The following is a 211818-nucleotide window of genomic DNA, read 5'->3' as shown; positions in this document are numbered from 1 at the left end:
AATAGGCTGAGCCTCTCCTCACAGTTGGTAATTGCCAACAGTAACTCTGTAAATTTCTCAGTAATGTGATTAGAGAAGGTAGGGAGTAAAACAAAAGAGACTTTGGAGCCTAAGAATGATTGTGTGTGGTTCCTGAGTCTTGGCTGTTTACCTGGCCCCGGGAGGAGTCCGGCCAAGCTGGAGTACCCGTGTAGAGGTGCAGGAGCAAGTGTTCCAGGGATTGAATGCCATGTTCAGGAAAACGGATGGTTTGGGAATATGGTAAAAGACAGGCAACCTGAGCCCTTTAGGCCAGCTTCCATTTAAGATGTAATTAGATTGTCCATGGCTGCTCACATCAGGCTCGCTCATTCATAATGTACCCTCCATGTTCAGATCCAAAGTGTCTGGGTCAAGTGGAAATCAAACTAGTCTCTGAAAATTGAGATAGGACCTGTGTAATAGGCCAATCAATACAATAAATTCTGCTCAAATCCAGACATCTTGGGTTTCAGAAGAACTCCTTCAAAGCTTGAGATTTCCCATTTGTCCTGTCTTTACTCATCTTATCTAAAGCAAACCAAACCAAACAAAACGAAGATACAGTCTAGTGCATAGAAGTGTTGGCATTGCCATTCTACCCTAAGCAACAAGCTTAGAGATGTGGAGTCACAGGCAAACCAGCACCCCAAGTTAGAGAGAGTGAGGAGAATGCCCAAGCTCTTATCTCTGCCGGAACCAGGACAGGGAAACCTGAGCTATAACTGGTAAACTGCCAGGAGTTCTATGTGAACAAATCAGAGAGTGAAAACTTAGGTCAGCACCTCACAGGCCAGAGAAAAAGCCCCTCTGCTTCTGCAGGGCAAGGGAAAGAATATTCAAAAATAATCCCAAGTGCCGCACTCTTCTTAGCAAGGCCTGCCTTGGGAGGAATGTCTGGTGAGAGCTCGGCCAGCTGGGGTTTTCTACAGCCTGATTAGACTGGAAAAGGGAAACGCGAGCCATCTTGTTCTGCCCAAGGGTGAGGAGAGCTCAGAAGTAAACTCTGTGATGTGTTCACTGTGAAGTCCTCTGTCACAAGACTGGGTCACATCACAGAACTGTAGAACCCTTCCCATCTGCACACCACACTACCTCATGACCAGTGACTGACAGTAGTTGCTTTTACCCATACAGTGATTAAAAAAACTTCCAAGAGCCGGGCGGTGGTGGCACATGCCTTTAATCCCAGCACTTGGGAGGCAGAGGCAGGTGGATCTCTGTGAGTTCGAGACCAGCCTGGTCCACAAGAGCTAGTTCCAGGACAGGCTCCAAAACCACAGAGAAACCCTGTCTCGAAAAACCAAAAAAAAAAAAAAAAGAAAAAAAAAAAAAAGAAAACAACTCTGTTCAAGAGGACAAAACAACAGCCTACAGAATGGGAAAAGATCTTTACCAACCCCGTATCAGACAGAGGTCTGATCTCCAAAATATATAAAGAACTCCAGAAATTAGACATCAAAATTCTAAATAACCCAATTAAAAAATGGGTTACGAAACTAAATGGAGAATTCTCAACAGAAGAATCTAAAATGGCTGAAAGACACTTAAGGAAATGATCAACATCCTCAGTCATCAGAGAAATGTAAATCAAAACAACTCTGAGATTCCATCTTACACCTGTAAGAATGGCCAAGGTCAAAAACACTGAAGACAACTTATGCTGGAGAGGTTGTGGGGAAAAGGGAATACTTCTGCATTGCTGGAGGGAATGCAAGCTGGTACAACCCCTTTGGATATCTGTATGGTGATTTCTCAGAAAATTAGGAAACAACCTTCTCCAAGACCCAGCAATAAGACTTTGGAGTATATATATCCAAAGGATGCTCAACCATGCCACAAGGACATGTGCTCAACTATGTTCATAGCAGCATTGTTTGTCATAGCCAGAACCTGAAAACAGCCTAAATGCCCCTCGACTGAAGAATGGATAAGGAAAATGTGGTACATTTACACAATGGAGTACTACACAGCAGAAAAAATAAAGACATCTTGAAATTTGCAGGCGAATGGATGGAGCTAGAAAACATTATATTGAGTCATGTAACCCAGACCCAGAAAGACAATTATCATATGTACTTACTCATAAGTGGTTTTTAAACATAAAGCAAAGAAAATCAGCCCACAAATCACAATCCCAGAGAACCTAGACAACAATGAGGACACTAAGAGAGACATACATAGATCTAATCTACATGGAAAGTAGAAAAAGACAAGATTGCCTGAGAAAATTGGGAGGATGGGGACCTTGGGAGAGGGTTGAAGGGGAGGGGAGAGGATGGAAGGGAAGCAGAGAAAAATGTAGAGCTCTATAAAATCAATTAAAAAATTCTAAGAAATATGAAACGGCAAAAGCACATTACGACCAAGCAAAGCAAGCATGAGTGAGAATCAGCTTCAAATAAGCATGAACAATAAAGTTATCAGACTGAGAATTTAGAACAAACACAAATAAACTGCCTGTGATGGCCCCTAGCTTTAAGGCCAGAACTTGGCCGGCTGAGGCAGGGAAAGCACAGTGAGCTGGGCTAGCTTGGGCTACATAGTGCCTTCAAGGCCAGCCTGGACTACAGAGTAAGACTCAGTCTCAAGAGAAAAGACAATAGTTACATAAATAAGCCATTTAACAATAGGCTAAGGAACATAATAGACAAAGTAGACTCTGTGGAAATCAATGGGCAATTTAGGCAGAGGTGAGACTCCTAAGAACCAAATAAGTACTAGAAATCAAAAACATTGTAACATGCTAAGAATGCCTTTGATGGGTTCATTAGTAGACTGAACATAGAAGGGAGAATCTCCATGCTGGAGGGCATCTCAGTTGAAAGATCCCAAGCTGAAGAGCGAATGAGGGAAGGGGAGTACGCCAGAGAAACCCAGAGCAGAACATCCAAGCGCAGATGGGACACTTCAAAGGCTGGGGTGCACATGCGCCAAGAACACAGGGAGACTCATGAAAGGATTGGAGGGTGTAGCTGAGCAGTTATGACCGAGGAATTCCCCCAAATTAGCATCACACACAAAACTACAGGTCTGGAAAGCTTAGAAAACAGGAAGTGGCTAAACCAGGATAAGCAGAAAAACGACACCTGGGCATAGCGTTTAGAGTTTAGAATCAATGAAATTATTACTCTTTAATTCTTCAAAATGCGGCAGAGGGAAAGCAACGTTCTATTTACAGAGGAGAAAAGACTAGAATTATACCTATGTCTCCTCAGAAATCATGAAATCAAGAAAAGAGTTGGGCAATAAAATGTTGAAGGTGTTGGTTGAAACAGTCTGGGGTACAATTCTCTATGTGGTGAGCCACTCCAAAAGTAAAAGCGAAAGCTAGGCATGGTGGTGCTCACTTTTAATCCCACGAGCTCAGGAGGTAGAGGTATGTAACATGAGGGCTTGCTTGTTGGGGTTTCCACAGCCAGTAAGCCCCCAAAGAAAATCACTCAGAGAGTCTACATTAGGTTATAAACTGATCAGCCCCTTAGCCCAGGCTTCTTATCTTATTAGCTCTTGTAGCTTATATTAACCCATTATTCTTATCTATGTTAGCCACATGGCTCAGTAGCTTTTTTAGCAGGGTATGTCACATTCTGCTTCTTCGGGGGTCTGGGCAGGACTGGTAGGAATGGGCTTCCTTCTTCCTAGAATTCTCCTGTTCTCAGTAGAGGTAGGCAGAACTCTGTGAGTTTAAGGCAAGCCTGGTCTACATGGTGAGTTCCAGGACAGCTAGAACCACACAGTAAGATTTTGTCTCAGAAATTCAAAAATAAAATAAATAAATTAAATTAAAAAATAAAATACATGAAATAAAAATAAAAAATTAGAGAGATAGCTGGTGTGGAGATGCATGCCTGTGATCACAGGGCTTAGAGGATAAGCTCATTCTTGACTACACAGTGAGCTGAAGGCCAACCTGGGCTACATAATGAATGTCAGGACAGTCAAGCTATAAAGGGAGACTCTCTAAAAAACTCAAAAATAAATAAAATTAGAAAAATCAAAGAGAAAGTTGGTGTTGTGATGTGTGCCTGTGACCATAGCGCTTGAACAATAAGGTGAGGTTAAGGCCAGCATGGGCTATGTGAGATCTAGCTTCAAATCTTTTGAAGAAATTCATTCATGGGCAGCACTGTTACTTTATAAGACGTGTCAAAGAAGTTCTACACACACACACACACACACACACACACACCTATACAGTGAAAGAAAGGGGTTAGAGAGAAGGCCCAGTGATTAAAAACACTTGCTGCTCTTTCAGAGATGCAGAGGACCTGGGTTCGATTCCTAGCACCCACAAACATGGCTCACAACCATCTGTAACTCCAGTTCTAGGGGTTCCCGAACCCTCTTCTGGCCTCTGTGGGAACCAGACCTACACATGGCGCATGCACATTCATGCAGGTCAAATTCTCTCTCTCTCTCTCTCTCTCTCTCTCTCTCTCTCTCTCATATGCATGCATTCACACACATACACACATGCACACACACACATGCACGACAGAATAGAAGAGTGCGAAAATGGAAGAATAAATAAAGATCAAATCAAAATTCTTTACTGTTCTACTTACTTGATATCACAGACAGCTGTGGAAATTTTAATGGTGACGTTTTATTTCATTTATAGATGTCTAGTTGTACTTAGAGGGAAGTGAAATGAAGAACCAGGAGGAGGGTTTATGACCACCTTGCACTCCTCATGAGTTAGAATTATTTAAGAATGGGCGTGGATTCATTTTAAGTGCATATTGCAAACTCAAGGGTAGCCAAATGTAAAACAAAACCACATTTTTTTTTAAAAAAAAGCATAATATATGTTAAGGAAAAGGATAAAATGAAATGATACTAAATGATCAATTAGGACCACAAAAGGCAGAAGAGGAAGACAAAATGGGGATAATGAGCAAGGACACCAATGAAAACCCAGTAAATGTGGGGAGGCACACTAAGTCCAACACATCAACTAAACAATTAACACTAATGACCTAATTATGACAGTTCAACACAGAGATCAACAAAGAATCAAAAAAGATGCAAATACGTGTTTTCTATAAGAAAGCAATTAAAATATAAAACACATGTAGAGGTAACGTGGGCATAATGGCACATACCTGTAATTCGGGATTCATGAAGATGAGGTGGGAAGATCTTAATGTCTACATATTGAGACCCTCTTTCAAAAGGAGGAGGTTGGGAAGAAGGAAAGAAGAGAGGACATGAGGGAAAAGGGTAGAAAAGGGCATGGCTTGAACACTAGCCGAATGAAAACAGGAAGAACTATATTAATTCAGATAACGCAGACTTCAAAACCAGGAAGGTTAGCGTGGCATTTTTCTCTCTTGGTAACAAGCTTCCTAACACAGGGTGGGAGTTATTCCAGCTCAGGATTTCAGTGCATTTCTTTTAGGTCTGTGACATGGCAAAGACAACACAGTAGAAGAGGAGGCCAGGAGACGGCATCAGATCCCCTGGTGCTGGAGTTAACAGGCAGCTCTGAGTGCCTGGTGTGGGAGCTGGGAACCAAACGCAGGTGCTCTGAAAGAGCAGTATGTAGTTGATGCTAGGATTAGACCCTTCTTTATTAGAAATAAAAGGGGAAATGTTGTGGGAGCTCGATCCACTTAGCTGAAGACATTTGGGGTGAGTTTGTTTTTCCATTGTACCCCTTAATAAGTGATTAAATAGACTTTTGTGGGCTTTCACTTTAATGCACACTAGGTGCTGGCTAGTTTCATGTCAAGTTGACACAAGCTAGAGCCACCTGAGAGGAGGGAGCCTTAACTGAGAAAATGCCGCTATAACGTTGAACTGTAGATTCGCACACAGGGATTCTCATCCACTGCTGGAGGAAATACAACATGGTACAGCCAAGATAGTCGGGCAATCTCTTACAAAGCTAAAGATGTTCTTACTATACAACCCAGCAGCTGAGCTCCTGGAAATTTACCTAAAGGAGAAAAGAGTCTATTTCCACACAAAACCTTGCACCTAATAGCCAGCCTTATTCCTGATTGCTATAGCTTATAAGAAATCAAGATGTCTTTCAGCAGCTGAATAGATAAATGAACTCATGCCCATTGTCTGGAAACACCATTTAGCTACTAAAAGAAATGAGCTACCAAATACCCAGAGAATACACATAGGACTCCCCAGAGACTGACTGGAGAGACGGCTCCAAGCCTGAGAGCCTTGACTGCTCTATGGAAGGACCAGAATTGGAATTGCCAGCACCAGCATCAAGTGACTCCAAACCTGTGACACCCACTTCAGGTGCTCCATGGCCACCTTCTCATGTCTGTGGACACCCACAAACACACATGTGTGCCTAAAAACACATACATGAGTATAAGATAACCAAATCTTTAAAATAGATATGCAGAGAAGCCTTAAAAATGCATACCACTAACTGAAGGAGTCAGTCTGAAAAACCCACACCCTGTGTCACTTGAAGTGTGTGACAGTCTGAAAACTGCAAAACTACCAACATTAAGACAGTAAGAAAATTGGCAGTGACCGAGGGCTAGGAGGGTAGAGGGAGAAAGGTGGAGAACGGAGGATAGTTGAAGCAACAAAGCCTCTCGGAGCAATACTATTGCCATGGATAAATGTCATTACAAAATTTCCACAGCCGTTAAACATACCAGCTCTAAGAGAAGTCTGCTGTGAGCTGTGAGTCCTGTGTGGCAATATGTCAATGCAGGCTCTGATTTCCAACAAATATCCCAGTGTGGGGAGAGATGCTAGGAATGGGGAGGAATGCATGAACGAGGGCAGGGACACATGGGAAATCTCTGCGCTTTTCATTCAGTTTTTGTGCGAACCGAAACGTGGCCTAAAAATAAGTCTACTAAAAACAATTTTGGCTAATGAGGGAAACCCCAATTTGAACATATCCACATCTCTCGGCATAAATGCAAATTAGCATTTGAAACTGTTACTTGCCTCGTTTCTTTCATCTGCTAAATGAAGCTAAGGGCTCGTGGGGAGCGTTAAATGAGAAGAGGGTGGAGGATAGTCTCTTCGACGTGCTCAACGCCATTCCAGTGCCAGCCACGCGAGTTCGTGGAGGCTAACAGTGCTCTGCACATTGGGAAAGTGATGTGAAGCACCACACTGGAAAAAGGAAGCAATGTGAAGTCAGCATAATCACAGAAAATGATACCACTACACAACCAACCTCAAAGAAAAAGAAAATCCCACGACTACTGTATTGTGGTAGCAGTTACAAAACAGCCAAACACCAAGGTTTGCTGTGTACTTGGAATCCTCTGAAGAATGTCAAATTAAAGAGGAAAATAATTGATTTAGGAACAATTTGCTGTAAATGAGGTAATGATTTCCAATAAAGCATTGTATTTCACTGTAAAAGTATTTAGAAAAATGACAGTATACACTTACACAAAACACAAGCTAAGATACAAACGTGCACACACACTTTTGCTGACAGACCTTGATGCCACCTGCTTGAGAGGACACGGGCCCTGAAATCCTGAGTCTGATGTTTGTGAGATTGTCTCTGTGACTTCATCTTGGTTCAAAGCCGCTTATTTATTTCTGGTTTTAAGACATGCCTTTGGCATAACTCAAATGCTTGAGAATATTTATCATCCTTGTTCATGTTTCCAGAGAGGACAGGATTTGCTGTTCCCTGGAGTCAGAGAAGAAAACAGGCTGGGGGCACCTGTTGCCTGTCCATGCCAGTGACCGCCCATCTGGCGTTCGGAGAGCCATCCCTTAGGGATGATGAGTCTTGGCCACAGAGGGTCCAGCCTGTGGCTCTGTCCGGCAGCCTGGGACTTCCTTGTCATATGACCCCCCCATGTAACGTAATCTTTCTCCTTCGTTTCTGGCAGTTGAGAGAGTACAATGTACGTGAACTGAATAGGTCCCAGAATCTAAATCGGGAGAACCCATGAGGGAGCGAGCTCCCCAACAGGCTTCAGTTTTAAGCTTTATTGTAAAATACAGCTTCCTAGAAATCCTCCTTGTTATGTAGAGAGTTTGTGCCCTGTCCCACGGCTGAGCAGTGGGTCTTGGACGGCTTTTCTATCTCTGAAAGGTCTGGAGGGAAAGAAGAGTAATCCAGGCCTAAACTCGGTCATTTGCCCAATTCATGTGTGCCTCCAGCTCTACACAGACTATTCAGAAGGGGAGGAGAGAGGTGGAGCTAATATCTAACGGGGCTGGATTTTACTTTGGGAAGGTGGAGAATGCTAATGGTTGCCAACAGTGTGAATGACTGATGGGGTGGTGTTGTGTCTTCTATGTGGCTGCAGTAGTAAATGTTATGCTGTCTACACCAACACCATGACAGAAAGAGCAAGCCATAGGCAGCAGTGTATCTACAGCCAGGTAGAGGAACACAAATAAACCAACACACCAAACCATCCAGTCAACAACAAGAAAAACAAGCACACCTAGGAAAAAAAGAACAGGTTTCTAAGAGATAATAATGAGCCAGGTGGTGGTGGCACACGCCTTTAAACCCATTGCTCTGGAGGCAGAAGCAGGAGGATCTCTGTGAATAGTAGAGATAGAGTGTGGATTTAGATAGACCATAGGCACTAGTCGATGAGAATAGTACAATGTCATTAGGAATCATGATAGCACTATTTGTTAAGACCATTGTATTTGGTTTTACTCTAGGTCTCTGGGTTGTTGGTCACCCAACAATATTGGGTATAGATTCCATCTGTGGAATGGCCCTTAAATCAAAACGGTTATGAGTTGGTTGTTTCCATGAGCTTTGTGTCCCCATTGCTGTAGCACGTCCTGCAGGCAGGACACAAGGAGTTGAGTCTGGCCTGGAGTTACATTTCTCTTTTGGTGGCATGTCCAGGCTCATCTTAAAAAATTATTATTTGAAAATTTTATACAAGTACACAAGGTATCTTGATCTCACCCATCCCCTATTCTCTGTTTCAACATCCCTACACCCCAGCATATCTCCTTCCCAATTTCATTCATTTTTCTTCCCATATGTGCATGGGGATGTCCAGTGAGGCACAGGCAATGCACAAGTGAACACAAACCCATAGAAAAGTGCCTCTCCTTCCCTCGCAAAGTAACTAATAGCTCCTCGGCTGGGAGCGGGGCCATGGGCATCGCTCCCTCGCTCATTCTGAAGTTCTTTCATTGTTGTTGTTGATGATGATGCTTTGTTTCATTGCTGTTTGAGGTAAGGTCTCACTATGTAGCTCTGACTGGCCTAGAACTCATTCTGTAAACCAAGCTGCCTTCAAACTCACAGAGATCTGCCTGTCACTGCCTGGAATGCTGGGATTAAAAATGTGCACCACCACCCCTGCAGAGTTTGAACTGGCTTGATCCCGTGGAGGTCTTGCACATATGACCACAACTGCCGTGAGCTGTGCCACAGCCAAGTCATGTACTGAAGACAGGGATTCCCAACACTTTTCCTGCCCTTAGATTCATCCCAGCCTTCCTCCAAGATGTTCCCTAGGTCTTAGGGGTGGAGGACTTTAACACTGCCATCTATGGCTAAGCACGCACCACTTAAACTCAGCCCTTTGATCTGACTCCTTCTCATCTGCTAGTTTCTAATTTGTTATTTTTATAGTTATGTATATGTGGGAAGGTGTGTACCTGCGAATACAGGTAGCCCGGGAGGCTGTTGTGCCCCCTGGAGCTAGAATTACAAGCAAGAATGGTGTTCTCCAAACCACTGAGCCATCTAGTGCAGTTTCGCGCACTGTATTTATAAAAGCATCTATAGTCTTCTGGGAAGAAAATGGAATTTAGATGAATGGTACAATGTAAGAACATATTTCCAAACATCAAATGAGGATGGCCTCCAAGTAATGTTATCAGCATCATTAAGATAATTAATGTATTGCCTTCATTTCTTTTTTGTTTAATTGGTTGGCGTTTTTTTTATGTTGCTGTTGTTGTTGTTTTATTTCTGTTTTGTTTTTGTTTTTTTTTTTTTTAAGACAAGTTTTCTCTTTGTAGCCCAGGCTGTCCTGGAGCTCACTCTGTAGACCAGGCTGGCCTCGAACTCACAGAGGTCCACTTGCCTCTGCCTCCCGAGTGCCGGCATTAAAGGTGTGTGCCACCACTACCCATTGCATTCGTTTCTTACTTGATTTTATACAAAACACGTGAAAACAGTTTTCTGTCAGGATGCGTGTTCCCAGTGTTCACAGGTGCCTCCTGCCTTTACAGTAAGTAGGTATGATAAACCAAGAGATGAGATTTTGGGTGTTAGAAGTAAGCTGTAATATATACAGACATTATTCATTGAAGGTTGCCATGCCAGGAACTATGCACCATCGGGGAGATACCATCTGTGAGGATGACAACCAAATCCTGCACTCAGGTTGCTTGAGGTCTAGATGACATAAATAAGACACTTTGGATCTGCCCACAGCAACCAGAAGAAGCCTGCAGGAATGGTCTCCAGTCACAGGAGACATCTTACTATTAGCAGCAGTGAGGATAGAGACTGATGAGAGCAGAGCCACCCTCTGGGGACGTCATCGTTTGTGTTCGAAGCCAGCGAGCCTCCAGAGAGTCCATAGTACTCAGCCGGCTCAGCTCTTTTCTCGAAATTGCAGCAACGCTCTTAGATTTTGGCTTCTACAAAGTGATTCCTGATTGTTCCTCAAAGATGGGCTGCTGAGAGTATCCCTGTCTTGCCGATTCTCTCCGCACAAGCACCTAGAGCAGTGGTTCTCAACCTTCCTAACACTGCGACCCTTTAATACAGTTCCTCACGTTGCAGCGACCGTAAACCACTGAAATTATTTTCGTTGCTACTTCACAAGTGTAATTTTGCTACTGTTATGAATTGTAATGTAAATATCTGATATGCGATCACCATGAAAGGGTAGTTCGACCCCAAAGAGGTCACAACCCATAGGTAGAGAACCAGTAAATTAAAAGCTTGACCAGCTGGTCTTGTCAGGATTACTGAGTTCACAAGAATTCTTCGTGAACAAAGACCCACTCCATGCTGGCCCGGAGCTGGTACCCCACCCAGCAAGCAAGTCACTCCACCACCACTGGTTGCAACTAGAATGCAGCGGGCAGCAGGGCATGCCCCAGGTGCAGCAATGAGCAGCTGGAGTCTAGATCAGTGTCAAGACAAAGGAAGCTTAGAGTCCTGGGGACAAGAGGAACACTAGACACGGAGTGAATTTCCAGCCATTCCAAATCCCCAGAAAGCTCAATGAATCTCACTTGTGGTTCAGGGTTTCATTTAAATCCCACCTTGCCTGTATCCCTCTGTTCTCTCTCATCCTCGTCCTTCCTCCCCAAACACCGACAGCACCTGCTAACAGTTCCCGCGATTGGGCATTTTCTTCTTTTTGCCTGTGGGCGTTTACGCATGTGCACGCCATGGGGCATGTGTGGAGGTCAGAGAATATGTGTGAGAGCTGGTTCTCTCCCACCACGCCAGTCGCAGGGATCGAACGCAAGTCATCAAGCCTGGCAGCGAGCACCTTCGCCAGCTGCGCCATCTCTTCAGCCTGACACTCACTCCTTGCTCAGTTTCCTGACATCAGGACTTGTTTACTTATCTGACAGAAGCAAGCCGATGCCCTCGAATGGAGAATTAACCATAGAGAGCAAGGATGGTATTTTCACCGCTTCACTTGAGATACAATTCATAGCTCGGTTAGCCACTCTTCAGAAATATCCAGCTCTGGTCTAGAGAAAGGGCGCAGGGGTTAAGAACAGCACTGCTGGAAGCTGGAGAGACATGGCCCAGCAGTTAAGAGCATCTGCTGATCTCACAGAGGGCTCAAGTTTGGTCCCCAGCATCCACAAAGGTATCTCACAAAAACCTGTAACCCTTGCTCTAGAGGGTCTCACACCCTTTTCTGGCCCCCACAGACACCTGCACACACAGGGTGCACATACACACATGCATAAAATAAAAGTTAATCTTTGGGGGAGGGGAAGAATTTTTACTGCACTTGCAGGGAAATCAAGTTTGGTTTCCAGCACCGCTCAGGCAGTTCACAAACATCTGTAGCCCTGAGCTCTAGGGGACACTACAACCTTGTCTGGCCTCTGCAGGTGCCAAGCATGCCATGCATGAAGTGTTCTTCCATGTATGCAGGCAAACATGCAGACACATGAAATAAAAAGAAGTAGAATTTTTAAAATGTTTCCAAGAAGAAAGCTTACGAGCCCATGGCATTTAGCAGAGTCTTAGAATTAGATAACCACTCTCACAATCGTAGACCGTTTTGATGACCCACCCCCAAACTTCACATTCATTAGCAATCATTCCCTATTTGTTCACAGTCTATGCTGAAATGGCACTTCCTCAAACAACATACCAAGAACCTATTACTGACCCGATACTGAAATACGGTCTTTGAAAAATTGGTCAGGTTAAACTATGTTCTATATTGTCAGTCAGATACATGAATTCTGAGAGAAGGGGAAGTGGGGAGATAGTCTTGAACTCATTGACACAGAGACAACTTCTTGAACAGAACGCTGACAGCACAGGAACTGACCACAATCAATAAACGGGACCTCGTGAACCCGAAAAGTGTCTGGAAGGCAAATGACAACATTAGTTGGTCAAAGCAGCAGCCCACAGAAGGGGAAAAGATTTTCCCGAAATACACATCCAATAGATACCTAATATCTAAAATATATACAAAAAAACCCACAAATAACCCGTATAGAAACGGAGTACAGATCTAAATAGAATTTTCAAAAGATGAAACACAAATGTCTGAGAAACATTAAAGAAGTGTTCAACATTTTTTGCCATCAGGAAAATGTAAATCAAAACTACTTTAAGACTCCATCGTACACCTGTCAGCAATACTAATATCAATCAAACAAGTGACAGCTCAAGCTGGCGAGGATGTATGGTAAGGGGAAAACACTTCCATTGCTGGAGGGAATCACAGTGGCATTTCCTCGGGAATCTGGGAATAGATTTACTTCACGATCCACCTGTACCACTCTGGGGAAAATGTCAAAAGATTCGACATCCTTCTATAGAGACACTTGCGTCACTATGCTCATCGCTGCTCTATTCAGAACCTGGAAACAGCTTAGATCTCCATCCGCAAATAACTGGAAAAAGAAAATGTTTATACAACAGAATGCTGCTCACTCTTAAAAAAAAAAACCCACAAAATTCACAAGTAAATGAATGGAGTTAGAAAAAAAATCATCCTGAGTGAGGTGACTCAGACCCAATAAGATAATTTTGATTGTATTCGCCTATATGTGGATGTTAGTTCTTAAGTCATTGATGGGAAGGCTACAGTGCACATAACCACAGAGATTAGGTATAGAGTAAGTGGTTAGTGGAGACAGAAGGATCTCCTGAGAAAGGGAAAACAGTCATGAGTGGACAGGGATGTGGGAGGGGAAATGAAAGGGGAAGAAGAGAATATATGGGTAAGCGAGGGGATACCAGGAAGGGCAGCTAAGGGCAATTGAGGGGTTGTGTGGAAACCTACTACACAAGACATTTCTTAAAACATAAACATATATGAAAGAAATATAAATGGGATCACCAAATAGTAGGGGAAACAAAGCCCCAAATAGATATCTCTCTTTACCAAATGAAAACTCCAGAGCCAGGAATTAGTTAAATATAATTGAGTTTTTGGCCAAAGGTTCCATGGGAACCCCAACAACCCAAGCTATTGACAATGCTTTTGATTAGGCTCCACAAACTGTTGGAAAGATCCAATTGCTGAAGACAATACCTACATACTCCCTGAACACAGAGAAGTTGATCTTGTGCCTACCCAGAACCTTCATGGCTTCAGACTAGTGTTTACAGTATCTGAAGGTATTTTGCATACTACCAGAGGAGAAAGGTAAACACCAGCCCAGTTATAGCTCTGAGATTTGCAAGTGTGATATGCTTGAAAGATGCGCTGGTGCAATAGTGGCACAAAGCTTTTGGGAGCAACCAATGATTCTGATTTGCCTGAAGACCCATTCCATGAGACGGGACCCATACATAATGCTGCTTGGGTAGCCAAGAACTTGAGACTAGATAGCCCTGGGACTATCTAGGGGAAAACCAAATACTACTGTTCTGATGAAGAAAAATTGAAATAGAATTGACTCATAACAACAGTTTGCTGTACTCATAGACTGATGCCTTCTTCAGTCACCATCAGAGAAGCTCCCTCCTTCGATCGATGGGAAAAGATACAGAGACCCACAGCCGGACAATGTGCAGAGAGGAGAGACCTAGGAACGCTCAGTTCTAAAAGAGTTACCTTCTTCAAATCATTCCCCTCAGAACTCAGGGAACCCTGTGGAAGATGAGTTAAAAAGATGCTAGGAGCCCGTGGGGATGGGCAACGTTAAGGAAACAGAGCCTTCTAGACTCAGCAAAGCTAATGCACATAAGAAACTCAGAGACTGTGGCAGCACACACAGTGCCTACAAAGGGCAAAGCCAGATGGGTCCCAGCGCTGAGAGGGAGCAGTGAACGGAAGCCCCGATTCCCCATCCAGAAGCTGTCACTAACTGACAGCCACTCGCGAAGGAAAAGCTAGTTTTCTCCAGTGGGGTCTCTTCTGCTCAGATATCATGTGGGATAGCTATTAGCTGTTCACTTAACTACATCTGGAACTAATTAAAACCCCCAAACACAGGGCACACCTGTGAGGGACCTCTGTGCTGAATGTGAAGTGGGAGGTTCCACTTCTAATCTGGATCTTTGAGGTAGGAAGACACACCTTTAATCCAGATCTAATCAGGGCCATGCCTTCTGCTGGGATCCTAGGTAAGGACCTGGAAAAAGGAAGTGGCTCTTGGCCTGCTCTCTCTCACCTTGCTAGCAAGTCTATTCCTCCGCTGGCATTGGAATCTACTCCTTCAGGATTCCAGCATCTGCTGAAGACCAGCTGAGACATCAGCCTTCTGGACTGAGCAACTTCTGGATTCTTGGACTTTCCATTCACGGGCACCCATTGTTGGATTGTTGGATTAACTGGGCCAAAGTCTGTAAGTCATTCTAATAAACCCCTTTTCTAGACATATATAGAGAGAGTCATTCTATAGATTTGGTTACCATAGAGAACCCTAACTAATCGTGGTTTCTGTTTGTTTGTTTTTTTAAATATGATTTCTGTGTAAGAGAATATGTATATATCTTGTGCGCTCTCTCTTGCGCTCTCTCTCTCTCTCTCTCTCTCTCTCTCTCTCTCTCCTGTTTTCTAATTAGAGAGAGAAAGAAAAGGTGTGGATTTTGGTGGGTGGGGAGAACCTGGGAGGAGTTGGTGGAAGGGAAACCATGGGCAAGCCCCAGCAGGATCTTTCCTAGACAGTTAAGAGGGAACAAGGTCCTACCTGCATTCGGGTTTCAGGTTTCTAACCTCTAGAATGCAGAATTAATTTCCCGTTTTCTGAGGTGTCCGGTTTGTGAATCTTTGTTCTGGGAACCCGGGGACATAATGGAAACACCAACAACCCCTGCTTTCAACCTAACCCTAGTATTTAACCCTAGTAAACCATTAATTTATTGTTTTTGGCTTTGTAGATAGTGTTTATATGCATATAATTATAGAGTTATAGGTGTTTTGTTACTGGCTTCTTTCACTTTCCATGTTTCTTTTAAGAAAAGGTTTGTTTTATTTTAATTGTGGGGGGGGGGGGCGTGTGCACAGGATGTGCACATGAATGCAGGTACCCATGGAGGCTAAAGGCTTCAGATCTGCCTTGATTTGGATGTAGGCACTAACTGAACTTGGGTCCTTTACAAGAGAAGAGCTAACTAGGAGCCCTCGCTTGTTTTATTTTGAAAGGCAGAACATGTTTGCTGCAGTGCGTGTGAGTGTTTCAGGATTTTTACTGCTGACTAGTATTCCGTGGTATGGGCACACCATATGTAGTTTATGTGCCCATCAGTTGGGAAGCACTTAAACTATTTCTCCTTTGTGTCCTAATGTGGGAATTCTGCTCTGAAGAGTTGTATGTGAGCTTGTGTGAGTGTGCAGTGTGTCTCCAAGCATTTCCATTCCTTTGTGTGCTCCCTAGCAGCTTGAGAAGGTACAAAGTGGCCACCAACACCTCTTATCTTCCCCACTTCTGAGCTAGGGCCCCATTCAGGCTACACAAACACTATTCCAACATTACAGCACTGTTTCAAAATAGTTATTTCTTTTACGTCTTAGTTAGGGCTTTATTGCTGTGAAGAGACACCATGACCACAGAAATTCTTTTAAAGGAAAACATTGAATTGCCTGGCTTACAGGTCAGAAATTTAGTCCATGATTGTCAGGTGTGCACGGTAGCATTAGCATGCAGGCAGACATGGTGCTGGAGAGGTAGCTGAGAGTTCTACATCTGGATCCACAGACAGCAGGAAGAGTGTCACTAGGCCTGACTTGAGTTTCCGAAACCTCAAAGCCCATCACCCAGTGATACACGTCCTCCAGCAAGGCCACACCTACTCCAACAAGGCCACACCTACATATATATATATGCCTGAGTGTATGTATGTGTGCTATGTCAGGTCCCTGGGACTAGAATTGCTGATGATTGTAAATTACCATGTAAATGCTGGGACTGGAACCTGGGGCCTCTGCAATAGTAAGTGTTCTTCATCGCTGAGTCATCTTAATCCCCAGTGCCAGTCTTAAAAATTACATTCATTCTAGTAGGTAGAAAATGACAGTTTATTATAATCTGGTTTTCATTTCCTTGATGACCCTTGGTGCTCAGTACATTGTGTGTGTGTGTGTTTTGTGGTAGTGGCATTAAACCTGAGACCTTGCACATGCGCAGAATGCTGAAACTGAACTGTACCTCCCGCCCTTTCAAACTCTTTAAAAAGTTAATTTATGTTATATATTGTTAGAGGAAAGTGCATACCCACCGTGATGCCTGTGTGAAGGTGAGAGGACAGCTTTGTGGGACTTTTTCTCCTTCCATCTTTATGGGCATTCCAGGGATTGAGTTCAAGGTGTCAGTCTGAGCCTCTCAGCAGCCAGTCATTTTCTTTTTCGGAGATTCTCACTAAATTGCCTAGGTAACCATGAACTCAATTTGTAGTCTAGGTGGGTTTTGAACTTGGGGTCTTTCCGCCTAAGCCTCTTGAGTAGCTAGGACCTGCCCTATTACGAATGTATTTCTGTCTATCTTCTTTCAAACATTTTAATGAATTGTTGCTTTCATTGGTTAATTAATAAAAAAAACTGCTTGGCCTGACAGGGCAGAACATAGGTAGGCGGGTTAAACAGAACTGAATTCTGGGAGAAAGAAAGCAGGGTCAGAGATTGCTGCCATGGAGCCAGTCACCAGGTCAGACAGGCTGAATCTTTCCCGGTGAGCCATGACCTTGTGGTGACATATAGATTATTAGAAATGGGTTGATCAAGATGTGAGAGTTAGCCAATAAGAGGCTAGAACTAATTGGCCAAGCAGTAATTTAATTAATACAATTTCTGTGTGGTTATTTCAGGGGTTAAGCTGAATGGGCGGCGGAATGCAGTCCGCCCTTTTTACTACAAACATGTGCATGTGTCTGTGTGTATGTCACACTTGTGTAGGTACTGGAGAAGGCTGGAAGACAGTGTTGGATTTTCTGGAGATACAGCCTATTGCTCGGAACTGAACTCAGGTCCTCTCCAGGAGGAGCTAATACTCTTAGTTCCCAAGCCATCTCCCTAGACCCTAGTCATCTTCTTTGTAGGAATTTTATTCCTATCTTTTGGCCAGGTTTTAATGTGGTTGTTGGTATTTTTGTTGTTAGCTTGTAGGAGTTCATTCTACATTCTGAACAATCTGACTTTTTAAATAGCAGGTTAAAATTTCATGGTTTTAAAAATATTCCCTATTGTAGCAAGTGCTGAATGCATGACAGATAGATGTTCGTAACTATTTCTAGTATTCTCAAAGACAACGTGGATTGGGTTTTTAACTTTTTATTTACTCGTTTTTATGTGTGTGGGCATTTTGCCTGCATGTATGTCTCTGCTTAGTGTGCACACAGAAGCCAGAATCAGATGCCGTGGAACCAGAGTTAAAGACTGTTGTTAGCCACCACGTAGGTGCTAGGAATTGAACCTGGGTCCCGTGGAAAAGCAGCCAGAAAACTGTATTTTTAATTTTTTAATTTCTCATTTATTTTACATACCAGGCACAGTTTCCCCTCCTTCCTCTCCTCCTGTTTCCTCCACCCATCTTTCATCTACCACCCTCTACATCCACCCTCCCCCACTCCATTCAGAAAGGGGCAGGCCTCCCATGGAAGTCAACAAAGTATGGCATATCAAGTTGAGGCAGGACCAAGCTCCTCCCCCTGCATCAAGGCTGGGCTAGGCAACCCAGCATGGAGAATAGGTTCCCAAAAGCCAGCCAGCTAAAGAGCCAGGGACAGGTCCTGATTCCACTGCTAGGAGCCCCACAAACAGGCCAAATTTTGCATGCATTTGTCACATACATGCAGCAGGCTTAGGTTGGGCCCATGCAGGCTACAGACCCCCTTAGCTGTAGATACAGAGTTCACGAGCTCCCAGGAGTTCAGGTCAGCTGTCTCTGTGGGTTCCCCTATCATGAACTTGATCCCCTGCACCTGCCTTACAGTCAGAGAGTTTAATCACTGAGCCATCTCTCCAGCCCATGGTTCTTTTCTCACGCTTAATGAATGTGTTGCAGAAACATATTCCAGAATCATTGGGTCAAATTTGGGGTTGCCAAAAGAACCTACTATATCCTGGCTTCCTACCAGGTACTGTTACCTGAAGGGTCATTATCCTCAACACTGATCAACGCAACAAAAGCAAGCAGCTTCTCAGACATCCCAGCGCAGGTAAGCAACGATTTGCTTCTGCTGCCGAAGGCATCAAATGTCCTGCCCCTTCATGACTGAAGAACAAAAGGTCCTCCATTTTGTCCTCCGCCTCCATCTTGTGTCTTGTGTAAGCTATTTCCCATAAAACATTCTAGTCCTCAGAAATGGCTAGGGGCAAGAGTACCAGGGTAGCCAAGTGGAAAGTACAAGTAACCACCGAACGCCCCCACCTGAAGGTCAATGGATAACTAAACTTGACAAGCAACAGGCGAGGACACAAGCCAATCAGGATTAAACCTGTCACCTCACACCCTGCTAATGTGACTTTTCTGAGTTTTGCCTTTAAAGTAACTTGCTGTGCTGCACCAGTTACTTTGACGAGGTCCCTGCCAGCTTGTATTGTGCACACAATAAACCTTGCTTTTGCATTTTGGTGAGTTGGTCTCCCTGGTGGTCTTTTGGGGTCACCACAGACTGGGCATAACAATGGCATGGTGAAACAGAAAGATTTGCACATCACGCTTCTAATGCATGCGAAGTGCTATTTATCCCTGTACTTCACATCTCATTCAGGGAGCTATGAAGCAGGGCCCGGGGGTTTTCAGCTCATAAATTAATACAATCCATCAGATACTACCTGTAAGTGAAGTATGAGAAGATAGACATTGTCCCGGGTTTCTGTTGAAAACTAGACTATGGAAATGGGACTATGCCTATGTTTACCAACTAGAGAAGGAATGGAGTATAGAGATCAGCTAGGAGTTATGTGATTCTACGGGAGTATGAGCATGCTCCAGGAACAACTGGGCCTTTCCAGGCAGCCCAAAGTGCGTTTCTGCAGCCCCCAATTCTGGCTCTAGGCCAGCATCATGCTCTCTTGAATTTGCAGCCAAGTGGCCTAGACTCCTGGCATGAACATGTGACAGGTGGGTGGGTACATGTTTGTACTGTGTTCTATGCTTGCCTAATGACTCGATGACACTGAGCATGTGACAGGTGGGGCAAGTGTTTGTCCTGCATCCTGTATTCACCCCAAGCCCTGTTGTAGGAGGAGCCGGCTGCATCCTCCACCCGGCTAGCTTAACACCCCCCCAAATAACCACACAGAAATTGTATTAATTAAATTACTCCCTGGCCCACTCTCACATCTTGATCTAACCCATTTCTATTAATCTGTGCTCACCACGATGTCGTGGCTTCCCGGGAAAGATTCAGCGTGTCTGACTGTGGTGACTTCATGGCGGCTCTCCCTGCCTGCCTTCTTTCTCCCAGCATTCAGTTCTCTTTTTCCCACCTATCTAAGTTTTGCCCTATCAAAAGGCCAAGGCAATTTCATTATTTAACCACTGAAAAGAAGAACCTCCTACACCAAAGACCCACTGACATCCGATTCTCAAGAATCTCATTTCATTTCTTTACACTTGAGCGTCCAAGTGTCTTCACCCTTCTGTCTCTACAAATAGATGTGAGAGGAAGTCACTCTTTGGAGGGTCTTGAAAGTTCCATAAGAAGTCTTCCAAACATTGAAACTCCATTCATCACTGGAAAATAACACGTCCAGTATTTTAGTTTACATCCCATCCTGGAAGACTTTCCCTCTAGGAAAAGCGCTACTTTCAAGTCACTCCCGTGCATAAATAAATGGTTTCTTAAACATTTAAGGAACACATCAGAGAGTATGCAAAGGAAGCTGAGTGTGGTGGTACAGGTTTAGAATCTCAGTGCTGAGGAGGCTGGGATCAGACGGTCTTCACTTAGGGGCAGTTCAGGCTACACGGGAGTGTAAGACCTCATGTGATAAAAGGGTAAGATGGGTATAGTGATGCCAACAATTGATGTTTTTCTCTTTGACCTGTTTTCACAGGGCTGTCCAAACAATGATAAAGGAAGGAATTGTTCTGCCGAAAGATAAAGCTCTACCATCTCAGAGGGGGGAATTCACAGGGCTATTTTAACTTTGGCCAGAACAATTGTGTCCAGCCTGGGTTCCTTGGTTGGGTTTCTCTCATATCACAATGGCCTGCAAAGTCCTTTTCCTCTTGATCTGGTACCCACAGAACAGGCTCCACAGAGGTTCACAGCAAACAGAGAGAATTCCTCGGGACAGTGGAATTTCACTTCCCTGGGCTTGGATAAGGCCAACAGGATACTTTCTTCCTCCAAGGGTTGGTTGAAAAGTGTCCTATTGCCCCAAAAGTCCAGCCTTCAACCTTCTGCTGTGAGAGGCAGTCACAGGTCTTCTGATGACAGGCTGCTAGAGTCTGGGACACCACTGGGCCTTATCTCAGCCCAGCTCTTTGAAGCCAGAGGTTGTCGCCATTGCTACGACTTACTTATCCCAAGGAAGGAAGCTGCTTCTGCAGGCTCGGAGTCCCTCTTCACAGTCTCGATGTTTGAAAGAGTGAACGGCAATTGTATTCCGACTTTTCAATTTGTGCGCACTTGGCCTTTTTATTCCCTACTTTCCAGGGGGCGTAGTCATTGAAATTGTTCGTCATCCTGCGGCAGGAAGGGATGAAGGCTGGGGAGGGGGTGTAGACGTTGCTCTGATTGTTTACCTTCTGAAACCTCACCTTTCCTCACCAAGCTTCGAAGCTTTGTCTGGCCACGGCTAAGTCTACTTTGAACTTCAGAAAATGGTTTAAGAGGAGGAAGTGATATGAGGAGTTGCAGTTGTTTCTGAGATAATTTATTCTCTAGATGCCAAAGATCTGGGGCGTTGCTCACGCTGCCTGAATGGCTGCACTTTAGAGTTTCAATATTCCCATTCTTGTAAGAATTAGACAGCTCATCTGGAGAGAAACGCGGACGCAAAGTGGATTTTCAGCATGGGCCTGGATGTCCATGTGTGTAGGTTTCCCTAGGGCGTGGTGACATGGGCTCTTCTGTGTATCAACTCAGGAATAACAAAGCTGAACCAGGGAAGTTCTATTTTTAATAGAAGTTCATACTGATGTCCGCATTAGTGGGTCTAATTTATATTACTGCCAAAAGTTTATAAGGGTTTGTTTCCTCCACATCCTTGCTAACATCTGCTGGGGGTTGTTTGGTTTTGTTTTGTTGATAATGATTCTAAATGCAGTAAGATAGGATCTCAGTGTAGTTTGATTTATTTGTATTTTCCTGACAGTTACAGATATTGAACATGTTTCCATTGGCCATTTGTACTTCATTACACAAGTGTTCATTTGTCATCCCATTTATTGATTGTATTGTTTTCTCCCTTGTCAGTTAAGCCTTTGAGGTTTTTGTTATATATTCTGCAGATGAATCCTCTGTTGCATGGATATCTGGGGAAGACTTTTTCCCATTCTGTAGGCTGTCTTTTTACTCCTGTAATTGTTTCTTTGACTGTATAGAAGCTTTTGAATTTAACTTAATTCTGTGTTTAATTCTTGCTGGTTTTTTTTTTTTGTTTTTTGTTTTTTTACTGAGATACTGAGATGCTTTGCTCAGGAACAGTGTTGTGATCTAGTTTTAGAATTCCACAGGTGAGCTGGGCGGTGGTGGCACATGCCTTTAATCCCAGCACTCAGGAGGCAGAGGCAGGCGGATCTCTGTGAGTTCAAGACCAGCCTGGTCTACAAGAGCTAGTTCCAGGACAGGCTCCAAAACCACAGAGAAACCCTGTCTCAAAAAAACCAAAAATAAATAAATAAATAAATAAAATAAAATAAAAAGAATTGCACCCGTGGATAGCCAGCTTACCCAGCATGAAAAAGCTGTTTCCCCGATGTATAGTTTTGAAGCCTTTGTCAAGAATCACACATGGGCTTACTTCTAGATATTCTGTTTTATTTTCTTCTGTGCTAATAACATGTTGTATGTGTCAGGATAACTTTGTAGTATTATTTGAAGTCATATATTACCATATCGCCAGCACTATTCTTTTTCTCAAGAGTACTTTGGTTTCTGTGAGTTTGAGGCCAGCCTGGACTATAAGGCTAGTTCCAGGACAGGCTCCAAAGCTACAGCAAAACCCTGTCTTGAAAAACAAAAACAAAAATAAAACTAAAACAAAACAAAAATAAAAACGAGTGCTTTGGGTACACAGAATTGTATTTTCCCCTTTTAAAACTTGTTCCATTGCTTTTGATTTATTTTAGTGTGTGTGTGTGTGTGTGTGTGTGTGTGTGTGTGTGTGTGCAGGTGCCTGCAAAGACCAGAAGAGGAATGCCTTGAAATTGGAGCTTCATGTGGTTTCAACTGCCTGACATGGGTGCTGAAAACTGAACTTGGATCCTATGCAAAAGCAGCAAGCACTCTTTACAGCTGAGCCATCCTCCAGCCTCAGTCCTGACTTTGATTTTCCTCAATTCTCTCAGCAATCTCGTGCCTTCTTTCTCCTTTCCATTAATTTCCTTTTTCTCCTTACTGCTTCATAATATATTATTTGTAAAACCACTGTGGAGAATACAGATTGTAAGAGTAAGAGAATGCACATCTCTTAGAACTGCTGAGTTGTCTCAGTGTGTATGGGCACTTGCCTCCAAACCTGATGACCTGAGTTCTATCCCTAGATAGCCACATCGTGAAAGAAGAAATCCAAGTCTTGGAAATTGTCCTCTGGCCTCCTGACCTCCACAGGAACTCTGATGTATCTGACCCCTGTAACTCTAAATAAAATATAACAAATTTTTTTTCAAAGAAGATACGATTTGAAAAATATGAAAATATGTCACTAATTATCATTTGAATTTCACTAATGCATGATTATATGGAATTTTATTCTTTAGTCCACGGTCTCTTATTTTACTTATTTATGGTCAGCCAAGGCCTGAAAAATATTAAAAAGAAAATTCCCAAAGTAAATAATTCCTAAGTTTCAAATGTCACATCATTCTGAGTAGCATGATCAAACCTAGTATACCTGTCTCTGTCCTTCCTGGGCCGTGCGTGACTCAGCCTCTGCGCTGTGTCCACCCTATATAAGCTACTGTCACTAGTCACTGCACACTGCGTCCACCCTGTATATGACTGTCACTAGTCACTGCACACTGCGTCCACCCTGTATGTGACTGTCACTAGTCACTGCACACTGCGTCCACCCTGTATATGACTGTCACTAGTCACTGCACACTGCGTCCACCCTGTATATGACTGTCACTAGTCACTGCACACTGCGTCCACCCTGTATATGACTGTCTCTAGTCACTGCACACTGTGTCCACCCTGTATATGACTGTCACTAGTCACTGCACACTGCGTCCACCCTGTATATGACTGTCACTAGTCACTGCACACTGCATCCACCCTGTATATGCACTGTCATTAGTCACTGCACACTGCGTCCACCCTGTATATGACTGTCACTAGTCACTGTACACTGCGTCCACCCTGTATATGACTGTCACTAGTCACTGCACACTGCGTCCACCCTGTATATGACTGTCACTAGTCACTGCACACTATGTCCACGCTATAGATGCTACTGTCACTAGTCACTTGTGACTGTCTTGGTTACCAAACCATCTTTCAATGTATTGAAATACTTCTTTAAGTAATAATTACTTTTATAATTATTTCAAGGCACAAGAGTGGGAGGTTTGAATATGCCAAAGAGAAGCCGTGAAGAGCTTCTTCCTTTAATTATTTCTTACAGTAGTGATAATTGAACTTAGGGCATGCTAGACAAGTTGTTTCCCTCTGAGCCATTTCCCCAGCTCAAGTGTTTGCTTGAAATGAAATAGTACAATTTCTTGACTTAATAAAAAGAAAGAAAAAGCTCTCCACTGCAGTTGCTAAGATCTGTGCTCAGAATGAATCTTCTGTCTGTGAAACTGTGAAGAAGAAAAACAAATCCATGCTACTTTTGCTATTGTGCCTCAAACTCCAATACTATGCCCACGGTGCTTTCTAAGTGGTTCAGATGAAAAAAAAAAAAAAGCATTAAATTTTTGAGTGAGAAACATGAACAGAAAGCATGATTTTATGGATGGCAGTGCTTTGCTCCAGAAAGCACAAAGACTTGCTAAAACAAGGAGTGCCTCGAAATGAGAGGCGTAACTACCTCACTGCAAGGGCCAGTTGTACAAAATTAGGCATACGTTTGGGCTGCAAACCATGAAAACTATTGGAGACACTGCTACAGTGTGGGAAGGCAAGTGGGTGGTGAGATGGAGAGGCTGGTTAACAGACACAAAATTACAGTTGAATAGGAGAAATAAATCTCCGTGTTCTTCAGCACAATGAGGTGACTATAGCTAAAAATAGTATTCCGTATTTCTAAGCAGCTACCTGAGATTCCAAAAGGCCTTAACACGGAACCCCAGATAGAGGCGCAACTGTGAGTGGATTCAATGAGAACTAGAAAGGCCCTCTATTCTTGTAGGGAAAACATAGTTCTACACTAGGTATTAGTTACCTGTCTCATTGCTGTGACCGAATGACAAAGCGTCGTGAAAAGGGAGGGCTCATTTTGGCTCACACCTTAGGGTACAGCCTATCACGGCAGCAGAGGCATGGCAGACAAAAGCTGTGACCCCGGCTTATGTTGCACTCACAGTCAGGACGCAGAGGACGGATGTGGCTGTTCAGCTTGCTCTTTTCTTCCTTCGGTCTTTTGGCTCCTTTTCTAGCCCCTGGCAGCTAGAAAGAGTGTATTGACTTTACAGTTTCAGAGGGTGAGTCCATGACCATCCTGGTAGGAGCCATGAAGCCAGTAGGCAGCCATGGCAGGAGCTGAGAGCGTACATGTTATGAACACCAGGGGGCAGAGAGAGAGTGTAGCGGTAATGGCATAGGGTCTTGAAACCTCCAAGCCCCAACTGACATACCTCTTCTGACCAGGCCCTGTGTCCTAATTCTTCCCAAACAGTTCTATCAACTGGGCTTGGAGCATTAAGATGGGGTCTGTGGGGGCTGTTCTCATTCAAACCACCATATTTTGTCTAGTACTTTCGGCATCGCTGAATCTAGAAAAGCCTTCTGGTAATGTCTCCAGGTGATTCTAGACCCGGGGGAGGCGGGCAACACTAACCATCCCTCCTGGCACAAACAGTAGCTGGAGGGGCTGTATCTTCTGACAAATAAGCTACCACTACATTTCAGCAGAAGAAAAGGAAAGAACACGACCTCATGTAGGTGTTTAATTGTGAGAAAAGTGATTGGGGAAGATGCTGGTAATTAAAATCTACGTGCGCATAAACGCAGAGGCAGTGTTGGTCCCATAGTTGTGGGAGAGCAAATTAACTCCCATCCTGTTTGGTGATGCTGCAGAGCATGTGACAGAGCCATGCTCAGTCTATAAATAAAATAGAAAGTTCTAGAAAGGCTTGGTGACAGCCATCTTGCTTATGGAATGGCTCTAATATTTTCTCCAGAAGCTGGGAGAGGAAGGGTTGGAATTACATGTCTGTTAGTGATGGACAATAAACCTACCAACCTGAGTATATTTGTTATGTATACAGTGAGGTGATATTTTTGATGCTTTATTAGCATATATCAATTATAGATCTTTTCTTACATGTGTGCGTTTTGATCATAGTCATTCCCCATTATCCTTTCTTGTGTCTCCCCCACTGCTGTTGATCCTTTTCCTTACTATGCTTCTACTTGTGTGTGTGTGCATGTGTGTGTGCCCCATATGAGTTTAAATAGGTTGTTTACAGGAGCATGTGTAAAGAGTTATTTACAGGTAACTCATCAGTGGCTACAGAGCTGAAGAAAATGTCTTTCCCCAGCAGTCATTATCTGCCGATAGAGCCTCAAGGAGAGTAGGGGTTCATGGGCCCCTCCCAGCTCCTGAAGGAACACTGATAGGCTGTCTTGTGCAGGCTATCACAACTGCTAAGGGTTTAGAGTGCAACGGTCATGTCATGCCAGGAAGACAGTATTCTACAGCACTCCAGTCCTTACTCCAGGTCCTGCATCCTTTTCACCCCTTTCTGGATGTTTCCTCAGTCTTGGAAGAAGTGATACAGACATCCTTTCTACGCTGAGTATTCAGCTGTGACGTATTCTTAGTTCTCTGATAGATTATGTGTCTCCAGATTGACGGCTTGTTATTGTTTGAACGTGCAATGTCCCTCTTAGGCTCGAGTGTTTGAGTACTTGGTCCCCAGCTGGTGGTACTGTTCGGAAAGGTTATGTCTAGAACATTTGGAGTTGGAACCTTTCTGGAGGGCGCATGTCACTGGGAGTGGTATTTCAGGATGTATAGCCTGCCTCTACTTACTGTTCTGTGGTTCCAGACTGCTAATGCACTGTGATTGGGCTGACTGCAAGCTCCCGTCATGCCTTTCTGCCCTTATGGACAGTATCTTCACCTCTGGAACTATGAGCCAAACAAACCCTTTTGCCTTTAAGTTGCTTTTGTTAGGTATTTTAATACAGCAATTAAAACTAAAGACAATTGCCCACTAGGAAAAAAAAAAGCAAAAGCAAGCAGCTTTTCTTAATCAACCTGCCAACAGAACTAATTAATCTCTTGGAGTGAGTTCTGGCACACCCGCATGGCGCTGAGCTGTGTAGTTCTCGGTTCCCTCTTGGTGCTCTCTTATCTTGGTTCAGGTTGGCTGGACTGGGTTCAGTGTGTAGGAGGGAGCAAGTGGAAGTTTTGTATTTTTACTTCCAAATGCCACCCCATTGCTTCAGAACCTTGATCAAGACCACATACAGCCAGCTGGACTATGACTGAAAAAGCATGGGATAAAACCGGACTCTCTGAACATGGCGAACAATGAGGGCTGATGAGAAGCCAAGAACAATGGCACGGGGTTTTGATCCTACTTCATGTTCTGGCTTTTTGGGAGCCTAGCCAGTTTGGATGTTCACCTTCCTAGGCATGGACGGAGGGGGGAGGACCTTGGACTTTCCACAGGGCAGGGAACACTGACTGCTCTTTGGACTGGAGAGGGAGGAGGAGAGAGTGGGGGGAGGAGGAGAAAGGTGGGAGGAGGGGTAGGGAAATGGGAGGCTGGGAGGAGGGGGAAACTTTTTTTTCCTTTTATCAATAAAAAAATAAAATAAAAAAATAAAAATAAAAAAATAAATAATAATAAATAAAAAAAAAAGACCATATACAGCTACCTGGTATCTGGTCACAGATCAGCATCTGCTGCAGCCTGCAGACAGAATGTCGTGTTGACTACCGCTGGTGCATAACATGCACCGATGCTGTAAAGGAAGGACAGAAGCCGGAAACTGCAAATGTCTGCTAGAAAGACTTAGGGAATGGTTTTAAAGGATTTCCTGCGAAGCAATGGAAGCTAGAAAGAGCATCCCTATAGGATACGTTGGTGGAGGATTTGCCCACATTATGGATGAAGAGGAAGGGAGGGCACGGTGAAGGCATTTGCACTTGTAGCAATAAGAGTCAAGGTCTAGTATAGTGTCTGTATAAAGTGAATATAATAGCCAACAGAAACTTCTGTGCATATTCTTGAAAACATTTCTAAACATGTAAGTAGATTTTCCCAAGAATAAATCAACTACCATGATCCTAACAGGAGGATTTTCTCTTCAAAGCATAAAATTCCTATCTTTATGAGATTTAAAATGTAGAAAAAAATTAATTCATATAGTAAGACCTTATATTTATATAGCACATTAGTTTACTAAGCAGTTTCAACCAATTTTTAAATTTTATCCAAATGAAGCTCATGGTAGAGACATGAAAAGTGTAAATCAAAGTATGCCATGGCTCAAAGCCTCAGCAATGCGCAGCAGACAAACCTTGAGCTCTTGTACAGTAACTCAGAAGCATACTCAAGGCTGCTCTCTGAGGACAGAGTTCTGTCAGAGTCTGGATGTGTGAAGGCGTCTGCTGAGGGATCCTAAACACCGGTCTCATCTACTAGAAATGCAACCTAAGTTAGGGATGCTCATGATGACCTCCCCAAAAGTTTACACTCAACTCCCAATACAAACACTAGGTAAGGACCTGAAGACATTTTACATTACTGGAAAGAGAAAACAATCATTTTCACAGAAGTACCTTTATTTGGTACTTAGTACAACACTGACTAGCCATTGGACTTTGTGGACCTGACTATTGACTAGCAACCCCACCTGTGAGCATGAGTAAATACTGGCCAAGGCATGTTGGAGTCAGTGAGTGAGATTGGCCTGACTGCCACCCTAAGGAAAACCTGAGAAGATTGCATATTTTATGAAATCAGCATTCAAAAACCTGTGTCAGATAATCTGAAATCTGGTCCCAAATTTAGTTTTTAGTTTGCTTTCCCATTATAAAATCTTGATAAATACATGAACCAAAATCAGTTTTCAATGACAAACAACTAGTAAATCTGGAATAGTACTTTAGGAAGAATTCGTTTACAGCTGGCTCAGTTAAAAACTGTTCATTTTAGTTCTATTTGGGAAAAACCCTCCACAAAATCCATTACCTAGCAATTTGCACCCACCCAGGTGCTAAACATTGTGTCCACCAGTGAGCACACTGAAGCATGACGAAAGGGTCCCTCCCAACCATTCACAGGTCTCTATGAGGACTGATGAGAACGGACAGCTTGTTAGGAACTTGCAAAGTACCAATGCCAGGTGCAGCGATCCTGCCTCAAACTGGGCCTCGCCCGAGCTAAGCTCCTCTACCCCAGAGCTACAGCCCTGCATCCCCAGCACTAGACCCTACACGACACTTTTCCTAGCACTTCATGACAGGATACTTAGCTTTTAGCTCCCCCACGTTAGTGATACTTGCTTGACGTGCTTGGAAGGCTAAAACTGAAGAGGTCAAGAATGATTTTTATCAGAGGCTTGGCCAACATTTCCCTTAACTTTCAGAAATATCGTTACACTTCCTTCCTAAGTTCTATAATTCACATGAATCACAAGATAGGAATTTTGTTAAAACAATGAAGTTACACACAACATACACTCTCTCTCTCATGGTTACCCTGCCCCCCACTCCCACATATATCATACAAATAAAATAACTACTCTACCTTACCACTGACACAGCCTAAAATGAAACATGTCCAAGGCAGACATGAAACTTTCAGGCATTTTCCTGAGAAAATGTGGAGCATTTAATACTTCCCAACTTCCCACTTCATTCCTAGTTTAATGGAGACTGTAGTCATTACCCTGTGAAAATTAATTTAATCACTACTTAGTAATCTCTTACTCTAGTCGCATCAGTGTACTAGATGGGCGTCAATGGGGAAAAAAGACAGTGAACACAAATATAAATGTTTCATATGCATCAGATGAGGTAGTAATCATTTAGAAGCAGATATCCAGAATCAAGAGGCCGACTGTATTTGACCAAGTTGTAAGAACTTGAAGGGTGATGAGAAGCCAGCTGTAGGCCATGCTCTCTGGACTCTTCAAAGGCTCAGACATCACAGCGGCAATCACATTTGTTAATGGCTTTGTACTCACGTGTCTTCAGAATCTTTACTGAGCTCATCTTCAAGCTCCTCTATCTCCAGACTGTCCTGATGAACATCTCCTATAGTGGGAACGTCCATCAGGGTTCTGAACAGCTTGGAAAGATCTGGGAGTGAGCATGTCCTCAGCATCTACAAAGAGGGTGACAGATTGCTTATTAGGAGGAAGAGAATTAAAAGCAGAAGGACAAAAATCAGAGATAATACAATATTTAAATTATGTATTTAGATTTAAAGGATTCAAAGGTGACTTGCCTGAGGTTAGAAACTAATTTTCTTAAAATATGGCTCATATAAATAATACTAAATGAACTCAAATACACATATGTATCTGTGTGTGCCAATAATAATAATAAAGAGATCATGAGTTTGGGAGGATGTGGGAGTACACAGAAGGAGCTGGAGAGGGATGGAGGGATGGCAATGATGCAAATTCATAAGAAATTGTCAAAAAATTTTAGATTAAAAATTCAGCTTTAGATTATTTTTACAAAGAAAACTAAACTTGTAAGTAATGACTGGGCTTTAGCACAGAAATCGTGCCGGTCACCTTTTAGAGTGAGAGTGGTTTCTGCAGAGACACACATGGCCTGGAAAAGTAAGTCTGCTGGGAATCAGGCGGTGTGAGACGTGCCCACTTGTTCTCTCTCACCCATCCTGTAGTTCGCCCACCTTACCGGGTCAACTCTCCCTGTGCAGACTTGCTGAAAGCAGAAGAGAATTTTCTGGAATGTGCTGAGCCACTATCATGTACAATCGGAAACCTGCGCACCACTTGCTCTTAGGAGCTGCTGCTAGCTATGTGGTTTGTTAAACCAAGGACCTTCCATCAGTGTAAAGACAACCCTGACTGCATCCCCCAGAACAGGGCTGAGTAGGGTCAAAGAGACGGCTGTAAGGACAAGCTCTGAGTCATTTATAACAACACTGAGAAGGAACTCAGCCAACTGTGCTAAGAAAAATCACATACAGTGTAGGTGTTGACATTTCGATCAGTGTTGGACAAGAGCAGGAACACCAGGAAGAGTCTCTACTAGCCAGCCTTTCAACAATGAGAATGTGACAGTCAGGACACGAGACAAGTAACTGTAAACACAAGTTCCTAGAGGAATCTGACAGTGGAATCTGAGTACCAGGCCCTGAAAATAACGAGGTGTTAGAGGGAAGGCTTTGAAGAAAACGCAGTGCTTAACATATTAATGGAAATTTGCATATCTGGTCAATCTTATTAGTGCAACCTTTTCAGAATAACAAAGGATATGTTCCTATTATTTGGACATAGTTCATATATTACAGCAATTAAGGAAAATGGTTATCAGTTACAAACCGGTAAAACTGGCAAAAATGGTTAATAACAACAAAAACAACAAAACAAATCCCACTTGCTAGAGCACTGAGTGACAGCAGCGGTGCTGCTGAGGCACCTCTCCCAGTGCTGAGGCTGGCTGCATCTCACCCACATGCAGCTTCCGACTTCCTGAGATTTGGGATATATAAATAGATATACGTATTATATACATATATATATATATATATATATATATATATATATATATTAAGCCAGAAGATATAAAGTAGGCATCTTGCAATTGATTGCTAATCAACACAAATGAACAGAATAAATTAATTATATACTTATACTTGAGAATGCCATACATATATTTAGGCTGAGAAAACTTTAGCTTATCCAAAGAAATACATCTCAATTTTAGTTTATACCTTTCAGTAGTTAAAATACCTCCCCAATACTTAGCCCAGGATGTAATCCTTCTGCTTCTGTTGGCCAAATTCTACAGTTCCATGTATGTGCCACTACGCATATTAATATAACTTTATATCCTATCATGAAATAATTCCATCAGGACAGTATTTCAAGGGGCCATGTAACTTGACACCTTAGCTCTTCTCAAGGATAATACTCATTTCCTGGTGTATTTGTAGGACACACCTTTGTGTCGACAGAACTCCTTGTAGGCCTCCTTCACACTGCATGCATCTGTGGAGATGCTGTCTGGGCTGGGCTGAAGTTAACAGTCTTCCTGCCTTGCCCTCTGCAGCACGTGGGATTGCAGTTACGTGCTGCCACTGCAGTCTGGCTTTTAAGTTTTAAATGGATCTTCATCTTTCTCCGCAGGAAAAACATTATATCAGAACATTTCTGTTCTCATCTGCTGGTGCTAAGGCTGTGAGCACGTTAAACCCAGATTAAACCCCTGAGGTATAGTCCTAGATCCCTTCATTTTTCTGTTTTGATTCTCTTGGCTTTTTTATGTTGCTTACAGTATATTCTATTGTCTTAGCTCCAATGGAAAGAAATCCTAAACAGACAGGTGATTCAAAGCACTGCTTGAGCGCTTACTTCAGGTATGGATTTCCCCTCAACTCTTCATACCAGAGTGCATTTGGCACTGTGATAAATTTAAACAAGAGCAAGGCTTTAGGGAAGCTTACATTTCAAACGCTATGTTTTCTTCAGTTTTAGTATTAATTAGCTTTTTCCCCATAAAAATAAGGGAATCACATAAAGCAGTGAATGAATTAAGTGTCAGTGTTACTACTGACTGCACATCAAATTCTACATCAAAGAATTCTTTTAATCCTTTTAAGTTTTAATATAAACTATGAGTTAGTAATCCTCTAGCTATACTATATAGTAGTTTGCTTTGGGGGCATTTTGTTCAGCCTCTGATTACTACCATAAATACTCAACATTGTTTCCTCAGGAACCTTTATTTTTTATAAATAACTGCTGACTTTATTAAAAGAGATGTTTATTATTTAAAAATGGATTTCAAAGTAAAAGATTGACATGTACTCAGGAAAAAGCAGGTCTAACTTAGAGTGTCTTGAAGCTGGAGCTCAAACGGATGAAGCTCATGCTGCATAACCTACGGCTGATTCGAGGGCTGCTCACTGCAGTAGAACCAGACACTTCTAGCTGTACCAGAAAGAGAACCGGTGCTGTGGATGTCATCTGGCTGACTCTTGTGCCTTCTCTCTCTCCCCCAGTCTCTCTCTTGCAATCTTAAGGCTGAGAATTTGAAAAGGAGTTAAGACATAGTTGCCTACTGCACTCCTTTTGTTCTCATGGAATGAATTAACCCTGAAAACATTAGTAATTTAGGGAGGAAATACACCAATAATTTTCCTTAACAGTCATTACAAATACAAAGTTTAGGTTTTTCTCTCTACAAGTTCTTGTAGGCATTGCTGCGATATGAAAGCAGGATTCTTGGGTGAAAACCTCTGGGGAATAGCTCTGGTACCTACTGGCTACAGGAGTTCACTATATGACTGTGGACAAGTTGCTCTTGTGTATGGGTGACAACAGGATTGTGAGCATGAGATTGTTATGCTACCGTTGCTGAAACAACACGGAGGAGACTGCACACATGGTTGGCAAAGTTGATTATCCTATATGGATAATTAGTATTATACATTTATTAGCCATCTTCGTAAAATCAAAGTAGGCTGAATTACTCAAGAGATAATGGAAACGGGCTGTTTTCTAATCCTAAATATGCATTTGCTTGAATTTTAGTGAGTTAGACTGTTCTAGTAACAACAGAAAATTAAGAATACTCCATATTACTCCAAAAATATAATCTTTCCCCCCACAAACTAGGAAAGGACAAGATCGTAACTGGTACTTCATTCTGTCAGAGAGCAAAGAACAAAACTGTACTAGCTGCCCCGTCACAGTCTAACTGGATGCTGCCCACTAAAGCTCTTTAGTTGTCTCTCTGTTTGCAATTGTGTGTGACAAAGCATTCATAACAACAGCTTATCATAAAGGCATCGAGACTCACACCTGACGCTCTCTGGAAGCACTGCTACTATTTCGAATAGCAAAGGAGGAGACATAAAGTGATTCAAACAGCCCAGGAAACGGCCAGGCCAACTGTGCATGCCAAAAGTATATCTTTCTCAACTCTGTCCGGACACATGGCTACTCTGTGCCTCAAATACTCCATATTGAAGAATTTTTTAGAATGAATACTCTACCGGTAGAACACAAAATTCTATAAAGAAGTTTGACTAGAAATTCCTCCACCTTCAACAAAGTGACTAGTTACTTGTCCAGGCTAGAGTCTTGGTGAAATTAGTTCATCTCTATGCAAGTATTAACCTTACCATCTCCTTACTTGCTATCTGAGTCAACCACCCACATATCTATGCCCTTGCAGGACACCACAGGCGTAACCACTGTTGTGAGCCACACTGTAAAATGGGCCTGTTAGAAAAGCAAGGGCTTTGTTCCTCTGATAATCCAGCAAGATCCTGAGGAAAGTGTAACTTTATTTAGACTTTCTGAAATTTACTGTTGAGACTATCCATTTACTGTTATACCCACATGTTTAAAACCAATCCACTGAACTTAATTACCTTAGGAAATGTGCTTCTCTGTTTGCAGAAGAAACAGACGTGAAGCCATCACTTACTCCTAAATCTAAAGGAGGCAGCAGCTGTGCTGACGCACACATGTCCTCGGCAAGCACAGACAGACAAGTAGAAAGCTTGCAGCCTGGGTGGAAAATGAGTCCCGTACAAAGAAACCTCCAGAAGAGAAATCTTTCCAGAGCCAAAACCAGGAAAAGCTTCCCCTAAACACTCATATTTCCTAGCCTCAGAAATGCAGCACAGTTTATAACTCTCATTTCACTTTAACTCTGACATAGATAAATCTTTTACTTAATGTTAGCGACTACTGTAGCAGTTGCTAATGGCTCGCTGATGGATAATACACAGTCTTAACTACAATTTATGTACTTGGGTATAGTCTTCAACTTGTCTGGACCACTGTATAAGGAAATAGTGTGAAAGGCAGAATAGACTTGTGCTTGCTTCAGCCATCACTTACATCCTCACTGATGGACAATGGCCATCAAAGTATTACTCTCCTTACCTGACCTGTCTTACAGTGATCAACTAAATCACTAATTACTATCCGTGTGTGTGCATAACTGTACAATTCAGTTAACTAATACTACATTTGGGCTTTGCAAAACAACCTATTTAAAGTACATTCGATGTATGCCTTAGCCTTAGTATTTCCTGACTCTTAGGCTTCTGAAGATATGTCTACTAAACTGTGCGGCAGAGGATAGGAGACGAGCAAGGAGACAGGAATAATCTGAGCCGACAAACACTTTGATCTCTTCAGAAAGTGTGTTTCTTATTGGAAAAAATACATATACAATCTCCCCCACCCGTCCCCCCCACAAAGCTCTGACTAAGCCACACATTTGAAAACTATTGATTAGGAACAAAAATGACTGGTAAACTACTTTATTCACACTTTGAGATTTTAACAAAGTTTTGGTTTTTGCTTTTTTAAATGTGTGTGAGTGCTTGCCTGCATGTCAGTCTATGTGTCACATGTGTACAGTAACTGCAAGGCCAGAGGAGACCCCTCGATTCCCTGGGACTGCGGTTACACAGAGTGAGCCACCATGTATGTGGAGACCCCTCGATTCCCTGGGACTGCGGTTACACAGAGTGAGCCACCATGTATGTGGAGACCCCTCGATTCCCTGGGACTGCGGTTACACAGAGTGAGCCACCATGTATGTGGAGACACCTCGATTCCCTGGGACTGCGGTTACACAGAGTGAGCCACCATGTATGTGGAGACCCCTCGATTCCCTGGGACTGCGGTTACACAGAGTGAGCCACCATGTATGTGGGTTCTGGAAATCAAGCTGAGAAGAGCAGCTAGAGTTCTTAACTGGCAAGTCTCTGCTCCAGCCTCAGCTCCTTCACAGGCCCCAGTACCTCAAACACACTGTGCTGCTCCATGCCAACTTGGTTTGCTTTAAATGCTCTTGAAGGTCCAGACCTTTCAAACTTCTGCACCAAACCTTCCTTTCTTAACCCTAATGCAGACGTAAGCATTTCTTCTTTGCTGGCACACTATCCATTTTCATTTCTCCACTATAGGAACTGTCACAACTGTTTTCCACTTATTCACTCCCTCTCTTGGTTACAAACATCACATCATTATTATAAACATCGCACCTAGTGTACAGTACAGCTTGATGTGCATCTACTGAATGGATGCTAATGATTTACTTAACTCAGTTTACAAACATCGTATCATTACTATAAACAGAGCACCTAGCATACACTACCACTTGATAAGCATCGACTGAATTGATGCTAATGATTCACTTAACCCAGTTTAGGACCATGAAACACAGAGATGTGCCAAACAACATTTGCAATGACATTCTTAAGACGAATACATAAAGTTTTCTTGAGAGTTTCTCACGCTGTGCACAAAGCAAGGCGAGGCCACAAAGGAATATTAGCATAAACTGAAGACAAATCTTTTTGTGCTAATAGATCTTGCATTTAGTAACTATCATAGGTGAATAAATTCCTGATGTGAATATTTCTAGTATACACAATGCCTTTTAGGAACTAACTTTTTGATATGTACTGGATATTGAAAGATGAAGCACAATCAAGAATGTACTTCAGTTTCTTTTTTTCAGTTTATTTGTTAACTAGTTTTATTTTCTTAAATTGATTTTATTGATACATGAAAACATAAAAATTGTACATATTAACAGGGTACCATGTAATTTTGACTGTACATCCTGTGTAATGTTTAATCATGTTAAATACAACCTGCTTATCCCTCATTACAGTAGAAATGCCAAATGCCTTCCTCAGAGCTTTGAAAAAAAAATGTATATTATTATCTATAGGAATGTACTTTGAGGTCAATGAAATAAACAAAGCTTACAGTGCACAATCACTGTCTTAGAAACTCCTGCAACTGCTAAGAGTTCCTGTAATTCTCATCCTCCTTGGTGACGGCATCTAACACTTACTGAGTACACAGCTAGAAAAACAAGCAGAACATAAGTGCTTCACTTACTTGGTCTCACTCTTTTAGTATTCTATGGGCAACAAGCCATTATTACCCCTACTTTACATATGAGAAACTAAGTAAGGCACTTAAACAACTAAAAGACTTTAGCTAGAATATGAACCAGCAGTCTCACTCATCACTATTTTAATTATGTTCATGTATGTATATACTTAAATTTTTTAATTATATGTTTGTATGTGGGTAGGTACACATTTGTGTGCCATGGTGCACTACTGGAAGTAACAGGATAACTTGCAGGAGTTGTTGGTTTTTTTATTTTTTTAACCATGTGGGTCCTGGGTACTGAACTTGGGTTGTCTGGCTTGGAGGTAATTACATATACTCATTGAATCATTTCATTGGCTCATATGTACATTTTTTAAAGGGAGGGATTATTTATCTTGACGCATAGTTTCAGTCTGCTATGGCAGGGAGGGCCAAATGTCTGCTATTCATCCATTTAGTTACCAAATATTTATCTATCATTCATTATATTCTAAGGCATGGGCTATAACTATGAATATGTGTGTGTATGTGTGTGTGTTGGTGTGTGTAAAATTTGTAAGTAAGGTTCTTAGCCTGAAGGAGATAATATTCTAGCGGAAGATAAACAAAAATAAGATGAATTCTATGAATTATAAAATAAATAAAAAGGTAACTTTGGATGGAAATTACTGTGCTCAAGGCTTGTGAAGATAACATTTGAGAAATGATACCTGAAAGTAAAAAAATGAGTTAGAATTCATTGGGCTTTGGTGGTACATGCCTTTAATCCCAGCACTCGGGAGGCAAAGGCAGGCAGATCTCTATGAGTTCGAGGACAGCCTGGTCTACAAGAGCTGGTTCCAGGACAGGCTCCAAAGCTACAGAGAAACACTGGAAAAATGCGTTAGAATTGAAAAGAACAAAGAGAAGCTCAATCTGGGTCAAGGCAAAGTCTCTAACATAGGAAGGGTTTGACTACCAAGGGGAAAGAGGATGAGAGCAACTGGGAGGTGAGTCAGAGAGGTGGTTAATGTCTTGTCAAACTTTACAGACCATGGTGAAGAAGGAATGCAATTTAAGAGCAGCAGAAAATCTCAGGTCTTAAGCATAGTACTGGTGTGATATAATAGCTAACATTAAAAATGCTTCAGGTTTGAATTGGGGCAAAGAAAGAGAATGAGGAAGATGAGTTAAAACAACTGGATGACATGGCTAGTGGGTGGACTAAAGACGCAAGTGACAGCAGAAAGATTTGATTCATAAAATGTGTCCCCACTTTAATTAAGGTCAGAGAGTATTTGTGGGGCAGTGCCAGCAGAAAGGCTCAAGATATGGCCTTGACAAACTAACATTTATCTACTGAGGACTCCTGTTCTTGCTGTGAAAGACTATCAAGGGCTAGACTTAGCCTCCCACAAAACAACTAGAAAACTGGATAAAACAGATAAAACAACGTAGATACTAAACAACATGCAACTAAGATAGTGATTCTGGGGTGACAGAAACAAATGAGGTGTATCCAGCCATTAAACTGGTCTTCTGTCTGAAAAGGACATACCTGAAGTCTGTGTGAACTTCCTAGACTAACAAAATGAAGATTGAGTTCCACTAGGCAAAAAGGATACAAAACCCTGCAAGGTCTTACATGTACATGTAGAGTGAAACTCTCCACTTGATATGATACCTAACATTAAAAACGGCTCTGGTTTGAATTGGGGCAAGAGGTTACAGATGGAAATGGAGTGAGGAAGACTGGTTAAGAAGGCTGAAGAATTCTCAAGGCTCATGCAGGTAGAGGAGACAACTGAACTTTGACCAGATGTGAGGAGTGTCTTCAATGAGAATCTGGGCATGCTGTGGAGGCCGCAGAAGGTCAGAGGTAACAAGTTGAACTAGCTCTATGGTAAATAATTTTATATCTGCTCCAGTAAAGCTGAAAAAGCTTGAAAATATAAAATGGACTGAGAGGTAAATGGACTATCTGAAAAAGCCCAACACATGTTAAAAGTATGACAACAGACCCCAGATACTCGCCATGTGATATTTATGATGTCCAGCTTTAAACAATTACAGAACATATGAGGAGCAAGATGAAAAGACCCTAAACTAGTAGGAAAACCAGTAGATAAAAACAGAAACTTGTATGCTAAAGCAATACTTAAATGACTTTTTTTATTGAATGAGAATAGCTTATTACTATAGAAAGGAAGACAGGCAAATTTGAACACATGACAAAATCTACTCCATGGAAAACCAAAATGAACGAAGGTTTAGTAACTTATGACATTGTATCAAGTAGTCTAATATGTATGTAATTGGACTCAGGAAGACAGTAGAAAAGGCACGAAACTAATAGCTAAAGGTTTAAAGACTTGATGACAATTATACTATCAAAAGACTCTGATGGGGGATTCCCCTCTGTATGCTATGAATATACTTTATTATCATTGGCTAATAAAGAAGCTACTTTGGCCTATGGCAGGGCAGAATACGCAAGGTGGGAATTCCAAGTAGAAATAGAGGAGGAAAGAAGACAAAGGCATGTAGTTGCCGAAGGAGAGAGATGCTGAAACTTTATCAGTAAGCCACAGCCTTGCGGAAATACACAAATTAATAGAAAAAGGTAATTTAAGATGTAAGAGCTAGCTAGGAATATGCCTAAGCTATTGGACAAACAGTGCTGTAATTAATATAGTTTCTGTGTGATTATTTGGGTCAGAGAAGTCAGGAAATGAATAAGCAGTTTCCAAGAAGGATATCCATACACCTGTACTCTAAAGTAGTTGAATACTAAAAGGAACACTAAATACAAGGGAATGAGGGTTACTCCCTGACAAACTTGTCAAAAACAAGTGTAACCTTGAAGACCATAACCCTATATCTAGTAGATATATTCTTTAAAACTGAGTATGGAAAAAAGAAAAAAGCTATCAACAGCCTAGACAAGAAATGTTGATTCTCAAAGTTAATGTTGATTCTCAAAGTGGAAGAAAAAAAGTACACAGAGGTAGGCAGAAAGATGGAAGCAGCAGTAACACTGTGAGGTTCTCAATTACACACAGGGTTGTACAATATTACTGGAAGAGAATTTATGAGAAGCTAAAGATTTATTTTGAAAGCAGAATGATCATTTAATTTTTTAAAAGAAGTATATGAGGAAGCTACTAGTAGAAAGAGTAGATGAAATCCTAAAAACACTGAATCCCAAATAAAGGAAAAATAATAAAAGCTTTGCTATTTTGTTTCTGTTTTGAACAAAACAAGTAGTCAAGTAGAATCACAGGTGCAAATCCAGTCACATTGATGACATCATATGGATGCTTATGTTAAAGAGATTTCATACTGGTTACAAAGTAAGACTTTGGCAGGATAGATGGCTCAGTTGGTCCAGTGCTTGCTGTTCAAGTGTAAAAAAATCTTAGTTTGCATTTCCAGAACCCAGGTTAGGCCAATATGGTTGTACTATTTACAGCCCCTGTGGGAGGGAATAGGAGACTTCCTGGGAGCTTCTGGGCCAGCCAGCTTGGCCTTCTATAGTAGCCAACAAGACACTTGTCTCAAGGCCTGAATGACAGTGAGCAGAGGAAGTAGTTTCTGGAGAACAGCAACCACCATAGTCAGAGAGAAGTTCAACTCTATATGCTCATATGGGAAAAGAAGAAAGATTAGCCACCCAAGATTCCACCTTAAGAAGACAGAAAAGGAGCGTGTCCCAAATGATAAATAAATGTTACCAGAGATTGAAAAAAAAACACAATGCTGCTGAAAAGTAGCAGCATCAAGAAAGGAGAGAACGGGTTCAGGAATGGCAGTGTACTACCAACTGCCGACCTCGACAAGAGCAGGTTAGTCGAAAGCCATGCAGAATGTACTTGGGAGTGAATGCATGTGTAGAGACTACAGCATATTTAAGATGTGTAGACATGAATAGCAGAGAAACAGATGGTGGGTGAGTAAACAAGACATGTGGTCAAGCCAGGCTTGCATTTTACGATGAGATTTCTTAGGACACTGAAGAAATGATCCACTATAGAAAAGATGGGCCGGAGCAGAAAAGCAATGGAGCAAAGCCCCTGAGAAGGCAAGTGGGTGAGAGAAGACTTTGTTAGAAACAGGACACAAGTAATTTAACTTAATACAAAAAGACTTGATTGAGCAGTGAAAATCGTTGTAAGAAGTTAGGTCACACTATTTTAGTTTAATGGATTACTTATAATTTTTACTTTAATGGTTCAGTTATGAAGTTTTGACTACCATTATCAATCTTACTGTTTACTACACTGGCCCAGTGACGGCTTTCCTGATCTCAGAATGGATGTGAAAACTTTTGTTCTAGTCTGAAACGGCCATGGATTGCTAGGTTTCTTCTGTTTTCCTTCTTGCCTCTTCTCTCACAGAAATCTACATGATACATGATATCTGCATTGTGGCTAAAATCTTCCAGAGTAAGCACTTCAAATAGAAGTTTTTAAGCTCAATTAAAGTTTAAGAGGACACCAATATTCAAAAGCATCACACAATGTGAATATTAGCCTAGTAAATAGCAATAAATTCAAAAGCTCGGGCTAATGACAGCTACACAGAAAGCACATGGGCTGCTGGCGAATGGTTCCGATTAAAGTGCTTGCCAAGCAAACATGAGGACTTGAGTTTGATTCCAGCACCCATGTAAAACGCTTACCATGTGATGTGTGCTTGTAATCCCAGTGCTGAGAGGCAGAGACAGGGACTCCTGGGCGTGGTGGTGAGCCAGCCTAGCCTAACTGGGAAGCTCCAGGCCAATGAGAGGCGCTATCTCAAAAACCAAAGTGCACAATGTCTAAGGAACAAAGCCTGAGTTTGACTACTGGTGCCTACAGACACACGTGCACAATAACACATAGAAAGAAAGTACATAAGTAATAATGATAGCGCTTATGTCTGATAATGCCTTTGGGTTTAATGCTGAAGACTATAAAACTGTTCTGGTAGTTTACATCTTCTAATGTCTGCTATTTAGAGTAAGCAACAGAATTTAACATTTCTAAGTTTAAGAGAAACATAATTAAATACTTTACCAGCTGTGAGTTCGAGACCAGCCTGGTCTACAGAGCTAGTTCCAGGACAGGCTCCAAAAGCCACAGAGAAACCCTGTCTCGAAAAACCAAAAAAAAAAAAAAAAAAAAAAACAAAATGATGTTATTTTGAAACACAGTTAAAGATTAAAGAATTCTGGCAATTTAATTAAATAGACAAAACAGTCAATTTCAGATATAAAAATATGAATTTAAGCAAACAATTTTTCGTTAAAGAGATACTTTTAAGTAAATTATAAGGTGCTTTTTAGCACATGGAGAAATGGATATACTTCATTCATTTTTGATGAATTTTAATAGCACAAAACCTATTCTGTGTGTGTGTATGTGTTCATTTGCATGTGCACGTGTGTGTAAACAGGAGGCCTACATTTCTCTCTACCTTATTTTTTGAGTCATGATCTCACCAAACATGGAGCTCACCAATTTGATTAGGTTGGCTCAACAGCAACGCCAGCGATCTTCCTGCACTACGATTTCAGCTGGGTATTACCCTGCCCGGCTCTACGTGGGTGCTGGACATTCAAACTCAGGTGTTGAAGCTTACACTTTACTAACTGAGCAATTTCTCTAGCCACAAAACTATTTCTTAAATAGAAATAATTCAGCCATTATAAATTTTGGATTTTACTTGTAGAAATTTATTTTATGAAAATAATTATAGGATTAATAGAGACAGAGGTCCAATGACAGAAATGTACTGCTAAGAATGTGTTACAAGTAATCTAACAGAATTCCCAACACCAGGTCAGGATTCTCCAAGAGACTGACTACTAAAACATTTTAGCCCTTGACTGTCCTCCCAGTCCCAAGGTGGAGTGTGCCTATTGCTAAAGCACGGCCCAGATGCCTCTCAGCTGGAACTGACATTATAGCCCTTGACTGTCCTCCCAGTCCCAAGGTGGAGTGTGCCTATTGCTAAAGCACGGCCCAGATGCCTCTCAGCTGGAACTGACATTATAGCCCTTGACTGTCCTCCCAGTCCCAAGGTGGAGTGTGCCTATTGCTAAAGCACGGCCCAGATGCCTCTCAGCTGGAACTGACATTATAGCCCTTGACCGTCCTCCCAGTCCCAAGGTGGAGTGTGCCTATTGCTAAAGCGCGGCCCAGATGCCTCTCAGCTGGAACTGACCTGAAGAACTGCTCTGATGACTAGCTTTCATAGAACCAGAACGTTTCATGCAAGCTTCCAAAAATAGGGGAAAACCCAACAGTTATACCCAGCTATGATGCCTATGAACCACAACAATGACCAGCACGGCACGGTAACTTTAAGGGTGCAGTAGTGGCACCACCTTGACGATAACCAGCAACTCGCTAATCAGACTTAAGACCCACTCAACAAGAGGAAAAATCACACCTGGCACTGGAAACCTAGCCAATTAACCATGGCTAGGGAAGTCATGGATCTTGGAGAAGAACCTACATCCTCCACTTTACTAAACCAGGATAATCCTTAAGTATATTCTAAATGTTTATCTTTATACTCTAAGAGTGTAAGTGCAGTCCTTACTTTTTACCAAGAAAGCTTCTCTTTGCAATAGAATGAGACCAACACAGAAAACAACAAGCAAAAGTGCAGAGTTATGGAGTCCTGCCCCAATGGATACACCTACCAAACAACCTTCAGCTAATGCTCAGAGAACATTGCAGAAGAAGGAGCAGGAAGGTGTACGAGCCAGAGGATCAGGGAGTTTGCTATAAGATAGCATCTCTTAGTAATAATGTCAGGAGCTACACCCATGTCTTAGCAGTAAGACTGCTAAAGCATGAGATGAATAAGAACAACAATAACAGAGATGCCAAAGCAGAAGGAAAGGCCTATTAGGCCTCAGTCTTACACAAAAAACTACAGGCAACTAAGGAATACTGAGAGTGAGACAAGCAGTCTTCACCAGGGAGCAGCACATCAACTGGTGATTCAATACCATGAGGTTAGCCCTGAAACATACATACAAGTAGCAGACAAGACTGGGCAGGCTATGTTAAGGTATATATATATATATATATATATACATGCTAACAATTAATGGAAAAAGAGACTTTAAGTTATACTTATTTTTAATAATATCAAAACAATCAAAACAATATCTATAATATTGCAATATACACAATAAAAAGAGCTACACAAACAATATACATGACATATCTTGGTAGGTATACATATGTAAAATTACATATAAGTAAAGTAGGCAAATGAATTTACAAATCCAGAGGAGAGCTCTGCAGGGAAGCAGGCGGAGGAGCTAAGAGAATCCAGATAGAAGCTGTATCCACTCTGCACCACACAGTCCTACTTGTAGAATGAAGCTGCCCATAAAAGAGTGAAAACCACAAGAGCCAGAATGGTGTGCAGGAGTCCAAGGAACTATCAGGAAAGGACTTACACCTCTCCTCTGGCCCGTCTCAACAGAATCACAGGAACATCAAGGTTGCTGAAACAGCCACATCCTTTAGCTGCAGGTATTGGCATTTGCTGTGGGACCTGATGTGTGGTAACATTGAATGGTAGCTGAGAAAACAATTCCTCAGACGAGCAACTCGGAGTGCCTGCTATAAACTCTGTCTTATTCCCCAAGTAGGATATTTATTGAGAGAGAACCAGAGCTCCAAAGCTATTTGTTAGTACCACTAAAAAGAGCCTTAGCCAATATCCAGTAAAGTCGGGACATTCTGTTGCATTTGTTTGTACTTGTTTGGGTTTTGAATCAATTAAAAGCCAGCACTGGCCATTAGGCAATGCTATCAGTGGAGAGACAGCATCATCCAAATGAGACCACACTTACCTTTGGGTTGTTTGCATCAAATAGACCAGTTGAAAGCCTGATCAGTAAGGAGTTCTTGGTTTTAGCTTTTGGTGGTGAATCAGAGCGAGATCGGAGTGAAACTGGTTCTGACTGAACTACGCTCAAGTGCTCAGACTGAGCCACTTTCTGGAAGAATGGTTCTGGCGGTACTGACTTCTCTACGTCACATCTGGACTGCTGAGAATCATCTACTGCAGGCTCTGTGGAATAAAAAGAGATTATATCATAAATTTATAGAATAGCACTTAAAATTCTAAAAATATCAGCAAGTATCATATAATATTTAACACGCATCCCATCCTAAGATCTGCAGAGATGGCTTGGTGCTAAAACACTTGCTGTTCTTGCAGGAGACCTGGGTGTGGCTCCTAGGACCCCCATAGCAGCTCGCAACCATCTTTAACTCCAGTTCCAGCGAATCTGACATGCTACACTCTTCTGGCTTCTGTGGGTACCATGACCAAATGTGGAACAAATACTACTTATATGCAGACAAAACACTCAGCCATATAAAATATTTTTAAATAAAAATGAATTAAAAAAACTCATACCAGGTAAACAAAATCAAAGTATACATATAAGTATATTGTATACTATCTTATAAATAACCATTAAGGAGATATAACATTTTAATTTCATATATATCTTTATTATATTGGAAGTTTTAAAATAAAGAAATCTAAAGAAATGTAAAAATATAGTTTAGAAAATCAATTTTTCTGTTCGTTTTCATAGAGGAGAAAAATTGTTTATATTGTGTTATATTTTGACCAACAGTATTTTAAAAAGATACCAGTTTACTCAGTGTCTTTGGTATATTGCTTTGTTTTAGCAGCAAATTCTTTTCATTTTCAACAATACAACTTACCAAAAAGTTAACTGCTTATATTCCCACAATCCCGGGCCAGCTAGTACAGGTTCCTAGTTTCTAGGCCTATTTTAAAATAGAATTATGACGACTTATAATGGTGCCCAAATGAGACAGGCTGGTGTTAAGAAGCCGTCCAGAAAGAGTTTGACTCCTACAGTGGCACTTACCTATATGATCCTCACGAGACTGCTCCACATTCCCTGGAATGCTGCCTTCACAAACCTCACTCTGCTGCTCAGCAACCTTATCTTCCAACCTGCCACAGACAGACAAACCAAGCAAAATAAATACCACGCAGTTTTATTAGAAATAAAAGCCCTTTTATATAAAGAAAATGAAATCCACATCTACTAGCATCCTGAACTCCCTTGTCCAAATGATTTTCTAATCTTAATATAATACTTCCTCTTTAAGTACAGTGTTTTCTACTTTGAGCAAAGTGAAACTCTTACCAATCACTAATTATTAGTTAATATTCATTCATTCTGAAAGTTTACATTGGTCAAAACTCTAAAGAATGACTAAATTACAAATGCAATTCATCTAAATTCATCTCTGCTTCAAAAAAACCACCTGATTTTGCAAAAATATTTTATGTAAAACATTACTCATTGCAGCATCACAATACATAGCATGAATATTCATCAAGTAGTAGGTTATTGAGTTTTCTTATATCCATATAATAGAATATAAAATAGAGAACTTTCAATTAATGTGAGAAAATTTCCCAGACGACAAACTTTTTAAAAAAGTATTTGTTCTATATGTATGTGTATGTGTGTGTATATCACATGTGCACAGGAATCCTTGAAGGAGGGAAGAGGAATCAGATACCCTGAAACTAGAGTTACAGGGTCTATGAGTTGGCATGTATGTGCTGGGAGCCAATCCCAGGTCCGCAAGAGCAGTAAGCCCTTTTTAACTGCTGACTACCGACTTTATAAACAAAGTGAGCATGGAGTTTGCTCAGTGGTTAAGAGGGAGCACTGACTGTTCTTTCATAAGGACCAGCGTTTGGATCCCAGCACACACACGGATCAGCTCATAAAAACTACAGGTCCAGCTCCAAGGGATTCAGTGTGGCTTCCTGCCTCCATATTTTATCTGTGCACACACATGTGAGCATACACTTTCAAAGACACACAAACACATTTTAAAAAGCTGAAAAGGTTTTAATAAGCATTGTATATATTAGCAACTGTATTTGAAAAGACTATGTATTTTGTTTATATATAATAAAAATTATCTGCAGAGAAAAATCAGAAATTGGTTGAATGGGAATAAAGGCTGGCAAGACATTTACTGCTTATCTTCATATAGTTTTTTATTTCTGTCCCATGCTAATATCTATTAAGAAATCAAATTACTTTATAGGGGGTACTACAATATGAAGTTATTAAACTACAACATTAGTTAATACAGCATTACTTATTAAAGAGCTTACCAAAGGAACCTGCCTTTGAAAAGTAAAGAAAAAGACAACATACTCTGTTTCCTTAGCTTCTTCTTCCTCACTAATCCACACATCATTAACAGCACGTGGCAAACTTCCATCTGTGTCTGTGCTACTTGGCTCTTGGAGAACTTCTGTCTCCAAATCATCAGGTTCTGCAGAGCAAGATCAGGAGATGTCAGAGTAAAGTTTGCTGAGAATGGGCTGACTAACTTTCTGTAAGTTATTATTTCACTTAGTTTAACTAAAGAAAATCAACTGTTTAAAGCTTTCTGGGCTAGTTCTGTAGCACAGTCATTCCTAAAATGAAAGACGAGGCCTTTCATTTTTTTGGTATAACAAAAATACTTGAGTACTGTGCACAATATTCATTATTATGTAAGGTATATGCCGGGCGGTGGTGGTGCACGCCTTTAATCCCAGCACTGGGGAGGCAGAGGCAGGCGGATCTCTATGAGTTCGAGGCCAGCCTGGTCTACAAGAGCTAGTTCCAGGACAGGCTCCAAAGCTACGGAGACACCCAGTCTCAAAAACAAAAAAAAAAAAAAGATATAAGCCTTATTAAAACTACAGCAATATGTAAATCAGCATAAAGGAATCAAAACTAAAGACTAAAGATACCTGTTGTTACAAGTATGAGAAAATAGACTGTATTATTAATATTTAGTAAAGAAACTTTAATCTTGGAAATCTTCCAACAAACACAAAAGAAAACCAATATGATTACCTGGACTTTTACAATGGCCTTGAGAAGTATGCTAAATCAATTTTCTTATACCCTCAAATAATTAATAGCTAGGAAACTATTTTTCTGGCCATCTTTAAAGAGAGTCTATTTGTCCATTTATATGTTTATGTATATGTCTGCATGAATGTATGGACATATGCAAGGTATGTGTAAATAATATATGTTGAGGCTAGAAAAGAGCGAGATCCCTTCGAGCTGAAGTTATGAGTGCTTGCAGAATGGCAGACATGGGGTGCTGGGATTCACACTCCGGTCTGCATAACTGTGCAGCAAGTGCTTTGCTGCTGAGTCCTCTCTTCAGTCCCACTGAGACTTCTATTTTTCCTGTCTGAGATCATATACTTTCTTACTTAATTCAACACCATGCACATTTTTTCATGGACTTCAGATATGCTTTTCTTATCTATTTACAAATTTCTAATGTTTTGCCCTATTGTGAAAGACAAGAGACATGCAAATACTAATTTTGATCTGTTGCTCACATGAATGTTTGGGTCATCCATACAAGGTATGTACTAAGATAGAAGAACCTTTTTATTTTGTCTTTTAATGTGTAATTCTGTTCTTGTTAAATAGAGGGAGAAAAGGAGGTGGCAATGGGTTGGTTGTTTCTAGAAAGAAGCTGACACAAGTTTTCCTTTGGGAGAGTTTTATCGGCCTTAAGATAACAGAGACGCAGTCACTCTGAGGCAGGACAGCGCCCTCTAACAGACAATAGGAAGGAGAAGGCCTGATGGAGGAGAGCTTTCCCTTAGAACCCACAAAGGAGTTTTAGTAAGAGGCACAGATTAAAGAACCAGAGAGACAGCTGTCATGGACAGGATAATGGGAGGGGATCAACTTTAGAGAAATTCTACAAACACAGGAAAATATATGACCTTTATATCCTTCCAGGGGCTGGTAGGAAGCTCCATATCACATGATTTTGTTCAACACAGCCCACTGACAGGGAGCACAAAGGAGCCAGCTACAGTGTAGCACTATAAATCAGGGGCGGTAGACCCACAGCACAGATAGCTTCTTAACTCTATGTCCCAGAGAAAGAGCTGAGGGGAGCAAGGCCTGGTTTTTCCAGGCTGTGGGATGGACTTCTTAGAGAGATCAGCTTCTTAAAGGGGTAGGTTCACTATTTAACAATTCCCTAGTGATCTTCAGCTCTATCAAAACTAACATTCTATCCTCTAAACTCAATTTGTGACCTGGTTTCCATAAAGCCTAAAATATTTACTCCACAACTCTGTAGGAAAAGTGAAGCTTGCCAACCTCAAAACTAGGCTATAAACTCTCTACTATAAGCACACTCATCCTGCTGGTTAATTTTATCTTTTATCTCTCGAGAGGAAAGCACCCAACAGAAGTGAAGGAGGAAGACCTGGAGTTTACAAAGACCAGAACCAGTTCCTATCTCCACCAGCCTGTAGTTCACAAGCCATTAGGCAGATTGTTCAGAAAGGTTGTGGACTCAGTAAAGGGGGAAGATTAGCCATAGACTAAACACTGCTTGATTCCACTTCACAGAACTTAAGAAGAAGGCCTAAAAGGATCAAGATACTCATAACTAACCAAAGTGTATCCCAGAACAAAGGTCAAGAGTAGTTATAGAAATATAAAAACTACATAAACTTCCACAAATTATAATTCAGTGTTTTGTCCCTAAGCAAAAATAATCAAGTATAATATGGTCTACCAACCAAAGGCAATGTCCAAATGACAGAGATGATGAGATTACTCACTGGGGAAGGACATTTGTAGTGATTATTATAGCTGGGCTCCCTTGGGTTCAACTAAAGAAGACTGACCATGGGAGGGACAAAATAAGGGAAGCTGGGCTGGTGTGCAGCTCAGTTGCAGAGTACTTGCCCAGCATGAAGAGACTCTGGACTAGAACCTCCTCTACCAAAAGGAGGAGGGGAAAAAAGATTGGTGCTGGACTTGTAGGAGAAAAGTCCAAAAGAATACAGGAAAAAATACTGGCAAAGAATTTTCCAATACAAGTGACAGTTATGACTCACAAGTCCAAGAACACTAGCAAAAGGATGTGAGAACAAGGAGTGTCACCACCAAGCTCACTGAAACCAGGGCTTTGAGAAAAAGCCAGAGCAGCAGCCAGAGGACAATGACATCCTGCATCCAGAGGAACCGCTGAGACTGACAGTCACAGACGACTTCCCGCTGCGAGCAGTGAAGAAATATTGTTAAAGTAGAATAGAAAGAAAAAAGTATCAGCTAATTCCATAGCTCTTAACAAATATTTGTGAAGGCAGGCACAGTAAACTTTTACAGACATATACAAGTTGAAGGAACCAATCATTAGTGATATTAAAGCATAGCAAGTCTTAAAGGGAAGCCAACACGCAGAGGAAACAGAGCCAGACAGTAGAGAGCACTAAAAATATAAACACAAAGCAGACACATAGGACCACTTCACTTACTGCTTACGTGTCCCTAAGAACTAATAAGTAGATTATGAATTTTATAGCAAAAATATAAGCAAAGCAATTACCTCACCCATCCCAATCCTAGCACAAAGGTAGGAAGGAAGAAAGTGCAAGACTGTTATAATGCTGCTTGCTATATATAGGTTAAGCACTGAAGACATTTGAAAATAGAGTTCATAAAAGTATATACTGTGGACTCTAAATCAAATAGTGAGTTATCAGAGTAATGAACTCTAAGAAAGCAAGAGGAAATAGAGAAAAAATACACAGATAAAGCAAGGTGGTACAGTTAAATTTTGTAGAATGCAAATAGTATAAAAGTATTAGGTGTTAGGAGTGGACTGAAAAAGCAAACCCACACTAAATGTAAATGTATAAACAGTTTGAGTGCGGGAAAGGGATAGATATCTCAATCTAACATTGAGCAAAAGAATATAAAAATGACTATACCAATAAAACATTCTTTAAAAGAGTTGGTTGGCGCACACCTTTAATCCCAGCACTCAGTAGGCAGGCACAGGTGGATCTCTGTAAGTTCAAGGCCAGCCTAGTCTATAAGAGCTAGGTCCAGAACAAGCCCCAAAGCTACAGAGAAACCCTGACTCAAAAACCAAAAACGAAAACCAAATGAAAAAATCTTTAAAAGAAAAAATTAAAGCTCACAATACAGATGCCTCTCAAAAAGCATATGTCAAAGAAGCCAGAAACAAGAGAACACAAAACTTATACGGCTGGCTTCATGGCATTCTAGAAACAGAATAACTAATATAAGGTGGGGAAATTTCAGACAAAGAGTCTCTGGGAGACAAAAGTCAAAGTCTGATTGAGGAAGGGCTGTGACACTTCTTGGGGTGATGGTAATGCGCTATCTATTATTAGTAATTAATGTTAAATACGTCCACGCATTTGCTGGAACTCAGCAAATGTACAAATCATAATCCATAAAATAACATAAAAGGTGAACAACTAAATAAATACTGAATTCTGACGGTGACTCTATGCTGTGAAGCACAGGAAAGTATACCAATGTCTGCGGTTGACTCTGAGTCATGTCAGAAATAAGACTGATGAGTACAGGATAGAGACAATGGACAGCACTAATGGTAGAAGGTAAATGGATGATTATAACACCTACTGCAAAATTATTAAATTCTTCTACATGTTTGAAATTTCTCATAATGAAATTCTAGGAATTTAGATATAACACAATGAGATATACAAACATAAAGAGAATTTTAATGTAGTAGTAGTATAAGGTCCATAAAATACACTTAAAAATAAAATCTAGAACAATGCAAATAAAACTGCATATAATCAATAAGGCAATATAAAGGGAGAATTATATATGAACACGCCCATTCACACATATATGGATATATGTGCATATATGTGTATATACATACATGTGTATACATTAAATAAATATATCTTTATTTAATCTATATATACACACAAACATGTATAAGCACATATATCTGAATGTACTCAGAAAGATAAACAAGCTAATGTCAGCAAGTACCTGGTAACAGGAAGGATTGCCCTTCATGTTTTAGGAAAGTACTGTTCCAGGCCTAAAGAAGAAGTAGAACTGATCACCCAGTTCTTGTGTTTTTGGTTTATTTGTGATCAGTCTTCCCAGTTTCTTAAGAAATAAGAGAAGCTGAGCATGGTGATATATACACCTGGAACCCTAGGACTTAGAAGTTCTGAAGCAGGAACTCAATGGGTTCCATGCCAGACAGGTCTATATAACCCTTTCCAGGAAGCTTATGTATTTCTCACCCTGGCCCGCTACTGACCTTACACAGTGGCAGTGGTCTATTATTAATCCAGAGCAGTGCTTCTCAACCTTCCTAATGCTGCGTGGAGCCTTTTCATACAGTACCTCATGGTGTGGTGACCCCAAATCATAAAATTATTTTTGTTGCTAATTCATAAATGTAATTTTGAATCATAATGTAAGTATCTGTGTTTTCTCAAGGCCACAAAGGGGCCTCGAACCACAGGTTGAGAACCTCTGCTCCAGAACCACAGGTTGAGAACTTCTGCTCCAGAACCACAGGTTGAGAACCACAGGTTGAGAACCTCTGCTCCAGAAGCCAAGTCGGCTATAGTCTCCCACCTCAGACGTTTCACAACAGGAGTTGTGTGTCCTTTTATTTATTTATTAACTATTTTCCTGTATAAAATTTGAGTGACACACACACAGAAAGCCCAGAACATGTGGTACATGTCAGACAAGCTTAGCTAAAAAGCTTATATGTTAAAAAGGAAACAACATACTTAAGGGGAAAAAAAAACATCTGATTATCCATGAAAATAGATTATGAAACTCCCACAAAAAAAAACTCATTACTTTAAATTCTAAATAAAAACTTAAATGAATGAGGTTTATTATTCATTAAGGGAAGAAAAAGACATATGTATCTGATTATACAGAGAACTATAAAATCAGGCTGTTGAATTTACCAATATGAAGGTCTTCTGTGACTGAGTAGTTTTGTTCACTGATAGGAAAAAGTAAGGTAAGCAAGGACAGGAGAAGAATTAGAATAAAAAACAAACATGTCTTTAAAAGTATGTTATGAAGAGAGCTCTCAGAATCAGACAGCGGGGAGTAAGTATCATCTAAAAATCCTGGGGAGTTGTGGAGACAAAGAGTGCGGCACATCAAAGAGGTGAGCCATTCACAGTGAGGGCAAAGGAAACGGACAGAGTGCCATGAAGAACTAAGAGGGTGAGCCGAGTCCCCGGATCATGAAGGGCTGTGGGCTGTATTCTAGCTGTAATGGAAATCAACAGCTTGAAGACAGCAGAGTGACATGATAGATTTTTTCCTCATAATTGGTGAAAATTAATTTCAAGGCAGGTGATGATGACATAGCCTTTAATCCCAGTACTCGGGAGGCAGAGGCAGGTGGATTTCTGTGAGTTCGAGGCCAGCCTAGCCTGGTCTAAAAGAGCTAGTTCCAGGACATATAGGGCTGTTATACAGAGAAACCCTGTCTCGAGAAACAAAACAAAACTAAAATTTAATTTCAAATCTCTTTAGGTTACAATGTCTTTACATCCCTATCTAGTAACACCATCCACCCGTTCCATTTCACTTCCTATAAAACAGATATACTTTTTGTACTTCCTTGCCTTCCATTTACCTTTAAAATGGATTTTATTCCTTTGGTATAGTTATGACACTAATTTCCTCAAGCTCACAATGCCTCTCCTAGGATAAACATTGATAAAATATAGTCCTCAATTTTTCATCTTTCTTTCAGAAATATTCTGCTCATCCTTTTGAGCTAAACCATATTCTTCTTCTGTTCTATATATCCCTAACCCTTCTGCATGTGCATGTTAGTGTGCGTGTGTGCACTGCATGTGAAACCCAAGGACAGCCTTGGCTACTGCTTCTCACGTACTGCTATCCAATTTGGTGTGTTGTTGCGAAACAGGGTCTCTTTATTAGCCTGAAACTGGAAAGGAGAAAGAATATTTTAAAAATGTTTGGACACTTAAGAAAGAGAGTTAGCCCCACCCACGAGGAAGAACTGGGCCTGATGGCCTGGGCATAGGGGAGCTGGCTCTGCCCCCTCACCTGACGGGAGAGGCCCTAGTAGACTGACCCACCCTAACATCTACTCCATCTGGGACCTGCCGGCACTCATGAAAGGACTGGTCCTGTGGGATATCTACAGGATCCCAGAGGAGCTTCAGTGAGAATCCAGTGGATCAGACCAATGACTCTTGCAATGCACATCGGCTAGGAAAGCTGACTGGACAAAAGGGTAACCGGGTGACACCTGCAGATCCTAATGCCACCAGAATGAATAAAGAGGTGCTAGAGAGGTGGGAATGATGGGGGAGTGAAGAGGGTTTTTTGTTTTGTTTGATTTTGTTTATGTTTGCTTGTTTTATTTTGATTTTTAAAAATTTTTTTCTTTGGGGGGTGCTGCAGGGGTGAGGGGAAGATATGGGGGGACTGGGAGGTGAGTGGAATTAAGTTTCATGACTTGAAACTTCCAAAGAATCAATAAAGAAATTATGTCAAATAAAAACTAATGTTTGGTGAAGTTTTCCAAATTTGACAAAAGATTTAAGTCTATATATTGAAGAATTTCCTAAGTCCAAGGAGAGGAAACAGGAAGAAAAGTACACTAAGATACTTCACAACCATACTATTCAAAACTAGACATAACGAGGAATAATAATCGATAGGATAGAGAGGTAGTTCAGCAGAAGAGCACACACATGGCAGTTCACAATGGTACCCCTTTCTAGGGGATTTGACATCTTCGGGTTTCTGTGGCACAAAGCATGCACATGGTGCACAGACACACATGTGGGCAAAACACCCATACACATAAAATCATACCAAATTTCTGAAAAATAAAGAGATAAAATGTCATAGCAATCACACCAAAAAAGTCATGCATGTACAGGGGAACAAAATGAAGGCCATGTTTCTTGTGGGAAGATGGTAAGGAGACAATGAAGGCCGTGATTCCTGTGAGAAGATGGTAAGGAGACAATGAAGGCTGTGATTCCTGTGAGAAGATGGTAAGGAGACAATGAAGGCCATGATTCCTGTGGGAAGACGGTAAGGAGACAATGAAGGCCATGATTCCTGTGGGAAGACGGGAAGGAGACAATGAAGGCCATGATTCCTGTGGGAAGACGGTAAGGAGACAATGAAGACCATGATTCCTGTGAGAAGACAATAAGGAGACAATGAAGGCTATGATTCCTGTGAGAAGACGGTAAGGAGACAAAGAAGGCCGTGATTCCTGTGGGAAGACGGTAAGGAGACAATGAAGGCCATGATTCCTGTGGGAAGACAGTAAGGAGACAATGAAGGCCATGATTCCTGTGGGAAGATGGTAAGGAGACAATGAAGGCCATGATTCCTGTGTGAAGAGGGTAAGGAGATAATGAAGGCCGTGATTCCTGTGAGAAGACGGTAAGGAGACAATGAAGGCCGTGATTCCTGTGGGATGACGGTAAGGAGACAATGAAGGCCATGATTCCTGTGAGAAGATGGTAAGGAGACAATGAAGGCCGTGATTCCTGTGGGAAGACGGTAAGGAGACAATGAAGGCCGTGATTCCTGTGGGAAGACGGTAAGGAGACAATGAAGGCCGTGATTCCTGTGGGAAGACGGTAAGGAGACAATGAAGGCCGTCATTCCTGTGGGAAGACGGTAAGGAGACAATGAAGGCTATGATTCCTGTGTGAAGAGGGTAAGGAGATAATGAAGGCCGTGATTCCTGTGAGAAGACGGTAAGGAGACAATGAAGGGCATGATTCCTGTTAGAAGACAGTAAGGAGACAATGAAGGCCATGATTCCTGTGGGAAGATGGTAAGGAGACAACGAAGGCCATGATTCCTGTAAGAAGATGGTAAGGAGACAATGAAGGCCATGATTCCTGTGAGAAGACAAAAGGAGACAATGAAGGCCATGATTCCTGTGGTAAGAGGGTAAGGAGACAATGAAGGCTGTGATTCCTGTGAGAAGACGGTAAGGAGACAACGAAGACCATGATTCCTGTGGGAAGACTGTAAGGAGACAATGAAGGCCGTGATTCCTGTGAGAACACAGTGGGTGCTTAGGAATTCTTTCTAGTTAAACCTCCTGAACTCCTCCTAATGTCTAAGGGGCTCTTCTGAGCTTTCACTGCTCTTGTTTTCATTAGAAACTACTGATAGAGTTGGGCATGTACTCAGCTTTCAGAGGGCAGAGGCAAGAGGATTATGAATTCAAGACCAGCTTGGTATTTATACAATGAGTGATTATCTCATAAAACCAAAAGTGGGGAAGCTGGGAAACACATATCTGTAACTTAAGCACTGAGAAGACAGAGAAAAGAAGACCATGAGTTCAAGGACAGTGCTGGATACATACTGAGACACTGTGTCACCCACCAGGAACCCCTTTCACTACAACAAGAACAAAGAATGTAACAGGTTGACATGGTGTAAAGGGTTCAAACAGTACAATTTAAATACATTTCTTTAGTTCTCCTCTCACTACACTCTTACAGAAAAATTTTTGCTACTGTAAAAACCAAACCATTTTTCATGTCTTTATATTGTACTGAAAGATACTTCATATGCCCATGAGGGAGTTGCACAGACTTCTTCTACCTCTCTTAACCCATCCACATGCTGGTTCCTTAGGATGGCCAGGACACAAGTTTACGTGAGTGCTAACCCAAGACAGGACATGGACATGTTCATACATACTTGCAGAGGCAGAGAAGGATGTATCCAGTGTCACTTCATCCAGAGGAATCACAAGCTGACCTCCGACCTCCCACTTCTTGCGATCAGAGGAAATGGCATTTTCTTTCTCATACTCCTTGGCATCCTTGTGACCAGCGACCTCACAAGAATCTGAGTGATGGTGATTCTCCTTTTCATCTTCCTGAGCTTTAAGATTCTCATTTAGCCTACGCAGTATTTCTCGCTTGCTCTGAAATAGTTACACTTTAGTGAGCATATTATTAAATAAGAGCCTGACAGAGTCTCTGAAAACTGTACTTACTGAAACAGCATTGCTGCTCTTTTGCATTTCTTCTGAAGTTTCTTGGGTTTCAGTTAAATTTCCATCCTTTAAACACAAGACGGTTGAAGAGTAAGAGGACTCTGAAACAGTTGGTATTTTTGTTACTTTCAGTTTTTCATTTAACTGAAATTTAACCCCTGTGAACTTTTCTCATTGCTGTGAAATGTTAACACGGCTTCTGTCATTATAAATAATGATGAACATTTAAACATTATCAATCAGTTAATAGGTTAAATGTGTGTGTGTGTGTGTGTGTGTCAATTCTCAGTTATTTGTCATGTTTGTGGGTTACTGCTAACAATTATCTGTCTTCTTTGATATCTAACTTTTGATAATTTAAAGTCAATGACAGGCATGAAAAGAAATTCATATACTTTGTTTATTAGAGTTAGGAAAAGGGTTGTCATGTTTTGCTTTTAAAAAAATATGGTTCTTCAGGCTAGAGATATGGCTCAGTGGTTAAGAGTATTTGCTACTCCTGCAGAGGACCTGGGTATGATTCCCAGAACCCACAAGGTGGCTCACAACCGTTACTCCAATTCTAAAGAACTTAACACCCTCTTCTGGCCTCTTGGGGCACCAGGCATACACACTGTGCACAGAGATATCTGCAGGCAAAACACCCAAATGCATAAAATAATTACGTCCTAAAACTAAATGATCCTGGGGACTGAATGCCTCATGCAAGTGTTCTACCACCTGAGCTAAAGTCTTAGTCCCAGGGAATGTGTTGGTAGATAAAGGAATTCAGGATAAGCTGTGTTATTTTGAAAACAAATTTGTTACATACACATACACATTAAGACAGAGCATTAAACACAATTAACAAGTAGCTTTCTTATCTATGGAAAGAAGTTAAGTAAAAACAGATTCTTACTTTTCGTCTGATTAGTATAAAGATATTCTTAAAAACTTAATATTTAAGAATACATTAAAAGAAAAAGATTAGTTGTTATGAAGGCTATAACAGTGTGACTAAATAATCTTCAAAGTTTTAAATGAGCAGTTTCTATAAACACAACAATAAGAAAAACGATTTAGTCACATGATTACCACAGATTTCTAAGACTTGAAAAACACAAGAGCATAGTGATCAGAATTACAGTAACACATGTAAATGAGACAAGGAGGATTTTACCCAGGAACGCAGTCAGAGATGACAGGTACTGGAGATGTGAGACTGGGTACCAGGAAGGAAACCACACAAGGAATCTAAAGTTGTAAACAATGCGGCACATGCAAGTCATTATCAGAAAGAGATAAAACCTACTGGGAGAACAGATTCTTACACGAAGCTCTGAACAGGGACATAGAGCTTTATACTCTGCCTTATTTTCAAGATAAGCACAAAGGCTGCAGAAAATCTCTGAGGTAACCAATAATCTCTGCAGTATGAAAAACATCTAAAGAATCTCAACAAATACAAGTCACAGACAGTAGCTACTGGGAAAGGAAAACAGAGGTTCCTAGGTTGTAGGGCTCAGCAGACTGTGTTCAGAGCAGTTTAAACCAGGGAGTCACTCCACATTTGGAGCCATTCCTTTCATCCAGAACGGTCTTTTTAGACAGGTAACCTGGTGCACACTTACAAGTTTAAACTTTTGCTTGTTCGCATATTTTTGTTTGTTTTATTATCTATATAGCTAGCATACAGAGACAGAAGTAGAAGGTAAAAAAAATGAATTACATTGAACATCACTTCCCATGTTACAAAATTTCAAATAGGTGTAGAGTTCATTTCTATAGTTATTTACTTTAAGTACTATAAGAGATATTATTCTTTAAAAATTCTACCTAAGGCAATTTATAGATTCAATGCAATCCCCATCAAGATCCCATCAAAATTCTTCACAAATCTGGAGAGGACAATAATCAACTTTATATGGAAAAACAAAAAACCCAGGATAGCCAAAACAATCCTATACAATAAAGGATCTTCTGGAGGCATTACCATCCCTGACTTCAAACTCTATTTCAGAGCTACAGTAATGAAAACAGTGTGGTACTGGCATAAAAACAGAGAAGTCGACCAATGGAATCGTATAGAAGACCCGGATTTTAACCCACAAACCTATGAACACCTCATTTTTGATAAAGGAGCTAAAAGTATACAATGGAAGAAAGAAAGCATCTTCAACAAATGGTGCTGGCACAACTGGATGTCAACCTGTAGAAGAATGAAAATAGACCCACATCTTTCACCGTGCACAAAACTCAAGTCCAAATGGATTAAAGACCTCAATATCAGCCCGAACACACTGAAAAGGATAGAAGAGAAAGTGGGAAATACCCTACAACAGATGGGCACAGGAGACCGCTTCCTATGTATAACCCCAGAAGCACAGACATTAAGAGCAACATTGAATAAATGGGACCTACTAAAACTGAGAAGCTTCTGCAAAGCAAAGGACACTGTCACTAAGACACAAAGGCAACCTACTGACTGGGAGAAGATCTTCACCAACCCCTCAACAGACAAAGGTCTGATCTCCAAAATATATAGAGAACTCAAGAAACTAGACTTTAAAATGCTAATTAACCCAATTAAAAAATGGGGCACTGATCTGAACAGAGAATTCTCAACAGAAGAAGTTCAAATGGCCAAAAGACACTTAAGGTCATGCTCAACTTCCTTAGCAATCAGGGAAATGCAAATCAAAACAACTTTGAGATATCATCTTACACCTGTGAAAATGGCTAAAGTCAAAAACACCAACGATAACCTTTGCTGGAGAGGTTGTGGAGGAAGGGGTACCCTCATCCATTGCTGGTGGGAATGCAATCTTGTGCAACCACTATGGAAGTCAGTGTTTCGGTTTCTTAGGAAATTCGGGATCAACCTACCCCTAGACCCAGCAATACCACTCTTGGGAATATACCCAAGAGATGCCCTATCATATGACAAAAGCATTTGTTCAACTATGTTCATAGCAGTATTATTTGTAATAGCCAGAACCTGGAAACAACCTAGATGCCCTTCAATGGAAGAATGGATGAAGAAAGTATGGAATATATACACGCTAGAGTACTACGCTGCGGTAAAAAACAATGACTTCTCGAATTTTGCATGCAAATGGATGGAAATAGAAAACACTATCCTGAGTGAGGTATCCCAGACCCAAAAAGATGAACATGGGATGTACTCACTCATAATTGGTTTCTAGCCATAAATAAGGGTCACGGAGTCTACAATAGGTGAATCTAAAGAAGCTAAGTAAGAAGGGGAACCCAAGGTAAAACATATAGTTATCCTCTTGGCTAAGGGAAGTAGACAAAATTGCCGGGGAGAAAATTGGGATCTTGGGGTGGGGTGGGTTGGGGGTAAGGGGAGATGGGGAGAGAAAAGTTAGAAGGGAAGGAGGTCGGGCCTTGGGAAAGCAGGAGGATAGGGATAAAGGAAGGTTGGACAGGGGAGCACGGAACCACAATTCTTAGTTAAGGGAACCACTTTAGGGTTGGCAAGAGACCTGACCCTAGAGGGGCTCCCAGGTGCCCAAGCTGAGGTCCCCAGTTAGTTCCTTGGGCAGTTGAGAATAGGGAACCTGAAATGACCCTATCCTTGAGCAATACTGACGAATATCTAGCATATTATCATAGAACCTTCATCTGGTGATGGATGGAGATAGAGACAGAGACCCACACTGGAGCACTGGACTGAGCTCCCAAAGTCCCAATGAGGAGCAGAAGGAGGGAGAACATGAGCAAAGAAGTCGGGACCACGAGGGGTGCACCCACCCACTGAGACAGTGGAGCTGATCTATTGAGAGCTCACCAAGACCAGCTGGACTGTGACTGAAAAAGCATGGGATAAAACTGGACTCTCTGAACATGGCGAACAATGAGGGCTGATGAGACGCAAAGGACAATGGCACGGGGGTTTGATCCTACGTAATGTGCTGGCTTTGTGGGAGCCCAGCCAGTTTGGATGTTCACCTTCCTAGATATGGACGGAGGTGGGAGGTCCTAGGTCTTACCACAGGGCAGAAAACCCTGACTGCTCTTTGGACTGGAGAGGGAGGGGGAAAGGAGTGGGGGGAGGGGGAGAAGGTTGGGAGGAGGGGGAGTAGGGGGGAAGGAGGGGGAGGGAAATGGGAGGCTGGGAGGAGGTGGAAACTTTTTTTTTTTTTCTCCTTTTCTCAATAAAAAAAAAAAAAAAAAAAACTTGCCAATCATGAGGGTTAGGGTACAAAACTGTTTGCCACATTATTTTCAGTATATTGCTTTCAAATGTTTTTACTACATTTAATTAGTGTGTGTGTGTGTATGTTTGCTGCTGCTGCTACAATTACATGCACATGGAAGTCAGAAGAAAACTTGTAGGAGTTGTTCACTCCTTCTACCATGTGGGTCAGTCTCAGGGATCAAACTCTGATTGCCAGACATCGTGGCAAGCTCCTTTCCCCACAGAGCCATCTTATTAGTTTATCAGAGAGTCATTTCAACACAATGCCCTTTCTATACGCATGCATCTGTGAGACACTGGTTCTAAGATCTCTCTGCTCCCTTGCCAAAATCCACAGGTGCTCAATTCACATATTTAAAATGGTTAAGTGCATATAGCATATGATATCCTGCACATACCACGAACTGTCTCTAAATTAGTTTCAAAACCTAACAGACAGATATGCTATGAAAACAGTTGTGATACGGTTTAACAGCATGAACATCAGCACTACAGAGGCCATCAGTACTGGCCTGGGTAAGCACATCAGCAAAAACATGACTTTATTTCTCAAACACTTTGGATATGAAATTGATTAGCTCTGTATATAGGGAATCTTCAAAAGCAGAGTGTTCAAGGCATATTTATCTATAACTGAGTCCTAGATAAAAATCTATGGGCAGAAAAGTTCCATATTCAGAAGAAGCCAAAAAAAAAATCCAGAAGACAACCTTTTTACTCTAGAAAACAACAAGGAGGCATTAGAAACCAATGTAATCCATTAAATTCATTTTCGCTTAAATTGATCTGTAGTCTTTGGGGAATTCTAAATTTTATGAAACTTACCAGGCCCACTTCTTTCAAAGCCGAAGTCACAGAAATAACAGGTCTCATTTGCTGCTTTGATGGAGAACCCCCCATTTCTTGATGCTCCAAAGGTAGAGAAATATCTGAGCTCCTTACCTTCACCACCAACTGCAAGAAACAGAATACACAGCTAAAAACACTGGATTTCATATCCTCATAGAGAAATAAAAGGCCCCAAGATATCTCTAATGCATAGTACAAATAGCTTCCAATTCCTTCATTCCTCACTGGGCTGGACACTATGATACATGCTGGTAGAATGTGAACACAGAAATCCCCAGCTGCATGTGTAAACACAGCCACGTGTCTGACAAGCAGTCCTAAATAAAACTGGCTACCACTGCTCGAGCAATGTCTCATAAAATGATTCCGCCAAAAGTCTTCAAGGGTCATGAGGAATGCTCAGTAGTTAATAGTGCTTACTTCTCTTGCAGAGAACCTGTGTTGAATTCCCAGCACCAATACAGTAGCTCACAACCATTGTCAACTCCAGTTCCAGGAGATCCAATGCCCTCTTGGCCTCCATGGGCTCCTGCACACACTTGGTGCGCATAATCTCACAGAAGCATACACACATACCCATAAAAATAATAAACACACACATAAACAATGTGTAAGAGTCATATAGAATATTCATTTCTAATACCATTATGTTATTTTAATCTAATACAATGTTTAATGTAAAAGTAGTTTATTAATTTTATATTTCAGAAAGAAATGCTTCTAAAATTTCTCCCAAATTTTGTAGTTTCCTTAAAGCCTGAAACCCATATTTCGACACAAGTGCACTTTTATCAGGTGCTAGTCATTGGGACTCTAATCAGCATAAATATTGTGAGCTTAAATTTTTACTATTATAGTTTGTATTTGTGCATTTGAGGTGACCCCAGAGGTTCCCCTGAGCTAGCGTTTCAGAAAGTTGAGAGCTGCTTGAAGCAGGTCCTGTGATCTGTACTTGGGTGCTCTGCAAGAACACTCTTGACCCATCTTTCCAGCTCTCAGACAGTAAACTTCTGAAATAAATAGAGGCAGTGGAATTAGCTGTACTGTTGTAGCACAGAGTGAGTTGCTCCCAACTACAAATCGTTCTTGATTACGAAGACTTTCAGTAAGTATATATTTCAGGTAGTTGTTACAGAGTGTAATGGTCTTAATAATAAAAACCCAGAGTCAATATCGGGGCAAACGCTGGAAGATCAGAGAAGTATTAGGGAGCCAGCCAATAGAGTGACTTGACTGAAGTGGGCAAGATCCTGTCCCCAAGAATCCTCAGACTGAATGGGCTGAGCTCCTGTTTCTTCCTGCCTTATATTCCTCTCTCCTCCCAGCCATATCCTTTCCTGTCCCCACCTCCCTAGCACTGGCACTAAAGGCATTTGACTCTCAAGTACTGGGATTAAAGGGGAGAGCCACCACCTCCTGGTTCTGTTTCTCTTTTACACTGAATCAATCTCACGGTGGCCTCGAACTCACAGAGATCCATCTGCCTCTGTCTCCCAAGTGCTGGGATTAAAGATGGTGCTTAGCCTTTATAGCTAATTAGTGGCTAGCTCCTCACTCTGATTTTCAGACAAGCTTTATTTCTTAGAATCACAAACAAAATGGCACCACAACTGAGCTATGAATAAGGTGGTAATTCTAATATTTAGACTTCCAATTTTTATTATACCAGTATCTATGTATTTAAACAGTTGCAAAACTGATATGGCCAACATTATTAATTATACTAATTTCAAGATGTGAAATAAATTTTTAAAGTATCTAGAACTCATAACAACCAAGTACTCTCACTGTGAAGGAATATGCTAATAATTTGAAACTGTTTTGTTAACATAAGAATGTATATTAAAGGCCTCTCAAATTCTATGGGAATCAGAATAAATTCTAAAATTGTCCTACATAACATCAAAATTTTTAGAATATATTAAAAGTTTTAAGTGATTTCTATAAAAACTGGGGCAGATACCAATAAACCAAAATTAAGAAACTGCTGAGAAACACCGTGGTTGTAAATAGTGACATTTCTAGAATCTTGTGCCAATTTTCTTGAAGAAATACTTCCTAGAATTTCAATACATGACTCTAATGTGATTCTTTCTGAGTCAACAAATTCATAGGTCTTGATATCTACTAACAAACTGAGAGTTCCTATCTGCACAAACAATCTAGGTGACGAAGACCATAATGAGTGAGGCAGGGTTCTCTTGAAAAGGCTGCAAACTGCAATGGAAAGGGAAGTAACTGACTGTACTCCTGAGAAACACTACCTGATCTGAACTAGAAGGAAACAGCAGACAAAAAACAAGAACCGAGTGTGTAAGTCAGATGAGGTGCTGAAGACAGCAGCCTCCAAGGCACCCTGAGCCTCAGCAGCCCTTCAGGGTCAAAGTCGGACACTTCTACACCCAAGGTCTCAAACTCACACTTAATACTCTTGCGATTTTTCATTGGACTCTGAGATTCAGTTTCTTCCTCTAACAAAAGAGTGATGTCCTCATTTTCTCTTTTCTGAAGAGATCAAATGAAATAAGTTGTGTGAAGCACACAGCAATTATTGATTTAACCTTTATCAAATAAGATCATTTGGCATAAGCACCAAAAGCTTAGACTGAATTACTGATGCATTAACTTGCAGAAGCCAAGTTTCTGATCTTAAGAATGCAGAACAAAAACAAAAATTCATCTGTGTATAATCGGAGTTTGAAGTTTAGGCAGTGCACTGGAGGTTTAGAACAGAATTCAAAAGAAACAGTGATCCACAAGTCGAATACCTTACCTTATGAAATTCAAAGAAAACTATGATTTAAAAGGATCAAAAAGTAATATAGTTGTATGAATAATTAAATAGAAGTTACAATAAGTATTGAAACAATTTCACTAAAGAAAACAGCATCAAATGCCCTTCTCAACTTATTCATGAATTTCAAGAATAGCTTTTTCTGTTATTATTGTTTTTATTGAGCTATATTTTTTTCTCCTCCCCTCCCTTTCATTCCCTTCCCCTTCTACCCTCTCCATGGTCCCATGCTCCCAATTTACTCAGGAGATCTTGTCTTTTCCTACTTCCCATATAGATTAGATCCACTTATGTCTCTCTTATGTCGCAGGCTTAGGGACAGGGGAGCACGGAACCACAATTCTTAGTTAAGGGAGCCACTTTAGGGTTGGCAAGAGACCTGACCCTAGAGGGGCTCCCAGGTGCCCAAACCGAGGTCCCCAGTTAGTTCCTTGGGCAGCTGAGGATAGAGAACCTGAAATGACCCTATCCTAGAGCAATACTGACGAATATCTTGCATATTATCATAGAACCTTCATCTGGTGATGGATGGAGATAGAGACAGAGACCCACACTGGAGCACTGGACTGAGCTCCCAAGGTCCCAATGAGGAGCAAAAGAAGGGAGAACATGAGCAAAGAAGTCGGGACCACGAGGGGTGCACCCACCCACTGACAGTGGAGCGGATCTATTGGGAGCTCACCAAGGCCAGCTGGACTGTGACTGAAAAAGCATGGGATAAAACTGGACTCTCTGAACATGGCGAACAATGAGGGCTGATGAGAAGCCAAGGACAATGGCACGGGGTTTTGATCCAGCTTAATGTGCTGGCTTTGTGGGAGCCTAGCCAGTTTGAATGTTCACCTTCCTAGATATGGACGGAGGGGGGAGGACCTAGGACTTACCACAGGGCAGAAAACCCTGACTGCTCTTTGGACTGGAGAGGGAGGGGGAAAGGAGTGGGAGGAGGGGGAGAAGGGTGGGAGGTGGGGAGGGAAATGGGAGGCTGGGAAGAGGTGGAAACTTGTTTTTTTTTTCTCCTTTTCTCAATAAAAAAAAGTAACAGCAGTTACTGGCTTTAATTTTTTCACATTTTAATATTTGGCATCTTTTGCTGACAATTAAGAAAAATGTAAACACATTGTGTAAAGACTGCAAATTTAAAAGTGATAAATATTTACTGAATACCTACTATGTGCTGTTCAGTTATCGTGATAAACATGGCAGGTAGAAACAAACACGCAAGCACACAATCCAGTGCCAGTAACCGCGAAATTCATAGCAACATCAAGGGTGGTTAAATGTGGAGAAGAGTTAGAAAGACAAACGAGTTATTGTCTAGGTTCTACTTAGACTGTGGCTAATACGGCATAAAAACCTTCCTGTAGCTTTTTTGTTAGGGAAAATAAGTTATGCTCTGAAAAAATAAAGTCCGGAAATAATGTCCTGTCTGCTAGTGTTCCCAGTAACATTTTAAAATGTCTAATTTTCATTCTACAAATAATCATTTCTTCAACTTTTTTTAAATCAACAACTTTTTACAAAATACCACATAAAAATATTTTAAATAAGAAATTTAGCTGTAAAAACTTAAAATCTGGGGCTGCTACTTTTACAGAAGACCTAAGTTCCATTCCCAGCCTCTACGTGAGATGGCTTATAATCACCAGTAATTCCATCTCCACGGGATGTAACACTTATGGCTTCCACAGGCACCTGCATTTAAAAATAAATCTTTGAAAAAAAACCTCTAAAATGTACTGTATTACATCCCCATGAGTGATGGAAGTCTAAAGTCCTTTACCTAGTATTTAAAAGAAATTCTCTAAACTTCCATCACAGGAATTTTGTAGGTTAGGTAACATCTATAACTGCTTTAAGTGCCAATTACTATGATGTTCAGCTATTCCTTCCAGATGGTTACTGTAGTTCCACATGACATTTCTGAAATCCAAAGCTATGTGAGCTTGAGTAGGTTTGTAATAACAAGAGATTAGTTCATGCCTCTGAAGGACACATATGCTATCCTCTCTCAGACATATATAATGCACTATAAAACTGAGATCAATTAGGGGCATCTGGTCTGAATTCAGCATGTCTCTGCATGTATCCAGGTAAGCTGGCATCCTGCTCTGCTACTTCCCTGTTTACACAAGGCTGGAGTATCATGCGGGGACACATCATCTGTGGGTCTTGGAAGCATAGTCCACCACCTGCAATTAGATAAAGCCTCCAATCTCTCTGCTTTGCATCACGATGGCCTTGACTTCAACATTCACAGAAGTAAAGCGTGTTTGTCATTCCAAGACATGGTCTGTGTAGCGTTTGACAGTATAACACGCCAACTAGCATACCCTACTAGAATTACTGCACAGTACGTCAGAACATGATCATATGGACAGCAGCCTTGATTTATAGATTTGCACACTGCTTATGTATACATGACACTTTATATTTAAAAGTGTAGCTTCACTCAACTGCTATTTCCTCAGTTGGTTTAAATAAGCTGGCTTATATGACTGTCTATTTTCAAACACTCACTTAAAATCTTTAATGATTATTTAAACATAATTTCTCTTCTCTTCTGATTTATTAAACAAAGAATTGCTAAGTGTCAACTATTTGTCATATCAACCTCTGAAGATGTAACCATGACCGTACTGGCTGCTTCTATAGCAACTTGACACAGGCTAGAACCATCACAGAGGGAGCTTCAGTTGAGAAAATGCCTCTATAAGATCAGGCTGCAAGGCATTTTCTTAATTAGTGATTGACGGGGGAGGGCCCAACCCCTTGTGAGTGGTGCCATCCCTGGGCAGGCAGTCCTGGGTTCTATAAAAAAGCAGGTTGAGCAAGCTGGTAAGCAGCACCCCTCTATGGCCTCTGCACCAGCTCCTGCCCCAGGTTCCTGCCCTGATTGAGCTCCTCTCCTGACTTCCTTTAATGAAGAGCGGTGATGTGGAAGTGTTAAGATGAACAAGCGCTCTCCTCCCCAAGCTGCTTTGGTCATGGTGTTTATTACGGTGACAGTCGCCCTGACTACCACAATGTCTAAAAAAGGGTTCCAGGAAACAAAGTTTCCTGATGAAAATCACAGTTTGAGTAATTCTGTAACTTATGTTAATAATAATCTATGTTAATTAATAATCTAAATAATCTATAACACACATTCTTATGTATTAGCGCTCAGAATCTTTATTCTTTAAAGAAGTAAAAGTGTTAAACTGTGGGCACAAACTATCTATTGCAGAAGGCTCATGGGAATAAGGAGAAAATAATTTACTTATTCATTCTCTTCATTAAACTCTAGTAAGAATTCAGATGAAGTGGCCAGGCGCAGTGGCACATGCCTTTAAAACCAGCACTCAGGAAGCAGAGGCAGGCCGATCTCTGTTGAGTTCCCAGACAGTCAGGACTATGCAGAGGCCCTGCATGGTGATGTGAATGAAAACGGCCACATATCTGATCTCCAGCAATGGAAGATGGGGAAACAGAGGTGAGACTACAGAAGTTACACAGAACACAAAGAAAATTGAGTAATGTCGGGGATTCAGTATATGAATTAGCTATATTTTCTGCTACTCAGCTCTCTATTGGAGCAAATTTTCATTTGTTCTCTCCTTCTCTCTCCCCTTCCCATCTCCCTCTCCCCGTGCTCCCACTCATCTACCCCCTGCTTGCATGCCTGCTTGTCAAGGTCTCTCCAGATGTTACCCAGGCTGACTTCAAACTCACAATCCTCCTGATTCTCCCTCCCTAGTACTAACTAGTATTGCAGGTGTGGCACCACGCCCAGGTTTAAATCAATACCTACTTAAATATATCATTAACAGAAAAGGATTTCCTTCGTTAGAGGGGTAATGATCTGTTTTGTATTCTTTCTAACATCATACCACCACCTGTTTGTCAGATTAATTTGAACAGGACTACAGATACACAAAAACCCCTTCATCACTAATAGCCTTACAGGCTTTTAAAGGACCCCTAAAACCCAAAACTACTACCTTAGAAACTGCTTGATGTTGAAACAAAACAAAACACAAAAACCACATAAGCCAGTGACATAGACAGAGAATAACTAAGAGCACAACGGAAACATTAACGGGACATGAAATAGAAAACTCAGTCCAAGCGCACTGCTTGGCTATTTCTAGCACCTTTCCTTTACCACTACTAAGTTTAGAAGCCAAAAGCCCCAGACATTGTAATTACTGTTTTCTAACAGTCTGGGTGTGAATTTGTGTTCATTATAAAAGACATACGTGTGCTATATATGTATGGCATGTCTTAGCTATAATTCAAGTGCAGTGTTTCCTAGAGTTCTGTGAGCTGCTGGAGCAAGTTGATCAGATCTGAAGGGCGGTCATGGGAAAGTCCATTGTAGCTTATTTGGCAGAAATTCACAGCTCTGCACTGGCTAATGGGTCTGAAATAGGGACAGCGTGGACCAGTACTGTCCCCAGTCTCCCCGCAAGTAGACAGTGTCTGATGTGGACTGGATTAGTGGGCTTCTAGCTGCTATCCACTGTACAGCTGCTTCTTTGCTACTGGAAAGACTCCCACAGCTTTTGAGTTACAGAAGTCTTCAGAATTGTGGTGCCAGGACAGAGAGAAAAACCAAGCACTTTGTTTCCCTAACACAGCACAGGCCATGATTCCTGTGGGAAGACGGTAAGGAGACAATGAAGGCCATGATTCCTGTGAGAAGACGGTAAGGAGACAATGAAGGCCATGATTCCTGTGGGAAGACGGTAAGGAGACAATGAAGGCCATGATTCCTGTGGGAAGACGGTAAGGAGACAATGAAGACCATGATTCCTGTGAGAAGACAATAAGGAGACAATGAAGGCTATGATTCCTGTGAGAAGACGGTAAGGAGACAATGAAGGCCGTGATTCCTGTGGGAAGACGGTAAGGAGACAATGAAGGCCATGATTCCTGTGGGAAGACAGTAAGGAGACAATGAAGGCCATGATTCCTGTGGGAAGATGGTAAGGAGACAACGAAGGAAATGATTCCTGTAAGAAGATGGTAAGGAGACAATGAAGGCCATGATTCCTGTGTGAAGAGGGTAAGGAGATAATGAAGGCCGTGATTCCTGTGAGAAGACGGTAAGGAGACAATGAAGGGCATGATTCCTGTTAGAAGACAGTAAGGAGACAATGAAGGCCATGATTCCTGTGGGAAGATGGTAAGGAGACAACGAAGGCCATGATTCCTGTAAGAAGATGGTAAGGAGACAATGAAGGCCATGATTACTGTGAGAAGACAAAAGGAGACAATGAAGGCCATGATTCCTGTGGTAAGAGGGTAAGGAGACAATGAAGGCTGTGATTCCTGTGAGAAGACGGTAAGGAGACAACGAAGACCATGATTCCTGTGGGAAGACTGTAAGGAGACAATGAAGGCCGTGATTCCTGTGAGAACATAGTGGGTGCTTAGGAATTCTTTCTAGTTAAACCTCCTGAACTCCTCCTAATGTCTAAGGGGCTCCTCTGAGCTTTCACTGCTCTTGTTTTCATTAGAAACTACTGATAGAGTTGGGCATGTACTCAGCTTTCAGAGGGCAGAGGCAAGAGGATTATGAATTCAAGACCAGCTTGGTATTTATACAATGAGTGATTATCTCATAAAACCAAAAGTGGGGAAGCTGGGAAACACATATCTGTAACTTTTCTCATTGACTTTAAATTATCAAAAGTTAGATATCAAAGAAGACAGATAATTGTTAGCAGTAACCCACAAACATGACAAATAACTGAGAATTGACACACACACACACACACACACACACACACATTTAACCTATTAACTGATTGATAATGTTTAAATGTTCATCATTATTTATAATGACAGAAGCCGTGTTAACATTTCACAGCAATGAGAAAAGTTCACAGGGGTTAAATTTCAGTTAAATGAAAAACTGAAAGTAACAAAAATACCAACTGTTTCAGAGTCCTCTTACTCTTCAACCGTCTTGTGTTTAAAGGATGGAAATTTAACTGAAACCCAAGAAACTTCAGAAGAAATGCAAAAGAGCAGCAATGCTGTTTCAGTAAGTACAGTTTTCAGAGACTCTGTCAGGCTCTTATTTAATAATATGCTCACTAAAGTGTAACTATTTCAGAGCAAGCGAGAAATACTGCGTAGGCTAAATGAGAATCTTAAAGCTCAGGAAGATGAAAAGGAGAATCACCATCACTCAGATTCTTGTGAGGTCGCTGGTCACAAGGATGCCAAGGAGTATGAGAAAGAAAATGCCATTTCCTCTGATCGCAAGAAGTGGGAGGTCGGAGGTCAGCTTGTGATTCCTCTGGATGAAGTGACACTGGATACATCCTTCTCTGCCTCTGAAAGTATGTATGAACATGTCCATGTCCTGTCTTGGGTTAGCACTCACGTAAACTTGTGTCCTGGCCATCCTAAGGAACCAGCATGTGGATGGGTTAAGAGAGGTAGAAGAAGTCTGTGCAACTCCCTCCTTTTCCTTACAGAAAAAGAAATTCATATACTTTGTTTATTAGAGTTAGGAAAAGGGTTGTCATGTTTTGCTTTTAAAAAAATATGGTTCTTCAGGCTAGAGATATGGCTCAGTGGTTAAGAGTATTTGCTACTCCTGCAGAGGACCTGGGTATGATTCCCAGAACCCAAAAGGTGGCTCACAACCGTTACTCCAATTCTAAAGAACTTAACACCCTCTTCTGGCCTCTTGGGGCACCAGGCATACACACTGTGCAGAGATATCTGCAGGCAAAACACCCAAATGCATAAAATAATTACGTCCTAAAACTAAATGATCCTGGGGACTGAATGCCTCATGCAAGTGTTCTACCACCTGAGCTAAAGTCTTAGTCCCAGGGAATGTGTTGGTAGATAAAGGAATTCAGGATAAGCTGTGTTATTTTGAAAACAAATTTGTTACATACACATACACATTAAGACAGAGCATTAAACACAATTAACAAGTAGCTTTCTTATCTACGGAAAGAAGTTAAGTAAAAACAGATTCTTACTTTTCGTCTGATTAGTATAAAGATATTCTTAAAAACTTAATATTTAAGAATACATTAAAAGAAAAAGATTAGTTGTTATGAAGGCTATAACAGTGTGACTAATTAATCTTCAAAGTTTTAAATGAGCAGTTTCTATAAACACAACAATAAGAAAAACGATTTAGTCACATGATTACCACAGATTTCTAAGACTTGAAAAACACAAGAGCATAGTGATCAGAATTACAGTAACACATGTAAATGAGACAAGGAGGATTTTACCCAGGAACGCAGTCAGAGATGACAGGTACTGGAGATGTGAGACTGGGTACCAGGAAGGAAACCACACAAGGAATCTAAAGTTGTAAACAATGCGGCACATGCAAGTCATTATCAGAAAGAGATAAAACCTACTGGGAGAACAGATTCTTACACGAAGCTCTGAACAGGGACATAGAGCTTTATACTCTGCCTTATTTTCAAGATAAGCACAAAGGCTGCAGAAAATCTCTGAGATAACCAATAATCTCTGCAGTATGAAAAACATCTAAAGAATCTCAACAAATACAAGTCACAGACAGTAGCTACTGGGAAAGGAAAACAGAGGTTCCTAGGTTGTAGGGCTCAGCAGACTGTGTTCAGAGCAGTTTAAACCAGGGAGTCACTCCACATTTGGAGCCATTCCTTTCATCCAGAACGGTCTTTTTAGACAGGTAACCTGGTGCACACTTACAAGTTTAAACTTTTGCTTGTTCGCATATTTTTGTTTGTTTTATTATCTATATAGCTAGCATACAGAGACAGAAGTAGAAGGTAAAAAAAATGAATTACATTGAACATCACTTCCCATGTTACAAAATTTCAAATAGGTGTAGAGTTCATTTCTATAGTTATTTACTTTAAGTACTATAAGAGATATTATTCTTTAAAAATTCTACCTAAGGCAATTTATAGATTCAATGCAATCCCCATCAAGATCCCATCAAAATTCTTCACAAATCTGGAGAGGACAATAATCAACTTTATATGGAAAAACAAAAAACCCAGGATAGCCAAAACAATCCTATACAATAAAGGATCTTCTGGAGGCATTACCATCCCTGACTTCAAACTCTATTTCAGAGCTACAGTAATGAAAACAGTGTGGTACTGGCATAAAAACAGAGAAGTCGACCAATGGAATCGTATAGAAGACCCGGATTTTAACCCACAAACCTATGAACACCTCATTTTTGATAAAGGAGCTAAAAGTATACAATGGAAGAAAGAAAGCATCTTCAACAAATGGTGCTGGCACAACTGGATGTCAACCTGTAGAAGAATGAAAATAGACCCACATCTTTCACCGTGCACAAAACTCAAGTCCAAATGGATTAAAGACCTCAATATCAGCCCGAACACACTGAAAAGGATAGAAGAGAAAGTGGGAAATACCCTACAACAGATGGGCACAGGAGATCGCTTCCTATGTATAACCCCAGAAGCACAGACATTAAGAGCAACATTGAATAAATGGGACCTACTAAAACTGAGAAGCTTCTGCAAAGCAAAGGACACTGTCACTAAGACACAAAGGCAACCCACTGACTGGGAGAAGATCTTCACCAACCCCTCAACAGACAAAGGTCTGATCTCCAAAATATATAGAGAACTCAAGAAACTAGACTTTAAAATGCTAATTAACCCAATTAAAAAATGGGGCACTGATCTGAACAGAGAATTCTCAACAGAAGAAGTTCAAATGGCCAAAAGACACTTAAGGTCATGCTCAACTTCCTTAGCAATCAGGGAAATGCAAATCAAAACAACTTTGAGATATCATCTTACACCTGTGAGAATGGCTAAAGTCAAAAACACCAACGATAACCTTTGCTGGAGAGGTTGTGGAGGAAGGGGTACCCTCATCCATTGCTGGTGGGAATGCAATCTTGTGCAACCACTATGGAAGTCAGTGTTTCGGTTTCTTAGGAAATTCGGGATCAACCTACCCCTGGACCCAGCAATACCACTCTTGGGAATATACCCAAGAGATGCCCTATCATATGACAAAAGCATTTGTTCAACTATGTTCATAGCAGTATTATTTGTAATAGCCAGAACCTGGAAACAACCTAGATGCCCTTCAATGGAAGAATGGATGAAGAAAGTATGAAATATATACACACTAGAGTACTACGCTGCAGTAAAAAAAAATGACTTCTCGAATTTTGCATGCAAATGGATGGAAATAGAAAACACTATCCTGAGTGAGGTATCCCAGACCCAAAAAGATGAACATGGGATGTACTCACTCATAATTGGTTTCTAGCCATAAATAAGGGTCACGGAGTCTACAATAGGTGAATCTAAAGAAGCTAAGTAAGAAGGGGAACCCAAGGAAAAACATATAGTTATCCTCTTGGCTAAGGGAAGTAGACAAAATTGCCGGGGAGAAAATTGGGATCTTGGGGTGGGGTGGGTTGGGGGTAAGGGGAGATGGGGAGAGAAAAGTTAGAAGGGAAGGAGGTCGGGCCTTGGGAAAGCAGGAGGATAGGGATAAAGGAAGGTTGGACAGGGGAGCACGGAACCACAATTCTTAGTTAAGGGAACCACTTTAGGGTTGGCAAGAGACCTGACCCTAGAGGGGCTCCCAGGTGCCCAAGCTGAGGTCCCCAGTTAGTTCCTTGGGCAGTTGAGGATAGGGAACCTGAAATGACCCTATCCTTGAGCAATACTGACGAATATCTAGCATATTATCATAGAACCTTCATCTGGTGATGGATGGAGATAGAGACAGAGACCCACACTGGAACACTGGACTGAGCTCCCAAAGTCCCAATGAGGAGCAGAAGGAGGGAGAACATGAGCAAAGAAGTCGGGACCACGAGGGATGCACCCACCCACTGAGACAGTGGAGCTGATCTATTGAGAGCTCACCAAGACCAGCTGGACTGTGACTGAAAAAGCATGGGATAAAACTGGACTCTCTGAACATGGCGAACAATGAGGGCTGATGAGACGCAAAGGACAATGGCACGGGGGTTTGATCCTACGTAATGTGAGGGCTTTGTGGGAGCCCAGCCAGTTTGGATGTTCACCTTCCTAGATATGGACGGAGGTGGGAGGTCCTACGTCTTACCACAGGGCAGAAAACCCTGACTGCTCTTTGGACTGGAGAGGGAGGGGGAAAGGAGTGGGGGGAGGGGGAGAAGGGTGGGAGGAGGGGGAGTAGGGGGGAAGGAGGGGGAGGGAAATGGGAGGCTGGGAGGAGGTGGAAACTTGTTTTTTTTTTCTCCTTTTCTCAATAAAAAAAAAAACTTGCCAATCATGAGGGTTAGGGTACAAAACTGTTTGCCACATTATTTTCAGTATATTGCTTTCAAATGTTTTTACTACATTTAATTAGTGTGTGTGTGTATGTTTGCTGCTGCTGCTACAATTACATGCACATGGAAGTCAGAAGAAAACTTGTAGGAGTTGTTCACTCCTTCTACCATGTGGGTCAGTCTCAGGGATCAAACTCTGATTGCCAGACATCGTGGCAAGCTCCTTTCCCCACAGAGCCATCTTATTAGTTTATCAGAGAGTCATTTCAACACAATGCCCTTTCTATACGCATGCATCTGTGAGACACTGGTTCTAAGATCTCTCTGCTCCCTTGCCAAAATCCACAGGTGCTCATATTCTCATATTTAAAATGGTTAAGTGCATATAGCATATGATATCCTGCACATACCACGAACTGTCTCTAAATTAGTTTCAAAACCTAACAGACAGATATGCTATGAAAACAGTTGTGATACGGTTTAACAGCATGAACATCAGCACTACAGAGGCCATCAGTACTGGCCTGGGTAAGCACATCAGCAAAAACATGACTTTATTTCTCAAACACTTTGGATATGAAATTGATTAGCTCTGTATATAGGGAATCTTCAAAAGCAGAGTGTTCAAGGCATATTTATCTATAACTGAGTCCTAGATAAAAATCTGTGGGCAGAAAAGTTCCATATTCAGAAGAAGCCAAAAAAAAAAATCCAGAAGACAATCTTTTTACTCTAGAAAACAACAAGGAGGGATTAGAAACCAATGTAATCCATTAAATTCATTTTCGCTTAAATTGATCTGTAGTCTTGGGGGAATTCTAAATTTTATGAAACTTACCAGGCCCACTTCTTTCAAAGCCGAAGTCACAGAAATAACAGGTCTCATTTGCTGCTTTGATGGAGAATCCCCCGTTTCTTGATGCTCCAAAGGTAGAGAAATATCTGAGCTCCTTACCTTCACCACCAACTGCAAGAAACAGAATACACAGCTAAAAACACTGGATTTCATATCCTCATAGAGAAATAAAAGGCCCCAAGATATCTCTAATGCATAGTACAAATAGCTTCCAATTCCTTCATTCCTCACTGGGCTGGACACTATGATACATGCTGGTAGAATGTGAACACAGAAATCCCCAGCTGCATGTGTAAACACAGCCATGTGTCTGACAGCAGTCCTAAATAAAACTGGCTACCACTGCTCGAGCAATGTCTCATAAAATGATTCCGCCAAAAGTCTTCAAGGGTCATGAGGAATGCTCAGTAGTTAATAGTGCTTACTTCTCTTGCAGAGAACCTGTGTTGAATTCCCAGCACCAATACAGTAGCTCACAACCATTGTCAACTCCAGTTCCAGGAGATCCAATGCCCTCTTGGCCTCCATGGGCTCCTGCACACACTTGGTGCGCATAATCTCACAGAAGCATACACACATACCCATAAAAATAATAAACACACACATAAACAATGTGTAAGAGTCATATAGAATATTCATTTCTAATACCATTATGTTATTTTAATCTAATACAATGTTTAATGTAAAAGTAGTTTATTAATTTTATATTTCAGAAAGAAATGCTTCTAAAATTTCTCCCAAATTTTGTAGTTTCCTTAAAGCCTGAAACCCATATTTCGACACAAGTGCACTTTTATCAGGTGCTAGTCATTGGGACTCTAATCAGCATAAATATTGTGAGCTGAAAATTTTACTATTATAGTTTGTATTTGTGCATTTGAGGTGACCCCAGAGGTTCCCCTGAGCTAGCGTTTCAGAAAGTTGAGAGCTGCTTGAAGCAGGTCCTGTGATCTGTACTTGGGTGCTCTGCAAGAACACTCTTGACCCATCTTTCCAGCTCTCAGACAGTAAACTTCTGAAATAAATAGAGGCAGTGGAATTAGCTGTACTGTTGTAGCACAGAGTGAGTTGCTCCCAACTACAAATCGTTCTTGATTACGAAGACTTTCAGTAAGTATATATTTCAGGTAGTTGTTACAGAGTGTAATGGTCTTAATAATAAAAACCCAGAGTCAATATCGGGGCAAACGCTGGAAGATCAGAGAAGTATTAGGGAGCCAGCCAATAGAGTGACTTGACTGAAGTGGGCAAGATCCTGTCCCCAAGAATCCTCAGACTGAATGGGCTGAGCTCCTGTTTCTTCCTGCCTTATATTCCTCTCTCCTCCCAGCCATATCCTTTCCTGTCCCCACCTCCCTAGCACTGGCACTAAAGGCATTTGACTCTCAAGTACTGGGATTAAAGGGGAGAGCCACCACCTCCTGGTTCTGTTTCTCTTTTACACTGAATCAATCTCACGGTGGCCTCGAACTCACAGAGATCCATCTGCCTCTGTCTCCCAAGTGCTGGGATTAAAGATGGTGCTTAGCCTTTATAGCTAATTAGTGGCTAGCTCCTCACTCTGATTTTCAGACAAGCTTTATTTCTTAGAATCACAAACAAAATGGCACCACAACTGAGCTATGAATAAGGTGGTAATTCTAATATTTAGACTTCCAATTTTTATTATACCAGTATCTATGTATTTAAACAGTTGCAAAACTGATATGGCCAACATTATTAATTATACTAATTTCAAGATGTGAAATAAATTTTTAAAGTATCTAGAACTCATAACAACCAAGTACTCTCACTGTGAAGGAATATGCTAATAATTTGAAACTGTTTTGTTAACATAAGAATGTATATTAAAGGCCTCTCAAATTCTATGGGAATCAGAATAAATTCTAAAATTGTCCTACATAACATCAAAATTTTTAGAATATATTAAAAGTTTTAAGTGATTTCTATAAAAACTGGGGCAGATACCAATAAACCAAAATTAAGAAACTGCTGAGAAACACCGTGGTTGTAAATAGTGACATTTCTAGAATCTTGTGCCAATTTTCTTGAAGAAATACTTCCTAGAATTTCAATACATGACTCTAATGTGATTCTTTCTGAGTCAACAAATTCATAGGTCTTGATATCTACTAACAAACTGAGAGTTCCTATCTGCACAAACAATCTAGGTGACGAAGACCATAATGAGTGAGGCAGGGTTCTCTTGAAAAGGCTGCAAACTGCAATGGAAAGGGAAGTAACTGACTGTACTCCTGAGAAACACTACCTGATCTGAACTAGAAGGAAACAGCAGACAAAAAACAAGAACCGAGTGTGTAAGTCAGATGAGGTGCTGAAGACAGCAGCCTCCAAGGCACCCTGAGCCTCAGCAGCCCTTCAGGGTCAAAGTCGGACACTTCTACACCCAAGGTCTCAAACTCACACTTAATACTCTTGCGATTTTTCATTGGACTCTGAGATTCAGTTTCTTCCTCTAACAAAAGAGTGATGTCCTCATTTTCTCTTTTCTGAAGAGATCAAATGAAATAAGTTGTGTGAAGCACACAGCAATTATTGATTTAACCTTTATCAAATAAGATCATTTGGCATAAGCACCAAAAGCTTAGACTGAATTACTGATGCATTAACTTGCAGAAGCCAAGTTTCTGATCTTAAGAATGCAGAACAAAAACAAAAATTCATCTGTGTATAATCGGAGTTTGAAGTTTAGGCAGTGCACTGGAGGTTTAGAACAGAATTCAAAAGAAACAGTGATCCACAAGTCGAATACCTTACCTTATGAAATTCAAAGAAAACTATGATTTAAAAGGATCAAAAAGTAATATAGTTGTATGAATAATTAAATAGAAGTTACAATAAGTATTGAAACAATTTCACTAAAGAAAACAGCATCAAATGCCCTTCTCAACTTATTCATGAATTTCAAGAATAGCTTTTTCTGTTATTATTGTTTTTATTGAGCTATATTTTTTTTCTCCTCCCCTCCCTTTCATTCCCTTCCCCTTCTACCCTCTCCATGGTCCCATGCTCCCAATTTACTCAGGAGATCTTGTCTTTTCCTACTTCCCATATCGATTAGATCCACTTATGTCTCTCTTATGTCGCAGGCTTAGGGACAGGGGAGCACGGAACCACAATTCTTAGTTAAGGGAGCCACTTTAGGGTTGGCAAGAGACCTGACCCTAGAGGGGCTCACAGGTGCCCAAACCGAGGTCCCCAGTTAGTTCCTTGGGCAGCTGAGGATAGAGAACCTGAAATGACCCTATCCTATAGCCATACTGACGAATATCATGCATATCATCATAGAGCCTTCATCTGGTGATGGATGGAGATAGAGACAGAGACCCACACTGGAGCACTGGACTGAGCTCCCAAGGTCCCAATGAGGAGCAAAAGAAGGGAGAACATGAGCAAAGAAGTCGGGACCACGAGGGGTGCACCCACCCACTGACAGTGGAGCGGATCTATTGGGAGCTCACCAAGGCCAGCAGGACTGTGACTGAAAAAGCATGGGATAAAACTGGACTCTCTGAACATGGCGAACAATGAGGGCTGATGAGAAGCCAAGGACAATGGCACGGGGTTTTGATCCAGCTTAATGTGCTGGCTTTGTGGGAGCCTAGCCAGTTTGAATGTTCACCTTCCTAGATATGGACGGAGGGGGGAGGACCTAGGACTTACCACAGGGCAGAAAACCCTGACTGCTCTTTGGACTGGAGAGGGAGGGGGAAAGGAGTGGGGGGAGGGGGAGAAGGGTGGGAGGTGGGGGAGGGAAATGGGAGGCTGGGAAGAGGTGGAAACTTGTTTTTTTTTTCTCCTTTTCTCAATAAAAAAAAAGTAACAGCAGTTACTGGCTTTAATTTTTTCACATTTTAATATTTGGCATCTTTTGCTGACAATTAAGAAAAATGTAAACACATTGTGTAAAGACTGCAAATTTAAAAGTGATAAATATTTACTGAATACCTACTATGTGCTGTTCAGTTATCGTGATAAACATGGCAGGTAGAAACAAACACGCAAGCACACAATCCAGTGCCAGTAACCGCGAAATTCATAGCAACATCAAGGGTGGTTAAATGTGGAGAAGAGTTAGAAAGACAAACGAGTTATTGTCTAGGTTCTACTTAGACTGTGGCTAATACGGCATAAAAACCTTCCTGTAGCTTTTTTGTTAGGGAAAATAAGTTATGCTCTGAAAAAATAAAGTCCGGAAATAATGTCCTGTCTGCTAGTGTTCCCAGTAACATTTTAAAATGTCTAATTTTCATTCTACAAATAATCATTTCTTCAACTTTTTTTTTAAATCAACAACTTTTTACAAAATACCACATAAAAATATTTTAAATAAGAAATTTAGCTGTAAAAACTTAAAATCTGGGGCTGCTACTTTTACAGAAGACCTAAGTTCCATTCCCAGCCTCTACGTGAGATGGCTTATAATCACCAGTAATTCCATCTCCACGGGGAGTAACACTTATGGCTTCCACAGGCACCTGCATTTAAAAATAAATCTTTGAAAAAAAAACCTCTAAAATGTACTGTATTACATCCCCATGAGTGATGGCAGTCTAAAGTCCTTTACCTATTATTTAAAAGAAATTCTCTAAACTTCCATCACAGGAATTTTGTAGGTTAGGTAACATCTATAACTGCTTTAAGTGCCAATTACTATGATGTTCAGCTATTCCTTCCAGATGGTTACTGTAGTTCCACATGACATTTCTGAAATCCAAAGCTCTGTGAGCTTGAGTAGGTTTGTAATAACAAGAGATTTGTTCATGCCTCTGAAGGACACATATGCTATCCTCTCTCAGACATATATAATGCACTATAAAACTGAGATCAATTAGGGGCATCTGGTCTGAATTCAGCATGTCTCTGCATGTATCCAGGTAAGCTGGCATCCTGCTCTGCTACTTCCCTGTTTACACAAGGCTGAGCTCAAAGAGGGTAGATGGAGTATCATGCGGGGACACATCATCTGTGGGTCTTGGAAGCATAGTCCACCACCTGCAATTAGATAAAGCCTCCAATCTCTCTGCTTTGCATCACGATGGCCTTGACTTCAACATTCACAGAAGTAAAGCGTGTTTGTCATTCCAAGACCTGGTCTGTGTAGCGTTTGACAGTATAACACGCCAACTAGCATACCCTACTAGAATTACTGCACAGTACATCAGAACATGATCATATGGACAGCAGCCTTGATTTATAGATTTGCACACTGCTTATGTATACATGACACTTTATATTTAAAAGTGTAGCTTCACTCAACTGCTATTTCCTCAGTTGGTTTAAATAAGCTGGCTTATATGACTGTCTATTTTCAAACACTCACTTAAAATCTTTAATGATTATTTAAACATAATTTCTCTTCTCTTCTGATTTATTAAACAAAGAATTGCTAAGTGTCAACTATTTGTCATATCAACCTCTGAAGATGTAACCATGACCGTACTGGCTGCTTCTATAGCAACTTGACACAGGCTAGAACCATCACAGAGGGAGCTTCAGTTGAGAAAATGCCTCTATAAGATCAGGCTGCAAGGCATTTTCTTAATTAGTGATTGACGGGGGAGGGCCCAACCCCTTGTGAGTTGTGCCATCCCTGGGCAGGCAGTCCTGGGTTCTATAAAAAAGCAGGTTGAGCAAGCTGGTAAGCAGCACCCCTCTATGGCCTCTGCACCAGCTCCTGCCCCAGGTTCCTGCCCTGATTGAGCTCCTCTCCTGACTTCCTTTAATGAAGAGCGGTGATGTGGAAGTGTTAAGATGAACAAGCGCTCTCCTCCCCAAGCTGCTTTGGTCATGGTGTTTATTACGGTGACAGTCGCCCTGACTACCACAATGTCTAAAAAAGGGTTCCAGGAAACAAAGTTTCCTGATGAAAATCACAGTTTGAGTAATTCTGTAACTTATGTTAATAATAATCTATGTTAATTAATAATCTAAATAATCTATAACACACATTCTTATGTATTAGCGCTCAGAATCTTTATTCTTTAAAGAAGTAAAAGTGTTAAACTGTGGGCACAAACTATCTATTGCAGAAGGCTCATGGGAATAAGGAGAAAATAATTTACTTATTCATTCTCTTCATTAAACTCTAGTAAGAATTCAGATGAAGTGGCCAGGCGCAGTGGCACATGCCTTTAAAACCAGCACTCAGGAAGCAGAGGCAGGCCGATCTCTGTTGAGTTCCCAGACAGTCAGGACTATGCAGAGGCCCTGCATGGTGATGTGAATGAAAACGGCCACATATCTGATCTCCAGCAATGGAAGATGGGGAAACAGAGGTGAGACTACAGAAGTTACACAGAACACAAAGAAAATTGAGTAATGTCGGGGATTCAGTATATGAATTAGCTATATTTTCTGCTACTCAGCTCTCTATTGGAGCAAATTTTCATTTGTTCTCTCCTTCTCTCTCCCCTTCCCATCTCCCTCTCCCCGTGCTCCCACTCATCTACCCCCTGCTTGCATGCCTGCTTGTCAAGGTCTCTCCAGATGTTACCCAGGCTGACTTCAAACTCACAATCCTCCTGATTCTCCCTCCCTAGTACTAACTAGTATTGCAGGTGTGGCACCACGCCCAGGTTTAAATCAATACCTACTTAAATATATCATTAACAGAAAAGGATTTCCTTCGTTAGAGGGGTAATGATCTGTTTTGTATTCTTTCTAACATCATACCACCACCTGTTTGTCAGATTAATTTGAACAGGACTACAGATACACAAAAACCCCTTCATCACTAATAGCCTTACAGGCTTTTAAAGGACCCCTAAAACCCAAAACTACTACCTTAGAAACTGCTTGATGTTGAAACAAAACAAAACACAAAAACCACATAAGCCAGTGACATAGACAGAGAATAACTAAGAGCACAACGGAAACATTAACGGGACATGAAATAGAAAACTCAGTCCAAGCGCACTGCTTGGCTATTTCTAGCACCTTTCCTTTACCACTACTAAGTTTAGAAGCCAAAAGCCCCAGACATTGTAATTACTGTTTTCTAACAGTCTGGGTGTGAATTTGTGTTCATTATAAAAGACATACGTGTGCTATATATGTATGGCATGTCTTAGCTATAATTCAAGTGCAGTGTTTCCTAGAGTTCTGTGAGCTGCTGGAGCAAGTTGATCAGATCTGAAGGGCGGTCATGGGAAAGTCCATTGTAGCTTATTTGGCAGAAATTCACAGCTCTGCACTGGCTAATGGGTCTGAAATAGGGACAGCGTGGACCAGTACTGTCCCCAGTCTCCCCGCAAGTAGACAGTGTCTGATGTGGACTGGATTAGTGGGCTTCTAGCTGCTATCCACTGTACAGCTGCTTCTTTGCTACTGGAAAGACTCCCACAGCTTTTGAGTTACAGAAGTCTTCAGAATTGTGGTGCCAGGACAGAGAGAAAAACCAAGCACTTTGTTTCCCTAACACAGCACATGTCATGTAGGCACAGAAAACAGGCTAAGAATCAACACTGGCTGTCAACCACACTAATTCCTAGGGAGTTCGAATGAAGGTGAACTTAGAAGAACCGAGAACTTGTAGTCATGCCTGTCTATGCCTTCTGAACATATATGGTGACAGGTAATGCTTAAAATGAAGTACATTTGAATCATTCAGATGACTCCTAGGTGCAGATGGGCCTGTTCACCACGTTCTAGGATGGACTGGGAGGGCCCATGAGGACCCACTCCTAGAAGAGGATATATGGTAGTTAAAGGCTACTGGGCAAGGACGAGTCATTTTTCCTCAGGGCTGTCATCACTGGTAAACTGCCCAAGAAATAACCCCATTATGGAAGTCTTTGACACGACTACATTGTGGGAACTCCTTCAGCCAGCACCCCATACCTGTCCACATGCAAGCAACCCTAGTTAAAGTCTGTGGGTTATTAAAAAGAGAAGACATGAAAGTAGGAAGGGAGTGCTTGGAAGAAGAAAGCAATGGGCTGCATGTGGAATATGATTAAGTTATATGCATACATGAAATCATCAAAAATAAGGTAATGGTTTTTACAAAAATCAAGATCAGAACATTTTCTCAGTGTCAGTAGAAATACTTATAGGGAAATTTAAGGTTAAAATGTTGCTATTAATTTTGCCCACTCAAAATTTTTGTACTATATTGCTTCTTCTTAAGTAATTGTTAATAACAGTAAGTCAATATTAAGCTATGAGGGTATCACTACTATCCTAGAATCAAACTAATACTAACATGTATATTTATGAAACAACAAAAACAAAAAGTATTTTTACTGAAAATACATTCACAAAATAATTCCTTAAAGGAAAATACCCAAAAGTTGTAAGTATCTTAGAGCTTATTTTAAATGTTTGCAAAATATATCTGACCTTCAAAGGATTCTTTATATTGGACAATATTTGGATGCTTCATGTTTGCCAACACTGCAACTTCTCTCCTTGATTCCTGCCGTTCTTTGCCGGACATCTTAAATGGAAGAAAATAGTAAAGCCACTAATAAAAGGTAAAAGTCCACCTATAAGAGAGTGGTTAAAAATGCTACTAATACAGCACGGTAACAATAACAAACATTAAAAACTATAGCAGTATGTTACAAAGGAATGAACTGAATCCGTAAGTGAAGCCCATTAAGCGTGCCCAATCTACAGTAAGTCACAGGACTGTAAGTATATGTTTCTACATACTGTACAGGAACAAAAAGGAAAAAATCTGAAAGGACACACAGACTCCAGTGACGTAGTGGTCCTGATGGGATCATAGCACTCTTCCTCACTAGGTTATGTGTTTCTCTGATAAATAATAAATATTTAATATTTGATCCTAGGCTGACCAAATTACTACTTCTGCAAACAAAGTAAAAATGTACTTACCCTTGAAATGTTAATTTCCTTGATAACATAATGCCTGCCATCCTCCGTGGACTTAACAAGAACAGCTTTTCCAAATGAGCCTTCTCCAATCTTCTGTAGTCTAACATACTTCTCCATGGCTCTTTCTTAAGGCATTTTTATAGGGTAGCTACATGCAAAAGAATTAGCAGAGATTAGGCAAGTCTTAATACAAAGATATTTAATATCTTGACTGAAACTTACACTTTACACTTAGAACAAAACAAGAAATATTGATGTTTCAGTTTTATTAGAATGCTTTGAAGTATCCAGCAGTAAACATATTTACAACACAGGCACATGAAGGCAATCTTTTTCCTACATGAACAAGTAGCATTATTTTATTATTTTAATAAGAATAAAGCTTAGTAAGACAATTTTTCAAAGTTGTTTCAACAATTGAAGGTAAAATTTCTGTACGTATATTTTGTTATTTATTGTAAGGATTTTCTTAAGATAAAATCTGAAATCAAAGACAATGCAGGTGTTAATTAAAGCTTGCAAACATATTACTTAAGCATCTTGCAGAAATCTGTCAGAACATGGTCCAAGAACGAAGGCATGTGAGAATTGTGAGAATTCCTGAGTGCTTGTGAGAAAACTCCAAGAAAACACAGTCTTGTGACCTCGATTTTATCAAAACACAGAACTGTTCTTTTTTTTTTATTATTGAGAAAAAAAAAAGTTTCCCCCTCCTCCCAGCCTCCCATTTCTCTCCCCCTCCTCCCACCCTTCTCCCCCTCCCCCCACTCTTCTCCTGCTCCCTCTCCAGTCCAAAGAGCAGTCAGGGTTCCCTGCCCTGTGGAAAGTCCAAGGTCCTCCCCCCTCCGTACATGTCTAGGAAGGTGAACATCCAAACTGGCTAGGCTCCCACAAAGCCAGCACATTAAGTAGGATCAAAACCCCGTGGCATTGTCCTTGGCTTCTCAGCAGCCCTCATTGTTCGCCATGTTCAGAGAGTCCAGTTTTATCCCATGCTTTTTCAGTCATAGTCCAGCTGGCCTTGCTGAACTCACAATAGATCAGCCCCACTGTCTCAGTGGGTGGGTGCACCCCTCGTGGTCCTGACTTCCTTGCTCATCTTCTCCCTCCTTCTGCTCCTCATTGGGACCTTTGGAGCTCAGTCCAGTGCTCCAGTGTGGGTCTCTGTCTCTATCTCCATCCATCACCAGATGAAGGTTCTATAGTGATATGCAAGATATTCGTCAGTATTGCTATAGGATAGGGTTGTTTCAGGTTCCCTATCCTCATCTGCCCAAGGAACTAACTGGGGACATCGCCTTGGGCTCCTGGGAGCCACTCTAGGTTCAAGTCTCTTGCCAGCCCTAAGGTGGCTCCCTTAACTAAGAATTGTGCTTCCGTGCTCCCCTATTCAGCCTTCCTTTATCCCAATCATCCTGTTTCCCCAAGTTCCCCCCATTCTCCCCTTATCACTTTTCTCTCCCCATCTCCCCTTACCCCCAACCCACCACACCCCCAAGATCCAACTTTTCTCCCCGGCAATTTTGTCTACTTCCCATAGGCAAGAGGATAACAATATGTTTTTTCTTGGGTTCACCTTCTTATTTAGCTTCTTTAGGTTCACTAATTGTAGACTCCGTGTCCCTTATTTATGGCTAGAAACCAATTATGAGTGAGTACATCCCATGTTCATCCTTTTGGGTCTCAGTTACCTCACTCAGGATAGTGTTTTGTATTTCCATCCATTTGCATGCAAAATTTGAGAAGTCATTGTTTTTTACCGCAGCGTAGTACTCTACTGTGTATATATTCCACACTTTCTTCATCCATTCTTCCATTGAAGGACATCTAGGTTGTTTCCAGGATCTGGCTAATACAAATAATACTGCTATGAACATAGTTGAACAAATGCTTTTGTCATATGATCGGGCATCTCTTGGATATATTCCCAAGAGTGATATGGCTAGGTCCAGGGGTAGGTTGATCCCGAACTTCCTGAGAAACTGAAACACCGATTTCCAAAGTGGTTGCACAAGATTGCATTCCCACCAGCAATGGATGAGGGTACCCGTTCCTCCACAGCCTCTCCAGCAAAGGCTATCATTGGAGTTTTTTATTTTAGCCATTCTCACAGGTGTAAGATGATATCTCAAAGTTGTTTTGATTCGCATTTCCCTGATTGCTGAGGAGGTTGAGCATGACCTTAAGTGTCTTTTAGCCATTTGAACTTCTTCTGTTGAGAATTCTCTGTTCAGTTCAGTGCCCCATTTTTTAATTGGGTTAATTAGCATTTTAAAGTCTAGTTTCTTGAGTTCTCTATATATTTTGGAGATCAGACCTTTGTCTATTGCAGGGTTGGTAAAGATCTTCTCCCAGTCAGTAGGTTACCTTTTTGTCTTAGTGACAGTGTCCTTTGCTTTACAGAAGCTTCTCAGTTTTAGTAGGTCCCATTTATTCAATGTTGCCCTTAATGTCTGTGCTGCTGGGGTTATACCTAGGAAGCGATCTCCTGTGCCCATCTGTTGTAGGGTACTTCCCACTTTCTCTTCTATCAGGTTCAGTGTGTTCAGACTGATATTGAGGTCTTTAATCCATTTGGACTTGAGTTTTGTGCATGGTGATAGATATGGGTCTATTTTCATTCTTCTACAGGTTGACATCCAGTTGTGCCAGCATGTGTTGTCATGCTTAATCCAGGTGTAGTGTTTATTTCAGCTGCTGTCATTCATCTGCTCTGTGGAAAAAATGTTTTCCCGTGATTGTACTCTTTACTCATGTGACTCAGCCCTCAGAGTATAAACTTCTGCTGCTCTGAATAAAGGTGGCTATCGCATGAGACTTCGGCCCACCTCCTCTTTAGGCCCCACTCTCTCCGGTTCACAGACCCACTAGAGTGGTAAACATCTACTACGGTAACCAATACTGTATAAAATGCTGACTCTTAAACACTCTTACCAACAGTGGCTATTCTTTATAAAGATATCAAAGAAGCAACAAAAGGCAGTAGTTAAAGAGCTGGCCTGCAAGATGGCTCAGTGGGTTAAAGGCACTTGCTAAGCAAGTTTGGAGAGCAGAGTTGGATCCCTGGAAGGAGAAAGCTCCACAAAGTTGCTGCTTGGCTTCCACACATGCGCATGGCACACATGCCCCCACTGACATCTGCACTTGCAGTTATAACAAACTTCAGTGTCTAAAAAGAGCACTGGACCCTAGAGCTTGTGGTGGTTTGAGTAAGAACAGCCCCACAGGCTCATATACTTGCATTTTTAGTCCCCAGGTGAAGAACTCTTTAGAAGGCTAGAAGGCGTGGCCTTGTTGGAGGAGGTTTATCACTGGGAGTAGGATTTGAGATTTCACATGACCATACCAGGCTCAGTGCCCCACTTTCCTCTGCAGACCTGCCTGTGGATCAGGATGTAAAGGTATCAGCTACCACTCCAGCACTGTGCCATGCCTTCCTGCCTGCCGCCATGCTCCCTTCACAATAAACTATCCCTATGAAACCATAAGCAAGTCCCTAGTTAAATTCTTTCCTTTGTAAGAGTTGTCTTCGTCACTGTGTCTCCACACAACACTAAGACAGAGCTATGTCCTGGTTATATTACTTGTCACATGACCTTAGACCAGTGGTACTCAACCTGTGGGTTGCGACCCCTTGGGCAGTTGAACTACCCTTCATAGGGGTTGCATATCAGATAGCTACATATGAGATATTTACAATATAATTCATTACAGTGGCAAAACTACAGCTGTGAAGTAGTAACAAAATAATTTTATGATTGGGGGTCACCACAGCATGAGGAACTGCACTAAAAGGTGCAGTATCAGAGCTGTTGAGAACCACTGCCTTACACTAATGCCTTCTGTATCTCAATTTATTCACCTATAAATGTGATAAACACAGTATGCGCTTAAAGAATCACTGTGAGGGTAATTAAAGCAATACACCAAGAACGACCTAAGGCATGTGTCACTGTGTTCCTGTTTCTGATGGACAGTGCTACATTTCAATTCTTCTGCTTACTGATTAATCTGAAAATTTCTTCCATATTTATTCAACATTTGTACTTCCTGTAAACTGTTTGCCCAGTTCTACTTGCATAGTCTTTTATTAGTATGCAAAACCTTACTATTTAATGAAATATTCATCTGTCATAAAAGTAAAAACTTTATTTTTGAGACAGGTTTTTAATGTAATCCAGGCTGGTCTCAAACTAACTGTCCTCCTTTTCAGTCCTAAATGCTAGGGTACAAGTGTGTACCTCCACTCCCAGCTTAATATGAACTGGCTTGATTAGTATACCTCAAAGATTTTCCAACCAAGATAAAGTTGTTAGTAGCTTGGCTAATCCTAGTTGTCAACTTGACTATACCTGGAATCAACTAAAACCCAAGCAGCTGGGCACGCCTGTAAGGGATTTTCTTGGCTGGATCATTTGAGGTGGGAAGACCCACTCCAAATCTGCATCACTTGAGATCAGAAGACCCATCCTAAAATCTGGGCTACACCTTTGGTGACAGTCCACATAAAAGGATATAAAGGTATCAACTACCACTCCAGTACTACGCCATGCCTTCCTGCCTACCGCCACGCCATGGAGGACAGACGCTTTGGCTCTTTACCTGCTTGCCTTCACTCCCGAGGGCAAGCTCATCAAGCCCACTGCTGAAGCACCCCTTCACTGCCATTAAAAACTTCATCTTCAGGATTGAAGACTAACCTTGTGGACGAGATTCTTTGCTTTTCCATCTGGTCAGAGCCATTGTTGGGCTAGCTAGACCACAGCCTGTAAGCCACTCTAATAAACCCCCATCTATTCTGTTTCTCTAGAGAATCATGACTAATACAATAGCTTGAACAATTATAATTTTAGGATAAGTCAGAAAAAATACACTAGTTAATGAGAGCTTAAGAAAGGAAGCATGTGAAAGTCATAAAAGCAGTAATCAACACAGCCAGGGCAAGATTTCTCTTCTGCAGAATACATAAATTCACTATTTTAGTCTGAAACTAATACTTTATTCACCCAAGATGCTCTGTTTCCATTCACAGCAAGCACATTCCAATGTATAATTCCCTTCTAGGAGGAAATGGGCTTTCAGGAAACTTAAAGTTTCTGCCACAGTTCACCACCTCATCCACCAATACTAAATTTTTAAATTTCCCTTAAAAAGGTTCGATTTTCTTAAGTTACAGAATTCATAATATAGTCCTGAAAAATAAAAGTTAAAATCCAGCCTGTAGTAAAATTGATAATTATCTTGTTAAATTTTGTGAAAAAAGAACCTTCCTCAACATTAATAAACATTATAATCAGATCTCATTTCAATTGTTATAATAAAAATTCTTTTAGCAACTTTAAGAGAACTAAGAATTAAAATATTATCATAAAAATCCAGCCATCAACAGTAGGATAGAGAGGAAAAGTCATTCCAAACATGGCCTACATTGAATCAACTGGCATAGTATAATGGGTATCTGGGAATCAGCCAAAACTTAATGCTATTCCCAGAACATGGAAGCTCAATGTATCATAATACTACACTACTTAGAGATGATAAACTTATCTTAGAAGACTCAATTCCATGAAATAAAATTACATTAAATAATAGCCACATCATGAGGTTATTTCATAACCATCATTGTTTTGTGACGTTTTTCGAAGAGAGGAGAAAACAAAATTTGTCAATTTGGCTCTTTTTCCAAATTTAATTGTCAATTCCTTTCTAGATACTATACCAAAAAGGCAGAACCTATTAGTGTTCCTATTCTGTAATTCTATTGCCATCCACATACTGAGCTTTGTGGTTCTAATTCAGTAAAGCCAAATTTATTGCTTTTGGTAAAAAAAATAATTCTAATTGCCATCAAACAATGATAAACACATTGTTTATCAATGGTGTGGGAAGTCCTGTCTATGTGTTGTTTTTCTTGGTTAATAAATAAAGCTGTTTCAGACAGTGGCTTACCAGATAGAGGAGGAGAGAGAGGCAGAGTCAAGGAGTGTAGTAATAAGAGTGGTGGGGCTGCATCCCCGGCACCCGGCCGCCCCCACGGCTAGCTTTACCCAAAATAATTACACGGAAACTGTATTCTTTTAAGCACTGCTTGGCCCTTTAGCTCTAGCCCTTATTGGCTAATTCTGATATCCCGATCATCCCATCTCTAATAATCTGTGAGAACCGGTCTTACCGGGAAGATTCTAGCCTAGTCCATCCTGGGTCTGAGCTTCATGGCATGTGTCTGCCTGGGAGCAGGGCATGGCGTCTCTCTCTCTGAGGCGTCTGCTCCCGATAGGAGAGCTGTGGAGTCTGAGCTCACTTCCTCTTCCTCCCAGCATTCTGTTCTTTTTCTCCTCCCACCTATCCTCTAACCAATAAAATGGGCCACGGCAGTTCCTTTATTAGCCAATGACCTTCCTCCATCATTTCCCCTTTTTCGGTTTAAACAAAAAAAAAAAAAAAAAAACTTTAACTTTAACATAGCAAAATTACATATAACAAAACAGTTATCAAGTAAAAGTTACAATAATCTTTATCATAACTAAGGAAAACTATAACTATAACTAACTATTCTTAACTCCATCAAAGACTCCAGAAAGATATAATATTACCTAAGTAAACAAGAACCAAGAAACTTCAAACTCTAGAAATGACAAAGACATCGCGCTGCCTGGACAGTCACCCAAAGATCCTCTGTACCGTTGGGGCATCCATCTTCAGCCTTCAGGCCCATGCTATCCAGCAGACATTTCCATAAAGCAGGAAAATTCAAAGTCAGTTCAGTCACTATCTGTTGTGTCCTGCAGAATGTCTCGCAGACTCTTTCAGAATGAATCAGGAACCCCGAAAGATCATCTCACCTTAGGCAAGTTCAGTAGTCCTCTCTCTGTGGGTTCTCTGTGTCCAGTTTATGCAATAGTCCAGGCAAGAGCAGTTTCTTGCCCAAATGGCTACCAAACTCAATAACGAGCCTCTTCGATGCCCATCTTCCTCTTGAAGTACATTGGTGCTGCCAGGAGCAGAGTGTCTCATTGTCATGAAAAGTCCTCAGTTATTAAAACATTAAATGTCCTATTCTGTAATCTTTGAAAGACATGAAGAATGTCTATCTAAAATAAATCTCTATATATCTACAAAATCTAACTAACATGACTACAAGCTTTACTATTATCGATGATTATCCATTAACAACCTATATTTCTTAATTATACAGTACATATTTAAATGAACTACACAATCACAATACCTTAATCAAAATCAGAAACACTTCTATATATATGTAACAAAATTGACCTTAAATCTCTATCAATAAAGCAAAATCTATACTAATGCAAATTATTCATACCTATATCAAAGGAGAAGCCATACAGCTACAGCAGGAGATGCCAGAAGAAACCTTACTGGTAGGCCACAACCACATGGTGATACAAAGATTAATAGAAATGGGTTAATTTAAGATATAAGAGCTAGCTAGCAATACAACTAAGCTATTAGCCCAACAGCATTGCAAATAATATAGTTTCTGTGTGATTATTTCGTGTCTGGTCGACCAGGAACAAACAAGCAGCCTCTACCAACAGGTACCTTTCTGAGCAATCAGATTCATGTTAATGAGTTTTGGAACACATGACAAGTTCTCCTTTTCTGCAGTCAATGTAAATCAGAAGGAAAACAAGCTACCTATTTCATAGTTGTTAGACTTTACAACTAATTTATTATACTAGAAAACAGTTTCAAATGAAGTGAAAGAAAAGATAATAACATATACCACCTGCATCAACTGGCTTTCTTACACAACCAGGACCATGCGCCTAATGGTGGCCCCACCTACAGTAGACTGAGCTCTCCCACACCAATCGTTAATCAAGAAAATGCTCACAGACATGTACAGGACAATCTGACTGAGGCAAGCCTTCAAGTGAGACTCCCTTTTCCAAGATATGTCTAGATTTGTATCAAGTTGGCAACAAACACATTTATAGAAGAAATAGTTCTGTAAGGACACAAAAACTAGTAATATTGCTTTTAAAAAGGGAAGTGAACAGTTGAGAATTCTTTGATCTTTTGTATTGTCTGAATTTTGAACTATAAGAATTGATTAGCTAGTCAAAATAATAAAGTTAAACTTTTAATAAGCCATGTATACTGATACAAGTAGGAAGAAACTGAGTAAATCAATTTTTTCACTTTAATTTTTAAATGTTTTAAAATGTATGTATTTAGAAAGACAGACAGACTGTGTGTGCGGCGGGGGGGGGGGCAACTTGTGGGAGTCAGTTCTTTTCTTCCACCATGTAGGTAGGTCATGGAGACTGATCAGGCTTGGTGACAATCTTGCTGGCCCTACTTGAATATCTGAACAGGAAAGGGGATACAGCTTGGCAGCAGAAGGACCTGCCTAGAATGCACCAGATCCTGGGACTAATCCTTAACATTGAAGGAGAAAAACCTCAAACAATGTCCAAACTTTTTTACCTTAACATTTAAAGTTTTGCCACAATATCATGTTGCTTTTTAATCCCGTAGCTCTAGACAAATTAGGTATCTTCCTTTTTAAGAACTATTAAAAATAAGCAATATTTGACACAATATTATGAACCACATGTGAAAACTGTCAGATTACATGAATTTAAAACTGCATCTCCATCAATCAGGAAAACACATACTGACTGGCAGTAAGCATAGCTGTTTCAGATATTTGATGGACAGGTTATTCCAAAGGGAAACATTAGGAATAGATGAAAACAGATGCCAAGAAATTTCCTGGTACTGCCTACAGGCAGTCTAAACACACAGTTCTTCCAAAACAATAGAAACAGCCTGAACTGTAGAAAGGGTCAATGTATCTTCTCAGAGAGGAAAATCCTTCTCTATTTTTCATAACTGAGAATAAATTAGAAAACAAAATAGAGGATTGCTACTATTTATTTTTTACAGTAAGTGTTTTCTTCTTGGTAAATATATTCAGGCAACATTCAAGGAGTTTGAGGTAAAAACTACCAACATACAAAGACAAACTTAAAATGCATGAAAAGCTATTATGTCCATAATTTAGAAAAGAAAGCAGACTAGAGAGTAAAATCTGCTTGGGATACAATGCTAATGTATTATTAATATGACCTCAAAAGAACTTCTGTGGCGAAGTTCCACAGCTTTTATCAGATTTCTAACAGACTTTTTTCTGTGTAAAAACCAGTTTCCCCACAAAATAGGTTACTCGGGTTTCCCTAGAAGAGACAATTTTAACTGCAGACATCCAGATTCTCAAAACTAGAAACAAAGAACTACTCTTTGTGTTTGGCTGCAGCCCTTCATCTCTACTTACTGCATCTTAAGAAAAGCCCATCATTAGCGCTTAGAAGGACTAGGGCTTTTAAGCCTTCACAAACATTTCTGATGTGATTTATGTAGGCAATAAAAATATTTCTGCTTCTCGGAGGTCTTACAGGAGAGAAAAAAAATTGATCGGGCAGATAACCTGCCTAGAAAAAATGAAGTCCTGTATCCAATCCCCAGGAACCCTCCCCAAAGTTCCACTAAATTATTTAAAGTAGTAAAAATTTGAATACTTTACACATGGAAATTGTGTCAAATCATGAAGAGAAGTCATACATTAGCTTTTAGGTTAATTAGTTAACTGTTATTCATTTTCTCATTAAAATACACAGATAACATCAAAGGCATCAGATCCATTTAAATGACTGCTTATCATCCACTAAGATTGCATTGTCATTTTATATCAAAGAACTGCTTGGAGAGACGAGTTTACATTTTAATGAGCTGAAGGTGCTTCACGTGCAAACACTTGGGAGGGCATCCATGCACTTTACAGAGCGTCCACACAAGTCTCCTGGCTCTCAGTGACTTCACCATCCTGTCTACCACTGCTTCCCCCACGAGAAACTCACCTCAATGACAAGGTACTTGATTCAGAATAACAGTGGCGACCAGAAGCACCAGTCCAGAGGCAGCAGGGTCTTCCCCTAGGGCTTAAGGCAGCGGCACCACGGTGCACTTTGAAAAAGGCATGCTGAAAGAGAAAGCGAGTCTGTCTCTCCAGCAGCCGCTCACAGCCCTGGCACGGGTCTCCGGCTGATGCGTCAGGCTCGCCTCCGGCCGGCCAGGCAAACGCCCGCACCACGGAGCCCGGCTCCGCGGACGACGCAAACACAGCGGTTTCTGACCCCTTGGAAACGGCGGCGGCACAGGGGGAGTGACTGGGTACCGCCCCCAACTTCACAGGGCCAGGAGGCAGGGCCGGGCGCGGAGCCGCAGCACGTGCGACTGGGGGGCTAGATGCCCCCTGCGTCCTCCCGCCTCGCCACAGTGACCATGGATTCCGGGCTGCGGGCGACTGCACCGGCTCAAGGTAGGGACGCCCCACGTAGCCGCCCCAAAACCCTGGGGCTGAGGATGGGGGAAAGAGGAACGGCCCGCGTCCCTGTCGTCGGCGTGTGACGTCAGCGCGCAGGGGCCTACTTGCAAAGGTGCTGCAGGGGAGGAGCCGGAAGGCGGGGCGGGGCTAGCCGAACGGTGCGAACGGGGCGGTACCTGCAGCGCGGGGCGGGACTAGCGTGGATGATAGGGGCGAGGCGTTGGGGAAGGGCGGGTCACGGGACTGCGGAATGAGGGGCTCCGGGCCCCACGCAAGTGGAGGAACTGGAGCGAAGCATCGGGGTCAGAGGGGCGGGCCTAGAGGAGAGAGGAGGCGAGGCGGAGGGCGGAGCGAGAGGTAGGCGGATCGCGTGGAGGCGGGGCGAAGCGAGTTGGGCGGGATCGGGGAGGAGCAAAGGGACTGGGCGGGGCATAGGAAAGGGGCGGGGCCGACGGAGAGTGTTAGGGCCACTGGGGTGAGGCTTGTGAAGACTGAAGAGAAATGGTGCTAGCTGAAGGTGCGGCTAGGGGGCGGGGCGAGCGAGGAGGGGCGGAGCTTCAGGAGTTGCTAAGAACCAGAGGGAGAGTGTGATATGAAAAGGGTTGGAGAGATCCGAGTGGGAAGAAGAATGTAAAATTGGAAAGAATTAGGCTGAGTGAAGGCGGGAAGTTCACTCAGGAATCTCGGACTGAATAAAGCATATTAATAACTTTCCCACACAAAGTGCACAGATACGCTACTTATATACTTTAAGCCCTCATTGCTTAACTGAGGATGCCATAAGTTCACAAATAATTTTCCTTTAACTACAAAACCTTAAAAAAGTTATTTTGAGAGAATAGAGAAACGGTTCAGTTGTTAGGACGAGGACGAGTTCGGATTCCCAGAACCCATGCTGGTTAGCTCACAACCATCTGTAATTTAACTTTAGGGGGATCCTGAAGCCTCTGGCCTCTGCAGGCACTTATGCACATATGCACACATATCTATGTGATTATAAATCAGGTGTGCTTAAGTGATCTTGGGCAGTTAATTAAAGGAATCATTTAATCTTTATTTTTTTAAGATATAAAGCTATAATTAGGTTTTCTACACCTTTACATCTACTGTGTATAACTTTTTTTTTCTGTGTATAACTTTTATACTGAAGTGGTGAACAATAGACTATTCAAATTTAGTGCAGAATTTGAAACAGGTGCGGGGAGGGGGAGGTGGCACACGCCTTTAATCCCAGCACTCGGGAGGCAGAGACAGGTGGATCTCTGTGAATTCGAGGCCAGCCTGGTCTACAAGAGCTAGTTCCAGGACAGGCTCTAAAATTACAGCGAAAGGTGCTGGAGAGATGGCTCAGAGGTTGAGAGCATTGCCTGCTCTTCCAAAGGTCCTGAGTTCGGTTCCCAGCAACCGCATGGTGGCTCACAACCATCCGTAATGGGGTCTACTGCCCTCCTCTGGCCTGCAGGCATACACACAAAATATTGTATACATAATAAATAAGTAAATAAATAAATATTTTAAAAAATTACAGCGAAACCCTATCTCACAAAAATAAAATAAAATAAAAAACAAGAAAGAATTTGAAACAGGTGAGAATACACCTAGCTAGAGTCATCTCGAGTAGCTTTACTCAATAGCCTAGTACCTTCTTGGATAACCTGGAACTGTGGAAAGTCCACACTTGAAGCAGGAAGAAGATGGCGTCTTTGTGTGCTGCCACAGTTGCTGTATGTTGTGCTTGTTTGTGTGTTGTGGGCAGACAGAGTGGAGAGAATGAACAGAGTTCGCCACAGATCTGAGGTCAGATGATTTAGATCAAAGAAACCTGCCTCCTCTTTCTGTTTTCCCATCCTTTCCCCACCCTACGCTTTCCTAGGTCCAGGAGTTTGTAATCATTTCTAACGTGGAGATAGACGTGGGATTTCTTTGCCGGGTGGTGACACAGCAAATCACTCAAGCTCTTCGGTCTCCATGAAGCTACAAAAGACTTACTTTATTGTTGTTGTTGTTGTTTTTCTTCTCATCTTTAGCCCCAGCCAGCTCCAGCCAGCAGGAATTTTGTCTATAATACAACTGTAGTTCGACCACCATGACATTATCTAACAAAGTGATGGAAACACTGCCAACTGCTAATCTGAGCAAACTGATTTTTTTTTTTTTTTTGGTTTTTCGAGACAGGGTTTCTCTGTAGCTTTGGAGCCTGTCCTGGAACTCCCTTTGTAGACCAGGCTGGCCTCGAACTCACAGAGATCCTCCTGCCTCTGCCTCCCAAGTGCTGGGATTAAAGGCCTGCGCCAACACCCCCAGGCAAGCAAACTGATTTTTAATGCTTGCCTGAAGAAAGACTTGTCAGATGTGTCTGAAGATAATTCTTTAGAACAATGGTTCTCAGCATGTGGGTCATGACCCCTGGGGGAGTCAAACAACCCTTTCACAGGGGTTGCCTAAGACTGTCAGAAAACATAGATATTTACATAATGATCCACAACAGTGGCAAAATTACTGTTAGGAAGTAGCAATGAAAGTAATTTTATGGTTGTGGTCACAACATGAACTGTATTAAAGGGTCACAACATTATGAAGGTTGAGAGTCACTGCTTTAGACTCCTGGCAAGCTGAGAATATAAATTGTTAGTCTTTCTAAAAGCATGGGGCCAATATGTATATGCTTTTCTTCTAAAATTTCACTTCTAGAACCATGGAGCTTCCCCCTTCCCCCAAAAAAGAGATAACCAAGAAACCATAGAATTGTCTACAAAAAATTGAGTAGATTACAATGTGTTTAAACAGTGAAAAACTCAAAAGCTATTACAAAAGGTAAGCAGGATCTATTCTTAGTGACATAGTACATTGGTGTACAGTGGTGTATTTTTGAGAAAATATAGCACATTACCTGGTGGTCTCCCTTTCTGGTTTATATTCCCCTGTATGTTTTATTTTTACAGTACTGCTATTTCCTATTCTAAAGGATTCCACTGGATGTTCCTTGTAATAAAAAGTACTTTTGCTCCTTGAAACAATCTACTAGTCTTTTTTTTTCCATTTTTTTATTGAGAAAAGGAGAAAAAAAAAACAAGTTTCCACCTCCTCCCAGCCTCCCATTTCCCTCCCCCTCCTCCCACCCTTCTCACCCTCCCCCCACCCTTCTCACCCTCCCCCCGCTCCTCTCCCCCTCCCTCTCCAGTCCAAAGAGCAGTCAGGGTTCCCTGCCCTGTGGTAAGTCCTTGGTCCTCCCCTCTCATTCCATTTCTAGGAAGATGAACATCCAAACTGGCTAGGCTCCCACACAGCCAACACATTATGTAGGATCAAAACCCCATGCCATTGTCCTTGGCTTCTCATCAGCCCTCATTGTTCGCCATGCTCAGAGAGTCCAGTTTTATACCATGCTTTTTCAGTCATAGTCCAGCTGGCCTTGGTGAGCTCCCAATAGATCAGCTCCACTGTCTCAGTGGGTGGGTGCACCCCTCGTGGTCCCGACTTCTTTGCTCATGTTCTCCCTCCTTCTGCTCCTCATTCGGACCTTGGGAGCTCAGGCCAGTGCTCCAGTGTGGGTCTCTGTCTCTATCTCCATCCATCACCAGATGAAGGTTCTATAGTGATATGCAAGATATTTGTCAGTATTGCTATAGGATAGGGTCATTTCAGGTTCCCTATCCTCATCTGCCCAAGGAACTAACTGGGGACCTTGGCTTGGGCATCTGGGAGCCACTCTAGGTTCAAGTCTCTTGCCAACTCTAAGATGGCTCCCTTAACTAAGAATTGTGCTTTCGTGCTCCCCTATCAACCTTTCTTTATCCCAATCCTCCTTTTTCCCCAAGTTCCCCCCATTCTCCCCTTCTCCCTTTTCTCTCCCATCTCCCCTTACCCCCATCCCACCCCACCCCCAAGATCTCAATTTTCTCCCCGGCCATTTTGTCTACTTCTCATAGCCAAGAGGACAACTATATGTTTTTCCTTTGGTTCACCTTCTTACTTAGTTAGCTTCTTTGGGATCACCAATTGTAGACTCCGTGACCCTTGTTTATGGCTAGAAACCAATTATGAGTGAGTACATCCCATATTCATCTTTTTGGGTCTGGGTTACCTCACTCAGGATAGTGTTTTCTATTTCCATCCATTTGCATGCAAAATTTGAGAAGTCATTGTTTTTTACCGCAGCGTAGTACTCTAGTGTGTAGATATTCCACACTTTCTTCATCCATTCTTCCATTGAAGGGCATCTAAGTTGTTTGCAGGTTCTGGCTATTACAAATAATACTGCTATGATCATAGTTGAACAAATGCTCTTGTCATATGATCGGGCCTCTCTTGGGTATATTCCCAGGAGTGGTATTGCTGGGTCCAGGGGTAGTTTGATCCTGAATTTCCTGAGAAACTGAAACACCGATTTCCAAAGTGGTTGCACAAGATTGCATTCCCACCAGCAATGGATGAGGGTACCCGTTCCTCCACAGCCTCTCCAGCAAAGGCTATCATTGGAGTTTTTTATTTTAGCCATTCTGACAGGTGTAAGATGATATTTCGAAGTTGTTTTGATTTGCATTTCCCTGATCGCTAAGGAGGTTGAGCATGACCTTAAGTGTCTTTTGGCCATTTGAACTTCCTCTGCTGAGAATTCTCTGTTCAGTTCAGTGCCCCATTTTTAATTGGGTTAATTAGCATTTTAAAGTCTAGTTTCCTGAATTCTCTATATATTTTGGAGATCAGACCTTTGTCTGTTGCGGGGTTGGTGAAGATCTTCTCCCAGTCAGTAGGCTGCCTTTTTGTCGCGGTGACAGTGTCCTTTGCTTTACAGAAGCTTCTAAGTTTTAGTAGGTCCCATTTATTCAATGTTGCCCTTAATGTCTGTGCTGTTGGGGTTACACATAGGAAGCGATCTCCTGTGCCCATCTCCTGTAGGGTACTTCCCACTTTCTCTTCTATCAGGTTCAATGTGTTCTGACTGATATTGAGGTGTTTGATCCATTTGGACTTGAGTTTTGTGCATGGTGATAGATATGGGTCTATTTTCATTCTTCTACAGGTTGACATCCAGTTATGCCAGCACCATTTGTTGAAGATGCTTTCTTTCTTCCATTGTATACTTTTGGCTCCTTTATCAAAAATGAGGTGTTCATCGGTTTGTGGGTTAAAATTCGGGTCTTCAATACGATTCCATTGGTCGACTTCTCTGTTTTTATGCCAGTACCACACTGTTTTCATCGCTGTAGCTCTGTAATAGAGTTTGAAGTCAGGGATGGTAATGCCTCCAGACAATCCTTTATTGTATAGGATTGTTTTGGCTATCCTTGGTTTTTTGTTTTTCCATATAAAGTTGATTATTGTCCTCTCAAGATAGTAGTCTTAAGTGTACAAAAATAAAGCTTTCAATCTCCATCCTTGGTGCTCACTTCTGTGCACAAACTAATGTAAATGGTTTCTGAACTTCACTTACATTTCTGCTCTTAAAGAATACTCATGTATTCTTACACGGTAGTCCTAATCTTTTTTATTGATTTTTATTGAACTCTACATTTTTCTCTGCTCCCCTCCCTGTTTCTCCCCTTCCCCCTTCAATCCTTCCCCAAGGTCCCCATGCTCCCAATTTACTCAGGAGATCTTGTGGTTTTCTACTTTCTACTTCCCATATAGATTAGATCTATGTAAGTCCCATGCTCCCAATTTACTAAAGATATCTTGTCTTTTTCTACTTCCCATGTAGATTAGATCTATGTAAGTCTCTCTTAGTGTCCTCATTGTTGTCTAAGTTCTCTGGGATTGTGGTTTGTAGGCTGGCTTTCTTTGCTTTATGTTTAAAAACCACCTATGAGTGAGTACATGTGATAATTGTTTTTCTGTGTCTGAATTACCTCACTCAAAATAATGTTTTCTGGATCCATCTATTTTCCTGCAAAATTCAAGCAGTCATTATTTTTTTTTCTGCTGTGTAGTACTCCATTGTGTAAATGTACCACATTTTCCTTATCCATTCTTCAATCGAGGGACATTTAGGTTGTTTCCAGGTTCTGGATATAACAAACAAAACTGCTATGAAGATAATTGAGCACATGTCCATGTGGCACAATTGAGCATCCTTTGGATATATACCCAAAAGTGTTATTACTGGGTCTTGAGGAAGGTCGTTTCCTAATTTTCTGAGAAATCACCACACTGACATACAAAGGGGTTTTACCAGCTTGCACTCCCTCCAGCAATGTAGAAGTGTTCCAGTCCTAATCTTTTAAATTGAGGTGATAGAACACACATTGTATGATATATGATACACACATTATATACAACTTGGATAAATAATTTGATTTCTGTCAATATAAGAATCCCATGACCATCAGGCTAAGGAGGTGGCTAAGCAAATAAAGTATGTGCTGTGAACATGAGGATTGGAGTTCAGATCTCTAGAACCCATGTAAAAAGACTAGATAGGCTTGTTGGTTGCCTGTACTGCAGTCATTCAGGAGACACAGACAGCAGATTCATGGGGCATGCCAGCTAGCTAACCTAGTCAGAACAAGTAATGTCAATAATCAGTAAGAGACCCTGCCTTGGTAGAGCAGAGAGCAACTGAGGAAGATAATGTCAACTTCGTGCCATCACACACACACACACACACACACACACACACACACACACACACACGTACACCCCTTCTATGTGTGCCCACAGATTCAAACACACATGCCACCTGTTATGATCTGCTAGACTGGGTACCCTGTACCTTTAAGAGACAAGCCCATGCACTCCCCCCTTACACCTAGACAAGGGGATCTTCTGCCTCCTCCAGCCTGTGCTCTCTCCCTTCCCATCCCTCTTCTGAAGAAGTGGATGCTGCCTCTCTCTCCTCCCCTTTCACCCCTCACTCTCCCCCCTTTTCCCTTCCCTTCCATAATCCACTAAATAAACTCAATACCCAAACTCTCTCTGCATGGCATACCTGTCTGTCTCTCACCCACAATGGTCTCCCACTTGCCTGGGAAGCGCTGAGGCCTCAAGTGATGTGACCAGCTGACCCTCATGGTCTGTTGCTGCCCCTCGGGGGACTGCTACCCCCTTGGGTCACCTGCCAATGGCCAAGGCCTCTGGGGACTCGCTGAGTCACCAGCTGCTGCCCCTTGTGAGATCACCATCACTGGCCTCCCCTCCCACCATATCTTTAAAAAGAATAACACCATTCACAAAAACACTTGATATAGATATACTGACATCCACTTTGGTATACAGTATTTAGAGACTGCTTTTCACGGTACTCTTTTAAAAATGTTTTTAATTGAAATAGAATTGTATCACTTCCTCCACCCTTTCCTCCCTAAAACCCCTCCTATGTCTTGTTGATTGCCTCTTTAATTATATTTGTTACATATGTGTATATGTACATGTACATGTATAAGCACAAAAATATGTAAATAGAGCCTGCTGGGTCCATTGCTTGTTGTGTGTATTTGGCTTCAAGGCTGATCACTCTACACTGAACAACCAATAAAGGGACTCATCCCTGGAAGAAGATAATTTTCCCAGCAGTCAGTTGTCTGGAGTTTGTTGTCCAGGATTAAGACCCTGCTAAAATTTCAAACCATTCTAGTGTGTCCGTTGATAATGCCATCGTTCCAGTCATTTATATAGCCGTTTCTAGGAAAGACTGCTTCATGGCCAAGTTCCTGGTATTCTGGTCCTTCCAGTCTTTCCCTCCCCTTCCGACACATTTTGAGTCATGGACTTAGGTAATGTAGATGTGTTCATCGGAGTTGGGCTCCCCACACTCAGTTGACTATTGGAAGTCAGGCTACCTAGAGCAGCAATAGGACAGCTCTGGAGGCTGGAGTAGCAATGGGACAGCTCAGCCCTGGAGCAAAGGTGTCCTTTCAGGAAGCCAGGCTACCTGAAGCTGGGGTGCAGTGGGAGATGGTCTCCCCGCAGTATATAGGGATCTTGCTCCTCTCCTGGAGAGCCATTACAGCTGAGTTCTGCTCTGTTCCCTTACCAGAGCGTCCTAGCAGAGCTTTGTGCTTCTCTGGCTGAAGATGTTTCTTCTGCTAATACTCTGCTAAAGGGAAGCCGGGTGCAGAAATATAGCAATCTCCTCTGGCTCCAGCAAAATGTTGTTACTTTTCCTCCACTGGCCTTGTTAACGCCCCCCTAAGGAGCATCCTAGCAATGCTGTTCTTTTCTGCTCTTTTTTGCTGATGCCCCCTAGGGAGCATCTCAGCAAGGTTTTTCAGCTCAGTCCCCTAAGCCTTCGAATGAAGGTCATCACCCAAGACTTTTTTGAGAAAGAAATTTATTTGCGAAGGAGGAGTCCCAGAGAGGCTGCCTATGCCAGGGCGGGATTAATGGCAGCTCTCAACTGAAGGGTGAAAAGGCTTATATAGGTCTTCTTAGGGGCAGAGTTTTCCCAGGGAGACAGGGGATTGGCTATTTGTCCTGCTCAGGGGCTGGTTAGTTTAGCTGGCCAGGGGCAGAGATGGCTCTCACTTCATGGCCAAACTGTGTTTCTTTCACTAGTCCTTTTTAGCTTTTTGACTCTTATCTTAGGAACAGGGTGTATTTCTTTCACTGGTTCTGATTCTAGGGACAAAGTGTGTTTCTTTGACACTAGTTTCAGAGCCAGGGCATATACATGTCTTTAGTTCTGAGATCAGGGATAAAAATGTTTCTGTCCTGGCTCAGGTCTTAATACAGGGTATGTTTCTTTCTCTGGCTCTGGGTGCTCAGCGGTTGTCGGTTTCCTGCTTCAGGTGTCCCTTTTACCCTACAGAAGCTGCATTAGAACAAGGAGGCAACATTGTCTAAGAACTCTTGAGTCTTGGTTGAGTTTGGGAACTTTGATTCTTTTGTGTTCTGTGCGCACTTAATTACTGTGACTTTCTAGTCAGTCTTGTTTTATAAGCTCTACTAGTTTGACTCCCTCTATGGTTGATGAGGCCCACACATGTCAACAGACTTGTAAATTTTCATATTGATAGTGTGCCTGGAAAAGACATATTAAATGAGCTGGATGCTGGTGGCTCATGCCTTGGGATGCAGAGGCAGGCAGATCTCTGAGTGTGAGGTCAGCCTGGTCTATAGAGTGAGTTCCAGACCAGCCAGGGCTACACAAAGAAACCCTGTCTCGAAAAAAAAGATGTAGGAGTACTATTTTGGTATATAAAGAATGAAAATAAAATTTGGTTTTACCTATGCTGAAAAAAAATGAAAAAAATTAACTATTTTCAGTTTTTCCTGGTTAATGTTTGACCCTGAGCTCCCAATACTTAAATATTTCAAGTTAATTTAAGAGATGTTAACTTACAATGTTAACTTTAAAAATTAGGTAGCACTTGCCTGAAGTAAAGTCCCAAGGACTTGGAATTTCAGCCATTTGCTGTCTTTCCTGCGGGCCTTTCCCTTGCAAAGACCTGTGCTGTCCATGCACACGTAAGCGATTGCATACTCTGATTCTTCCCTGTCCTGTGCAGCAAGCTGCACACGGTAAGCGCACCTCTGCACTCGATAGATTTACACTTAGAGGATCTTAAGATTGTTACAGTGCTGCTTGAAGGAGTTCTTCTACACCTGCATAGTGAGAAGAAAGAATTGAACCATCCCTCAGCACTTAGCATAATAGAGGGATCCCTTGTATAGCGGCTGGACTTAGTATTTTTACTGCAAAGACCTTAGCTTTCATCTTGTGATGTTAGAATACATGATTTTTGTCATATGTTGGGAAAATGTTGAAGCCATTTTCCCCTTTTTTCCAGATAACCAGACAGCTAAATGGAGTCTGAGCAGCTGTTCCATAGAGGCTACTATAGAAACAGCTACAACAGCATAACAAGCGCCAGTAGCGATGAGGAGCTCTTAGATGGAGCAGGTGCTATTATGGACTTTCAGACTTCTGAAGATGACAATTTGTTAGACGGTGACACAGCAGTTGGTAAGTGCAGCATGTCAACTGAGAATTGTAGTCATGAATATCTACCAGTACATATGCTCTGAGGCTTTTGTTTTGTTTTTATTGAGACTAACATTTGGGGTAACTTTTTAAAGCCAAGGTAGACTCAGAGAACTTAAAATTAACCATTTAAAAGTATCCGTCTCAGTGACCTTATTCATAGTATAATCCTAAAATATTTTTACTACCTCCAGAATCTCCAATATTGAAGTAAATATTCAAATTTAAGTGTAATTCAGAGAGGTATGCAACCATTACATTGATCTCATGAAAACAGAGAAATAAACATGCATGCCCCATGTTTTCCTAATTAAAAATAGTAGTCACTGAATGAGTGCTCTGAGAATTAAGTGCATTAGGGATCTTTACACAGATGATATAAATTGATCATTAAAAGAGTAGTTTATTAATGATAGAGAATCAGTTAAGAGTGGCTGTTTCTGTTTTCTCCTGTATTCTTTCCACTTGGATGTGCTAAACTCTTTCATCCTCATATAAACAAATTCTTCTTTGAGAACATTCAAGCAAGGTATCATTTACATTTCCAGTATTTCTGATGAAAAGGATGTAGGCCTAGATATGGAATAGCTTGAAGTAATAAGAGAGAACTTGCTTTGGGACTCTCTACGAGATAGCTGTTTTTGTATAGCTTATAGTTTATAAATCCTTTAAAAATATACTTACTAATCTCAAAAATAAAGTCTACTAAAAGTAAATAGTAGGTGCTTTAAAACAGATAGTTATCAAAAATAGAAGTATTGTTAGGAATGATGACTGCTAGTAATACATGTGGATGGATGGCAAAAAGATGTGGCAGTATTTATATTAAGTACAGCTAATTTGAAAGAATATTTTAGTCAATTAAACCCATTACATTGATCTCATGAAAACAGAGAAATAAACAAGTTCTGCAATTTCCCTTTAGTTAAGAAACAGCATTACCTAGATTCCTCTCTTCTTTCCCTACCAGCAACTATTATTTGATTTCCATTTAGACTGATTTAACGGGTATTTACACTTTCTGTAAGTGGGGTCACAATGTGAACTCTTATCTTGTGTTTTTAATTGTGTTTTGGGATTATCTGGGTTGTTGCACACGGTAGTGGTTATTTCCATTGCCGTGTAGTTTTTCCTTGTGTAAATATACTGCAGTGAGTTATTCTGTATATTCCATTGTAGACTTTACACTGCTAAAATATGTAAGTGCATGTGTTTTAGTGAAGTAATCTAACGCATCTTGAGTTATACTTAGTGTGCAATGCCTAAATCTAGAGTATGTGTGTATCAGCATCATCACATACAGTCAGAGATACCCAACATTGTGGTGTGCTTATTTCTATCTGTAGTGTGTGAAAGGTTAGTTGAGCATCTTTACCAAGTACCAAAGTATTACCAGTTTTAAACATTTTCACTGTTCTCTCATTTTGAGCTTATATTTGAGATTTGGGAGTTGAAATGCACTTATATATGTTAAGTTGGCTTTTTAGGTTGCCTCCAGAAGGGCTAGGTCAGTCAGCCTGTTTTATAGAGGCCCATTATATATTCTGATTTGTCAGATACATTTATTGGAAATGTCTTCTCTTACTCTTGAAGTGTGTCCTTTCATTTTCTTAGTAAGATGTTTTGGGGGAAGCCACTGATTCTAATGAACTCTAGTTGTATTTTTCTTTGTTCTTACTGTCTGTGTTCTTGTTAATGTGTCTTCTAAATTGGGTATGATGGCACACACACACGCACTTCCAGGTGTTGAGACTAGGATAGAGAATCTAAGGCCAGCCTGGTTTACATAGCCAAAGGTCTGTTATCTAAAAATAAAGATTTCAGGTACACCAGGGGATCAAAGATAGTATTCTGTTTTCTTCTTGTGCCATTCATATTTAGATCTAGAATCTTCTTGCATTTAATTGTGTGTAATGTGAATAAAAATTTAGATTTATTTTTTTCCCATATGCATAACTGGTCCAGTACCAAGGCAGGCAACTTGAACTGTTGTTAATCAACACTCTGGAAGACACTTTGGAAGATCGCTTGACAGTTTTGTATACTATTAGCTATAAGATTCAGCAATAATGTACCGAAGTATTTATTCCAGTTAGGTGAAATAGTCACATGAAAATGTTTTAAAAAAACCAAGTAAAAGAAAAAAAAATAGAGAAAAGCCTAAACAAGCATCCTAGTGAGAAGCTGTGCTGTGCTAGGTAGGGTACTACCCACAGTGTTACTCTGTATTTCTGTACATGCATGCTGGGCTTGTGCCCTTACAGTTCAGAAATACATGCCTTTTTTTCAGTGAACCTCAGCATATGTCTATGTTTTGTGGCTAAATTTACTTGAGCAGGATATGCTTCAGTGTTCTTTTCTATATACTAACCCTAGTGGAGGGAGAAACTTAAATATGACTTGATTTCTTTTCATCCTCAGACTGTTTTTATAGTGCATCCCTGTTCTACTTTGCTTTCTGTTGCTTTGGTAAAATGCTGATGAAAAACAAGTTGGTATGGGAAAGAGTTTATTCCATCTCAATGCTCACAGTCCATCATGTAGGGCAGCCAGGGCAGGAGCAGAAGCAGGAACAGCAGCAGAGCCCATGGAGGAGTGTTGCAGATCGTCTTACTCTCACGGATGCTCATTCAGCCACTTTCCTTATACCACCCATCCTGTGTAAGTTAGTAATCAAGAAAGTGGCCCCACAGACATGCCCACAGGCCAATCTGATGGGGGCAGTTCTGCAATTGAGGGTCCCTCTTCCCAGCTGTGTCAAGTTGATAACCAAGATGAGCCATCACAAACGTTTCTACAGCTTTCTTTCCCCATTCTCTTCGGATTTCAGTTACTTGTGGTTGAGTTTCTCACTGTGATGCTTAGGCTCTTCTGTATTTTCTGTCTTTTTATGTATTTTTTCATTTTCATGTGAATATTTCACCTAACTAGAGTAAATATTTGGAACATTATAGTTGAATCTTATGGCAAAGGCACAGTTAATAACGGAAATTTCCAAACTGTATTCTAAAGTATCTGTCATTTTGGTTTAGTTTCTGTTGCCTACCTTCTCATCAGCATTTGGTAGTGTCAAGGATTTGAAGTTTTGGAATATAGCCATTTCATAATATACATGCTATAATACACAATATTGTATTACAGTAATATATTGTTATTTCATGTTCTGAGAAAGTCTTCATATTACTGTGCCTTTTTGAGCATATTTCTTGACATTTGTGTCTAAGAATTTCAGTGCCCAAATCATCTTTGGTTCCATTTCTGTTGCCTAATTTTTTTCTTCTCTTTTTGGTTCTTTTTTTTTGACTTTGGCTCCTGTAATTGTTAACTGACTGGATACTATGTACAAATAGTAGTGGAATTACTGGTAGCAATATCTGCACCAGAGTACTTTCTTTTATGCAGGGGACAGGCAATCTAGGATCTGGCAAGAGAATTTGCAACATAGTTTTAACTTTCTGTTAATTGGTCTCTTAGAATTATTTTATTCTTAGGACATTGCTTCTGAGAATTTTTTTGGTAGGAAACTGCTGCCTTTACCGGAGTTATTCATGATTCATTTATTTACTATGTTTACATTGTTGTGTCTGCATGTATGCCTGCAAGTCAAAGAGGGCACCAGATCTCATTATAGATGGTTGTTAGCTGGGAATTGAACTCAGGCCCTCTGGAAGAGTAGACAGAGTGCTCTTAACCTCTGAGCCATCGCTCCAGCACCCCCCTCCCTTTTGCTTCTTTTAGCACCTTAAGATTGCCAACAGCTCTGCTGTTATTATAATGACTGCTTCTTTGTCTTTGCTTATTTGTTTGGGAATCGTAAGTACTTCAGGGGTAGAGTGGCATAGAATGAAGCTCTTTGTCTCTTTCTCCAGGATCAGTCCATGTAAATTCACATTGCTATGGTGGCTTTGTACTTCAGACTTTGAGCCTTTAAACCTTTCAAACTGTCAACTTTTAATCTTCACCTTCTGGGCCTCTCAGTTACTCTTGTTTATGAGCTTAGAAATGGCACAAAGCAAAAATGGTTGAGACTGTTGTGTTTGCCTCTGCTTCATTGCTTTTCAGAATAGTAACACCTCCAGGCTACTTCCCTGGGATGTTCTTTGATTTAAAAAGACAGCACTTGCATTATTAACCATTTGCTTTTTTATAATCATTATTTTTTTTCTACTTAATTTAAGTGACATCTATTGGCAGTTATAAACTAGAATATGTGTATTCATAACTTGAAAAATCAAGTGAAATGAACAACGTTCTCTCTTTTCCTCTCTTTCACTCTTTGGGTTTTTTATGTGGTGTATAAAATTAATCAGGAAAATAGAAGGGACAGGAGGAAGGGTCCAGCACTTTCCGTCTTCCCACTGTCATCAAGTGCTGGTGATGCTCTTATCCCAACTTTTAAGAAAGAGAACTAAGTAGAAAGGGAAGACAAGGGTACACAAATATGACCTACTAATTTTCCTCCAACCAAACCCACCAGTATACTTCTCTGTGTGTGTTAGCATCCAGGCACACCTTGGCCCTACCCTGTGGAAACCTGGCACAGGGCATCACGTCCTGTGCTCTGCCTCATGCCTCCTTCAGCAAATCCTACCTGCCTGCGAGTCAAGACACTAATGGTATGCTGGCATGAGGTGGGACTGGGAGCGTGGATCCCATGGTAAGGGACAGATACACCATCATACAGGATTTACTGAGAAGGAAGTTTACTGGGGAAGGGAAAGGAGGGGGGAGAGAGAGAGAGAAAAGGAGGGAGGGAAGAAGACCATGACCTGCCTCCTCAGAGAGAGCATGAGTAGGTGGGGCTTGTCTTTTAAAGGGACAGGGTACTGTCTGCCATGCCAGCGGGCATGGCACAAGGCATGACACACTGTGCCAAGTTCCCAAGGGGTGGGGCCAAGGTGTGCCTGGATGCTAACAGTTTGTCACTTACTAGAACTTGACAATATACCTAGCCAACACTAGCTGCTGGCAATGGGAATAACATCACTAGGTAGAATATTCATGAATCCTTTACTGAGATATCTTACCAACCAAATGAAATTAAGGCTGTATTAGCAAGGAAGAAGTTGGAATGGCCTTAGGGGAAGCAGACATTGGTGTTTTCTATATAAATTTTGTCCTTAAATATAATTATATATTTTTAAGTTTGATAGATATCCTAAATACTATGTCTCAAAAATGAATTTGTTGGGGGCTGGAGAGATGGCTCAGAGGTTAGGAGCATTGCCTGCTCTTCCAAAGGTCCTGAGTTCAATTCCCAGCAACCACATGGTGGCTCACAACCATCTGTAATGGGATCTGGTGCCCTCTTCTGGCCTGCAGCATACACACAGACAGAATATTGTATACATAATAAATAAATATTAAAAAAAATGAATTTGTTTTCTTTTAAATGCTTTTTATTGCATGTGTTTATTGTGTGTGTGTTTATGCATGGCATGTTGTGTATGAGGAAGTCAGGATAACTTGGTGGAGTCAGTTCTTTTCCGTGTAGGTTAGAGGGAATCTAAACTCAGGTCATCAGGCTTGTTGACAAGTGCCTTTACCCACAGATCCATCTCACCAGTTCCAGAGAATTTTATTTTAATACACCTTTTGAATTGGGAAGAATATTGTACAAGGGGAAGTAAATGTAGTTGGGTATTTTTTTTTCCCACTTTTTGGAGGCCCGCCACCCAGCTCCCAAATAAATACACTAAGACTTATTCTTACTTATGAATGCTCAGCCTTAGCTTGGCTTGTTTCTAGCCAGCTTTTCTGATTTAAATTATCCCTTTTCTCTTTAACTACATTTTGCCTCTGGGCTTTTTATCTTTCTTCATTCTATAAGTCTTTCCTTCTTACTCCATGATCTGCTGTGTAGCCATCCTCCTCTCTTTTTACTCTTCTTGTTCCTCCCTCCTCTTTCATCTCTTGAGTCTAGATTTCTCTTCTTATTTATTCTCTCTGCCTGGCAACCCCACCTATCCCTCTCCTGCCTTGGTATTGGTTGTTCAGCTCTTTGTTAGACCAATCCAGTGTTTTAGACAGGCAAAGTAACACAGCTTTTATGGAGTTAAACAGATCAACATAAAAGAATGCAGTACATCTTTGCATCACTAAACAAATACTCCACAGCATACACGAATGTTAAACATCCTAAACTAATATTCCACAATAAAATAATGTATGAAGGTCCGGCAATAGGAATTATCTCTGAAGCAGCAAGTATCCTTGTGAGATACACTGTGTTCTTGTAGACAATGAGATATTACCAACAGCAGCAGAAAGGAGGGTGTTTAGAAGAGGTAGGGACCTTTACCGTCATGAACTCAGACAAATGTAAGAAAAGGCCTTACTTTAGTGAGAGCTCTAAAGAGTTATCACAGCCAATGGTAGAACACACAATTGGGAATAAGTATTTTTTCATAATTTAGTATTTGGTTTTTAGTTTTCCAAGACAAAGCCCCACAAAACAAATAAGCAACAGCAAGAAGTCACTGGAAAGTACCCAACAATGTTTTGCAGTGTGGTGAGTAGCCTTCAAATTGGAAACCTGAACTACATCTTGATTCAGCTAATTCTGTAACCTTTGGCAAGTCAGCCTTTGCATGCCCCATGTTTTCCTAATTAAAAGTAGTAGTCACTGAATGAGTGCTCTGAGAATTAAGTGCATTAGGGATCTTTACCCAGATGATATAAATTGATCATTAAAAGAGTAGTTTATTAATGATAGAGAATCAGTTAAGAGTGGCTGTTTCTGTTTTCTCCTGTATTCTTTCCACTTGGATGTGCTAAACTCTTTCATCCTCATATAAACAAATTCTTCTTTGAGAACATTCAAGCAAGGTATCATTTACATTTCCAGTATTTCTGATGAAAAGGATGTAGGCCTAGATATGGAATAGCTTGAAGTAATAAGAGAGAACTTGCTTTGGGACTCTCTACGAGATAGCTGTTTTTGTATAGCTTATAGTTTATAAATCCTTTAAAAATATACTTACTAATCTCAAAAATAAAGTCTACTAAAAGTAAATAGTAGGTGCTTTAAAACAGATAGTTATCAAAAATAGAAGTATTGTTAGGAGTGATGACTGCTAGTAATACATGTGGATGGATGGCAAAAAGATGTGGCTGTATTTATATTAAGTACAGCTAATTTGAAAGAATATTTTAGTCAATTAAAACTTTTTGGAAATTGAAAACATTTTCATTGCAAATAACAGGAAGAAGGGCCAAGCTTTTGTTGCACGGGGAACCATATGGTTCTGCCATTGCCAGTGAAGCACATGGTTATACATCAGTAGGACTTAGAATGATTCTTAGCTAGTGCAGTCTTCAGGTGAAGTAAATTAATGATTCTCAGTGTAGGCAACCACAGACTTTAGCAGGTTTAAGCAGTTGCTTTGTGTTGTTAATGTAGTTATACTGTTTAAAAAATGAGCCTGTGTATATTTTTGTCTTGTCTGAAATGTTTAGCTGGCAGTTGTCAAGAGATCTTTAAAGTTTTGAGATTGTCTAAAACTGAATGTTAGAGTTGAGAAGGCTTACTCCTAATTGTCTTAATCTTTTTTTTGTTATAGTTGTTGTTGTTGTTTAGAAAACCCTTAAAATAGTTCAGAAATGTAAGATGCTTTAATTGTTGAAACTTTTGGGACGTATGATAGCTGGGATCGGAATACAGTTATTATCTTACTCATTTCTCAAATATAGGTTGAATGTTCTTTATTTGAAATGCTTAGAACCACGTTTCAGATTTTTTTTATAATGTTGAGGGAGCAGTATTTGCACCTATATAAAATGAAATTTCTGGGCAGGAGACTCATTTAAGCACAGAATTTATTTTTACACACAACCTGAAGATAATTTGTATGGTATTTGCAGTATGCCTGTTCCTTGTCTGTGACTGACTGTGACTAGCATGAAGTCAGGTGGAGAATTCCTGGTTTGTTTCTGTTTCATGTTGGTTCAGAAAGCTTCAGGTTTTATAGCACATTAGATTTTGGATTTTGGAATTAGGGATGCTGTATCTGTATATCAGTACATGAACTTTAGAACTCAAATGATCTGTGACATTAGACTCGGAGGTTCTGAGCGATTAAAAGAGGTTAGCATTCAGATATCAACCATTAGGTTCAGCTTCAGTAAAGATGTTCATGCTTTCATTTATATTGTATTCATTGTGTGTGTGTTAGACAGGGTTTCTCTGTGTAGCCCTGGCTGTCCTGGAACTCGCTCTGTAGACCAGGTTGGCCTCGAACTCATAGAAATTTGCCTTCCAAATGCTGGGATTAAAGGCATGTACCACCACGTGTATTCTTTTTGGGTTGAATATTCTTAAATCTTCCTCCATAAGAACTATAGGAAGGAGTGCTAGGTAAAGCAGATGCAGAGTGGCCATTCAGGATGACAACACATATGCAGCAAGTCCTGCAGATAGAGCCTGGCATCAACATCATGAAACTGGCATCTAAGAAGGAGGCTCATGTTATCCAGGCCTTTAGCTCTTTCTGGGTAAAATCGTTGTGCAAATTTCTTTTGTATAGTGAGAAATAAAATAGTCTACTTTATTCCAGCCAAAGAAACAAGGCAGCTCATTAAAAGATACATAGAATTCAGCAATTAAGTGTTTATAAGAATGAAGCAAAAGGAAAGCCACCTGAAGTGACAAAATGTAGAAAAGAGACCAAGAAATAAATGTCACCAACATACTTAACACTTTAAAAATTATCTTATTCTATTGTGTGTATTAGTGTTTTGCCTGCATGTATGTCTGTGTACCCCATGGTGTCCAAGCTGGCCAGAATAGGGAGTCAGATCCCCTGGGACTGGAGTTCTGGACAGACCAATGTGAGCTGCCGTGTGGGTGCTGGGAATCAAACCTGGGCCCTTTGGAAGAGCAGACATTGATTTTACCTATTGAGCCATCTCTCCAGCCCACCAATACACTTGAAAAATATATTACTTAAAATTGTCAAGCATGTATATAATTTTAGTCATTTTCCTCTTACTCCCCCTCACCCCCTCATGAAGCCCTTCTTTTCCAAATAGTGTTCCTCCAACTTTTCATTTCTGCTTCTTGTGTGGCTAATTTAGTTAGGGTTACTTGAGTGGCAGATTATTACTGCATCATGGACATCGTATCAGTGGCTACACCACTAGACAAGATGGTATCTTCTCCCAGCAACCACTGTCATTAGTTCCTCAGAGAGGAGGAGCACCTGGTAGGCTCCTCCTCTATCCATAATGAAATGGTAATGGCCCCAAAGTATAAATGAGTTTGTGTTTAGGCTCAGATGTCAGCAATCTCACATCAGGGACATCTGTCTGATGAAAATCTATTCTCATGTATCTTGTATAATGACTCTAAGAATAATCTGTACTACATGAAAAAAACAATACATGCTGTTAAGCAATCTTTTCTATATAAAGGATGAGCCTCATGCCTAGTAAAGACACATTCAGATGTTATTCCTTTGAGTCTTGTGTCTGCTTGTCATTTTCTGACTCCTTACCCACCTATTCCTGAGACCCTGTCCTATCAGTCCCAGTGCCCCGGTTAAACTGGTCCATCGCAGGCTGAGGCATTCAAGCACGTTGGTGTGTCCCTCTGAATTTGGTTTCTTTATTGAGAATATAGCATGCACTCTATACTATTAGCTACAGTTCCATAGAAAATGACTATGGCAAAGCGAAAGACCAAAGAGAGCACTCTATTCCTAACTCTGACAAAGTGATGCTTGGACGAGTTCTCCCAATGAGAGAGAGCTTTTACAATTCCCTCATCATATACTAAAAATCTAAAGATATACATGGTTACACATACATTACTCATATTAGAATAGTATTCTCAACGTTATTAAAAGAGTGTGACAGAAAGATTTAAATCAAACATATGTGTTGAGTGTCATTCTAGATACCTTTTATTATTGTAAGGCTTGTTTTTGCAGATTTCAGGAGACAGGTAATATGGAGTCCCTATGCAAGTTCGAGCCAGTTCTACAGTACTAGAACAATAAAATTGTTAAAGAAGAGAGAAATATTATAAGTTATTGCATATATACTACAGCAGATTCAATTTGACTGAGGACATTATATCAAAACAATACTTAATGGTGTTATGTTACCTATTAAGAACTCAAGCAATTCCAAAGTCTCCAAGCTGCACTGTCCCATCTTTGGTTAGAAATATGCTCTATGATTGAGAGAGAGAGGCAGAGAGACAGAGAGAGAGAACAAAAAAAGCATCATTTCAGTCCAGTTATTTGTATGAGATATTGTTTTTTGGAAAAATTAATCCAATTAAACATTACTCTAGAATAACTAGATATTCCCATGAATACACAAAAACTAACTCAAATTGGATTACAGACTATAAGAACTACAACTATAAACAGGAATAAACCGTCATGCTTTTGTAATAACTTCAAACAAAAACTGAAAGGAAAGAAAAATTGGCTTTTGTTAAAGCTAAAAACTTTGCACACCGTACGACACTGCCAATGAAACAAAGATGGGGCCAGTGAGATGGTTCAACTGGTTAAGGTGCCTGCTGCCAAGCCTGACATCTGAGTCTGACCATGATGAAAGGAGAACCAATTCCTGACAGCTGTCTGCTACCCTCTGCCTGCCTGCCTTAGCAGATGTGCATACCACACACACACACACACACACACACACACACACACACACACACACACAATGCAAACAGACTTTTTAGTAAAAGAAAATGGATACCCACAGAATGAAAGAAAATTATCTGTATTTGAAACAGATTTTATAAAAACTTATTTTATGAAAAAAGTTTATGCATCAACTGTACCAAAAAAAAACCCAGAAAATCAAGGCTGCTATGGTAGAACATGTCTCCCTAATCCTGGTACCAGAGAGGCATTGGAAAGAGATCTAAAACTCAAGATCACCCTTGGCTCAAAAGTCATGGTGGCCTACGGGAGACACTGCCTCAATACCCACCTCCCAAAATGACAATAGTGCACTTTGTTGTTGCTTTTAGACAGAGTCTCACTATGGAGCCTTAGCTGGCTTGGGATTCATTATGTAGACCAGGATGGCCTAGAACTCACAGAAATTTACCCACTTTTGCCTCTTGAGTGCTGGGAATAATGTGTGGACTACCACACCAGGCAAATAATCCAGTTTTAATACCAAAAAGCACATGTTATCAGAGTTTCATTTAAATGTCCTGAATACAGATATACAGACAGAAAGACCATCAGTGGTTGCAATGGTCTCCATGGATAAGGAATAAGTGTGACTGGGAACGGGCACACGGTACTCCTTTGGAGAGAAAAAAATTCAGTATATATACTAAAGTCAGTAAACTACATACGGATGGACAGACGGACAGATGAGGAGAGGGAGAGAGGGAGGGAGAGGGAGGGAGGGGAGAGAGAGAGAGAGAGAGAGAATGAGAATGTCTGTATTTGTTGTAGCATCTGCCTGAAGGTCACAGGACAATTTGTGGGTGTCAGTCCTGTTCCTGTACCATGTGGGTTCCAAGAACTGAACTCAATCAAGCTTAGCAACAAATATCTTTACCCAATGAGCTCTCTTGCCATTCTATGTATATTTTAAACAGATAAATTTTATAATAGGTAAATGCATTACAATAAAATTTTTAAAAGATAAATTTGGAATAACCCTGCCCCCTCCCAAAAAAAATCTGCCTAAAATTCTAATTGGCTTAAATATAACAAATTAACCTTAAGCATTTCCAACAAGAGTCATGAAACACCCTATTTTTAACAATTTGCTCAATTATATTTTATTTATAAATACAGTGTTTCAATGCTTCTGGGATCTATAACACCTGGTAAGAAAAAAATTAGAAATATTTTTTTACAGATTCCTAAACTATGAAAGAGTACAAAAGCAAGTTAATTCAATTCTCCCAGCAGCCCTTTATGTCAGCCTGCCTCCACTTTGTTCTAGAGAGATTAATGTGCCGAGAATTATACTGTATGAATGCCAAAAATAATTGCCCACTTCCTTTTCGGCTAGAAGGGAAGACATATGTGTGCGGAGTGAGCTGAGAAAGACAAGGGAGGGGGAATGGATGAATAGAACAAGGGGCAATACAATCACCTACAAACACAGCACCCTGAAAATAACTGTTTGGCCCAGTGAGCCCTGCATTTGAAGCTAAGAAGATGAAGACCAAGCGGACTGGAAAAATCATAGACAGAAAACACCCATTTCGTAGTTATTAAAACTGAAGATCAGGTTTTGTGACTTCCCTACATCCCACAGGAAAACTCAACTCGGTTCTCCTGACTCTGAGACCTGTGGGCTCTCAGCTTTGTCCTCACCATTATCTCACCCACCACAGGCCAACTAGAGGCCAAGTCAGTGTTTCTTCCGAGCGAAAAGGAAAGCTTCATCATATAATTAATCTGCTGCCCTATTTACTTTTATATAGTGGTGGCCAAATACCAGACAGAAACCATCTAAATGGAGAGAAGCTATTTTAGCTCACTGTTTCAGAGGGTTCCACCATGATTATTGTCCCCGAGCACTGGCACAAGACATCACTGTGGAAGAGAGTTGTTCACCTTTTCACCCACAAGAAGCTGAGAGAGAACCCAAAAAAGCGACCAGGCCAAGATACAGCCCCCCACGAACAAACGCCCAGTGACTGCAGCTTGGCTCTGCTTCCTTCTTGGCACCTCCTCCCATGAAGGGATTCATACACTGATGGGAATCTGTCACCTTCCCAAAATACAAGAGTTAACAACCGAGACCTCAACATAGGAGCCTATGGAGAGATCTTATATTCGAGCCGTAATGTCTCAAAATCTAAAGGAAGTTTATTTCTTATTTCCACCTGTTTGGGTTTTTAAGTTTGTTTTGTTTGTTGTTGTTTATACAAAGTCTCACTATGTAGCCCTGGCAGGCCTAGAATTCATGAAGACTCACCTGTTGGCCAGGTGTGGCCAAGTGAAGACAACGTTTCCCAAAACTGACATGATAAAGAAAGAAGTACATGCCTTCCAGGAATATTACCTGAGATGTAGCAGTGTTCCTTGAACGCCCTGGTAGATTCTAGCTATGGCTTCTGAAGCAGACATCTGCTAGTGTTGCTCTGTCAAAGGACGTCTTTGACACATGGCTTTAATTTCTTGATCTATTTTCTGTCAAATAGGAAAAAGTGTATTAGGCTGATATGACATCTGATGTTGGTGAGAAGATTGCAGGTTCATTGTAATCCGTATGAAGGGATCTTTATCATTAACAGCTAACGTTGCAGCTATACCCGTGACTCTCTCTCTTCCCACATTTAAAAATGTCATGGCCTGGAAGTCCTGTGGGGGGAATTGAGAGGGGAAGGGACAGCGAGGCCAGAGAAGCATGCTCATCTTGTTTCTGGGAAGGGAGCATGGAGAAAGAATGTCTGCTATGCTGGCGTCCTGAGAGGCTTTGAGCAGATACATGAAAAATATAAGCACACTTGGTGACATAATAATGACAGCTTCTTATCCTCCAAAGACTTCAAAGTCTTCTCGTGTATATTATCTCATTTATCTTCTCAGCATCCCGCCAAAGCAGTAAGACATATAATTATCCCCGGGTTTCAGATGGGAACGGGGAAGGGGGAGGACTAGAGAATCTTTTGCCTCTAGTGTTAACTCAAACCAGACCTGTAAATTCCCAGTCTCAAGTGCTCTGATAAACCTTACTGTAGTGTTTACATCTTTTTACATGTACATACATGTGTCTAATCATTTTTCTTCAAATTTCGCTCTTCCTCCAGTTGTCATGATACTGGTAAAGGATTGCAGCGTGTATCCAGTTGTTCCAACTAGAAATATAGAGGCCACCCTTGACCCCCCTTTTTTCTGTCTACCTCTTTCCTTAAACAAGCCTACTATCACCTGCCCAAACACATTTCAAGTCTACCTACTGCCCTGTGCCTTCTGCTATGGCTCGGATGTGGTTTGGTCTCTCCAAAACTCATGAGGACTGGTCTTTGATATAACAGCCCTGAAGGACCTTTAACAGACCTTTGAGTCATGACTGAATTAACGGCACTCTAAGGGGACCGAGATAATGCTGCAGGATTAGCTACCCCATGAAAGTGGATGCTTTAAGTCAGCCTTGTCCCTTTGCGTCCCGTGCTCAGATGCAGCACACGCCTTACCAGAATCCATGAAGATAGCAGGTCTCTGCTCCTCCCATCATCCAGAAACATGCGTCCAAATAAAACTCTCCTTTATAAGTCCTACCGGAGCTAGAGAGAGTTCAGTCGGTAAATCGCTCACTGTAAGCGTGAAGAGTTGGGTTCAACTCCCGGGACCCATGTTTAAAAATAAGTAAATAAATAAAATCCATATGTAATGGTGCATGATACTAAACCCAGCACCAGGGAGGAGGAGATAGGTAGACGCCTGGAGTTCGGTGGTCAGCCGACCTCCTTGGTGAGTTCAAGGCCAGTGAGCAACTCCATCCCAAAAGAAGGGGACCTGGAGGTTTTCTCTGGCCTCCACACACAGAACATGTTCACACGTACCCACACACTCACATGTGAGCTCATGCACATGCTAGTAAAACCAAGCAAAGCACCCAGACTCCATTGTTCTATTAGAGCAACAGAACACAGACTAGGACTCCGTCACACCTTCATTTAAGCCATTGTCACCTTTTATCTCTGCCCTTCTAACCAGCTCGCTCCTTCCATTTTCGCCGCCGTAGCTTGCCCTGACTGTAGTGATATCTCAGAGCAGGCTACAGAAGATGTCACTCCCTTGCTCAGGCTCATTTATTTCTTCCCTTCAAAAGTAGAGTGAAAAGTGAGCATCTTCCCTTCTCTCAGACCTTATGCCACCATATTCCACCACAACACGTCATTCCTCTTTTTCATGGCACATGGCTAATCCCCCTCTTCTCTGTTTATTGCCTGCCTTTGTCTGAACATATGAATGCTGCCCAGAGCACAGGGTGGGGCTGTCTCTGTTACCGTTAGACCTTTGACAGCCAACTCATAATGGCGATCAGTAATTCTTAGCTGAGCAATCAATCCACTAGGGTTCTATTTACAGCTATCCTGAGGCGATGTATGCATATATATGTGTGAATACATATGGATGGATGGATATATGTGTAGTTTTTCACTGTCCTATAGATTGGAAACCAGACAGGCTATATCCCCAGTTTCATTAAGCATCTTTATCATACTCTTTCCATCAATAATACTTCCTCTTCAATTTCATAGTGAAACTGAGGGATTGGCTAAATGAATACCAGCTCTTTCATACCGACTATAAATTTAATGTCAGTTTATCTTCACGTGAGGCCTTAGTTAGCAATGTATTCATCTTAGTACCTTAGTTCCTCAAACAGGCAAGAGAGTGCTGTTACCTCAATGTTTCTTTCTCTGATCCCTCTTCTTCATCCTTTTATCCAGAGAGATGATGCTTATCTGGGATGCTTAAAAAAATCTTCATTGATTCTTTGTGGATTTCATATTGTGCATCTTGTCCACCCATCTTCCTGTCACCCCAAAACCTCCCCTCCAAAACAAAAGAAAATTTAAAAGAAAAACCAAAAATGAAACCAAATAAACAAAGCAAAAAGAAAAAAAAAGAAAGGAGAGAGAAGAATGTCACCATGGAAGCTGTAGTGTGGCCCAGAGGGTTACACAGGTCATCCTTTGGCCCTTTCATCTCCCCTCGAAAGCGTTCCAGGCCTCTGGCCTCTGCTACATCATCAATAAAGGCTCTCGCTGGGGCTCCTCTTAGGTTTCCTGTTGTTGCCCTGTGTCATGGAGAGCCTGCTGTTTTGGATCTGCAGGCCTGGCCCCTTTGCCTGCTCCAACCGTACATAGATGAGGTGGATGATAGGGTGGGTCAACCCACAGCCCTGATTTTGGGCCTGGGTGGTAGCTGGGTTGGTTAGTCTACCAGCTTTTTATAGTGAGATATTATTTGTGTTTTAATAAATAAAGCTTACCTGAAGATCAGAGGGCAAAACAGCTGCACTAGTCAGCCATACAGGCCAGGGAGTAGTGGCGCACACCTTTAATCCCAAGACTCAGGAGACAGAGGGAGACAGATCTCTGTGAGTTCAAGGCTACCTTGGGCTACACAAGATTGATCCAGAAACAGATCCAGGTGGTGGTGGTTCACACCTTTAATCCTGGCACGAGGGAGGTGGAGACAGGAGCTCTATGGCAGGGCAGAGAGACGAATATGAAGGGAAAGAGACAGGAAATCACTGGAGTGTGGACTCTGAGGATTCATGGAAATAGGATCTTTCCCTCTCGGTCTAAAGATTTGCTAGAGGTAAAAGATATCTCTAGTGGCTGGATGCTTTATTTTCTGAGCCTCAGGTTGAACCCCAATGTCTGTCTCTGGGTTTTTATTATTTGTGCAACAGCTTTCCGGGGGGGGGGGGGTCCTTAACTTCGCCAACCTTCCAATCCTAATTCCTGCCCTGCTCGTAGATCTGCTTAGATAGTAACAACTTGCCCAGGCCCATCGCTTCAAGTTACTTGATCTTTTAAAAGATTCTTTAAAGGAAAATTTGTTTATTTTCATTTCATGTATACACTGTTTGCCTGCTTGTATGCATATACACCATGTTGTATGTAGTACTCATACCGACCAGAAGAGGGCATCAGATTTCCCCAGAACTAGAGCTGTTTTAATCGACCATGTGAGTACTGGGAAAGAAAACCTAAGTCTTCTGGGAGAGCAGCAAGTGCTCTTAACTGCCGAGCCAGTTCCCAGAGTACCTGCTTCATAGAGATTAAATCTAGCACCACCCACTAACTAGGTGACTGTGGGAAAGTTTCTAAGTCTTCTGTGTCAAAATGTCGTCTGTAAAAAGGGCATGAGACTACCTCAAGGGATTGTGGCAACTGTATGTAATTTTTTTAATGTTCAGAATTACACCCAGCATAAGTGTTAATAAGTGTGGTGGTTTTAATGAGAATGCCCCCATAGATTTGACGGCTTGGTCACCAGGGAGAGGCAGTATTAGGAGGTGAGACTTTGTGTCACTGGGGGTGGGCTTCGAGGTTTCAAACACTCAAGCCAGGCTCAGTGTCTCTCTCTTCCTGCTGCCTGTGGATACAGACATAGAATTCCTCCAGTGCCATGTCTGCCTGCCCACTACTATGCTTCCCACCAAGACAGCAATGGACTAAACCTCAGAAACTGTGAGGCAGCCCCAATGAAATGCTTTCTTTGATAAGAGTTGCCATGGTCATGGTGTCTCTCCACAGCAACAGACTGACCAAGACAATGAATAATAGGTTTACGGGATTATTTTCCCCTTTTTATTTGTGTTTTTGAAAAGAGACCTTGTTATGTAGCTAGCCGTTCGAGGCTAGTTCGATTGAGTTCCTCTGTCTCCCAAATGCTAGGATTAGAGGAGCCCACAAAAAAACCTCCAAATAGCTCCCATTTTTATTGAAGCCGTAAGTCTAATCTCTGTTGACTAAATGGCTACAGATCGATTTTCTGAGTTTAATCTTCCTTATTTATACCAATGGATATATTATCTACTGTAAGTTCATGATCTAGTGGATGATATATAAACATTCTTCCCAGCATTAAGAGTTTATTTCCATCCTAATTGCATCAGGAGCAAAGCAGTCCCTCTTGTGAGAACCCACGTGGCCATGAGGTGCGGCAATTATCAGGTAACAGGGCTCTTAGAGTTAGACAGGCCCAGAAAGGCTATTTTGGTCTGCAGAGGTGGGAAGATGGCGCCGACTTCATTGTCTGGCGAAAACTCTGAGCAGATGTTTTTTTTTTTTTTAATTTGTTTATTTATTATGTATACAATATTCTGTCTGTGTGTATGCCTGCAAATGAGAAGAGGGCACCAGACCTCATTACAGATGGTTGTAAGCCACCATGTGGTTGCTGGGAATTGAACTCAGGACCTCTGGAAGAGCAGTCGGTGCTCTTAACCTCTGAGTCATCTCTCCAGCCCAGCAGATGGAGTTTTTATAAGCACCTCTTCCCATGGATTTCAGTTCAGTCAGAAAGGAAGTTTGGGGGGTGGGGGGGGGGGGCGCTAGGAGAGAGTCAAGTGAGAGAGTAGGAGGCAGCCGAACTGCTTCTTCTGCCAGCCAGCCTTTCTGAAACAGGTCTGAACATTTGGGGAGCTGTGTTTGACAGCAGCATACCTGGGGAGAGTCGGAGTTCTCGAAACTGACTAAGTCTAACCCAGCGAGCCTCCGGGGAGGGTTCCTAGGGTTGAGCTCAGTCAGAATCACTTGAGGGGCTCATTAAACGTTTGTTCTGATGCCCAGGCTTCATTGCTGGAGTAGCTCCAGCCTGGCTTCAAGAGTCAGGTGATTTTTAACATAGGTGACGCTGGGAATGTCAAGTGGAGAAACACGAACGCAGAGTTCCCCCAGGAACATCACTGGAGAAGTAAGTCAAGTGTTGAGCAGCGGAGCTAGACCAGAAAGGACTATACAGCACTTGGGCTTTGTTGAGAAGGCGTTGGTGTCTTGGAACGAGGGGTTTGCCAAGAAAAATAAGAGTAATTGAGTGCTATTACCTCCTTTGATTCCAGCCTGCATCTGCGCCCTGCTCATCTCAGCCGGTGCTATCTTGTCTTAGTCAACATTGAACACACTTGTGAAGGAATCTTTTCAGGGGAAGCTAGAATACTGGCCTGCCCAGACAGAAACACATTGCTGGACACAAGCTCCCGCCAGGGCTCTGAAAGTGCGTGGGAGCCACATACAGCAAGCCTCAGAAAATAATTTTGCTTAGTAATATTAAATTACAAGGAAAACATTTCCCTAATATATTTTCAGTTCCAAGTTCACTTGAAAATAACGTTTACCTATGTGAGAGAAAAATAATAGGATTTCTTCATTTCTATTAGAAATACTTTATCTTGTCAAATTCCATTATTACTTGAAAAGTTAAATCTTTGAAGGAGACTTTTTGCTTCCAAGAAAATGTCACCTAATCCGAGCTGTTAGGGAGAAAGTCGATAAATATCCATCGCTTTATCATCTTTGGGAAATGAAATTTCATAATCTTCCCCGGTAAACTGTCTTTTTATATTAAGAATTATTTATCAGCCTTCTTTCTTCCTGATAAAATTTAAAGATAAATGTAGACCTTCCTAAGGCCAGCGAGTAGGTCGCTTTAAAATGCACACATAGAGAAAATACAGGAATGCACTAGAGAGGAAACAGTTAGGAGCCAGGGCTTCTTGATGTTTAGAACCTTTTTTGTTTGTTTAAATTAGGCAGGGGAGGGTGTGTGCAGGTGCCGGCAGGTGCCCGATGTGGTCCCAGATCCCCTGGAGCTGGATTTGCTCTTACAGGTAGCTAGAAACAATATGACATTGGTGGTAGACACAGCTCAAGTCTCCAGCAGGAGCACTACACTCTTAACCATGAGAGAGAGAGAGAGAGAGAGAGAGAGAGAGAGAGAGAGAGAGATTTCACTGTGTAGTCCTGGCTGGCCTGAACTCAACGTGTAGGGTCTGCTGGCCTGGACTGCTTGGAAATGCCCCTGCCTCTGCCTTCCAGGTACTAAGATTAAAGGTGGACCACCACACTGGCCCTCTCTTCTTTTTGCTTTCCATCCTTCCTCCTTTCCTTGCTTTTTAAAGATATTATGGGAAAGTTGTGGACGTGATCAGATTACCCACCCTAAGTTTTGGGTAAAATAAAGCAGAAACCTATATTCTGTCTTGTCACAGGAGAAAAGGTCTCATCGGAACCTTTTGCTTTGTTATAACTAACTCTTCACCTCAGCTTTTTCCTTATCCTAAATAAAGCACATGACTATCCACACGAGCTAGCCCACTAATGACACTTCACTTCAGCCACATCTTCCTGAAAACTAGCCTGAGGTCATTATTTTTCTTCATCCCTTAAAATAAATTTTCTTATTCTTTTTCTGTTCCTTGTTCCCCTCAAACAATATTACAAAAAATTTACTACCAGCATTTACCTTATTCCTCAGAATTTCAGGTCTTACAAGGTAGTGGTTCTCAACCTGTGGGTCGCGACCCTGTGGTTTGGGTGATCTTTTCACAGAGGTTGTTAAGACCATCAGAAAACACACATATTTACATGATGAATCTTCACAGCTGCAAAAATCACAGTTATGAAGTAGCAATGAAAATAATCTCATAGTCGGGGGGCTTCAAAGCATGAGGAACCACATTCAAAGGCCACAGTGTGAGGAAGACTGAAAACTACATGTACATGACTCCTTTACACATCTCTTGAAATTTCATGGAATATATGAATTAGGTGAGCAGATAAAGTTTAAGAGGGAAATTTGAAAATCATTTCTTAAAGCAATCAGCATAATTTAAAAAATAAAATTTTCATCATGATTTAATGGCACATAAACTAATCCAATAGGCTAGCTGATACGTTTATTATGAAGCACTTCCTATGTGTAGTATATGTAATAGAAATACCGAAGACCTCATCAAAGAATTCAGTAATGGTTATGGTACTGAGTGAAACTTAAACAGAGCAATATAGAAAATAACATTTGGTTATTTCACTCAAAATAATCTCTTTTCCTTGTGATTCAAATGAGCGGCGATAGAATTTTGTTTTGTTTCCTTTAATCAGAATTCAGGATGTTAACAGTCCAGTTGACAATCTTTCTTTGACAGGACTGTGGAAGACTAAAGACCAAGACAGTTTCCTTCTTTTCCATGATGCTTTTGTGCAAAAATGATGATTTGCATAATTTCCTTTCAGTCTCAATTGAATTTCTGAAGCTATTTTTTCAAGTAAGCGTTCACACGTCTCCAGCATACATCATCTGTCTCGCTTCTCTTTCTCTTTCCTCTTCTCTGTTTTTTTTTTTAATATTACAATTATCTTATAACAGGGGCTGTCAAATCTTTTCCCCCCAAGGATTCCTTTCTTTTGGAAAATGAAAAAGAGCTGCGCATATTGTTATGTGTAGTTGTGTGGATGTGGTGGAGGGTTAGGGAAAGGTTAGATGTTCAAAGCAATTATGGCTGACTTGACAGACATATTGGAAGAAATGTGATCGGGGAAGAGTTTTAAAATTATATTCTTGACTCTAGGAAAATAAAGGAATGTTTAGTCAAAACACTGGGACAAATAGCTTCTGGAGACCAACTATGAAATACCAGGGAAGTAGGGCAGGGCTCAGGGAAGGCCTTATTCAGACCGCATGTATCCATAAAGTCCACCGACACTCACAGGCAGTTGTTGCTCTGACTAGGGGAGTCAAGTTTTATGTTTATGTAGTAAATGTATACTCGGCAGGAGCCTCTAGGAAATCATATGAATTGCCAAGAAAAAGTCCACAGTGAAATATTATTTTGAAAAAAATTTCTGCTTAGAAACACCAAAGATGCATGCTTTGTTGTTAAATTGAGGGTTTTTTTTTAAAAAAAAAGTGCAATAAATTTAATCTACGTGGCACTCAGAATGTATAACTGATACATTTTATAACAATTCATAAAAATTTTACTTGCAATGTAACTAATTTTGTAGAGCTTCAGTTATTGAAATCTCATAAGGATTTACAAAACACAGTTAAAGCTTCATCTATCCAGAATCTCCAAATAGTGGGTCACTCTGGCTTCTGTTTTGGATAAAGCAAACCAAGGGTAGCACGTGTCCCTCGGCTCTGGAGCAGAAGACACTGAAAACGACAGTGTTTCCAGCTTCCTCTGGGCCATGATCACAAACACCAGCCATGGCAGGAGTGGAGTAGGGAACTATGGACTGGTGGTTTAAGTCTTGGGTGGGAAGTTTTACCTTTGTAACTTTGAGATTATTACTGTGACCTCTGCAAACTTCAGTTCCATTGCATAGAAAGTGTGGATAACGTCTTCTACCACGTAGGCTTCAGGGAAGCTTAAAGGAAATGATACATTGAAATCCTTAGTGTATTTTAACACGGCCATGTTAGAGCTCAGGAAAACTTAATTAGTCCTAGTGTTAGTGCTGATAGGATTATTATTCCATGGGAACATCTCTTACTAATATCATATTTTTATTGCTTTGTCTGTTGTTTTGGTTTGGTTTGTTTTTGAGTCAAGATCTCACTATGGAGCTCTGGCGACTTGAAGCTCTCTACGTAAACTAAGCTAGCTGACCTCACACAGAGCCGCCTGCCTCTGCCTCCACACCCTGGGACTGAATGCATGCATCATCACACCAGCTCTAGAATTCTATGTTTATAAATATTTGTACTTACTATCTTTTTTTTTCTCTTTCCTTTTTCTTTTTGTACCATTTGCGCAGGAACCAGAAGCTTCTAACAGAGTGAATTTACAAGCGTTATCTAGGAGGAGTCCCTCAGGGTCCCTCTCAGCAACGCCATACTGTCCATATTCTCCACTATAATTGACCAACACTGCACACCCGTCTCCCACGTGTATAAACTAGTGCACAAGGTGAGAGGATGCAAGAAACCAGGAGGCAGGAATAAAGGTTAACCAAAACAAAGGTGCCTGAAAAAGACAAAAAAAAAAAAAACCCACTACTTTGGCAAGCCAATTAAAAAAATATAAGTATTTTAAGAGTGGTGGTGCATGCCTTTAGTCCCAGCACTTGGGAGGCAGAGGCAGGGAGATTTCAGAGATTTTGAGGTCTACAAAAGTGAGTTCCAGGCCAGCCAGGGTACCCTGTCTTGAAAAACCAAGTGTGTGTGTGTGTGTGTGTGTGTGTGTGTGTGTGCTGTGTGCATGCATGTTAAAAGGGGAAAGGAGGGGGCTGGTGAGATGACTTGAAGGGTAAAGGCACTTGCATCAATCCCGATAACATGAGTTAAATCCCTGGGATACACATGGTGAAAACAGAACCGACTCCCACAAAAATGTTTCCTTGTCCTGTATGTGTGAGCACATGCACACAAAATAAATCAATATAATGTTTTAAAAAGAAGATCTAGAGAAGAGATAGCCTGCGTTGCTGAATAACACTGATCCTAGAAGCCATCAAACAAAAATCCCAGCCAGTGCCAGTCATGAGACACCTCCTTATGAATTGTTGGCCAGGGAGGTACCAGAAGCCCACAAAAATAATATAGACTCTTGTCAATTCTCTTGGTTTCCCATCAAAACTAGGTAATAATACCCTATTACTGGAGCAGGAGAGATGGTTCAGAAATTAAGAACATTGACTGCTCTTCAAGAGGTCCTGAGTTCCAGCAACCACATGGTGGCTCACAACCATCTATAATGAGATCTGACACCCCCTTTGGGCATGCAGGCAAACATACAGACAGAACACTGTATACATAATAAATAAAATAATCTTTTTTAAAAACCCTATTACTGAAGACATCATACACTTTAGATGCAAGATATTGAGATATCTATATCTGAGCTAGAAGCTCCCTGCCATTGGCTAGCTTTCATAGTGCCAGGAGATATATGCAGGCTTCTGAGGCAGTGGTGGTGAGGACAACTCAACAGTCTTATGCCACTATGAACTCTACGAACTACAATGCCGACCTGTCGGGAAAGATGAACCCATTGGTACAATAGTGGTATAGCTGTAATGATAGCCACCAATTACTCTCTGATTAGATTTAACATCCATAGATCCTAGGAAAGAATGTACTACTGTGCTTTAGCTAGATGACGTAGACCAAGCAGCTTTCCAAATATTTATGTTTATACACATAGGAAAATACTTTTCATCATTAACCAAGGGAATTTATCTTAGCAACCAATGGTGGTAAATTCAGAGACTAAGTAGCTACACAAGGTACTGAGAATAAGTGAGGGATGAGTGTTCTTAATCAACCCTCTACAGCTCAAAGAACATTGTGGAAGAAGGAGCTAAAAGAATGTAAGAGCTGTAAAATGTTATCTTCAGGGCTGTGGAGGTCTGCCCCAAAAATGTGAGTCTGTTCCATCTTGTCTGAAGGTCAGGGAACTGACCTTGCTCAAAGTTGTTGACCCCAAGTGTAGCTACCCACCCTCACCTAGGGTGTGGTTACTTGGTGTTTTGGACATTAAGATGGGCCTTGCAGGTAGATCTTCTACACCCTGACAGGAGGTCAGAGAATTCAAGCATACTTCTGCTCCTTCTTTTGAATTAGGAGGTTTGACCTATGGAGTGGCTGCCTACAGGATACTTGGTCTAGAGGTGGGCTCACTGCCTAAACAGAATGACTTCCTCTTGATGCCTTGATTAATGGCTTGATGTCTCAAAGTATTGAAGCAAATAACTGTTCGAGTTGTCCCTTGCACCTTGTTAAAGCATCTTTTGCCTTCTCCCCTCTGTTGTATTGGGGTATAAAAGTGTATGGAAAATCAACCACAGGCAATTTCAGTAGTCACTGGAACTCACTCTCGATACTATACTGTGCTTCTGTTTTATTATTTTTACTTGTGCTCTTCGTTCTCTTTACTTAAGTTTCTAATCCCCATGCCCCTACTCTGGTAACTGGTATCCTTGTCAAAGCTGATCCCTGGCACAGGACATGATACAGCCATTGCAAACATGAGCTCATTGGAGCTGCAGGTGTCTGCACTGGGCCCACACAAAATTGGGCTTTTTAAGAGTCAATCATGGATCAAAGAGTTCTCGGAGCCCTACCTCCTCCCTACTGAACTACTGGGTAATGAAGGGTTCTGAGAGAGGCGACGTCATCATTTTTCCATTTTATACCCACTGCAGAGCCCACCAGGCTCCAATGGATAGCTCCAAAACCACAATCACACAGATAACCCTGGTTAAATCAGTAAGTCACAAAGACAAAACAAATAAGAATGGGGAAAGCAATTTGTAAGGAGGAAGGGTGGGGATAGACAAAGGTTAGCATGAGAAAAAAAAGGGTAGAGATTGAGAATTCTCAGAATGCCTTATATACATGCATGAGGTTGCCCAATGGTAAATGTAATAAACCAGTAACAATACAGTGTAAACAAGCTAGAAAAACTAGGTAAATAAAACAATCAACTCCTGAGTCATACACACACTTTTTAATTCTAGCAGTCAGGAAGTTGAGGCAGGAAGATCACAATTTCAAGGCTCCTCCAGAGTATATAGTAAGTTCTAGAACAATCTGGACTACTGGAGCAGGACCCGGACTTGCACACAACAAGCAAGCCCTGCTCTAAGTCCTTATCCATTCTTAGCCAGTGTGATGGTTTGAGAGAAAATGTCCCCCCAAAGGGAGGGGCACTGTTAGGAAATGTGGTTTTGTTGGAGCAGGCATGGCCTCGTTAGAGGAAGTCTGTCAGTGTGGGAGTGGGCTTTGAGGTCTCCTTTGCTCACGCTTCACTCAGTGTGACGCTCAGACCATTTTCTTCTGCCTGCTTGTCAAGATGTATGAACTCTCAGCTCCTTCTTCAGCACTTCCTTCTCCAGCACCATGTCTGCCTGCACGCCCTTGTCCCACCATGATGATAATGGACTGAACCTCTAAAACTGGAAGCTGCCCAATTAAATGTTTTCCTCTGTAAGCATGTGGCCATGGTGTTCTTCACAATACTAGAAACCCTAGCTAAGACAGCCATCTCTCTTGATTTTGGCACGCTGGTCTTCACCCGTGCATTTGATCTCCATCCTCACATGTTTTTCTCTGAGCTTGTTAGTTACTTGTCCTGCTTCCAACTGCTGGTTTTCTCAGATTTCATCTTCTACGTTGGAGCTTGGCAGTTGATCTACAGATGATACTTCCCACTGTTTTCACAGTAGTGTTCTTCCTTAATTAGTTTAACCAAATGGGCAGAGTTTCCGCGATCCAGGTACAAGTTGTCACATAGAGTGATAGAAATTAGTCAAGATGGTACAATACCATCCAAATGATTTCTCTTCTTCTGTCTTTGTATAAACTTTTCACCCTAATCGATGGAACAGCCTATGTGGATTCCTTTTAAATTTTTCTATGCATTTATGTAAGCATATATAAATATATATACACACATATATACTATTTTTAAGCAAGAGGATTCTATTGTATCTATTTCTCTGCATATTTTTCTTCCCCTTTGGAGGGGAACACATGCACAAACCTGTACATATAGACCCACATACAAATATATGGAATTCTTGTTAGTCAGCTGGTATAGCCTTCCAGTAATAGTTACATTCTTATCTATGGCATAGTTAGAGTTCATTCATTATCGTAATAGTTAGCTGTCATTCTAAATGTTGGTTTTATGCTACTAAAAACAAAGATGGAATAAATATTCTTGTTTCTATTTCCTTCTCTAATAAATAGATCCTACAGAGTAGAATGTCTGGGTCAAGATGAATGGTTATTTTTTTATGGATTTGCCAAGTTCACACCAGAAAATCAGAGGGCTTAGCCATATTCCATCAAAGTGCGAGAACACTCGGCCAACATGCCCCAAATAACCCATACTGGCTTTGAAAAATTCATAATTCTGGTAGGTCCTTTATGATATTTGATTAACATTTTAATTTAATGTTGCATTAAATTGCATTATCTTGACTACTGCTAAAGTACCTTTTTTGGCCTATTTGTCATTGCAGTTCCTTGTTTGAATTTGTTAGCTTTTTATTCTTAGTAACAAAATAGTCTATGCATTAAAACATTAACTATTTATCTGATACTAGCATTGCTAAAGTAAATTGGCAGGAAGTCTTTTCACTTCTCTGTAATTTCTTAATTAAAAAGAATTGAAACTGTCAAACTTACAGAAAAGTTGAAGTTACAATATGAAGAATTTTGATATTTCTAAACTAATTGAAAGTAATTTGCTAACATGATCTGTCACTGATGCACATTCATTTATATAGCCATAGAATTCCCATCAAAATTGGGAGATGAGGGGAAAAGAAAAGCTCAAGGCCGGGCAGGGGGTGGCACATACCTCTAATCTCAGCACTTGGGAGGGAGAAGCAGGCAGATCTCTGTAAGTTTGAGGCCAGCCTGGTCTACAGAGCTAGTTCCAGGACAGCCAGGGCTGTTACACAGAGAAACCCTGTCTCGAGAAACCAAACAACATAAATTGGGATATGAGGGATGGACAGATGGCTCAGTGGTTAAGTGAGTTTACTGTTACCACGAAGGACCTGGGTTTGGTTCCCAGCACCCACATGTCACTCTCAGCTGCTTGTAACTCCAGTTCTGGGGGACCCTATGCCCTCTTCTGACCTCCAATAACACCTACACACAAGTGGAACAGATAAACTCATGCCGGCACACCAGCATTCAGGTAAATTTTTAAAATTTGGAATATTAGTATTCCCTTATTGACACAAGTAGATTTTGCTAATAATAATTTCCCTCTGTAGCTGTTTTTTTCTCTTTGTTCTTTGGGGGCCCACGACCCAGCCCCCAAATAAATGCTCAGAAGCTTATTCTTTCTTACACATGCCTGGTCTTAGCTTAGCTTATTTCTAGTCAACTTTTCTTAACTTGAATTATCCCATCTACCTTTTGCTCCTGGACTTTTATCTTTCTCTATTCTATATGCCTTTCTTTACCTCTTACTCTGTGGCTTGCTGTGTAGCTAGGTGACTGGCCCCCAATGTCTTCTCTCCTACTCTTGTTCCTTGATCTTCTCTTCCCATTTCTCTTCCTATTTACTCTCTCTCTGCCTTCCAGCCCCACGTATCCTTTCTCTTTCCTTGCTATTGGCCCGTTCAGTTCTTTATTAGACAATCAGGTGTTTCAGGCAGGCACAGTAACACAGCTTCACAGAGTGAAACAAACACAGTGTAAGAGAATGCAACATATCTTTGCATCATTAAACAAATGCTCCACAGCACAAACAAATGTAACACATCTTCACCTAATATTCCATAACACCCATCAATATACTTCAGAGCAAAGTCCCAGTCCATGAGGAGTCACTGAATTGCCTGTAGATGTCACATGCCTTCATCTGGGCAGTTAAGTCTCATTCTTGATTGTTTTTAAAGTGTCTAGACCAAGTAATTTTGTATAATCTGTGTTGAAAATATTATTTATTATTTCCGCATTTTTGAACAAAGCCAACAAGAGAGAGCCCTCTTCTGGGACAGGGAAGCGTGGACAAGGGACAACCACAGCCCACTCTATGTTTCTCTTGCCTGCCCTGTGGCCCTGCGCCTTCTCCATCACATTATCAGACTCTGGTTCTTTCTTTGTGCGGTTTTTGAGCCTTCAGAAACTTGTTGGGTCTTCACCTGTGTGCGGGCATTCTTACATGTCAGCCGACCTGCCCTTCCTGCTTTCCTCCTCACCTCCTATTTGTTAATTTAGATCTTTATTTTCTCTTCCAATATTTTGCTTGTTTAATTTTGGTGGTGTTATAACTCTTTAAATTGAATTTTATTTTTCTCTATATTCTTTTAAAAAATAAAACATTTAAGGCTCTGAGTTCCCAATAGGGATAATTTAAGGCTATGAATTTCCAATAAGGATAAAGCATCGCGTATGTTTTGTATGGAGTTTCCTCCATTATTGCTTTCTGTGAGGTTGGTAATTTTAGGTTCATTTACATTTTAGTAAAAGACTGCTTTGTACCATTCCTTGTAATTTCCAAGTAATTAAATGGCTTTGAATGGAGTCTCTTTTTACTGTTTGTTTCTCCCATCCCCCTTCTTCTATCATAAGCTATGATCAGGAAATATGCCCTAGAAAATTTCCACTTTTATAAATTGTCCTAGAATGTCCTTTGAAAACACAGACTGGATTAATTTTTTGTATGTGTTCTACTAAAAAGCAAAAGAAATCTAGAACTTGGGGCAAATGTAATCACAGCACCAGGAAGACTAAAAAGCAGGCAGTTTCTTCAAGTTCAAGGCTAGCCTGGGCTACATAGACCTGTCTCAGGGAAGGAAAGGGGGGCAGTATAAGATGGACTATTCCATGTATGTTTTAGATCAAATTTGTAAATTTCTTGTGTATTTCTTCTCTATTTCTATCTATACATTTTATCTGTTGGGTTTTCTAAGTGTAAGCAATGTGTACATCCTATTATAACTGTATTTTTACTTCATCCTCCTCCTAGATTCTGCTTTGTACAGTTACGTCCTTCTGAAAACGATGCACACGACCAGTGTCTGTTGTACCCACATTTCCCCCTTCTCCTTCTGACATAATAGTTTTCACCCCGTTTTGGGAGCTCACCAAGTCTAGCTGGACTGGGACTGAAAAAGCATGGGATAAAACCGGACTCTCTGAATATGGCGGACAATGAGGGCTGCTGAGAAGCCAAAAACAATGGCACTGGGTTTTGATCCTACTTCATGTTCTGGCTTTGTGGGAGCCTAGCCAGTTTGGATGCTCACCTTCCTAGACCTGGATGGAGGGGGGAGGACTTTGGACTTTCCACAGGGCAGGGAACCCTGACTGCTCTTTGTACTGGAGAGGGAGGGGGAGAGGAGTGGGAGGAGGGGGAGAGGAGTGGGAGGAGGGGGAGAGGAGTGGGGGTGAGGAGTGGGGGGAGGGGGAGAGGAGGGGGAGGGAAATGGGAGGCTGGGGGAAGGCAGAAATTTTTTTTCAAAGAGAAAGAACCATAAAACTGCGTTTTACTGATACAGAAATAGTAATGGTACATTTATTTCCATAACAGCACTTCAATCGTCTCTAACAAAATTAAGGCTACATTGGAGCATTCGGACAGAAAGGGACTGTTTTATACAATGTTATTCATGTTTTCACAAACAAAACAATATTCTTCAGGCAAAAAATTTTTAACAAGATACCAGTAAAGGAAATGGAATACAAAATGTGTTCCTTTGGGTCAGCCTGATAATAGCCACACACCCCCTAGGGAGTATCAGGGGATTGTTTTTAATGAATACTTTGAGTATGAGGGCGACTCTCCAGAGTTAACATCCCACAATACAAGGCTATTTCATAATATAAAACCAAAGACAGTTGCATCTCCTGCATAATCCCTTTAGAATGAATAATTAGTGAACATAAGCAGTATTTAAAAGCACAAGAGAACTGTGCAGAGGCCTACGGTGCCTGGAAGGACAATCCCTACATCAAAGCCCTTCTCCCTCAAATCCGTTGGGAAGAAAATGAGAACTCAAATCGGATGATACTAAACTGTCAGCACTCCCAGGAGAGTGGCCAGGACCCTGCGGTACTCTTGAGGATAAAGTAATGCCATTTAAGGCCACCCACCAGCAGACTCAGTAAAACCATATTATTTCTTCCTCAAGGCACTCAAAAAAGAAAAACGATTTAATATCCTTGGTCCATAAGAAGAAATATTTACTTACATCCTCAATGGACTAAAAGATTTTAGACGTAACAATTAAAATTGTATCTTTCCAAAAATATTATATTATCAATGCAATAAACTCAATAAACTTAAAAAAACAAACTTAACTTAATTTAAACTAAACTTCATTAAAACTTTTAAAAAACCAACAAAACATACTTCCTAGAGTGCAAAATGCTTATTAAATACTTCAAGAACACAAAAATAATTTGTTTAAAAACACAGGAATCCTTTGCTAAAGGGCCATCAACAAAAAAGACACCCATTGCCCATAATGGGTGCCAGCTGGAAGACACATGGTGTTAAGCTTTGTGCTTGGCCTCTGCCCCTTTCAGATGACATGTTATTTGTACAAGCTCATGGTTGGACTCTGGTACATGCACATGTACGCATCACAAAGAAGTCTGCGTGCACAGCCTCGAATCCTTCTGGAATCCAAGGAGTGCAGCTCCTCCAGAGACATCTTCAAGTACTCTCCCACTTCAGGGCAGGGTGTCACTTGTGGAATGTTGAAGCCATTCTGACCCCCTAGGGAGAGAGAGACAGCTCTCATTAGGGCAGCAAACTTCTAAGTCCTCCTGGCAGCCTGTCCAACCAGAACAATTTTACTATCCTAGAATTTAGTGAAGACTGACTCCCAGAATCAAAAACAAAACAAAAGAAAACAAACAACAAAACTTTGTTTGACTTTCAGTTTCTAGAATTACGGTCTCCTTTTATTGGCTTCTGAGAGGGCTCAAGCAGAGAAAAGTGAAAAAAAAAAAAAAACCTGGTAAAAGGACATGCACTTAGGAAAAGCTGCAGTCCCGATTTGCAGGCTGCTGCTCTAGGCCCCTCAGACTTTTCTGTCCTTCCCAGACACTAACAGTCTGACACTTTTCCACAAGAAGCCAATTGTGAGCGCTACTGTTTCCCAGGCCAGCTGGACTGTGACCGAAAAAGCATGGGATAAAACCGGACTCTCTGAACATGGCGAACAATGAGGGCTGATGAGACGCCAAGGACAATGGCACGGGGCTTTGATCCTACTTAATGTGCTGGCTTTGTGGAAGCCTAGCCAGTTTGGATGTTCACCTTCCTAGATATGGACGGAGGGGGGAGGACCTAGGACTTACCACAGGGCAGGGAACCTGGACTGCTCTGTGGACTGGAGAGGGAGGGGGAGAGGAGTGGGGGGAGGGGTAGAAGGGTGGGAGGAGGGGGAGAAGGGTGGGAGGAGGGGGAGGGAAATGGGAGGCTGGGAGGAGGTGGAAACTTGTTTTTTGTTTATGTTTTTTTTTCTTCTTTTCTTAATAAAAAAAATTATTTAAAAAAAAAAAAAGAACATACTTGCATACCTCTAGCACGGCTGTTTTAGATACTAATCATCAGAACGCGCACATGCTCTGATGATCAGATTTGCTCTCCCAGATGCGTTCCCAAAAGTTATGCTGCTAATGCTGAGTGAAGCACACACAGGGGTGGGCTGTGCCATCAGGCATCAGAGCTATGCAGAAATGAAGAACTGTTGGTCTACAGCTTGGGCCTCTGGTCAAGAAGCCGTCACTTGGTGCCTCTGGTTATTAAAGTGTCACACCTGAAGACCTGGGGAACTAGGGCTTGGAAGAAGAGCTGTAGTGTAAATGGGGTATGGACAGGTACTGTGACAAGTACCTTACTACCAAGACCCCTGTCACTCAAGTGTGTACTAAGTAATGACTAAGCTTCCTAAAAACATCTCAATGAGAAAAGGTTTCTTCCTGAAATAAAACGCATGAGATCAGGAAGACTGAGGTAAATTCAAACCATGCAACCTTCACCACCTTTAATGTTAGATTGGACAATAGAAAAACAGGCATGATTTCCATGACCAAAGGATTCCCACAGAGTTTGGCATTTCTGTCCTCAATAAATGGCTACTCTACTGTATATAAAAATGCAAGGAAGAAGATGGTAAAATCAGCTCTAAATAAATTTTAGGATCTTTGTTTTCTTTTGAGGTTGGACAAATTGAAACAGGTTCTCACTATGCAATACAAACTGACCTCTGATTCACAATCCTCTACTTCCCAAGTCTGGGATTATGGCTAGGATTCTTTAACAAATCCACGTAAGGACCAAGATGGCACAACATTATTGCTCCTTAGTTTGAGGAGCAGAATTAGTAATACCCTTTGAAGATTGAAGTCCGTCCCACTGTGGTATCCTTTCAAGAATCTGCTCACAAAATACCCTATTACCACAAACACGTGCTCTCACTAGGAAGCATCTCCCTCCAAAAGACGAGTTTTAAATACCATCTCGATCAGCCATGCTGTCAAAGAAGAGCCAGGCTGAATCATCCTTCCCATACTTCACAAAAGCAACATAGTGGCTCGTTTCTATGCAGAGAACAGCAAATAACTCCATCTTCTGGCAGGGGATGCAGCCGTGTCTCCAGTCCCAGTCAGGCAAGTCTTTGGGAAGTGATACTGGGTGATAGGTATGATTCATTCTCTTAGGATGGCGGTGAACCTAAAATGGACCATGAAGAAAATACCACAAGTGAGCTAAATGCCATGTTTCAAGGGCAGACTCTAATCACTTTCATTGACCAGCCCAGCCAAGTTCTACACACACACACACACACACCGGCAGAAGAGACATGAGCAATAACATTTACTGTGAATGTTTAAAATGCCCTTTGACTCTGACTGGTGCAGTGAGTGTGGATTACCTGAGTGCAGCAGGTCTTACAGAACTGCTTGATCTTCCCTGCTGTGATGTCGGGGTCTTCATAGCAATCTCTACACTCAAACATAGCAAGTCCTAAACAGATGCGACACTCCCTGGGAGCTAAGCAAAGAGGGAAGGAAGAAGCCTTTTTAAAAACGACATTCTGTCCTTAAAAATAAAAGCTATACTTTGAAAACAAGAATGCTTGGGGGTTGGGGAGAAGAAAGGCCTAGTCCTCTCTGACCCTCTTAAAATTTCATTTGGATTTTTTTTGTATCTGAAGTATTTTTAAGGACTTTTTTTTTCCATATAACCATTTTTGTTAACCTATTCTAGAATTGTTCTTCTGGTCATGAAATGTTCAAAGATATAAAATAAGTATTGAAGACTAATAGCACATATGATCTTAAGTCAGTAAGTAAAAATCACTGCCATTATGAACGTTCTGTAACACTTTTACGTCTGAATATTTATATAAGTATGTGCACCCAGGTACACGTGTATCTCAAGCTTCTCTCATCTAGCCTCTCGATGCTTTCCCTTCCACTATAACTACCACACACTGTTTTCACATAGTTCTATTGTTTAGACATATGATCCAGTTAACCACTTCCCTCTTATTAACATTTCTTGTCTCTAATTTCTTGTCAGATAGTAAGTAAATTTGCATTTAAATGATTTATTTTTACCTCTTTTTTTTTTAGAATAAATTCTAGCAGTCAAATTATTGAGTTAGTATGTCTAAGCTCTTCAAATACTGAATTACCTGTCAGAAGTACTATATCCATAACTAATGAAAAGTCCAGGCCAACTATTTCTAAAACAAAACAAAACAAAACTCAAAGAAAGGACTATATACTTACTGTCTTCAAGCAAATCCGTTATATTTAATTCTAGAGAAGGGAAAATTTTTTCGAACATTTTGAAGTCTTTTCCAAACCGAGGCATCTGAATAATCAAGCATGATGGTGCCTAAAAAAAAGACACATAGTTTTAGAAACCAAAGTCCTAAGGAGCTGGGGACTTAGCTCAATATAGCGCTTACTTAGCATGTCCAAAGCCTTGAGTCCTAACCCCTGTACTAACGAGTTTCCCTATGAAACCCAGTAGTGGTTTCAGCAGGGCTGTTGGCCCATGAAGCAGAGCCCACTTGTGAATGTGCAGTGTGGATGCAGAGCAGCAATAAGCTACAGATTTTCCAGACTTCCCCGGAGACGAACATGATAAAACAGACCACGGCATGCACTGCAGAGATCACACATTCTGACAGTCAAAGAGACGTTTCTATTGCATTCATTAGCAAACCCATACACAAGAATTTATTGGTATTTTATCTCTTAGCAGAGGGAGAAAAAATAACATTACCTTTGACATGTTTAGATACTATGCATGGGAAAAATGACAACTGAAAACATAAACATGTATGCACACATATCTTTGCATTAAGCTACTTTAACTTAAAAATTAGCTTTTGTTCCCTTTGCAACCTAAATCCAAAACATTCCATCTTAAGCTAAGCGGCTATCTTTAAAAAGAACAAAGTTAGAATACCTTTTTGTTTTTAAAAAAAAGTGTCTTCTTAACTCTTTCTTCAAACTATTCTTGGTTAAAGCACAGTGACAGCTAGGTGTGGTTCAGTGGGGCAGCACTTGGGGTAGTGTGTACAAAAGGCCTGAGTTTAATATCTAGCATTGATAAGAAACAAAATAAAGTAGCAGTACAAGTCCAGTTAGAATCACTAACCTCTGCAAATTTCAGGTTGGTGTTGATAAAAGACCATTCTAGTAACTGTTGAATTGTAGGAACTCCAACTTTCTCATTTTTTTCCACAAAGATCTGATAGAAGTCGCAGTCTTGGACTTTCTGACCTGCTGATCTGGGAGCACACAGGAAGAATTGCATATAAGCCACTTACCAAATGCCTGAATCGAGTATGAAGCGTCTGACAGACCTGAGGACACAGCATCATAATGCTCGTGTCCAGCTTTGGATTGTCCACACACCAGGTGAAAGACAATGATTCGGATGAGATAGTTAAATGTGCTTATGCAGAAGACCTCATAAATTAGTTCTTCTGCCTTCTTTATAAATTATTCGAAAGTTCTCTTGCCATCACAAGAAAAATGTAGAATAATATTCCAGACAAGAAACACTATATGAACAATAATCAGTTCTTCTCCCTCCAAATCTAGAAAGTAGCAGCTACTTTAAAGAAATTAATTTTTATTTTATGTACACTGGTGTTTTACCACGGATGTCAGGTCACCAGGAACTGAAGTTACAGACAGTTGTGAGCACTGCTTTTACTGACTAGAACAAATGCTACAATGCCTCAGTGACAGACTCTTAGACCTTCTAAATCAAACTTCTTTACTTCCTAAAATAAAAGCCCTGGGAGGGAGGAGGGAGAGAGGAGAGGGAGGGAGAGAGGGAGAGAGGGAGGGAGGGAGGGAGGGAGAGAGGGAGGGAGGGAGGGATACTTTCCTAGCAAGTCAAAGCAGGGCAAGGTGTGACTCCCAGGAACCCTAACAACTATCCTCTAGGCTTTCAGCTACCAGCAGCTCTTTAGATGCTCACCCACCAACTTGACAAACACCAGGTAAATGGTCACAGTGAAACATGAGGGTCCAACATCTCCCTTCCCTTACCAGCTTACTAGTAACCATTAAAACTAACTCTACTGAGAAAATTGTTTTTCATCTTTCAGCTTACCGCTTATCTTTTTTAGCCAAGTGTCTGGGTTTAGAATCAGATTATTTAAATGTATGTCTAGATTTCAAGAGTTTTAGAAAAAAAAAACTGTCAGCAGTTTTTAATCACAAAACTTCTGTGATTCAGGGAGCAGCCTATTGTGATCTTCAGCTGCCCCAAGCAAATTATGTCCTGAATTTACAAAACATAAAATCTGGTAACTAGCTACAGCACTCTTGAGAACTCAAAGCTAATAAGAACAGATTATAATTCAAGAAACTAGCAGTTATTCTAGAATAACATTTTAATTGGTTGTTGATGACTACAAAAAATCATAGAAAAAGTCATAGAAAAAAATCATAGAAAAAATTCATAGTTAAAAATAGCATAGAAGAGAAAACAAAAATAATGGAGGTAAAAAAAAATCACACCCAGAAAAATCAAGGATGGCCAGGAGGAGGCATGGCAGCTAGTTAATGGAGGAAGAGATACATAGTGTCCTAACACTGTAGCAGAAAACTGGGAGGAACAACAGCCACTCAAACCTTACTTCCAGGGCCAGGCATGGTGGTGCACACTTTTAATCCCAGCACTCAGGAGAAAGAGGCAGGTGGATCTCTGTAAGTTCGAGGCCAGCCTGGTCTACAAAGCAAGTTTCAGGACAGTCAGGACTATATAGAGAAACCTGTCTCAAAAAAGCAAACCAAACCTAAAACGAAAAACAAAACAACAAAAATCACTCCTCAAATCATATGCACAGGGGAGTCCTTTTAACCGTAAAGAATAAAGTCTTCAGTCATAAAAAATGGATTAACTGGAAATAAACATACTAAACAAATTAAATCAGTCCCATAAAGAGAAACAATGTATGTTTTCTCTCATTTATGGTTCCTCGATCGTCTACAGAGAGACAAAAAGCATTAATTTGTATATGACATGAAAGTAGACGTGATGCTGCCTAAGGAACAAAGGAACTATGAGGAGGGAGACATGGAAAGGGACAGAGGGATGGAGGTACAGGGGAAACATACTCAATATACAACATGGGGTTTATGAAAATTTTAGAAAATGATAAAAATAATTAAATAACCCCATGGCTAGTGTTTTAGAAGTTTGGAAACCTACAGAATCATAACCAAGTTGTGAAACTGCACCAAGCCATGCTAGTTGGGTTGTATTTTCCACCATGGACAATCCAAGGGCACAAGAATACAAATTTGGTAAATTTTAAAAAGTGGATATTGACATTTTACAAACATGAATATAAAAACATTCACGGATTGGTGTGGTTTGGACCATAATAGGTGAGTCCTGAGGTCCTATACTCATTCCAAAATCCTGCAGCTCCATGATGAGTGTGTGCAGCTTGTGACGTCACTGCCCAGCCACAAGGAGCCGGGGTCGCCCTGCCTTGATGCTCTGTGACTCTTGCTTTGCTCTGGCCTTTCTTTGCTTGCTCTGCCCCCAACTCCTTCCTTTTGGATGAGAACCAACCCTGTGCCACTGTAAGCTGGAAGTACAAAACTTGTTTATTGGTTTTTCAGGAACTCATGGTTAAAAAGACTATTTTTGAACAGTGTTGGAACATTAAAAATTATGGAAACTTCTGAAGTTAGAATGAATGTATTCTGCATTAAAGATGACCAAGAACCTATCGGGACAAAGAGTAGAAAGTAATAGCTTTAAAATCATATGTTTAAGTCGGGTGTGGTGAAGCATGCACTTAATTTGAGCACTCAGGAGACAGAGGCAAGCGGATCTCTGTGAGTTTCAAGTCAGTCTGGTCTACAAAGTGAATTCCAGGACAGCTAGTAGCCAAGACTGTTACACAAAGAAATCCTGTCTCAAAAAACTTGGGGCCTAAGAGAGAGAGAGAGAGAGAGTTCAGCCATTAAAAAAAAAATAAAAACTAAGGCTCATAACCAAAAGTGGTAGGAAATGTCTCAGCTATCAAGAGGTTAAGACAGCACACTGCCCTTACAGAGGACCAAAGCTCAGTCCCCAGAACCCAAAACAGGTAGTTTGCAACTGCCTGTAACTCCAGCTTAAGGAAATCTGACATCCTCTTCTGGCCTCTGTTGGCACTGAATTCATACACACAATTAAAAATAAAATTAAATGTATTTTTAAATGATATATTTGGGTATCAAGTTGACAATAAGTGGTCTTGTGATGTTAATATTGTTAGCTTGACAGGATCTGGAATCATCTATGAGATAAACCTCTAAACATAACTGTAAAAAAGTTTTCTGATTGGGTTGAGGTGAGAAGATCCACCCTAAATATGGGCAGCAGAACTTCACAAGTTTGGGCCCCAGAATGAGAAGGAGAAAGTGAGCTGAGCACCTGCATTCATCTCCATCTGCTTCCCTTGCAGAAGCAGGGACACCGGCTGAGGTACAGTCCCACTACAACTGCACCAAGATGGACTGTACCTCACACTCTGAGCCTCATGTTTGCTTTATATCCATGTTTGCTTTATATCCATGGGAGGCCTGCCCTCTTCTGAATCGAAATGAAGGAGGAGAGGATGGGGGGAGAGGGAGAAGGTGGGAGGGAAGGACTAGGAAGAGAGGAAGGAGGGGAAACTGTAGTTGGAATGTAAAAATCATTAAAAGAATAAAACAAACCAAAAAATTCACATATTTAATTATTTACTCTTTCTCACTGATTAATCAAATCTGCCTTGTAGCTCAGTGTAAATCTTTTTTTAACTCTATCTTTGAAAACAATGATTGCTTATTTTTCTTTCCTAAAACATAAAATATTCCTTTTTCTATATGCTTGAAGGAATAAAAAAATGTTGATTTTCCATGATTAATTTTTACATGGCTAGACTATAATAAATTCTTTTCTTAAATCTTTGTAGATAATTCTCTGGATTTTCTAGGTACATAGAAAGCGATTACCAACTTGGACTTGCTAATAAGTATGTACACCCAGCTTATGCATCATGCCAGTTCACTAGTTAGAGATTTCTGAAGAGAACCAAACTTTAACTGTGATACTTTCCTTGCTCCTACAATCAGTTTAACCCTGGTTCAAACTGCATTGCTTAGACACAAGAGGAAAGAGAACTCATCAGTGTGGGTTCTTAAGAAAGTAGGCAGCACACTCCTAAAATTTCCACCAGAGAAACCAAGACTGAAATCAAGAGGGGGCCACCATTCAAATGACCTGGGAAGCACAGACATTTCAAACATCTCACTAAGAACTGTATCACAGTAAACTCAGGTATTCTTTCAACATGGGGAGAAGGAAGATCTAAACTGAGAACGAAAGAACTAACTTAAGGCTAACTGTAAGTTATGGGAAGCCAAAAACAATGCTCTCACTGTTTTTTTTTCTTTTTTTAAATTCAGTTAGAATAAGATTCCTTTTAAAAGTTCACTAACTGAACTTTCAAAAATATTAACATGCAATTTCATAAGTAATTAAATTGTGGGCACATCTGTCACTAGGGCTAATTAAAAGGACAGTTCACTTGTGCCCTGGAAGTTAAGTGTAGCTCAGAGAGAGGACAGCAGCTAGTGAAACCCACATCTATGCTAGCAACATTTAGCTACTGGGCAATGGCAGTGTAAAAGAAGGTCTGCTTCTGAAATGCTTCTAGACAGCTTGAGACCTACCTTATTTTTAACAATGGCTCAACCCTTAAAATATCATGAAACAGGATATTTAGAAATTCTTCAGGATCTAGGAGAAAACAAAGCAAAACAAAACAAAACAAAAAAACCCAAGTGAATCACAGAGAAAATTTAAAAACCATTCTATTCTTTAAGAGAGACATATTAATTAAAAGTTTAGTTATTTCAGGTTCTCCTGACAAGGGAAAACTTATAATAAAACATTACTTTTCCATTTGTTGTCATGATGCCCTATTTAACAGAATATACTCATTCACACACAGTAAAATCATTTTTATGTCTTTTGGGAGGTTCAGTAGAATATACCTGGTATATGCCCTATTTTTTCTTCTATTTTAGTAATAGCCATGTGTATAAATGCCACAGCTGGTTATAGTATACTGTTAACAAACTAATTCAGGAGTTGAATCTGAGCAAATTCTTCAGTTGTGAGCAGACAGAAGTGCCGGCCAACTGCTCCACAGCCCCTTTCAACAGGGAGCACAGTGAGAAACTGAGTGCTGGGGACTCTCCCTATCACAGGAAGAGAAGCAGCTCCGAACAGCCCTGCTGGGGACAAGGACAGCTCTTTACTTGGTCATCTTCTGTAGAGCCAGCCGGCTGGCCTCTTAAAGACTTCTTCCACATCACATCACTTCAGAAGAATCACAAAATCAGGAGAAATATGCATGTCACATAGAAAAGAAACTTTTCATATTTTTGCAGTGCTGGGAATCAAACCCAAGGCCTCTTACATACTCCACCACTGAGTATACTCCTAGTCCTCTCAAATGAATCTAACTTAAATTTAATCCTCTAAACTAAATTGGTATATTTCAGGAAATAATTTAGCATATTACTAGATGATAAACTTTCAAGTTATTTTCAATGCATATATTATAAATTAAAAGGGTCACCTTTTTCTTCAGATGTAAATCCTGATGCAGCAGGAACTTTTTCAAGTATTTTCCTCAGTTTCATAGTTTTTGTGGCACACACATATCCATATCTGTTGATAAAAGTGAATTAACTGACACTGGCACAGTGAGTCATATGGCACATCTTAATAATCAAGTACTTTTCATACAATTGTAACATGTTAAAAAAAACAAGAGACAAGGCATTTATTTTTAAGAAACAACTGTAGGCTTCTTACAGAAGTTTGAAAAGTGAAAGTCTGAGAATCAGAATTGTTTCCAGATACTATTAAACACCTTAAAAATAACTACCATGTACTAATACAATTCTGAAATTTTTATGAAGCCTGGGTGAAGCAATTTTTAAATGGCATTTGCTTATTATATTAAAATACTTATTTTATAAAATAGGATATCCAAATTTGAGAGAGCCCTTCTATTACACAGGATAAGAGACATGGAAAAGGGAACTGATGAGATACTAAAAATCTAAAGTCTGAAATCAAACAGTCAACATAATTATGACATTCTCTTTGTTTGACTATAGGAGACCATGGGCTTACAAGAACAAGTCAGAGACAGCTAATCATACTGTGTACCCGCTTTTTAGAGTGACCATCCACCTACTTGGTAGCTCTTTGCAGTCAGCAAACACTAAACACCTACCACTTGTGTAATGCTATATGTAGGGCACCAAAAATACAAAAGGAGATTAAAGAAACCTAACAACAACAAAAAACCAAATAAACAAAACAGGATCTCTACCTGTGGGTGCTTCCATTACATAATGCGAAACCTCTGTCCAAACAACAGATATGACATTTGCAGACACAAGAAATATATCTCAAATTTCTGAACTACTGATCTTGCCTTAGCCTCTTGAGCTATCAAGTGCTGGGATTACAGGTATATCCCACCATGCCTGACAAGACGCACCTTGGTCTCATAGGCCATGCAACAAGTGTTTTCTATAGAGTGGTGACAAAATTAGAATAACTATGATTCTGGACTAGTTGGGCAATCGTATGCAAAAAACGTTTACTGATGGATTGACAGTATTTTAAAAAGAAGGAAGGTTGTGATAATATGCCTTGTAGTTAAGATTTGACCTGTGCTGTTCTAGTGTCATTTACATAGGGAAAGAAAAATCTGAGAGTTTAAAATTTGTGTAAGACAAAATAATTAATATTAAAATCAAAGCACATAATTAAAGGATAAGATGATTAGAAAAGTAAGGCAAACAAGTATCTAGAGAAATTTGTTTCACTTTTAATTTACTTTCTTAGCTATGTGACACAGTACGTCGTTTGGAATACTCCTTATAGTTTCATATTTTGTTATTTTTAAATATATTACGTTAATTTTTATTTTCACTGTTAAGAAAAGTGTACCACAAAGTTTAAATTGATCACAGTTGGACTTTAAATTGCATAGTTTGTTCTCTATGTCCCTGAGCTATCTGTTTCCTGATCACTGGATAATCTAACTCTTCATCACATAAACGCCTTGTGAAGTCATCACACATCAGCATCATGTATCAAAGTCTTCTTACATGGTCTTCTGCACATTTACAACTACCTTAGTAAAGGAGTAAAAGAAGACCTAAAGAAATTCTTTTAAATAAACAAAACACCATGTCACTTTAATATACCTCACTTGTTTCTAGTGCAATGTCATGTACTAGACAAAGAGGCAAAGGGATAAATTTGTAGTGCATGACTCCAAATGAGTCCCATCATTTTACAGAATGCACTGCCCAGACTAAAACACACATAAACAGAGGACAAAAAACAAAGGTTTTAAAAAGTCAGTATTTCATGAGAACTAACTTCTTTTTTTTTTACTACGAGTACAGAGCATAAATTAATTACTATACAAGAAAACAGTACACAGAACACCAACTAAAGACAAAACACATGTCTTCTACTTACATTCTCAGAGGATTGACTATTGCTGTCCTCAGTAGCTCCTGGGTCTCACTATAATACTCCACATCATTCTTTTCCTTGGGTCTGAGCAACACAGTATCCAGGACAGAACTAAAAGCAAATAAGCTGCAAAATAAAAGAATATTTTCCTCATGTTATAAAAAGAATAAAATTTGAGAAAGATTCTTAAAGGAGTAGGAAGAGGCAAAGGGATAAAGTGTAGGGAACCACTGGCCTAAGAACTCATGGACAGACCACACAGGCCCTGTGCTCAGTACCCAGAGACCCTGCAGATCCGGACCAGAAACACCAAGACTGCACCATACACGTGAAGGTTGAAAACACGCCAGAGAACATTATGAAAGAAGCTTGTTTACATAAACCAAGAGAGGCCTAGAAATCGGTCACACACACACAGACAACATAGGGAGAAAGTCAGAGACTGGTCAAGACCAGATCAGACTAGTCAGGACAACTTCATTTCATTATCATCAGATAGGCATTTCCTTATAATAACTTGTGAGTGATTAGCAATAAAAATTTGCTGGTATCAAAGAAAATAAATTTAGTTAAAATAAATTTTTATCAGCAAATCTAAGGAATATTATAGTAATGCTTGCTTGTTTGTTTAATCAAAAGTATCCCAGCAACGACAAGACCCACCTTTATTGTGCTCTCTCCTTTAAAATTCTAACTTCCACACTAACTTCCTAACTCTTGTGGCACAGCCTACCGAGTGGCAGATCCACTTCACTGGCAGTGCACAACCCTTACGGCTATAGATGCAATCTTCATAGCCTAATGATCCTTGCTGTTCAACTTGATCCACTTTAGGGAAAACTACACAAAGGAGGGCAACAGTGATCCCATGGAAAGTAATTTTTAATATTAAGAATTTTTATGATCATCTCGAGATTCCAGAACCCACGCAGCACACAATGCCAATAGCTTGCTGCAGGTTACTTGGCACACGTGCCATCATCTACACTGGAGGCAGATGTCCTCAGAGTATCTGTTCACTCATTATTCACTGCAGTATTTTTATATTAGTGCTTTGGATCTAGGAATAGGATATGAAATTCTTTAGTCACTAAGGACCAAATCTCATGATCTTTCCTAACTCTGTCAGTTTCTCTACTCAAAGGCAACTGGCACCTTCTTCCATATACACACACACACATACCTGTCTCCCCTCTCCCCCACACAGCACTATTTACACTTACTGCAGAAAATAGGAACTTACCTGAATAAAGTTGAGTCCAAGTAACAAGAATTGTAATAGCCCTGGATGCCTTTCTTCTTTCCAATCATTATCTCTAAACCTTCTTTTTCCGTCTTTGGTGGAGTATTTTCTTCTACTACTTCACTTAAGTAGCCTCCAAATACTGAAAAGATAAAAAATAAAAATAATCTTTTAAATCATGACAGTATATATTCATATGCATGTATATATATATATATCATTTAAAGTATATTTTGGCATCTTCTGCATTTTTTTACTTTAGTTTACTGATATTTATCTGGACTTATAAAAATTCAATTATTCACTTTCAACATCATTCCTGTCATATAGAGTTTAGAAAATTAAGTCAATTAAGCATCTGTCAAAGAATATTTTGTTACTTGTCCAAAATGTTTCATTTTCAAGTATAAAAAGAAAACAAGTTTCCAAAATACTCTTCAACATTAAGAAAAATGTTTTTCATAAAGATGTTTTCCCTATTTCCCCCTGCTTGACTCTCAGTATTGTTAAGGGAAAGGCCAGCATCAGCAAGCTAGTGACAATGAGAAGAATTGTCCTCCATCTGTCAAGCCAACTGCATCCCCAGACTGTATCAGATTTCTTCATAAGGACATCCGAAATGAGGTACTTAAAAAGATGCGGAGGGGGAAGTTATTGCTAAAGGGACCACATTTTCATTTCTACCACCCACACTGCCAAAAATTTAATGTCTATAATCAATAAAAGAGAAGAAAAAACACCACCTTTCAGTCTTTAGACCCTAAACACTTTTCCTAACTCTTCTTTCAACATATCTCCTCTTAGGACAACTCTCTTATGCACCAAGTAAGAATCTTTACCAACTTCGAAACTTCATGAACACTGGCAAGTAAATAAAACATTTAAACACTGTCACCCTCAGATGCTAAAATGTAGCAAGAAACAGTCATTCCAGATGGGTAAATAAATTAAAAGTATCCAATTACCTAAAGAATTACACCTTTCAATCTGATTATAAACAGGCTCCAGAAACTCAAACCTAGAGTCCGGTCTGCAGCTCTTCAATTTCACAAACAGAGCCTTCTTCACGTCGCAGGTGAAATAGCGCGTGCCCCTGAACGTGCCATCTGTACAGCCCGCACATTCATCCTCCTGAAAAAGAAAGGTTTTGGTATGTGTTACACCGGGAAGAGCTATGGAGTTTTCACTTTTTCTGAATTTCTCTTTCAAATCTTTTCTGAACAGATCAGCAAGAAGGAAAAGGGACTGACTAACTGGTGCTTTGGCCCTCAGCTGGTGGTTTAAGAAAATAATTCTTTAGCCCTCCGGGAAGTATTTGATGCATTTCCTTTCAAAATACATGCTTAGAACTTCCTTGGTTTACTGAGTTTCCCTGAGCCATTTCAAAAGTATTAAAATCAAGGGGCAGGAGTAGATAAATTACCTAGTTCCTCAACAGCAAGAAGACAAGTGAAAAAAAGTTAAAAACTATATTTAGGCAATAGCTAAATTTATTCAAATTCTCCCTCCTGGTTATGAAATATCACACAATATACTTTTTTTAGAGCCAAAAATAAAACCTTCCCCTCTCCCAAAGACTCCAAACATGATTAATTTTAAAGTCAGTCACATCCCTGAACTGACTGCAATGGGAGGAGGCTAAAGAATAAGAAGGAGAACTGGTCACTGAACTGCTTTCTTTGCTGCATTCTGTTTGTATGTGGAGACTACATGTTCTAGCCTAAAAATCAATCTATTCCTTGATCACAAACATGAGGAATAAGTGAGTGAGAAGCCTTAGCAATGGCAAAGGGTGAAGGTAAGCAATACTATATTTCCTCTACTACTGAATTTTTTTTGAGAAAAAATAACTTCCCAAGAAATTATCTAATAGAGGAAAACGTAGTTTTAAAACCCATGAAGAAAAGTTGTAGATTTCAAGCCAAAACAAATTACCAGTTCCAGCCCAGCTAGCACGTCACTGAGCCCAGGCGGCTGGCCAATCCAACGGATAACCCCATAGAACGGGGGATTCTTTTTCACTTCAGCCAGTGAGCCCACCTCTAGGCCGTATGCATTACCAGAAGAGATGGGCAAAGGTGGACTCTTCTGGACAGGCAAGCTGTTCAGCTCGCCCATCACACACTGCACTGACAATGACAGTGGGCTGTGAGCAATGCTGCCGTTAGTATTGGGCATCTTGGTCAGGCTGAACGGTAGAGAGTGCAATCTGTTCTTGCTGGATAAGGAGTTCATGGAAGGAGGTTGTGGTGGAGGTGATGAATGTCCAAAGTCTGGAGACAGCTCTGTAAGTGACTTTGCAGGGTCTTCTGCAACTATGAAAAATTGTCCTTAATTAGAAAAGGCTGTTCAAGAACATTAAATATGACTGCATCTTCTAAAAACAATACAAAGTTCTAGTCTAACTGATCACATGATCCCTTTGCAAGTCTGCTTGAAAGCACTGTAAACTCATTGGCTCTGAATAATGTTTTTGCTCCTCTTCTCGACCTCCACAGATTCCTGTCTCAGTAATCTGGCATTGGTAGCTAAGACTAGTCAGTATCACATGGATTATTTTCTTTCCCATAATGTGATTAAATTAGAAATTAGTATAAAGAGATATAAAAATTAAATAATAATTCTAAATAACCTCTGGAAGAACAGCCAGTGCTCTTAATCTCTGAGCCATCTCTCCGGCCCATGATGAATGAATTCTTGAGAGAGGCAGGTCATGCTGCCTATGCTCACAAAACAACACTCAGTGCGAGAATCAGATGTGGCAAATACCCACTCAGGTCACTTTCTGTGTGAGTATATATGTAACCTGTAGTATGCAACTGTAGATTGTACTGTGTGTTTTAGCTTATAACTGAATCCATGTCATAAGCAGTCATCCTAGAGACTTAGAACACTATATTTTCATTTAGTTTACTGAATCTACTGAATACAAAGCACTGTAGAAGCACTAGGAACTTATAGAAAATACAGGCAAATAACCAAAACCACTTCAGGGACACTTAACCTAACCTAAGAGAGTGAGTGAGTACAGCGGGAGAAAAGGTTTCAGTTTAAGAGGTGAAGAGCAGTCAGCCAGACCATTGAACTGGAGGAACTAGAAGGATTTCCAGGTAATTAACTTGCACAGATGAAGGAAATAAATACATGAAAGGAGAATGATATCTAGGAAACAAGGAAGGTAGTGTATTTTAAAGAAAGGAAGATAGGCAAGGCTTTAAATGAGTCAATTCATTTCTAGAAACAGTTGATCCTAAGAAGGTGTATTAAGAGATAAGAACAAACTGCTGGGCATAGTGGTGTACACTTTTAATCTCAACACTCAGGAACCAGAAGCAGGTGAGTCTCTGTGAGTTCGAGGCCAGTCTGCTCAACAGAGCAAGTTCTAGGACAGCAAGGACTTCTTATACAGAGAAACCTGTCATGGGTAAAAAAAACAAAGCAAAACAAAACCCAGACTACTAACATATTTCAAATGTATCCTCAACCCTAATAACAGTGCAGTTGAAACTGTGTTTAATATTTTAGTTCAGCAATATTGTCATATTAGCTATGATCTATTCACTGTTTCCAAAATTAACAAATATTGATGAAACAGTCATTTCCCCTTACATATTAAACAGAGGGTACCATTATAAAGAGGACTAAAATTATAGATTACCTTCATCAATATAAAATGAATTTTTGGATTTGGATTGTTGTTGTGAGTCAACAGATGACCTAATTAAGGAACAAAATAATTCAGAACTGGTTCTACTTCCACGGTCTGAGGTAGATCCTATGGAACAAGAAAAGTTCCTTTTTTAAAAAGCCAATATGTTATAAAAAGAAATTTTATAAATAAATTAACATGCGTATGGTAGAACAACTGCTCACACAACTAATATACATATACATAGTATTGTATTGTCTTCGGCTTTAAAAGTTTGGTAATTAGTCAACACAGGAGAGAGTAGGAGTAATAAAATTAATATAAAAGTTAGCCGTTTATATTAAAGCTCTAAGAAACCATTCTGGTGGTCAGGGGTGACACGAGCCTTTAATCCCAGCACTTAGTAGAGGCAGGCATATCTGAGTTTGAGGCCATCCTGGTCTATTGAGCAAGTTCCAGGACACTACAGACTATCTAAAGAAATCTGGACAAAAAAAAAATCATTCCATGTAGTCTATTTTTCAATGTCACCTCTACTTTGATGAAATTACTGGCTCACGAATTTCACCTCTATCATTCATACCATATAACAGTGGTTTTCCACCTTCCTAAATCTGACACCCTTTAATACAATACCTCAAACTGTGGCAAACCCCAACCAGAAAATTATTTTCGTTGTTACTTTATTACTGCAATTTTGCTACTGTTATGAATTGTAATATAAATATCTTTCTTTTCCAAAGGTCTTAAACGATCCCAATAAAAGGGTCATTCAAACCCCAAAGGGGTCACGATCCACAGAATGAAACCCCGTTGCAGTCAACAAAAGAACATCCAGCAGTGTTATAGAGCCTAGACATACACAAAGTTCTTTCACCAAGGTTTGTGAAGTGCATTCTATGATGGTCACATGATGTGGGATTCTCCTCCGCATGCTGTGAATACCATTGGTTAATAAAGAAATAGGCTTGGCCTGATAGAGTAGAACAGAGCTAGGTGGGGAAAACTGAATGCTGGGAGGAAGAAGGGCAGAGTCAGTGAGAAGCCATATAGCCCCACAGGAGATGCCGGAACTTTACCCGGTAGACCACAGCCTCGTGGCAATACATAGATTAATGGAGATGGGTTAATTTAAGATGAGTTAGCCAGAAATATGCTTAAGCTATTGGCCAAACAGTATTGCAAATAATATGGTTTCTGTGTGATTATTTTGGGGCTGAGCAGCTGGGAACAAACAAGAGGTCTCATTAAAAAGTCACACACACACACACACACACACACAAAAAAAAACTGCCGAATGATGCACTTCTCAGAACTCATCCCATTAATAAGTGGCTCATCATTATAATTTCCCTTCATAAACTTCAAATGTGATCATACAAGCTGATGAACAAATTAAGTTAAAAAACATTCAGGTTTTGGGTGGATATATGGATCAGGAGTAGAGTCCTATTTTAGTTTGTGTAAGATGCAAGATTTGAAGCAAGCACCAAAAAATAAAAATAAAAAAGTAATCTCAGTGTCTGGAACAATACCTGAGTAAAAAAGTACTTACCTAGCTTATAAGGTTCTGTTGACTTTGATCCCCAACATTACAAAAGAAATAATATATTTTTTTAGATTTACAATATAAACATCTTAGAATTTTATTAACACAATTTCTTGTTCTTTGTAGTTTAGGAGGATGGACCTCCGAGGCTCTGTGCCCTCATTAGGGATGTGGTGGAATATTCGGCCTGTGCCTGTCAATGGCCTGACAATGCAGCCCACGACCCATATGACCAGGGGTACTTTCCTTCTTTCAGGAGAAGGCCAGGATCACCTCAAGCACCAAGACTAGGAAGCCTGATGACGACAAGAAGACATGATTTCGAGTCTAGCATCTCTCATGCACTGCTTGAGCTGGAGATGAACTCAGATCTCAAGGCACAGCTTGGAAACTCAGTATCACCCACCACAGCCAAGGAAACTGAAGCTGGTGATGGTCAGAAAGCAATCCTTATTTTAGCACCAGTTTCTCAGAAGAAATCTTTCCAGAAAATCCAAGTCCGGATGGTTCATGAATTAGAGAAAAAGTTTAGTGGCAAGCATGCAGTCTTCACTGCTCAAAGAAGATTCTGCCCAAGCCAACTCAGAAAAGCTGTACAAAAAAATAAGCAAAAGCACCAAAAGCTGCACCCTGGCAGCTGTACATGACACCATCCTTGGGGACTTGTTCTTCCCAAGTGAAACGGTGGATACTCCGTGTGAATGCATGGCAGTCAGCTCCTAAAGGTTCATTTAGACAAAGCTCAGCAGAACAAGCAGAACACAGGTCGAAACTTTTTCTGGTGTGTATTAGAAGCTCCCTCCCTCCCTCTCTCTCTCTCTCTCTCTCTCCCCCTCTAGTGTTTTTCGCTGGAACTTGCTCTGTCAACCAGGTTGTCCTCAAACACAGAGATCCACGTGCCTTTGCCTCCTGAGAGCTGGGATTGAAGGCGTGTAACACCGCCAGCTGTTCTCTCTTATCCAAATAAAAAGCTCCCTCCACAGCTCATAGGCTGGCCATTTCAGTGGATTCTTTACTACATCCTCACTTCAAATCATGTACATAAAATTTTAGTTGACATAAAGTGTAGGAACAAACTATATGTATACATATATATATATATATATACATATACACACACACACAAACAATAACATATAGCTTATTTAACATCTTGGAGAATCATATTATCTTATTGTAAATTACCAAGAATGGGCTCCATACCTGTAACCTTTGGTTCATTAATACTAGATGAACCTTTGTCACCATCATCTCTTGACATAAAGGCAAGTTTGGGAGGCCTCCTTTCCGGTGTCATGCTCTCTGAAATAGTAAACATACTTTTTAACTATATATGGAAGAAACATAGTTTAGCATAAAAAACAAAGAAATCCTTTCCAACAAAAAAGGCACAATCTTTATAGTCTTACAGATTCTCTTTAAAGACTCCACAGTACTGAAAGGTAATTTCTCAGGTGAAAAAAAATCAACACTGTACTTAAAAATATAATTTCTGTAAGAAAATATAATCATCAGTTATCAAAAGGCTTTAATTTTTGAAAAGTTAGTCAGAAGCAGTCAATTTTATTTGAAGTTTTAAAAAGCTTTAAAGAAAACCTTATTCATACTTTTCGTCACATTTTCCAGATCAGCATGACCAAAACAACCCTACACATTACAGTGTTTTACATTCAAGCGTTTATGGAGGGTTTCAAGATAAACATGGACAATCTTGTTTACTGTAAAAACCGGAGCCTTTACATGCCCACGTGCCTGGATAACCTCTAACCAATGTGCTGCACTAAACTGACTTGATAAAACTTTCTCAGCCACCCAAGTATGCTGGATCAGTGCATTTCACAGAACACAGCTTGATAAAATCTTGGGTAGGAGACAAATCAGAGTTAGGAATGGACTCAGTACTAGTATGTTTCCACTTTTAAGCATAACATGCATTAAGAATAACAGATATGTATACAAACAAATGCAAACAGGAAAAGCAGAGAATTACACACAAATCAATAATGCAAGTTCTAGGACAGCAAGGACTTTCTATACAGAGAAACTCTGTCTCGGGTAAAAAAAACAAAGCAAAACAAAACCCAGACTGCTAACATATTTCAAATGTATCCTCAACCCTAATAACAGTGTAGTTGAAACTGTGTTTAATATTTTAGTTCAGCAATATTGTCATATTAGCTATGATCTATTCACTGTTTCCAAAATTAACAAATATTGATGAAAAAGTCATTTCCCCTTACATATTAAACAGAGGGTACCATTATAAAGAGGACTAAAATTATAGATTACCTTCATCAATATACAATGAATTTTTGGATTTGGATTGTTGTTGTGAGTCAACAGATGACCCACTTAAGGTATAAAATAATTCAGAACTGGTTCTACTTCCAGGGTCTGAGGTAGATCCTATGGAACAAGAAAAGTTCCTTTTTTAAAAAGCCAATATGTTATAAAAAGAAATTTTATAAATAAATTAACATGCGTATGGTAGAACAACTGCTCACACAACTAATATACATATACATAGTATTGTATTGTCTTCGGCTTTAAAAGTTTGGTAATTAGTCAACACAGAAGAGAGTAGGAGTAATAAAATTAATATAAAAGTTAGCCGTTTATATTAAAGCTCTAAGAAACCATTCTGGTGGTCAGTGGTGACACGAGCCTTTAATCCCAGCACTTAGTAGAGGCAGGCATATCTGAGTTTGAGGCCATCCTGGTCTATTGAGCAAGTTCCAGGACACTACAGACTATCTAAAGAAATCTGGACAAAAAAAAATCATTCCATGTAGTCTATTTTTCAATGTCACCTCTACTTTGATGAAATTACTGGCTCACGAATTTCACCTCTATCATTCATACCATATAACAGTGGTTTTCCACCTTCCTAAATCTGACACCCTTTAATACAATACCTCAAACTGTGGCAAACCCCAACCAGAAAATTATTTTCGTTGTTACTTTATTACTGCAATTTTGCCACTGTTATGAATTGTAATATAAATATCTTTCTTTTCCAATGGTCTTAAACGATCCCAATAAAAGGGTCATTCAAACCCCAAAGGGGTCACGATCCACAGAATGAAACCCCGTTGCAGTCAACAAAAGAACATCCAGCAGTGTTATAGAGCCTAGACATACACAAAGTTCTTTCACCAAGGTTTGTGAAGTGCATTCTATGATGGTCACATGATGTGGGATTCTCCTCCGCATGCTGTGAATACCATTGGTTAATAAAGAAATAGGCTTGGCCTGATAGAGTAGAACAGAGCTAGGTGGGGAAAACTGAATGCTGGGAGGAAGAAGGGCAGAGTCAGTGAGAAGCCATATAGCCCCACAGGAGATGCCGGAACTTTACCCGGTAGACCACAGCCTCGTGGCAATACATAGATTAATGGAGATGGGTTAATTTAAGATGAGTTAGCCAGAAATATGCTTAAGCTATTGGCCAAACAGTATTGCAAATAATATGGTTTCTGTGTGATTATTTTGGGGCTGAGCAGCTGGGAACAAACAAGAGGTCTCATTAAAAAGTCACACACACACACACACACACACAAAAAAAAAAACTGCCGAATGATGCACTTCTCAGAACTCATCCCATTAATAAGTGGCTCATCATTATAATTTCCCTTCATAAACTTCAAATGTGATCATACAAGCTGATGAACAAATTAAGTTAAAAAACATTCAGGTTTTGGGTGGATATATGGATCAGGAGTAGAGTCCTATTTTAGTTTGTGTAAGATGCAAGATTTGAAGCAAGCACCAAAAAATAAAAATAAAAAAGTAATCTCAGTGTCTGGAACAATACCTGAGTAAAAAAGTACTTACCTAGCTTATAAGGTTCTGTTGACTTTGATCCCCAACATTACAAAAGAAATAATATATTTTTTTAGATTTACAATATAAACATCTTAGAATTTTATTAACACAATTTCTTGTTCTTTGTAGTTTAGGAGGATGGACCTCCGAGGCTCTGTGCCCTCATTAGGGATGTGGTGGAATATTCGGCCTGTGCCTGTCAATGGCCTGACAATGCAGCCCACGACCCATATGACCAGGGGTACTTTCCTCCTTTCAGGAGAAGGCCAGGATCACCTCAAGCACCAAGACTAGGAAGCCTGATGACGACAAGAAGACATGATTTCGAGTCTAGCATCTCTCATGCACTGCTTGAGCTGGAGATGAACTCAGATCTCAAGGCACAGCTTGGAAACTCAGTATCACCCACCACAGCCAAGGAAACTGAAGCTGGTGATGGTCAGAAAGCAATCCTTATTTTAGCACCAGTTTCTCAGAAGAAATCTTTCCAGAAAATCCAAGTCCGGATGGTTCATGAATTAGAGAAAAAGTTTAGTGGCAAGCATGCAGTCTTCACTGCTCAAAGAAGATTCTGCCCAAGCCAACTCAGAAAAGCTGTACAAAAAAATAAGCAAAAGCACCAAAAGCTGCACCCTGGCAGCTGTACATGACACCATCCTTGGGGACTTGTTCTTCCCAAGTGAAACGGTGGATACTCCGTGTGAATGCATGGCAGTCAGCTCCTAAAGGTTCATTTAGACAAAGCTCAGCAGAACAAGCAGAACACAGGTCGAAACTTTTTCTGGTGTGTATTAGAAGCTCCCTCCCTCCCTCTCTCTCTCTCTCTCTCTCTCCCCCTCTAGTGTTTTTCGCTGGAACTTGCTCTGTCAACCAGGTTGTCCTCAAACACAGAGATCCACGTGCCTTTGCCTCCTGAGAGCTGGGATTGAAGGCGTGTAACACCGCCAGCTGTTCTCTCTTATCCAAATAAAAAGCTCCCTCCACAGCTCATAGGCTGGCCATTTCAGTGGATTCTTTACTACATCCTCACTTCAAATCATGTACATAAAATTTTAGTTGACATAAAGTGTAGGAACAAACTATATGTATACATATATATATATATATATACATATACACACACACACAAACAATAACATATAGCTTATTTAACATCTTGGAGAATCATATTATCTTATTGTAAATTACCAAGAATGGGCTCCATACCTGTAACCTTTGGTTCATTAATACTAGATGAACCTTTGTCACCATCATCTCTTGACATAAAGGCAAGTTTGGGAGGCCTCCTTTCCGGTGTCATGCTCTCTGAAATAGTAAACATACTTTTTAACTATATATGGAAGAAACATAGTTTAGCATAAAAAACAAAGAAATCCTTTCCAACAAAAAAGGCACAATCTTTATAGTCTTACAGATTCTCTTTAAAGACTCCACAGTACTGAAAGGTAATTTCTCAGGTGAAAAAAAATCAACACTGTACTTAAAAATATAATTTCTGTAAGAAAATATAATCATCAGTTATCAAAAGGCTTTAATTTTTGAAAAGTTAGTCAGAAGCAGTCAATTTTATTTGAAGTTTTAAAAAGCTTTAAAGAAAACCTTATTCATACTTTTCGTCACATTTTCCAGATCAGCATGACCAAAACAACCCTACACATTACAGTGTTTTACATTCAAGCGTTTATGGAGGGTTTCAAGATAAACATGGACAATCTTGTTTACTGTAAAAACCGGAGCCTTTACATGCCCACGTGCCTGGATAACCTCTAACCAATGTGCTGCACTAAACTGACTTGATAAAACTTTCTCAGCCACCCAAGTATGCTGGATCAGTGCATTTCACAGAACACAGCTTGATAAAATCTTGGGTAGGAGACAAATCAGAGTTAGGAATGGACTCAGTACTAGTATGTTTCCACTTTTAAGCATAACATGCATTAAGAATAACAGATATGTATACAAACAAATGCAAACAGGAAAAGCAGAGAATTACACACAAATCAATAATGCAAGTTCTAGGACAGCAAGGACTTTCTATACAGAGAAACTCTGTCTCGGGTAAAAAAAACAAAGCAAAACAAAACCCAGACTGCTAACATATTTCAAATGTATCCTCAACCCTAATAACAGTGTAGTTGAAACTGTGTTTAATATTTTAGTTCAGCAATATTGTCATATTAGCTATGATCTATTCACTGTTTCCAAAATTAACAAATATTGATGAAAAAGTCATTTCCCCTTACATATTAAACAGAGGGTACCATTATAAAGAGGACTAAAATTATAGATTACCTTCATCAATATACAATGAATTTTTGGATTTGGATTGTTGTTGTGAGTCAACAGATGACCCACTTAAGGTATAAAATAATTCAGAACTGGTTCTACTTCCAGGGTCTGAGGTAGATCCTATGGAACAAGAAAAGTTCCTTTTTTAAAAAGCCAATATGTTATAAAAAGAAATTTTATAAATAAATTAACATGCGTATGGTAGAACAACTGCTCACACAACTAATATACATATACATAGTATTGTATTGTCTTCGGCTTTAAAAGTTTGGTAATTAGTCAACACAGAAGAGAGTAGGAGTAATAAAATTAATATAAAAGTTAGCCGTTTATATTAAAGCTCTAAGAAACCATTCTGGTGGTCAGTGGTGACACGAGCCTTTAATCCCAGCACTTAGTAGAGGCAGGCATATCTGAGTTTGAGGCCATCCTGGTCTATTGAGCAAGTTCCAGGACACTACAGACTATCTAAAGAAATCTGGACAAAAAAAAATCATTCCATGTAGTCTATTTTTCAATGTCACCTCTACTTTGATGAAATTACTGGCTCACGAATTTCACCTCTATCATTCATACCATATAACAGTGGTTTTCCACCTTCCTAAATCTGACACCCTTTAATACAATACCTCAAACTGTGGCAAACCCCAACCAGAAAATTATTTTCGTTGTTACTTTATTACTGCAATTTTGCCACTGTTATGAATTGTAATATAAATATCTTTCTTTTCCAATGGTCTTAAACGATCCCAATAAAAGGGTCATTCAAACCCCAAAGGGGTCACGATCCACAGAATGAAACCCCGTTGCAGTCAACAAAAGAACATCCAGCAGTGTTATAGAGCCTAGACATACACAAAGTTCTTTCACCAAGGTTTGTGAAGTGCATTCTATGATGGTCACATGATGTGGGATTCTCCTCCGCATGCTGTGAATACCATTGGTTAATAAAGAAATAGGCTTGGCCTGATAGAGTAGAACAGAGCTAGGTGGGGAAAACTGAATGCTGGGAGGAAGAAGGGCAGAGTCAGTGAGAAGCCATATAGCCCCACAGGAGATGCCGGAACTTTACCCGGTAGACCACAGCCTCGTGGCAATACATAGATTAATGGAGATGGGTTAATTTAAGATGAGTTAGCCAGAAATATGCTTAAGCTATTGGCCAAACAGTATTGCAAATAATATGGTTTCTGTGTGATTATTTTGGGGCTGAGCAGCTGGGAACAAACAAGAGGTCTCATTAAAAAGTCACACACACACACACACACACACAAAAAAAAAAACTGCCGAATGATGCACTTCTCAGAACTCATCCCATTAATAAGTGGCTCATCATTATAATTTCCCTTCATAAACTTCAAATGTGATCATACAAGCTGATGAACAAATTAAGTTAAAAAACATTCAGGTTTTGGGTGGATATATGGATCAGGAGTAGAGTCCTATTTTAGTTTGTGTAAGATGCAAGATTTGAAGCAAGCACCAAAAAATAAAAATAAAAAAGTAATCTCAGTGTCTGGAACAATACCTGAGTAAAAAAGTACTTACCTAGCTTATAAGGTTCTGTTGACTTTGATCCCCAACATTACAAAAGAAATAATATATTTTTTTAGATTTACAATATAAACATCTTAGAATTTTATTAACACAATTTCTTGTTCTTTGTAGTTTAGGAGGATGGACCTCCGAGGCTCTGTGCCCTCATTAGGGATGTGGTGGAATATTCGGCCTGTGCCTGTCAATGGCCTGACAATGCAGCCCACGACCCATATGACCAGGGGTACTTTCCTCCTTTCAGGAGAAGGCCAGGATCACCTCAAGCACCAAGACTAGGAAGCCTGATGACGACAAGAAGACATGATTTCGAGTCTAGCATCTCTCATGCACTGCTTGAGCTGGAGATGAACTCAGATCTCAAGGCACAGCTTGGAAACTCAGTATCACCCACCACAGCCAAGGAAACTGAAGCTGGTGATGGTCAGAAAGCAATCCTTATTTTAGCACCAGTTTCTCAGAAGAAATCTTTCCAGAAAATCCAAGTCCGGATGGTTCATGAATTAGAGAAAAAGTTTAGTGGCAAGCATGCAGTCTTCACTGCTCAAAGAAGATTCTGCCCAAGCCAACTCAGAAAAGCTGTACAAAAAAATAAGCAAAAGCACCAAAAGCTGCACCCTGGCAGCTGTACATGACACCATCCTTGGGGACTTGTTCTTCCCAAGTGAAACGGTGGATACTCCGTGTGAATGCATGGCAGTCAGCTCCTAAAGGTTCATTTAGACAAAGCTCAGCAGAACAAGCAGAACACAGGTCGAAACTTTTTCTGGTGTGTATTAGAAGCTCCCTCCCTCCCTCTCTCTCTCTCTCTCTCTCTCCCCCTCTAGTGTTTTTCGCTGGAACTTGCTCTGTCAACCAGGTTGTCCTCAAACACAGAGATCCACGTGCCTTTGCCTCCTGAGAGCTGGGATTGAAGGCGTGTAACACCGCCAGCTGTTCTCTCTTATCCAAATAAAAAGCTCCCTCCACAGCTCATAGGCTGGCCATTTCAGTGGATTCTTTACTACATCCTCACTTCAAATCATGTACATAAAATTTTAGTTGACATAAAGTGTAGGAACAAACTATATGTATACATATATATATATATATATACATATACACACACACACAAACAATAACATATAGCTTATTTAACATCTTGGAGAATCATATTATCTTATTGTAAATTACCAAGAATGGGCTCCATACCTGTAACCTTTGGTTCATTAATACTAGATGAACCTTTGTCACCATCATCTCTTGACATAAAGGCAAGTTTGGGAGGCCTCCTTTCCGGTGTCATGCTCTCTGAAATAGTAAACATACTTTTTAACTATATATGGAAGAAACATAGTTTAGCATAAAAAACAAAGAAATCCTTTCCAACAAAAAAGGCACAATCTTTATAGTCTTACAGATTCTCTTTAAAGACTCCACAGTACTGAAAGGTAATTTCTCAGGTGAAAAAAAATCAACACTGTACTTAAAAATATAATTTCTGTAAGAAAATATAATCATCAGTTATCAAAAGGCTTTAATTTTTGAAAAGTTAGTCAGAAGCAGTCAATTTTATTTGAAGTTTTAAAAAGCTTTAAAGAAAACCTTATTCATACTTTTCGTCACATTTTCCAGATCAGCATGACCAAAACAACCCTACACATTACAGTGTTTTACATTCAAGCGTTTATGGAGGGTTTCAAGATAAACATGGACAATCTTGTTTACTGTAAAAACCGGAGCCTTTACATGCCCACGTGCCTGGATAACCTCTAACCAATGTGCTGCACTAAACTGACTTGATAAAACTTTCTCAGCCACCCAAGTATGCTGGATCAGTGCATTTCACAGAACACAGCTTGATAAAATCTTGGGTAGGAGACAAATCAGAGTTAGGAATGGACTCAGTACTAGTATGTTTCCACTTTTAAGCATAACATGCATTAAGAATAACAGATATGTATACAAACAAATGCAAACAGGAAAAGCAGAGAATTACACACAAATCAATAATGCAAGTTCTAGGACAGCAAGGACTTTCTATACAGAGAAACTCTGTCTCGGGTAAAAAAAACAAAGCAAAACAAAACCCAGACTGCTAACATATTTCAAATGTATCCTCAACCCTAATAACAGTGTAGTTGAAACTGTGTTTAATATTTTAGTTCAGCAATATTGTCATATTAGCTATGATCTATTCACTGTTTCCAAAATTAACAAATATTGATGAAAAAGTCATTTCCCCTTACATATTAAACAGAGGGTACCATTATAAAGAGGACTAAAATTATAGATTACCTTCATCAATATACAATGAATTTTTGGATTTGGATTGTTGTTGTGAGTCAACAGATGACCCACTTAAGGTATAAAATAATTCAGAACTGGTTCTACTTCCAGGGTCTGAGGTAGATCCTATGGAACAAGAAAAGTTCCTTTTTTAAAAAGCCAATATGTTATAAAAAGAAATTTTATAAATAAATTAACATGCGTATGGTAGAACAACTGCTCACACAACTAATATACATATACATAGTATTGTATTGTCTTCGGCTTTAAAAGTTTGGTAATTAGTCAACACAGAAGAGAGTAGGAGTAATAAAATTAATATAAAAGTTAGCCGTTTATATTAAAGCTCTAAGAAACCATTCTGGTGGTCAGTGGTGACACGAGCCTTTAATCCCAGCACTTAGTAGAGGCAGGCATATCTGAGTTTGAGGCCATCCTGGTCTATTGAGCAAGTTCCAGGACACTACAGACTATCTAAAGAAATCTGGACAAAAAAAAATCATTCCATGTAGTCTATTTTTCAATGTCACCTCTACTTTGATGAAATTACTGGCTCACGAATTTCACCTCTATCATTCATACCATATAACAGTGGTTTTCCACCTTCCTAAATCTGACACCCTTTAATACAATACCTCAAACTGTGGCAAACCCCAACCAGAAAATTATTTTCGTTGTTACTTTATTACTGCAATTTTGCCACTGTTATGAATTGTAATATAAATATCTTTCTTTTCCAATGGTCTTAAACGATCCCAATAAAAGGGTCATTCAAACCCCAAAGGGGTCACGATCCACAGAATGAAACCCCGTTGCAGTCAACAAAAGAACATCCAGCAGTGTTATAGAGCCTAGACATACACAAAGTTCTTTCACCAAGGTTTGTGAAGTGCATTCTATGATGGTCACATGATGTGGGATTCTCCTCCGCATGCTGTGAATACCATTGGTTAATAAAGAAATAGGCTTGGCCTGATAGAGTAGAACAGAGCTAGGTGGGGAAAACTGAATGCTGGGAGGAAGAAGGGCAGAGTCAGTGAGAAGCCATATAGCCCCACAGGAGATGCCGGAACTTTACCCGGTAGACCACAGCCTCGTGGCAATACATAGATTAATGGAGATGGGTTAATTTAAGATGAGTTAGCCAGAAATATGCTTAAGCTATTGGCCAAACAGTATTGCAAATAATATGGTTTCTGTGTGATTATTTTGGGGCTGAGCAGCTGGGAACAAACAAGAGGTCTCATTAAAAAGTCACACACACACACACACACACACACACACACACACACAAAAAAAAACTGCCGAATGATGCACTTCTCAGAACTCATCCCATTAATAAGTGGCTCATCATTATAATTTCCCTTCATAAACTTCAAATGTGATCATACAAGCTGATGAACAAATTAAGTTAAAAAACATTCAGGTTTTGGGTGGATATATGGATCAGGAGTAGAGTCCTATTTTAGTTTGTGTAAGATGCAAGATTTGAAGCAAGCACCAAAAAATAAAAATAAAAAAGTAATCTCAGTGTCTGGAACAATACCTGAGTAAAAAAGTACTTACCTAGCTTATAAGGTTCTGTTGACTTTGATCCCCAACATTACAAAAGAAATAATATATTTTTTTAGATTTACAATATAAACATCTTAGAATTTTATTAACACAATTTCTTGTTCTTTGTAGTTTAGGAGGATGGACCTCCGAGGCTCTGTGCCCTCATTAGGGATGTGGTGGAATATTCGGCCTGTGCCTGTCAATGGCCTGACAATGCAGCCCACGACCCATATGACCAGGGGTACTTTCCTCCTTTCAGGAGAAGGCCAGGATCACCTCAAGCACCAAGACTAGGAAGCCTGATGACGACAAGAAGACATGATTTCGAGTCTAGCATCTCTCATGCACTGCTTGAGCTGGAGATGAACTCAGATCTCAAGGCACAGCTTGGAAACTCAGTATCACCCACCACAGCCAAGGAAACTGAAGCTGGTGATGGTCAGAAAGCAATCCTTATTTTAGCACCAGTTTCTCAGAAGAAATCTTTCCAGAAAATCCAAGTCCGGATGGTTCATGAATTAGAGAAAAAGTTTAGTGGCAAGCATGCAGTCTTCACTGCTCAAAGAAGATTCTGCCCAAGCCAACTCAGAAAAGCTGTACAAAAAAATAAGCAAAAGCACCAAAAGCTGCACCCTGGCAGCTGTACATGACACCATCCTTGGGGACTTGTTCTTCCCAAGTGAAACGGTGGATACTCCGTGTGAATGCATGGCAGTCAGCTCCTAAAGGTTCATTTAGACAAAGCTCAGCAGAACAAGCAGAACACAGGTCGAAACTTTTTCTGGTGTGTATTAGAAGCTCCCTCCCTCCCTCTCTCTCTCTCTCTCTCTCTCCCCCTCTAGTGTTTTTCGCTGGAACTTGCTCTGTCAACCAGGTTGTCCTCAAACACAGAGATCCACGTGCCTTTGCCTCCTGAGAGCTGGGATTGAAGGCGTGTAACACCGCCAGCTGTTCTCTCTTATCCAAATAAAAAGCTCCCTCCACAGCTCATAGGCTGGCCATTTCAGTGGATTCTTTACTACATCCTCACTTCAAATCATGTACATAAAATTTTAGTTGACATAAAGTGTAGGAACAAACTATATGTATACATATATATATATATATATACATATACACACACACACAAACAATAACATATAGCTTATTTAACATCTTGGAGAATCATATTATCTTATTGTAAATTACCAAGAATGGGCTCCATACCTGTAACCTTTGGTTCATTAATACTAGATGAACCTTTGTCACCATCATCTCTTGACATAAAGGCAAGTTTGGGAGGCCTCCTTTCCGGTGTCATGCTCTCTGAAATAGTAAACATACTTTTTAACTATATATGGAAGAAACATAGTTTAGCATAAAAAACAAAGAAATCCTTTCCAACAAAAAAGGCACAATCTTTATAGTCTTACAGATTCTCTTTAAAGACTCCACAGTACTGAAAGGTAATTTCTCAGGTGAAAAAAAATCAACACTGTACTTAAAAATATAATTTCTGTAAGAAAATATAATCATCAGTTATCAAAAGGCTTTAATTTTTGAAAAGTTAGTCAGAAGCAGTCAATTTTATTTGAAGTTTTAAAAAGCTTTAAAGAAAACCTTATTCATACTTTTCGTCACATTTTCCAGATCAGCATGACCAAAACAACCCTACACATTACAGTGTTTTACATTCAAGCGTTTATGGAGGGTTTCAAGATAAACATGGACAATCTTGTTTACTGTAAAAACCGGAGCCTTTACATGCCCACGTGCCTGGATAACCTCTAACCAATGTGCTGCACTAAACTGACTTGATAAAACTTTCTCAGCCACCCAAGTATGCTGGATCAGTGCATTTCACAGAACACAGCTTGATAAAATCTTGGGTAGGAGACAAATCAGAGTTAGGAATGGACTCAGTACTAGTATGTTTCCACTTTTAAGCATAACATGCATTAAGAATAACAGATATGTATACAAACAAATGCAAACAGGAAAAGCAGAGAATTACACACAAATCAATAATGCAAGTTCTAGGACAGCAAGGACTTTCTATACAGAGAAACTCTGTCTCGGGTAAAAAAAACAAAGCAAAACAAAACCCAGACTGCTAACATATTTCAAATGTATCCTCAACCCTAATAACAGTGTAGTTGAAACTGTGTTTAATATTTTAGTTCAGCAATATTGTCATATTAGCTATGATCTATTCACTGTTTCCAAAATTAACAAATATTGATGAAAAAGTCATTTCCCCTTACATATTAAACAGAGGGTACCATTATAAAGAGGACTAAAATTATAGATTACCTTCATCAATATACAATGAATTTTTGGATTTGGATTGTTGTTGTGAGTCAACAGATGACCCACTTAAGGTATAAAATAATTCAGAACTGGTTCTACTTCCAGGGTCTGAGGTAGATCCTATGGAACAAGAAAAGTTCCTTTTTTAAAAAGCCAATATGTTATAAAAAGAAATTTTATAAATAAATTAACATGCGTATGGTAGAACAACTGCTCACACAACTAATATACATATACATAGTATTGTATTGTCTTCGGCTTTAAAAGTTTGGTAATTAGTCAACACAGAAGAGAGTAGGAGTAATAAAATTAATATAAAAGTTAGCCGTTTATATTAAAGCTCTAAGAAACCATTCTGGTGGTCAGTGGTGACACGAGCCTTTAATCCCAGCACTTAGTAGAGGCAGGCATATCTGAGTTTGAGGCCATCCTGGTCTATTGAGCAAGTTCCAGGACACTACAGACTATCTAAAGAAGTCTGGACAAAAAAAAATCATTCCATGTAGTCTATTTTTCAATGTCACCTCTACTTTGATGAAATTACTGGCTCACGAATTTCACCTCTATCATTCATACCATATAACAGTGGTTTTCCACCTTCCTAAATCTGACACCCTTTAATACAATACCTCAAACTGTGGCAAACCCCAACCAGAAAATTATTTTCGTTGTTACTTTATTACTGCAATTTTGCCACTGTTATGAATTGTAATATAAATATCTTTCTTTTCCAATGGTCTTAAACGATCCCAATAAAAGGGTCATTCAAACCCCAAAGGGGTCACGATCCACAGAATGAAACCCCGTTGCAGTCAACAAAAGAACATCCAGCAGTGTTATAGAGCCTAGACATACACAAAGTTCTTTCACCAAGGTTTGTGAAGTGCATTCTATGATGGTCACATGATGTGGGATTCTCCTCCGCATGCTGTGAATACCATTGGTTAATAAAGAAATAGGCTTGGCCTGATAGAGTAGAACAGAGCTAGGTGGGGAAAACTGAATGCTGGGAGGAAGAAGGGCAGAGTCAGTGAGAAGCCATATAGCCCCACAGGAGATGCCGGAACTTTACCCGGTAGACCACAGCCTCGTGGCAATACATAGATTAATGGAGATGGGTTAATTTAAGATGAGTTAGCCAGAAATATGCTTAAGCTATTGGCCAAACAGTATTGCAAATAATATGGTTTCTGTGTGATTATTTTGGGGCTGAGCAGCTGGGAACAAACAAGAGGTCTCATTAAAAAGTCACACACACACACACACACACACACACACACAAAAAAAAACTGCCGAATGATGCACTTCTCAGAACTCATCCCATTAATAAGTGGCTCATCATTATAATTTCCCTTCATAAACTTCAAATGTGATCATACAAGCTGATGAACAAATTAAGTTAAAAAACATTCAGGTTTTGGGTGGATATATGGATCAGGAGTAGAGTCCTATTTTAGTTTGTGTAAGATGCAAGATTTGAAGCAAGCACCAAAAAATAAAAATAAAAAAGTAATCTCAGTGTCTGGAACAATACCTGAGTAAAAAAGTACTTACCTAGCTTATAAGGTTCTGTTGACTTTGATCCCCAACATTACAAAAGAAATAATATATTTTTTTAGATTTACAATATAAACATCTTAGAATTTTATTAACACAATTTCTTGTTCTTTGTAGTTTAGGAGGATGGACCTCCGAGGCTCTGTGCCCTCATTAGGGATGTGGTGGAATATTCGGCCTGTGCCTGTCAATGGCCTGACAATGCAGCCCACGACCCATATGACCAGGGGTACTTTCCTCCTTTCAGGAGAAGGCCAGGATCACCTCAAGCACCAAGACTAGGAAGCCTGATGACGACAAGAAGACATGATTTCGAGTCTAGCATCTCTCATGCACTGCTTGAGCTGGAGATGAACTCAGATCTCAAGGCACAGCTTGGAAACTCAGTATCACCCACCACAGCCAAGGAAACTGAAGCTGGTGATGGTCAGAAAGCAATCCTTATTTTAGCACCAGTTTCTCAGAAGAAATCTTTCCAGAAAATCCAAGTCCGGATGGTTCATGAATTAGAGAAAAAGTTTAGTGGCAAGCATGCAGTCTTCACTGCTCAAAGAAGATTCTGCCCAAGCCAACTCAGAAAAGCTGTACAAAAAAATAAGCAAAAGCACCAAAAGCTGCACCCTGGCAGCTGTACATGACACCATCCTTGGGGACTTGTTCTTCCCAAGTGAAACGGTGGATACTCCGTGTGAATGCATGGCAGTCAGCTCCTAAAGGTTCATTTAGACAAAGCTCAGCAGAACAAGCAGAACACAGGTCGAAACTTTTTCTGGTGTGTATTAGAAGCTCCCTCCCTCCCTCTCTCTCTCTCTCTCTCTCTCCCCCTCTAGTGTTTTTCGCTGGAACTTGCTCTGTCAACCAGGTTGTCCTCAAACACAGAGATCCACGTGCCTTTGCCTCCTGAGAGCTGGGATTGAAGGCGTGTAACACCGCCAGCTGTTCTCTCTTATCCAAATAAAAAGCTCCCTCCACAGCTCATAGGCTGGCCATTTCAGTGGATTCTTTACTACATCCTCACTTCAAATCATGTACATAAAATTTTAGTTGACATAAAGTGTAGGAACAAACTATATGTATACATATATATATATATATATACATATACACACACACACAAACAATAACATATAGCTTATTTAACATCTTGGAGAATCATATTATCTTATTGTAAATTACCAAGAATGGGCTCCATACCTGTAACCTTTGGTTCATTAATACTAGATGAACCTTTGTCACCATCATCTCTTGACATAAAGGCAAGTTTGGGAGGCCTCCTTTCCGGTGTCATGCTCTCTGAAATAGTAAACATACTTTTTAACTATATATGGAAGAAACATAGTTTAGCATAAAAAACAAAGAAATCCTTTCCAACAAAAAAGGCACAATCTTTATAGTCTTACAGATTCTCTTTAAAGACTCCACAGTACTGAAAGGTAATTTCTCAGGTGAAAAAAAATCAACACTGTACTTAAAAATATAATTTCTGTAAGAAAATATAATCATCAGTTATCAAAAGGCTTTAATTTTTGAAAAGTTAGTCAGAAGCAGTCAATTTTATTTGAAGTTTTAAAAAGCTTTAAAGAAAACCTTATTCATACTTTTCGTCACATTTTCCAGATCAGCATGACCAAAACAACCCTACACATTACAGTGTTTTACATTCAAGCGTTTATGGAGGGTTTCAAGATAAACATGGACAATCTTGTTTACTGTAAAAACCGGAGCCTTTACATGCCCACGTGCCTGGATAACCTCTAACCAATGTGCTGCACTAAACTGACTTGATAAAACTTTCTCAGCCACCCAAGTATGCTGGATCAGTGCATTTCACAGAACACAGCTTGATAAAATCTTGGGTAGGAGACAAATCAGAGTTAGGAATGGACTCAGTACTAGTATGTTTCCACTTTTAAGCATAACATGCATTAAGAATAACAGATATGTATACAAACAAATGCAAACAGGAAAAGCAGAGAATTACACACAAATCAATAATGCAAGTTCTAGGACAGCAAGGACTTTCTATACAGAGAAACTCTGTCTCGGGTAAAAAAAACAAAGCAAAACAAAACCCAGACTGCTAACATATTTCAAATGTATCCTCAACCCTAATAACAGTGTAGTTGAAACTGTGTTTAATATTTTAGTTCAGCAATATTGTCATATTAGCTATGATCTATTCACTGTTTCCAAAATTAACAAATATTGATGAAAAAGTCATTTCCCCTTACATATTAAACAGAGGGTACCATTATAAAGAGGACTAAAATTATAGATTACCTTCATCAATATACAATGAATTTTTGGATTTGGATTGTTGTTGTGAGTCAACAGATGACCCACTTAAGGTATAAAATAATTCAGAACTGGTTCTACTTCCAGGGTCTGAGGTAGATCCTATGGAACAAGAAAAGTTCCTTTTTTAAAAAGCCAATATGTTATAAAAAGAAATTTTATAAATAAATTAACATGCGTATGGTAGAACAACTGCTCACACAACTAATATACATATACATAGTATTGTATTGTCTTCGGCTTTAAAAGTTTGGTAATTAGTCAACACAGAAGAGAGTAGGAGTAATAAAATTAATATAAAAGTTAGCCGTTTATATTAAAGCTCTAAGAAACCATTCTGGTGGTCAGTGGTGACACGAGCCTTTAATCCCAGCACTTAGTAGAGGCAGGCATATCTGAGTTTGAGGCCATCCTGGTCTATTGAGCAAGTTCCAGGACACTACAGACTATCTAAAGAAATCTGGACAAAAAAAAATCATTCCATGTAGTCTATTTTTCAATGTCACCTCTACTTTGATGAAATTACTGGCTCACGAATTTCACCTCTATCATTCATACCATATAACAGTGGTTTTCCACCTTCCTAAATCTGACACCCTTTAATACAATACCTCAAACAGTGGCAAACCCCAACCAGAAAATTATTTTCGTTGTTACTTTATTACTGCAATTTTGCCACTGTTATGAATTGTAATATAAATATCTTTCTTTTCCAATGGTCTTAAACGATCCCAATAAAAGGGTCATTCAAACCCCAAAGGGGTCACGATCCACAGAATGAAACCCCGTTGCAGTCAACAAAAGAACATCCAGCAGTGTTATAGAGCCTAGACATACACAAAGTTCTTTCACCAAGGTTTGTGAAGTGCATTCTATGATGGTCACATGATGTGGGATTCTCCTCCGCATGCTGTGAATACCATTGGTTAATAAAGAAATAGGCTTGGCCTGATAGAGTAGAACAGAGCTAGGTGGGGAAAACTGAATGCTGGGAGGAAGAAGGGCAGAGTCAGTGAGAAGCCATATAGCCCCACAGGAGATGCCGGAACTTTACCCGGTAGACCACAGCCTCGTGGCAATACATAGATTAATGGAGATGGGTTAATTTAAGATGAGTTAGCCAGAAATATGCTTAAGCTATTGGCCAAACAGTATTGCAAATAATATGGTTTCTGTGTGATTATTTTGGGGCTGAGCAGCTGGGAACAAACAAGAGGTCTCATTAAAAAGTCACACACACACACACACACACACAAAAAAAAAAAAACTGCCGAATGATGCACTTCTCAGAACTCATCCCATTAATAAGTGGCTCATCATTATAATTTCCCTTCATAAACTTCAAATGTGATCATACAAGCTGATGAACAAATTAAGTTAAAAAACATTCAGGTTTTGGGTGGATATATGGATCAGGAGTAGAGTCCTATTTTAGTTTGTGTAAGATGCAAGATTTGAAGCAAGCACCAAAAAATAAAAATAAAAAAGTAATCTCAGTGTCTGGAACAATACCTGAGTAAAAAAGTACTTACCTAGCTTATAAGGTTCTGTTGACTTTGATCCCCAACATTACAAAAGAAATAATATATTTTTTTAGATTTACAATATAAACATCTTAGAATTTTATTAACACAATTTCTTGTTCTTTGTAGTTTAGGAGGATGGACCTCCGAGGCTCTGTGCCCTCATTAGGGATGTGGTGGAATATTCGGCCTGTGCCTGTCAATGGCCTGACAATGCAGCCCACGACCCATATGACCAGGGGTACTTTCCTCCTTTCAGGAGAAGGCCAGGATCACCTCAAGCACCAAGACTAGGAAGCCTGATGACGACAAGAAGACATGATTTCGAGTCTAGCATCTCTCATGCACTGCTTGAGCTGGAGATGAACTCAGATCTCAAGGCACAGCTTGGAAACTCAGTATCACCCACCACAGCCAAGGAAACTGAAGCTGGTGATGGTCAGAAAGCAATCCTTATTTTAGCACCAGTTTCTCAGAAGAAATCTTTCCAGAAAATCCAAGTCCGGATGGTTCATGAATTAGAGAAAAAGTTTAGTGGCAAGCATGCAGTCTTCACTGCTCAAAGAAGATTCTGCCCAAGCCAACTCAGAAAAGCTGTACAAAAAAATAAGCAAAAGCACCAAAAGCTGCACCCTGGCAGCTGTACATGACACCATCCTTGGGGACTTGTTCTTCCCAAGTGAAACGGTGGATACTCCGTGTGAATGCATGGCAGTCAGCTCCTAAAGGTTCATTTAGACAAAGCTCAGCAGAACAAGCAGAACACAGGTCGAAACTTTTTCTGGTGTGTATTAGAAGCTCCCTCCCTCCCTCTCTCTCTCTCTCTCTCTCTCCCCCTCTAGTGTTTTTCGCTGGAACTTGCTCTGTCAACCAGGTTGTCCTCAAACACAGAGATCCACGTGCCTTTGCCTCCTGAGAGCTGGGATTGAAGGCGTGTAACACCGCCAGCTGTTCTCTCTTATCCAAATAAAAAGCTCCCTCCACAGCTCATAGGCTGGCCATTTCAGTGGATTCTTTACTACATCCTCACTTCAAATCATGTACATAAAATTTTAGTTGACATAAAGTGTAGGAACAAACTATATGTATACATATATATATATATATATATATACATATACACACACACACAAACAATAACATATAGCTTATTTAACATCTTGGAGAATCATATTATCTTATTGTAAATTACCAAGAATGGGCTCCATACCTGTAACCTTTGGTTCATTAATACTAGATGAACCTTTGTCACCATCATCTCTTGACATAAAGGCAAGTTTGGGAGGCCTCCTTTCCGGTGTCATGCTCTCTGAAATAGTAAACATACTTTTTAACTATATATGGAAGAAACATAGTTTAGCATAAAAAACAAAGAAATCCTTTCCAACAAAAAAGGCACAATCTTTATAGTCTTACAGATTCTCTTTAAAGACTCCACAGTACTGAAAGGTAATTTCTCAGGTGAAAAAAAATCAACACTGTACTTAAAAATATAATTTCTGTAAGAAAATATAATCATCAGTTATCAAAAGGCTTTAATTTTTGAAAAGTTAGTCAGAAGCAGTCAATTTTATTTGAAGTTTTAAAAAGCTTTAAAGAAAACCTTATTCATACTTTTCGTCACATTTTCCAGATCAGCATGACCAAAACAACCCTACACATTACAGTGTTTTACATTCAAGCGTTTATGGAGGGTTTCAAGATAAACATGGACAATCTTGTTTACTGTAAAAACCGGAGCCTTTACATGCCCACGTGCCTGGATAACCTCTAACCAATGTGCTGCACTAAACTGACTTGATAAAACTTTCTCAGCCACCCAAGTATGCTGGATCAGTGCATTTCACAGAACACAGCTTGATAAAATCTTGGGTAGGAGACAAATCAGAGTTAGGAATGGACTCAGTACTAGTATGTTTCCACTTTTAAGCATAACATGCATTAAGAATAACAGATATGTATACAAACAAATGCAAACAGGAAAAGCAGAGAATTACACACAAATCAATAATGCAAGTTCTAGGACAGCAAGGACTTTCTATACAGAGAAACTCTGTCTCGGGTAAAAAAAACAAAGCAAAACAAAACCCAGACTGCTAACATATTTCAAATGTATCCTCAACCCTAATAACAGTGTAGTTGAAACTGTGTTTAATATTTTAGTTCAGCAATATTGTCATATTAGCTATGATCTATTCACTGTTTCCAAAATTAACAAATATTGATGAAAAAGTCATTTCCCCTTACATATTAAACAGAGGGTACCATTATAAAGAGGACTAAAATTATAGATTACCTTCATCAATATACAATGAATTTTTGGATTTGGATTGTTGTTGTGAGTCAACAGATGACCCACTTAAGGTATAAAATAATTCAGAACTGGTTCTACTTCCAGGGTCTGAGGTAGATCCTATGGAACAAGAAAAGTTCCTTTTTTAAAAAGCCAATATGTTATAAAAAGAAATTTTATAAATAAATTAACATGCGTATGGTAGAACAACTGCTCACACAACTAATATACATATACATAGTATTGTATTGTCTTCGGCTTTAAAAGTTTGGTAATTAGTCAACACAGAAGAGAGTAGGAGTAATAAAATTAATATAAAAGTTAGCCGTTTATATTAAAGCTCTAAGAAACCATTCTGGTGGTCAGTGGTGACACGAGCCTTTAATCCCAGCACTTAGTAGAGGCAGGCATATCTGAGTTTGAGGCCATCCTGGTCTATTGAGCAAGTTCCAGGACACTACAGACTATCTAAAGAAGTCTGGACAAAAAAAAATCATTCCATGTAGTCTATTTTTCAATGTCACCTCTACTTTGATGAAATTACTGGCTCACGAATTTCACCTCTATCATTCATACCATATAACAGTGGTTTTCCACCTTCCTAAATCTGACACCCTTTAATACAATACCTCAAACTGTGGCAAACCCCAACCAGAAAATTATTTTCGTTGTTACTTTATTACTGCAATTTTGCCACTGTTATGAATTGTAATATAAATATCTTTCTTTTCCAATGGTCTTAAACGATCCCAATAAAAGGGTCATTCAAACCCCAAAGGGGTCACGATCCACAGAATGAAACCCCGTTGCAGTCAACAAAAGAACATCCAGCAGTGTTATAGAGCCTAGACATACACAAAGTTCTTTCACCAAGGTTTGTGAAGTGCATTCTATGATGGTCACATGATGTGGGATTCTCCTCCGCATGCTGTGAATACCATTGGTTAATAAAGAAATAGGCTTGGCCTGATAGAGTAGAACAGAGCTAGGTGGGGAAAACTGAATGCTGGGAGGAAGAAGGGCAGAGTCAGTGAGAAGCCATATAGCCCCACAGGAGATGCCGGAACTTTACCCGGTAGACCACAGCCTCGTGGCAATACATAGATTAATGGAGATGGGTTAATTTAAGATGAGTTAGCCAGAAATATGCTTAAGCTATTGGCCAAACAGTATTGCAAATAATATGGTTTCTGTGTGATTATTTTGGGGCTGAGCAGCTGGGAACAAACAAGAGGTCTCATTAAAAAGTCACACACACACACACACACACACACACACACAAAAAAAAACTGCCGAATGATGCACTTCTCAGAACTCATCCCATTAATAAGTGGCTCATCATTATAATTTCCCTTCATAAACTTCAAATGTGATCATACAAGCTGATGAACAAATTAAGTTAAAAAACATTCAGGTTTTGGGTGGATATATGGATCAGGAGTAGAGTCCTATTTTAGTTTGTGTAAGATGCAAGATTTGAAGCAAGCACCAAAAAATAAAAATAAAAAAGTAATCTCAGTGTCTGGAACAATACCTGAGTAAAAAAGTACTTACCTAGCTTATAAGGTTCTGTTGACTTTGATCCCCAACATTACAAAAGAAATAATATATTTTTTTAGATTTACAATATAAACATCTTAGAATTTTATTAACACAATTTCTTGTTCTTTGTAGTTTAGGAGGATGGACCTCCGAGGCTCTGTGCCCTCATTAGGGATGTGGTGGAATATTCGGCCTGTGCCTGTCAATGGCCTGACAATGCAGCCCACGACCCATATGACCAGGGGTACTTTCCTCCTTTCAGGAGAAGGCCAGGATCACCTCAAGCACCAAGACTAGGAAGCCTGATGACGACAAGAAGACATGATTTCGAGTCTAGCATCTCTCATGCACTGCTTGAGCTGGAGATGAACTCAGATCTCAAGGCACAGCTTGGAAACTCAGTATCACCCACCACAGCCAAGGAAACTGAAGCTGGTGATGGTCAGAAAGCAATCCTTATTTTAGCACCAGTTTCTCAGAAGAAATCTTTCCAGAAAATCCAAGTCCGGATGGTTCATGAATTAGAGAAAAAGTTTAGTGGCAAGCATGCAGTCTTCACTGCTCAAAGAAGATTCTGCCCAAGCCAACTCAGAAAAGCTGTACAAAAAAATAAGCAAAAGCACCAAAAGCTGCACCCTGGCAGCTGTACATGACACCATCCTTGGGGACTTGTTCTTCCCAAGTGAAACGGTGGATACTCCGTGTGAATGCATGGCAGTCAGCTCCTAAAGGTTCATTTAGACAAAGCTCAGCAGAACAAGCAGAACACAGGTCGAAACTTTTTCTGGTGTGTATTAGAAGCTCCCTCCCTCCCTCTCTCTCTCTCTCTCTCTCTCCCCCTCTAGTGTTTTTCGCTGGAACTTGCTCTGTCAACCAGGTTGTCCTCAAACACAGAGATCCACGTGCCTTTGCCTCCTGAGAGCTGGGATTGAAGGCGTGTAACACCGCCAGCTGTTCTCTCTTATCCAAATAAAAAGCTCCCTCCACAGCTCATAGGCTGGCCATTTCAGTGGATTCTTTACTACATCCTCACTTCAAATCATGTACATAAAATTTTAGTTGACATAAAGTGTAGGAACAAACTATATGTATACATATATATATATATATATACATATACACACACACACAAACAATAACATATAGCTTATTTAACATCTTGGAGAATCATATTATCTTATTGTAAATTACCAAGAATGGGCTCCATACCTGTAACCTTTGGTTCATTAATACTAGATGAACCTTTGTCACCATCATCTCTTGACATAAAGGCAAGTTTGGGAGGCCTCCTTTCCGGTGTCATGCTCTCTGAAATAGTAAACATACTTTTTAACTATATATGGAAGAAACATAGTTTAGCATAAAAAACAAAGAAATCCTTTCCAACAAAAAAGGCACAATCTTTATAGTCTTACAGATTCTCTTTAAAGACTCCACAGTACTGAAAGGTAATTTCTCAGGTGAAAAAAAATCAACACTGTACTTAAAAATATAATTTCTGTAAGAAAATATAATCATCAGTTATCAAAAGGCTTTAATTTTTGAAAAGTTAGTCAGAAGCAGTCAATTTTATTTGAAGTTTTAAAAAGCTTTAAAGAAAACCTTATTCATACTTTTCGTCACATTTTCCAGATCAGCATGACCAAAACAACCCTACACATTACAGTGTTTTACATTCAAGCGTTTATGGAGGGTTTCAAGATAAACATGGACAATCTTGTTTACTGTAAAAACCGGAGCCTTTACATGCCCACGTGCCTGGATAACCTCTAACCAATGTGCTGCACTAAACTGACTTGATAAAACTTTCTCAGCCACCCAAGTATGCTGGATCAGTGTATTTCACAGAACACAGCTTGATAAAATCTTGGGTAGGAGACAAATCAGAGTTAGGAATGGACTCAGTACTAGTATGTTTCCACTTTTAAGCATAACATGCATTAAGAATAACAGATATGTATACAAACAAATGCAAACAGGAAAAGCAGAGAATTACACACAAATCAATAATGCAAGTTCTAGGACAGCAAGGACTTTCTATACAGAGAAACTCTGTCTCGGGTAAAAAAAACAAAGCAAAACAAAACCCAGACTGCTAACATATTTCAAATGTATCCTCAACCCTAATAACAGTGTAGTTGAAACTGTGTTTAATATTTTAGTTCAGCAATATTGTCATATTAGCTATGATCTATTCACTGTTTCCAAAATTAACAAATATTGATGAAAAAGTCATTTCCCCTTACATATTAAACAGAGGGTACCATTATAAAGAGGACTAAAATTATAGATTACCTTCATCAATATACAATGAATTTTTGGATTTGGATTGTTGTTGTGAGTCAACAGATGACCCACTTAAGGTATAAAATAATTCAGAACTGGTTCTACTTCCAGGGTCTGAGGTAGATCCTATGGAACAAGAAAAGTTCCTTTTTTAAAAAGCCAATATGTTATAAAAAGAAATTTTATAAATAAATTAACATGCGTATGGTAGAACAACTGCTCACACAACTAATATACATATACATAGTATTGTATTGTCTTCGGCTTTAAAAGTTTGGTAATTAGTCAACACAGAAGAGAGTAGGAGTAATAAAATTAATATAAAAGTTAGCCGTTTATATTAAAGCTCTAAGAAACCATTCTGGTGGTCAGTGGTGACACGAGCCTTTAATCCCAGCACTTAGTAGAGGCAGGCATATCTGAGTTTGAGGCCATCCTGGTCTATTGAGCAAGTTCCAGGACACTACAGACTATCTAAAGAAATCTGGACAAAAAAAAATCATTCCATGTAGTCTATTTTTCAATGTCACCTCTACTTTGATGAAATTACTGGCTCACGAATTTCACCTCTATCATTCATACCATATAACAGTGGTTTTCCACCTTCCTAAATCTGACACCCTTTAATACAATACCTCAAACAGTGGCAAACCCCAACCAGAAAATTATTTTCGTTGTTACTTTATTACTGCAATTTTGCCACTGTTATGAATTGTAATATAAATATCTTTCTTTTCCAATGGTCTTAAACGATCCCAATAAAAGGGTCATTCAAACCCCAAAGGGGTCACGATCCACAGAATGAAACCCCGTTGCAGTCAACAAAAGAACATCCAGCAGTGTTATAGAGCCTAGACATACACAAAGTTCTTTCACCAAGGTTTGTGAAGTGCATTCTATGATGGTCACATGATGTGGGATTCTCCTCCGCATGCTGTGAATACCATTGGTTAATAAAGAAATAGGCTTGGCCTGATAGAGTAGAACAGAGCTAGGTGGGGAAAACTGAATGCTGGGAGGAAGAAGGGCAGAGTCAGTGAGAAGCCATATAGCCCCACAGGAGATGCCGGAACTTTACCCGGTAGACCACAGCCTCGTGGCAATACATAGATTAATGGAGATGGGTTAATTTAAGATGAGTTAGCCAGAAATATGCTTAAGCTATTGGCCAAACAGTATTGCAAATAATATGGTTTCTGTGTGATTATTTTGGGGCTGAGCAGCTGGGAACAAACAAGAGGTCTCATTAAAAAGTCACACACACACACACACACACACACAAAAAAAAAAACTGCCGAATGATGCACTTCTCAGAACTCATCCCATTAATAAGTGGCTCATCATTATAATTTCCCTTCATAAACTTCAAATGTGATCATACAAGCTGATGAACAAATTAAGTTAAAAAACATTCAGGTTTTGGGTGGATATATGGATCAGGAGTAGAGTCCTATTTTAGTTTGTGTAAGATGCAAGATTTGAAGCAAGCACCAAAAAATAAAAATAAAAAAGTAATCTCAGTGTCTGGAACAATACCTGAGTAAAAAAGTACTTACCTAGCTTATAAGGTTCTGTTGACTTTGATCCCCAACATTACAAAAGAAATAATATATTTTTTTAGATTTACAATATAAACATCTTAGAATTTTATTAACACAATTTCTTGTTCTTTGTAGTTTAGGAGGATGGACCTCCGAGGCTCTGTGCCCTCATTAGGGATGTGGTGGAATATTCGGCCTGTGCCTGTCAATGGCCTGACAATGCAGCCCACGACCCATATGACCAGGGGTACTTTCCTCCTTTCAGGAGAAGGCCAGGATCACCTCAAGCACCAAGACTAGGAAGCCTGATGACGACAAGAAGACATGATTTCGAGTCTAGCATCTCTCATGCACTGCTTGAGCTGGAGATGAACTCAGATCTCAAGGCACAGCTTGGAAACTCAGTATCACCCACCACAGCCAAGGAAACTGAAGCTGGTGATGGTCAGAAAGCAATCCTTATTTTAGCACCAGTTTCTCAGAAGAAATCTTTCCAGAAAATCCAAGTCCGGATGGTTCATGAATTAGAGAAAAAGTTTAGTGGCAAGCATGCAGTCTTCACTGCTCAAAGAAGATTCTGCCCAAGCCAACTCAGAAAAGCTGTACAAAAAAATAAGCAAAAGCACCAAAAGCTGCACCCTGGCAGCTGTACATGACACCATCCTTGGGGACTTGTTCTTCCCAAGTGAAACGGTGGATACTCCGTGTGAATGCATGGCAGTCAGCTCCTAAAGGTTCATTTAGACAAAGCTCAGCAGAACAAGCAGAACACAGGTCGAAACTTTTTCTGGTGTGTATTAGAAGCTCCCTCCCTCCCTCTCTCTCTCTCTCTCTCTCTCCCCCTCTAGTGTTTTTCGCTGGAACTTGCTCTGTCAACCAGGTTGTCCTCAAACACAGAGATCCACGTGCCTTTGCCTCCTGAGAGCTGGGATTGAAGGCGTGTAACACCGCCAGCTGTTCTCTCTTATCCAAATAAAAAGCTCCCTCCACAGCTCATAGGCTGGCCATTTCAGTGGATTCTTTACTACATCCTCACTTCAAATCATGTACATAAAATTTTAGTTGACATAAAGTGTAGGAACAAACTATATGTATACATATATATATATATATATATATACATATACACACACACACAAACAATAACATATAGCTTATTTAACATCTTGGAGAATCATATTATCTTATTGTAAATTACCAAGAATGGGCTCCATACCTGTAACCTTTGGTTCATTAATACTAGATGAACCTTTGTCACCATCATCTCTTGACATAAAGGCAAGTTTGGGAGGCCTCCTTTCCGGTGTCATGCTCTCTGAAATAGTAAACATACTTTTTAACTATATATGGAAGAAACATAGTTTAGCATAAAAAACAAAGAAATCCTTTCCAACAAAAAAGGCACAATCTTTATAGTCTTACAGATTCTCTTTAAAGACTCCACAGTACTGAAAGGTAATTTCTCAGGTGAAAAAAAATCAACACTGTACTTAAAAATATAATTTCTGTAAGAAAATATAATCATCAGTTATCAAAAGGCTTTAATTTTTGAAAAGTTAGTCAGAAGCAGTCAATTTTATTTGAAGTTTTAAAAAGCTTTAAAGAAAACCTTATTCATACTTTTCGTCACATTTTCCAGATCAGCATGACCAAAACAACCCTACACATTACAGTGTTTTACATTCAAGCGTTTATGGAGGGTTTCAAGATAAACATGGACAATCTTGTTTACTGTAAAAACCGGAGCCTTTACATGCCCACGTGCCTGGATAACCTCTAACCAATGTGCTGCACTAAACTGACTTGATAAAACTTTCTCAGCCACCCAAGTATGCTGGATCAGTGCATTTCACAGAACACAGCTTGATAAAATCTTGGGTAGGAGACAAATCAGAGTTAGGAATGGACTCAGTACTAGTATGTTTCCACTTTTAAGCATAACATGCATTAAGAATAACAGATATGTATACAAACAAATGCAAACAGGAAAAGCAGAGAATTACACACAAATCAATAATGCAAGTTCTAGGACAGCAAGGACTTTCTATACAGAGAAACTCTGTCTCGGGTAAAAAAAACAAAGCAAAACAAAACCCAGACTGCTAACATATTTCAAATGTATCCTCAACCCTAATAACAGTGTAGTTGAAACTGTGTTTAATATTTTAGTTCAGCAATATTGTCATATTAGCTATGATCTATTCACTGTTTCCAAAATTAACAAATATTGATGAAAAAGTCATTTCCCCTTACATATTAAACAGAGGGTACCATTATAAAGAGGACTAAAATTATAGATTACCTTCATCAATATACAATGAATTTTTGGATTTGGATTGTTGTTGTGAGTCAACAGATGACCCACTTAAGGTATAAAATAATTCAGAACTGGTTCTACTTCCAGGGTCTGAGGTAGATCCTATGGAACAAGAAAAGTTCCTTTTTTAAAAAGCCAATATGTTATAAAAAGAAATTTTATAAATAAATTAACATGCGTATGGTAGAACAACTGCTCACACAACTAATATACATATACATAGTATTGTATTGTCTTCGGCTTTAAAAGTTTGGTAATTAGTCAACACAGAAGAGAGTAGGAGTAATAAAATTAATATAAAAGTTAGCCGTTTATATTAAAGCTCTAAGAAACCATTCTGGTGGTCAGTGGTGACACGAGCCTTTAATCCCAGCACTTAGTAGAGGCAGGCATATCTGAGTTTGAGGCCATCCTGGTCTATTGAGCAAGTTCCAGGACACTACAGACTATCTAAAGAAGTCTGGACAAAAAAAAATCATTCCATGTAGTCTATTTTTCAATGTCACCTCTACTTTGATGAAATTACTGGCTCACGAATTTCACCTCTATCATTCATACCATATAACAGTGGTTTTCCACCTTCCTAAATCTGACACCCTTTAATACAATACCTCAAACTGTGGCAAACCCCAACCAGAAAATTATTTTCGTTGTTACTTTATTACTGCAATTTTGCCACTGTTATGAATTGTAATATAAATATCTTTCTTTTCCAATGGTCTTAAACGATCCCAATAAAAGGGTCATTCAAACCCCAAAGGGGTCACGATCCACAGAATGAAACCCCGTTGCAGTCAACAAAAGAACATCCAGCAGTGTTATAGAGCCTAGACATACACAAAGTTCTTTCACCAAGGTTTGTGAAGTGCATTCTATGATGGTCACATGATGTGGGATTCTCCTCCGCATGCTGTGAATACCATTGGTTAATAAAGAAATAGGCTTGGCCTGATAGAGTAGAACAGAGCTAGGTGGGGAAAACTGAATGCTGGGAGGAAGAAGGGCAGAGTCAGTGAGAAGCCATATAGCCCCACAGGAGATGCCGGAACTTTACCCGGTAGACCACAGCCTCGTGGCAATACATAGATTAATGGAGATGGGTTAATTTAAGATGAGTTAGCCAGAAATATGCTTAAGCTATTGGCCAAACAGTATTGCAAATAATATGGTTTCTGTGTGATTATTTTGGGGCTGAGCAGCTGGGAACAAACAAGAGGTCTCATTAAAAAGTCACACACACACACACACACACACACACACACAAAAAAAAACTGCCGAATGATGCACTTCTCAGAACTCATCCCATTAATAAGTGGCTCATCATTATAATTTCCCTTCATAAACTTCAAATGTGATCATACAAGCTGATGAACAAATTAAGTTAAAAAACATTCAGGTTTTGGGTGGATATATGGATCAGGAGTAGAGTCCTATTTTAGTTTGTGTAAGATGCAAGATTTGAAGCAAGCACCAAAAAATAAAAATAAAAAAGTAATCTCAGTGTCTGGAACAATACCTGAGTAAAAAAGTACTTACCTAGCTTATAAGGTTCTGTTGACTTTGATCCCCAACATTACAAAAGAAATAATATATTTTTTTAGATTTACAATATAAACATCTTAGAATTTTATTAACACAATTTCTTGTTCTTTGTAGTTTAGGAGGATGGACCTCCGAGGCTCTGTGCCCTCATTAGGGATGTGGTGGAATATTCGGCCTGTGCCTGTCAATGGCCTGACAATGCAGCCCACGACCCATATGACCAGGGGTACTTTCCTCCTTTCAGGAGAAGGCCAGGATCACCTCAAGCACCAAGACTAGGAAGCCTGATGACGACAAGAAGACATGATTTCGAGTCTAGCATCTCTCATGCACTGCTTGAGCTGGAGATGAACTCAGATCTCAAGGCACAGCTTGGAAACTCAGTATCACCCACCACAGCCAAGGAAACTGAAGCTGGTGATGGTCAGAAAGCAATCCTTATTTTAGCACCAGTTTCTCAGAAGAAATCTTTCCAGAAAATCCAAGTCCGGATGGTTCATGAATTAGAGAAAAAGTTTAGTGGCAAGCATGCAGTCTTCACTGCTCAAAGAAGATTCTGCCCAAGCCAACTCAGAAAAGCTGTACAAAAAAATAAGCAAAAGCACCAAAAGCTGCACCCTGGCAGCTGTACATGACACCATCCTTGGGGACTTGTTCTTCCCAAGTGAAACGGTGGATACTCCGTGTGAATGCATGGCAGTCAGCTCCTAAAGGTTCATTTAGACAAAGCTCAGCAGAACAAGCAGAACACAGGTCGAAACTTTTTCTGGTGTGTATTAGAAGCTCCCTCCCTCCCTCTCTCTCTCTCTCTCTCTCTCCCCCTCTAGTGTTTTTCGCTGGAACTTGCTCTGTCAACCAGGTTGTCCTCAAACACAGAGATCCACGTGCCTTTGCCTCCTGAGAGCTGGGATTGAAGGCGTGTAACACCGCCAGCTGTTCTCTCTTATCCAAATAAAAAGCTCCCTCCACAGCTCATAGGCTGGCCATTTCAGTGGATTCTTTACTACATCCTCACTTCAAATCATGTACATAAAATTTTAGTTGACATAAAGTGTAGGAACAAACTATATGTATACATATATATATATATATATACATATACACACACACACAAACAATAACATATAGCTTATTTAACATCTTGGAGAATCATATTATCTTATTGTAAATTACCAAGAATGGGCTCCATACCTGTAACCTTTGGTTCATTAATACTAGATGAACCTTTGTCACCATCATCTCTTGACATAAAGGCAAGTTTGGGAGGCCTCCTTTCCGGTGTCATGCTCTCTGAAATAGTAAACATACTTTTTAACTATATATGGAAGAAACATAGTTTAGCATAAAAAACAAAGAAATCCTTTCCAACAAAAAAGGCACAATCTTTATAGTCTTACAGATTCTCTTTAAAGACTCCACAGTACTGAAAGGTAATTTCTCAGGTGAAAAAAAATCAACACTGTACTTAAAAATATAATTTCTGTAAGAAAATATAATCATCAGTTATCAAAAGGCTTTAATTTTTGAAAAGTTAGTCAGAAGCAGTCAATTTTATTTGAAGTTTTAAAAAGCTTTAAAGAAAACCTTATTCATACTTTTCGTCACATTTTCCAGATCAGCATGACCAAAACAACCCTACACATTACAGTGTTTTACATTCAAGCGTTTATGGAGGGTTTCAAGATAAACATGGACAATCTTGTTTACTGTAAAAACCGGAGCCTTTACATGCCCACGTGCCTGGATAACCTCTAACCAATGTGCTGCACTAAACTGACTTGATAAAACTTTCTCAGCCACCCAAGTATGCTGGATCAGTGTATTTCACAGAACACAGCTTGATAAAATCTTGGGTAGGAGACAAATCAGAGTTAGGAATGGACTCAGTACTAGTATGTTTCCACTTTTAAGCATAACATGCATTAAGAATAACAGATATGTATACAAACAAATGCAAACAGGAAAAGCAGAGAATTACACACAAATCAATAATGCAAGTTCTAGGACAGCAAGGACTTTCTATACAGAGAAACTCTGTCTCGGGTAAAAAAAACAAAGCAAAACAAAACCCAGACTGCTAACATATTTCAAATGTATCCTCAACCCTAATAACAGTGTAGTTGAAACTGTGTTTAATATTTTAGTTCAGCAATATTGTCATATTAGCTATGATCTATTCACTGTTTCCAAAATTAACAAATATTGATGAAAAAGTCATTTCCCCTTACATATTAAACAGAGGGTACCATTATAAAGAGGACTAAAATTATAGATTACCTTCATCAATATACAATGAATTTTTGGATTTGGATTGTTGTTGTGAGTCAACAGATGACCCACTTAAGGTATAAAATAATTCAGAACTGGTTCTACTTCCAGGGTCTGAGGTAGATCCTATGGAACAAGAAAAGTTCCTTTTTTAAAAAGCCAATATGTTATAAAAAGAAATTTTATAAATAAATTAACATGCGTATGGTAGAACAACTGCTCACACAACTAATATACATATACATAGTATTGTATTGTCTTCGGCTTTAAAAGTTTGGTAATTAGTCAACACAGAAGAGAGTAGGAGTAATAAAATTAATATAAAAGTTAGCCGTTTATATTAAAGCTCTAAGAAACCATTCTGGTGGTCAGTGGTGACACGAGCCTTTAATCCCAGCACTTAGTAGAGGCAGGCATATCTGAGTTTGAGGCCATCCTGGTCTATTGAGCAAGTTCCAGGACACTACAGACTATCTAAAGAAATCTGGACAAAAAAAAATCATTCCATGTAGTCTATTTTTCAATGTCACCTCTACTTTGATGAAATTACTGGCTCACGAATTTCACCTCTATCATTCATACCATATAACAGTGGTTTTCCACCTTCCTAAATCTGACACCCTTTAATACAATACCTCAAACAGTGGCAAACCCCAACCAGAAAATTATTTTCGTTGTTACTTTATTACTGCAATTTTGCCACTGTTATGAATTGTAATATAAATATCTTTCTTTTCCAATGGTCTTAAACGATCCCAATAAAAGGGTCATTCAAACCCCAAAGGGGTCACGATCCACAGAATGAAACCCCGTTGCAGTCAACAAAAGAACATCCAGCAGTGTTATAGAGCCTAGACATACACAAAGTTCTTTCACCAAGGTTTGTGAAGTGCATTCTATGATGGTCACATGATGTGGGATTCTCCTCCGCATGCTGTGAATACCATTGGTTAATAAAGAAATAGGCTTGGCCTGATAGAGTAGAACAGAGCTAGGTGGGGAAAACTGAATGCTGGGAGGAAGAAGGGCAGAGTCAGTGAGAAGCCATATAGCCCCACAGGAGATGCCGGAACTTTACCCGGTAGACCACAGCCTCGTGGCAATACATAGATTAATGGAGATGGGTTAATTTAAGATGAGTTAGCCAGAAATATGCTTAAGCTATTGGCCAAACAGTATTGCAAATAATATGGTTTCTGTGTGATTATTTTGGGGCTGAGCAGCTGGGAACAAACAAGAGGTCTCATTAAAAAGTCACACACACACACACACACACACACAAAAAAAAAAACTGCCGAATGATGCACTTCTCAGAACTCATCCCATTAATAAGTGGCTCATCATTATAATTTCCCTTCATAAACTTCAAATGTGATCATACAAGCTGATGAACAAATTAAGTTAAAAAACATTCAGGTTTTGGGTGGATATATGGATCAGGAGTAGAGTCCTATTTTAGTTTGTGTAAGATGCAAGATTTGAAGCAAGCACCAAAAAATAAAAATAAAAAAGTAATCTCAGTGTCTGGAACAATACCTGAGTAAAAAAGTACTTACCTAGCTTATAAGGTTCTGTTGACTTTGATCCCCAACATTACAAAAGAAATAATATATTTTTTTAGATTTACAATATAAACATCTTAGAATTTTATTAACACAATTTCTTGTTCTTTGTAGTTTAGGAGGATGGACCTCCGAGGCTCTGTGCCCTCATTAGGGATGTGGTGGAATATTCGGCCTGTGCCTGTCAATGGCCTGACAATGCAGCCCACGACCCATATGACCAGGGGTACTTTCCTCCTTTCAGGAGAAGGCCAGGATCACCTCAAGCACCAAGACTAGGAAGCCTGATGACGACAAGAAGACATGATTTCGAGTCTAGCATCTCTCATGCACTGCTTGAGCTGGAGATGAACTCAGATCTCAAGGCACAGCTTGGAAACTCAGTATCACCCACCACAGCCAAGGAAACTGAAGCTGGTGATGGTCAGAAAGCAATCCTTATTTTAGCACCAGTTTCTCAGAAGAAATCTTTCCAGAAAATCCAAGTCCGGATGGTTCATGAATTAGAGAAAAAGTTTAGTGGCAAGCATGCAGTCTTCACTGCTCAAAGAAGATTCTGCCCAAGCCAACTCAGAAAAGCTGTACAAAAAAATAAGCAAAAGCACCAAAAGCTGCACCCTGGCAGCTGTACATGACACCATCCTTGGGGACTTGTTCTTCCCAAGTGAAACGGTGGATACTCCGTGTGAATGCATGGCAGTCAGCTCCTAAAGGTTCATTTAGACAAAGCTCAGCAGAACAAGCAGAACACAGGTCGAAACTTTTTCTGGTGTGTATTAGAAGCTCCCTCCCTCCCTCTCTCTCTCTCTCTCTCTCTCCCCCTCTAGTGTTTTTCGCTGGAACTTGCTCTGTCAACCAGGTTGTCCTCAAACACAGAGATCCACGTGCCTTTGCCTCCTGAGAGCTGGGATTGAAGGCGTGTAACACCGCCAGCTGTTCTCTCTTATCCAAATAAAAAGCTCCCTCCACAGCTCATAGGCTGGCCATTTCAGTGGATTCTTTACTACATCCTCACTTCAAATCATGTACATAAAATTTTAGTTGACATAAAGTGTAGGAACAAACTATATGTATACATATATATATATATATATATATACATATACACACACACACAAACAATAACATATAGCTTATTTAACATCTTGGAGAATCATATTATCTTATTGTAAATTACCAAGAATGGGCTCCATACCTGTAACCTTTGGTTCATTAATACTAGATGAACCTTTGTCACCATCATCTCTTGACATAAAGGCAAGTTTGGGAGGCCTCCTTTCCGGTGTCATGCTCTCTGAAATAGTAAACATACTTTTTAACTATATATGGAAGAAACATAGTTTAGCATAAAAAACAAAGAAATCCTTTCCAACAAAAAAGGCACAATCTTTATAGTCTTACAGATTCTCTTTAAAGACTCCACAGTACTGAAAGGTAATTTCTCAGGTGAAAAAAAATCAACACTGTACTTAAAAATATAATTTCTGTAAGAAAATATAATCATCAGTTATCAAAAGGCTTTAATTTTTGAAAAGTTAGTCAGAAGCAGTCAATTTTATTTGAAGTTTTAAAAAGCTTTAAAGAAAACCTTATTCATACTTTTCGTCACATTTTCCAGATCAGCATGACCAAAACAACCCTACACATTACAGTGTTTTACATTCAAGCGTTTATGGAGGGTTTCAAGATAAACATGGACAATCTTGTTTACTGTAAAAACCGGAGCCTTTACATGCCCACGTGCCTGGATAACCTCTAACCAATGTGCTGCACTAAACTGACTTGATAAAACTTTCTCAGCCACCCAAGTATGCTGGATCAGTGCATTTCACAGAACACAGCTTGATAAAATCTTGGGTAGGAGACAAATCAGAGTTAGGAATGGACTCAGTACTAGTATGTTTCCACTTTTAAGCATAACATGCATTAAGAATAACAGATATGTATACAAACAAATGCAAACAGGAAAAGCAGAGAATTACACACAAATCAATAATGCAAGTTCTAGGACAGCAAGGACTTTCTATACAGAGAAACTCTGTCTCGGGTAAAAAAAACAAAGCAAAACAAAACCCAGACTGCTAACATATTTCAAATGTATCCTCAACCCTAATAACAGTGTAGTTGAAACTGTGTTTAATATTTTAGTTCAGCAATATTGTCATATTAGCTATGATCTATTCACTGTTTCCAAAATTAACAAATATTGATGAAAAAGTCATTTCCCCTTACATATTAAACAGAGGGTACCATTATAAAGAGGACTAAAATTATAGATTACCTTCATCAATATACAATGAATTTTTGGATTTGGATTGTTGTTGTGAGTCAACAGATGACCCACTTAAGGTATAAAATAATTCAGAACTGGTTCTACTTCCAGGGTCTGAGGTAGATCCTATGGAACAAGAAAAGTTCCTTTTTTAAAAAGCCAATATGTTATAAAAAGAAATTTTATAAATAAATTAACATGCGTATGGTAGAACAACTGCTCACACAACTAATATACATATACATAGTATTGTATTGTCTTCGGCTTTAAAAGTTTGGTAATTAGTCAACACAGAAGAGAGTAGGAGTAATAAAATTAATATAAAAGTTAGCCGTTTATATTAAAGCTCTAAGAAACCATTCTGGTGGTCAGTGGTGACACGAGCCTTTAATCCCAGCACTTAGTAGAGGCAGGCATATCTGAGTTTGAGGCCATCCTGGTCTATTGAGCAAGTTCCAGGACACTACAGACTATCTAAAGAAATCTGGACAAAAAAAATCATTCCATGTAGTCTATTTTTCAATGTCACCTCTACTTTGATGAAATTACTGGCTCACGAATTTCACCTCTATCATTCATACCATATAACAGTGGTTTTCCACCTTCCTAAATCTGACACCCTTTAATACAATACCTCAAACTGTGGCAAACCCCAACCAGAAAATTATTTTCGTTGTTACTTTATTACTGCAATTTTGCCACTGTTATGAATTGTAATATAAATATCTTTCTTTTCCAATGGTCTTAAACGATCCCAATAAAAGGGTCATTCAAACCCCAAAGGGGTCACGATCCACAGAATGAAACCCCGTTGCAGTCAACAAAAGAACATCCAGCAGTGTTATAGAGCCTAGACATACACAAAGTTCTTTCACCAAGGTTTGTGAAGTGCATTCTATGATGGTCACATGATGTGGGATTCTCCTCCGCATGCTGTGAATACCATTGGTTAATAAAGAAATAGGCTTGGCCTGATAGAGTAGAACAGAGCTAGGTGGGGAAAACTGAATGCTGGGAGGAAGAAGGGCAGAGTCAGTGAGAAGCCATATAGCCCCACAGGAGATGCCGGAACTTTACCCGGTAGACCACAGCCTCGTGGCAATACATAGATTAATGGAGATGGGTTAATTTAAGATGAGTTAGCCAGAAATATGCTTAAGCTATTGGCCAAACAGTATTGCAAATAATATGGTTTCTGTGTGATTATTTTGGGGCTGAGCAGCTGGGAACAAACAAGAGGTCTCATTAAAAAGTCACACACACACACACACACACACAAAAAAAAAAAAAACTGCCGAATGATGCACTTCTCAGAACTCATCCCATTAATAAGTGGCTCATCATTATAATTTCCCTTCATAAACTTCAAATGTGATCATACAAGCTGATGAACAAATTAAGTTAAAAAACATTCAGGTTTTGGGTGGATATATGGATCAGGAGTAGAGTCCTATTTTAGTTTGTGTAAGATGCAAGATTTGAAGCAAGCACCAAAAAATAAAAATAAAAAAGTAATCTCAGTGACTGGAACAATACCTGAGTAAAAAAGTACTTACCTAGCTTATAAGGTTCTGTTGACTTTGATCCCCAACATTACAAAAGAAATAATATATTTTTTTAGATTTACAATATAAACATCTTAGAATTTTATTAACACAATTTCTTGTTCTTTGTAGTTTAGGAGGATGGACCTCCGAGGCTCTGTGCCCTCATTAGGGATGTGGTGGAATATTCGGCCTGTGCCTGTCAATGGCCTGACAATGCAGCCCACGACCCATATGACCAGGGGTACTTTCCTCCTTTCAGGAGAAGGCCAGGATCACCTCAAGCACCAAGACTAGGAAGCCTGATGACGACAAGAAGACATGATTTCGAGTCTAGCATCTCTCATGCACTGCTTGAGCTGGAGATGAACTCAGATCTCAAGGCACAGCTTGGAAACTCAGTATCACCCACCACAGCCAAGGAAACTGAAGCTGGTGATGGTCAGAAAGCAATCCTTATTTTAGCACCAGTTTCTCAGAAGAAATCTTTCCAGAAAATCCAAGTCCGGATGGTTCATGAATTAGAGAAAAAGTTTAGTGGCAAGCATGCAGTCTTCACTGCTCAAAGAAGATTCTGCCCAAGCCAACTCAGAAAAGCTGTACAAAAAAATAAGCAAAAGCACCAAAAGCTGCACCCTGGCAGCTGTACATGACACCATCCTTGGGGACTTGTTCTTCCCAAGTGAAACGGTGGATACTCCGTGTGAATGCATGGCAGTCAGCTCCTAAAGGTTCATTTAGACAAAGCTCAGCAGAACAAGCAGAACACAGGTCGAAACTTTTTCTGGTGTGTATTAGAAGCTCCCTCCCTCCCTCTCTCTCTCTCTCTCTCTCTCCCCCTCTAGTGTTTTTCGCTGGAACTTGCTCTGTCAACCAGGTTGTCCTCAAACACAGAGATCCACGTGCCTTTGCCTCCTGAGAGCTGGGATTGAAGGCGTGTAACACCGCCAGCTGTTCTCTCTTATCCAAATAAAAAGCTCCCTCCACAGCTCATAGGCTGGCCATTTCAGTGGATTCTTTACTACATCCTCACTTCAAATCATGTACATAAAATTTTAGTTGACATAAAGTGTAGGAACAAACTATATGTATACATATATATATATATATATACATATACACACACACACAAACAATAACATATAGCTTATTTAACATCTTGGAGAATCATATTATCTTATTGTAAATTACCAAGAATGGGCTCCATACCTGTAACCTTTGGTTCATTAATACTAGATGAACCTTTGTCACCATCATCTCTTGACATAAAGGCAAGTTTGGGAGGCCTCCTTTCCGGTGTCATGCTCTCTGAAATAGTAAACATACTTTTTAACTATATATGGAAGAAACATAGTTTAGCATAAAAAACAAAGAAATCCTTTCCAACAAAAAAGGCACAATCTTTATAGTCTTACAGATTCTCTTTAAAGACTCCACAGTACTGAAAGGTAATTTCTCAGGTGAAAAAAAATCAACACTGTACTTAAAAATATAATTTCTGTAAGAAAATATAATCATCAGTTATCAAAAGGCTTTAATTTTTGAAAAGTTAGTCAGAAGCAGTCAATTTTATTTGAAGTTTTAAAAAGCTTTAAAGAAAACCTTATTCATACTTTTCGTCACATTTTCCAGATCAGCATGACCAAAACAACCCTACACATTACAGTGTTTTACATTCAAGCGTTTATGGAGGGTTTCAAGATAAACATGGACAATCTTGTTTACTGTAAAAACCGGAGCCTTTACATGCCCACGTGCCTGGATAACCTCTAACCAATGTGCTGCACTAAACTGACTTGATAAAACTTTCTCAGCCACCCAAGTATGCTGGATCAGTGTATTTCACAGAACACAGCTTGATAAAATCTTGGGTAGGAGACAAATCAGAGTTAGGAATGGACTCAGTACTAGTATGTTTCCACTTTTAAGCATAACATGCATTAAGAATAACAGATATGTATACAAACAAATGCAAACAGGAAAAGCAGAGAATTACACACAAATCAATAATGCAAGTTCTAGGACAGCAAGGACTTTCTATACAGAGAAACTCTGTCTCGGGTAAAAAAAACAAAGCAAAACAAAACCCAGACTGCTAACATATTTCAAATGTATCCTCAACCCTAATAACAGTGTAGTTGAAACTGTGTTTAATATTTTAGTTCAGCAATATTGTCATATTAGCTATGATCTATTCACTGTTTCCAAAATTAACAAATATTGATGAAAAAGTCATTTCCCCTTACATATTAAACAGAGGGTACCATTATAAAGAGGACTAAAATTATAGATTACCTTCATCAATATACAATGAATTTTTGGATTTGGATTGTTGTTGTGAGTCAACAGATGACCCACTTAAGGTATAAAATAATTCAGAACTGGTTCTACTTCCAGGGTCTGAGGTAGATCCTATGGAACAAGAAAAGTTCCTTTTTTAAAAAGCCAATATGTTATAAAAAGAAATTTTATAAATAAATTAACATGCGTATGGTAGAACAACTGCTCACACAACTAATATACATATACATAGTATTGTATTGTCTTCGGCTTTAAAAGTTTGGTAATTAGTCAACACAGAAGAGAGTAGGAGTAATAAAATTAATATAAAAGTTAGCCGTTTATATTAAAGCTCTAAGAAACCATTCTGGTGGTCAGTGGTGACACGAGCCTTTAATCCCAGCACTTAGTAGAGGCAGGCATATCTGAGTTTGAGGCCATCCTGGTCTATTGAGCAAGTTCCAGGACACTACAGACTATCTAAAGAAATCTGGACAAAAAAAAATCATTCCATGTAGTCTATTTTTCAATGTCACCTCTACTTTGATGAAATTACTGGCTCACGAATTTCACCTCTATCATTCATACCATATAACAGTGGTTTTCCACCTTCCTAAATCTGACACCCTTTAATACAATACCTCAAACAGTGGCAAACCCCAACCAGAAAATTATTTTCGTTGTTACTTTATTACTGCAATTTTGCCACTGTTATGAATTGTAATATAAATATCTTTCTTTTCCAATGGTCTTAAACGATCCCAATAAAAGGGTCATTCAAACCCCAAAGGGGTCACGATCCACAGAATGAAACCCCGTTGCAGTCAACAAAAGAACATCCAGCAGTGTTATAGAGCCTAGACATACACAAAGTTCTTTCACCAAGGTTTGTGAAGTGCATTCTATGATGGTCACATGATGTGGGATTCTCCTCCGCATGCTGTGAATACCATTGGTTAATAAAGAAATAGGCTTGGCCTGATAGAGTAGAACAGAGCTAGGTGGGGAAAACTGAATGCTGGGAGGAAGAAGGGCAGAGTCAGTGAGAAGCCATATAGCCCCACAGGAGATGCCGGAACTTTACCCGGTAGACCACAGCCTCGTGGCAATACATAGATTAATGGAGATGGGTTAATTTAAGATGAGTTAGCCAGAAATATGCTTAAGCTATTGGCCAAACAGTATTGCAAATAATATGGTTTCTGTGTGATTATTTTGGGGCTGAGCAGCTGGGAACAAACAAGAGGTCTCATTAAAAAGTCACACACACACACACACACACACACAAAAAAAAAAACTGCCGAATGATGCACTTCTCAGAACTCATCCCATTAATAAGTGGCTCATCATTATAATTTCCCTTCATAAACTTCAAATGTGATCATACAAGCTGATGAACAAATTAAGTTAAAAAACATTCAGGTTTTGGGTGGATATATGGATCAGGAGTAGAGTCCTATTTTAGTTTGTGTAAGATGCAAGATTTGAAGCAAGCACCAAAAAATAAAAATAAAAAAGTAATCTCAGTGTCTGGAACAATACCTGAGTAAAAAAGTACTTACCTAGCTTATAAGGTTCTGTTGACTTTGATCCCCAACATTACAAAAGAAATAATATATTTTTTTAGATTTACAATATAAACATCTTAGAATTTTATTAACACAATTTCTTGTTCTTTGTAGTTTAGGAGGATGGACCTCCGAGGCTCTGTGCCCTCATTAGGGATGTGGTGGAATATTCGGCCTGTGCCTGTCAATGGCCTGACAATGCAGCCCACGACCCATATGACCAGGGGTACTTTCCTCCTTTCAGGAGAAGGCCAGGATCACCTCAAGCACCAAGACTAGGAAGCCTGATGACGACAAGAAGACATGATTTCGAGTCTAGCATCTCTCATGCACTGCTTGAGCTGGAGATGAACTCAGATCTCAAGGCACAGCTTGGAAACTCAGTATCACCCACCACAGCCAAGGAAACTGAAGCTGGTGATGGTCAGAAAGCAATCCTTATTTTAGCACCAGTTTCTCAGAAGAAATCTTTCCAGAAAATCCAAGTCCGGATGGTTCATGAATTAGAGAAAAAGTTTAGTGGCAAGCATGCAGTCTTCACTGCTCAAAGAAGATTCTGCCCAAGCCAACTCAGAAAAGCTGTACAAAAAAATAAGCAAAAGCACCAAAAGCTGCACCCTGGCAGCTGTACATGACACCATCCTTGGGGACTTGTTCTTCCCAAGTGAAACGGTGGATACTCCGTGTGAATGCATGGCAGTCAGCTCCTAAAGGTTCATTTAGACAAAGCTCAGCAGAACAAGCAGAACACAGGTCGAAACTTTTTCTGGTGTGTATTAGAAGCTCCCTCCCTCCCTCTCTCTCTCTCTCTCTCTCTCCCCCTCTAGTGTTTTTCGCTGGAACTTGCTCTGTCAACCAGGTTGTCCTCAAACACAGAGATCCACGTGCCTTTGCCTCCTGAGAGCTGGGATTGAAGGCGTGTAACACCGCCAGCTGTTCTCTCTTATCCAAATAAAAAGCTCCCTCCACAGCTCATAGGCTGGCCATTTCAGTGGATTCTTTACTACATCCTCACTTCAAATCATGTACATAAAATTTTAGTTGACATAAAGTGTAGGAACAAACTATATGTATACATATATATATATATATACATATACACACACACACAAACAATAACATATAGCTTATTTAACATCTTGGAGAATCATATTATCTTATTGTAAATTACCAAGAATGGGCTCCATACCTGTAACCTTTGGTTCATTAATACTAGATGAACCTTTGTCACCATCATCTCTTGACATAAAGGCAAGTTTGGGAGGCCTCCTTTCCGGTGTCATGCTCTCTGAAATAGTAAACATACTTTTTAACTATATATGGAAGAAACATAGTTTAGCATAAAAAACAAAGAAATCCTTTCCAACAAAAAAGGCACAATCTTTATAGTCTTACAGATTCTCTTTAAAGACTCCACAGTACTGAAAGGTAATTTCTCAGGTGAAAAAAAATCAACACTGTACTTAAAAATATAATTTCTGTAAGAAAATATAATCATCAGTTATCAAAAGGCTTTAATTTTTGAAAAGTTAGTCAGAAGCAGTCAATTTTATTTGAAGTTTTAAAAAGCTTTAAAGAAAACCTTATTCATACTTTTCGTCACATTTTCCAGATCAGCATGACCAAAACAACCCTACACATTACAGTGTTTTACATTCAAGCGTTTATGGAGGGTTTCAAGATAAACATGGACAATCTTGTTTACTGTAAAAACCGGAGCCTTTACATGCCCACGTGCCTGGATAACCTCTAACCAATGTGCTGCACTAAACTGACTTGATAAAACTTTCTCAGCCACCCAAGTATGCTGGATCAGTGCATTTCACAGAACACAGCTTGATAAAATCTTGGGTAGGAGACAAATCAGAGTTAGGAATGGACTCAGTACTAGTATGTTTCCACTTTTAAGCATAACATGCATTAAGAATAACAGATATGTATACAAACAAATGCAAACAGGAAAAGCAGAGAATTACACACAAATCAATAATGCAAGTTCTAGGACAGCAAGGACTTTCTATACAGAGAAACTCTGTCTCGGGTAAAAAAAACAAAGCAAAACAAAACCCAGACTGCTAACATATTTCAAATGTATCCTCAACCCTAATAACAGTGTAGTTGAAACTGTGTTTAATATTTTAGTTCAGCAATATTGTCATATTAGCTATGATCTATTCACTGTTTCCAAAATTAACAAATATTGATGAAAAAGTCATTTCCCCTTACATATTAAACAGAGGGTACCATTATAAAGAGGACTAAAATTATAGATTACCTTCATCAATATACAATGAATTTTTGGATTTGGATTGTTGTTGTGAGTCAACAGATGACCCACTTAAGGTATAAAATAATTCAGAACTGGTTCTACTTCCAGGGTCTGAGGTAGATCCTATGGAACAAGAAAAGTTCCTTTTTTAAAAAGCCAATATGTTATAAAAAGAAATTTTATAAATAAATTAACATGCGTATGGTAGAACAACTGCTCACACAACTAATATACATATACATAGTATTGTATTGTCTTCGGCTTTAAAAGTTTGGTAATTAGTCAACACAGAAGAGAGTAGGAGTAATAAAATTAATATAAAAGTTAGCCGTTTATATTAAAGCTCTAAGAAACCATTCTGGTGGTCAGTGGTGACACGAGCCTTTAATCCCAGCACTTAGTAGAGGCAGGCATATCTGAGTTTGAGGCCATCCTGGTCTATTGAGCAAGTTCCAGGACACTACAGACTATCTAAAGAAATCTGGACAAAAAAAAATCATTCCATGTAGTCTATTTTTCAATGTCACCTCTACTTTGATGAAATTACTGGCTCACGAATTTCACCTCTATCATTCATACCATATAACAGTGGTTTTCCACCTTCCTAAATCTGACACCCTTTAATACAATACCTCAAACTGTGGCAAACCCCAACCAGAAAATTATTTTCGTTGTTACTTTATTACTGCAATTTTGCCACTGTTATGAATTGTAATATAAATATCTTTCTTTTCCAAAGGTCTTAAACGATCCCAATAAAAGGGTCATTCAAACCCCAAAGGGGTCACGATCCACAGAATGAAACCCCGTTGCAGTCAACAAAAGAACATCCAGCAGTGTTATAGAGCCTAGACATACACAAAGTTCTTTCACCAAGGTTTGTGAAGTGCATTCTATGATGGTCACATGATGTGGGATTCTCCTCCGCATGCTGTGAATACCATTGGTTAATAAAGAAATAGGCTTGGCCTGATAGAGTAGAACAGAGCTAGGTGGGGAAAACTGAATGCTGGGAGGAAGAAGGGCAGAGTCAGTGAGAAGCCATATAGCCCCACAGGAGATGCCGGAACTTTACCCGGTAGACCACAGCCTCGTGGCAATACATAGATTAATGGAGATGGGTTAATTTAAGATGAGTTAGCCAGAAATATGCTTAAGCTATTGGCCAAACAGTATTGCAAATAATATGGTTTCTGTGTGATTATTTTGGGGCTGAGCAGCTGGGAACAAACAAGAGGTCTCATTAAAAAGTCACACACACACACACACACACACACAAAAAAAAACTGCCGAATGATGCACTTCTCAGAACTCATCCCATTAATAAGTGGCTCATCATTATAATTTCCCTTCATAAACTTCAAATGTGATCATACAAGCTGATGAACAAATTAAGTTAAAAAACATTCAGGTTTTGGGTGGATATATGGATCAGGAGTAGAGTCCTATTTTAGTTTGTGTAAGATGCAAGATTTGAAGCAAGCACCAAAAAATAAAAATAAAAAAGTAATCTCAGTGTCTGGAACAATACCTGAGTAAAAAAGTACTTACCTAGCTTATAAGGTTCTGTTGACTTTGATCCCCAACATTACAAAAGAAATAATATATTTTTTTAGATTTACAATATAAACATCTTAGAATTTTATTAACACAATTTCTTGTTCTTTGTAGTTTAGGAGGATGGACCTCCGAGGCTCTGTGCCCTCATTAGGGATGTGGTGGAATATTCGGCCTGTGCCTGTCAATGGCCTGACAATGCAGCCCACGACCCATATGACCAGGGGTACTTTCCTTCTTTCAGGAGAAGGCCAGGATCACCTCAAGCACCAAGACTAGGAAGCCTGATGACGACAAGAAGACATGATTTCGAGTCTAGCATCTCTCATGCACTGCTTGAGCTGGAGATGAACTCAGATCTCAAGGCACAGCTTGGAAACTCAGTATCACCCACCACAGCCAAGGAAACTGAAGCTGGTGATGGTCAGAAAGCAATCCTTATTTTAGCACCAGTTTCTCAGAAGAAATCTTTCCAGAAAATCCAAGTCCGGATGGTTCATGAATTAGAGAAAAAGTTTAGTGGCAAGCATGCAGTCTTCACTGCTCAAAGAAGATTCTGCCCAAGCCAACTCAGAAAAGCTGTACAAAAAAATAAGCAAAAGCACCAAAAGCTGCACCCTGGCAGCTGTACATGACACCATCCTTGGGGACTTGTTCTTCCCAAGTGAAACGGTGGATACTCCGTGTGAATGCATGGCAGTCAGCTCCTAAAGGTTCATTTAGACAAAGCTCAGCAGAACAAGCAGAACACAGGTCGAAACTTTTTCTGGTGTGTATTAGAAGCTCCCTCCCTCCCTCTCTCTCTCTCTCTCTCTCTCCCCCTCTAGTGTTTTTCGCTGGAACTTGCTCTGTCAACCAGGTTGTCCTCAAACACAGAGATCCACGTGCCTTTGCCTCCTGAGAGCTGGGATTGAAGGCGTGTAACACCGCCAGCTGTTCTCTCTTATCCAAATAAAAAGCTCCCTCCACAGCTCATAGGCTGGCCATTTCAGTGGATTCTTTACTACATCCTCACTTCAAATCATGTACATAAAATTTTAGTTGACATAAAGTGTAGGAACAAACTATATGTATACATATATATATATATATATACATATACACACACACACAAACAATAACATATAGCTTATTTAACATCTTGGAGAATCATATTATCTTATTGTAAATTACCAAGAATGGGCTCCATACCTGTAACCTTTGGTTCATTAATACTAGATGAACCTTTGTCACCATCATCTCTTGACATAAAGGCAAGTTTGGGAGGCCTCCTTTCCGGTGTCATGCTCTCTGAAATAGTAAACATACTTTTTAACTATATATGGAAGAAACATAGTTTAGCATAAAAAACAAAGAAATCCTTTCCAACAAAAAAGGCACAATCTTTATAGTCTTACAGATTCTCTTTAAAGACTCCACAGTACTGAAAGGTAATTTCTCAGGTGAAAAAAAATCAACACTGTACTTAAAAATATAATTTCTGTAAGAAAATATAATCATCAGTTATCAAAAGGCTTTAATTTTTGAAAAGTTAGTCAGAAGCAGTCAATTTTATTTGAAGTTTTAAAAAGCTTTAAAGAAAACCTTATTCATACTTTTCGTCACATTTTCCAGATCAGCATGACCAAAACAACCCTACACATTACAGTGTTTTACATTCAAGCGTTTATGGAGGGTTTCAAGATAAACATGGACAATCTTGTTTACTGTAAAAACCGGAGCCTTTACATGCCCACGTGCCTGGATAACCTCTAACCAATGTGCTGCACTAAACTGACTTGATAAAACTTTCTCAGCCACCCAAGTATGCTGGATCAGTGCATTTCACAGAACACAGCTTGATAAAATCTTGGGTAGGAGACAAATCAGAGTTAGGAATGGACTCAGTACTAGTATGTTTCCACTTTTAAGCATAACATGCATTAAGAATAACAGATATGTATACAAACAAATGCAAACAGGAAAAGCAGAGAATTACACACAAATCAATAATGCAAGTTCTAGGACAGCAAGGACTTTCTATACAGAGAAACTCTGTCTCGGGTAAAAAAAACAAAGCAAAACAAAACCCAGACTGCTAACATATTTCAAATGTATCCTCAACCCTAATAACAGTGTAGTTGAAACTGTGTTTAATATTTTAGTTCAGCAATATTGTCATATTAGCTATGATCTATTCACTGTTTCCAAAATTAACAAATATTGATGAAAAAGTCATTTCCCCTTACATATTAAACAGAGGGTACCATTATAAAGAGGACTAAAATTATAGATTACCTTCATCAATATACAATGAATTTTTGGATTTGGATTGTTGTTGTGAGTCAACAGATGACCCACTTAAGGTATAAAATAATTCAGAACTGGTTCTACTTCCAGGGTCTGAGGTAGATCCTATGGAACAAGAAAAGTTCCTTTTTTAAAAAGCCAATATGTTATAAAAAGAAATTTTATAAATAAATTAACATGCGTATGGTAGAACAACTGCTCACACAACTAATATACATATACATAGTATTGTATTGTCTTCGGCTTTAAAAGTTTGGTAATTAGTCAACACAGAAGAGAGTAGGAGTAATAAAATTAATATAAAAGTTAGCCGTTTATATTAAAGCTCTAAGAAACCATTCTGGTGGTCAGTGGTGACACGAGCCTTTAATCCCAGCACTTAGTAGAGGCAGGCATATCTGAGTTTGAGGCCATCCTGGTCTATTGAGCAAGTTCCAGGACACTACAGACTATCTAAAGAAATCTGGACAAAAAAAAATCATTCCATGTAGTCTATTTTTCAATGTCACCTCTACTTTGATGAAATTACTGGCTCACGAATTTCACCTCTATCATTCATACCATATAACAGTGGTTTTCCACCTTCCTAAATCTGACACCCTTTAATACAATACCTCAAACTGTGGCAAACCCCAACCAGAAAATTATTTTCGTTGTTACTTTATTACTGCAATTTTGCCACTGTTATGAATTGTAATATAAATATCTTTCTTTTCCAATGGTCTTAAACGATCCCAATAAAAGGGTCATTCAAACCCCAAAGGGGTCACGATCCACAGAATGAAACCCCGTTGCAGTCAACAAAAGAACATCCAGCAGTGTTATAGAGCCTAGACATACACAAAGTTCTTTCACCAAGGTTTGTGAAGTGCATTCTATGATGGTCACATGATGTGGGATTCTCCTCCGCATGCTGTGAATACCATTGGTTAATAAAGAAATAGGCTTGGCCTGATAGAGTAGAACAGAGCTAGGTGGGGAAAACTGAATGCTGGGAGGAAGAAGGGCAGAGTCAGTGAGAAGCCATATAGCCCCACAGGAGATGCCGGAACTTTACCCGGTAGACCACAGCCTCGTGGCAATACATAGATTAATGGAGATGGGTTAATTTAAGATGAGTTAGCCAGAAATATGCTTAAGCTATTGGCCAAACAGTATTGCAAATAATATGGTTTCTGTGTGATTATTTTGGGGCTGAGCAGCTGGGAACAAACAAGAGGTCTCATTAAAAAGTCACACACACACACACACACACACACACAAAAAAACTGCCGAATGATGCACTTCTCAGAACTCATCCCATTAATAAGTGGCTCATCATTATAATTTCCCTTCATAAACTTCAAATGTGATCATACAAGCTGATGAACAAATTAAGTTAAAAAACATTCAGGTTTTGGGTGGATATATGGATCAGGAGTAGAGTCCTATTTTAGTTTGTGTAAGATGCAAGATTTGAAGCAAGCACCAAAAAATAAAAATAAAAAAGTAATCTCAGTGTCTGGAACAATACCTGAGTAAAAAAGTACTTACCTAGCTTATAAGGTTCTGTTGACTTTGATCCCCAACATTACAAAAGAAATAATATATTTTTTTAGATTTACAATATAAACATCTTAGAATTTTATTAACACAATTTCTTGTTCTTTGTAGTTTAGGAGGATGGACCTCCGAGGCTCTGTGCCCTCATTAGGGATGTGGTGGAATATTCGGCCTGTGCCTGTCAATGGCCTGACAATGCAGCCCACGACCCATATGACCAGGGGTACTTTCCTCCTTTCAGGAGAAGGCCAGGATCACCTCAAGCACCAAGACTAGGAAGCCTGATGACGACAAGAAGACATGATTTCGAGTCTAGCATCTCTCATGCACTGCTTGAGCTGGAGATGAACTCAGATCTCAAGGCACAGCTTGGAAACTCAGTATCACCCACCACAGCCAAGGAAACTGAAGCTGGTGATGGTCAGAAAGCAATCCTTATTTTAGCACCAGTTTCTCAGAAGAAATCTTTCCAGAAAATCCAAGTCCGGATGGTTCATGAATTAGAGAAAAAGTTTAGTGGCAAGCATGCAGTCTTCACTGCTCAAAGAAGATTCTGCCCAAGCCAACTCAGAAAAGCTGTACAAAAAAATAAGCAAAAGCACCAAAAGCTGCACCCTGGCAGCTGTACATGACACCATCCTTGGGGACTTGTTCTTCCCAAGTGAAACGGTGGATACTCCGTGTGAATGCATGGCAGTCAGCTCCTAAAGGTTCATTTAGACAAAGCTCAGCAGAACAAGCAGAACACAGGTCGAAACTTTTTCTGGTGTGTATTAGAAGCTCCCTCCCTCCCTCTCTCTCTCTCTCTCTCTCCCCCTCTAGTGTTTTTCGCTGGAACTTGCTCTGTCAACCAGGTTGTCCTCAAACACAGAGATCCACGTGCCTTTGCCTCCTGAGAGCTGGGATTGAAGGCGTGTAACACCGCCAGCTGTTCTCTCTTATCCAAATAAAAAGCTCCCTCCACAGCTCATAGGCTGGCCATTTCAGTGGATTCTTTACTACATCCTCACTTCAAATCATGTACATAAAATTTTAGTTGACATAAAGTGTAGGAACAAACTATATGTATACATATATATATATATATATATATACATATACACACACACACAAACAATAACATATAGCTTATTTAACATCTTGGAGAATCATATTATCTTATTGTAAATTACCAAGAATGGGCTCCATACCTGTAACCTTTGGTTCATTAATACTAGATGAACCTTTGTCACCATCATCTCTTGACATAAAGGCAAGTTTGGGAGGCCTCCTTTCCGGTGTCATGCTCTCTGAAATAGTAAACATACTTTTTAACTATATATGGAAGAAACATAGTTTAGCATAAAAAACAAAGAAATCCTTTCCAACAAAAAAGGCACAATCTTTATAGTCTTACAGATTCTCTTTAAAGACTCCACAGTACTGAAAGGTAATTTCTCAGGTGAAAAAAAATCAACACTGTACTTAAAAATATAATTTCTGTAAGAAAATATAATCATCAGTTATCAAAAGGCTTTAATTTTTGAAAAGTTAGTCAGAAGCAGTCAATTTTATTTGAAGTTTTAAAAAGCTTTAAAGAAAACCTTATTCATACTTTTCGTCACATTTTCCAGATCAGCATGACCAAAACAACCCTACACATTACAGTGTTTTACATTCAAGCGTTTATGGAGGGTTTCAAGATAAACATGGACAATCTTGTTTACTGTAAAAACCGGAGCCTTTACATGCCCACGTGCCTGGATAACCTCTAACCAATGTGCTGCACTAAACTGACTTGATAAAACTTTCTCAGCCACCCAAGTATGCTGGATCAGTGCATTTCACAGAACACAGCTTGATAAAATCTTGGGTAGGAGACAAATCAGAGTTAGGAATGGACTCAGTACTAGTATGTTTCCACTTTTAAGCATAACATGCATTAAGAATAACAGATATGTATACAAACAAATGCAAACAGGAAAAGCAGAGAATTACACACAAATCAATAATGCAAGTTCTAGGACAGCAAGGACTTTCTATACAGAGAAACTCTGTCTCGGGTAAAAAAAACAAAGCAAAACAAAACCCAGACTGCTAACATATTTCAAATGTATCCTCAACCCTAATAACAGTGTAGTTGAAACTGTGTTTAATATTTTAGTTCAGCAATATTGTCATATTAGCTATGATCTATTCACTGTTTCCAAAATTAACAAATATTGATGAAAAAGTCATTTCCCCTTACATATTAAACAGAGGGTACCATTATAAAGAGGACTAAAATTATAGATTACCTTCATCAATATACAATGAATTTTTGGATTTGGATTGTTGTTGTGAGTCAACAGATGACCCACTTAAGGTATAAAATAATTCAGAACTGGTTCTACTTCCAGGGTCTGAGGTAGATCCTATGGAACAAGAAAAGTTCCTTTTTTAAAAAGCCAATATGTTATAAAAAGAAATTTTATAAATAAATTAACATGCGTATGGTAGAACAACTGCTCACACAACTAATATACATATACATAGTATTGTATTGTCTTCGGCTTTAAAAGTTTGGTAATTAGTCAACACAGAAGAGAGTAGGAGTAATAAAATTAATATAAAAGTTAGCCGTTTATATTAAAGCTCTAAGAAACCATTCTGGTGGTCAGTGGTGACACGAGCCTTTAATCCCAGCACTTAGTAGAGGCAGGCATATCTGAGTTTGAGGCCATCCTGGTCTATTGAGCAAGTTCCAGGACACTACAGACTATCTAAAGAAATCTGGACAAAAAAAAATCATTCCATGTAGTCTATTTTTCAATGTCACCTCTACTTTGATGAAATTACTGGCTCACGAATTTCACCTCTATCATTCATACCATATAACAGTGGTTTTCCACCTTCCTAAATCTGACACCCTTTAATACAATACCTCAAACTGTGGCAAACCCCAACCAGAAAATTATTTTCGTTGTTACTTTATTACTGCAATTTTGCCACTGTTATGAATTGTAATATAAATATCTTTCTTTTCCAATGGTCTTAAACGATCCCAATAAAAGGGTCATTCAAACCCCAAAGGGGTCACGATCCACAGAATGAAACCCCGTTGCAGTCAACAAAAGAACATCCAGCAGTGTTATAGAGCCTAGACATACACAAAGTTCTTTCACCAAGGTTTGTGAAGTGCATTCTATGATGGTCACATGATGTGGGATTCTCCTCCGCATGCTGTGAATACCATTGGTTAATAAAGAAATAGGCTTGGCCTGATAGAGTAGAACAGAGCTAGGTGGGGAAAACTGAATGCTGGGAGGAAGAAGGGCAGAGTCAGTGAGAAGCCATATAGCCCCACAGGAGATGCCGGAACTTTACCCGGTAGACCACAGCCTCGTGGCAATACATAGATTAATGGAGATGGGTTAATTTAAGATGAGTTAGCCAGAAATATGCTTAAGCTATTGGCCAAACAGTATTGCAAATAATATGGTTTCTGTGTGATTATTTTGGGGCTGAGCAGCTGGGAACAAACAAGAGGTCTCATTAAAAAGTCACACACACACACACACACACACACACAAAAAAACTGCCGAATGATGCACTTCTCAGAACTCATCCCATTAATAAGTGGCTCATCATTATAATTTCCCTTCATAAACTTCAAATGTGATCATACAAGCTGATGAACAAATTAAGTTAAAAAACATTCAGGTTTTGGGTGGATATATGGATCAGGAGTAGAGTCCTATTTTAGTTTGTGTAAGATGCAAGATTTGAAGCAAGCACCAAAAAATAAAAATAAAAAAGTAATCTCAGTGTCTGGAACAATACCTGAGTAAAAAAGTACTTACCTAGCTTATAAGGTTCTGTTGACTTTGATCCCCAACATTACAAAAGAAATAATATATTTTTTTAGATTTACAATATAAACATCTTAGAATTTTATTAACACAATTTCTTGTTCTTTGTAGTTTAGGAGGATGGACCTCCGAGGCTCTGTGCCCTCATTAGGGATGTGGTGGAATATTCGGCCTGTGCCTGTCAATGGCCTGACAATGCAGCCCACGACCCATATGACCAGGGGTACTTTCCTCCTTTCAGGAGAAGGCCAGGATCACCTCAAGCACCAAGACTAGGAAGCCTGATGACGACAAGAAGACATGATTTCGAGTCTAGCATCTCTCATGCACTGCTTGAGCTGGAGATGAACTCAGATCTCAAGGCACAGCTTGGAAACTCAGTATCACCCACCACAGCCAAGGAAACTGAAGCTGGTGATGGTCAGAAAGCAATCCTTATTTTAGCACCAGTTTCTCAGAAGAAATCTTTCCAGAAAATCCAAGTCCGGATGGTTCATGAATTAGAGAAAAAGTTTAGTGGCAAGCATGCAGTCTTCACTGCTCAAAGAAGATTCTGCCCAAGCCAACTCAGAAAAGCTGTACAAAAAAATAAGCAAAAGCACCAAAAGCTGCACCCTGGCAGCTGTACATGACACCATCCTTGGGGACTTGTTCTTCCCAAGTGAAACGGTGGATACTCCGTGTGAATGCATGGCAGTCAGCTCCTAAAGGTTCATTTAGACAAAGCTCAGCAGAACAAGCAGAACACAGGTCGAAACTTTTTCTGGTGTGTATTAGAAGCTCCCTCCCTCCCTCTCTCTCTCTCTCTCTCTCTCTCCCCCTCTAGTGTTTTTCGCTGGAACTTGCTCTGTCAACCAGGTTGTCCTCAAACACAGAGATCCACGTGCCTTTGCCTCCTGAGAGCTGGGATTGAAGGCGTGTAACACCGCCAGCTGTTCTCTCTTATCCAAATAAAAAGCTCCCTCCACAGCTCATAGGCTGGCCATTTCAGTGGATTCTTTACTACATCCTCACTTCAAATCATGTACATAAAATTTTAGTTGACATAAAGTGTAGGAACAAACTATATGTATACATATATATATATATACATATACACACACACACAAACAATAACATATAGCTTATTTAACATCTTGGAGAATCATATTATCTTATTGTAAATTACCAAGAATGGGCTCCATACCTGTAACCTTTGGTTCATTAATACTAGATGAACCTTTGTCACCATCATCTCTTGACATAAAGGCAAGTTTGGGAGGCCTCCTTTCCGGTGTCATGCTCTCTGAAATAGTAAACATACTTTTTAACTATATATGGAAGAAACATAGTTTAGCATAAAAAACAAAGAAATCCTTTCCAACAAAAAAGGCACAATCTTTATAGTCTTACAGATTCTCTTTAAAGACTCCACAGTACTGAAAGGTAATTTCTCAGGTGAAAAAAAATCAACACTGTACTTAAAAATATAATTTCTGTAAGAAAATATAATCATCAGTTATCAAAAGGCTTTAATTTTTGAAAAGTTAGTCAGAAGCAGTCAATTTTATTTGAAGTTTTAAAAAGCTTTAAAGAAAACCTTATTCATACTTTTCGTCACATTTTCCAGATCAGCATGACCAAAACAACCCTACACATTACAGTGTTTTACATTCAAGCGTTTATGGAGGGTTTCAAGATAAACATGGACAATCTTGTTTACTGTAAAAACCGGAGCCTTTACATGCCCACGTGCCTGGATAACCTCTAACCAATGTGCTGCACTAAACTGACTTGATAAAACTTTCTCAGCCACCCAAGTATGCTGGATCAGTGTATTTCACAGAACACAGCTTGATAAAATCTTGGGTAGGAGACAAATCAGAGTTAGGAATGGACTCAGTACTAGTATGTTTCCACTTTTAAGCATAACATGCATTAAGAATAACAGATATGTATACAAACAAATGCAAACAGGAAAAGCAGAGAATTACACACAAATCAATAATGCAAGTTCTAGGACAGCAAGGACTTTCTATACAGAGAAACTCTGTCTCGGGTAAAAAAAACAAAGCAAAACAAAACCCAGACTGCTAACATATTTCAAATGTATCCTCAACCCTAATAACAGTGTAGTTGAAACTGTGTTTAATATTTTAGTTCAGCAATATTGTCATATTAGCTATGATCTATTCACTGTTTCCAAAATTAACAAATATTGATGAAAAAGTCATTTCCCCTTACATATTAAACAGAGGGTACCATTATAAAGAGGACTAAAATTATAGATTACCTTCATCAATATACAATGAATTTTTGGATTTGGATTGTTGTTGTGAGTCAACAGATGACCCACTTAAGGTATAAAATAATTCAGAACTGGTTCTACTTCCAGGGTCTGAGGTAGATCCTATGGAACAAGAAAAGTTCCTTTTTTAAAAAGCCAATATGTTATAAAAAGAAATTTTATAAATAAATTAACATGCGTATGGTAGAACAACTGCTCACACAACTAATATACATATACATAGTATTGTATTGTCTTCGGCTTTAAAAGTTTGGTAATTAGTCAACACAGAAGAGAGTAGGAGTAATAAAATTAATATAAAAGTTAGCCGTTTATATTAAAGCTCTAAGAAACCATTCTGGTGGTCAGTGGTGACACGAGCCTTTAATCCCAGCACTTAGTAGAGGCAGGCATATCTGAGTTTGAGGCCATCCTGGTCTATTGAGCAAGTTCCAGGACACTACAGACTATCTAAAGAAATCTGGACAAAAAAAAAATCATTCCATGTAGTCTATTTTTCAATGTCACCTCTACTTTGATGAAATTACTGGCTCACGAATTTCACCTCTATCATTCATACCATATAACAGTGGTTTTCCACCTTCCTAAATCTGACACCCTTTAATACAATACCTCAAACTGTGGCAAACCCCAACCAGAAAATTATTTTCGTTGTTACTTTATTACTGCAATTTTGCCACTGTTATGAATTGTAATATAAATATCTTTCTTTTCCAATGGTCTTAAACGATCCCAATAAAAGGGTCATTCAAACCCCAAAGGGGTCACGATCCACAGAATGAAACCCCGTTGCAGTCAACAAAAGAACATCCAGCAGTGTTATAGAGCCTAGACATACACAAAGTTCTTTCACCAAGGTTTGTGAAGTGCATTCTATGATGGTCACATGATGTGGGATTCTCCTCCGCATGCTGTGAATACCATTGGTTAATAAAGAAATAGGCTTGGCCTGATAGAGTAGAACAGAGCTAGGTGGGGAAAACTGAATGCTGGGAGGAAGAAGGGCAGAGTCAGTGAGAAGCCATATAGCCCCACAGGAGATGCCGGAACTTTACCCGGTAGACCACAGCCTCGTGGCAATACATAGATTAATGGAGATGGGTTAATTTAAGATGAGTTAGCCAGAAATATGCTTAAGCTATTGGCCAAACAGTATTGCAAATAATATGGTTTCTGTGTGATTATTTTGGGGCTGAGCAGCTGGGAACAAACAAGAGGTCTCATTAAAAAGTCACACACACACACACACACACACACACACACAAAAAAAAAACTGCCGAATGATGCACTTCTCAGAACTCATCCCATTAATAAGTGGCTCATCATTATAATTTCCCTTCATAAACTTCAAATGTGATCATACAAGCTGATGAACAAATTAAGTTAAAAAACATTCAGGTTTTGGGTGGATATATGGATCAGGAGTAGAGTCCTATTTTAGTTTGTGTAAGATGCAAGATTTGAAGCAAGCACCAAAAAATAAAAATAAAAAAGTAATCTCAGTGTCTGGAACAATACCTGAGTAAAAAAGTACTTACCTAGCTTATAAGGTTCTGTTGACTTTGATCCCCAACATTACAAAAGAAATAATATATTTTTTTAGATTTACAATATAAACATCTTAGAATTTTATTAACACAATTTCTTGTTCTTTGTAGTTTAGGAGGATGGACCTCCGAGGCTCTGTGCCCTCATTAGGGATGTGGTGGAATATTCGGCCTGTGCCTGTCAATGGCCTGACAATGCAGCCCACGACCCATATGACCAGGGGTACTTTCCTCCTTTCAGGAGAAGGCCAGGATCACCTCAAGCACCAAGACTAGGAAGCCTGATGACGACAAGAAGACATGATTTCGAGTCTAGCATCTCTCATGCACTGCTTGAGCTGGAGATGAACTCAGATCTCAAGGCACAGCTTGGAAACTCAGTATCACCCACCACAGCCAAGGAAACTGAAGCTGGTGATGGTCAGAAAGCAATCCTTATTTTAGCACCAGTTTCTCAGAAGAAATCTTTCCAGAAAATCCAAGTCCGGATGGTTCATGAATTAGAGAAAAAGTTTAGTGGCAAGCATGCAGTCTTCACTGCTCAAAGAAGATTCTGCCCAAGCCAACTCAGAAAAGCTGTACAAAAAAATAAGCAAAAGCACCAAAAGCTGCACCCTGGCAGCTGTACATGACACCATCCTTGGGGACTTGTTCTTCCCAAGTGAAACGGTGGATACTCCGTGTGAATGCATGGCAGTCAGCTCCTAAAGGTTCATTTAGACAAAGCTCAGCAGAACAAGCAGAACACAGGCTGAAACTTTTTCTGGTGTGTATTTGAAGCTCCCTTCCTACTTCTCTCTCCCTTCCCCTCTAGTGTTTTTCACTGGAACTTGCTCTGTCAA

The 211818-nt window shown here is 39.9% G+C and overlaps 3 protein-coding genes across 5 annotated transcripts; 1 reads left to right on the top strand and 2 right to left on the bottom strand.

Annotated features, from left to right (window-relative positions):
• Positions 1-6998: 6998 nt before the first annotated feature.
• Positions 6999-95060, bottom strand: LOC121462843 (serine/threonine-protein kinase Nek1-like). 2 transcript variants are annotated; one of them, XM_041674805.1, is made up of 9 exons: positions 94663-95060; positions 84773-84920; positions 84272-84368; positions 61958-62086; positions 47235-47355; positions 45915-46003; positions 44856-45076; positions 30122-30261; positions 6999-7128 (listed from the first exon to the last, which is right to left on the bottom strand). In XM_041674805.1, the coding sequence occupies exons 2-9, from the start codon at positions 84887-84889 to the stop codon at positions 7005-7007; spliced, it is 1038 nt and encodes a 345-aa protein (XP_041530739.1). In that variant the 5' UTR covers positions 84890-84920; positions 94663-95060; the 3' UTR covers positions 6999-7004. The 2 variants fall into 2 exon arrangements, with proteins under 2 accessions (XP_041530739.1, XP_041530738.1); XM_041674804.1 differs by lacking the exons at positions 84773-84920; positions 94663-95060 and adding exons at positions 56628-56856; positions 56929-56994 and having other exon boundaries at positions 84272-84350.
• A 9801-nt stretch (positions 95061-104861) lies between these two features.
• LOC121462479 (H(+)/Cl(-) exchange transporter 3-like) lies at positions 104862-134091 on the top strand. Of its 2 annotated transcripts, none has more exons than XM_041674061.1 (2): positions 104862-105033; positions 133960-134091. In XM_041674061.1, the coding sequence occupies exons 1-2, from the start codon at positions 104874-104876 to the stop codon at positions 134043-134045; spliced, it is 246 nt and encodes an 81-aa protein (XP_041529995.1). In that variant the 5' UTR covers positions 104862-104873; the 3' UTR covers positions 134046-134091. The 2 variants fall into 2 exon arrangements, 1 of the variants encoding a protein (XP_041529995.1); XR_005976330.1 differs by lacking the exon at positions 104862-105033 and adding an exon at positions 131227-131385 and having other exon boundaries at positions 133960-133980.
• A 1219-nt stretch (positions 134092-135310) lies between these two features.
• On the bottom strand, positions 135311-154714 carry LOC121462724 (ubiquitin carboxyl-terminal hydrolase CYLD-like). Its single transcript, XM_041674573.1, has 12 exons — positions 154687-154714; positions 150221-150600; positions 149251-149416; positions 148286-148427; positions 147046-147168; positions 145115-145206; positions 144201-144267; positions 139624-139756; positions 138744-138852; positions 137882-138000; positions 137463-137679; positions 135311-135714 (listed from the first exon to the last, which is right to left on the bottom strand). The coding sequence occupies exons 2-12, from the start codon at positions 150518-150520 to the stop codon at positions 135530-135532; spliced, it is 1653 nt and encodes a 550-aa protein (XP_041530507.1). The 5' UTR covers positions 150521-150600; positions 154687-154714; the 3' UTR covers positions 135311-135529.
• Positions 154715-211818: the final 57104 nt, after the last annotated feature.

Source organism: Microtus oregoni, unplaced genomic scaffold, assembly GCF_018167655.1.
Source record: "Microtus oregoni isolate MIOR12 unplaced genomic scaffold, Mior012 000025F_ref0000491, whole genome shotgun sequence".
In the NCBI taxonomy this organism is placed as follows: Eukaryota; Metazoa; Chordata; class Mammalia; order Rodentia; family Cricetidae; genus Microtus; species Microtus oregoni.
Note: the sequence above shows the minus strand (reverse complement) of the source record. Positions and strands in the feature narration are given on the sequence as shown.

What these genes read in the sequence shown, in the direction of transcription:
- LOC121462843 (XM_041674804.1), bottom strand. Translation starts at nt 62,032, where the DNA reads ATGGGGGGTTCTCCATCAAAGCAGCAAATGAGACCTGTTATTTCTGTG. An exon ending in CTTTGAAAGAAGTGGGCCTG is followed by an intron (nt 56,995 to 61,957) that starts GTAAGTTTCATA and finishes TTGTGTTTAAAG; the next exon opens with GATGGAAATTTAACTGAAAC. An exon ending in AGTAAAGATTCTGAAGACAC is followed by an intron (nt 7,129 to 30,121) that starts GTGAGTACAAAG and finishes TCCTTTTTCCAG; the next exon opens with TGTGGTGCTTCACATCACTT.
- LOC121462724 (XM_041674573.1), bottom strand. Translation starts at nt 150,520, where the DNA reads ATGAACTCCTTATCCAGCAAGAACAGATTGCACTCTCTACCGTTCAGC. An exon ending in TGCTAGCTGGGCTGGAACTG is followed by an intron (nt 149,417 to 150,220) that starts GTAATTTGTTTT and finishes TTTCTTTTTCAG; the next exon opens with GAGGATGAATGTGCGGGCTG. An exon ending in TGAAAGGTGTAATTCTTTAG is followed by an intron (nt 148,428 to 149,250) that starts GTAATTGGATAC and finishes TTATCTTTTCAG; the next exon opens with TATTTGGAGGCTACTTAAGT.
- LOC121462479 (XM_041674061.1), top strand. Translation starts at nt 104,874, where the DNA reads ATGGAGTCTGAGCAGCTGTTCCATAGAGGCTACTATAGAAACAGCTAC. An exon ending in AGACGGTGACACAGCAGTTG is followed by an intron (nt 105,034 to 133,959) that starts GTAAGTGCAGCA and finishes TCCTCCTCCTAG; the next exon opens with ATTCTGCTTTGTACAGTTAC.